Consider the following 288,358-nt stretch of genomic DNA (forward strand, 5'->3'; position numbering starts at 1 on the left):
TGAACTGCCCGAGGGGCCCTCCTGCCCTCCGGCCCAGCCCGAGGGGCCCTCCTGTCCCCCGGCCCAGCCCGAGGGGTCCGTCTGCCTGGCGCAGCTATCGGCGCCACCGAAGTGGGCGACGCCGAGGGTGGAGCAAGGTCCACGTCCTGCACCTGAGCCATCTCCAGGATAGGTGGGTTGGGGAGGGAGGGTGTAGCACAGTGCCGTCGTTGATGGCAGCCACCCTCCGTTATTGTTTAGGGGTTATTGTTTATGGGTTTTGTTGGGTTGTTTGTTGGTTTTTTTGTTGTTAGGTCTGCATTCCGGGGTCTGCACCTTGAGGGGGGGGGTACTGTCACGTCCTGACCAGCAGATGGAGCTGTTGTAGTAGTTTTGGGGTCAGGCCGTGGCAGTCTTGTGTGTTGTGATTGTTCTGTGTTGGTCTTGTGACTCCTGATCAGGAACAGCTGGGGATCGTTGTTCCTGATTGGGAGTCATATATGTAGGAGTATGTTTGTCACTTGGTTTTGTGGGTAGTTGTTTTTGCACTGCGTTGGTGAGCCTGCAAAACTGTTTAGTGTTGTGGGTATCATTTATTGTTTTGTCAAGTGGATGCTTTACTCTTTTTTTGTTAATTAAAATATGAGTATCCACAACTCCGCTGCATTTTGGTCTTCCCTGCAACACAACGAAGGATTTTGTGACAGAACTACCCACCACCAAAGGACCAAGCAGCGGAGAAGAGGACAGAGGCAAGTGAGGGAGGAATGTTGGAAGCAGCGCGCTCGGGAGGTGATGGATTCCTGGTCGCTGGAGGTGTTGACGGAGAGGATTGACTGGACATGGGAGCAGTTGCGGGTCCACTGTGACAACCTGCCTGGGAGGCAGGTAGAACCCGAGAGGCAGCCCCAATAATTTTTTAGGGGGGGCACAAGGGCTATTTGGCGGGGCGAGATTACAGCCCCAGGCCAGCTCCCCATACCCTTGTAGGGCAGACTGGACAGGTCCCGTGCTTTGGGGTTGGGGCTGTGGTGAGGCCTGGGATTTTCAGGCCGGTAGGCAAGGTACCAGCGCCCCGCATGTGCCAGGGCGAAGTAGGCATCGAGCCGGAAGGGGTGATGCCAACCCTGCGCTCAAGACCGCCAGTGCGCCCTTTCGGTCCGGTGTTTCCCGCTAGACGCACTAGCATGGAGGTGCGTGTCTCCAGGCTGGCACGTCCAGTACCAGCCCCACGCATCAGGAGTCTAGTGCGTCAGCCCAGCCTCGCCAGTCAACAGTCGCCGGAGCTGACCGCCAGTCAACAGTCGCCCGAGCTGACCGCCAGTCAACAGTCGCCGGACCTGCCCGACTGCGCTGACCTGCCGGAGCGGCCAGACTGCGCTGAACTGCCCGAGGGGCCCTCCGGCCCAGCCCGAGGGGCCCTCCTGTCCCCCGGCCCAGCCCGAGGGGCCCTCCTGTCCCCCGGCCCAGCCTAAGGGGTCCGTCTGCCTGGCGCAGCTATCGGCGCCACCGAAGTGGGCGACGCCGAGGGTGGAGCAAGGTCCACGTCCTGCACCTGAGCCACCTCCAGGATAGGTGGGTTGGGGAGGGAGGGTGTAGCACAGTGCCGTCGTTGATGGCAGCCACCCTCCCTTATTGTTTAGGGGTTATTGTTTATGGGTTTTGTTGGTGTTTTTTTTTGTTGTTAGGTCTGCACCGGGGTCTGCACCTTGAGGGGGGGGGTACTGTCACGTCCTGACCAGCAGATGGAGCTGTTGTAGTAGTTTTGGGGTCAGGCCGTGGCAGTCTTGTGTGTATGTGTGATTGTTCTGGGTTGGTCTTGTGACTCCTGATCAGGAACAGCTGGGGATCGTTGTTCCTGATTGGGAGTCATATATGTAGGAGTATGTTTGTCACTTGGTTTTGTGGGTAGTTGTTTTTGCACTGCGTTGGTGAGCCTGCAAAACTGTTTAGTGTTGTGGGTATCATTTATTGTTTTGTCAAGTGGATGCTTTACTCTTTTTTTTTTTTGTTAATTAAAATATGAGTATCCACAACTCCGCTGCATTTTGGTCTTCCCTGCAACACAACGAAGGATTTTGTGACACAATACTTGACATTATGAATTGCTGCCTAATATAAAACATATCTCAAATATAACATGCTGGAGTATATAGCCAAATCTTTAGCTCCACTGTCCAAATACATATGGAGGGGAGTGTATGGTAATTCTGCTGACATGGGATTTGAGACAGATCTCAAGTTTACCAAACAGTTGTGTGGGTGCCAGCTGCATACTGATATCACTATTGTTTACTATGGTCTCCAGATAATAAACTTTCAATCAGTGAATATCACAAGTATCAAATTCAAGAGGCAGTATTTTATCAAAGCTTAAAGGGATACTGTGAGATTCTTGCAATTAACCAGTTTTTCCCAGACTTCGAACTTCCGTCATACTGCATGCAGAGACATAAAAATTATACCCACACTTTCATCTGTCTCTGGGTAAGCAGAATCTCACAGTATCCCTTTATGAAATCAAAACAACTATCATTATATCATGGTGTTTTGTCAATAACAGTATCAGTGTTCAATGTATCCAGCCCTATTCAGTCACAATCTGATTTAGCCCACTCAGCTTTCTCAGCCAGCCTGCAGTACCTCTACAAATCAGCAGAGAGAGCACATGTCATCTGTAAGTACTGCTGCACATCTGAAAAAAACAATTAGACATGGTTACCAAAAATGGATCTGGACCCTAACATACAATGTCTCTCTCAAATCAGATCAATTCAATTGTGTCTAAAAATATGCAATCAAAAGCAAATGTTTAAAGGCTTAGAAAGAGGGATGAGAAGTTCCATATTGATAATACAAATAAGTCTCTCATAAACGCACCAGGAACATAATTCAAGGTCCAATTTCACTGTTGTCCCTCACCGTATCCCACACTGTCCAGAAGTTGAATAATTATAAATCGTCTGACTGCATGGTAATTGATTGTTGTTCTGTGGTGAGAGCAGAGTAGAAGCCAAGCTAACAACAAATGTTCCCACAACTTTAGAGAACGTTCCCTTAAGATTCATTTTCATTGGAATGTTCCCGTGATGTGCAAGGAATGTTTCCAAGATACCATCCCTTTAATGTCAAATAGAACTTACCCAGAACGTGGTTACCATGTTCTCAGAATTTCAACTGGACACATGAATGTTCTTGCAATGTTCTCATGAAATGTATCTAAAACATTAAGATCTTATGTTCTGAGTATATGGCAACCATGTTCCATGTATGTTTGATGGGACGTTGATGGCATGTTCTCCCCTATTACAGGGGCTGAGTCATTGGCTTACTGGTGCTCTTCCATGCTATCCCTAGGAGGGGTGCGTCACTTGAGTGGGTTGAGTCACTGACATGATCTTCCTGTCTGGGTTGGCGCCCCCCCTTGGGTTGTGCTGTGGCGGAGATCTTTGTGGGCTATACTCGGCCTTGTCTCAGGATGGTAAGTTGGTGGTTGAAGATATCCCTCTAGTGGTGTGGGGGCTGTGCTTTGGCAAAGTGGGTGGGATTATATCCTGCCTGTTTGGCCCTGTCCGGGGGTATCATCGGATGGGGCCACAGTGTCTCCTGACCCCTCCTGTCTCAGCCGCCAGTATTTATGCAGCAGTAGTTTATTTGTCGGGGGCCTAGGGTCAGTCTGTTAGATCTGGAGTATTTCTCCTGTCTTATCCGGTGTCCTGTGTTAATTTAAGTATGCTCTCTCTTTCTCTTTCTTTCTCTCTCTCGGAGGACCTGAGTCCTAGGACCATGCCTCAGGACTACCTGGCATGATGACTCCTTGTTGTCCCCAGTCCACCTGGCCATGCTGCTGCTCCAGTTTCAACTGTTCTATGGAACCCTGAACCCTGACCTGTTCACTGTGATTACTATTATTTGACCGTGCTGGTCATTTATGAACATTTGAACATCTTGTCCATGTTTTGTTATAATCTCCACCCGGCACAGCCAGAAGAGGACTGGCCACCCCTCATAGCCTGCTTCCTCTCTAGGTTTCTTCCTAGGTTTTGGCCTTTCTAGGGAGTTTTTCCTAGCCACCGTGCTTCTACACCTGCATTGCTTGCTGTTTGGGGTTTTAGGCTGGGTTTCTGTACAGCACTTTGATATATCAGCTGATGTAAGAAGGGCTATATAAATACATTTGATTTGATTTGATGATTCTCATAACCCTCAGAAAACTGGACATGAATGTTCTTACAACGTTCTCATGAAATGTGTCTAGAACATTAAGATCTTATGTTCTGAGTACATGGCAACCATGTTCCGTGTATGTTTGGTGGGACGTTGATGGCATGTTCTCCTAACCCTCAGATAACTGGATACATGAATGTTCTTGCAATGTCCCATGAAATCAGTGGAGGCTGCTGAGGAGAGGACAGCTTATAATAATGGCTGGAACAGAACGAATGGAATGGCATCAAACACATGGAAACCATATGTTTGATGTAGTTGATACTAATCGACTTTTACACTCCAGCTATTACCACGAGCCCTTCCTCCCCAATTTAGTTCCCACCAACCTCCTGTGCATGAAACGTGTCTAAAACATTAATATTGGATATTCTGAGAACATCGTAAACACATTTAGGATATGTTCTGTTTGACATTAAGGGAATGTTTTCCGAACTCTAACGCCAAAACATGATAAAACAAACTAACGGAAAACTGGACACTCAAACATCAGAGGAACATTACGAGTAACATTACAAAAACGTTCTACCTCCCTAGAATTGTTAGCTGGGAGAGAGGTGAGGAGGAGAAGGGAGGTGAGGTTTGTTTCTGGGGTTGGTTTCTATCTGAAGAGGGAAGCTAAAGCACTGACCCGACCACACTAAGGGGTCAGAGATAATTTGGGGGAGCAGCGAATTTACAGCCTCCTGTCAGAATCAAAGGTTAGCCCTGAGAGGGAAGAGAGAGGGAATGTCACAGCTGTGAACTGACCCGGGACAACAGCGTTTAAGGAGCATCAGGAAAGCAGCAGTGTCTCTATAGTGATGTGTTAAAAGTGACATCATACTGTAAATTGCATTCTACTCCTGAATGCTCAACTGAATGCTTAACTAATTCATTAGTCCTGCTTTTCTTATGTCATGCTTGTTAAATACACACACGAGCACATGCACGCAAGCGCGCACACACACACACACACACACACACACACACACACACAGGTGTCATAAAAGCATCTGTCATTGTATGAAACTCAATGTCGTCCAACTGTGTAGAACAACCCAATGGGCAGTGGGACAGTGGTGTGTATTCATGGATACCAAGGGAAGCCAGGCTTCCTCAAAAAATTGACCAAGAAAAAAATAAAAATTATATATGAAGTCAATTCGCAAGAGGCTGAACATATCTCTCCGGAGAAAGCATCCAAGCGAGCGGAACAGCGCCCCTCTGTCTCTGTATGTGTAGGCCATCAATCTGACGCTGTCTGGTACAAAGGAGTATGACATTGTTGACGCCCATAGCATTGAATGCAAGGGAAGCCAGCGAGCATTTGGTCTCCCTTGATAATAAAATATAAAATAATAGTCAATCAGCATTGAGCTAAACTGTGTGAGCTCAACTGTGAATGGTCCTGGCACATCAAAAAAAAGTGTCAAGGGAAGCCAGTTTGGATTTTGCATCTCTCCTAACAAATCGCAGGCTAGCGAGCAAGCATGTTAGCCAGGACAACAAAAAATATAAGCGTATATGGTATGACATAGGGATAGACCGTTTCGTCAACATGAAAAAGAGGAGGTAGGCATTGGCATTTCTCTACAAGTAGGGTGAGTCAACATGTTTCTCTACTTGCACGAGCATGCGCACACACACACACACACACACACACACACACACACAGCAATCAGAAACTTGCTTGACCATGCTGTAGGTCATATAACTGTTTGGTACATGCAATATGCTTTGTGGACTCCACCGGACAGAAGTTGCACTATGTTTTTCTGATGAAACAAGGGTGTGGTTGAATTTATTCTGCCAATGTGTCTTCTTATTGTCTCTGCCTTTAGACCTATATTTCACGGTCGCAAGGCATATGAACTAACAGGTTATAGAACAAACAACGTAATTATCACAACACATGGGTTGTAATATAGCTTTTTCTTTTCTAGTTTGGCTTCCCCAGTTATTTTAACCAAGCACCTCTACTGAAGTGTAAACACGGTATACATCCATGGATGACAATATTTCAGTTTGACCCTAATACACCCTAGTACATTACCTCATAGTGTAATATTGAGGTAATTTAATTGGTCTCCATTTCGCTCCTCACCTTCGAGAGAGAGAGAGAGCGAGAGAGAGAGAGAGAGAGAGAGAGAGAGAGAGAGCGAGAGAGAGAGAGAGAGAGAGAGAGAGAGAAAGGATTTTACTGGAATGGGCCTGGAAAAAGCTGATCCGTTTAATGTTGAGAGTGAGACATCATTGCCAGCTTGACAGTTACTAATGAACTTGTTGTGGTTTATGCATTTCAAAAACGTAATGTATAGTTATATCTGCCATCTTACATGTAAAGTTAGTAAAGTTAAGATGGCAGATGCAGGGCGGCGTCAGATTCTCCTTAAGTTCTCATGCTCAAAACATTGCTTCAAGTGATCAATTTTCAACATTTCCCAGAAAATAACATTGCCAGTGTGTGGGAGAATAATTATTACTTGCAAATGTGCAATTTTTTCCCCATCTGCAAAGCTGCATCAGCTCCTTCTCTGCTCTGGAAAATGAGTTTCTATTGATCTGAGATTAGATTGTTTACCCAGCAGCAGAGTGAAAATCTACAGTGCATTCAGAAAGTATTCAGACCCCTTGATTTTTTCAACATTTTGTTACATTGCAGCCTTATTATAAAATGTATTAAATCTTTTTTTTTACTCATCTACACACAATACCCCATAATGACAAAGCGAAAACAGTTTATTTTATGAAAAGAAAATGTAAAAAAAATACCTTATATTCAGAACCTTTGCTATTGAGCTCAGGTGCATCCTGTTTCCAGCGATCATCCTTGAGATGTTTCTACAACTTCATTGGAATACAACTGTGCTAAATTCAATTGATTGGACATGATTTGGAAAGGCACACACTTGCCTATATAAGGTCCAACAGTTGACAGTGCATGTCAGAGCAAGGTCGAAGCAATTGTCCGTAGAGCTCCGAGACAGGATTGTGTCGACGCACAGATCTGGGGAAGGGTGCCAAAAAATCTCTGCACCATTGAAGGTCCCCAAGAACACAGTGGCCCCCATCATTCTTAAATGGAAGAAGATTGGAACCTCCATGACTCTTCCTAGAGCAGGGCACCCGGACAAACTAAGCAATCGGGGGAGAAGGGCCTTGGTCAGGGAGGTGACCAAAAACCCGATGGTCACTCTGACAGAGTTCCAGAGTTCCTCTGTGGAGATGGGAGAACCTTCCAGAAGGACAACATTCTCTGCAGCACTTCACCAATCAGGTCTTTATGGTAGAGTGGCCAGACGGAAGCCACTCTAAAGTAAAAGGCACATGACAACCCTCTTGGTGTTTGCCAAAATGAACCTAAAGATTCTCAGACCATGACAAACAAGATTCTCTGGTCTGATGAAACCAAAATTGAACTCTTTGGCCTAAATGCCAAGTGTCACGTCTGGAGGAAACCTGGCATCATCCCGACGGTGAAGCATGTTGGTGAAAGCATCATGCTGTGGGGATGTTTTTCAGTTACAGGGACTGGGAAACTAGTCAGGATCAAAGGAAAGATGAACAGAGCAAAGTATAGAGAGATCCTTTATGAAAACCTGCTCCAGAGCACTCAGACCTCAGACTGGGGGCAAAGGTTCACCTTCCAGCAGGACAATGGCTCTAAACACAGAGCCAAGACAACGCAGGAGTGGCTTCGGGACAAGTCTCTGAATGTCCTTGAGTCGCCCATCAGAGCCCGGACTTGAACCCGATCGAACATCTCCGTAGAACACTGGAATAAGCTGTGCAGCAACTCTCCCCATCCAGCCTGCCAGAGCTTGAGAGGATCTGCAGTGAGGAATGGGAGAAACGCCCCAAACACAGGTGTGCCAAACTTGTAGCGTCATACCCAACAAGACTCGAGGCTGTAATCGCTGCCGAAGGTGCTTCAACAAAGTACTGAGTAAGGGTCTGAATACTTATGTAAACGTCATATTTCATTTTTTTGAAATATATATACATTTGCCAAATTTTCTAAAAACCTGTGTTTGCTTTGTCATTATGGGGTATTGTGTTTAGATTCATGAGGGGGAAAAACACAATTGAATCCACTATAGATTAATGCTCTAGCGTAACAAAATGTGGAAAAAGTCAAGGGGTCTGAATACTTTCTGAATACACTGTATATGGATGTCCCAAAGGGGATCTGTTACCCCCCGTACCCTAGTGTTCCCTCCCATTTGCATGATCCCAACTCTTCTTTGAATATTCAAAATAACGTGTTGGTGAAGACTTTATCATGCTCTGTTGGCATATGGTTCACCTCACTTCATTTTAGGCTTCAGACACACACACAGACCCAGGAGGTGGCATGTTAAGTCTGCATCACTGGGCCATCAGCCACCTTTGAGAATGGGCAGGTCCAGCTTTACATCCAATGCAGTGAGGTACATTGCAGCTCATCTTATTGAACTAGCTCCATAGTGGGGAAATACAATGGCACCATTCCATCGTCTCATGTTGGTCTCCTTCACTGTCTTATGTGTAATGTGGTCTTAAAAATGTTTTTTCAAGGCCAACGAGGGTCAAAATTATTCTATGAGTTAGTATAACAGAAATGTTTATCAGGAGCCATGTTCGACAGTTACGGAGACCCACAATATGTAGATCTGTATTATAGTCAGCAGATGGCAGCATGTTGATTGTATCGTAGCATAGCTTCTGTATATTCCCCTATGAGAAAATGAGAGCTTGCTATTCTGCAGCAAATTGTATCTCCCCCTCATGCCCACCTTAAGTGATCTGGAACGATTATGTCTATTTTTGCTGGTTGTTTGATGGACATTGTTAGATGCATCAATTGAGCATTTGTCTATACTATATTTTAAGTGACAGTTGTAATGTCCACCCGCTCCTGATCTTTGGATTGACTGGTTTCACTGGGTTTGTGTTTGTGTGTATTTGGTTCCTTGAAAGTTGTGAGAACATTATTTTTTGGTTTCACATTGGTTCTGGGAGCGAAGCGATAAGATTCCAGATTTTTTAAGAACGTGAGTGAAAATTTTGCCTGTTCTGGGAACTTACTTTTTTAGGTTGCACGGAGGTTCTGAGAACGTTTTACTATGGTTCCATGAGAGTTTTGCAGCAGATTTTAATGTTCTGATAATGGAAATCCAAAGTTATTTGAATGTAATTAAATAACATTCTGAGAACATTCTCTAAAATGTTGTAAATGTTCTGAACAAAATTAGGTTATTTGGAGGTTTTTAAATATCTTCCTTAAAACTTTCACTGAATGTTTCAATAAGACTTTTAATAACATTGCTAGCTTAGTTTGGGTTAATTGTTTTAAATTCCAAGCACAGATAGGACACAGGGAAATTCAAGCATTAAACATGCAAACACATTTATTTTTTCAAACCTATGAACTTCTGTGCTCTTTCCATGGAATTAGTCCACTGTGCCACCAGGATGGAGCTAGCATGCCATGTTTTTTTAAACTCATACAAAGCTGTCGATTCAAACAGACCGCATTTCAAAGGAAACAAGCACTCATTAAGTTTAGGTCAAGGATCCGCCCCCTTTTTTAACATTTTGCCTAAAATAACATACCCAAATCTAACTGCCTGCATGTAGCTCAGGACCTGAAGCAAGGATATGCATATTCTTGATACCATTTGAAAGGAAACACTTTGGAGATTGTGGAAATGTGAAAGGAATGTAGGAGAATATAACACATTAGATCTGGTAAAATATAATACAGAGAAAAAAACGTGTTTTTTTGTATTTTTTTTGTACCATCAAGAGAAAGGCCTTAATGTGTGATTCCAGCCCAGACGCAATTTAGATTTTGGCCACTAGATGGCAGCAGTGTATGTGCAAAGCTTTAGACTGATCCAATGAACAATTAAATTTCTGTTCAAAATGTTGTATCACGACTGCCCAAATGTGCCTAACTGGTTTATTAATAACTTTTCAAGTTAATAACTGCACTCTCCTCAAACAATAGCATGGTATTCTTTCACTGTAATAGCTACTGTAAATTAGACAGTGCAGTTAGATTAAGAAGAATTTAAGCTTTCTGCCAGTATGAGATATGTCTATGTCCTGGGAAATGTTCTTGTTACTTACAACCTCATGCTAATCGCATTAGCCTACATTAGCTCAACCGTTCCGTGGGGGACCCACCAATCCTGTAAAGGTTTTAATGGGCGATGCCAACACACCTGAACAAACTTAACAAGATATATGATAGAGAGAGTTTTGTTGACGCTGAGAAATGAATGTCTATGTTTTTAAATAACATTCTTAGAACATTCTTTTTTTTTTTGGTCAAGTTCCTTACATGTACTGAGAATATTCCAAAGCCAAACAACTATCCTGCACCATTACCAGAAAGTTGTGGGAAGGTTGTATGCAAAAGGACCATAGGACAACCAAGCTCGAAGAAACAAATGGTTCTCAGAACGTTATGTGTTAGCTGGGATGACTGTCATTTCTCTTTCCCAGCCTCCACTCTGTGTACTTACTCTGTTGTTCTTCCACTGTTAAAAGGGCATAGACAAATAATGGTGACGGAGAAAGAGCATCCATCTATCCAGGAGCCACTTTGAGTGTGATGGAGTGAGGAAGGAAGGGGCTGAGAGAGAGAGGAACGGATGGCTTAAGAAAGGAGCAGTAAAAGAGTAAAGAAGCATTGAGTGTGGCTATCGACCACTCTGCTGAGGATAGAGAGAGACGGGGGAGGGGAGGGGGAAAGAAAGAGAGAGAAATGGGAGAGAAAGAGACAGATTGCAAGGGAGGGGGAGAGAGAGCAGCTGTATAGGTTTTCAGATAAAACCTGAGATCCTCGGTCCTAGCTCCCAGGCCTTATCGAAACCTCATGCCAAACAGTGTTAAGGTCAGTTTATGAGAACACTTAAGTGGAATGGTTTTCAGCTGTGGCACTGCGCAAGACTGAGGACAAAAGCATCATGGAAATGTTCTGTTTGTTTTGTAAAATATGTTCTGTGAAAGGTTATGTATGATGTAACCCTCTACATCCATATTCTGTCAAAGCATTGAAGTCTGCACTTTAATCTCTGCCAAAGTATAATAGTCTTCCTGTATCTTTCTATGACTGTCAGACTAAATTCCTGACTAGCTGGCTTCCCAGAGAGCTCAAAAACAGTCTCAGTGAAAGTGATATTTGGGGGAGAGATTAGGAAGCTGTCGGCATAACTACATGAATTGAGTTTCCCTGCAGGATGGGGTAATACAGTCTTTCATATTGCCATGGTGATAAGCCCTGACCAAGTCAAAACTCAGACGTATCGCAGTGGGCTCAGCTTCTCAACTTTACTTTCCACTTTTCAATCTACACACACGCACATGCACACACATGCACGCACACACACATGCACGCACACACACCGCATGCACGCACACACACACACACACACACACACACACACACACACACACACACACACACACACACACACACACACACACACACACACACACACACACACACACACACACACACTCATACTTCAAGAATAAGTCTGAGTCAGGCATAGCAAGTGTGCCATTGGCAATACAGTGTGAGCCAGACAGCAGAACACGGAAGACCATAGCATGCCACATCATAGCTCAGAGTCAGCACAGCACGGTACTGCACAGTGACAGAGGACTACTAGAACAAAGTATGACACCCCAAAGAGAAACAGAGTTTCCCCAACCCACAGAGGCATAGCTCATTCGGCGTTTATGCTTTACTGACTGCTAACTGAGTTGGATCATTTTGTTTCCGGAGTTATATAAAGGTATGATGGCAGGAGTGTGTGTGTGTGTGTGTGTGTGTGTGTGTGTGTGTGTGTGTGTGTGTGTGTGTGTGTGTGTGTGTGTGTGTGTGTGTGGCCTACAATGTGTGTGTCTTCTGGTGAGGATGTCTGTTGGAGCACCATAAAGTTTAACATTTAGAAAAATACTCCAGCATTAAATATTCACCCACAGCTGCACCAGTGGGTTAACACTATTTTATAAATACATGCCTTTGTTATGCCAAAACATTACTCAAGTCATACAGTAGGCTCTCTGACCACAAATGAACTTTTACAAGTAAGGCTGATGATATACCAGGATCACTATTCAGAAATCATTCATTGGAGACTCATGTCCTATTCAAGTAGCCAACAGTGATGGCTGTTCGACAAACTGTAGAAAACAAGTCTCAAGAGCAACCAAATATTGTCCAAAGGCAGAGCCTGCAGCCTATCTATCACGGTGAAGGGAGATGGATATTGCATGCCACAGTGTTGTTGTTGCCAATTAATAAAAACTGACAACAACAAACTATTTTCACAACAGCTGACCTGTAACAAAGTCTCTCCTGTGTATATGAAAGTAATTGCTTTTGATACTGATAACCAGCTGCAACAAGGCTGGAGTGTATGGACTGTATGGACGGCCTGTATATGAATGTTGCTTCATCGAGTACAGCCTAGGGCGACAATTTTACTGAGCTAGACAAAAATGCGTGCATCGCATAGACGCACTGTTCAGTGTTCCAATCTGCATGAGTTATTGTCTCTGACTGTAGTAAGGAGAGTTCTTACATATAAATTCAACTGGCAGTACTATGAATATGTGGTAGTTTCTGCGAATGTTAGCACATTTGCTGTCAAAATGTCACCCTTACTCACTATTGTCATCAGAATACTGTACTTGAGCATCATTAAAACAGATACGCCAGAGGTCTGATACATTACCACCACCAACCATGCTTCTAATGTGTGCTGCTGCACATGTTACACTGAACCCGTGGTTGATATATGATACATTCTAAACCATTTGAAGGCCTTTTGTTGAGGGCTGTTTTGAATTATTGTTCACTTCCTGACTCACCCTCTTGTTTAAGGCCTGCGCTCACTATACAGACTCCTACGTGAAACTCTATCCAGCTCTGAGACAGGGAATTGAACCGGGGAATACTAACCGGCAGGCCCTCCCTGGGCTGTGGTCTTCACCCTGCCTGCTGAGAGACCCCTCACTCTTACTCTGACCCTCCCTGGGCTGTGGCCTTCACCCTGTCTGCTGAGAGACCCCTCATTCTTACTGCGCCCTCCTGGCGCAGAGCCAGAGGCATTATTCAACACTACTCCAGAGAAGGGACCTAAGATTCAGTGCTTTAGAGAATCTCAAGGAGCACATGAACACGAAAAAGAGAAATTAGCATACATTAAAGTGCTAGCGTGTGTCATCTTAACTGTGTGGGAGGGATGATGTAGATCTAAGACTGGCTTAAGACTGGGTTGGTGCTAGCGGAGATGATTGAAAAGGATCGGTTGCTGTATTATGAACTGAAGAATGGAAATGAAATATGCTCCATTTAGAGAAATGAAAATAAGAATAAATACAAGTAGCATCTTTAATGCTACTTGTTTGCGTTATACAACATTGTTCTTTTGGATTTGGATACACTAAGGATTAAGGAACCCCTTATACGATTACGTCTCCATGCTTTAGTGAAACTACAACAACAACAAAAAACGCCACACAACAACAACTGCCCAGACAGTGAGTGCATGACTAGCATCCCCTTGCTATGGCAACCAGAGCCTTCTCTAATCACTCCACAGTTCAGAACACAATGACATCCTCTGTGCAGCGTTGCAGTCTTTCAATTGCTGGAATACCACAGTGTTCAGTCAGATGAGTTGTTTTAGAGATGGGGTCATGCCTACCTCCCCTCCCGTCTCTTCTCCTCTCCTCCTCCCCTCTCCTCCCCTATTTTCCTCTCCTCCCTCCCCTCTCCTGCATGCTTTCACCATTACGCACATTGTATACACCAACTATGATATTGTAATTCACAGGTCATGATCAGTCTCTACCACATCAAGCCCACTATCCCCCTTGATTGCTATAAATCTAGTGAGTTTAAGAATGAAGTGCAGAGCAGATGTAACACTGTATCAGTTTCAGCAGCATTACAACAATGACCTTTGTTCTGAAGGAGTCCATTCCCCTCAGAGCAGAGTGGGCTCTGAGAAGAGAAACAGAGAGAGGAACCACCTGCACCTCGCTTAGAAAGATAAATCATATGCTGCCCGCCCTGGACTGAGTTTTATACATAGGGAAGTCTAGCATGTGTCAGGTTTCCACACGTAACAGCACAAATGTGTTCCATTAGTGTTCCCCTCCTCTTTCCTCCAAACAGCCCATTCACACTCTCTCTCTACGAGCCAAGGGTTTCCACTTCCCATGCTAGGCCCATATACTCACAGGGCTTCCCTCACTGGCTGCTTTATAGGTGGTGGATTATGAAAACAGAGTGATTTTAGTAATGTTTTATCTTTTAGATTGATCATATCAGTGGTGGGATTTAAAACAGGGATCCCTTTAAACCCCCATCCAAGGCCTCATGGTCTAACTCATAAGAAAAGGCTGTTAGTGCCACATAAATAACTATTGGGACCACTCTGTTTGGTGTGTTTTGGACAGCGTCCATACTCCGCTGGTTTCCCCATGCACTCCAGAGAGAGGTGGAGGAGCTGTGTGTGCCTTCTCTGCTTGACTAAACATGGAACAGTGGTCCACTGGACAGGAGAGAGAAAAAGCGTGAGACTTTGGAATGTTGAGAACAGGTCATTTTAGTAGAAACAGAAACATTTTAAGCGTTGTACATCAAAACAAACACCAGCAACTAACACAGAGTAAACTTACAATGAGTCGTGTACCCCAGCAATTGACAGAGTAGCCTACACCTACAATAAGCTGTGTTTCCCATTCCTCTCCAAAATCAGACGATCCAAACGAACAGTCATCAAGAAAATGCTGGCACGCTGCTGTGAAGTGTATACCAATCAGAACAGTGTTGTGGTGGGGGATGAGGTCATGCTTGGTAGGGTAAGGAATGCACCAAGGCCACTGCGTCTCCCCCCATTGTGTACTTTGGCATTTGTCATGCCACTCCAAACAGTAAGGTCAAGCAAACAAAAGAGCACCTGGACAAAGAGTCAAACAATGGTTTCCTTTTTAAATCCACTGTGAATCAGGTATTTCAAGGTTGACAGAGAGAGAAACTCAGAGAGAGAGAGAGACAGAGAGAAGAGAATAGACAAGGAGACTTATAGTAAAGTCATACCTCTCTCACAGTATGGCATCTGCCTGGGTAATCTAGCAGAGTCTGGTTTGTATGTCGTGAGGAACACAAAAGCTCCTTGTGCTAGCTACATTTAGAGTGTCTCTGACACATATTCACATACTGTAATGTTGAAAAGAACTCTGAAGTCACAGCATGTTGAATTTCATTATTCCAACTCAAAAACAGCTTCACTTTCCATAGAGTAGGCCTATACACTTCACATTCTACAGAATGAAACAATTACCATTCCACCATTATGATTTAATGGAACAAAACTCTAATCATTAAATGTGTATATGTCGCATGTCAGGCCACTCTCTACTTGGCTATTCTTCTGTGAGCAGTTTGGTGCAGCTGTCCCACTGTCAGAGTTGGAAGCTTGCCGTGGCGCACACGGAGAGCGGCCCGTCTTGCATGTGGTCAGGGAAAGCATCTTTAAGTAATCCCATCTGAAATCGGAGGGAGATCTAAAACAGTTAGCTAACTCAAGGCAACACTGAGCAGGCTGTGGCAGCGACTGGGAGGACTCATATACAGTAGCCCTGCCTCTGACACAAACAATCAGGTCAGACACAATCTGCCTCTGTCTCACTGTCTCACCTCTATCTTCGTCTTGTTTTACATTGTGTTTGTGTGGACCCAAAGTAAATGAGGATTCAAATAAACACACTGAAATAATTCCATCGACATCAGTGCATGATTTGCACAAAGGTTCGAGACAGACATACTGTATACTGTAGTATATCTCAAGTTAGGACTTCTAAAGATATGGGATGAAATAATTGAAGGGTGAAATCCTAACTTGAGATACACTACAGTATACAGTATGTCAGGTTTAGAGTTTTGGTTTACGTATTTCTTGCTTATTTTTCCCTTATTTCTGGAATTTTACAACCAGGATTTCTGTAGAAAAAAAATCAGGAATTTTGGGAAAGTTAGCAGAATTTTTCAACCTTATCTTAGACACAATTTGTTGGCAATGCATCCCCATATTTGCGGTAGTGTGCTGAGGCTGGCTGAGTGGGCGAGTTGAGCACTCAGGATCCTGAACCAGCAAGCCATCCTGTGCTCTCTTCCCTCTATCTCCTCTTTCTTTCCTCTTATTTTCTTCGCCTTCTTGTTCATCTCTCTCTCTCTCTCTCTCAATTTCCTACACACAAAAGGTTTGCATTTTAACCTCCTGGCTTTTGGCATATTTTAGAGGACAGTGTGGTGTTAATTCTCTGTAACCTAATCATCCTTTTCATATAAAATATCACTTCCAGCATTCCTAACCTACATACTGGTGACCTGCACTGAACTGCAGAATTGTATATTGGTAAAAAAAAAAAAGTATGATTGAAAGACCATCAATGACATAGCCTCTCATTGCCGATGGTATGACAGAAATCCTAAATAGTGTGAGATAATCTGATGGCCTTTTTGAGAGAGCCATTCATCTGTAATCTGGCAGGGTAACACTGGCCTTTGCAGCTCTACTTTAGTTAAAACTAAGGATGTCTCTCTCTCTCTCTCTCTCTCTCTCTCTCTCTCTCTCTCTCTCTCTCGAGTAAGTCTTTATCTGGTCATAGAGGAAAAGAAGATTAAAAAGACATGTAAGCATAAAACAGACCTCTTTTACAGAGCCCCTATAAAGTGCTTAGCACAGAAACATTATGGTTACAGTAGGTCAGTGGGAGTGTGTTACAATACAGGGTCTTAATGGTTATAGTGACACTATTCTACAGAATAACAGATAATCCAGCTACAGAAGGAAAACAGTGTAAGGTTATACAGATTGTGTTATTCATACCCATCTCTCTGCTGGAGTGACGTATCACACAGCTACAACACCGTTGGAATTAGGAGGTCATCCCTGGGCAGTGCACTATAGCCTCCATAAGATGAAAGTATTTTATGTGATTTCACTATACTACTGTCACCTTCCCCCAGTCATTCTATAAAGCACTCCAACGAAACACTTTTTTTTATTGCTACAAACTTGAAGGAAACAGCTGCTGGTGGAAGAGTATGGTCAAATGCATTAATGAAGGTTACATGTCATGATCTGAAACTATAGTGTTTTGTAGCCTACTGTGCATGATCTTAGACAGACCATTTGGTGACCAGTTTGTTTCATTAGAATACCAGTATAAGCTGAGCATGTGAGAAAGTGAAAACTTGATATTACTGTGAAGGAAATAGGTTCTCTTTAAGATGGATCCAGTGAAAGGTCAAAACACTACTTCGTTTGGCAGCAATGGGCCATTATCACACAATCTTCCTCTCTTTCTCTCTCATGCTTCACCTCTGATTCAAATAGTCGTTCTCCTACTTTCTCCCTCTCGCTCTCTTTTTCTCTCTCACTCTCTTCCCTCCTCCCAGGCCCTGCCATTCCAACTTTAACAGCACATTAAGGTATGTACAGAAGGGTGTGGACTAAGAGAGAGATGATGAGGAGGAACAATGCACCTACACTACACCCAGATAGAGCCCTACATTATGCTTTTGAAGGCTCACTAAAACACTGCCGCAATAACAGTTGTCCCCACTGGGCACTTTACAGATGAGCTGTGGTCATGATTTCCTTGACTGAGTATGATGTCTTAATGACGGATGGGTCTGTTGCTGTCTACAGTGAGTATGTAAATTGCTATTGGGTTGTTCCACGAAATGAGTGCCTTTTGCGTCCCTTTGATATTTTAAGTAGAAATTGTGTACCAATATTGCATTTTAAGTGCCCTTCAACATACACCACACGGATAATTCAATAAATACATTTTTTATATGAATAAAGGCTTGCTAAAGTGCCAAAATTCAGCATTTTGACATGAGTAGCTGTTTTTACCCTTTATGGCAATTCTCTGCTGTTTTGTGGTGGAAAACTGTGTGGGTCGAGGTGCTACTACCTTATCTATCATGTTGCATAGTCACTTTACCATGTAATCTCCATAGACAAACATTGGCAGTAGAAGGGCCTTTCTGAAGAGCTCAGTGACTTTCAACGTGGCACCGTCATAAGATGCCACCTATCCAACAAGTCAGTTCGTCAAATTTCTGCCCTGCTAGAGCTACCCCAGTCAACTGTAAGTGCTGTCAACTGTAAGTGCTGTGAAGTGGAAATGTCTAGGAGCAACAACGGCTCAGCCGTGAAGTGGTAGGCCCCACAAGCTCACAGAACGGGACCGCCGAGTGCTAAAGTGCGTAATGCTTAAAAATCATCCGTCCTCGGTTGCAACACTCACTAAATCAAATCAAATTTTATTTGTCACATACACATGGTTAGCAGATGTTAATGCGAGTGTAGCGAAATGCTTGTGCTTCTAGTTCCAACAATGCAGTAATAACCAACGAGTAATCTAACCTAACAATTTCACAACAATGACCTTATACACACAAGTGTAAAGGAATGAATAAGAATATGTACATAAAAAAAATATATGAATGAGTGATGGTATAGAACGGCATAGGCAAGATGCAGTGGGTGGTAATGAGTACAGTAAATACATATGAGATGAGTAATGTAGGATATGTAAACATATAAAAGTGGCATTGTTTAAAGTGGCTAGTGATACATTACATCAAGATGGCAAGATGCAGTGGATGGAATAGAGTACAGTATATACATATGAGATGAGTAATGTAGGGTATGTAAACATTATATTAAGTGGCATTGTTTAAAGTGGCTAGGGATACATTTATTACATCAATTTTTCCATTATTAAAGTGGCTGGAGTTGAGTCAGTATGTTGGCAGCAGCCACTCAATGTTAGTGATGGCTGTTTAACAGTCTGATGGCCTTGACATAGAAGCTGTTTTTCAGTCTGTCCGTCCCTGCTTTGATGCACCTGTACTGACCTCGGCTTCTGGATGATAGTGGAGTGAACAGGCAGTGGCTCGGGTGGTTGTTGTCCTTGATGATCTTTTTGGCCTTCCTGTGACATCGGGTGGTGTAGGCGTCCTGGAGGGCAGGTAGTTTGCCCCCGGTGATGCGTTGTGCAGACCTCACTACCCTCTGGAGAGCCTTACGGTTATGGGCGGAGTAGTTGCCGTACCAGGCGGTGATACAGCCCGACAGGATGCTCTCGATTGTGCATCTGTAAAAGTTTGTGAGTGTTTTTGGTGACAAGCCAAATTTCTTCAGCCTCCTAAGGTTGAAGAGGCGCTGCTGCTCCTTCTTCACCACGTTGTCTGTGTGGTTGGACCATTTCAGTTTGTCTGTGATGTGTACGCCGAGGAACTTAAAACGTTCTACCCCCTCCACTACTGTCCCATCGATGTGGATAGGGGGGTGCTCCCTCTGCTGTTTCCTGAAGTCCACGATCATCTCCTTTGTTTTGTTGACGTTGAGTGTGAGGTTATTTTCCTGACACCACACTCCGAGGGCCCTCACCTCCTCCCTGTAGGCGGTCTCGTCATTGTTGGTAATCAAGCCTACCACTGTAGTATCGTCTGCAAACTTGATGATTGAGTTGGAGGCATGCATGGCCACGCAGTCGTGGGTGAACAGGGAGAACAGCATTCTCACATAGGTATTCCTCTTGTCCAGATGGATTAGGGCAGTGTGCAGTGTGATTGCGATTGCGTCGTCTGTGGACCTATTGGGGCGGTAAGCAAATTGGAGTGGGTCTAGGGTGTCAGGTAGGGTGGAGGTGATATGGTCCTTGACTAGTCTCTCAAAGCACTTCATGATGACGGAAGTGAGTGCTACGGGGCGGTAGTCATTTAGCTCAGTTACCTTAGCTTTCTTGGAAACAGGAACAATGGCGGCCCTCTTGAAGCATGTGGGGACAGCAGACTTGGAAAAGGATTGATTGAATATGTCCGTAAACACACTAGCCAGCTGGTCTGCGCATGCTCTGAGGACGCGGCTGGGGATGCAGTCTGGGCCGGCAGCCTTGTGAGGGTTGACACGTTTAAACGTTTTACTCACGTTGGCTACAGTGAAGGAGAGCCTGCAGGTTTTGGTAGCGGGCTGTGTCAGTGGCACTGTATTGTCTTCAAAGCGAGCAAAGAAGTTGTTTAGTCTGTCTGGGAGCAAGACATCCTGGTCCGCGACGGGGCTGGTTTTCCTTTTATAGTCCGTGATTGACTGTAGACCCTGCCACATACCTCTCGTGTCTGAGCCGTTGAATTGCGACTCTACTTTGTCTCTATACTGACGCTTAGCTTGTTTGATTGCCTTGCAGAGGGAATAGCTACACTGTTTGTATTCGGTCATGTTTCCAGTCACCTTGCCCTGATTAAAAGCAGTGGTTCTTGCTTTCAGTTTTGCGCGAATGCTGCCATCAATCCACAGCTTCTGGTTTGGGAATGTTTTAATAGACGCTGTGGGTACGACATCGCCGATGCACTTGCTAATAAACCCGCTCACCGACTCAGCGTATTCGTCAATGTTGTTGTTCGACCGCAATGCGGAACATATCCAGTCCACGTGATCGAAGCAATCTTGAAGCGTGGAATCCGATTGGTCGGACCAGCGTTGAACAGACCTGAGCGCGGGAGCTTCCTGTTTTAGCTTCTGTCTATAGGCTGGAAGCAACAAAATGGAGTTGTGGTCAGCTTTTCCAAAAGGAGGGCGGGGAAGGGCCTTATATGCGTCGCGGAAGTTAGAATAGCAATGATCTAGGGTTTTGCCAGCCCTGGAAGCGCAATCGATATGCTGATAGAATTTAGGGAGCCTTGTTTTCAGATTAGCCTTATTAAAATCCCCAGCTACAATAAATGCAGCCTCAGGATATGTGGTTTCCAGTTTACATAGAGTCAAATGAAGTTCATTCAGTGCCATCGATGTGTCTGCTTGGGGGGGGATATATGCGGCTGTGATTATAATCGAAGAGAATTTTCTAGGTAGATAATGTGGTCGCCATTTGATTGTGAGGAATTCTAAGTCAGGTGAACAGAAGGACTTGAGTTCCTGTATGTTGTTATGATCACACCACGTCTCGTTAATCATAAGGCATACACCCCCGCCCTTCTTCTTACCAGAAAGATGCTTGTTTCTGTCGGCGCGATGCGTGAAGAAACCAGCTGGCTGTGCCGACTCCGATTGCGTGTCTCGAGTGAGCCATGTTTCCGTGAAACAAAGAATGTTACAGTCTTTGATGTCTCTCTGGAAGGCTACCCTTGCACGGATTTCGTCTACCTTGTTGTCAAGAGACTGGACATTGGAGAGTAGTATGCTCGGGAGCGGTTCGCGATGTGCCCGTCTACGGAGCCTGATCCATTGTACTGGGTGGTGGGCAAAACAGAGGATCTGCTTCGGGAAAGTCGTATTCCTGGTTGTAATGTTGGTGAGTTGACGTTGCTCTTATATCCAATAGTTCTTCACGACTGTATGTAATAAAACCTAAGATTACCTGGGGTAACAATGTAAGAAATAACACATAAAAAAAACAAAATACTGCATGGTTTCCTAGGAACGCAAAGCGAGGCGGCCATCTCTGTCGGCGCCGGTAGTATGGAACTACCGAGCTCCAAACTGCCTCTGGAAGCAATGTCAGCACAAGAAATGCTAGTCGGGAGCTTCATGAAATGGGTTTCCATGGCCGAGCAGTCGCACACCAGCCTAAGATCACTATGCGTGATGCCAAGCTTCGGCTGGAGTGGTGTAAAGCTCGCCACCATTGGACTCTGGAACAGTGGAAACGCGTTCTCTGGAGTGATGAATCACGCTTCACCATCTGGCAGTCCAATGGACGAATCTGGCTTTGGCAGATGCGAGGAGAACGCTACCTGCCCAAATGCATAGTGCCAACTGTAAAATTTGGTGGAGGAGGAATTATGGTCTGGGACTGTTTTTCATGGTTCAGGCTAGGCCCAATGAAGGGAAATCTTAATGCTATAGCTTACAATGGCATTCTATACAATTCTGTGCTTCCAACTCTGTGGCAACAGCTTGGGGAAGGCCCTTTTCTCTTTCAGCATGACAATGCCCCAGTGCAGAAAGCGACATCCATATAGAAATGGTTTGTTCGAAATCGACCTTGACTGGCTTGCATAGAGCTCTGACTTCAACCCCATCGAACACCTTTGGGATGAATTAGAACGCCGACTGCGAGCCAGGCCTAATCTCCCAAAATCAGTGTCCGACTTCACTAATGCTCTTGTGGCTGAATGGAAGCAAGTCCCAGGAGCAATGTTCCAACATCTAGTGGAAAGGTTTCCCAGAATAGTAAAGGCTGTTATAGTAGCAAAGGGGGGGGGATCAACTTCATATTAATGCACATGATTTTGGAATGAGATGTTCGACAAGCAGGTGTCCACATACTTTAGATCAGGTAGTGTATCATTTCTTATTGCAGTATATCATTAGGAGTCAAAGTATGTTACCTAAACACTATTCATAGTCAGGAAAAAACAATAATATCTTAGACAAAATGGCAGACATATTGCAGAGAGAGAGAGAGAGAGAGAGAGAGAGAGAGAGAGAGAGAGAGAGAGAGAGAGAAAGGATTTTACTGGAATGGGCCTGGAAAAAGCTGATCTGTTTAATGTTGAGAGTGAGGCATCATTGCCAGCTTGACAGTTACTAATGAACTTGTTGTGGTTTATACATTTCAAAAACGTTATGTATAGTTATATCTGCCATCTTACATGTAAAGTTAAGATGGCAGATGCAGGGCGGTGTCAGATTCTCATGAAGTTCTCATGCTCAAAACATTGCTTCAAGTGATCAATTTTCAACATCTCCCAGAAAATAAAAGTGATGGATATAGAGGAAATAAAACTTGGGGGTATGGCCCAACTGTCTGTTTGATTTGAGTGACAGTGTGACAGGAAGCAGGCACTGGCTCTGCCTGACCCCTACTGGAAGTCACAGTACATCTGACTGGCAGTGACACACTAGCTAGGCCTACAAACAGTATAGTATGTCACATCAAATCTACTCTTAAGGGACAAGCAAACTGCACCGATTGTCTGTCTGCCCTTCATCTAGCGTTTATCTTCCATTCATTCTCTGCGGTGTGCTACAGGGACCACCCACTGCTGTTGTTTGACTGGAGACTGAATTTCCACATTCTCTGATGTTTCTGCATGGTGAATCGGTATGCCATCAGTAAAGAGCGATTTCTACTCTGAACCAATCAGAGAGCATGAGTGGGGAGCCAAAAGGCAACCAACAAGTTGAAAAAAATAGATAGCTGGTGACATTATCCACCCTCAGAGCCCTGGGTTTGGACACCACCCACTGCAACTAGATCCTGGACTTCCTGACGGGCAGACCACAGGCTGTGAGGATTGGCAACAACACCTCCTCCACACTGACTGCTAACACATCGGCCCCCTGGGGTGTGTCCTCAGCCCTCTGCTCTACTCCCTCTTCACCCACAACAGTGTGGCTTTGCACGACACCAACTACATCATCAAGTTGATTACACTACAGTTGTAGGCCTGATAACCAACAATGACGAGTCAGCCTATAGGGAGGAGGTAAGTGAACTGGCATTGTGGTGCCAGGACAAAAACCTCTCCCTCAACGTCAGAAAAACAAAGGAGTTGATTGTTGACTTCAAGAAGCAGAGGAGGGAACATGACCCGATCCACATCAACAGGACTACCATGAAGAGAGTCAGCAGTTTTAAGTTCCTCGGGGCCCACATCACTGAGGACTTGACATGTACCAACAACACTAACACTCTTGTCAAGAGGGAGCAACAACATCTCTACTTCCTAAGGCAGCTGAAAAAATTCTGCATGCCACCCGGGTCATCTCCAAATACTACCACTGCACCATCGAGAGCGTCCTGACCGGTTGCATCACGGCCTGGTACGGGAATTGCTCTGTCTACAACCGCAAAGCCCTCCAGCAGGTGGTGAAGATGGCCCAGTACATCACTGGGACCGTGCTCCCACCCATCCAGGACATCTACTCGAAACGGTGCCTGAGAAAGGCCCGCAGCATCATCAAGGACTTCACACACCCCAGCACCAGCTGTTAACTCCCTTACCCCTTACCATGAGATCTGATACCAACAGGCTCAGAGACAGTTTCTATCTACAACCCATCAGACTGCGGAACACTTGAATTGGACTGAGTACCTGCTCTGATTCGCCACACCTTAGCACACATGCACTCATTCACGCACACACCCACACAGACACACACACACACACACACACACATTCATGCTACACACATCACAACTGCTGCTACCAGACTCTTATTATGTTTGCTGAACACTGCACAATTTCATTTTGTCCCACAATCCTCCTTTCCCCAAAACAAGTGTAAATATTTTACTATAAATTGTGCCTTCTTGTATTATACTTATGCTAAAATGTTTATTATATTCTACTGAGACATTTATTTAATATTCATATTATTTTATTGTATTATTTCTTATTGTTGGACTCCTCTCCTCCTGTCTTCTCCCTAATGACCATGGAACTGACTGGCGAGGTGATAACAACATCACTTACAGCATATGATGAGGACTATTATCTATCTAGATCAGGGGTCACCAAGGAGAGGCATTGAGGATGACCACATTACAGTCATGTAATGGGTCACTTATTATTGCCATCTGCTTACCTCTATATGATCATCACTCTGAAAGTAGGTATGAAAGCAATAGGGAGGGAAACATAGCTGATGTATTGGTAGGCTGTACTGTCTTACGTAAGGTGAATTAAGTAATATAGTCTGAGATTCAGTGACGCTGCATCGAACAACATCCGGCTGACGTAACCCTATTTAGATACATTTAGAGTGGGAATGTATGATTTAACTCTATGGCCCTGGGCTTAATAAACTGTTCCTGCGTCTGATTGGTTGATCTGAGAAGAAGTTACAAGGTTTCGGCTTAAAAACACTCATTCTGTTTCCCAGTCCCATCCAGGCCAATGGTTTGCCTCCTATGGGACAAAGAATACTTTGAATGCTATTTTTAGGTTTGGAAAAGCTCATCTGCTTTTCCCTAGGTGAGAGGCAGCCCATCTGATCCCATCAAACAGCATGTTCCCTTTCCCTGTGCCTCAGCCCAGCTGTCTAATGCCTTCTCTCTCTCTCTCTCTCTCTCTCTTTCTCTGCATCATTTGCCTATGATGAGAGGGGGGAAGAGGGATGTGAGTGATGATGATGATGATGGTGTGGTGGTGGTGAAAATACTGAAGACGTTGACATTATGTTAAATATAGGCTATTGTAACATATTGTTGAAGGTCCTATAATTGAGCGAGTACTATGTGTTTTAAACATCTGTGTGTATTCGACTCACATGAAGGACTACACACACCGGAGCTCCATATTAGCAGGGCACAGAGGGGAGTGCCTGCCTGTCTAGTGGTTTGAGGGGAAGTCCCTGTAGCTCAGTTGGTAGAGCATGGTGTTTGCAACGCGAAGTGTTTGCAATGCCAGGGTTGTGGGTTCAATTCCCACGGGGGGGGGCATGTATGAAATGTATGCATTCACTACTGTAAGTCGCTCTGGATAAGAGCGTCTGCTAAATGACTATAAGAGAATGAAGAATGTGCTACAGAAAGAACCTAAACTATTTGAATCCTAAGAGAATAATACATATCTTTCACCTGGCAAAGTGGCAAGGTTAATCTGATCTGCATTCCATTGAAAACCAGTAAAAGACCATTAAAAACCGGACACAGAGTGGAGGTGTAGCCTAATGATTTAAAGCTGTAGAGACTAAAGAAAGATTGACTGAATTCCCTCCTCATTGGTATCAATTTATTGAAATGCAATTAAACCTCCTAAGAATGTGGTTTTTAAACATTAGTTCTGGTCAAAGTCAATATTATCCGTGCTTTAGTTTACTGTGTTTTTAAATACCATGTCAGTAGTTGACGAACGGAGCACTAGGACCCTGTAATAGGTGTAGCAGGATATCCCTCTGGACTCCGTAGGGAAACCGGACGCATGCGCTCATTTTACTATCAGCACCTCTCGATCGCTACAGCACGCGGAGTGGGATAAAATGTAACAAAACGTTGTACCTGCTTAAAGGAGCCGTGATCTGTGTGGTACCACCAACCAACTCACCGCGTATTCAAAGAAAACCTCCATTGCTTGGACCTTGAACGGAACATATTCAAAGTGGTTTTATAAAGAAGGAACTGAGAAACGATTTTAACAAGTGGATACTGTAGGTTAGTGGTACTTTGGCAGACGCCGAAGAGATATATAAAAGAGATTACTCGGCAAGGAAGATGAGAAAAACAATACCTGCAAATTAGGACCAGCTGCCCAGGACTTCTACAGAAGTGGTCCATCGGACAAGAATGGCTTGATTTGTTTTGCGTGAATGATGGGCATATTTTGACAGCAGCACTCATGCTTCACGGAAAGAAAAAGAAAGTTTGCTGCGTCTGATTTGGATATTATATTCGGAGACACGTTGTGTTGTCTATATTTCTATAATTCTGCGAGACCACCTGTTTGGTGTCGGATATTCATCATGTCCAAAGTGATCCAAAAGAAGAATCACTGGACCACTAAAGTTAACGAGTGCGCGGTCCTCAAAGACGCTCGCGGTGACTTAAATGTGCAATTACTCGGTGGTGCGGAGAACGGAGAGTTCGCTTACATCGGACAAGTTAACGATGCCACCGTGGTTTACAAAAATGGAAAATTAACAGAAGGGGCGTTGATATTGGAAGTAGAGAACCTCTCGATCTCTGGGTTGCCTCTGTATGATGTACAGACAGTGATAAAGAATTGCAATGGTCCCATCAGATTGAAAACGGTCAGACAAGGTAAGAGATGACACGGATGCAGCAGCAGAGCGTCCCAGAGCGCCTCATTCGTCCACACTGAGTGATGTATGAAAGTGGACAAGGCACTAAAATCTTATGTAATAAATATGTACTAAATCATTTCCCACTTTTCAGAATCCCATTCAAGGTTTTAGTTCCGTCAGATATATACATACTCATACATTGTGAGTGATTTATGTATGTTGAATTGCCCTTTTCCCCTTAAAACAACACCCACATGCCTTGCATTTCAGCAGTTAAATTACTTATGATTGGAGTGTACCAAATCGACGCTGTAGGTGCTATCTTGGCTGTTGCCTACTCATTAGGCCTAAGGCACTTACTGAGAGTTGACTACATCCCAACCTCTGCTCATACCATAGCAGGAAGATGACAACATTAACAAAAGCATACAAACAGCAGCTCTGGCCAGTGTGAACTGTTCATGGTCAACTTGACTCATCCCGGCCTTGTAGTTTGACACTAAGCCAATGTGACACAAACCCAGTGTGTCTGGCAGGCTTGTATGAATACTCAGAGCTATGATTTAGTGCCTGTGCCACTCTGGGATCGGACTGATTTTAAAACGTTTCTTTGTGGTTGAAAGAGGGGGAGAAAAATCACTAAAATATCTGTTTTTCCACTTCTATTTGTTTATAAACTGAGCACATAGGCCTACTTCATTGGCCCAAATCAAGAGCCACTTGATGGGCAACCTGTGGACTACCTATTTTCTTGTCATTTTCATACAACAAATTCCCGAGTCAACACACAGGCCATGCCGCATGGTTCTAGTTTTGGTTGATGAATCCCCTCTGTCTAGGCTAATAGGAAGAATGTGGCCATCCTGCCCATGTTCATAATGACTTGAGACAATATCAGGAAGCTGGCCAATCAGCTCCCACTCCAGTCTCATTTCCAGATCCTGTTTGGAGGGATGGAGGAGGGGATGCCGTGGCGATACAGTCACATGACCATATGCCATTTCAGGTTTTAAAAATGCATGCTGTCTAGAAAATGTTCTCCCTAATCAGGCTTAATTGGGAAAATATGTTTGGCAACAACGGCCATCTGTAGCTTATGTTCAGTTTAAATTTCCTAATTTAGCTCAAATTAATGTTTATTTTACCTTTTATTTAACTAGGCAAGTCAGTGAAGAACAAATTCTTATTTACAATGACGGCCTAGGAACAGTGGGTTAACTGCCTTGTTCAGGGGCAGAACTACAGATTTTTACCTTGTCAGCTCGGGGATTCGACCTAGCAACCTTTCGGTTACTGGCCCAACCACTAGGTTACCTGCCGTGTCTGTCATTTTCACAGTTTGATGAATGCGAAGGCAAAAGGCGGTGCTGATTAGGCTATTATCCATCAGGTGTTGAACATTTCTGCATCCTCACTCAAGTTCAGGGTACAGGCCGGGCATAGCATGTTTTTGGTGCTAATTGTGGCTTTTTAACGGCCAACAGTCTATGCTTTTGTACAGGGATTGATTACAGTACACACAGTACTGAGCTGCCACCGGGTGCCACATGCCATTATGTGGCCATGCTGCTGTATTGACACAGTCGGTAGCTCTGGGAGAGTCATTCACTGGATTATGTAATATGTGCGTAGTTTCGACATGCATTCCCACACTCCCTGCTTTGTTGAAAGGACTCCTGCTGCATATCATAAAGAGAGAGACATGTCTTTGATTGACATTTCCTATTTAATACATTTTGTCTCAGTCTGTTTGGTATCTAGTCTGAACACTAAACTGTTTTTGAGGGAACTTGGTTGCAGATTATTATCATGTTCAAAATTATGATAAAAAAAAAATCTATACGGGTGGCTCTATCCTGGTCTACATTTCCTCTACCCTGCCCCACACACACACACACACACACACACACACACAGGCTTTAACATGGAAGCGGATTAGTATACCTCAAGGCTCCCATAGTTAATGGACCCATGTGTCATTTAGCAAGTCCTTGTGTGTGTTTGCTGTGGGATCAGTGTATGGCGCTCCATGGGGCTGGGCCGATCAGACCAGGCAGCATGAAACACAGCATCAAGGTCAGGGGTCAGTGAGGAGGTATTTAGTGTCTGGATCACATCAGAGCACAGCATAACTCCATGTGATGCTGTTAATCCCCTCCTAATATACTACACTGGGCTGACTGAGTCAGTTATTCAGCCAGGGATCAGTCCGAAGGAAAGGCAAAGACAAATTCAGTTAATTTACAGGGGTATTCAAGTTTAAGTTTCACCAACATGATGTGTGGCTAGCCTGATACACTTCACAAGCTCAGCAGATTTAAACTCTGTTGTAAATCCAAAAGGAAAAAGTTAAACTTTTAAAAAATTGTGGTGGGAGTATAGCTAGCTGGTCCTGTGGCTCAGATTTATGGCAGTGTGGGTGGTAGGTCGAGAATCTCTCTTTCAGTGGGTGTGTATTCATGGATGCCAAGGGAAGCCAGGCTTCCCCAAAAAAATGTACCAAGAAAAAAACGAAACTTTTTAATATCTCTGTTTCATAATTTACCTTTAATTCGCAAGAGGCTGAATAGAATATACAGTGAGGGGAAAAAAGTATTTGATCCCCTGCTGATTTTGTACGTTTGCCCACTGACAAAGAAATGATCAGTCTATAATTTTAATGGTAGGTTTATTTGAACAGTGAGAGACAGAATAACCACAAAAATCCAGAAAAACGCATGTCAAAAATGTTATAAATTGATTTGCATTTTAATGAGGGAAACAAGTATTTGACCCCTCTGCAAAACATGACTTAGTACTTAGTGGCAAAACCCTTGTTGGAAATCAGAGGTCAGACGTTTCTTGTAGTTGGCCACCAGGTTTGCACACATCTCAGGAGGGATTTTGTCCCACTCCTCTTTGCAGATCTTCTCCAAGTCATTAAGGTTTCGAGGCTGACGTTTGGCAACTCGAACCTTCAGCTCCCTCCACAGATTTCCTATGGGATTAAGGTCTGGAGACTGGCTAGGCCACTCCAGGACCTTAATGTGCTTCTTCTTGAGCCACTCCTTTGTTGCCTTGGCTGTGTGTTTTGGGTCATTGTCATGCTGGAATACCCATCCACGACCCATTTTCAATGCCCTGGCTGAGGGAAGGATGTTCTCACCCAAGATTTGACGGTACATGGGCCCCGTCCATCGTCCCTTTGATGCGGTGAAGTTGTCATGTCCGCTTAGCAGAAAAACACCCCCAAAGCATAATGTTTCCACCTCCATGTTTGACGGTGGGGGTGGTGTTCTTGGGGTCATAGGCAGCATTCCTCCTCCTCCAAACACGGCGAGTTGAGTTGATGCCAAAGAGCTCCATTTTGGTCTCATCTGACCACAGCACTTTCACCCAGTTGTTCTCTGAATCATTCAGATGTTCATTGGCAAACTTCAGACAGGCATGTATATGTATTCTTGAGCAGGGGGACCTTGCGGGCGCTGCAGGATTTCAGTCCTTCACGGCGTAGTGTGTTACCAATTGTTTTCTTGGTGACTATGGTCCCAGCTGCCTTGAGATCATTGACAAGATCCTCCCGTGTAGTTCTGGGCTGATTCCTCGCCGTTCTCATGATCATTGCAACTCCACGAGCCCCAGGCCGAGGGAGATTGACAGTTCTTTTGTGTTTCTTCCATTTGCGAATAATCGCACCAACTGTTGTCACCTTCTCACCAAGCTGCTTGCCGATGGTCTTGTAGCCCATTCCAGCCTTGTGTAGGTCTACAATGTTGTCCCTGACAACATTGGAGAGCTCTTTTGTCTTGGCCATGGTGGAGAGTTTGGAATCTGATTGATTGCTTCTGTGGACAGGTGTCTTTTATAGAGGTAACAAACTGAGATTAGGAGCACTCCCTTTAAGAGCGTGCTCCTAATCTCAGCTCGTTACCTGTATAAAAGACCCCTGGGAGCCAGAAATCTTTCTGATTGAGAGGGGGTCAAATACTTATTTCCCCCATTAAAATGCAAATCAATTTAAAACATTTGACATGCATTTTTCTGGATTTAAATAACCGTTTAAATAAACCTACCATTAAAATTATAGACTGATCATTTCTTTGTCAGTGGGCAAACGTACAAAATCAGCAGGGGATCAAATACTTTTGTATATATACAGTGAGGGGAAAAAAGTATGTGGACACCCCTTCATATTAATGGATTTAGCTATTTCTGCACACACAACCATGCAATCATTGGCAGTAGAATGGTCTTATTGAAGAGCTTAGTAGTGACTTTCAACGTGGCACCGTCATAGGATGGCACCTTTCCAACAAGTCAGTTCATCAAATGTCTGTCCTGCTAGAGCTGCCCCGGTTAACTGTAAGTGCTGTAATTGTAAAATGGAAATGTCTAGGAGCAACAGTGGCTCAGCCGTAAAGTGGTAGGCCCCACAAGCTCACAGAACGGGACCGCCGAGTGCTAATGCGTAAAAATTGTCTGTCCTCAGTTGCAACACTCACTACCGAGTTCCAAACTGCCTCTGGAAGCAATGCCAGCACAATCACTGTTCATCTGAAGCTTCATGAAATGGGTTTCCTTGGCCCAGCAGCCGCACACAAGCCTAAGATCACCATGCTCAATGTCAAGCGTCGGCTGGAGTGGTGTAAATCTCGCCGCCATTGGAAACGCGTTCTCTGGAGTGATGAATCATGCTTCACCATCTGGCAGTCTGACGGATGAATCTGAGTTTGGCGGAAGCCAGGACAAAGTTACCTGCATAGTGCCAACTGTAACGTTTGGTGAAAGAGGAATAATGGTGTGGGGCTGTTTTTCATGGTTTGGGCGAGGTCCCTTAGTTCCAGTGAAGCGAAATCTTGACGCTACAGCATACAATGACATTCTAGATGATTATGTGCTTCCAACTTTGTGGAAACAATATGGGGAAGGCCCTTTCCTCTTTCAGCATGACAATGCCCCTGTGCCTTATTTTTATTTAACTAGGCACAAAGCGAGGTCCATACAGAAATAGTTTGTCGAGATCGGTGTGGAAGAACTTGACTGACCCCGACCCCTTTGAACACCTTTGAGATTAATTGGAACGCTGACTGTGGGCCAGGCCTAATCGCCCAACATCAGTGCCCGACCTCACTAATGCTCTTGTGGCTGAATGGAAGCAAGTCCCCACAGCAATGTTCCAACATCTAGTGGAAAGCCTTCCTAGAAGAGTGGAGGCTGTTAAAGCAGCAAAGGGGGAACTTATACTAATGGCCATGATTTTGGAATGAGATGTTCGGCAAGCAGGTGACCACACTTTTGGTTATGTAGTGTATCTCGCCGGAGAAAGCATCTTAGCGAGCGAAACAGTGCCTCTGTATGTGTAGCCCATCTATCTGATGCTGTCTGGTCAAAAAGAGTATGACATTGTTGCCGCCCGTAGCATTGAATGCAAAGGAAGCCAGCAGGCATTTGGCTTCCCTTTTATAAAAAAAAAAAAATCAGCATAAGCAATGTGTTTTCCCACCAGAGATGTTTCCATCAAATTGACTTGTTGCAGATTAAAAGCTGTGCGTGATGACGTAGTGCACATAAAAACACATTCATCTTATGTAATGGATTAAAACAAATAAAAGTTGAATGGGTTTCCATCACATTTTCAACTCTACTGATGGTTTTCTAACAGAAAATGTTGAGTTTATAGTGTGCCCACTCTGGTATTGACACATGCACTCTAGCCAACCGTGCACTCTAGCCAACTCTATCTGTGCGCTGTTGGCTAGAGCACATGTACAGCCTATTGGCCCTTTCCTAAATTAGTCATGGATGGAGATGGGGATTTGGACTTGTGGTTTTACTTAATTCTCCATACTGGCCAATGATTATAACAGCGATTCTGATCCAACCAGAAATTAATTCATTGTGCCCCTGGCCTGTGAGGATGGAAGTTCAATATGTAGCTAGATGTAGAACGCTATTGTTAACTAGCTGACTCATGGTTGCCCATGAAAGGAAGTTAGCCAGGTAGCCTACGACACAGACAATCACAACCACGGACAGCCACATCATATTTAGCTTATGTTGATTGGACTATATTGTTTTTGGTATCTTTTAGTTGTCACTGTATTAAACTAAGCATAGGGGATTTGATTATGTGGAATAGTGGAGGCGGGTCCTGTTTTCTTTGCGATTTGCGGTAACTCTCCGGTGTTCTAAATCAATAGTTGTTTAGGGGTCCGAAAATGTTGGAAACATGAACTTGCTTGACCATGCTGTAGGTCATATAACTGTTTGTTACATGCAATATGCTTTGTGGTCTTCACCGGACAGAGGTTGCTCTATGTTTTTTTGATGAAACAAGGGTGTGGTTGAATTTATTCTGCTACGGTATCTTCTTATTGTCTCTGCCTTTAGGCCTATATATCACTGTGTCAAGGCATATGAACTAACAGGTTATAGAGCAAACAACGTAATTATCACAACACAGGTTGTAATATAGCTTTTTTAATTCTGGCTTGGCTTCACCAGTGATTAAAAAAACATTTTATATATATTTTTTAACCTACACGTTGCTACTGCTCTCCTTCTGTCTTTGCATGTGGAAGCATTTATTTCCTTTTCCTCTGTGTGAACCCCCACAGCCCCCCCATCTTTGTATTCACTGACACAGTCGACCAGCTCAACTTCCCCCGCACAATGTGTTCAGACACAATCTCTGGGTTTAATTTACCTATGTTAGTTACAAAGGAAGTGGGCAAACAGTGAATGGGGTCTCAGCTGTGCTTCAGGCTCTTTCTGCCTGCCTGTCTGGATGGAAGGTGTTGTATCCTTCAGATCCATTGTAATTGTGAACCCATGATGTTTAGAACTCCTGTCAACAGCCTCTTCGTCATCATGGTCATTCCTCAAGGAGGATACAGTCGGTGACATTCTTTAATTTCTCCAATTCCCCCCCCCCCCCCCCTTGATTTCCTGTCAGACGATGAAGTCACACACGTCTTGTTGAGTGGCTGAGATTTAGAGCTTCTAGATATTTCTCCCAGTTCTCAGTCTTCGCTTCCCATCTCTTTAACACATCCCAAGCAGTGGATCATTTGACAAATCTACTCATAAGGCCTCTGCTTATTCCCACATTGTCAATGTGGCTGTCATATTAGCATAATCCCATATCTGGGAGGTGTTTCTCAGGCACAGTCGTGTGCAGTATCACAGTGTGTATGGCGTCTAATGGCTGAGGGGTGTGGGTATGAGCTTACTGTGAAGCCTTTGACTGCTATGGTAAGTTTGATTTAAATCCGTCCCATTGCAGTGACATCAGAAGGGAATTGCATTCCACAGTCATTCTGCAATCCCACACAGTGTTCATTAGAAGGTTCAGTTGACCATTATACAAAGTTGTGTTCTTCACATCCAACGCTTGCAGGAATCTGATCATCATTGCATTTGATTTGATCAGCCTGGAGCTGAGCGGGGCAGAGGGTGACGCATGCTGACGTGCCAAAGCCCTGTCTCAGTTTTGCTGTTGTTTACGCAAATTAGACGCAGTATTGCTCCAACGGGCATACTGCTACCAGGAAGTCAATTTATAAGAGCAGAAGTAGATGTTAATAGTCTTGGCGGCATAGAAGTCAAGAATCTTCCATGTTCAAATGAAATACTAATAATCAGGAGGCCATACACTCACACATACCTTATCTCTGCTATTGTCCTAAAATATGAAAACATAGCTTAGGAATCAAAAATATTAATTTGCTTTGATTATTTTTAGTCAGTCTATCCTCCGTTCTCTGGAGATGCTTTTTTTCTTTACCTTTTTAATTATGCTTAGACCAGACCAGTGCCCTGGGGTCCGATTACACATCTCATTAGCTTCTGCTGGTGCCCCCCCATCTCTCTCACACACACACATTTCTTGGGGATTTGAGGACAGGCCGTCCTGATTTAAGAGGATTATATAGACATGGTTGTGTTTTCCACAATAGCCAGCAAGACTGCACACACGCACTCTCTGGGGTCGTGTGTTTCTGTTTGGTCTGGAAGCCCAAGGCATGGCATACACACCAGAGGAATCCCCAGTGTGCACTGCTCTAGCATGCTGTTCTATTCTTCTTCATCAGCCCAGTCTCCATCTTCTCTTTTGCTCCTCCGTTCTCTCTCTCAATCATTTATCTTCTCTCTCTTTGTCATCTGAGTGTGTGAATTGTGGAGCCTCTCGATGACGGGGTTGGTCTCAGATGTCTGTGAACTAACTTGGGCTGACTTGGCAGAACCCTTCTCCCCATGTTAACTCTTGACAAGAAGCTGTACTATAAGGACCTTCATGGGAGTTATGGATTAGTGTGTGTCACATGGCATTGCAGTAAGTACCATTTTCAGTAGTGACACTTGGTGGGCCGACGAAAGAAACACATTTGGATAACGAGAACCAGATTGGATGCAAATGTGTGTGTGTTTTACACCGAACTATGATTTACATCTACCATCTGTGTTTCTGGTGTCTGTTCAGGATATGTTTTGATGATTCATGTTTGTAAAAATCCTGCATTAGCATGCTCTCAGAGCACATTTGACATTTAATCACCACCCAAATGTCATTCATTAATTGTTATTCATTTAGACCCTCATTAGTCACTATGAATTACCTAGAGAAACATGAATATGTGGGGGGGGCTTCAGGAGTTTACTCCAAATCGCTCATCTGGAAATGTCAGCTGCTGTGATTGACCAGCATTTGGTTTCCTTGATGGAGAAAGCATGTGGCTGTTAGCTGGAAACTGCTATTATCTAATGCTCCAAAATGGTGGTGTTTAACAACAGGGTGTCATGTACTGCTATGTCATCATCTGTACAGGTGGGCTACATCTATTTGCTCAGCAATATGTGGTGGTAGTATAGTGCCAAATGCCATAGCCATGGTGATATACAGTGCAGGGCAGAACGTTTCTCTGTAGCAGACCTTTAAACATGTCCTGTCCTGATCCCTTCATCCACACCTAGGACTTGCTGGGCACAGAGATTACAACCAGACTCAGCATGTTATCAACACCTTCATAATGACTCCTAGTTCAGACTGCACACACTGGCGTTGCACTGGTGGACCCCTGTAGACACACGCTGGTCCGCTCTTTCACATCATCAACATCATACCTTGTAGCTCACGTGTGTGTGTGTGTGTGTGTGTGTGTGTGTGTGTATACTGTTCACGGTCCTCCCAACGGCAGCAATCTGCATAGACTTTTAGAAAGCTCTGTTCTTCTGTCCTTCCTAGCATGGCCAGATAGTTAGCAGCAGCTCTGTAGTGCTGTGATCTGATTGGCAGTGATGGTGGACGTCTGTTTCCGTGACGACTCCCAATGGAAGCGGAGCAGTGGAGGAGCGGCTCAGATGCCACGGGTCAGGGCCAGAGGCGTCCCCAATGTGACATGTGCTGTTCACTCTGTCGCCATCGATCAATCGCTCCTCTCCCTCAGCCAGGCACGCCAGGAAAATAGTCCCCCTCAACAATTTGCTCCCTGCCCTGTCATGGCGTGGGCGGGCCAGCCAGAACATGCCCCCCACACACAGGCATACACATTTCCTTTTTTAACATAGCTGTTGGTGCCATTGGCCATGACTGTTTCCACACGGTCCTTTTCCCTTTGCCTAAAAAAACATATTGAATTAGGTGAAACGTTGTCTTACTTGGAGACTCTGTTCTCCCTAATAGAACAGGGGCCTCCTCCTTCACAGTACAGTACCTCGCCCTACACACACCCCTATGGAAACAATGATGTTATGACTATGACGAGTTAATTTACATGCCTTTATTTATGCTTAGTTTCTCCCTGACTAACCAGCAGAGAGACTGACAAGCTGAATTGAACAAACTGTTTGAAGCGGATGCTTGTGGCCAGTTGCAGGCTATTCTGAACCCTTTAATGTGGAGATTTGTATTTAGCTGTGTTAGTTAAAATGTTAATGCACAAAGTGGTGATCTTTTGGCTCGCTTTGGAATTGCATCATCACTTTAAGTGCCACACAGCCAGCATCAAACTCTGAGGGTTCAGATATACGCACACACACACACACACACACACACACACACACACACACACACACACCACACACACCACTGCTCTCATTATCTCTATCACTCTGCAGTGGAATGCTTTATTTATGTATTGGAGGACGTAGGGTTGTACTACAATAGCAGATTTTCCATGGTAAAAAATAACACGAATTTGACTAAACGATATGGTCCTATTAAAAACCTACTTTATGTAAATTGTGGGGTGCTATAACTTTTCAAAATAAACACGTGACTCTAGATGACAACATAATGCTGTTTGTTTCTAACATTAGTGCTGTTTTCCTCCTTCAATCTGCTTTGTTGTTGTTTTTGTTGTTTCCTTGCAATGATACACCTACAGGTCTCTGCTCTCTGTCAGCCACAGGTTTTTACAGGGACTTGCCTATTTTTAATGTTGTCCTAAGGTTTGGTTTTGGTTCTGCTTCTCATGGTGTGGATTAGTGGTGAGACTATTGCTACACTGTGTCTGCTAGCAGTAATTGTGATGAAGGCATAGGAAAGTGATTATCCACAGCATTGACTTGTTTGTCTTAAAGGGATACTGCGAGATTCTGGCAATTAAGTTTTTCTACTTAACCAGAGTCGGATGAACTCTTGGATGCCATCTGTATGTCTCTGTGTGCAGCAATGATGAAGTCTACAGGTACGGTAGCATATGCTAACGTTAGGCTTGGGCGGTATCCAGATTGTCTTACCTTCATACCGACCTTGTGCCATTCCGGGTTGTTTGGTAATATCGGCACTGAACACAAGGGGCTATATTTTCAAACCCCACTGAGCCTTTTGTAATTCGAAGGTTGGCAATGCTAACAAGTACATGTAAAATCCCATAGACAATGCTAACTAATGCATTGCAAACATTTTTATAGTCTCTGACCTATTTTCAGGACCGACATCCCAGCTCATGAAGTTATAAGTAACAAAACAAATGCTACTCAGTTTGCTCACAGCAAGGCTCTTGCTCCAGGAGGGGATTCTCTGCTGTTACCGGCAAGTGAAGCTTGATTTTGGAAGAAGCTAAACACTTAGCTAGATAGCTTACTAGCTACTAAATTAGCAAACCAAATGAGCAACTGCAGAACATTTAGCACATTTTACACAGTTAACTTAATAGTTATAAGATCTAACTGGAAAACATTTGGTTGTGAATTCCATACTGTAAGGAAAGATGTATTCCTGGTCATACAAAAGTATGTGGACACCCCTTCAAATGGCAAGAATGGCGCCGACAGAGATGGTCGCCTTTCTTCAGGTCCTTAGAAAACTATGCAGTTATTTTTTTTTTTTATGTATTATTTCTTACATTGTTAGCCCAGAAAATCTCACATGTTATTACATACAGCCGGGAAGAACTATTGGATATAAAAGCGATGTCAACTTACCATCATTACGACCAGGAATCCGTCTTTCCTGAAGTGGATCCTTTGTTCGGACCTCCACCCTGGACATGCGATCTTGTCCCAGAGGCTGACCAAAAACAACACGGTCGCCGCAGGAGAGGCGGACAGAACGGCCTACTGGTCAGACTCAGAAGGCGAGGACATCATCCACCGCTTCCGAGCATATTACTCGCCAATATCCAATCTCTAGATAACAAGGTGGACGAAATTAGGGCACGAGTTGCCTTCGAGAGACATCAGAGATTGTAACATTCTCTGTTTCACGGAAACATGGCTCACTCGGGATATGTTATCAGAGTCGGTACAGCCACCTGGTTTCTTCACGCATCGCGCCGACAGAAACAAGCATCTTTCTGGTAAGAAGAAGGGTAGGGGTGTATGCCTTGTGATTACACCATGAATCGTTAATCATAACAACATACAGGAACTCAAGTCTTTTTGTTCACCCAACCTAGAATTCCTTACAATCAAATGCCGACCGCATTATCTTCCAAGAGAATTCTCTTCGATTATAGTCACAGCTGTGTATATCCTCCCCCTCCCCCCAAGCAGATCCCTCGTCGGCCCTGAAAGAACTTCACTGCACTCTATATGAACTGGAAACCATACATCCTTTGGCTGCATTTATTGTAGCTGGGGATTTTAACAAAGCTAACCTAAGAACCATACATAATTAATTCTATCACCATATCAAATGCGCGACAAGAGCTGGTAGCTTTCTGGATCATTGCTACTCAAACTTCCGTGATGCATTCAAAGCCCTCCCCCACCCTGCTTTCGGCTAATCTGTCCGTGACTCCATTTTGTTGCTCCCAGCCTATTGACAGAAACTAAAACGGGAAATGCCGGTGCTCAGGTCAATACAACGCTGGTCTGACCATTCGGATACCACGCTTCAAGATTGCTTCGATCTCGTGGACTGGGATATGTTCCGGATAGCCTCAGACAATAACATTGATGTATACGCTGACTTGGTGAGCGAGTTAATTAGCAAGTGCATTGGAGATGTCGTACCCTCGGTGACCATTAAAACCTTCCCTAACCAGAAACCATGGATTGATGGCAGTATTCACGTGAACCACCGCTTTTAATCATGGCAAGGCGACCAGAAACGCGACCGAATACAAACAGTGCAGCTATTCCCTTCGCAAGGCAATCAAACAAGCAAAGCGTCAGTAGAGAGACAAAGTAGAGTCGCAATTCAACGGCTCAAACACGAGACGTATATGGCAGGGTCTACAGGCAATCACCGATTACAAAAAGAAAACCAGTCCCGTTGCGGACACCAACGTCTTGCTCCCAGACAAACAAAACAACTTCTTTGCTCGCTTTGAGGACATTACAGTGCCACTAACACAGCCCACTACCAAAGCCTGTGGGCTCTCCTTCTCCATGGCCAATGTGAGTAAAACATTTAAACGTGTTAACCCTCGCAAGGCTGCCGGCCCAGACGGCATCCCTAGCTGCATCCTCAGAGCATGCGCAGACCAGCTGGCTGGTGTATTTACGGACATATTCAACCAATCCCTATCCCAGCTTCAACCAATACCGACATCCCAGCTCATGAAGTTATAAGTAACAAAAAAAATGCTACTCACAGTTTGCTCACAGCAAGGCTCTTGATCAAGGAGGGGGTGTGTCTGCAAATACTCGCAGACACACCAAGAAAGTGAGGGTAACTGAACTAAATGACTATGGTTCCATTGCACTCACTTCTGCCATCATGAAGTGCTTTGAGAGACTAGTCAAGGACCATATCACCTCCACCCTACCTGATACCCTAAACCCACTCCCACTCTTTGCTTACTGCCCCAATAGGTCCACTGACGATGCAATCGCCATCACACTGCCCTATCCCATCTGGACAAGAGAAATACCGATGTAAGAATGCTGTTCATTGACTATAGCTCAGCAGTTAACACCATACCAGTGTGCCCCCGGTGATGCGTTGGGCAGACCGCACCACCCACTGGAGTGCCCTGGGGTTGCAGACGGTGCAGTTGCCGTACCAGGCGGTGATATAGCCCAACAGATGCTCTCAATGGTGCATCTGTAACATTTTGTGAGGGTCTTATGGACCAAGCCGAATTTCTTCAGCCTCCTTTTTCACCACACGGTCTGTGTGGGTGGACCATTTCAGATTGTCAGTGATGTGTATGCCGAGGAACTTTTCCACTGCGGCCCGTCGATGTTGATGGGGGCATGCTCCTTCTGTTGTGTCTTGAATTCCACGATCAGCTCCTTTGTTTTGTTGACAGGGAGGAGGGGGCTGAGAGTGCACCCTTGTGGGGCCCCTGTGTTGAGTATTTGCATGGTGGAGGTGTTCTTGCCTATCTTCACCACCTGTGGGAGGCCTGTCTGAATGTCCAGGATGCAGTTGCACAGGGCGGGGTTCAGAACCGGGCCCCCGAGCTTAATGATGAGCTTGGAGGGTTCAATGTTGTTGAAGGCTGAGCTGTAGTCAATGAGCAGCATTATTTCATAGGTATTACTCTTGTCCAGATGGGATAGGGCAGTACGATGGCATTGCGTCTTCCTTGGATCTATTGCGGCAGTATACAAATTGCAGTGGTCTAGGGTGTCGGGTAAGGTGGTGGTGATTTGATCCTCATCTAGCCTCTCAAAGCAAAAGTGAGTGCTAAGGGGCGATTAGTCATTTAGTTCAGTTACCTTCGCTTTCTTGGTTACAGGAACAATGGTGGACATCTTGAAGCAAGTGGGGACAACAGACTGGGATAGGGAGAGATTGAATATGTTCGTTAAAATACTCCAGCCAGCTGGTCTGTGTGTGCTCTGAGGACGTGGCTAGGAAAGCCATCAAGGCCGGCGGCCTTGCGAGGGTTAACACGTCTTACATGAAATGAGACACGAGTGGTGGTGGTCAGCGGCACTGGGTTTAGCTTGTCTGGGAGCAAGATGTCTGTGTCCGCAACATGGCTGGTTTTCCCTTTATTATTCATGATTGGCTGGAGTCCCTTTCACATATGTCTTGTGTCTGAGCTGTTGAATTGCGACCCCCACTTTCTCTGTTTTGACGTTTTGCCTGTTTGATTGCTTTTCGGAAGGTATAACTGGAGTGTTTTGTACTCACCCATATTCCCAGTCAGCTTGCCATGGTTAAATGCGGTGGTTCGCGCTTTCAGGTTTGCGCGAATGCAGTTTTAATCATCACAGTGTAAACAACATCCCATATACACTTCCTGATGCACTCAGTCACCGTGTCAGTGTATACAACCCAAAATATTTCTCAGTCCGTATGGTCAAAACAATCTTGAAGCATGGATTCCGATTGTTCAGACCAGTGTTGAACAGTCCTTACCACTTCATGTTTGAGTTTCTGCCTATAGGAAGGAGCAGGATGGAGGCATGATCTAACTTGCTGAAGGGAGGGCTTGGCAGGGCCTTGTAGCCTTCCTGTAAGCAAGAGTAGCAATGGTCGAGAGTTTGAAGAGCGAGCAGCGCAGGTGATGTTGATTAAAACTTTGGTTGCGTTTTCCTATGATTTACTTTAATGAAGTCCCCAACTACAATAAATGTGACCTAAGGATATGCGGTTTCCAGTTTGCACAAAGTCCAGTGTAGTTCCTTGAGAGCCGTCGGTGTATCGGCTTGAGGGGGAATATACACGGCTGTGATGATGACCGAAGAGATTTCTCTCGGTAGGTAATGTGGTCGGTATTTGATTGTGAGGTATTCTAGGTTGGGTGAACAAAAGGACTTGAGTTCCTCTACATTACCTTAATCACTCCATGAGTAGTTAATCATGAAATATACACCTTCATCTATCTTATTCCCAGAGAGTTCTTTATCCCTGTCTGCACGGTGTACTGAGAAACCAGCTGGCTGTATGGACTGGGACAGTATATCCAGAGAGGACCATCATTCTGTGAAGAGGAGTATGTTACAGTCCCTGATGTCTCTCTGGAAGGAGGTTTTCTCCCTGAGCTCGTCTACATTATTGTCCAGGTACTGAACACTAGCGAGTAATGTACTCTGAAGCAGTGGGTGGTAAATCGGAGTCCACTCCGATTGATCTCTTCTCCAGTTTCTGGGATAAGTGGAATTGCCTTGGGGGGTACAAACAAAGGATCCCAGTCAGGAAAGTTGTATTTCTGGTCGCAATGCTGGTGAGTTCCTGCCTCTCTAATATCCAAAAGTTATTTCAGGCTGTATATAATAATGCAAAGGAGGTTCTGAGCTAATAAGGTGAGAAATAACCCCCAAAACGATAAAACTGCTAAGTTGCTTAGGAGCCATGAACAGGGTGACCATGCCTATCGGCGCCATCTTGCAAAGAGAATACATCTCGTTGTTGGAGTCTGTAATTGGATCTCTTAGCCAAGAACATCATCTAACGGTGATATGCAGCATCTGCAAGCCTTTTCATACTGTCCTCTCTCCCTGCCCAGCTCGGAAGCAAGTGATGACCCCACTCAACACACTTACACAAGAGGTGACAGCTCCTATACCTGTGATTGTATTGCCCCAATCTGTGTAATACTATATGGAGAATAGGCTCTCTGATGGTAAATAGTTATTGGTAATAAGAGGAAAGACTAAGTGAATCCAGACGGACGGTACTCTCTGTCCACAGGCTGAAACTGGGCTTCTTTAAAATCTCATCAATTAAGGAAGAAATCTAATTTCCCTCCTGGCCTCTTACAGCAGTACTGGCACTGGCAGTCTCTCTGCTTTTTTTCACAGGATTTGATTATAATTCTTTCTGATGTGAATGGTCTGATAAGGACAGATGAGTGGAGCGGGTTTGCCTCGCCTAAACCCCATTTTGCCTCTCCTACTTGTGTACTGACTCAGTGCAGTACCTGTCTACACTTTCTCTCATTGCCACACTGACTCTACAGTAATGGTGAAGGACATCATACAGTATTCTGGGCTGGTTTGATGGAGGCATGTCATGCTCAAGCTCCATTACTCACATACCATGCATAGAGTTCTCAGATCTCCCCTTGGAGTGTGTTTGAAGTTACACTGTAGTTCGGCAAGCTACGGTGAACCTGTAACCCCTCCTCTTCTTTTAAGGAAATGTGTAATCTACTAAAAACAGCTGAATAATGTAAATGAGGAAGACAAGGAAAGTCTCTCTCACTGCTCTTAACTGATCCTCACCTCACTTCCCTTCTTCTTCCCCTTCCTCTCGTTATTGTCTCCTCTCTGTCTCTCAGGCCCTTTCAGGGGTGAGCTCCATTTCCTGTGTGTCACTTCCTGAACCCTTTGTTTGGCTACCTTTTGTCCATCCTCCACTGCTCTCTCTTTTCCGTTGGTTGACATTTGAATGCTTTGACATTTCAGACGGTTATGCCTTTTTAATAGGGTGGGGGTTGGTTATGGAAAATGAGTCCCAACTCCTGTGATATTAAAGCAGCACCTTGTGGCTGTAGGCTATCGAGGGGAACAGGTCAAAGCAGTGCCTTCTCACTGAAAACAAACAGACAAATGAGAAGGCGCCAACTGATTGACTGACTGCGTAGTACATTAGTGATGGGGGGGAATCGGTAGTTACATATCGGGATATTTTATTTTTTATTATAATTTTTTTTTAACACTATTGTAATATAATTTTTGCGCTGTTCTGCAATACCTGCACCAAAACTCCAGTATTTTTCCTTCATAGCTTCGTCACCATCTTCTTTTAAAGAAAGTAAGTTAGTCACAAACGCTCTTGATAACATGTAAACAGCCTTGCTAACCAGCTCTGCTAGGGTTAGTAAAACGGGCAGAGTAGGTGTTCTCTAATTTTTGTCTGAAAGTAGCCAGCTAGCCAAATTTAGACAGTTACCTTGGGTACTTGTTTGCAGGCAAGTTGCAGAAGGACGAGAAGGCTACAGTTCCCCAACGTTTATCAGTGCAATTTCGATGCGCAACTAGCTGAAACAGTTTGAGAGGGTTTATCTAATGTTCCTTTGTTAGATTTGAGCTAATCTTACTCTGGCTCGCATTAGTTGTTGATCTTGTTGATGTGCATAATTTAGGGAGAGAGAGCCTACCTTTTCATGGTTGTTTGATCAATAGGACTGTGAAGTTCCTAAATGTAAGAGGATTCCCATGGTGTTGACATAATGGCAGAAATACATTCATGTATATTTTGTGGCTTTTGGCATTCTAATGTAGCTCAGTTGGTAGAGCATGGTGTTTGCAACGCCAGGTTTGTGGGTTCGATTCCCACGGGGGGCCAGCACAGGAAAGAAAGAAAAAAAAAATGTATGAAATGTATGCATTCACTACTGTAAGTCGCTCTGGATAAGAGCGTCTGCTAAAATGACTAAAAAAAAAAAGTCGCGCTGTTGCAATTTCCTGTAAACACACAGTCCAGTTCAAAGTGAATGATGGCAGGCCTGTGTGGCAAATAGCTCCTTTGCATAAAGGCCTACTGTAGCTCTGATTGGCTATGGCGCACCGATCTGTGTAGACTCCGGTTCTGGACAAGACAGATGTTTTATTTGCTACAGTGTCTTTAAAGTGTCATTCTTCTTGGGGGTGTATATGAACCGATTTTAATAAGATGTAATGTTGCTAAAATGCTGTCAGTTCCACTGTAATAGTATTATTAGGGGGTAGAGCCCTGCCCGTTATAGTTCAGCTGCTCTGGCGCCAGCATGTGCTGTGGGAATTCCTTGAGATAGCTACAGTGTATTCTCCAACTGTTACCTCTGTGTAGTGTGTGTGTGTTGACACTGATGCACCTGTTCCCAGGTAGAACAGAGCCAGTCCAACAGGTTATGGCAAAACTTCTGCATAACTTCCTTACACCTTTCAACAGGTGAAACGGCAGGACTCTCAGGTGGAATGCCAGCTTACAGGTGGGCGTAGCTACACTGTGAGGCCCAGTGGTTGAGGAACTGTTATGACACAGCCAATGTTTTTCTCTTCCTTTTTTTTCACCCCTCCCTCAGTTATTTATGATCCAGGATCAGCTCTCCCGGCCCCACCCCATCTATAAGCATCACAAGCTAAACAATAGCAGTCCCTAACTGTAATTAAAGGCATAAAGTATCTACTTTGCCTCAGCATGCTGTAGAGACCCTGGTTAAATACAGTACTGTGATAGTCCAAGTTGTCCCCTCTCCTTCACCTTTCTCTCCTTCCCTCATCACCCTCTCCTTGTAGTGTGTGTGTGTGTGTGTGTGTGTAATCATGATGTTTGAGGTGATTTGAAGTCAGGTGGCCCTGGTTACCACAGCAACAGGGACAAACCCTGAGTCTTGGGCATCTTTGGTTGACTGATTGATCAATTAAATCTCCTGGATGTTCCCTTATGGCCTGCTTACAGTCTGGCCAGGCAAACATATGACCTCATGGAAGGCATGGTATAAACACTCCTGCCTGCCCTTCTGACTGGATGTTAAGGAGCCTTTCCCTCATGACTCATATATCTTTTGAATAACTTTGTTTACTTTCTTTGTGGCCACATTCCTCTCATCCCTTTGTAGCAGTAGGTATTACATAATTGATCACAACCAACCTCGTCTGACTCCTTCCCTTTAAGTCTTTATTTTGAAGTTTCTGGTTTGTAGAACTGCCACAAGTACATGTAAACTTGCTTTGGCATGGATTTAGTTAAATTCCCAGGTGCATATACACACGCCTTCTACGAATTGATGCAGAATATTAGAAATCAGATAGAGAAATCTCTTTGTAAATGGAGAAATACAGTTGAAGTCGGAAGTTTACATACACTTAGATTGGAGTCATTAAAACGAATTTTTCAACCACTCCAGAAGTTTACATATACACTAAGTTGACTGTGCCTTTAAAGAGCTTGGGAAATTCCAGAAAATTATGTCATGGCTTTAGAAGCTTCTGATAGGCTAATTGACATCATTTGAGTCAATTGGAGGTGTACCTGTGGATGTATTTTCAGGCCTACCTTCAAACTTAGTGCCTCTTTGCTTGACATCATGGGAAAATCTAAAGAAATCAGCCAAGGCCTCAGAAAAAGAATTGTAGACCTCCACAAGTCTGGTTCATCCTTGGGAGCAATTTCCAAATGCCTGAAGGTACCACGTTCATCTGTACAAACAATAGTACGCAAGTATAAACACCATGGGACCACGCAGCCGTCATACCGCTCAGGAAGGAGAAGCGTTCTGTCTCCTAGAAATGAACATACTTTGGTGAGAAAAGTGCAAATCGATCCCTGAACATGTTTGGAGGAATGTTATGTTTGGAGGAAAATGGGGCTTGCAACCTGAAGAACACCATCCCAACTGTGAAGCACGGGCGTCGCAGCATCATGTTGTGGGGGTGCTTTGCTGCAGGAGGGACTGGTGCACTTCACAAAATAGATGACATCATGAAGAGGAAAATTATGTGGATATATTGAAGCAACATCTCAAGACATCAGTCAGGAAGTTAAAGCTTGGTCGCAAATGGGTCTTCCAAATGGACAATGACCCCAAGCATACTTCCAAAGTTGTGGCAAAATGACTTAAGGACAACAAAGTCAAGATATTGGAGTGGCCATCACAAAGCCCTGACCTCAATCCTATATAAAATTTGTGGGCAGAACTGAAAAAGCATGTGCGAGCAAGGAGGCCTACAAACCTGTCTCAGTTACACCAGCTCTGTCAGGAGGAATTCACCCAACTTATCCAAATACTAATTGAGTGTATGTAAACTTCTGACCCACTAGGAATGTGATGAAATAAATAAAAGCTTAAATAAATCATTATCTCTACTATTATTATGATATTTCACTTTCTTAAAATAAAGTGGTGATCCTAACTGACCTAAGACAGGAAATTTTTACTCTGATTAAATGTCAGGAATTGTGAAAAACTGAGTTTAAATGTATTTGGCTAAGGTGTATGTAAACTTCTGACTTCAACTATACAGTAGGCTTTACATTAGTCCGTGACTCTGCCTACTAAGTACCTTAGACTTGCTCTGGAAAATAAGCAGGCCATGTTCCTCTTAAACCAGAGAGATAGCAGCCCAGCTTCACTAATCTATGAACACAGCTGAGAGAGGTGCCGGAGATTTGCATGTTAACCATGGATGAAAGTCGGTGTGCATGATGGTGACTTGTAATGGTGACTGTATAGTCAGATGATATTTTATCCAGTGTAGTGCTCTGCTTTGCCTCGTTCCTTCTCTTGGTTATTACTAGGGGTTGGAACCAAAAATGATTTTCCAATCATTTAGTTTTGAACCACTTTGTTTTGGTTCTGTTCCAACCAGCAAAATAAAGTTCTGAACTGGTTCGAACCCCCAAAAAAGTAGCTGTTTATATTGTTCCTTTTTTAACCTGTGAAATCGACTGTTTTTTAAAAACATTTAGCTAAATAAATTACTTCGCCAATCAGTGCAGATAGAGCAGGCAAGCTAGTTGCTTATGTGCTTGATGGACAGACAAGTGTAGCCAATGGTGCAAGATGCGACTGAAATGTACAGGTGGGGAGAGAGCGATATACTTGAGGAGGAGGCTTGAATCGGTGGGCATCTTGTTATGACATGCATTATCTGAATTAGGACCACAGAATTACCTTTTTGTATTAATAAATAAAATGTGAAACATTGATATCTAGACCTATAGTATCCTTAACTAGTATTGTTGTTCCATTCTAATTAAAATGAATCGAAAGGACAGTATTTGTGACATTTAAGTGATAATGCATGAGAAGCCGGTGTTTGGGGGATATATTGGCACGGGTGTTGTTACTATTTGTTGTACTATTTCATCCAGCTGGTCGTTCGTTCTATCGGTTTGGTTGCCAGAGGCATGACCCAGTCGTTCAGTCTTTTTGTTCTGTATCTATGGATGCAACCCTGTCATTCATTCTAAATGCTCCATTGCCATATTGTCTGGCAATGTTCTTAGCCCTTGCTTGCTAGCTAGCCAACTACGGCTAACTTACAGTCAAGGCAAACAGTGTAGCTAGAATAACAACGAAGTAGCTGCATTTGTTTAAGCTATTTTCTAGTGAAATTTATTTGGATACAGCCATAACAATGAGCTAATGATGCGCGATTTCACCTGGCATAGTAAATGTGCTCTCTCGTCAGGATGCTTTTGTTCAGAGGAGCTAGCCAACAACACCGCTAACACAATCACTTCAAACTGAAGCTGGAAAGACTTCAAACTAGCTTTACTTCGTTTTATTTTACTTGTTTTCTATTGATAGTTCTTTGTATATATCCATAAAAATGATGCTGATTTCATGATTTTGACTGGCTGACTGTCTCCTCACTCCCGACACATTCATTACTATGGGACAGCTGGAGATCGAATTTGAATATTGAAACAATGTTGCAAATGTCAAAGACAGACATCAAGGTTTTGACAAATCTCCTCTGTTAAATGAAATAGTAGTCTAAGAGAATGTCTAGATGCTTTTTATAGTGGAGATCAAGTTTATAAATTGCCTGGCTGGGCTGATGAGACAGTGGATTGCGCAGTCAGATGGAAGAGTAGGTATTTTAATGTCATAGATTTAGCCGGTGGTCTCTTGTGACCAATCAGCATTCAGGATTAGACCCACCAAATGTATAAGAAAGTATTATCACTATTATGCCAAATCAGATTTAGTCCATTTGAGGGAGTTGAGCTCTTCGAGAGGAAGACAGAACACATCCAGCCTTATTGTTTCCATCCGTCATGGCTGTCATGCAGTTCTTTACACAGTCCTGGTGTAGGAGGATGAAGCGTGTGGACTGGCACTAGGAGCAATTATACATGGGAAGCCATTTTTTCCCCAGAGGGAAAATCATTTCAAAGAAGCCAATGGTAGACTACTGGTTTTCCAAACAAATGATGTCATGCTTTTCAAACCAAAATATTACCATCGTAAAAGGAGTGGAGGAAAATGAACTGCTTTGTTCTTCCTGTCTGATGTCCAGACTCTAGACCACAGGCTGCCCGCTGTGTGTGGCCTAACTAACTGCATGCAAATATTGTCCTGGCTTTGACCATCTGCCCAAATTATTACTGGCCAAAAGTTACAAGCAAGCTTATAAAATGGGTCTCTGCTCTGCTTTCATGTGCTTCTGTTCTACATTTATTCTGCATTCGTCTAACTTGGCTGATGGGTTTCATATTCACTGGTTTATTTCTAAGCTCTGGGTAGCAGAGCTTCCATTTACCCCACCTCTGGAATGTAGCTTCAGACCGGTCCTCCACATAGCACCTTGGATGGAGTAGTCTAAATAGAGGGGATATGAGCATCCTCCCGGTCACTGTCGTGACTTTACTTTCATTATTCTGATAACTGTTATTTATCGAATCAACTAACTATGTTTAATTGTTACCCGATTTAAATTAATCATGTAACAATTAACCTGTTGGGGATAGGGGGCAGTATTTGCACGGCCGGATAAAAAACGTACCCGATTTAATCTGGTTACTACTCCTGCCCAGTAACTAGAATATGCATATAATTGTTTGATTTGGATAGAAAACACCCTAAAGTTTCTAAAACTGTTTGAATGGTGTCTGTGAGTATAACAGAACTCATATGGCAGGCAAAAACCTGAGAAGATTCCAAACAGGAAGCGCCCTCTCTGACCATTTCTTGGCCTTCTTTGTCATCTCTATCCAAAACAAAGGATCTCTGCTGTAACGTGACATTTTCTAAGGCTCCCATAGGCTCTCAGAAGGCGCCAGAACGTTGAATGATGACTCTGCAGTTACTGGCTGAAAAACAGTAGCGCATTTGGTAAGTGGTCGATCTGAGAACAATGAGACGGGTGCGCGCGTGCAGAGTCCATTTTCTTCTTTGAGTCTTTGAACGAAAACAACTTCTCCCGGTCGGAATATTATCGCTATTTTACGAGAAAAATCGCATAAAAATTGATTTTAAACAGCGTTTGACATGGTTCGAAGTACAGTAATGGAATATTTTGAAAATACTGCCCCCAAGCCATAACAGGTTAACGAGAGTCTTGTCTTTAAAATGGTGTGAAATAGTCATATGTTTGAGAAATTGAAGTAATAGCATTTCTAAGGTATTTGAATAACGCGCCACAGGATTCCACTGGCCGTTACGTAGGTGGGACGATTTCGTCCCACTGGCCCTAGAGAAGTTAATCATGCGTAAAAAAAGGCAAACCACCAAGAAAAGGAAACGAGAAAAAAAACAGGCGATCTAACTCCAGACAACTCTCGCACATACAATTCCCAGCATGCACCAAACACTGCCAGCATGACACACACAGAGAAAGAGAGGGAGGTACGACAGAGGGAGAGATAGTAAATGTTGAGTGTAATTGAGTAAATGTCTACTCTACCCAGATGTCGTCCTGTGCCGGTAAAACTCTTCAGACAGGCCTGAGTTACCTAGGCGTTGCCCTAGCACAGCTACACTGACACCAACTGATACCAGAGCCTCACCGGACATAGAGATCATACCAGCACATTCAATACAGTAGGTCTGAAATGGACCCAACCACAAATAAATGACAGCAGCTGACTACATGCTGGAGGTTAATTAAAAGATGTCTAATGTATTAATATTTTCTACATGCCATACCAGGTAACTTGTTAGCTATTCATGCAAATAAATGTTAGGACCACAATTCTACAGAGCATCATAAAATGACCTTGATTAATATTCAACGTAGGTCTCCTAACGTTACATAGTCTGAACAAGGCGTGACCGTTGACCTCTGGCCGTTTAGCTCTCAGTCTGTTTATGCAGGTAGCCAGAAATATCCCTGGGTACAGCTGGTGTTTAGCTAGGCAGAACGAACCTGGATAAATAGACCACAACAATAGATCCTGTCTCTCTGCCCTCGCTCGTCTTCAGCCGTGTCTGTGTGTGTGTGTGTGTGTGTGTGTGTGAGTGAGTGTAACAAGCAGCCATATGTTGTCAGTCCGCTAGGCTGGGGGTTTTGCAGATCCAAGAAGGTTACGACTGTTCAGAGTGATCATATGATAAGCGATAATGATTAATAAGATGACTGTTCAGAATGATAAGAGGTTCTGATTAATACGTTGACTGTTTTATGGATGTGATAGGTAAAGACCTTTCGAGTTTAATTCGTGAGACGGGAAGGCTTTAAAACAACCGCTCTCGTGGTGCTCCAAATTCCTAATGAGTTAACCTCTCAACGTCCCACCCTAGTCAACAGCCAGTGGAATCCCGTGGCACGATATTCAAATACCTTAGAAATGCTATTACTTCAATTTCTCAAACATATGACTATTTTACACCATTTGAAAGACAAGACTCTCCTTTATCTAACCACACTGTCCGATTTCAAAAAGGCTTTACAACGAAAGCAAAACATTAGATTATGTCAGCAGAGTACCCAGCCAGAAATAATCAGACACCCATTTTTCAAGCTAGCATATAATGTCACAAAAACCAAAACCACAGCTAAATGCAGCACTAACCTTTGATGATCTTCATCAGATGACACACCTAGGATATTATGTTATACAATACATGCATGTTTTGTTCAATCAAGTTCATATTTATATCAAAAACCAGCTTTTTACATTAGCATGTGACGTTCAGAACTAGCATACCCCCCGCAAACTTCCGGGGAATTTACTAAAAATGTACTAAATTACTCACGATAAACGTTCACAAAAAGCATAACAATTATTTTAAGAATTATAGATACAGAACTCCTCTATGCACTCGATATGTCCGATTTTAAAATAGCTTTTCGGTGAAAGCACATTTTGCAATATTCTCAGTAGATAGCCCGGCATCACAGGGCTAGCTATTTAGACACCCAGCAAGTTTAGAACTCACCAAAGTCAGATTTACTATAAGAAAAATGTTATTACCTTTGCTGTTCTTCGTCAGAATGCACTCCCAGGACTTCTACTTCAATAACAAATGTTGGTTTGGTCCCAAATAATCCATTGTTATATCCAAATAGCGGCGTTTTGTTCGTGCGTTCAAGACACTATCCGAAGTGTAAAGAAGGGTGATGCGCACGACGCGTTTCGTGACAAAGAAATTCTAAATATTCCATTACCGTACTTCGAAGCATGTCAACCGCTGTTTAAAATCAATTTTTATGCCATTTTTCTCGTAAAAAAGCGATAATATTCTGACCGGGAATCTGTGTTTTAGTACAAAGAGAGAGAAAATAAAAACATGGGGTCGCCTCGTGCATGCGCCTCAGTCTCATAGTACTCTGACCGACCACTATCCAAACGCGCTAATGTTCTTCAGCCAGGGGCTGCCTCGACATCATTCAGATTTTTCCCGGGTTCTGAGAGCCTATGGGAGCCGTAAGAAGTGTCACATTACAGCAAAGATCCTAAGTTTTCAATAAAAAGAGTCAAGAAGCTCAAGGAATGGTCCGAGAGGGCACTTCCTGTACAGAATCTTCTCAGGTTTTTGCCTGCCATATGAGTTCTGTTATACTCACAGACACCATTCAAACAGTTTTAGAAACTTTAGGGTGTTTTCTATCCAAAGCCAATAATTATATGCATATTCTAGTTTCTGGGTAGTAGTAATAACCAGATTAAATCGGGTACGTTTTTTATCCGGCCGTGTAAATACTGCCCCCTAGCCCTAACAGGTTAACAGTGTCCAAAGAAGGGCCAGATATATACAGAATGGTGTCGTCTGCATAGAGGTGGATCAGGGAATCACCCGCAGCAAGAGCGACATCATTGATATACAGTTGAAGTCCGAAGTTTACATACATACACTTAGGTTGGAGTCATTAAAACTCGTTTTCAACCACCACACGTTTCTTGTTAGAAACTATAGTTTTGGCAAGTCGGTTAGGACATCTACAGTGTGCATGACACAAGTAATTTTTCCAACAATTGTTTACAGAAAGATTATTTCACTTATAATTCACTTTATCACAATTCCAGTGGGTCAGTTGACTGTGCCTTTTAAACAGCTTGGAAAATTACAGAAAATTGTCATGGCTTTAGAAGCCTCTGATAGGCTAATTGACATCATTCGAGTCAATTGGAGGTGCACCTGTGGATGTATTTCAAGGCCTACCTTCAAACTCAGTGCCTCTTTGCTTGACATCATGGGAAATTCAAAATAAATCAGCCAAGACCTCAGTAAAAAAATGGTGGACGTCCACAAGTCTGGTTCGTTCTTGGGAGCAATTTCCAAACGCCTGAAGGTACCACGTTCATCTGTACAAACAATAGTACGCAAGTATAAACACCATGGGACCACCCAGCCGTCATACCGCTCAGGAAGAAGCGTTGTGTCTCCTAGAGATGAATGTCCTTTGGTGAGAAAAGTGCAAATCGATCCCAGAACAACAGCAAGGACCTTGTGAAGATGCTGGAGGAAACAGGTACAGAAGTATCTATATCCACAGTAGAACGAGTCTTATATCGACATAATCTGAAAAGACATTCAGCAAGGAAGAAGCCACTGCTCTAAAACCGCCATAAAGAATCCAGACTATGGTTTGAAACTGCACATGGGGACAAAGATTGTACTTTTTGGAGAAATGTCCTCTGGTCTGATGAAACAAAATTAGAACTGTTTGGCCATAATGACCATTATGTTTGGAGGAAAAAGGGGGAGGCTTGCAAGCCGAAGAACACCATCCCAACCATGAAGCACGGGGGTGGCAGCATCATGTTGTGGGGGTGCTTTGCTTCAGGATGAACTGGTGCACTTCACAAAATAGATGGCATCATGAGGATGGAAAATTATGTGGATATATTGAAGCAACATCTCAAGACATCAGTCAGGAAGTTAAAGCTTGGTCGCAAAAGGGTGTTCCAAATGGACAATGACCCCAAGCATACTTCCAAAGTTGTGGCAAAATGGCTTAAGGACAACACAGTCAAGATATTGGAGTGGCCATCAAAGCCCTGACCACAATCCTATAGAAAATCTGTGGGCAGAACTGAAAAAGCGTGTGTGAGCAAGGAGGCCTACAAACCTGACTTCGTTACACCAGCTCTGTCAGGAGGAATGGGCCAAAATTCACCCAACCTATTGTGGGAAGCTTGTGGAAGGCTACCTGACACGTTTGACCGAAGTTAAAGGCAATTCTAACAAATACTAATGGACTGTATGTAAACTTCTGACCCACTGGGAATGTGATGAAAGAAATAAAAGATTAATTAAATAATTCTCTCTACTATTATTCTGACATTTCACTTTCTTAAAATAAAGTGGTGATCCTAACTGACCTAAAACATGGAATTTTTACTAGTATTAAATGTCAGGAATTGTGAAAACTGAGTTTAAATGTATTTGGCTAAGGTGAATGTAAACTTCCGACTTCAACTGTATACAGAGAAAAGAGTCGGCACGAGAATTGAAACCTGTGGCACTCCCATAGAGACTGCCAGAGGTCCAGACAACAGGCCTCTCACTCACCTCTCTCTCTCTCTCTCTCCCTCTCACTCATCTCTCTCACACACTCACCTCTCTCACTCATCCCCCTCTCTCTCTCTCACCTGTCTCTGTGTGTCAGTGGTGACACCACATCACCCTGCTCTTCTGTAGGACTGATCAGCCTCTCATTTCCTGTTTGCTGGAGAGGGGATTATTAGATTCCCCCCCCCCCCACACCACAATACGTTTCCTCATACCCACACTGCCTGGGTGTGCCCTGTTGTGATTGGTGGGTTGGTGTATTCATGCTAATGAGAGGCATCAGTGTCAGCAGAGTACAGCTACTAGGAGATTAGATTCTCTGTCACTGGGTGAGGAGTGGTGTGTGTTTTTGCGTCTGAGTGGTCGTGTATGCGGTCCTGCAGGCTTTCTGTGTGATTGATGCAGTGCATCCTCAGATGTGTCGGCTGCAGAACATCGTCTGCATAATTGTTCCCTCCCGCCGTTTGGCGAGGAGCAGAGAATCCACACTGACACTACTGACAGAAGGCTACAGTACTCCTCCTGCTCCCTCCTCTCTGCCTCCTTACTTACCTCTCCCTTGTGCTTCCTAATAACTTTCAGACTTTTTTCATTTCTGATCTGTTTTCCAGCTAGCAGTATGCTGTACATCCCTGTTTTTGGAGAGGGCAGTGGGAACTTGTTTTATTATTTAACAGCACAAGACATTTGTACATTTTAGTAATTTAGCAGACTCTCTTATCCAGAGCGACTTACAGTAGTAGTAAGTGCATCCAGTTTCATACTTTTTGGAGAAGTAGAATCAATAACTTAGCTTTCCTTCCCTTGTTTGATAAAACAATGATGTTGAAATAATACGCTTCTATCCGGAGGCCAATTCACTTCTATTTGATGTTTGGAGGTAAAAGCCGCAATATCAACAACTTGACGTTAGCAGCTCAGAAACACTCTCATCCTCAGATGTTAAGACAGTGCTGGGACTCAATGCCCAGCTCTGAGACAGTTTATTAGGCCTGCAATGCAGAGAAGCAGAGGGGAGGGAGGTTTTACAGACACTCTGGGTTTTAGTTATGTTTTCATGGACGATGCATTTTTGTTGGCAGTTCAGGTTGAGCAGAGCAGTCATAAAAAGTGAACTGAAGTCTTGGCGATGGTGTTTGTTTTGGGGCAAGGCAACAGTGTCTGTTCTTGGGCAAGGTTTTGGGCGAGTGAGTCCCATTTTGTGGTAGTGTCTGTTTTGGGTTAGTCAGTTGTATCTGTGGTAGAGTCTGTTGTTTGGGGAAGCCAGCGGTAGAGCAGTGGGTAATGGCTCATTAGTCATAGCGGGCTGGCACCCAAACACTATTGGAACAGATGGACACCCAGACCCCTGTGGAGAGAGCTGGAGCGGCCACAGTGGAATCCCACAGCCACACACACTTGGGACACTGGACACAGCTCAACTCCTCTCTCTAGGATTCACAACGTTTAGCCTAGATGTGGTTCTGCTTTCAACTGTAAACCATGGACTGCGAACTAACATGTTCAAATCTCATATTTCAAACTGCTACTGTGCGACATTGACAAGTGTGAGAGTTTAGATGTGCACTGATTTGACTGGATAAGAGAACCTGGCATATCCTCACCCAGAGAAGCCCATCCCTGTGTGTTTTAACATAGACCTGGATCATGGATTTCTTACTGTAACTGGTACCGCAGCAGCTTCCTGGATACCCTCAGCCTCACTAGCATGTTAATGTTAAGGCAGGTTCTTTGTAAAAGCTGTGCCCTCCCTGCCTTCATCACAACCAAATGCTTTACATTCCTGCCCCTGTCCCAGACCTGCTCAGGCTCTGCTGTCTATGACAGACACTCAGGGTGCTTGCCTGGCTCTCTGCCTCTGGCTCAACTGTACTTCATCTCAGGAAGAAGGCCTTCTTACACTGAACCCTCCTAATACTGATTGATCTTTGTTGACCGTAACGGAAGGGCATCTGTTTTGGCTCTTATCGGCCCATCTCCATGCTGGGGGTCGAAAGGGATCGTGTGTGATGTATCACTGCAGTAGACAGTGACTTGACAATGGGGCAGTATACAGTGTGTGTGTGAGGGAACAGGGATGTGTGCTGTGAAGTATGTAGCATAGGATCTGATTACAGTGTGTGTCTGTGGCTAGTAATGCTCTCTCCCAGGGGGGGACCAGAAATCGTCTCTGGCAGTTCTGAAACACCAGACAATTTTTCTTTTCTTGAGGGCCCCCATTTATTAGCCACATAATTATTATTTAGCACAAAAACAAATCAAGTTAGACAGGCTCACTAGGCAAAAAATGGACTAGCCCATCTCTCTCGCTCTCTCCCTTAGTCTCTCTTTCTCTCCCTTAGTCGGTCTCTCTTTCTCTCCCTTAGTCTCTCTTTCTCTCCCTTAGTCGGTCTCTCTTTCTCTCCCTTAGTCTCTCTTTCTCTCCCTTAGTCGGTCTCTCTTTCATTCCCTTAGTCTCTCTTTCTCTCCCTTAGTCGGTCTCTCTTTCTCTCCCTTAGTCTCTCTTTCTCTAACTGCTGATGATGACATTTCTCTCTTTTTGGGGAGGGGCTTTGTTTTATTTATCGAGACCGTGATAGATCACTCGGACTCGACTAAAAGCTTTGCCTTCATTACAGGTAATATATTTGAATCCCCATTCGAAGTATGTAAACTCTGTATTTAGGCTCCAAGGAGAGAACTGTACTGTCAAGTACGGTTCGTTTACGTTTTGCTGTTGCATACTCTGTCAATATTGGAGACTAGGGCCAGGAATTTCCAGGGACCTCAGCATACAATATTATCACTATACTTAGGTGCCGATACGATATGTATGGTGACTCATACATTTCTATATGTATTGCAATTCGATACCGTGATTTTATTGCAATTTTACGTTCCAAACAGATTGCTCACTATGTGTCTGCTGCAGAGAGACGAGAGAGCATGAGAAAATTAGTTTTGATTAGTCAGGGAAATAAAAGTGCTGAAAGCCATTTGTCTCACTATTTCCAAGCAAGATGGAGAACAAGCTATAGGCTGAAAAATACCTGGTGCAGGTACAGCCGACTAGCGCTAGCTAACAGCAGCAGCTGGGTTTTTACAAATCCATAGTTGGAGTCAAACTATCGATGTTATAATATTGCGATATGTAACTGTATCGATTATTTTCTCATCACTGTTGGAGACGACATCAAACAAACCATAACTGATTTTTGTTTATGTCCAAACCTAAATGAGAAGCAGACTCTGACTGTGATGCCTGAGAATGGGAGACAGGCATGACCTGTCAGCTTTGATCTAGTCAATGGGATTTGGGAATAGGAGGAGGAACTGCGAACGTGCTTTTTATTAACTTTGATGTAGCAGGAGATCCAGAGTGGAGGAGACGGAGACAAAGAGACGGATAGGTGATGAAAGGGATAGAGAGCGGAAGAGGGAGTCCGGGCTGTGCTACACATGCGGTTGAACCTACTCTGGAGGAATGTGGGTGGTCAGATGTCATCATCCACCAATGCAGACAATTTTAGCCTCTGGGTGGCCTAAGAGCTTTGGTTTCTCTCTGTGTGTGTGTGTGTGTGTGTGTGTGTGTGTGTGTGTGTGTGTGTGTGTGTGTGTGTGTGCACTTCCATAGTACTTTACAAATGTCTAGTCATACAACTCTACATGACTTTTGAAGGATGGACAGACAGGAAAGGAAGTGACCTATTTGACTGGCAATATTTATCCATTCTGCAGCAGTACATTTCAAAGAGTTATGGACACAGCTAAATCAGTGAAAATGTATAAAATATGTTTGTCAGTTTGGCGATGAACCACCATGAAGTGTCAGAAATGTGTAGAATCGGATGCAGTCCGTGGGAGCATGTTGCACTTTGTTGTGACTCTTTGAAGGAGGCGATAATACACTATATATACAACAAGAACCTCTTTCAAAGTGATGACATCTCTATTATGTCGTCTCTGATCAATAAGGCTGTCCACTTAAGAGAGTGAAAGAGTGTAAAACAATAGTTAAGCAGATTATACTGTAATCAGATTGGACAAGAATGTACCGGCCTCGGAGATTGGCAGGTCCTGAAGACTAGATTGGGTTCACAATCACATTCACAATGACTCTCAAAGTCATCAAGATATAGCCTAAAAACACTATCTAAAAAATGTAAAATAAAAAAGTATGTGGACACTCCTTCAAATGAGTAGATTTGGCTATTTCAGCCACACCTATTTTGTGGTATGTTTATGAACGGTTGTGATAACACGCAGCATTCCATCCTGCCTCCCATGCTGGAGAGAAAATGAGAGCTTAGAGTAAAATGTTTATCTTCCTCTTTTCATCCAGCGGTCCCCTTCTCTCCACCCCCCTCCCATCTTTTTCCCTCTCTTCTCACCATCTTCTGTGTTGCATGACCTATTGTGGTGGTCCTAAATGAGCTGGGGCCCATCCCCATGCAATGGCTCAGACCCCTGTACCCCCTAGTGAACACGACAGAGCAAAGAGAACCACACGCTCAGGTGGTTCCTCCCTTCTGCTCATTAGTACAGGTAGCCTGCCCTGCCCTACCACAAGCCACAGCCACACACTGCATACTGGGTTTGGCTCTGACTTGCCTGTCTGAGTCGCTGGGCAGCTGCAGTCTCTGGGAGGAAACTAGAGCAGCGTGGAGCCATATGGTGCCCCAGTGTGCTGTGCAGTCAGTGGAACAGGAGAATGTGATGTTGAGCAGGAATAACAGAGTGGACATGGAGCAGCCAGCCAGGACTGGAGAGGGAGTATTACACTGATAAATGATTATTTTTCTTTGTATTCATTCAAGCCAGGAACCTTGTGAAATGGCTGGGCTGGGGTGTGTTAGAATCCTGTCAGGATTGTGTTTATTAATGAAAGACCGGAGGGGAGTGTCCAGCTCCTCTAAAGTACAGTACATATCTTTCTGCAGGGTCTGGGCTTATGCAAGGATGAGCACCAACAACTGTCATATGCTTTGGTTTTTGCTCCATTGCGTTTGTACATTAATATCAGTGTCAGATTCCCTCAGCATGGTCAGCCCTCTAACCCCAATGAGACAACCGTGAGTGTGTACAGAGAGGGGTCAGCGGTTCAATGGTGTAGTCCTGCTACAGTAATTGCATGTGTAATTGATCCCAGTGCTCTGGCCCCTCCTGCCCCTCCTGGAGACATATCAGACAGGCAGAGGAGGGTCCGTACACACAGCAGAGGAGCCCAGCAGAGTGATGGAGTGGAAGATAGCATAGCTAAGATCATTATTTTCTTTGTGTGTCAAGATGTCTGTCCAAAACAATAAGATAAGGGCTAGAATTAGTGGTCAGTGATGGTTATATACAGCTTCATGTACACATTGTACAGCGGTGTGTGTGTGGGAGGAGAAGGGTGTTGGATGGGTCGTGTCTCTCAATACCCCAGGGTCCCTCTGGAGACCCGCCTCCCGCCACACCCCCCCCAGTGCTCTAGTTGCTATGATACTTTTAGGGGCAGGATTGATGTTAAAGATCGTAAAGTTGTCACCAGGCTTAATTGATGGCTGAGGAAAGCCGGCCCCAAGCCAGGCAGCGCATGCTATCACCAGAGTCACAGCACAAACAAACAAATCAATCAATCAATAGGCATCTCTCCAGGCTCTCCCCATCTCTTCCCCAAAGTGCACAAAGGGGTATTTCCCCTAGAACACAACCACATTGGAATGCTCCTCTATCCTGGTTGAAATGTAATTAGAAGATGGTTGAGAACGCAAATGTCATGCTTATCGATCAGAGAGTCAGCGCAAACGTTAGCCTACCGGCCAGTCCCTCAATTTAACAACTCATTAAAGAGTCTCATTAGAGGCTTGTACTGTTGTCTTCAGGGCAGAGAAAGATAGCGCTTAGTACTGTCATCTCGTCTGCCCTGGTCTGGCCTGGCCTGCATGATTTTAGTCATTTACAATGAACAGTGTGTGTTACTCTTGTTCCAGGCTGGGGTGAACAGTAGGTTGTGTTCTGGAACTCCACTCATCTAACTATTCACACCCTTTTACTTTTTCCACATTTTGTTGTGCTACAGCTAGAATTTACAGCTAGAACTGGCATACACACAATATCCCATTAATGTCCAAGTGGAATTATGTTTTTAGAAATTATTACAAATAAAAGCTGAAATGTCTTCATTAATAAGTATTCAAGACCTTTTATGGCAAGCCTAAATAAAAATGTTCTTAAGTCACAAAGTTGCATGGACTCACTGTGTGCAATAATAGGGTTTAACATAATTTTTTTAATGACCAACCCATCTCTGTACCCCTCACATACAATTATCTGTAAGGTCCCTCAACCGAGCAGTGCATTTCAAACACAGATTCAACCACAAAGACCAAGGAGGTTTTTTCAATGTCTCCAAAAAAGAGCACCTATTGGTAGATGGGTCAAAATAAAAAAAAAGCAGACATTGAATATCCCTTTGAGCATGGTGAAGTTATTAATTACACTTTGGATGGTGAGGAGAGGAAGGAAACCACTCAGAGATTTCACCATGAGGCCAATGGAGACTTTTTAGTGGCGCAGTGGTCTAAGGCACTGCATCACAGTGCTAGCTGTGCAACTTGAGATTCTGGGTTCGAGCCCAGGCTCTGTCGCAGCCGGCCGTGAGCGGGAGTCCCATGGGGCGGTACACAATTGGCCCAGCTTTGTCCGGGTTAGGGGAGAGTTTGGCCTGCAAGGATGTTCTTGTCCCATCACGCACCTGCGACTCCTGTGGCGGGCTGGGCACAGTGCGCGCTGACATGGTCACCGGGTGTATGGTGTTTCCTCCGACACAGTGGTGTGGCTGGCTTCTGGGTTAAGTGGGCATTGTGTCAAGAAGCAGTGCGGCTTGGTTGGGTTGTGTTTCGGAGGATGCTCAGCTCTCGACCTTTGCCTCTCCCGAGTCCTTACGGAGTTTCAGCAATGAGACAAGACTGTAACTACCAATTGGATATCACGAAATTTGGGAGAAAATAAATAAAAACATATATAGAGTTTAATGGCTGTGTTAGGAGAAAACTGAGGATGGATCAACAACATTGTAGTTACTCCACAATACTAATTTAATTGACAGAGTGAAAAAAAGGAAGCCTGTTCAGAATAAATATATTCCTAAACATGCATCCTGTTTGCAATAAGACACTAAAATAAAACTGCAAAGAATGAACTTTGTCCTGAATTTAAAGCATTATGTTTGGGGCAAATCCAACACAACACAGGAGTACCACTCTTCATATTTTCACGCATGGTGTTGGCTGCATTATGTTATGGGTATGCTTGTTATCGGAAAGGACTAGGGAGTTCTTTATTTATAAAAATTATGTACAGAATAGAGCTTAGCACAGGCAAAGTCCTAGAGGAAAACCTGGTTCAGTCTGTTTTCCATCAGACACTGGGAGACAAATTCACCTTTCAGCAGTACAATACCCTAAAACACAAGGCCAAATACAGTGCATTCGGAAAGTATTCAGAAACCTTGACTTCTTTCCCACGTAGGATGAGTTATTAAAGTGACTATGCATAGATGACAACAGAGAGAAGCAGTGGTGTAAAGAGGGGGATGGGGGGGGGCAATGCAAATAGTCTGGGTAGCCATTTGACTAGATGTTCAGGAGTCTTTTATGGTTTTGGGGTAGAAGCTGTTTAGAAGCCTCTTGGACTTGGCTTGCTGTGCGAAAGCAGAGAGAACAGTCTATGACTAGGGTGGCTGGAACTTTGACAATTCTTAGGGCCTTCCTCTGACTCTGCCTGGTATAGAGGTCCTGGATGGCAGGAAGCTTGGCCCCAGTGATGTACTGGGCCATTCGCACTACCTTCTGTAGTGCCTTTTGGTCGGAGGCTGAGCACTTGCCATACCAGGCAGTGATGCAACCAGTCAGGATGCTCTCGATGGTGTAGCTGTAGAACCTTTTGAGGATGCCAACCTTTTGAGGATGACCCATGCCAAATCTTTTCAGTCTCCTGAGGGGGAATAGGTTTTGTCTTGCTCTCTTCACGACTGTCTTGGTGTGCTTGGACCATGGTAGTTTGTTGGTGATGGGACACCAAGGAACTTGAAGCTCTCAACCTGCTCCACTGCAGCCCCGTCGATGAGAATGGGGGCGTGCTCGGTCCTCTTTTTCCTGTAGTCCACAATCATCTCCTTTGTCTTGATCACGTTGAGGGAGAGGTTGTTGTCCTGGCACCACACGGCCAGGTCTCTGACCTCCTCCCTATAGGTTGTCTCATCGTTGTTTGTGATCAGGCCTACCACTGTTGTGTCATCGGCAAATTTAATAATGGTATTGGAGTCGTGCCTGGCCGTGCAGTCATGAGTGATCAGGGAGTTCAGGAAGGGACTGAGCACGCACCCCTGAGGGTCCCCTGTGTTGAGGATTAGCGTGGCGGATGTGTTGTTACCTACCCTTACCACCTGGGGGCGGCCCGTCAGGAAGTCCAGGATCCAGTTGCAGAGGGAGGTGTTTAGTCCCAGGGTCCTTAGCTTATTGATGATCTTTGAGGGAACTAGTGTGTTGAATGCTGAGCTGTAGTCAATGAATAGCACTCTCACATAGGTGTTCCTTTTGTCCAGGTGGGAAAGGGCAGTGTGGAGTGCAATAGAGACTGCATCATCTGTGGCTCTATTGGGGCAGTATGCAAATTGGAGTGAGTCTAGGGTTTCTGGAATGATGGTGTTGATGTGAGCAATAACCAGCCTTTCAACTTCATGGCTACAGACGTGAGTGCTACGGGTCGGTAGTCATTTAGGCCGGTTATCTTAGTGTTCTTGGGCACAGGTACTATGGTGGTCTGCTTAAAACATGTTGGTATTAGACTGGACAGGGAGAGGTTGAAAATGTCAGTGAAGACACTTTCCAGTTGGTCAGCACATGCTCGAAGCACACTTTCTGGTAATCTGTCTGGTCCTGCGGCCTTGTGAATGTTGACCTGTTTAAAGGTCTTACTCACATCGGCTGCGGAGAGCGTGATCACAGTTTTCCAGAACAGCTGGTCCTCTCATGCATGTTTCAGTGTTATTTGCCTTGAAGCGAGCATAGAAGTAGTTTAGCTTGTCTGGTAGGCTCGTGTCACTGGGCAGCTCTCGGCTGTGCTTCCTTGTAGTCTGTAATGGTTTGCAAGCCCTGCCACATCCGACGAGCGTCAGAGTCGGTGTAGTATGATTCGATCTTAGTCCTGTATTGACACTTTGCCTGTTTGATGGTTCGTCGGGGGGCATAGCGGGATTTCTTATAAGCTTCCGGGTTAGTGTCCCGCTCCTTGAAAGCGGCAGCTCTAGCCTTTAGCTCAGTGTGGATGCTGCCTGCAATCTATGACTTCTGGTCGGGGTATGTACACACGGTCACTGTGGGGATGCCGTCATCAATGCACTTATTGATGAAACCAATGACAGATGTGGTGTACTCCTCAATGCTGTCGGAGGAATCCCGGAAAATATTCCAGTCTGTGCTAGAAAAACAGTCCTGTAGCTTAGCATCTGCTTCATCTGACCACTTTTTTATTGATCTAGTCACTGGTGCTTCCTGCTTTCATTTTTGCTTGTAAGCAGGAATCAGGAGGATAGAATTATGGTCAGATTTGCCAAATGGAGGGCGAGGGAGAGCTGTATGTGTCTCTGTGTGTGGAGTAAAGGTGGTCCAGAGATCTTTTCCCTCTGGTTGCACATTTAACATGCTGATAGAAATTTGTTAAAACAGATTTAGATTTTCCTGCATTAAAGTCCCCGGCTACTAGGAGCGCCACTTCTGCGTGAGCGTTTTCTTGTTTGCTTATGGCGGAATACAGCTCATTCAATGCTGTCTTAGTGCCAGCCTCTGACTGTGGTGGTATGTAAACAGCTACGAAGAATACAGATGAAAACTCTCTTGGTAGGTAGTGTGGTCTACAGCTTATCATGAGACACTCTACCTCAGTCGAGCAATAGCTCGAGACTTCCTTAGATATAGTGCACCAGCTGTTATTTACAAAAATACATAGTCGCCGCCCCTTGTCTTACCAGACACCGCTGTTCTATCCTGCAGGTACATCGTATAACCAGCCAGCTGTATGTTGATATTGTCATCGTTCAGCCACGACTCCGTGAAGCATAAGATGTTACATTTTTCAATTACCGTTGTTAGTTTAATCTTCCGCTTAACTCGCCGATTTTATTCTCCAAGGATTGCGCGTTTGCTAACAGAATTGAGGGAAGTGGGGGTTTATTTGATCGCCTACGAATTCTCAGAAGGCTGCCTGCTCTTCGGCCCCTCTTTCTCCATCTCCTCTTCACGCAGATTACGGCGTCAGGGCCTGTTCCCGAGGAAGCTGTGTATATATATCATGAAAGGAAAAAAAGGATTCTGCTAGTCCGTGGTGAGTAACCGCAGTCCTTTGTACATTATGTTCAAAATAAGTAAACAAGTAAGTTACAAACAACCCAATTAAACTAACAGAAAAACACAATTGGCTGGGGGCACATAAAACGTCTGCCTTTTCATCCGGCGTCATTTTACAGTCTTATTCTAAAATGAAATAAATAGTTTTTTTCCTCATCCATCTACACACAATACCCCATAATGACAAAACAAAAACCATAAAACCTGAAATGTCACATTTACATAAGTATTCAGACCCTTTACTCAGTGCTTTGTTGAAGCACCTTTGGCAGCGATTACAGCTTTGAGTCTTCTTGGGTGTGACGCTACAAGCTTGGCACACCTGTAGTTGGGGAGTTTCTCTCATTCTTCTCTGCAGATCTTCTAAAGCTCTGTCAGGTTGGATGGGGAGTGTTGCTGCATAGTACATACAAAATAATCCATAATGACAAAGTGAAAACAGGTTTTTAGAATAAAGAAATTAAAAACCTTATTTACATAAGTATTCAGACCCTTTTCTATGAGACTCAAAATTGAGCTCAGGTGCATCCTGTTTCCGTCATCTTTGTAGATGTTTCTACAATTGATTGGAGTCCACCTGATTTAAATTAAATTGATTGGTCATGATTTGGAAAGGCACACACCTGTCTATATAAGGTCCCACAGTTGACAATGCATGTCAGAGCAAAAACCAAGCCATGAGATGGGTGACTGGAGAAAGAAATTATATATATATATATATATATATAAATATATATATTTAATTAATTAATTTTGATTTCAGGCTGTAACACAACAAAATGTGGAATAAGTCAAGTGGTATGAATGCTTTCTGAAGGCACTCTGTAATTTTGAGGTAAAAAAAAAGGGGAGGTCACAATTGTTTATACGCTTGTAAACATGGATATGCTACTACATAAAAACATTTTTGAAACAAGCTATTACACTTCGTTATTATCGTGGCAATTCATTATTATTATTCAGGTTATTACTTAGAAATATGAATAAACAAATTAAGAAATACCAGGTCGGAGAGGATATGTCACGGAGTCAAAATAAAGATATGTCTACCATGTCCTTTTCTGTTGGCTTTTCTGCATATAAAAAATGTAATACGGATCCTATTTCGACGCACAGAACCATTCAAACGAAGTCAGTTGGTTTTTCTCCCACTTTTCCCGAAATATTCGGGAAACGTCACAAACCCTGCTGCTGCGATCATTCGATGGCATTGGCATAAGTTCTTCAAAGAGAGGACTCTGTAATGAGAGAAATGTTGTAGCCTAAGCTATTGACAATAGGCATTTGAGGCACTCAGTCAACATTAACAGGTCAGAGAAACCAGACACATGCTCATTGCTCACAGAGCACGTAAATGACGGTATGAACTAGAATGAGAATGGTACATTTACTGTAATTAATAATTAACATTAACAGAAATGTATGTAACCAAATGATGGGGATTAACGGTAAATTGCCTGTTTTACAAACAGTAGGTTACCACATGGGCATTCATAGAAGTGTATTGTGGGCCAACACTGTATAGCCTGGGCTACTATTCTAAAATAAAAGTTTATCTACATTTTAAAATAAAGTTAATATAAATTCAGTTAAATCGTCAAATGAATGTAGGCCTATTTAAACATGTTTTGATAGCGTGATTGCGTGCCCACTGGAGCTGCTGCTTCTTGTTTTCATCTTGTAGGTGTGGCTGCAATAGTCCATCCGTGACAAGGACCGACATAGTTGTGCGTTCCGAGATGCCGTTCTGCACACCACTCTTGTACAGCGCCATTATTTTGCTGTTTGTGGCCCGCCTGTTAGCTTGCACGATTCTTGCTATTCTTCTTCGACCTCTCATCAACGAGCTGTTTTCGCACATAGGGCTGCCGCCGACTGAATGTTTTTGGTTTGTCGCACCATTCTCGGTAAACCCTAGACACAGTTGCGTGTGAAAAGCCCAGGAGGCCGGATGTTTCTGAGATCTTGGAACCGCCGCCCTGGCACCGACTATCATACCACGCTCAGTCGCTTAGGTCACTTGTTTGCCCATTTTAACGTTCAATCGAACAGCAACTAGATGCCTGCTTTATATAGCAAGCCACAGCCACATGACTCATTGTCTGTAGGAGCGAACCCTTATCTCTTTAAGACTTGATGAATATTCCTCCCCTTATTCCCAGATCCTCCCAGTCAGTTTGGCTGTCCTGTCCTATCCTGCAGTGCCCTCACTCCTACAGTAGTATATTTAGATTTCCTTGTTTATCTCTACTATGAATTTTCAGGAAGCCACTTCCTCCATCATCATTCGGGACTGTTAGTGTAATGGCTTGTTTGTTAGGCCTTATCTACTGTTCCATTGCTGTACTATACTATATACTCCATTTAGGTATGTGGTGTGTGTTTCCTTTTTTTCTACACAATGATGTGAACTTTGATATCAAATTGTGTATTGTTTTCATGCGCTTTTATTGTGTCAGATTAAAAAACCCTCCAGTCTTCTGGGACGGGAGAAAATCCTGTTTGAGTCCAGAGTAATAATGCTGCGTAAGGCCAATGGAGAAAGTATTACCTGAGAATTCGATTTCAGGCCTCACGGAGAGCATGGTGAAATCCGTGGCCAGTCGTGTTGTTGTGAGCTTGTGCCTTGTCCTGAGATTGGCTGAAAGGCTGGCTCCCTGTCTTCATGAATATGGTGGGTGCATCAACATCATGTGATGTTCACATGGGTCACATATTTTTTGGAACCTTGTATTTCAGGAGATCCCTATATGCATACACACACAAAATGCAGATAAACAAGGCTACATTTTATGAATACATCTTGGTTGCCATTGTAAAATATATTGATCACATGACTATGTTGACCACAATTTAAACAGTAGTGCTCTCTCTAGTCAGTAGGGACATTGTGTGCTCTATAAGGGCATCTGAGGGCATGAGAGAATCACGTTGGAACAAGGTGGAATCCTATTAAACCGGTTCCGACACTCAACACGTGGCAGGGGCTGTACCTTTGTGTGTGTCTCTTCACAGTCCCCATAAGGTGTATTTGTACCTTTTTTTTACCTGACTGTACTGCTTGCATCAGTTACCTGATGTGGAATCGAGTTCAATGTAGTCATGGCTCTATGTAGTACTGTGCGCCTCCCATAGTCTGTTCTGGACGTGGGGACTGTGAAGAGACCTCTGGCATGTCTTGTGGGGTATACATTCATCTTGTCAACACCTCTTACAAAAACAAGGAGTGATGAAGTCAATCTCTCTTCCACTTTGAGCCATGAGATATTGACATGCATGTCATTAATGGTAGCTCTCCGTGTGCTGCCCTGTTCTGAGCCAACTGTAATTTTCCTATGTTCATCTTTGTGGCATCTGACCACACTACTGAACAGTAGTCTAGGTGTGACAAAACTAGGGCCTGTAGGACCTGCCTTGTTGATAGCGTTGTTAAGGCAGAGCAGCGCTTTATTATGGACAGACTTCTCCATATTTTAGCTGCTGTATCAATATGTTCTGACCATGACAGTTTACAATACAGGGTTACTCCAAGCAGTTTAGTCACCTCAACTTGCTAAATTTCCACATTATTCATTATGAGATGTAGTTGAGGTTCAGGGTTTAGTGAATGATTTGTCCCAAATACAATGCTTTTAGTTTTGGAAATATTTAGGATTAACTAATTCCTTGCTACCCATTCTGAAACTAACTACAGCTCTTTGTTAAGTGTTGCAGTCATTTCAGTTGCTGTAGTAGCTGACATGTATAGTGTTGAGGCATCCACATACATAGACACACTTTACTCAAAGCCAGTGGCATGTCATTAGTAAAGATTGAAAAAGTAAGTGGCCTAAACAGCTACCCTGGGGAATTCCTGATTCTACCTGGATTATATTTGAGAAGCTTCTGTTAGACAAGTAACTATTTATCCATATTATAGCAGCTGGTGTAAAGCCATAACACAAGTTTTTCCACCAGCAGACTATGGTCAATAATGTCAAAAGCTGCACTGAAGTCTAACAAGACAGCCCCCACAATCATTTTATTATCAATCTCTCTCAGCCAATCATCAGTGCTGTGCTTGTTGAGTGTCCTTCCTTATAAGCGTGCTGAACGTCTGTTGTCAATTTGTTTACTGTGAAATAGGATTGTATCCATTTTTTTCAGGAAGTTTACTAAGGGTTGGTAAAAGGCTGGTTGGTTGGCTATTTGAGTCAGTAAAGGGGAATGACTTTAGCTTTCCTCCAGGTCTGATGGCACACACTTTCTAAACTCAGGAAAAAAAGAAACGTCCCTTTTTCAGGAACCTGGCTTTCAAAGATAATTCGTAAAACTCCAAATAACTTTATAGATCTTCTTTGTAAAAGGTTTAAACACTGTTTAAGGTGAGGCAGATGAACCTGTAGTCATGGGACACATCATCCCAGACACCCTGGACCCACTCCAATTTGCATACCGCCCCAACAGATCCACAGAGGATGTAATCTCAATTGCACTCCACACTACCCTCTCCCACCTAGAAAAGAGGAATAGCTATGTGAGGAGGCTGTTTGGCTACAGCTCAGTGTTCAACACCAAAGTGCCCCCCATGCTCATCACCAGACTCGGGATCCTGGGACTGAACACCTCCCTCTGCTACTGGATCCTGGACTTCCCCAGGTGGTAAGAGTAGGCAATAACACGGGAGCTCCTGTACTCCCTGTTCACCCATGACTGTGTGGCCACGCATGACACCATCATCAAGATTGCTGACGACACGACGGGGGTAGGCCTGATTACCAACAGCGATGAGAAAGCCTACAGGGAGGAGGTCAGAGACCTGGCAGTGTTGTGCCAGGACGACAACTTCTCCCTCAACGTCACCAAGATCAAGGAGCTGTTTGGGTGGGTGCATACCCCTATCCACATCGACCGGGCCGCAGTGCTCTCTTAAAAAAAAAAAGGTGCTAATTAGTTTGGGTTTGTCGCCATAGGGTAACCTTTTTTGGTGCTTGGTTGAACTCTTTGCAGAGGATTCTACCTAGAACCCTCCATGAACAGTTTTACAAGTCTTATTTGCATATTTTCTTTGACAATACATGACACAGTGCCTACAGAAAGTATTCACACCCTTTCACTTTTTCCACGTTGTTATAGCCTGAATTTTAAATGGTTTCAATTTGAATGTGTCACTGGCCTACACACAATACCCCATAATGTCAGTGGAATTTTGCTTTATAAATGTTTGTAAATTAATTAAAAATGAAAAGATGAAATGCCTTGTCAGTTAGTATTCAACACCTTTGTTATGGCAAGATTGAATACATTCCGGAGTAATAATGAGCTTCACAAGTTGCATGGACTCCCTCTGTGTACAATAAGTGTTTAACATAATTTTTTTCATGACTACCTCATCTCTGTACCCCACACATGCAATTATCTGTAAGGTCCCTCAGTCGAGCAGGGAATTTCAAACACAGATTCAACCACAAAGAACAGGGTCGTTTTCCAATGCCTCGCAAAGAAGGGCACCTATTGGTAGATGGTTAAAAAAAGCAGACATTGAATATCCCTTTGAGCATGGTGAAATTATTAATTACACTTTGGATGGTCTATTTTTACAACCAGCCACTACAAAGATACAAGCGTCCTTCCTAACTCAGGTGCCGGACAGGAAGGAAACGGGACAGGAAAGATTTCACCATGAGGCCAATGGTGACTTTAAAACGGTTAGACTTTAATGGCTATGATAGGAGAAAATTGAGGATGGATCAACAACATTGTAGTTACATGACAATACTAACCTAATTGACAGAGTAAAAAGAAGGGTCCCTGTACAGAACAAAAATATTCAAAAACATGAACTGTTTGCAACAAGGCACTAAACCAAAACTGCAAAATATGTGGCAAAGCAATTAACACTTGTAAAAAATAAAAAAAAAATAGGTATGTTTGGGCGAAATCCAATACAACACATTACTGAGTACCACTCTCCATATTTTCAAGCATAGTGGTGGCTGCATCATGTTTTGGGTACTCTTGTAATCGTTAATGACTGGGGAGTTTTTCAGGATAAAAAAAAAAACAGAATGGAGCTAAGCACAGGCAAAATCCTAGAGGAAAACCTGGTTCAGTCTGCTTTCCACCAGACACTGGAAGATTAATTCACCTTCTCAGCAGGACAATAACCTAAAACACAAGGCCAAATCTACACTGGAATTGCTTATCAAGAAGACAGTGACTGTTCTGGAGTTGCAGTTTTGACTTAAATCTACTTAAATCCATGACAAGACTTGATTGACAACCAATTTGACAGAGCTTGAAGAATTGTTTTAAAGAATAATGGGAAAATATTGAACAATCCAGGTGTGGAAAGCTCTTAGACTTACCCAGAAAGACTCATTGATAACGTATTAACTCAGGGGTGTGAATACTTATGTAAATTAGCTTAATGTATTTCATTTTCAATACATTTGCAAAAATGTCTAAATACATGTTTTGAGTTTGTTAATATAGGGTATTTTGTGTTGATGGGGAGAAAAATATATTTAATCAATTTCAAATTCAGGCTGTAACACAAAATGTGGAATAAGTCAAGGGGTATGAATACTTTCTGAAGGCACTGTATATCATAAGGCCTTTATTTCAGGACCTAGTTATACCCTAATAAAGTGGTCAGAAACTCCTGGTTTACAGGCCACATCATGCCTGCAAGTCACATTATGCTGGTTTACAAAGTGATGTGTAATTCCGATTGGAATCAAGCCAGAGTGAGGATCTCCAACAATCGGAACTTTTGATCATCCGCAACTAGGATATGGCATAAAATCATATTTTTTCACCCAAACTTTCACAATATATAATCTACATTTTTATTGAACCTTTATTTAACTAGGCAAGTCGGTTAAGAACAAATTCTTATTTACAATGACAGCCTACGAACAGTGGGTTAACTGCCTTGTTCAGAATGACACATTTTTATCTTGTCAGCTCGGGGATTTGACCTAGCAACCTTTCGGTTACTGGCCCAACACTCTAACCACTAAGCTTCCCGCTATCCCTCAAATAAGCTTTCTTGTACAATGTAAAAGGTCAAATTCACAGCATTTCAAAAGTCAGCAATAATATAATCAATTCTGGTCTTGTGAATTTATACCTAGGCTAAATATAAGCCTTTCACAACCAAGAATAGATATCAAAATAGTATAACCTGCTTTTTTTTGCAGTAATCACTGATCTGGATTTCAAGTCTGTATAGGAAAACAGCCTTTTTATAAAAAAAATAAAAAACAGAACCATGCAAAATGCACATTCACTAATAATGACGAACTTCTTGTAGCAGGCATGATAGAAAATTAGCACAGGTCTCAAACAATCTCTCAAGCTCAAGCCCACGTGCTTGTATGTAGCCAGCTAATCTTTTGTTCTTTAGATTTCAAGTTTAGCCAACTTGGATCTATTTGCTATTGTTACGAATCCCTTTGGCCCAGCAGTCTACGGGGGATGGATACGAGACCCATAACATAAATCATGCAAATTATAATAGTGATAAAGAACAGTGAGAACCAAAAACCACAGACAACTTAAGTTTACCGTCAAACTCTAAAGGTTTATTGCTAAACACACGGTAATGGGGTGTGAGAAAAGGGGCTGAGCTGGACCCAAGCAAAGAAACAATAATCAAAAACGCCCCTAAGCTAGACTAGCCTATTTCCACAACAGCTAGCTAACTAACCAAAAATACAGTGGGTGGTCCGCCCAGTTCTAACTAGGGTACTTAGACAAAGTATTCCTACGGGTAATGTATGCCCATGGGCGACTTGTCTTAGTACCCCCTTTTCCCACCAAACAAACAGTCAACACTTTAACAAAATAATACTCACAGGTGGGATGGACAAAGTGACATGTTGGTGCAAAACAAAAGAGATCAATACAGAGATGTAGAGCAAGATTGGACACAGAGAGAGCATGATTGGACACAGAGAGAGCACGATTGGACACAGAGAGAGAATGAACACAAAGATCGATCGGGGGAGAAAACTGACTGTGTTTTTAAACCAAGGGAAAGGGGCTGTGATTGGTTGAGGGAAAAGGAACAGGTGTCTTCTGATTGGGGACTGATGATTGTCACCTGTGAGGGGAGAAGGAGAGAGAAACGAAACACAGGATACATACAGGAGACTTGTATCCGTAACAGCTATCTAACAAGACAGAACAGTTTGAATTGTTATGAACACACCCTTCAGTCCATCTCCAACTGTTTGAACAGCATGCTAGCCTGTCCACTTTGTTCAGATGTTGAAATCGTGGCTTACCTTATTTCTCAGAATGGGAAATCATTGCCAATTCCTTATAATTGTGTTTTATGCTTATTGAACATTTTATAAAACAGACTAGACAGCCGGGTGCCGAAGACGTGGATGTCAATTATGGCAGCCCCTTTCACCTCTCTGATTCAGAGGGGTTGGGTTAAATGTGGAAGACACATTTCAGTTTAAGGCATTCAGTTGTACAACTGACTGAGTATCTCTGTTTCTTTCTTTCTTTCTTTTTCAGTATAACAATCTTTGGTTAAATGCTGCTAGCGGTACGTAATACCGCAATGCGCGTGACAAACTGAGCAATAATTTCTCAGAATCAATGTTAATTAATACTCCCGTTTTGGTAGTGTCTGATCTGTACACAATTTGAGGAGTTGAGAAATAAAAAGGTATCAGTAGAAAGGTTAACTTGTCCTCTATTTCAGTAAAATAATGTCTCTGTGTTTAGGTGTCCATCTGACCGATTCTGTTGGACCAAAATGCAAATAACGAGTTGAAACCATTTGCCAGAGAGGAAGAAGTGTTCTCATTTTGTTGTTGTGATTGGCAGGGGCTTAGAGTGTGTGTGAACAGAGGCTCCATTTCAAACTCATAAAAGACACACCCTCATCCACTTACCTTCGCCGTATGCCCTTGCGGGAATCCCCGCAGCCATATTTGTTGTTGGTCCAAATGATTAGCCAAGCAAGGGAAGTTTGCAATGTTAGCCCCTTAGGCCTCATTTTTATTTTATTGAATTTTTTGTTACTTTTACCCTTTTTTTGTGGTATCCAATTGGTAGTCAGTCTTGTCTCATTGCTGCAACTCACGTACGGACTCAGGAGAGGCAAAGGTCGAGAGCCGTGCGTCCTCCGAAACACAACCAAGCCTCACTGCTTCTTGACACAATGCCCACTTAACCCAGAAGCCAGCCGCACCAATGTGTCGGAGGAAACACCGTACACCTGGCGACCGTGTCAGCGTGCACTGCGACCGGCCCGCCACAGGAGTCGCTAGTTCGCGATGGGACAAGGACGTCCCTGCCGGCCAAACCCTCCCCTAACCTGGATGACGCTGGGCAAATTGTGCGCCACCCCATGGGTCTCCCAGTCGCACCGGGCTGCGACTGAGCCTGGACTCTAACCCAGAATCTCTAATGGCACAGCTAGCACTGCAATGCAGTGCCTTAGACCACTGCACCACTTGGGAGGCCTAGCCCTCGTTTTTAATGGAGTTTGTGTGTGTACAATTCTGTTCACTTCGGGGCCTGAAACACCCATCATTCAATTTGTGATGATTGTACATCCGCTAAGAAAAGTCCGCCAAAACTTTAAACTCAACGTCAATATGGAGTCGACATACAAGTGTAAGTAAAAACCAATATAAATAAGTTAAATTGCGCTACTAATGCACAAACACGTCTCGTAAAAGTAATGTTTTTGTTTGGTTAGCTTTTGGAAATTGTAGAAATAAAACATTTTCCTCTTCAGAAGTTCCAGCTAGGCAGGCTAACGTTAGTTAGCTAATTCATTTGCTAGCTATCATACAGTAGGCGTATGTAAAAAATTATATTGTTAATATAAGTAGACATGCAATCATAATTGACTGTAGCGCATATAAAGCACCCACAAGCTATCGGTGGCTGGACTGGAACTACACAAAAGTACCTGCCCTATTCAGAATAGCCTAGTCTCTCCCTTTGACAGTTGGAGCTGCTATCCTTTCACCCTCTTCCATGGCTGTTAGCTAGATACAGTACCTACAAATATTACTATTTACCTGTGAATAAATTAATGAAATGGAGAATGAATGAAACTATTTACATTTAATAACCAGACCTTCATACAAACGTGCTATGCTGAATTCTTGATGCATAACTGAACTGCTGCCAGAATGCCCACAAGCGAGCCACTCTGCGTGGCCAAAGCAGTACGCAGCAATTTACCGCGTGCTGGTGGTGTACATAGGCCGTGAGGGACCTTACAGATAATTGTACCGTTAAACTTAAATTAATAGCCGGGTGTTTATTTACTTCAATCACTGAACACAACAGGTGCTTATTAGAGACAGGCTTCTATTTGAGCCACGTGTCTATTTCCTTAATGCACATACTCTCGCTTTTGCTCATTTGCATAGTTCATTGTTTAATTCCAGCATTCACTTCCAGTTTTTTTTATACATTTCTTCATTTCCTGCACTTGTAGCGTGGTTCGTTCTGCGTTGTGTACTTTTAATTAGGACACTGCCACAACTGGAGGGCTGCTGATTGAATTATTTTTATTTGCCCTGCACACGAAGAAACAACACAAAATACTTTAGCCCTTGGCGCAGTCACAGCTCTCCGGCACCTTGCTATACCGAAGGTCAGGCAAAAGAGAAAGTCAAAAGAAATAACAGGTGCTGGGTGCACACATTCAGTGCACAACAGCACACCATACAATACAAGTAAAATGATATAGGACAAAATAAAAGACATACCTGCACACGAAGAAGCAACACACAATACTTTAGCCCTTGGCGCAGCTCTCCGGCATCTGCGCAAGCACATGGACACTCACTCAAACACTGTCCCAAGTACTCACAAGTTAACATAGGTATCCTAGTTAGCGTGCTCGGTGAAACTTGTTAATATAAATCTTTATATTGTCCACATTGTAACAAACTTATTGTAGCATAACAGTACATTGTGTAACATTACCATGGTTTTATATTGAACAATAGTGGAGCCAAGGACAACATGCCTTGCTAGCTGAAGGTCAGGCAAAAGAGAACAATAAGGGGGTACGGAAATAGATAACATAACCTGCTATGGACCAAACCAAAATATACAAAACTTTTACAATATTGATATGAAAAAGTGTTTGTACACCAAAGGAAAAACATTAGCTATGCAGCTGTAATTAAATTGAAAAAATACACTGAATTATTATTATTATTATTATTATTATTATTATTATTATTATTATTAACATCCCCTCTTGACCTGGCCTATTTGAATTGGTCCTTGTGTGCAATTTGGTGCATAATCTAGGGGAACAACATCACACTGCAACACACTGTTATCATTTACACTGTGTCATGTTTATTTTGTCTGAGTATACCTCTATTTCAATAACATGTTTTTTTTCACATTCCCAGTGGGTCAGAAGTTTACATACACTCAATTAGTAATTGGTAGCATTGCCTTTAAATTGTTTAACTTCGGTCAAACGTTTTGGGTAGCCTTCCACAAGCTTCCCACAATAAGTTGGGGGAATTTTAGCCCATTCCTCCTGACAGAGTTGGTGTAACGGAGTCAGGTTTGTAGGCCTCCTTGCTCGCACATGCTTTTTCAGTTCTGCCGACTAATTTTCTATAGGATTGAGGTCAGGGCTTTGTGATGGCCACTCCAATACTTGACTTTGTTGTCCTTAAACCATTTTGCCACAACTTTGAAAGTATGCTTGGGGTCATTGTCCATTTGGGAAGACTCATTTACAACCAAGCTTTAACTTCCTGACTGATGTCTTGAGATGTCACTTCAATATATCCACATAATTTTCCTCCTCATGATGCCATCTATTTTGTGAAGTGCACCAGTCCCTCCTGCTGCAAAGCACCCCCACAACATGATGCTGCGACCCCTGTTCTTCACAGTTGGGATGGCGTTCTTTGTCTTGCAAGCATCCCCCTTTTTCCTCCAAACATAACGATGGTGATTATGGCCAAACAGTTCTATTTTTGTTTCATCAAACCAGAGGACATTTCTCCAAAAAGTACTATCTTTGTCTATCTTTTATGATGGTTTTGGAGCAATGGCTTCTTCCTTGCTGAGCGGCCTTTCAGTTTAATTCGATATAGGACTCGTTTTACTGTGGATGTAGATACTTTTGTACCTGTTTCCTCCAGCATCTTCACAAGGTCCTTTGCTGTTGTTCTGGGATTGATTTGCACTTTTCGCACCAATGTACATTCATCTCTAGGAGACAGAACGCGAGACAGTTAGCCTATCAGAAGCTTCTAAAGCCATGACATCATTTTCTGGAATTTTCCAAGCTGTTTAAAGGCACAGTCAACTTAGTGTATGTAAACTTCTGACCCACTGGAATTGTGTTTAGAGTGAGTTTTATAAGTGAAATAATCTGTCTGTAAACAATTGTTGGAAAAATTACTTGGTCATGCACAGAGTAGATGTCCTAACCGACTTGCCAAAACTACAGTTTGTTAACAAGAAATTTGTGGAGTGGTTGAAAAACACGTTTTAATGACTCCAACCTAAGTGTATGTAAACTTTCGACTTCAACTGTATCTACCTGAAATACTCCAGTAAATTATAAATGTACCCTGTTTTATAGCTTCCTTTCTTATTTCTCGTGTGTTTAGTTTTTTGTTTACATTTTTAATATTGAATACTGCACTGTGAGGTAGGCTTTGCAAGTCAAGCATTTCGGTATACTTGTGCATGTGAGAACTTGAAACTTTATCAACACAAGGCAGGTAAGGGGAAGAGGGGGGAGGGGCAGGATTAGATAGGGAAGGGCGGACACAAATGGTGAGAAATCAGTGCTCTAGAGAAACATTGCAGAAAGCTGAATCTTTTATCTCCGGTCATTCAACTTTTTAAACATTGTGCTCAGAGTTAAGAGCTCCCCCGCTATCGATTTTGCAATGTTCTTCCTCATGCCAAAATCTCTCTCTGGGGCAGTCGATGCAACTCTTGCACTACCTGTGGTGTACATATTGTTTTTGCAGATGGTTACATTATTTATTACCTTCGATAAGAACCCCAACACTTTGTTGTTGTTGTTGTCACACTGAATCTGTTTTTCTTCTAAGTGTTCCATCAGTGCTGTTTGTGTTTGGATGTATTAGAACAGTGGACAGTAGTGCCTCTGGCTGGTAGCCTGTTCAATGATGGAGTCAGTGAGGACTGCAGACGTAGCTGGGTGTTTTATAATGCCAGACAGGGACCTGATTCATCTAGCTGCAGTGGGCTATCAGATACAGGTTTAACGCTTACGTCAGTTTGCGGCTAAAGACCTCTGCTAGCAATATTCTGAGAGATCTTTTATGTTGGCCTAGCATGAATGCAACTTCAACCACTATCCCTAACTCTAGGCAGTGGGGTGTGATGAGAAAGAGAGCTCCATGTTATTGTTTACTACTGCATGTTGTTTCCCTTCTGCAGGAGACCGTATTTGCAAACAGGCTGGCTCTTAGCACACCACTGCAGACAGACAGCCGCAGACAGCCAAGCAGGCAGAGCTAATCTACACTATGCTAGCTGAGCCCCAGGCAGAGTGATACTGAAGCTAATTCAATACCGTGTTCCCCTTCAAGTTCCTGTTCATAATGAGATTGGAAAACAGACATTTGGTTCCTTGATTAAAGCGTCCAGTCACATCACAGGGAGGTTATCGTGAGATGGATTCCTATGGCCTGGCTGTAATGTAGAATGTTATCTCCAACATCGTTACTGTCACCTAAATTGCAAATGATGCCGTTGGTCACACCACCAGACACCTGGTCTACCCAGAGACACTTTATGATAATATACTATGATAGGGATGGTATTGTATTGCCAGTGAGTCAGGCATACTAATTAAAATAACCATTCTATAGTTCAAAATAGAGAACGTTAACTACATTTGCGACAGTTAAAGTGATTTTGCCCTCTTTACAGCAGGACCCATTGAGGACTTGTGGTTCCACCTGGGTAAATACATGTTATTACATAGGTATGTTATGTTATTACATGGTTAAAGGTTTGCATAGGTGTGTAAAGGTCACTCCATTTGTTATATAAAGGTTATTATATGGGGATTGGCTAAGCTGAGGGTTTAAGAGGATCCTGGGAGTGTGTTCCACAGCATGGCACCCTCAGGTCACTCCACTAATTTATGTTTTCAGATTACTTCCTTATCCCAGTGCTGCCCCCAGGCTACATTGTTAGCATAGATCGTTTTTTTTAGTATTTTTGCAAATGTTCATACTTTTTAACTCTGCATTGTTGGGAAAGGGCTCGTAAGTAGGCATTTCACGGTAAAGTCTACCGTTGTATTCGGCGCATGTGACATCAAATTGTATTTAATTTGAGTAGTGCTGATGGTCCAGTGCAGACTGCACTGACTGATTAGTGACCATTAGGACCTGCATGATATTGTTCTGCTGGCCTGGAACTCATAAATATCCCCCATAGGATTAGGGGCTTTCTTTTTATTGTTCTATATTAAGATGGGGAGGAGGGGGTAATCATTGGTCACTGTAGTTGTATTTTTGGAAAGCAGAGAACACGCCATCATTACATTGGCATGCATAGCCAAGCTTTTGAATATAGCCTGTAATGAAGGCCATATGTCTTGATGTAATGGCATATATCCCTCTGTTCTCAGTCGTTGATGAAGAAAAGTTGTACAAACATCTTAAGCTAGAATGTAATTTTTATGTGAAATATTTTCCAGACTTAGGCTATTTACATGTCAAAAGTTCTGAGGGAGCTTTTTTGAGTAGCACCAATATGAGCAAGTGCATGACTTGAGAAGGATAATGGAGGAGTAGCCTGATTGCATTGTTTATTTAACTAATGTTCTGGATGAACCGCCTTCTACAAACCTCCTCCGGAAAGTTCTAGTAAAACTGAGTTTAATTTTTAAAACCAGGATATGACCAAACCAGGATATGAAACCTTTTGTTTTTGTAATCTGGAACATTTCGAAATATCAAATTTTTTGTATTTATATTCAACCATTTACTGTGTCCATTCAGCAGTCTAAGGGACCCAAGGTGCCTGTGTCGGGGATAAGTGCACACTACATTAACAATAGCTCTTGTGCCAAAGTTTCCATGAAGTTGGAAACTTTGGCGGCCCACCCATTAGGGTGTTAGGTGCGCCCCACAGTACATTCAGAAAGTATTCAGACCTCTTGACTTTTTCCACATTTTGTTATTTTACAGCCTTATTCTGAAATGGATTTTTTTTAATCCTGAATCTACACAAAATATCCCATAATGACAAAGCAAAAACAGGTTTTCGCAAATGTATATAAAAAAATTAAAAAAACATTTACACAAGTATTCAGACCCTTTACTTAGTACTTTGATGAAGCAGCGATTACAGCCTCGATTATTCTTGGGTATGATGCTACAAGCTTGGCACACCTATATTTGGGGAGTTTCTCCCATTCTTCTCTGCAGATCCTCTCAAGCTCTGTCAGGTTGGATGGGGAGCGTCACTGCACAGCTATTTTCAGGTCTCTCCAGAGATGTTCGATTGGGTTCAAGTCCGGGCTCTGGCTGTGCAGCTCAAGGGCATTCAGAGACTTGTACTGAAGCCACTCCTACTACTTCACCGTAGGGATGGTGCCAGGTTTCCGCCAGACGTGATGCTTGGCATTCAGGCCAAAGAGTTCAGGCCAAAGAATCTTGTTTCTCATGGTCTGAAAGTCCTTTAGCTGCCTTTTGGTAAACTCCAAGCGGTCTGTCATGTTTCTTTAACTGAGGAGTGGTTTCCATCTGGCCACTCGACCATAAAGGCCTGATTGGTGGAGTGCTGCAGAGATGGTTGTCCTTCTGGAAGGTTCTCCCATCTCCACAGAGGAACTCTAGAGCTATGTCAGTGACCATCGGGTTCTTGGTCACCTCCTTGACCAAGGCCCTTCTCCCCCGATTGCTCAGTTTGGGCGGGCGGCTAGCTCTGGGAAGAGTCTTGGTGGTTCGAAACTTCTTCCATTCAAGAATCATGGGGGTCACTGTGTTCTTGGGGACATTCAATGCTGCAGAAATATGTTGGTGCCCTTCCCCAAATCTGTGCATCGACACAATCCTGTCTAGGAGCTCTCCAGACAAGTCCTTGGTTTTTGCTCTGACATGCAATGTCAACTGTTGGACCTTATATAGACAGGTGTGTGCCTTTACAAATCATGTCCAATCAATTTAATTTACCACAGGTGGACTCCAAGTTGTAGAATCATCTTAAGGATGATGAAACGAAACAGGATGCATCTGAGCTCAATGTTGAGTCTCATAGCAAAGGGTCTGAATAATTAAGTATTAATGTACAAAGATTTCTAAAAAACAGTTTTCCCTTTCATTATGGGGTATTGTTTATAGATTGAAGGAAACCATTTATTTAATCCATTTTAGAATAAGCCTGTAACTAGTGATACACCGCTATGACATTTTTGCCCGATAGATCCGATATTTTCTTTGCCAAAAATAAATGATACCGATAAACAATTTGTAACATTTTAGCGGCCTTTTAAGCCTTCTAGTACAGTTAAATAGTTAACACACACACATGGACGTAGCGGTCTAAGGCACTGCATCTCAGTGCAAGAGGCGTCACTACAGTCCCTGGTTCGAATCCAGGCTGTATCACATCCGGCCGTGATTGGGAGTCCCATAGGGCGGCGCACAATTGGCACAGCATCGTCCGGGTTTGGCTGGGGTAGGCCGTCATTGTAAATAAGAATTTGTTCTTATTAACTGACTTGCCTAGTTAAAGGTTTCACAGACACACACACCACACTGACCAAAAGGTTATTTTGTTGACATTTACTTATTCCCCATTAACAGTAAAACATCATCATAATCTATTTATTTCGCTTGCAGTGCTGTTTCGTTGTTCATTTGTTCAGACGTTTCATTCTCAACCAGGATTTGTCATACTGTGGAACGCCGTCTGTGTCTTTGCATGTCAAATAACACTATTTGACGTGTCAAATAAGCTTGTTGACCGATCAGGACCTGAGTATGACTGCACGTCATATAATAATTTAACTTGTTCATTTTTTACGTAGTTATTAAACATTGATTACACTATCACTTGTAATTCATGTCACAACTATTCATCTATGTATGCTATGATGCTGGTAAAAATTGTCTCTCGCAACCTACAGTGCTGGTCATACAATGTTTTTCCCCAAAAACATAGCAAAGCGACAATCTGTTTCAGTAGCTATAGTTTGCTAGCTTACTATATAGATAGGTGTCGTCATCTAAAATAACCCTAATTTATAAGATAGTTTTTATTTGATTAATAGTGGTCGGACCTATCTATGTGAAGCTAGCCACAATAAGGATTAGCCACAATAGTGGACATTGCAGTTAGCCTTCAAAATAAAAGTATGTCTGACAGTGATGCAAATGAATACAAATAGCAGAATTATGCCATATTTGAATAGATAATGCTAAACGAGGTTGGAATGTTATATAAATTCAACAAAATACAATCATGTGTTAATTTGACAAAAATCTGTTAATCTGTTAATCACACTGGATGTATTATACTTTAGAATTGCATTGGGGGCATACTTATTTCCCTGTACAGCCTTACCTATAGATTGTGGATCAATGACATGGGGTATCAGTCTACTCAGTGACACCCAGAGAACATTAGCATCATAGCTCTTATTGTGGGACTCTGAAACAACTGTGAATCTGAGCCACATTTATTGTCAACCTATGTGTATTGAACACTATTCCTGAGGGAAAAACAATACTGCGTGGATGTTTTGGAGTCTGAAAACTCTGAGGACGTTGGGAATAAGATAAAAGCTAGAAGGCTAATATTTGCGTAAACTCTTCACAGTTGTGTTCTGTGGGTGTCACCGAGTAGACTGATACTCCATTTCATTGCTTCACATTCCAACCTTGTTTAACATTATCTAGTCTAAATATGGCATGATTCCACCAATTGTAACCTTCTGCATCACTTACAAAGAGGTACTTTTATTTTGAAGGCAAACCATAAATTCCACTATTGTACCTAATCCTTATTGTGGCTAGCTTCACAACACAACCCAGTCCCGTCGAGCGTCACTAGCCAGATGAAGCTGGCTGGCTGCTTATAACGTTAGCTTTGGGCAACAGGGTTAAGTAGCTGGCTAGCTATCTATTTTCATGAACTGAAGTTCAACTTCAATAGGCAAACAACAAGTGGCTTCCTAGCTAATACTTACTCACAAGGACTTCTAAATCATTGCTAAGAATAATAAAATGACTGCAGTTTCTACTGGTCATTGTTTTTAGGCTGGTTGTATTGGTGCTAGCTAGGTACTAAGCTAAAGCTAGCTACCCCAGTAGTTGCGCCCGAACAAATACTGCTTTATTACCATTGTGGTATTGTAAACACATAATTCGTGGCCGGTGTTTGCTTGTTTGCAGACTTTTTTTGTACAGCTTTGACAGTGCTACTGATAGTAGTGGTGGCGCTTGGCTTGCACGTGCAAATTCAGAACACACAATATTCTATAATAGGACTGTGTTATTTGACGTGTCAAATTAAAAGCTTATTTAATGCGTGAAAGTGTTATTTGACTTGTCAAATAATCTTATTTGACGTGTATCTTTTTTGACACGCAAAAACCTAAATGGTGTTCCATAGTATGTTGTGAAGCTAATTGCTGGGACGCTATTACTGTGTAACTCTGGTAGGGCAACATGTGTACCGGTGCTCAACCAGTCGGCGAAAGCCAACATCACCCACGACAGAGAGTGGTTGATTGTCAAGGGCAATGAATCCCATTATCTTGGCGATAATGGATTTTGCCTTTTGAGTTGTCTCGCTGAAATTTTCTTACTCTTTCAAATGACTGCTCGACTTCTTGACTGATCGATCCACACAGCAGACATTGTGGGATAAGTTAGGAATGCTTTGTTGCATGTGTAACGCACCATTTTACGTGGCATCATCACGTCATGTACCTACGTTATATAGGTATGCACGTCAGCTTTCACATCGGCGTTAAACTAGACATCGAGGCCGATGTTGGCATTTTTAGCTAATATCTGCCGATTCCGATATGTTCACAGATATATTGTGCATCCCTAGCTGTAAGGTAACAAAATGTGGAAAAAGGGAAGGCGTCTGAATATTTTCCGAAGGCACTGTATACTATATATAATATAATTCATGGATAATGTTTTAAATGCTCATAAAAGTGTGATAAATGTGTAATTCTTCAAAACAGGCTCTTCAGTTTCTACTCAGCTCCACGGGCACATAGGCCATGTGAACAATGCTTGGATTGGTTTGCCAGCCATTTGCTATGAGGGGGAACTGCCACAATGAAATCGCAGGATTTCATTGCATAAATTATAACAGCACAAAGTAAATAGACTTTCTTGGGTTGTTCAAATGTACGCTCAGTCAGAACTTCTGGGTCTGCTCTAGTCTCCCTCCCAATGAGTCTCTCATGCCAGACGGCTTACTTCCGCATGTGAGACTAGATCTACTATATCAGGTACAGATTGTGCTAAAACAAAAAGCTTATTGTAATTAACTTGTAAATAAATAATCATAACTTGTAAATAAATAATCATAACAGTCACGGTAGCTTGGGACCAGACATCTACATCCAACAACAGTCGGAAGGACAAAGGGGTACACTAGAACCTTCTCATTTGGTAGGACAAAAAAGCATGATGCTGGCTGGCCAATTTTGTTTCCCCCATGGTGTTCATCAGTTTCTACTGTAGGTGACAGGGCAACATATTGTGTGGTGACATGACTATCATTAATATGATGACTGATATTTATTGAATAATTACCTACTACGTTTAATTATTACTTGATTAAATTAATCATGTAACAATTAACTCATTAGTAATTTGGGGCACCATTGGAAAATATTATTTAATGAGTTACCGCTTCCCGACTTAACTCAAGAATATATAGGTATCATACCAGTCACCATTTAATAATTTCCTCATATCAGTCTCATTCTGAACGTTGTTGACTTCATACATTTGCACAAACCAGAGTCTTACTAATCATTCTGTACCACACAGATTGATTTGATTATTTATTTACTAACAAGCTAAATGATAACATTATATATATATATATATATATATATATATATATAATAACACACACACACACACACACACACACACACACACACACACACGGTATAGGTTATTGATTAGAAACGTAATATGATGACAACAAGTCCCTAGCTGACTGTAACGGCTGTTGAATGGAGTAGACCAAGGCGCAGCGTGGTTAGTGCTCATCTTGTAATTTATTAAACAAAGAACACTATAAACAAAGAAACAAAACGACAGCCCACAGTTCTGTCAGGTTAGACAACTAAACAGAAATTAACCACCCACAAAACGCGAAGGAAAACAGGCTACCTAAGTATGGCTCCCAATCAGCGACAACGAAGTACAGCTGTCCCTGATTGAGAGCCATACCAGACCAAAACAAAGAAATACAAAAACATAGAAAAAAAGGACATAGAATGCCCACCCTAGTCACACCCTGGCCTAACCAAAATAGAGAACAAAAACCTCTCTATGGCCAGGGCGTGACACTGACGAATACAATATGACACTGGTTACACAGATGGAGATTTAAAGAGAGAGAGCGAGAGAGAAAGAGAAGCAACACTTACATTTGCTAACTATGCTTAGTTTAGCCCTAATACCTTTCCCGGAACTGCCGTTCCTTTGGGTAAGAAGTAATGTAATGATGTATTTATGCGTTGAAGGTCTTCCTCGTGTATCTCTGTCGGGCCCTCTTCGGTTGGCCTTGTCTTTCGTTCTCAAGTCTCTGATTGTCCACAATATGTCACACTGTCCTTTCTCTTAGTTGTCTGTTTACTTGTACTCGTTCTGGAAGAGGGATATTCTGAGGACGGCCAATCAGGCGTGTAGATTATCCCAGAATGGGGATGAGAGCAGTGTAGACAAACAGTGATTTGAAGAAAATAACCGGATTGTCCTAGATAAATGCATTTTTTAGATACAGTACTTAGAACAGCTACTCAACCGTAGCATTGATTGTTAAGAGGTTCCTTTGTCTTCAACCTCATGTTCTGTTTTCGGGGTTGTGACTTCGGGGTTGTGACTATCTTAGCCCACGCTTAATTCTTAACTCAAATGCTTTATACCCTTTGGTAAAAAGTGGGTGTTTACGTCTGGGTGACACTCTCTGGATTCCCTGGGGCTTGGCTAGTTATGAGGCAAGGTATCACAATTTACCCTGATCTCATTAGAGAACTCAAATTACAATCCTATCGTCACATAAACGTTCTCTTTATCCTGGATATTTTCCACACAACGTAAAGTATGTAAACATGACATACACCCTATGAAAACTCATCTTGTTACTTCATGCAACTTTTAATGACATCACAAAATAGACATTAATTTTCCATATTCCATCTCTCATCATTCCCAATATTCGGATATTGAAATATATTGTCCCTGTGTCCATGGTTTGATGTTGTAGTTTTGGGTGGAAAACTCTTCATAAGACACAAAGACATTCCGATCACCCAAACTAGGCCCCAAAAGGAATCGTCAGCTGCCTATGGTTTACATTCGACATGAGGTGTGATAAAATCCCCCACATCCATCCCTCTCCCCCTCTGCGGGAGAGAGAGACCTCTGTAGAGCTCATCCACTGTAACTTGATCTTTTGGATCCTCACAGGAGAGTCATGGCAGTGGACTAAAACAGCATGAAACCGGGTGTATTACAAAGCATGATGAAATTAATTAGCCAGCTACAGTAATTTTGAGAAACATTGAGAAATAGTTGGGATTTTCTTTGGCAAACTACCAGTTATCTACTTTTAACAAGCATTTCACTGTAAGGTCTACACCTGTTGTATTCGGCATATGTGACAAATAAAATTTGATTTTTTGATTTGAATAAGCAGCTAGCTAGCTATAGCTAGCTGGTAGCTAGCTAGCTAGTTAGCTCCCATGCCAATTTCAAGTTTTTCTAAAGTAATATCTGACTATTTTGGAAATATGAAGTTAACTGGCTGGAGCATCATGCTTTTTGACATGTTAGCTAGCTATTCCTAGTTAAATAATGTGTTTTCACTTATTGTATCTGCATGCTTGTTGCGTTCTCCTTGGTGCACTCATTCGTGAGCTGTCTGCTTGTTTTAAATAGTATAATCTAATCTGTTCAAAACATTGGCAGCAGCGGTCATTTGGTTTCTGACATGCAGTAGTGAAATAGGTGTATTTAGATCTTTTTATATATCTTCTCAAAGAAACTACCGGTAGTTCGAAAACTTGCCATCGTATTTTGTCATGCTGCTTGTTGACAACTCCATTCACCCCGCTCCCAGGTTTTCAGCCAATCCACGACTGCCACTGGTCAGTACTGTGGCAGTTGCAGAAGAGAAACCTGACTGACTTCTGTAAGTCAATAGTACTGCCAGTATTGTGCTCAGTGTTGATGTTCAAGGTGTGGCTGCAGTGATATCATCACCAGTAGCATGCGTACTATACAGATTCCTGTATGTAGGCTTATACATATGAGGTGTAGATTTGGACATGTACGGTTTGTTACTACAGTACATCTGTAACTACCTACCTCCCTACCTCCACTCTATCAGTCTCATAGGTTACTGTTATTAACCAGTCCTCTGACGCCATTACTGACGCATATTACTGCAGTGCTGTGCTACAGGATTAATGGGCTCTGTCCTCTCTAGAGAGGTCGACCGATTATGCTTTTTCAACGCCGATACCGACTATTGGAGGACCAAAAGAAGCTGATACCAATTAATTGGCCGTTTTTTTATATATATATATATTTGTAATAATGACAATTACAACAATACTGAATGAACACTTATTTTAACGTGATATAATACATCAATAAAATCTATTTAGTCTCAAATAAATAATGAAACATGTTCAATTTGGTTTAAATAATGGAAAAACAAAGTGTTGGAGAAGAAAGTAAAAGTGCAATATGTGCCATGTAAAAAAGCTAACGTTTAAGTTCCTTGCTCAGAACATATGAAAGCTGGTGGTTCCTTTTAACATGAGTCTTCAATATTCCCAGGTAAGAAGTTTCAGGTTGTAGTTATTATAGGACTATTCCTCTCTACCATTTGTATTTCATATACCTTTGACTATTGGATGTTCTAATAGGTACTTTATTATTGCCAGCCTAATCTCGGGAGTTGATAGGCTTGAAGTCATAAACAGCGCAATGCTTGAAGCACAGCGAAGAGCTGCTGGCAAATGCAGGAAAGTGCTGTTTGAGAATGAAAGCTTACGAGCCTGCTGCTGCCTACCACCGCTCAGTCAGACTGCTCTATCAAATCATGGCAAATGAATTAGTCTTTGTTTGGAAGAAATGGTCTTCACACAGTTCGCAACGAGACAAGGTTCCCAAACTGCTGCATATACCCTGACTCTGCTTGCACAGAATGCAAGAGAAGTGACACAGTTTCCCTAGTTAAAAGAAATTCATGTTAGCAGGCAATATTAACTAAATATGCTGGTTTAAAAATATATATTTGTATTGATTTTAAGAAGGGCATTTGTGTTTATGGTTAGGTACACATTGGTGCAACGACAGTGCATTTTCTGCGAATGCGCTTGTTAAATCAACCGTTTTGCGAAGTAGGCTGTGATTCAATGATAAATTAACAGGCACCGCATCGATTATATGTAAAGCAGGACAAGCTAGATAAACTAGTAATATCATCAACCATGTGTAGTTAACTAGTGATTGTTAAGATTGATTGTTTTTTATAAGATAAGTTTAATGCTAGCTAGCACCTTACCTTGGCTCCTTTCTGCACTCGCATAACAGGTAGTCAGCCTGCCACGCAGTCTCCTCGTCGAGTTCAATGTAATCGGCCATAATCAGTGTCCAAAAATGCAGATTACCATGAAATCGGCCCTAATTAATCGGTCGACCTCTACTCTCTTGGTCCTATCTCAGGCCTATGGGACAGACCTGCCTGCTCCATTTGTCACTGTGATTATGCACTCCACGGGCTGAGAGGAGTGGAGCAAGACTCTTCTTCTGGCTTGCCTAGTGCGCTGCCCTCTCTCCATCTGCCTATTTACATTTTAGTCATTTAGCAGACGCTCTTATCCAGAGCGACTTACAGTAGTGAATGCATACATTTCATACATTTTTTCTCCATATTGGTCCCCTGTGGGAATTGAACCCACAACCCTGGCGTTGCAAACACCATGCTCTACCAACTGAGCTACACGGGCCTATCTAACATACCTGTTCTCTCTCCCTCTCTTACTTCTTCACCTTTACTCACTTTACTTACTCTCTCATATTTGGACTTGGACTGGATATTCTACTATATAAAATGAAAATAAGTGAAACTGCTGTTCTGCAGAAGTCTGGTGATTCCTCCTGAGAAACAGGGGAGGCAGTATCCTGATGGTTGATTTACTCTGCACCATAAATCGGCCAAATTCACTTAGTCCCTTGTGACTTGTTGGCTCATTTATCAGCCACTGTACGTTATTTTGTTGCTATTAGGCAGTTATGCATCAGCCACCCATTGAATAACTTAGTCAGACCATTACAGTCAGTTAACAGGGTTATACCTCTGTGGCCACAACACCCTCAACACACATGCCACTACACAATGGCTTTTTAATGGCACAATTGGAATCAGACATTTTATGCAGAATGTCATAAACGCTAAATAGCATCAGTTAGCTTAGCAACTTTGTGGGTGTGAAGGGCTAACTTCATTTGTGTTGGTTATGATTTGACCCGAGTGGATTACACAATGGGATGGACTGGAGTGACATTTTTTCACAAGTGCGTGTGCACAAAGACACACACTGTTTAACAATAAACTCCCATTAAATCCGTCTGTCTGTTTTATCACACTCAAGGACTGACAGAACTACCTACTTTTGTTTTAGTTGAGACTATTCTTACATTTGCCTGAGTGAAGAAAGACACACCCTGATATTTCTTCAAAAATCTGCTTCTAGGTCCTTCAGGGAACATTTCATGGAAACTTTCCGTAAGAGCCAGTGGAAACGTTTTTTTTTATACGGTTACCTTTTTTAATTTAACCCCTTCAAGTATCCACACTTAGCATACTTCAAATGCCCAGCAATTCTGTGAATGTGCAGTAGAACACAGAGTTAATCTGAATGCCAGTGAACAGTTTGGTCTCAAGTTACAAGACATACTCTTGTATTTCTCCTGCTGTGGAGTTAGATCTACATGCCTATGGATGTGTTCTGTGTTGGCATTGTGTCGGCAGGTGAGGGGTTAAGGCCGTGGGCTTGCCAGTGGTTTGTTTGGAAAGTTGTTTCTAGTTCAGTGGCCTTGCGAACAGACTATGCCGGTGGGAGAGGGAAGGGACTATACTACATGTAGTTGTACTAATTGTTGTAATGTGTGATATAGTTCTTCAGATCTCTCACTGTCTCTGTCTGTCTCTTGGCCTCCCTATTGCTCCCTCATTCAAACACTTACAGACACACAGTACACAAACAGTAACGCACAAACTGGTCACTGCCCAGTGGGGCTCTCTAATCTCAAATGCCTACAAACTATTATGACCCCTCTATGGAAGGATGAGACTCTCATGAACACGATGGTCTTCTCTGTTTTGCTCTACAAACCTCTCAAGCGTCTTGGGACTCGTCTGAAGTACGTACAGCCAATCTGCCAACTTTTACCTGTAGCGTCCGAACAGTTTGGGCTACACACTAATATGACCCCACTGTGTAAAGGTGAGACTCTCACGAACACGTACATGTTGGTTGAAACTCTCCAGGTACCAGTTGAAAAAATGTATGGAAGTATACAGTGTACAGTATGGAGACTGTTTAGGGAAAAATAAGGGGTAAATGTATGTAAAAACAATATATAACAAATGTTTCCTGATCTTTCTTATCTCTCTCAGATATCGGCGAGACACTTCAGAACAAACTTCTTTTAGAATTGTTGTTGTTGTTGCGACTATCTGTTCCATATAGTGAATCTGTTATTCAATGTGTTTCTATGGACTAATAGCAGTAAGGCCAAATAAACATTTTCATCAAATAATTTTCATTTTTTATTTTGATACTTTTCAGGGGTCTTGAAATTCAAAATCAAATGGCAAAATGGTCCTTGGTATGACCTAATTAAAACAATTCCATATATCTTAAATCCCGGCTTAGACATGGCTTTAAGTCTTGTGGTAAAATACATTTGGTACAGAGTGATTCTGTACCAGTAATATTCAACTGAAATCATGTTCATAATTATCCTTGAGGTCTATATGATGCATCTACCAATAGGCTTTATTTGAAAAGTTTAAGTAGGACATTGCATGAAATTGCATGAGTTTTGGCCATTCTAGAGTAGGAGGCTGAGTCTCAATCATATTTCATGGGTTTTGGAAAGAGTTCACATAGCTTATTTTTTCACTCACAGCTGTCCCCCAGTGTTAGTCATGAAGATGATATGTTAATGTTGCAAAACAGACCAAATTAAAGTGTCTTGAGTTCTGTTTGCATGTTTTACAGTCTTGTACAGATAGGGGGGGCACTCAGGAACATTCACTGTCTTCTTAGTAAGCAACTCCAGTGTAGATTTGGCCTTGTGTTTTATGTTATTGTACTGCTGAAAGGTGAATTCATCTCCCAGGGTCTGGTGGAAAGCAGACTGAACCAGGTTTTCTTCTAGGATTTTGCCTGTGCTTTGCTCTATTCCGTTTCTTTTTTGTCCTGAAAGACTCCCCAGTCCGTAACGATTACAAACATACCCATAACATGATGCAGTCACCACTATGCTTGAAAATATGGAGAGTCATACTCAGTAATGTGTTGTACTGGATTTGCCCTAAGCACCACACTTTCTATTCAGGACACAAAGTGAATTGCTTTGTTGCATTTTTTGCAGTATTACTTTAGTGCCTTGTTGCAAACAGGATGCATGTTTTTGAATATTTGTATTCTGTACAGTAGAGGTGTCAAACTCATTCCACGGAGGGCTGAGTGTCTGTGGGTTTTTGCTTTTTCCTTTCAATTAAGACCTACACAACCAGGTGAGGGGGTTCCTTACTAATTAGTGACCTTAATTCATCAAGCAGCGGCAGGGTAGCCTAGTGGTTAGAGCGTTGGGCTAGTAACCGAAAGGTTGCAAGTTCAAATCCCCGAGCTGACAAGGTACAAATCTGTCGTTCTGCCCCTGAACAAGGCAGTTAACCCACTGTTCCTAGGCCGTCATTGAAAATAAGAATTTGTTCTTAACTGACTTCAGTTGGAAGTTATTGAGTTAGCTGTTCAGTTGGCTAGCTCACATTTGCTATGCCTGGCAAAATTGCACATCATTAGCTCTTTGTTATGAATGTATCCAAAACAGCTTAAACAAACGCAAATGCAGCTATTTTGCTGTTATTCTAGCTGCACTGTTTGGCCTGACTGTTTTAGCCATAGTTGGCTAGCTAGCAAGCAAGGGATAAGAGCGTTGCCGTAATTTTTAGAACGAAACCACTGGGTCGTGTCCATAGATATAGAACAAAAAGACTTCATGACTGGGTCGGGTCTGTGGCTTGGCTAGCAACCAGATGTGTCGGGACTAGGCCTATATTTTCGTTGAGGGATGAAATAGTAGCCTATGAAAAGATTTATCAAAATAACATTATTTATTTAATTGGTAACCCATTGTATAAAATCAATTGTACCCTCGAGGTTTTGCAAAACAACTTTTTTAGCAAGGCTGTGCTGATCTACTATGACCACAGCACAGAAACAAAGTTGCTTAGCACAGCCTTGTGTGTACAATTGCTTTATTGGTACATTTCATGCAGTATATGCTATTGCAAAAATAATAATTTGGTTGTGTTTATGAAGGCCTTGTGTAACAGAGTAATTTTTTTATTAGTTTGTTACTGTAGGCTATATGTAATATATATATATATATATATATATATATATATATATATATATATATATATATATATATATTTTTTTTTATAATTCAAGTGTTCAATCAATTTTATTCATGGAGTGCCTTTGTTAAAACTATGAAACAGAAACACGGCAACAGCTTATTTTATTAATTACAAAATTAAAATATATGCCCCTACCACGAAGATGTACGGTCAAGACATGCGGTCAAATGAAGAAAACATCAGTAGCCTAAACAACATTATAAGCGCTAAGCGGCCTTGATAAATTGTGAAACTCAGCACAAAAGCAATAATGGCATTATAGTGAATACAGTACAAGTGTCTATGACCGAGTCAGAAATAGTCATTTATTGTCGGGCTTACATGGTATGGGTCTTCACTCAATGGCATCAGTTGGATTTCATTTAGCTGTTATCCCAGTTGACACAATTTTCATAACTTTCATTTGCTTGACACATGTTGACATACCTTTGCTTGTTTGTAGTGTGTAAAAGTCTGTTTTTCTCTTTATTTTGTTCCTGTTGTCTTGTCATTCTTTAGCACCGTTGTGGAGTACAATGGCTTTGCAGGTGCCTTATTTTGCGCAGAGGGAGGGAGCTCCCGTCTCACTTTGTTCATGGTGCCAGCCAGACTTGCTTTCATTGCAACCTACTTGTTCGTCAATGTGAACATTTTTACTCCTGAACTTTAGGCTTGCCATAACAAAGGGGTTGCATTCTGATTGACTGAAGACATATCAGTTAATTTTTGTATTTTTTTTTTTTAAAACATAATTAAACTTTGACATATACTATTGTGTGTAGGCCAGTGACAAAAAAATCTCGATCTATTTTAAAATGATGTCTGTAACACAGCAAAATCTAGAAAAATTCCAGGGTTGTGAATACTTTCTGGAGGCACTGCTGAAATCCAGTTTCCTTTTAGATAGAAAGATGAGAAAAGTGTTTATAAACATTCTGGGGATAGTCCTTCCTCAAATGAAAGCCCCCCAAAATATACTGACTTCATCCAGTGTCCAGAAAAGCAGATTGGCAGTAGAGGCACATGGTCATATGGCATATGGTCTCATTTGCATATTTTGTTTCAATATTTCAGAAAAGTTGTAATACAAAAAAATCGAATTTGTGTCTACGTTCAACTGGTAAAGGTTCATTTTGAAAGCATTCATACCCCTTGACTTTTTCCAAATTTTGTTAAGTTAATTATTCTAAAATGGATAAACGCAAAATAGGTTTTTAGAAATGTTTGCAAATGTATTTAAAAATGAAAAACTGATATCACATTTACATAGGTATTCAGACCCTTTACTCAATACTAGGTTGAAGCACCTTTGGCAGCGATTACAGCCTAGAGTCTTCCTGGGTATGATGCTACAAGCTTGGCACACCTGTATTTGGGAAGTTTCTCCCATTCTTCTCTGCAGATCCTCTCAAGCTCTGTCAGGTTGGATGCGGAGCGTCGCTGCACAGCTATTTTCAGGTCTTTCCAGAGATGTTCGATCGGGTTCAAGTCCGGGCTCTGGGTGAGCCACTCAAGGACATTCAGAGACTTGTCCCGAAGCCACTCCTGCGTTGTCTTGGCTGTGTGCTTAGGGTTTTTGTCCAGTTGGAAGGTGAACCTTCGCTCCTGTCTGAGGTCTTGAGCGCTCTGGAGCAGATTTTCATCAAGGATCTCTGTGCTTTGCTCCGTTCATCTTTCCCTCGATCCTGACTAGTCTCCCAGTCCCTGTAGCTGAAAAACATCCCCACAGCATGATGCTACCACCACAATGCTTCACTGTAGGGCTGGTGCCAGGTTTCCTCCAAACATGACGCTTGAGATTCAGGCCAAAGAGTTCAATCTTGGTTTCATCAGACCAGAGAATCGTGTTTCTCATGGTCTGAGAGTCCTTTAGGTGCCTTTTGGCAAACTCCAAGTGGGCTATCATGCGCCTTTTACTGAGGAGTAGCGTCCGTCTGGCTACTCTACCCTAAAGGCCTGATTGGTGGAATGCTGCAGAGATGGTTGTCCACTCTGACAGAACTCTGGAGCTCTGTCAGAGTGACCATCGAGTTCTTGGTCACCTCCCTGACCAAGGCTCTTCTCCCCTGATTGCTCAGTTTGGCCGGGCGGCCAGCTCTAGGAAGAGTCTTGGTAGATCCCAACTTCTTCTATTTAAGAATGATGGAGGCCACTGTGTTCTTGGGGACCTTCAATGCTGCAGACACTTTTTGGTAGTCTTCCCCAGATCTGTGCCTTGACACAATCCTATCTCGGAGCTCTACACTCCAATATCTTGTCTTTGTTATCCTTAAGCCATTTTGCCACAACTTTGGAAGTATGCTTGGTGTCATTGTCCGTTTGGAAGACCTATTTGCAACCAAGCTTTAACTTCCTGACTGATGTCTTGAAATGTTGCTTCAATATATCCACATAATTTTCCTTTCTCATGATGCCATCTATTTTGTGAAGTGCACCAGTCCCTCCTGCAGCATGGCACCCCCACAACATGATGCTGCTACCCCTGTGCTTCACGGTTTGGATGGTGTTCTTCATCTTGCAAGCCTCCCCCTTTTTCCTCCAAACATAACGATGCTGGTTATGGCCAAACAGTTCTATTTTTGTTTCATCAGACCAGAGGACATTTCTCCAAAAAGTACGATCTTTGTCCCCATGTGCAGTTGCAAACCATAGTCTGGCATTTTTATGGCGGTTTTGGAGCAGTGGCTTCTTCCTTGCTGAGCGGTCTTACAGGTTATGTCGATATAGGACTCGTTTTACTGTGGATGTAGATACTTTTGTACCTGTTTCCTCCAGCATCTTCACAAGGTCCTTTGCTGTTGTTCTGGGATTGATTTGCACTTTTTGTACCAAAGTATGTTCATCTCTAGGAGACAGAATGCGTCTCCTTCCTGAACGGTATGATGGCTGCGTGGTCCCATGGTGTTTATACTTGCGTACTATTGTTTGTACAGATGAACGTGGTACCTTCAGGCGTTTGGAAATTGCTCCCAAGGATGAACCAGACTTGTGGAGGTCTACAATTTCTTTCTGAGGTCTTGGCTGATTATATTGATTTTCCCATAATGTCAAGCAAAGAGGCACTGAGTTTGAAGGTAGGCCTTGAAATACATCCACAGATACACCTCCAATTGACTCAAATAATGTAAATTAGCGTTACAGAAGCTTCTAAAGCCATGACATCATTTTCTGGAATTTTTCAAGCTGTTTAAAGGCACAGTCAACTTAGTGTATATGTAAACGTCTGACCCACTGGAATTGTGATACAGTGAATTATACGTGAAATAATCTGTCTGTAAACAATTGTTAAAATAATTACTTGTGTCATGCACAAAGTAGATGTCCTAACCGACTTGCCAAAACTATAGTTTGTTAACAAGAAATTTGTGGAGCGGTTGAAAAATGAATTTTAATGAATCCAACCTAAGTGTATGTTAACTTCCGACTTCAACTGTATGTATTAGGGTGGGTAGGTGGGTTAAAAAAATGGATTGTTAGGGTGGGGTGCCTGGCTTTGTATACTATTCAGGTTACCTGTAATTATACAATCCTTAAGTACTAGTGACCTTTTTTTTAAAACATTCCAAATGACAAAAATGTGTTATAGATTTTGATCACATAATCTTTAAGATTTTAATGTCTTTTTTAGACTCTGTAATGGAGGGTGTGACCACCATAACGGTCATTTTTCCTCTGAAGGAAAAATAATGGAAATTAATTTCCAAAGATATTTTCAAAATGTATAGTTTTGGTTTTTAGCCAAGCCTTTCCTTAGAAATTATGTTTTGACCTAAGACTTACAAACTCAGACTTGTTAATATGTTCAGTGTCACCAAAAAGTTTGTCCATCTCATGTTACATCCAAAAGGCTTCTTATTTGCTTTATTTCTCCCAACATGCCAGTATTTAAAAGTCGCCCCCCCAAGGGGTACTGTGGACACACACATCAAATGTTTCATTTATAGTTGGTTTGTCCATTTTGTGAGATATTAAGGTTGTGCTTTTGCATGGAAATGTAATGTCAATAACGCTGGAATCGCCCTAGTCATTTGCAAAAAATATAACAAATTCAGCCAATTTCAAACCCACAGTGCGACAAACATAATTTGACTACCGAATACATTATTGTGTAATTATGACTAATCTTTAGCGGTGTGATTGTTGATGCAGGAATGTTGAGCCAGGATGGGTTTCAATGTTGTTCATGGTGTGTAGGAGTGTTTAACAGGGTTCTTAATTGTGTTGCCCCAAGTGGCACTGTCACAGGAATAAGTGAAGCACAAATCTGTATTATGTGTTTGAATTTGGTGCAGGGTCAGGCTGAAGAAAATGTGATTACATTCCATGGCATTCTACAGGAGAACTTGGACACTGTCTCGTTGGCCTAACGTTATACCCTAATTTGACTTTGGTGCAGGTCATGTTGTTCTTCACATTACCATCTCTGGTAAACACACATTAGCTTTATCAAATAAAATCTAATTTTATTTGTCACATGCACAGGATACGGAAGGCGTAAACGGTACAGTGAAATGGTACCTTGCATAGTGGAGTCTTTTGTTTAGACATAGCTAGCTAGCTAAACAATGAAACATAATCCCAACTCATAACTATCCTGCATGAATCTACAGGTTGCTAACCAACTAGATACAATGTTAGCTAGCTAGCTAACATTATGCTATAACTAGCAATGCAAATGTCTCTGAGATACAAATAATATTACTACACAGATCATACACGTAACGTTAGCTTGCGAGCCAGCCAGCTAACGTTAGCTAGCTAGCTAGCTAACAGTACGCTTTAATTTTCAATGAAAAATACTTTCTGACAAGATGTTTAATATCTGAAAATATTGCTAGCTAGACTCTCTTATCTGTATCCATGGATGAACGTTTCTCCCTCTGTCACGGATGCCATGGTTGCCCTTAGTTTGAAGATGTAATCCGGAGACAGATGTTTTATACAACATATTTGCAATCAAACGCCATATTTGCAGTAATTTTCTCCATCTCCTTAGCTATCATAATCTGCTTCCACCTGGCATTCAACTGATTTCAAAACTCTGTCCTACAGAAAGTGGAGAGCAAGACTTTTGCAGTTATTCGTGAGATCTTTCAAAAAAGCCACATTAGAAAGGATTACCTACATATACTGAGCAGCCCTTTGATATATACAGAAACGTGCTACATGGCAGACCAATCGGAACTCGTCTCTCGGCATGTCCAGCCCATCCATTATCTCAGCCAATCATGGCTAGCGGGAAGGTTCCTGACTTTTTCCGTGGCTAAACCAACTAGGCTCATAATTTTAACAATTGTATTCGTATTTACTGATGGCATACCATTGTGTTATGTCTAGACGACACAACAGTAGTGGGCTTGATTACCAACAATGACGAGACAGCCTACAGGGAGGAGGTGAGGGCTCTGGGAGTGTGGTGCCAGGAAAATAACTTCTCACTCAACAAAACAAAGGAAATGATAGTGGACTTCAGGAAACAGCAGAGGGAAAGCTTCAAGTTCCTCGGCATACACATCACTGACAAACTGAAATGGTCCACCCACACAGACAGTGTTGAAGAAGGCGCAACAGCGCCTCTTCAACCTCAAGAGGCTGAAGAAATTTGGCTTGGCACCTAAAACCCTCACCAACTTCTACAGATGCGCAATTGAGAGCATCCTGTCAGGTTGTATCACCGTCTGGTACGGCAACTTCACCGCCCGCCACTGCAGGGCTCTCCAGAGGGTGGTGCGGTCTACCCAACGCATCACCTGGGCAAACTACCTGACCTCCAGGACACCTACAGCACCCGATGTCACAGAAAGGGCAAAAAGATAATCAAGGACAACCCGAGTCACTGCCTGTTCACTCCGTTATCATCCAGAAGGCGAGGTCAGTACAGGTGCATTAAAGCTGGGACCGAAAGACTGAAAAACAGCTTCTATCTCAAGGCCATGAGACTGTTAAATAGCCATCACTAGCACATAGAGGCTGCTGCCTATATACATAGACTTGAAATCACTGGCCACTTTAATAAATGGAACGCTAGTCACTTTAATAATGTTTATCTTGCATTACTCATCTCAAATCAAATCAAACTTTATTTGTCACATGCGGTGAATACAAGTGTAGACCTTAACGTGAAATGCTTACTTACAAGCCCTTAACCAACAGTGCAGTTCAAGAAGAGTTAAGAAAATATTTACCAAATCAAAAATTATAAAAAGAAACACAATAAGATAACAATAACAAGGCTATATACAGGGGGTACCGGTACTGAGTAAATGTGCGGGGGTACAGGTTAGTTGAGGTAATTTGTACATGTAGGTAGGGGTGAGGTGACTATGCATAGATAATAAACAGCGAGTAGCAGCAGTGTACAAAACAAATGGAGGAGGGGGGGGGGGTCGTCAATGTAAATAGTCTGGTGGCCATTTGATTAATTGTTCAGCAGTCTTATGGCTTGGGGGTAGAAGCTATTAAGGAGCCTTTTCTTAATTACATTCCTTACTTAGATAGGTGTGTATTGGGTCTATGTTGTGAAATTGTTAGATAATACTTGTTAGATATTACTGCGCTGTCGGAGCTAAAACACAAGCATTTCGCTACACACGCAATAACATCTGCTAAACACGTATGTGACCAATAAAATGTGTTTACGTTCAAATGCCTCTCCCGTGAAGTAGTGACGTGCAACATACGCCTAGTTTCCTGAAACGAGTTACATTTGCATATAAATGGCTTTGTCATTCTCTTTTCTGCTTGGTTAAACAACTTTGTTACTGAAGTTAAAAAAAGAACACCACTACGAAGCTGAAGGTACTTGATTTTCTCAACCTCAAACTTTAGTAATTGTAGAAACCAAGGACTAATGTTTATTTTCCCCCTTAAAATGGCAATCAGCAGTTCAAACAATAACAAAGCATTCTGCCAGCCCCTGTTTCGGTAAAAAGCTGATGGATGGGGGTTGAGAAATGTAACCACTCTAAAAATCCATAGACAGAGCTATGGATGCAAGGACTGACCATCCATGATGTCATATTGTTTTAACCATGTTTTGAGGCTATACAGTGTTCGTTTACATTTACTGTGTTTAGCGTAAAGCAAGCGTATATTGTGGGTTCTGATGGGGTACGACAGTTGAAATAAGCTCATGAGCCATTTATACATTATATTCTTTAAGAATCAATGGGTACTTATAATTCATTTATAAGTCCAAACATGGGTGTAGCAACTGCAGACTGCCTCTAAGGGCAAAACATATCAGATTGATTTGAATGTGTCTTCTAGTAATAGCGTCTTGTAACCATTCCAGTCTGTTGTCCTCTCGGCCCTAGAGAGCAGAGTATATCTCATCAGATCAGACAGAGATACTCTTCAGACTGGTCTCTCTCCAGTCCTCTTATCTCCTACAGCTATTAGTCAGGAGTCGAGCCAACAAGATAAACTGCCATTTCCTCCCCTCCCATTTTATCCCAACCCTTCCCTACCCACTCATCTACCATAGTCTTCTCCTCCTTGCTCCAACACATTCACCATGCGAATTGCCAAGCGTCAGCTGGAGTGGTGTAAAGCTCGGTGCCATTGGACTCTGGAGCAGTGGAAACGCGTTCTCTGGAGTGATGAATCACGCTTCACCATCTGGCAGTCCAACAGACGAATCTGGGTTAGGAGGATGCCAGGAGAACGCTACCTGCCCCAATGTGTAGTGCCAACTGTAAAGTTTGGTGGAGGATGAATAATGGTCATGGTTTCGGGCTAGGACCCTTAGTTCCAGTGAAGGGAATTCTTAACGCTACAGCATACAATGACATTCTAGATGAGTCTGTGCTTCCAAGCAACAGTTTGGGGAAGGCCCTTTCCTGTTTCAGCATGACAATGCCCCCGTGCTCAAAGTGAGGTCCATACAGAAATGGTTTGTTGATATCGATGTGGAAGAACTTGACTGGCCTGCACAGAGCTCTTGACCTCAACCCCCTCGAACACCTTTGGGATGAGCTGGAACGCTGACTGCGAGCCAGGCCTGATGCCCAACATCAGTGCTACATGACCTAGTGTATGTCCATTTCATTTATTTTCTCTAAACATGCTTTTTTGCACAATTCAATACCCTGCATTTCAAATAGTCAGGAATATTCTAATACATTTAGGGCTTGTAAAATTATTCTTAGGCTACAATTAGGCCTTCCACAACCATAAGACCCACTAATCATTACATTATTTTATCAAATAGTTTAACCTGCTTTTTTGGATTAATCACTGATCTGCCTTTTTTGTTAAAAATGTAACCAGGACAACACACATCAACTAGTAATGACCAACTTCTGTTACCAGGCATTATAGAAAATGAACAGTCACGTATTGTCTCAAGCACAAGCCCGCATGCTAGTGAGTAGCCAGATAATCTTTATATTTAAAGTCTAGCCAACTTGGATCTATTTACTTGCTTACAAGATAGAACTGTTATGAACACACCCTCCTGTTTGAACAATATATCCTGTTGAGTTTGTATGGATGTTGAAGCAAGTGGCCGACCTTTTATGATCAATGCACATTTATAAAACACAAACTAGACAGCTACCACATAACAGTATGTGGCTAAAATGCTGCTAGCAGTACATGGTACCGCAATGCCACGGGTGACACACTGAGCATATACATTTTTCACAATCATGTTCATTGATACTCTCGTTTCAGTAGGGTCTGCTCTGTTCAACAATTTGGGATTTGAGACATAAAAAGGGTATCAACCGAAGGGGAATCGACCGATTCTGTTGGCCCAAACCTCTAATCCAAATAGCGAGTTGAAACTACTTGTCAGAGAAGTTGGCCAGCAGCATACCACCCTGCATCCCACTGCTGGCTTGCTTCTGAAGCTAAGCAGGGTTGGTCCTGGTCAATCCCTAGATGGGAGATCAGATGCTGCTGGAAGTGGTGTTGGAGGGCCAGTAGTAGGCACTATTTCCTCTGGTCTAAAAAAATATCCCAATGCCCCAGGGCAGTGATGGGGGACATTGCCCTGGGTAGGGTACCGTCTTTCGGTTGGGATGTTAAACGGGTGTCCTGACTTTCTGTGGTCTCTAAAGATCCCATGGTACTTATCGTAAGAGTAGGGGTGTTTAACCCCGGTGTCCTGGCTACATTCCAAAATCTGTCCCTCATACCAACATGCTCACCTATCATCCCCAGTTTACAATTGGCTCATTCATCTCCTCTCCCCTCCCCTGTAACTATTCCCCCTGTTGTTGCTGTAAATGAGAATGTGTTCCTAGTCAACATAACAGTAAAGTAAATAAATAAAAGAGGAAGAAGTGATCTTTGTTGTTGTGAGTGGCAGACGGAGGGGCTTGATGTCTGTGTGCGAGTGGGAAGGTGCACAGTACACAAAAGGAGCAAAGGAGACGAGACCAAAAGTACAAATTCTCATCAAAACAAAAACTAGATTCTTGCAATACAGGCATTTGGAACATCGTGCTAAAACATGAAGTCTAATTAATCAAACTCATTTGATATATCATCCATCCCTATGTCAGGTCCTCTCAGCTAGCAAAGGAAACTGAGATTATTACTACAGCCCGCACACACGTACAAATACAAACAAAAAAAACAACAAAAACACACACACAGCTACATGGAGAGGCTGTGATGATGAAGGATTTTTGTGTATCGATTACTTGTCATGCACATAGCCACAGTTATTGTCATAATTTAAATTTTGGTGGAAAAAATGCTGAGCTTGTAATGCATCATAATGCATATTTGAAAATGAGCTATAACATACCAGATGAATACAACTTGGTGGCACCCCTGTCTCAAAAATGAATGGTTTTGACCGCTTGGAACTTTTGGAAATGAAGCTTCTCTAGACCGCGCCATTTTGCTCATAAAGTTATTACCATCTTTAACAGCTTAATGTAAAACTGAAATACTGCCTGTAGGTAAACTATATCTAGTTGAATATAAAGTTTAATCCCCCTTCTCCTAAAATGAATGTATTATGAAGATCGTTTTGTTCACCGTTATTGTCCATAATTGTTGCTTACACGATTAAAGAATAATTGTTCCAGCTTAGCTACATCAGCAGATGTGAAAGGGCAACGATCTACCTGACTGAGAGGGCTACACTAAACTGTTGAGTAGTGAAACTGTCGGATACTTCTGTCTAGCTCTAGCCTCTAGGCAGGTTAAAGTGAGGCCATTAACTTTCATTCACTCTGACATGACTCTAGACTCCCTGGACTGACTTGGTGGAACACTGCATCTCGTCTCAGACACCTTCAGTCTGGGGCTAGGACTGAGTCCACCTCTATCTCTCTGTCTCTCTCAATCTCACTCTCTGCCTTTCATTGGCTCCCTGTCACTCTCCTTTAGTGTTCTCTTATGGTAAACCACATACATTTTTCTTCCTTCTCTTTGCACAGGGTCCTGATATGGCCCGATATCCCACTTACTGCTCTCATCATGTCCTCTTCTCTGTGTTACGGGCTATCTCTCTGTCTTTCTCCGCCTGATTTATGTGACAGATTAATTTCCCCGTCTCTGCCGAGACACGCTGTCTCCACGGTGATCTCCACGCTCGCTCACGTCTCGATGACCCATCACCCTCTCATAGGGAAGAACACACTACACACACCCCCAATCCGCGGCACAAACACTCCACACACAATCTGCACAGCAGGGGATCGCTTAGGCAAAACTTGAAATATGAAAAAAACTTTTTTTAATGAATTTTCTGAATCAGAATTATGTGCTGTCATTGTAGGTAGTGGTAGAGTGGAAGGGGATTGAACATTTATTTTATCGGGGAGTTATACTGAGACCAAGGTCTCTTTTACAGATGAGCCCTGTGTGATAGAGAGTGCAGGCTCTATGGGCAGAGCGTAGTGCGGATGGATCTCCATCCCTAGTCATTCTCCAAGGAAAACATGTCGCTGAGCCTGAGGAGTGTGTCCTGTTAGCTTTGGGTCTTGTTCACACACATGGCCTGAGTTACCGTTAGGGCTTCTCCTGGTGCCCAGGACTTAAAAAGAGAGCTCATATAAACACCTCATAGACCTTAGAAATACTGCATATGAGTGCTATTAAAACCATTGTTTTCACAAGATCACAGATACTTTCTCTTATCAGGCACCATAAGAGCTGTGATGTTGGCATATGTAGACAGCTCTCTGGCTCTGGTATACGGCTTTAAATGTTTGTCTAGAGGTTGCTCAGATTTGAGTCATTCTTTAGTGGGGATTTGAATTGGCTTGCTGTTTTCCTCACCTACAGTGGGGGGGGAAAAGTATTTGATCCCCTGCTGATTTTGTACGTTTGCCCACTGATAAAGAAAGGATCAGTCTATAATTTTAATGGTAGGTTTATTTGAACAGTGAGAGACAGAATAACAACAAAAATATCCAGAAAAAAGCATGTCAAAAATGATATAAACTGATTTGCATTTTACTGAGGGAAATAAGTATTTGACCCCCTCTCAATCAGAAAGATTTCTGGCTCCCAGGTGTCTTTTATACAGGTAACGAGCTGAGGTTAGGAGCACACTCTTAAAGGGAGTGCTCCTAACCGCAGCTTGTTACCTGTAAAAAATACACCTGTCCACAGAAGCAATCAATCAATCAGATTCCAAACTCTTCACCATGGCCAAGACCAAAGAGCTCTCCAAGGATGTCAGGGACAAGATTTTAGACCTACACAAGGCTGGAATGGGCTACAAGACCATCGCCAAGCAGGCTGGTGAGAAGGGGACAACATTTGGCGCGATTATTCGCAAATGGAAGAAACACAAAAGAACTGTCAATCTCCCTCGGCCTGGGGCTCCATGCAAGATCTCACCTCGTGGGGTTGCAATGATCATGAGAAGGGTGAGGAATCAGCCCAGAACTACACAGGAGGATATTGTCAATGATCTCAAGGCAGCTGGGACCATAGTCACCAAGAAAACAATTGGTAACACACTACGCCGTGAAGGACTGAAATTCTGCAGCGCAGATGAGACCAAAATGGAGCTCTTTGGCATCAACTCAACTCGCCGTGTTTGGAGGAGGAGGAGGAATGCTGCCTATGACCCCAAGAACACCATCTCCACCGTCAAACATGGAGGTGGAAACATTATGCTTTGGGGGTGTTTTTCTGCTAAGGGGACAGGACAACTTCACCGCATCAAAGGGACGATGGACGGGGCCATGTACCGTCATATCTTGGGTGAGAACATCCTTCCCTCAGCCAGGGCATTGAAAATGGGTCGTGGATGGGTATTCCAGCATAACAATGACCCAAAACACACGGCCAAGGCAACAAAGGAGTGGCTCAAGAAGAAGCACATTAAGGTCCTGGAGTGGCCTAGCCAGTCTCCAGACCTTAATCCCATAGAAAATCTGTGGAGGGAGCTGAAGGTTCGACTTGCCAAACGTCAGCCACGAAACCTTAATGACATGGAGAAGATCTGCAAAGAGGAGTGGGACAAAATCCCTCCTGAGATGTGTGCAAACCTGGTGGCCAACTACAAGAAACGTCTGACCTCTGTGATTGCCAATAAGGGTTTTGCCACCAAGTACTAAGTCATGTTTTGCAGAGGGGTCAAATACTAATTTCCCTCATTAAAATGCAAATCATTTTATAACATTTTTTACATGCGTTTTTCTGGATTTTTTTGTTGTTATTCTGTCTCTTACAAATAAACCTACCATTAAAATTATAGACTGATAATTTCTTTGTAAGTGGGCAAACATAGAAAATCAGCAGGGGATAAAATACTTTTTTCCCCCACTGTATTATATCTTGAAGAAGATACTTTACTGTAACTTACAGAGAAAACGATCAGCAAGTACATTTAATGTCCATGTGTTCCATCCCAGTTTATCACTTTCCAACACTGCCTTTTCTAACATAAAAGGTAGTGCTGAAGTTGCAATTTTCATGTGCTTTCAAAGTTTAAAGACCTCAAAATGCGAGACTAACAATTGTCTTTTTTCTCTTCCTTTCATGGTCCCAATTTCCTCCCCTGATTACAATGTGACTTCTCTGCTTCTCCTCTCAGGTAAGAGACTTGTGTATACAGTAGACTTGAGTCATCTTGACTCATAAGCAGTGAGTTTGATGATTGTTCCATTAGAACACAATGTATTTTCTGCCCGCCAACTGTCATGGCACGATCATTTGACTTTTTCATCATACCTCGAGTGGAAGAGAAATGGTATGAAGTGTCATTGTAAATACTCATAAAATATTATTTTTTTACGGAGGAATAGTCTACATGCATCTGTCTGCATACCAGACCACTGACAGGGTGGGATGAGGAGAATTGAAAGATGACAGGAGGAGGAATAGGATGAACAGAGCAGGGGGGGACATTGTCAGAGAGAGAGCGGGCCAGCAGCTCCTTGAGCTGAAAGCCAGCTGTGACGATGTCGTAAAGATGACATATTTTCCACTGAAGAAGCCCTCATCTTTTTTACAGCCCAGTCCCCTAAAGCAGCGGTCCGTGTGTCACTCCTGACGTTTGTTTCTGTTCAAGATGCTTTGCCTTCCCTCACCGGGATCACAAAATCCACGGCTAGCAAAGTCACAACCACACTCACCACACACTATTAGATGAACTAACAGAACATGACAAGACGCTAAGTCATAGAGAGTGGCCTCTAAAAGCAAAGTGTTGGAGAGATGCAATTGTAATACCACTCTTCTATTCTGAACCCCTGCTTTTAGCCCTGGTTAATAAACTGGCTGTGGGATTGGGACTGGAGCAGTTGGGACGGAACTAGTGGTGTTGGCCCTATTTGCATTTATTCAAGAGATGAATTCAATTCACGTCCCATTGTTTTATGAGCAGTATTCACTTCATGTCTGTGAATGAGAGTACATCTGAACTAGTTGTCTGTCTGGCTGGTACAGTAGGCCTTGGAGGCCTCATGTTGTGATGGCTCTGGACAGCTGACTGTGGCCTTGTTCCTGAATGTGCCTGTGCACTGGTGTGGTGGTCCAGCTCTCTAAGAGGGTCATGGGACTGTGAGAGACAGACAGCCTACTGTATGATGACTGTTGTGAGCATTCCTGGCCCTTCAGCACATTCTCCAGCGGGGGCACATCTGTGGCACGGTCCCAGAGATCAGACCTGGAGCCCTGCCAGACAACTCGGCCTTCCCTCTGCTCCCTTCTCAGCCTCTCTGCTCTGCTCCTATCTCCCCTTTGCTGCCATCGCCATCGCATTCCCTCCCTTCCCCTCCCTACAACCAGCAGTAGTGAATGGCTATTGCTAGTTTACAATGCCTTCAGAAAGTATTAACAGCCCTTGACCTTTTCCGCATTTTGTTGTGTTACAGCCTGAATTAAAAATGGATTAAGTTTAGATTAGTTGTCACTGGCCTACACACAATTCTCCATAATGTCAAAGTGGAATTATGTTTTTTGAAATGTTTACAAATCAATTAAAACTGAACGGCTGGAATGTCTTAAGTCAAGTATTCAACCCATTTTGTTATAGTAAGCCTAAATACGTTTAGGAGTGAAAATGTGCTTAAGAAGTCACATAATAAGTTGCATGGACTAACTCTGAGTTTAACTTTATTTTTGAATGACTACCTTATCTCTGTACCCCACACATGCAACTATCTGTAATGTCCCTCAGTCATGCAGTAAATTTCAAACAGATTCAACCATAAAGACCAGGAAAGTTTTCCAATGCCTCTCAAAAAAGGGCACCTATTGGTTGATGGGTACAAAACAAAACAAAAAAAATCTGACATTAAATATCCATTTGAGCATGGTGAAGTTATAAATTACACTTTGGATGGTGTATCAATGCATCCAATCACTACAAAGATACAGTTGTACTTCCTAACTCAGCTGCCGGAGAGGAAGGAAACCTCTGAGGCCAATGGTGAGGCCAATGGTGAATTTAAAACAGTTAGAGTTTAATGGCTGTGATTGGAGAAAACTCAGGATGGATCAACAGCATTGTAGTTACTCCACAACACTAACCTAATTGACAGAGTGAAAAGAAGGAAGCCTGCACAGCACGAGTCAAACTCATTCTAGGAGGGCCGAGTGTCTTCGGGGTTTCGCTCTTCCCTTGTACTTGATTGATGAATTAAGTTAATTAATTACTAATTAGTAAGGAAAAATCATAATTCAAATGCAGACACTCGGCCCTCCGTGGAATGAGTTTGACACCTCTGCTGAACAGAATAGAAATATTCCAAAACATGCATCATGTTTGCAACAAGGCACTAAAGAAATACTGCAAAAATGTGACAAAGCAATTCACTTTTTGTCCTGAATACAAAGTGTTATGTGTGGGGCAAATCCAATACAACACATCACTGAGTACCACTCTCCATATTTTCAAGTATATTGGTGGCTGTATCATGTTATGGGTATGCTTGTAATCTTTAAGGACTGGAGAATTTTTCAGGTAAAAAAAAATTCAAGAATGGAGCAAAGCACAAGCAAAATCTTCCACCAGACACTGGGACATGTATTCACCTTTTAACAGAACAATAACCTTAAACACAAGGCCAAGTTTACACTGGAGTTGCTTGCCAAGAAGACAGTGAATGTTCCTAGGTGGCCCAGTTTGACTTAAATCTGCTTAAAAATCTATGGCAAGATTTGAAAATGGTTGTCTAGTAATGATCAACAACCGATTTGACATAGCTTGAAGAATTTTCTAAAGAATAATGGGCAAATGTTGCACAATCCAAATGTGGAAAGCTCTTAGAGACTTACCCAGAAAGACTCACAACTGTAATCACTACCAAAGGTGGCCAACGTGAAAAAGGTAACGGTATTCTAGTGCGCGTTCTCAGAGCATGCACGAACAGCTGGCAGACAAATAACACTTTTTTTATTACTACATAATTCCATATGTGTTATTTCATTGTTTTGATGTCTTCACTATTATTCTACAATGCATCAGTAGGTGTTTCCACACTTTTGACTGGTGTTGTGTATACAGTAGATCTATATATACACACAGTACCAGTCAAAAGTTTGGACACACGTACTCATTCAATTGTTCTTATTTATTTTTATTATTTTCTGCATTGTAGAATAATAGTGAAGACATCAAAACTATGAAATAACACATATGGAATCATGTAGTAACCAAAAAAGTCTTAAACACATTTTGATTCTTCAAAGTAGCCACCATTTACCTTGATGACACTTTTGCTCAAGCTTGACATTCTCTCAACCAGCTTCATGAGGAATGCTTTTCCATCAGTCTTGAAGGAGTTCCCACATATGCTGAGCACTTGTTGGCTGCTTTTCCTTCACTCTGCGGTCCAATTCATCCCAAACCATCTCAATTGGGTTGAGGTCAGGTGATTGTGGGGGTCAGGTGATTGTGGAGGCCAGGTCATCTAATGCAGCACTCCATCACTCTCCTTCTTTGTCAAACAGCCCTTACACAGCCTGGAGGAGTGTTTTGGGTCAATGTCTTGATGAAAAACAAATGATAGTGTAACGAGGGTCGTACAAAGGGGACCAAGGTGCGGCGTGTAAAGTGCTCATATTTTACTTTAATGAAAACACTAAATCAAAACAATAAAAATGACCGTCAACAGTTCCGTCAGGTTACAAGGAACAAAACAGAAAACAACTACCCACAAAACCACATAGACAAACCCCAACTTAAATATGATCTCCAATTAGAGACAACACGAACCAGCTGCCTCTAATTGGAGATCATCCCATAACTCAACATAGACATAGAAAAACAAGAACTAAACATAGACACAAAAAACATAGAATGCCCACCCACCTATCACACCCCGACCTAACTAAACAGAGAAAACACAGCTCTCCTAGGTCAGAGTGTGACAGATAGTCCCACTAAGCGCAAACCAGATGGGACGGCATATCGCTGCCGAATGCTGTGGTAGCCATGCTGGTTATGTGTGCCTTGAATTCTAAATAAATCAGACAGTCTCACCAGCAAAGCACCCCCACACCATCACACGTTCTCCTTCATGCTTCACGGTGGGAACCACACATGCAGAGATCATCCGTTCACTTACTTTGCGCCTCACAAAGACATAGCGGTTGGAACCAAAAATCTCCAATTTGGAAATCAGACCAAAGGACAGATTTCCACCGGTCTAATGTCCATTGCTTGTGTTTCTTGGCTCAAGTAAGCCTCTTCTTTTTAATGGTGTCCTTTAGTAGTGGTTTCTTTGCATAAATTTGACAATGAAGTCCTGAATCACGCAGTCTCCTCTGAACAGTTGATGTTGAGATGTGTCTGTTACTTGAACTCTGAAGCATTTATTTGGGCTGCAGTGAACTCTAATGAACTTATCTTCTGCAGCAGAGTAACTCTGGGTCATCCTTTCTTGTGGTGGTCCTCATGAGAGCCAGTTTCATCATAGTGCTTGATGGTTTTTGCGACTGGTTAAGAAACTTTCAAAGTTCTTGAAATGTTCCATATTGACTGTCATTCATGTCTGAAAGTAATGATGTTGTCATTTGTCTTTCCTTATTTGAGCTGTTCTTGACATAAAATCAACTTTTCTGTTTACCACCCCTTCCTAGTCACAACACAATTGACTGGCTCAAACGCATTAAGAAGGAAAGAAATTCCACAAATGAACTTTTAACAAGGCACACCTGTTAATTGAAATGCATTCCAGGTGACTACCTCATGAAGCTGGTTGAGAGAATGTCAAGAGTGTGCAAAGCTGTCAAGGAAAATGGTGGCTACTTTGAAGAATCTCAAATATATAATATATTTTGATTTGTTTAACACTTTTTTGGTTACTACATGATTCCATATGTGTTATTTCATAGTTTTGATGTCTTCACTATTATTGTACAATGTAGAAAATAGTAAAAATAAAGAAAAATGCTTGAATGAGTAGGTGTGTCCAAACCTTTGACTGGTACTACATTTACATTTTAGTCATTTAGCAGACGCTCTTATCCAGAGCGACTTACAGTAGTGAATGCATACATTTTCATATATTTCATGCATTTTTTTTTTGTACTGCCATGCGGCTACATACAATATGTATGTAGCCGCAAAATACCAGTCTCAACATCAACTGTGAAGAGGCGACTCCAGGATGCTGGCCTTCTAGGCAGAGTTGCAAAGAAAAATACATATCTCAGACTGGGCAATGAAAATAAAAGATTAAGATGGGCAAAAGAACACAGACACTCACAGAGGAACTCTGCCTAGAAGGCCAGCATCCCAGAGTCGCCTCATCACTGTTGACGTTTGAGACTGGTGTTTTGCCGGTACATTTATTGAAGCTGCCAGTTGAGGACTTGTGAGGCATCTGTTTCTCAAACTGGGCACTCTAATGTACTTGTCCTCTTGCCAGTTGTGCACCGGGGCCTCCACCCCCTTTTTCTATTCTGGTTAGAATAGACTGATGAGTTTCAGAAGAAAGGTCTTTGTTTCTGGCCATTTTGAGCCTGTAATCGAACCCAGAAATGCTAATGCTCCAGATAATCAACTAGTCTAAAGAAGTCCAGTTTTAATGCTTCTTTAATCAGAACAAGTTTTCAGCTGTGCTACCATAATTGCAAAAGGGTTTTCTAATGATCAATTAGCCTTTTAAAATGATAAACTTGGATTAGCGAACACAACGTGCCATTGGAACACAAGAGTGATGGTTGCTGATAATGGACCTTTGTACGCCTATGTAGATATTCCATAATGATTGATTATGGAATATTAATGATTTTCTTTCAAAAACAAGGACATTTCTAAGTGACCCCAAACTTTTGAACGGTAGTGAAGTAATCCATTGCGGAGTCCTAAAAGCCACTTTATGCTTGAATCCGAAAATGGATGTGGATGTTGTGACACAATTGCGGATTCTCCAGTGGCATGCAGAGGGCAAATCGAGCTCCGCATCGCTATGTGCCTCCAAAATGTTGTGACAATGCAGAGGGCTCAATGAATTTGAAAAATCTTTCCAGCTGTCTCCCTTTCGATAACCACTCAGCGTGAAAGAGAAACATGTAATGCTCTGATCCAGTGGAAACGTCATAAAAGAGGCCTACCGGATTACTTCTTATCAGTGCTTGACTTGGACTGAAATAGGTTCCGGTACTCATTTTGAGTGCTGGTACTATTTATATGTAGGTACAGGAGCTCCACAATATTTTTTAGCTAATATTGTGGAAAATATGAGGTGCTGGTACTCAGCTTCGGCGAGCTCCTGCCCAAGTCAAGCATTGCTTCTTATCCCTTGCCAAATAGCCTACAGCTGGGTCTGTCCCAAGCTCACTGGTGCAGGATACTCTAAGGGCCCTGAATATATTATACAATGTTGCAAGTTCGCTAGCTCAAGCTTCCAGCTGGACCCAAGTTTAATAGTTGATACAATGTTTCAAGTTCATTGCAGACAGGCCATGCATAGCCAATGTGATTTATAGGATATTTATATTTTCAGGATATTTTCTACCTGCAGGTTGCGTTGTTTTTATTTGTTGGCATTATGTATGCTATTTTTACATAGTTGGCATTGGCAAAAAAAAGTTTTGATTTTTTTTTTAGATTTTTATTTAGATTTGGATAGAATTTTGATTAACCACACAAATGATTTTGAGATATGAAGATGTAATTATAAATAACATTTAAACTGTTTCACGAAAACCCCCCGAAACAAACTAGATTTAACTAGGCAAGTCAGTTAAGAACATATTCTTATTTACAATGACGGCCTACTTGTGAAGCCCCCCCAGCCAAACCCTCCCCTAACCCGGTTGACGCTGGGCCAATTGTGCGCCGCCCTATGGGACTCCCAATCACGGCCGGGTGTGATACAGCCAGGGATCAAACCCGGGTCTGTAGTGATGCCTCTACCACTGAGATGCAGTGCCTTAGACCGCTGCGTCACTCGGGAGGCCAAATACGAATATGAAAACCATATTAGAAATGGTAAGAAAAAGTGGCATTCCACATGAAAGGTTGCCGACTCCTCATTGAATTTCAGGAGAGTAATGGCAAGTTTTTTTTTCTACAGTAATCAGTCAGGCTCGAAGCATATAGACGATTTTATAAAAAATGTGTCTATATATGGAAAAATACACGTTTACATATTTGGTCGAAAGAACAGGCGACTTTCGGTCAACCAATATTTTTTTTAGTTGGGCACAGCCCTAGACTCTAACCACCCAAGCCATAGACTATTCTTTCTGCTTCCGCACGGCAAGCGGTATGGTACATCAAGTCTGGCACCAACGGGCTCTTGAACAGCTTATATCCCCAAGCAATAAGACCGATAAATAGCTTAGCTACACAGACTATCTAACCTTGTATCCTCATTGACCTTTTTATTTTTGCCTCTGCACACTCACAGAGCCCTACACACTCACTCACTCACTCCATCATCTGCTCACACACACATAACATGCACATACATTTATACTGACTCTATACACACGCACATACAAGCTGCTGCTACTCTGTTTATCTTATATCCTGATGCCTAGTCACCTTATCCATATACATATCTTCCTCCATCACTCCAGTATCCCTGCACATTGTAGATATGGTATTGGAACTTACCCTGTATATAGTGTTCGTACTTACTTATTGTGTTCTTATTTCTTGTGTTTTTTTATTTTCTAGTATTACATTGTTATTGATTGTTGCATTGTTGGGTTTTGAGTTTGCAAGTAAGGCCTTTCACTGTACTGCATGTGACATTAGAACTTGAAACATTTATTGACTCGGTGGGTTGAATACCTTTCTAATCACGATATATGCTATTAGTGTTTTATTTTTCATATACAGTGCATTCGGAAAGTATTCAGACCCCTTGACTTTTTCCACATTTTGTTACGTTACAGCCTTATTCTAAAATTGATTACATTGTTTTTTCCCTCAATCTATACACAGATGGACTAATGACAAAGCAAAAAAACGTTTTTTTTTAACAAATGAATAAAAAATTAAGTCTTCAGACCCTTTACGCAGTACTTTGAATCACGTTTAGCAGTGATTACAGCCTCGAGTCATCTTGGGTATGACGCTACAAGCTTGGCACAGCTGTATTTGGGGAGTTTCTCCCATTCTTCTCTGCAGATCCTCTCAAGCTCTGTCAGGTTGGATGGGGAGCGTCACTTCACAACTATTTTCAGGTCTCTCCAGAGATGTTAGATCGGGTTTAAGTCCGGGCTCTGGCTGGGCCACTCAAGGACATTCAGAGACTTGTCCCGAAGCCAATCTTACGTTGTCTTGGCTGTTGCTTAGGGTCGTTGTCCCGTTGGAAGGTGAACCTTCGCCCCATTCTGGGGTCCTGAGCGCTCTAGAGCAGGTTTTTTTCAAGGATCTCTCTCTACTTTGCTCCGTTCATCTTTCCCTCGATCCTGACTATTAACACTGGAGGGATAAATGAGCAGATGATGATGTGCAAGTAGAGATACTGGTGTGCAAAAGAGCAGAAAAGTAAATTAAACAGTACGGGGATGAGGTAGGTAGATTGGGTGGGCTATTTACAGATGGACTATTTACAGATGGACTATGTACAGCTGCAGCGATCGGTTTGCTGCTCAGATAGCTGATGTTTAAAGTTGGTGAAGGAAATATAAGTCTTCAGCTTCAGCGATTTTTGCAATTCGTTCCAGTCACTGGCAGCAGAGAACTGGAAGGAAAGGCGTCCAAATGAGGTGTTGGCTTTGGGGATGACCAGTGAGATATACCTGCTGGAACGTGTGCTACGGGTGGGTGTTGTTATCGTGACCAGTGAGCTGAGATAAGGCGGAGGTTTGAGTAGCCAGGAGGAAGGGATGGCCTGCCATAGAGAAATGCTTATTGAAATCTTTGATTATCATGGATTTATCGGTGGTGACCGTGTTACCTAGCCTCAGTGCAGTGGGCAGCTGGGAGGAGGTGCTCTTGTTCTCCATGGACTTTATAGTGTCCCAAAACTTTTTGGAGTTAGAGCTACAGGATGCAAATTTCTGCTTGAAAAAGCTAGCCTTTGCTTTCCTGACTGACTGTGTGTATTGGTTCCGGACATTCCCTGAACAGTTGCATATCACGGGGACTATTCGATGTTGTAGAACATCTCAAGGATGATCAATGGAAACATGATGCACCTGAGATGAATTTAGAGTCTCATAGCAAAGGGTCTGAATACTTATGTAAATAAAGTATTTCTGTTTTTTATTTTTAATAAAATTGCAAAAAACCTGTTCATTAGAATAATGCTGTAACGTAACAAAATGTGGAAAAAGTCAATGGGTCTGAAAACTTTCCGAAGGCATATATATACATTATTTTTTTTTGTGTGTTACAATTCGTCCACTTTGACATTACAGACTATTTTGTGTAGTTCGCTGAACACATTTTTTAATTTAAATCCATTTTAATCCCACTTTGTAACACAACAAAATGTGGAAAAAGTCAAGAGGTACTTTCTGAAGGCACTGTGTGTGCATGTCCAGTATGTGGTTGTGTGTGTTCATGTGCCTGTGTGGCCCTGTCTTTCCACTTCTCCACCCAGGCCAGCATCATTGCTCCAGCTCTCCTCTCTTCCTCTTCCTCTCCCTCATTTCAGCAGGACCTGTCCAGATTAGTGTTTACATGGCTCTCATTTCCAGCTTGCTTATCCCTGTCTGGAATTTGCTCTGGCCCGGTTTGTGTAATGTTCACTGAGCTCAGTTGCATGCAGGAGAGCTGAACGGGGAAGCTGGTGTCTCTTTCTGGGCTCTGCAGCAGTGTGGAAAGATGTCAAGAATGTCATTATTTGCTGCGTGTGCCTTACTTCAACTGTTCTCATCAGACCATGAAAAAGCAGTTTCAAAACCATCCTGTTTTCTTCTGCAACATTTGACTAAATTCAGTTGCTCTCGGTCGGTGCGCTTTACCGCACTCATCATGCTAGCAGCTGCGTTCTCCCTACCACTGACATACGCACAAATGCGCACCCTCACAGAGAAAAAAGGACACATAGTTTAAGTTATCCCTCTTTAGTTTGTCCATATATGTATTTTCTGGTAGAGAATCATGTACTTTCTCATCACTTAATTTGTATGTCGTCTGCGTAGAGGTGGATCTGGGAATCACCCGCAGCAAGAGCGACATCATTGATATATACAGAGAAAAGAGTTGGCCCGAGAATTGAACCCTGTGGCACCTCCATAGAGACTGCCAGAGGCTCTGACAACAGGCCCTCCGATTTGACACACTGAACTCTATCGGAGAAGTAGTTGGTGATCCAGGCGAGGCAATCATTTGAGAAACCAAGGCTATTGATTCTGCCGAATGGTAACTGCCTTGGTCTCTGGTATGGATGAGTAGAGTGTGTTCTCACCATGAAAGCATTTAGTCACAGTGAGATCACATGAATGAATGATGGAGATTAGGAGAGGAGCCCTGCCATGTTACAAAGTGTCCCAGGGTTTCATTTTACCACACACACACAATTAACTCCATCGATTGCTGTGATTTGTTAGTTTTTCTCAATCGATTACAAGCAATTTTGAGATCAGTGTTGAAACGCATCTATAGCAGGACAGCAATGATCAAATGCTTAAATACATTTACAGAATATTTTTCTTGCTTTTGTACCTGACCACCTTTTGCAAAGCTTGAAATACAAATATCATCAGTGAATACAAAATTCACTTAAGTATTTTGTTCACAGAATATGAACACATTTTTCAATCAGAAGATAAATGTGTGCAATTGTGTTCACTGTTTCCGGCAATCAGTAATTAATACTGCACGAAATTCTAAATCACCCAATCAGGGTCATACCATGTACAATACGGAAAGATCTAGGCTATTGGAACTGTCAAATGTTTTATTATTTACAATATTGTGGAAACATGCAGAGAATGGAGTTGGGTTACTTCTAAGTACAGTAACTTTGGGTTACTACTAAGTAGGGACAGGACGATACCAGTATTGTGATACTCGTTAATGTCGTGGCAAGGAAACACAACACAAAGCAGACTTTACTTCTATAGGAAAGCAGCCCTAATGTTGGAAACTAACATTGTTGTCATCCAGTCACATTTTAGTTTTTTTCCCAAGCTAAAGCACACAATATTTTACATACAGCAGGTTTTTAAAGGACTGTAGAGTTTGTTCTGCTTTGTGTTTTCATTTTTGCCATGGAAAAAATATTGCAATACTGGTATCGTCCCGGCCCAACTCTTAAGTCATCATCTCCAACAGTGTGACCTTCCTCTTTAGAGCTTAGCTTTAGTGTGGATTGAGGCCTATACATTTCTATTAGTTGTGTTCCTCCATTGCATTCACATTTCTTTATTTCTATTGTGGATTGTGTTTCAGTGCGCCAATGGAAAGTCTACTCAACCAGGGCTTCCCAACCTAGGGGGTGCTCTGCCCATATGGGGCACCAACATTTCGTGGGTTGACGCTTGACCCCTTGATTTGATATATATATATAGATTTTTTTTTAAATATATATATATAGATTTTTTTACTATTCGCAATTGTTTATACCGGTATAAAACATCGCATAAATCCACAAAGCTTTTTTAGGCTAGAAACAAGTGGTAAAATGCCAGAGGAAGACGTGACTATGATGGTTTGTCTCTATGATATCCAGAAGCTGAGCTACAAGGAGTCAAAGAAATTGTACTTTGCTTAGGAAGTAATCTTATACAATGTGTGGCTCTGTCGCTATCAATTTTATTGATGGTGTCTTTTTATTTAACTAGGCAAGTCAGTTAAGAACAATTTCTTATTTACAATCACAGCCTACCCCAGCCAACCCTTAACCCAGAAGACGCTGGGCCAATTGTTCACTGCCCTATGGGACTCCCAATCACGTCCGATTGTGATACAGCCTGGAATTGAACCAGGGTCTGTAGTGACGCTTCTAGCACTGAGATACAGTGCCTTAGACCGCTGCGCCACTCGGGAGCCCAATCAAATCAATTGCTGTAAAAGAGAATATGTATAATTACATTGAGGGTTCATATAAATTATGTCAAAACATATTTGGTAGTGGAATGACATTTGGGGAAATTTTACAATTGTATGCACTGTACATATCTTATGTTAAATAAGCTTCCATTGAATAATATTATCAGTGTTCTATTGGATAAGTAACTCTCCAACCATGTGATGGCAGTTGATATAAAGCCATAACAAGTTTGTTTTTTCAATAACAAATTATGATCATTAACATCAAATGATGCACTGAAATCTAACAATACAGCTCCAACTATCATCTTATTATTTATGTATTTTAGTCAATCATCAGTCATCTGAGTCGGTGCAGTACAAGTTGAGTGCCCTTCCCGATATGCATGCTGAAGGTCCGTAGATAACTTGTTCTTTGAAAAATACCATTGTATTTTTTCAAACACAGTTTTCTCGATCTGTTTACTAAGAACAGTGACCCATTAACTTCAATGAACGAGGAAGATTAATTGGGTTTTCTGCCCTTAATATCATTTAAGGTGCTGCAATGTCTTTTTCCATCGTTTTTTATGCCATTTATCTTGTTTTGGTAATAAGTTTAGTCACAAAATGTCTCAATTGAGCAGCCTGACTTATTTTACATATTTTTTGCGTAATTTCTTTGAACCTGACAATTTTCCAATTCATTGATCCAGGGGACTCTAATGAGTCTTGTTGATCTACGTGGAATTACAGGAAATTAGCTTCAAAACAACATTTCCCTAGGTCACTCAAATTCAACAAAAATCAAGCTGGTGTTGTATTTAATATAGTCTATGTCAATAAACAAAAAATCTAATGTGAAATAGTGGGTCCTGGGATAAAATAGGTTGGGAACCCTCTGTACTAAACTATGAGCATACCAGCCTATGTATGGGTAAATCCATTTGAATTCAATCACTTTTTGACAGCACCTCTTAATTTGAACAAAACCTTCCATACACATTTTCCCATTGTAGAATTGCTTGGAAAGTAGCTTTTTGGACCTGAATGCCAAAATATTCAAGAGATAAAGGTGCTCAAAGTTGACCCATTATGCATACACCATCATACCATGAGACATTCATTTCAAGATCACTGGAAAAGATAAAAGCTTACAAAAAGGGTTGTCAAACTACACTATACAGTGGGGCAAAAAAGTATTTAGTCAGCCACCAATTGTAAAAGTTCTCCCACTTAAAAAGATGAGAGAGGCCTGTAATTTTCATCATAGGTACACTTCAACTATGACAGACAAAATGAGAAAAAAATCCAGAAAATCACATTGTAGGATTTTTTATGAATTTATTTGCAAATTATGGTGGAAAATAAGTATTTGGCCAATAACAAAAGTTTATCTCAATACTTTGTTATATACCCTTTGTTGGCAATGACACAGGTCAAACGTTTTCTGTAAGTCTTCACAAGGTTTTCACACACTGTTGCTGGTATTTTGGCCCATTCCTCCATGCAGATCTCCTCTAGAGCAGTGATGTTTTGGGGCTGTCGCTGGGCAACACGGACTTTCAACTCCCTCCAAAGATTTTCTATGGGGTTGAGATCTGGAGACTGGCTAGGCCACTCCAGGACCTTGAAATGCTTCTTACGAAGCCACTCCTTCGTTGCCCGGGCGGTGTGTTTGGGATCATTGTCATGCTGAAAGACCCAGCCACGTTTCATCTTCAATGCCCTTGCTGATGGAAGGAGGTTTTCACTCAAAATCTCACGATACATGGCCCCATTCATTCTTTCCTTTACACGGATCAGTCGTCCAGGTCCCTTTGCAGAAAAACAGCCCCAAAGCATGTTTCCACCCCCATGCTTCACATTAGGTATGGTGTTCTTTGGATGCAACTCAGCATTCTTTGTCCTCCAAACACGACGAGTTGAGTTTTTACCAAAAGTTCTATTTTGGTTTCGTCTGACCATATGATATTCTCCCAATCCTCTTCTGGATCATCCAAATGATCTAGCAAACTTCAGACGGGCCTGGACATGCACTGGCTTAAGCAGGGGGACACGTCTGGCACTGCAGGATTTTAGTCCCTGGCGGCGTAGTGTGTTACTGATGGTAGCTTTGTTACTTTGGTCCCAGCTCTCTGCAGGTCATTCACTAGGTCCCCCCGTGTGCTTCTTGGATTTTTGCTCACCGTTCTTGTGATCATTTTGACCCCACGGGGTGAGATCTTGCGTGGAGCCCCAGATCGAGGGAGATTATCAGTGGTCTTGTATGTCTTCCATTTCCTAATAATTGCTCCCACAGTTGATTTCTTCAAACCAAGCTGCTTACCTATTGCAGATTCAGTCTTCCCAGCCTGGTGCAGGTCTACAATTTTGTTTCTGGTGTCCTTTGACAGCTCTTTGGTCTTGGCCATAGTGGAGTTTGGAGTGTGACTGTTTGAGGTTGTGGACAGGTGTCTTTTATACTGATAACACTTTCAAACAGGTGCCATTAATACAGGTAACGAGTGGAGGACAGAGGAGCCTCTTAAAGAAGAAGTTACAGGTCTGTGAGAGCCAGAAATCTTGCTTGTTTGTAGGTGACCAAATACTTATTTTCCACCATAATTTGCAAATAAATTCATTATAAATCCTACAATGTGATTTTCTGGATTTGTTTTTTCTCATTTTTTCTGTCATAGTTGACGTGTACCTATGATGCAAATTACAGGCCTCTCTCATATTTTTAAGTGGGAGAACTTGCACAATTGGTGGCTGACTAAATACTTTTTTGCCCCACTGTATATACAAAAGTATGTGGACACCCCTTCAAATTAGTGGATTTGGCAATCTCCATAGACAGACATTGGCAGTAGAATGGCCTTACTGAAGAGCTCAGTTACTTTCAATGTAGCGCCGTCATAGGATGCCACTTTTCCAATGAGTCAGTTGGTCAAATTTCTGCCCTGCTAAAGCTGCCCCGGCCAACTGTAAGTGCTTTTATTGTGAAGTGGAAACATCTAGGAGCAGCAACGTGAAGTGGTAGGCCACACAAGATCACAGAACGGGACCGCCAAGCGTGAAGCATGTAAAAATCGTCTGTTCTCAGTTGCAACACTCACTACTGAGTTCCAAACTGCCTCTGGAAGCAACGTCAGCACAAGAACTGTTCATCGGGAGCTTAATGAAATGGGTTTCTTTGGCTGAGCAGCCACACACAAGCCTAAGATTACCATGCGCAATACCAAGCGTCGGCTGGAGGGGTGTGAAGCTCGCCACCATTGGACTCTGGAGCAGTGGAAACCCGTTCTCTGGAGTGATGAATCACGCTTCACCATCTGGCATTCCGACAGACAAATCTGGGTTTGGGGGATGCCAGGAGAACGCTACCTGCCCCAATGCATAGTGCCACCTGTAAAGTTTGGTCGAGGAGGAATGATGGTCTGGGGCTATTTTCTATGGTTCGGGCTAGGCCCCTCAGTTTCAGTGAAGGGAAATATTAACACTACAGCATACAATTTACATCTAGACAATTCTGTACTTCCAACTTTATGGCAGCAGTTTGGCGAAGGCCCTTTCCTGTTTCAGCATGACAATGCCACCGTGCACAAAGCGAAATCCATACATAAATGGTTTGTTGAGATCTGCGTGGAAGAACTTGACTGGCATGCACAGAGCCCTGACCTCAACCCCATCAAAAACCTTTGGGATAAATTTAAAAACAGACTGAGAGCCAGACCTAATCACCCAACATCAGTGCCAGACCTCACTAATGCTCTTATGGCTGAATGGAAGCAAGTCCCCGCAGCAATGTTCCAACATCTAGTGGAAAGCCTTCCCTGAAGAGTAGAGGCTGTTATTGTAGCAAATGGGGGACCAAATCCCTATTAACGGCCATGATTTTGGGTTGCGATGTTTGATGAGGTGTCCACATACTTTTGGATGATGTAGTTTATTTCATAATTTTAACAACAAAAAAAAGTTTATAAAACATTGCCATTTTTTTACCTTTAACATCAGTTAGCAAAAAACACAGATTCACATGCATCTTAGCTTAGACCCTAGTTGATACATGTTGGGCTCCTGAGTGACGCAGCAGTCTAAGGCACTGCATCTCAGTGCAAGAGCCATCACTACAATCCCTGGTTCAAATCCAGGCTCTATCACATCTGGCCGTGATTGGAAGTCTCATGGGGTGGCGCACAATTGGCACAGCGTCGTCCGGGGTCGGCTGTCATTGTAAATAAGAATTTGTTCTTAACTGACTTGCCTAGTTAAAAATGTATTTGTTTGGAGAAGGCAACTACATTCTGAAAATGCATTTACTGTTTTGCAATAGACCAGCAGCTCTGTCTTATTGATCCTGTTTTTAAAATCATCAACATTGTTCCAGAAAATGCTTTTACGTGATTGAGAAAAACTGTAATTAGACTCCCCCTGCTGGTCTGAGATCAGTCTTTGTTGTCTGTGAAGCTGGCCACGCCGCACGCTTGTTCTCTGGCACTGACCCAGAATCAGCCCGTAACTAACTGGCACTGACTGTTCCACAGTCAGAAGAGCACTGCTGTGGGAGAGAGAGGGTTGACTCTGCATGGTAACAGACAGGACACACACACTCCCAGTCAGTGTCAGTGTGTGTGGTGAGCCTGACGAATAGCGGAGCTGAGCGCTAATGTCGCTCTACCAGTCTGTGGAGATGGAGAAGTTTTGATGGAGCATCTGCAGGACTGTTCTGATAAGGATCATTGTTCCTGCTCCCTGGGAGATGGAGGATGTTGCTGAGCAGGCCAATGACTGCAGTAGTTTTGGGTTGATGGAGAGGATCTGTTATACAAGAAGTGTGGCATAGGATGCGCCTGCGTGTGTGTGTGTGTGTGTGTGTGTGTGTGTGTGTGTGTGTGTGTGTGTGTGTGTGTGTGTGTCTCTCTCTCTCCCCCCTCTTGTTATTTCCATGTCTCTTCTCATTATGCCACTATTCCCTTAGCCTATGCTGCTGTACAGCTTGGAAAGTGTGTGTGTGTGTGTGTGTGTAACAAACATTTGACTGTAGAGTAGATGTGAAGTGTATAAATGTGGGTTTGTGATGTGGATAATGTCTCTCCATCGACCCGGGTGTGTGTGTTGTTTAACATCCTGGCCATCTCTGACTCAGCAGCACCGTCACAGGGGCAGGAAACTGGGTCAGTTGTGCCTGCTCCAAGGGTCAGAGGAAGAGGGTGGAGGGGAGGGAATTGATAAGAGAAGTACAGTTGGAGGGACTGTTGATGTGAGAGGTGTGCTTGAGGAAAGGGAAGAAGAGAGATTTGGGATTAATAGGATACTATATAAGGAGGTATGCTCAGTGTAAAGCTTGGGCAAGGTTCAAAAGGATAGGAGGGGAAGGATGATTGTGGGTCTATTGTAGCAGGTCCTTGATATCATCAACATGAACCAATGTCCTGTTTTTCTAACCTTGTGATCAAGGCTGTAACGTGGTGGTCTCAGAAGTGGTAATTCCATCTTTGTCTTGTGCTTTAGATCATCTCAAAGCTGACCTGACTATTTGATCTGTGTGTCTGTTGTGGTGAACATAATCATTATAATCAGGGAGGTTAATTAAGGAGGCTAGAGGCCTGTGATTACCGCACTGCACTGATGTCTTAGTCAGAGTAGGTACACGTCTAGGTGATGTTGACTGACATCTGCCACCTAGTGGCAGTGCTGAAAACTGGTACTTTAGATTTGTGTGTGTTGTAAAATTGTTAGAGATTACTGTTTTATATATTACTGCACTGTTAGAGCTAGAAACACAAGCATTTCGTTACGCCCGCAATAACATCTGCTAAATATGTGTATGTGACCAATACAATGTGATTTACTAACTAAACTCCACTGACTATATACACACATGACTTGGGAGACTGTGATTTGATTAGTCAAATAAATAATCTCTCGTGGTCAATGAGAAGTGTGTATGAATCCATGATGAAGATCAGTGCAGAACAGTTGGACATCAGGAGACGGACAAAGAGGTTGAATGATGCTTCTGCAGAGTGATCACAGGATTTCTCTCGCTGTCTGTCTCTATCTCTCTCGCCCCTGTGTCTGGACCACAGAGAGCAGAGCCCAGTAGGCTCCAATATTATCACAATGTGGACTGGGGAGCTTTATCAAACAGCCTTTAATTCAACCTCAGCAGTAGCTTATTTACCCAATAGAGAGAAACAGAACAGAGAGAAGGAAGGAAGGAAGGAAGGAGGGAGGGTGGGAGTGGAACAGGTTGAGAGGGAGGGAGAGAAGTGCCAGGAGACAATAAGCCTTATGTAATTTCTTCCAAGGAGATGCTAAACAGGAAAAATCAAGGTATCACACCTGTGATCTTCACACCGTGGGTGTTTGGACCAGTCATATCAGCATACCTACCCATTGAAGAATGTGATCACTGAATATCTGCATTATTCACACACCCACAGTAACGTGTGCTTGTGTAGTCACAGTCCATGCATGTGATACAGTGTGAAAGATCTTTATCTCAGAGAATCTTCACAGTAAATTGTGTGTGTGTACCCGTGAACTGAGAGAGCCTTTCCGACCAGCTTCAGTCTTAATTTCTCCCCTCAGACAGACCAAGGCCATGGCTATACATGCTGAGCTGGCACAATGCTCTCACTAACTCTTTACTTCTCTCTAATTTTCTCAGTTTCTGTCTCTTCTACCTCTCCTTGAAGTTATGTCCTCCTCTTCTCCCTCCCCCTGTGTCCTTGCCTTTTTATTCCTCCCTCGCTCTCTTTCTTTATATATCTCTCTTGGCAGTGGCCCCTGTAGCCTGGGGACCTGGTTTAAATCTGGGAGCCAATCAGTGTTGCTGTCATAGGAGAGGAATGCCGCACTAGGTCTTAATGGGACCTCTCAGTAAGGAGGGCTGTATGATTGAGAGTTAATTACTTCCAGAATAACCCCACCCACCAATCAATCTATACTGTACTGTCAGGGATGACATAACAGGCAACAAGATACAACTGATTAGGCATAACAATATATGCTTTAAAATAGACAAAAGGGGTACGTTCCCTGGAATTTAAAAAAAACGGACTGTCCTATAAAGTCTCAACTTAAAAAATAACTAAGATCTAAAGTGCAGGAACAGAACATACATAAACCAAAAATTAACTCCAAGAAGGAACGTTACACAGAGACTAGAAGGGGTTCCATACTCTGTTCCAAGGCAAGTGTGCAAACCATCAAGTTCATGTACAGACAATAATGATATATAACATTTAGATCTACTGATCATGTTTAAGTACACGCATTATTTTAGCAATAACAGTACACAATATCAATGTGTAACTGTACTTAGCTATTTTAAACTCATCAAGGGAAAAGAGTTCCCCCGGGGTGAACAGAGGGTTGGCATTTACCAATGACCCTCCGACCCTTCCAACAACCCTCCATTCTCAACCTATAGGTGAGAATTTCACAGGAGGGGGTGGCTGCTGTTTTACGGGTTCCTGACCAATTGTGCTATTTTGTGTGTTTTCTTGCACGTAATATTTCCGCCATCGTTTCTTATGACTGAAAAGAGCTTCTGGACATCAGAACAGTGATTACTCCCCTCAAACTGGATGATGATTTTTTTTCTTTAATGAGTCTGACGCGAAGGATATACTGCTCTTTTCGGACCAGGCCCAAATCCCAGTCATCCGTATGAATAGGAGATGCCGTTACAGAGGTCGAAGAGCCGGATGCCTGGCAAGACTGCATTGGCGATGGGATAATCCGCCTTTACCCTCCATTCTACTGGCGAATGTGCAATACCTGGAGAATAAACTGGATGATCTCCGTTCAAGACCATCCTATCAACAGGACATTAAAAACTGTAATATCCTATGTTTCACCGAGTTGTGGCTGAACAAGGACATGGATAATATACAGTTAGCTGGGTTTTCCATGCATCGGCAAGATGGAAATGGCAAGATGGAAATGGTGTGCGTCTCTTTGTCAACATCATTTGGTGTGCAAAATCTAATATTAAGGAAGACTCAAGATTTGCTCGCCTGAGTTCAAGTACCTCATGATAAGCTGTAGACCACACTGTTTACATAGTTTTCATCTATATTCTTCGTAGCTGTCTATTTACCACCACAAACCGATGCTGGCACTAAGACCACACTCAACGAGCTGTATAAGGCGACAAGCAAACTAGAAAATGGACATCCAGAGTTAGCACTCCTAGTGGCCAGGGACTTTAATGCAGGAAAACTGAATTCCATTTTACCTACAGTAATTTCCACCAGCATGTCACGTGCAACTGCACGAAAAAATTAACTCTAGATTACCTTCACTCCTCACACAGAGACGTGTACAAAGCTCTCCCTCGCCCTCCATTTGGCAAATTTTACTATAACTCTATCCTCCTGGTTCCTGCATACCAACAAAAACTCAAATTAGGAAGTACAAACAGGAAGTACAAAAACTCAAACAGGAAGTACCAGTGACTCAATACGAAAGTGGTCTGATTAAGCGGATGCTAAATAACAGGACTGTTTTGCTAGCACAGACTGGAATATGTTCTGGAATTCATCTGATGGCATTGAGGAGTATACCACATCAGTCATCGGCTTCATTAAAAAGTGCATTGACAACGTCGTCCCCACAGTGACCGTACCTACATATCCCAACCAGAAGCCATGGATTACAGGCAACATCCGCACTTAGGTAAAGGCTAGAGCTGCCGCTTTCAAGGAGCGGGACACTAATCCGGACGCTTATAAGAAATCACACTACGCCTTCTGATGAACCATCAAACAGGCAAAGCGTCAATACATGACTAAGATCGAATCCTACTACACCTGCTCTGAGACTCGTCGGATGCGGCAGGGCTTGCAAACTATCACGGATTACAAAGGGAAACCCAGCAGCGAGCTGCCCAGTGACGCAAGCCTACAAGATGAGCTAAATCGTTTCTATGCTCGCTTTGAGGCAAGCAACACTGAACCATACATGAGAGCATCAGCTGTTCCTGATGACTGTGTGATCATGCTCTCCGTAGCCAATGTGAGTAAGACCTTTAAACAGGTCAACATTCAGGCACTCATAGCATGTGCTGACCAGCTGGCAAGTGTCTACACTGACATTTTCAACCTCTCACTGACCCAGTCTGTAATACCTACATGTTTCAAGCAGACCACGATAGTCCCTGTGTCTAAGAACACCAAAGTAACCTGCCTACATGACTACCGCCCCATAGCAATCACATCTGTAGCCATGAAATGCTTTAAAAGGCTGGTCATGGCTCACATCAACACCATCATCCCAGAATCCCCAGACGTACTCCAATTCGCATACACCTTAACCAAATACATTTAAACTCAGTTTTTCACAATTCCTGACATTTTAATCCTAGTAAAAATCCCCTGTCTTAGGTCAGTTAGGATCACCACTTCATTTTAAGAATGTGAAATGTCAGAATAAAAGTAAAGAGAATTATTTCTTTCAGCTTTTATTTCTTTCATCACATTCCCAGTGGGTCAAAAGTTTACATACACTCAATTAGTATTTGGTAGCATTGCCTTTAAATTGTTTAACTTGGGTCAAACGTTTCAGGTAGCCTTCCACAAGCTTCCCACAATAAGCTGGGTGAATTTTGGCCCATTCCTCCTGACAGAGCTGGTGTAACTGTAGGCCTCCTCCCTCGCACACGCATTTTCAGTCTGCCAACAAATTTTCTATAGGATTGAGGTCAGGGCTTTGTGATGGCCACTCCAATACCTTGACTTTGTTGTCCATAAGCCATAAATGTTTAATGCTTTTCGACCTGTCCCCAAATTAATGTAATTGGTTCAGAGTTTGTTTTGATATTTTAACCTGCGTGTTGTGGTCGCATTTGGTGTAGAGGGACAAATTAAATGCATACACGATGGCACACGCGCGCAGCTGGTTTGGGTTCCGTGTAAAGGCATTTCCAGCGTAATCTAATGGAAATGTTTCACAATGATGTCATTAGGCAGAGCAGGCAACAGATGGCACACAGACAGCAGAGTTGGGGACAGATATGCAGGGACAGACTGGCAGAGACGGAGTCTCAGGTAAGTTTGTTGAGTCTTTGTTTGGCAACATTATGTAAAATAGGAACATGATTGTAAAATGCCATGGATACCCCCACTCTCAACTTAAACTGGTGACTGAACTAAGATTTGTTAAAGGCAATGGTATTGCTGTTGTGAGTAGTTGTGTAGTTTTGGGGACCCGTAGTTAGGAGTACGGCAAACACCTTATTTCTTTGTTTCCTCAATATACATTTACCATATTACAATGTAGGCTATGTGTTACAGCACTACTTTTGGTGTCCCCCTCAGGAATTGCTCTTGAGAAAATTTCATGTAATTGTCCCCCCCAAAGTTGATATCAGATTTTCGCCCCTGACTATGCCTATTGGAAATTGCATTTAATAAGCAAGATTAAATTAATTATTGATAAGGCCTAAAAAGAGAACAAATAATTCTAATCAAATTCTAAACCAAATGAAACAACTTGTTTTAAATAGGCAATGTCACACTTACAGGCACCAAAATTGCTCCCCTTGGGCATTTAATATTAAAACAACGTAGACTATGGAGCATTTTATGCACATCCAAAACGAGACCTGCATGGCTAAAATAATGTGGGCTTGCATACAATGCATGGATAAACAAAGGAATGTCAGCTCACGGTTTTACTCCTCTCAAACTTGATATTTTAATAAAGCTTTGGCGATTAAGATGTATTTCCAAGTGGTCTCAGGAGCCAAACCCTTTATTGACAGTCTAGACCAGTGGTTCCCAAACTTTTTATAGTCCCGTACCCCTCCAAACATTCAACCTCCAGCTGCGTACCCCCTCTAGCACCAGGGTCAGCGCACTCTCAAATGTTGTTTTTTGCCATCATTGTAAGCCTGCCACACACACACCACACACACACTATAGGATACATTTATTAAACATAAGAATGAGTGTGAGTTGTCGTCACAACCCTGCTCGTGGGAAGTGACAAAGAGCTCTTATAGGACCAGGGCACAAATAATAATAATAAATAATGTTGCTCTTTATTTAACCATCTTACATATAAAACCTTTATTTGTCCATCGAAAATTGTGAATAACTCACTACAGGTTAATGAGAAGGGTGTGCTTGAAAGGATGCTCATAACTCTGCAATGTTGGGTTGTATTGTCTGTCTTAAATCATTTTCCACACACAGTCTGTGCCTGTATTTAGTTTTCATGCTAGTGAGGGCCGAGAATCCACTCACACAGGTACGTGGTTGCAAAGGCCATCAGTGTCTTAACAGCGTGATTTGCCAAAGCAGGATAATCCAGAAATCTGGCAGTGGCTTCTGATTAAATGCAATTTTCACAGAACCACTTTTTGCAATTTCAATGAGGCTCTCTTGTTCAGATATCAGTAAGTGGACTGCAGGCAGGGCATGAAAGGGATAACGAATCCAGTTGTTTGTCTCATCCGTTTGGGGAAAGTACCTGCGTAATTGTGCACCCAACTCATTCGGGTGCTTCACTATATCACATTTGACATTGTCCATAAGCTTAAGTTCATTTGCACACAAAAAAAATCATACAATGATGGAAAGATCTGTGCATTGTCCTTGTTAATGCAGACAGAGAAGAGCTCCAACTTCTTAATCATAGCCTCAATTTTGTCCCGCACATTGAATATAGTTGCGGAGAGTCCCTGTAATCCTAGATTCAGATCATTCAGGTTAAGATAAAACATCACCCAGATAGGCCAGTCGTGTGAGAAACTCATCATCATGCAAGAGGTCGGTGAAGTGAAAATGATGGTCAGGGTAGAAAACTTTAAGCTTGTTCCTCAATTTTTTTTAAACGTGTCAATACTTTGCCCCTTGATAACCAGCGCGCTTCTGTATGTGGTAAAAGCGTTACATGGTCGCTGCCCATAGTATTGCATAGTGCAGAAAATACACGAGAGTTAGGGGGCCTTGCTTTAACAAAGTTAACCATTTTCACAAACATCTTTCAAGCTGTCAGGCATTCCCTTGGCAGCAAGAGCCTCTCGGTGGATGCTGCAGTGTACCCAAGTGGCGTCGGGAGCAACTGCTTGCATGCGTGTTACCACTCCACTATGTCTCCCTGTCATGGCTTTTGCGCCATCAGTACAGATGCCAACACCACCAAAGTCCATTTGATATCGCAAAGCTGTCCAGTACTTTAAAAATATCCTCTCCTGTTGTCCTGGTTTCCAGTGGTTTGCAGAAGAGGATGTCTTCCTTAATTGACCCCCCATAAACGTAACAGACATATACCAGGAGTTGCGCCAGGCCCGACACGTCTGTTGACTCATCCAGTTGTAACACATAGAATTCACTGGCTTGTATGTGAAGCAGTAATTGTTTCAAAACATCTCCTGCCATATCACTGATGCATCGTGAAAGTGTTATTTGATGAAGTAATTTTTTATATATATATATATAAAACTAATGTTTTTCCGATTTGTGTGTGTGTGTGTGTGTGTGTGTGTGTGTGTGTGTGTGTGTGTGTGTGTGTGTGTGTGTGTGTGTGTGTGTGTGTGTGTGTGTGTGTGTTAAGTATACAGGCACCAAAAGCAAAAAAACAATTTAGGCTACTCTTGTTTCATGCACATAAATCCCCCAAAATATTTTGGTTGGTCTTAAATATCTCTATTAGTGCTGCATGAAATTAGCACTTTGGATCATGTTTTTAGGGACACACCTCAAATATTACCACCCCGCCCATCTGAGCACAAGCGAGCTGATATATGACAGGTGAATTGCTGAACCTGGCTTTAAGGATGGAAAATGCCAGTGCGCCAGTTTTTACATGGCGGAATTGCAAACTAACATGTGTTTGACACTAGCGCCGTCTTAACGCCAGCCGAAAATAGAACCCATTATGTGTTTAGTGCAAAGTGAGTGTTAATGTGCATAAAATGAAAAGGATATTTGTTAGGAAGTGGTTTTTACTGTTTAGCTCGCGGTGCAGCCGTCACACACCACCCCTCTAGTTTCCAGCTGGCGGGCCAGCAGGAAAGGAAGTCAGCTGTGGTATTGTCCTTTCCCGGGACATAGCTGATGGTGAACCTGTATGGCTGCATGGGAAGGTACCAGTGGGAGATGCGGGCATTGGAGTCCTGTATCCTGTCCATCCACTGCAGAGCACCGTGGTCCATCTCTAATGAAAACTTCCTGCCAAGGAAATAGTACCTGAACTAATGCAGAGACCACTTGACTGCCATGCACTCCTTCTCCACTGTCAAATACCAGCAACAGCTTCTGGCTGATGTAAGCAATTGATCATGTCATTTCAGATACGTGAAGCTAGCCTGATGCTATCTCTCAATATTTGCCACCGTTAATTGGATATTTGAGTGATATAAAAGGGAACTATTCCTGACAAGTGTAAGTGGTTTAGGTTAATTTTCCATCCTTTGTGGGCGCTCTGCCTGTCAAGCATCAAAAGGGTGCATTTGCAGATGTACTGTTAGCTGATAATGTTTTCTTTGCAAGCTACTGGTAGAAACGTTGTACAGTTGGCTAAACATAGTGGTAAGGAGACCTAATGTATTTTTCCCCCCAACCAACGTAGGCTTACCTAGCGAAGTTGGCTAACATTATCCCCTTTTTTACCATTGTTTTTGAGTGTTTAATCACAATTGCTGCTGAGTGACATGATTGCAAGGCTACATTGATTGATGAACAAATTGATTAGCTAATAACAGATCATGTCAATAAGGCTAGTTAACAAGCTAACTTTCAGGGGATAAACTAGATGGCTATATGCAAATATTGTTTGATTTTCTTGCATCTATAGTGGTGATGTCAGAACTCTGACTGACTATCTAGCTACATGCCAAATGAATAGGCAACCCTCACATATCTGAAATGATTTGATCAATAAAAAGCTGTATAACTCTGATGATAGTGATGATATTAAAACAAAGCATTTCTAACATTTATTTACCAATCCCTTGAAAACAGCATGTGCTATAGTTGTCAATGTTTTTTTGCGGAGCTGGGGGTCACCTCCCCCGAGCAGCCAAATCGAACACTCTGCAATGTATTGTGACGTTTATTGATAGCGACCTATAAATTACTCTGTCACGTTTGCCATTCCTCATCTGCTGATCCAAGGCCGGTGTTGTGTGCCCATGGCCTCAGTTAAGCAATAAGTAATTTAAACTAGAAATGATAATCCCTCTCTCTCTCCATCCCAGGTCTTGGATTTAAGGTGACATTCTATGACTACATTTTCCCCAACAGAATAAACAAATCCATCAAAAAATACAGCTGTGTATATCAGCAGCCATTTGTTGTGTGTTTCAGTGTAGACCAGGGATGGGCATCTTTGATGGGGGTGAGGGCCACAAAACATCTGAAATCACGATGGCCGCAGTGGCTTGCGGGTCTGTGCACCCACATCCCCCACCCCCCAATTCTACACATTTTGCCATTGGGTGTAGATAAAATGTGTGTGTGGGGGGGGGCAGTGTTACACTCGCTTAATCCCTTAGATCCTTATAGAATATTTGATTATAGGGCTGTGTTCCCTTTGCCTGTCTCTTGATTAATCACCCCTGGTGAAAGGTGTGTGGCTGTGAACATATGTAGTGGAATGAACAATGATATTATTATCCCTTTGTGTGTGGTTTCAGGTCAGCTATACAATGATTCATTTTCAGTGGAGTGTGCACCTGATACTTTAACAGAAATTCATTAGAGTTGTTCCAGAAACTCATTAGAAGAACTGTGTATCAGGAACACTACAGCACTCCTGATGTGGCCTGATGTGTTTGTAGTTTTCCAGTGTTCCAGCTGGGGGCAGCAGACCAGGCTCGCTATCTGTCACCACCGCAGTATGCATGCTAATTCCACTGGCGTTGCCATGGCGACGGGGCCCAGTGGTGATGCAAGAGAGGCTTAATGATGTGGAACACAGAGGGCAGTGTTGAGCCGAGAGATGTAAGTAGAGAGACAGAGACAGGCCTAGAGGAAGGGGGAGAAAGAAAGGAAGAGAGTAGTACAATTATTCACAATGTGCTTATCACTATCTCAATAATTCAATAAGTATGGTGCATGTTTTGTCATTCAGTGTTGAGACCATATACTCCATGGCCAGTTTATTAGGTACACCCATCTGGTACCAACTCGGACCCCCATCCCGCCACCCCCCGCCCCTTTGACTCCAGAACAGCCTGAACTATTCAGGGCATGGAAATGTTGCTCAATTGTTATCAAGGGACCTAACGTGTGCCAGGAATTCCCCACACCATTACACCTGTACCGTTGACACCAGGCAGGATGGGGCCATGGACTCGTGCTGCTTATGCCAAATCCTGACTCTGCCATCAGCATGACACAACAGGAACTGGGATTCGTCGGATCAGGCAATGTTTTTCCACTTCTCATTTGTCCAGTGTTGGTGATCACGTGCCTACTGGAGCCACTTCTTCTTGTTTTTAGCTAATAGGAGTGGAACCCGGTGTGGTTGTCTGCTTCAGTAGCCCATCTGTGACCAGGACTGATGATTTGTGCGTTCCCAGATGTCGTTCTGCACACCACTGTTGTACTGTGCCGTTATTTGCCTGTTTGTGGCCCGCCTGTTAGCTTGCACGATTCTTGCCATTCTCCTTCGACCTCTCATCAACAAGCTGTTTTTGCCCACTAATCTGCCGCTGACAGGATGTTTTTTTGTTTGTCGCACTATTCTATGAGGCCGGACGTTTCTGAGATATTGGAACTGGTGATCAATGTCGCATAGGTCACTATTTTGCCCATTCTAACGTTCACTCGAACAGTAACTGAATGCCTGCTTGATATAACAAGCCATGCGACTCACTGTCTATAGGAGCGAGCCATTTTCGTGAACAGGGTGCATGTTCTGTCTGTCAGAATGGTGAGTAACAGGCAGGCAGTTATGAGGTAAGTCAGTACCAGGAGAATGTTTATTGCCTGGGAGCCTTGATGACCATGCCTTTAGCGTAGTGAGAACTCTCTCTCATTAAATAACAGTATAATTTGGGGTCCCAGCGGAGACTAACGCTAAGGGAGATTTCAGCTGCTGGTAATGAAGGCCTTGATCTAGTATCAGATTATCCCTGATCCTAACCTTAGCAATCACGGGTAGTGAAATATATCTGATCTAGGACCAGTGGTTAGGGTCAAGGTATGCATCCTCCATGTAGCCTAGCTCCATCCCACTGCTGCTCCTTTAAGTGATGAATGAGCCTGTGATTAACCCTGCATCATTAGGCTATCCGGAGGACACACTTAGCAGAGCAAAGTTTGAGATGAACATGCTGAAGAGTTCATTGTATAATTAGCCATTTCTGCATTCAACACTAGTACATGGTGGCTCAGCCAGACGAGACAGAGGATACTATAGTTGTGTGTCCATACTAAAACCCTACCCACTGTTGGGGGGCTTTAAGGAAATCTCTGCGAGTAGGGCTCTGTTTGGAGGAAATATATTCACTAATTATATTTTTGAGGAGGGATTTAGGGGGACCAACTGGGTTTTGTCGTGATGAAGGTTTTGGGTTTATTGATGATATCTCAGAGATACAGCTGAATGGGCCATTATCTGGGCCAGGTTTGTTAGGGTGTGTACTATTAAGGTGTGGAACAAGGAAGCTAGTCTAGCTAGCTTATTAGCTCTACTGGCATACTGACCCTGTTGTAGGATCCTCAGTAGAGTAGCAGCTTGATGTCAGACAGAGACTAACAGTAGGTTGACCTGGTCTTACATAGCAGGCCATGTCAGCTGGCCAATCCCTTTGTTGTCATGCTACTGTACAGACTGTCCTGTCTTCCCATAATGTAGTGATGCCAATGGACTCTCCCTACCAGCTGAGATACATAATCTGAGAGATGCTGGCTGCCCTTGTCTTCTAGCAGCAGACAAATGATTTAGGCCATTAGTGATTAGCTCAAGGACGTGGTGCTACCGCTCATCTCACACTGGGCTCTCTGCGGTCAATGACTCATGAAGTCAGCTGAACAAGCACTTTCTAGAGGTGTGTGTGTGTGTGTGGCACATGTATACACACAGTATGTTGAGTATGTGAATGTACCTGTTTGTGTGTGCTCCTGTTTGCCGTTTGATATCTTCAGTAGAGCCTGACAGATAAATCGGTTGACCGATATTATCCTTTCATAGAAATATTTGTATCTGTCTTTATTCCACAGATAATGCGCCGATATTACAGTGCCATCGGAAAGTATTTAGAACCTTTGAATTTTTCCCACATTTTGTTACTTCACAGCCTTATTCTAAAATGGTTTAAATAAATAAAAATCCTCATCAATCTACACACACTACCCCATAATGACAAAGTGAAACAGGTTTTACCAAATGCACAGCAAAGTGAAAACATATTTGACCAAATGCACAGTACCAGTCAAAAGTTTGGACACACCTACTAATTCGAGGGATTTTCTTTAATTCTACTATGTTCTACATTGTAGAATAATAGTAAAAACATCACAACTATGAAATAACACATGGAATCATGTAGTAACCAAAAAAGTGTTAAACAAATCAAAATATACTTTATATTTTAGATTCTTCAAAGTAGCCACCCTGACAGCTTTGCACACTCCAAACTTTTGACTGGTACTGTATTAAAAATCTAAAACAGATACCTTATTTACATAAGTATTAGACCCTTTGCTATGAGACACAAAATTGAGCTGGGGTGCATCCTGTTTCCATTGATCATCCTTGCGCTGTTTCTACAACTTGATTGGAGTCCACCTGTGGTAAATTCAATTTTTTCAACATGATTTGGAAAGGCACACACCTGTCTATATAAGGTCCCACAGTTGACAGTGCATGTCAGAGCAAAAACCAAACCTTGAGGTTGAAGGAATTGTCCGTAGAGCTCCAAGACAGGAAAGTCTGCACCATTGAAGGTCCTCAAGAACATAGTGGCCTCCATTATTCTTAAATGGAAGAAGTTTGGAACCATCAAGACTCATCCTAGAGTTGGCTGCCCGGCCAAGCTGAGCAGTCGGGGGAGAAGGGCCTTGGTCAGGGAGGTGACCAAGAACCCGATGGTCGGGCCTCCCGAGTGGAGCAGCGGTCTAAGGCACTGTATCGTAGTGCTTGAGGCGTCACTAACAGACCCGGGTTTGATCCCAGGCTCTGTCATAACCGGCTGTGAACGGGAGGCGCACAACTGACCCAGTGTAGTCCGGGTTAGTGTCTGTTAATCCTTTGGAGCCCAATTTTTGGGGAAAAAAATTTGTTTTTCCACCTCTAAAAACAACATATCGGTAATCAGTGACTTTTACCTCCCCATATTGGTGTGGCTCTAATCTTCAGTCAGTATCGGTCAGCATTTAGTGATTGCTCACCACAGTGCAGCATAGGATGGATGACCTTTGGCATGTGTCTAAGGTATTGCATTCCCTTTTAATGTACAATAGGTATCAATTACTAAATCAAGCTTCAGTCTTAAGGCCCTGTGTCATCACAAGCATTCAGTCCTGTCTTGTTTTGAAGAATGTATTTTGTTCTTCTCTGAAGGATCTTTTCCATCAGGTTAGCCTGCGAGAGCAAGAGATTCATAACTCAATTGAGTTGTTATGTAATGCCTACTGGAGGTTACTGGAGGTTACTGGAGGTTACTGGAAGCAACGCAGAGCAGGACCGTGATTCACCAGCCAGGTCGCCACTGTTAGCCCTTTGTCTTGTCTCGCTGGATTTAGACTAGTACCCACTGGGTAACTGTCTGTATGCTAGATTAAATCTGCCCCCTGTTCCACAGTAGCTCCCGTACTGTCTTATCAATTCAACTTAATTGATTTGGATGTGAAAAATGCCATATCCCATGTCCAATACAATGCCTCTATGAAGATTCTCACTTCTCTTGTTCCCTTGGCCCTCTCCTCCCTAGCCCTCGTATGTCTTCTGTTGGTTGGATCTTGGAGTGCTGATGGTGGTGCCAGCCTCCACAGACTGGCAGGCTAGCTGCGGGTCTGTCATGGAGGTCAGACTGCTGCTGGAACTGTCCAGTTTGTTTGTGTCTAAGACTATCCATTGGCCTGAGTAAACTGTTTTAGGGGTTAAGACACAATGATATGCCTGGATGGGAGAGGGTGGGCCAAAGCCAGACTTTACTTCCAGAGATGGAGGTTTTCAACGGGGAAAAATGTTATCATTCATGCAGGGACACATCTCAGAGCATCAAAGCAATTGACACTTTCCTGTGACTGGGCCCAAAAGCCAGAGGACAGAGAAGAACAGGATGAGTTTGAGGAAAGGCCATTAACTTTAGCATAGTGGAGGCACTGATGACGGGTATCTGTCACAGCAGGAGAGGAGATGTGGTGAGGGAGGGTCTCGCGTGACTGGATGGATGAGTGCAGTAGCCTTCATTGCAGTACACTCAGAGCAGTGTGCTAGAAGTCTGTGCTAGGCTTGCTACCTTAATCATTGTATTAGAGGCCTCTAGCTTTATTTACCAGCAGAGTAGTCCTGCACAGTGATGCGCACACACTGTTTCCATGGCAACGCAATCTGGTGGTTTTAATTCACCAGCAGACTCTTTGTTGGACCGATAAGGCCAAAAAATGGCTCAGCAGCATCCAACCATTCAAAGATTGTGGTTAGAATGTACAGTGCTTTCAGAAAGTACTCACACCCCTTGACTTTTCCCCACATTTTGTTGTGTTATGGCCTGAATTTCAAACACAGATTTAACCACAAAGACCCGGGAGGTTTTCCAATGCCTCGCAAAGAAGGGCACCTATTAGTAGATGGTTAAAATTAAAATAAAAACAGTAATTGAATATCCCTTTGAGCATGTTGACTTTAAAACAGTTACAGAGGTGAATGACTGTGTTAGGAGAAAACTGAGGATGGATCAACAACATTGTAGTGACTCCACAATACTAACCTAATTGACAGAGTGAAAAGAAGAAAGCCTGTACAGAATAAAATATTCCAAAACTTGCATCCTGTTGGCAACAAGGCACTAAAGTAATACAAATGTGGCAAAGCAATTAAGTTTTTGTCCTGAATACAAAGTGTTATGTTTGGGCCAAATCCAATACAACACATTACTGAGTACAATTCTCTGTATTTTCAGGCTTAGGGGTGGCTGCATAATGTTATGGGTATGCGTGTAATCATTAAGGACTGGGAGTTTTTCAGGATAAAAAATAAATTGAATTTTGCTAAGTACAGGTAAAATCTCAAAGGAAAACCTGGTTCTGTCTGCTTTCCACCAGACACTGGGAGATTAATTCACCTTTCAGCAGGACAATAACCTATAACACAAGGCCAAATATACACTGTAGTTACTTACCAAGAAAACAGAGAATGTTCCTGAGTGCCCGAATTACAGTTTTGACTTAAATCTACTTGAAAATCTATTGCAAGACCTGAAAATGGTTGTCTAGCAATGATCAACAACCAACTTGACAGAGCTTGAAGAATTTTTTTAAAGAATAATGGGCAAATGTTGCGCAATCCAGGTGTGGAACGCTCTTAGAGACTTACCCAGAAAGACTCAAAGCTGCAATCACTGTCAAAGGTGCTTCTACAAATTTTTGACTCAGGGGTGTGAATACTTATGTAAATTAGATATATCTTTATTTAATTTTCAATAAATCTGCTAAAAAATCTAAAAACATGTTTTCACTTATGGGGTATTGTGTGAGAGAGAAAAAAATGAATGAATCCATTTTGAAATCAGGCTGTAACACAACAAAATGTGCTGTAAGTTAAGGAGTATTAATACTTCCTGAAGGCCCTGTATCTGTCAATCACACAGAGGGATTTACATCATACAGAATCTCACACATACAATGAAAACCATGGATCTTATTGGAGGTCAGTATCCCTCTGTCCTCCTGCTTGTTCTGATGGGATTTGTCATTGAGCTTACTGAATCATTATTGCACCACCCTATACAAAAATGTACTGTAAAAAACCTAAGTCCATTGCAAAAGGTGCTCATCATATCACAGCATATGTTAGTATGTTGTGTGTAAATTAACATGTGAGAACGTGCTCCCTGGGATTGATGTACATTAGGCTCTCCCAAGGACTGTGTCGCAGTGACGTGTCAAGAGGAAACCGTTTTGCTCCTCTCTCTCTGACTAGCATTGTGTTAGCGGCTAACAGTTAGCCTTTCCACTGTATGTCTGAGAGACAGATGGCCTAGCTGTGGGAGGGGTCTAAGCAACCAGGCAACACTGGGACTACAGGACTGACTGGCTACAGCCTGGGAGATAGGGAGCTAGCCAGGTACCCCTCCGAGTGACTATGGAAGGTGTGCAATGCAGTGTCAAACAGACGATACAAAGACCGAGAGAAAGAAACATGGATAGAGCGAGAGAGATCAGTCTAGTCTACTCAGTTATATCATGCTTATTCACGTCCGACTGGTTTCTATGGACGTGATGAAATGGACTGAGAGTTGTGTTCACTCGAAATACATGACAGCCGTGTTGTTTGGATTTGTTGTTGTTACATGGCATCTATGTTCCTGTGATGTGTTGTGATGTAGTTAACACACGTCTTCCTGTTTGTCTGGCTGTCTACAGGAAACAAGCTGAATAAGGACCTGAAGCACTATCTGAGCCAGCGATTCCAGAAGTCCTCTCCGGACCACGAGCTGCAGCAGACCATCCGAGACAACCTCTACCGCCACGCCGTGCCTTGTGAGTAGCACACCCTTTTATACTCCTCCTCATCGTTCTCTTCTTCCTCCTCATCTTGATGTAATTGATTGGTAGCTTTGCAAGGACTCTGTGCTGTTTGGTGAAGCTTCACACTGGACATTGGTAGTTTTGGCTAGTCATTCTCATGTTGCTGTATGTCTCTTAGTCATCTGAATGGTTGTCAGGTTTTAAGTGAGCTTCTTTCCCCTCAAAAATAAAAAATACTTAGATTACTAGGTGAGTCGTAAGCACTGGACCACACACAGACCGCAGTAGATGGTGGTCTCCTCCCACTGACGATTGGAACCAGATTAATATGGAGCTCATGCTCTCAACCCTCGTCATTCATTAAATCAGCCAGATGTTCAGTTTTCTCAATACTATGTGATTAGAGCAAGAAGCTCCAGCGCACCCCATGGTCGATAGGCCAGGAGGCTCTCCCTCCGCTCGATCAATAGGCAGAGTGATTAAACGCACTACGTCTTGATCAGAACCTCGCGCACATCTTCACTCTTGTTTTCTCTCACAATGTACAGAATGTCATGATGTCCAAGGATTCAGGCCTGTTTTCTGTGAGGCAGTTGTCCTGTATAGATCGTGTAAAGGAAATGCAGAGGTACCTTTTTAGGCTTCTAATGTATCATATTTCTCAGTGTCAATAATGTGGAGTTGTCCTAACACCACTCTGGCATGCTGGGACCTTTCACAGCGACGTGGGGGGACCAATAGTGCAACATTGCGATAGATCATATCAAATTTTATTTGTCACATGCGCCGAATACAACAGGTGTAGACCTTACCGTGAAATGCAGAATACAACAGGTGTAGACCTTACCATGAAATGCTTACTTACAAGCGCAGTTTTAAGAAAAATACCTAAATCCAGCTGTGTGGACCAATCCCTGTACAGCAGTTGGGATTATCATCTTCCACATATTGGAGATGGAATTCTCTAGTGATCATGAGCCGGCCATGACACTCAAACAGACGGAGAGAGGTAGAAGGAACTCAACTTGTAGTACATAGTGAGACTAGGAGTCCTACACAGAGCATAGGGACATATAATGTGTGATCAGGTTAAAGATGTGTAGTTAGCAACAGCCATTTTGCATCTGTCATTAATGCATGGCAGGGTACTCGTGGTTTATTTGTTATATGAAGCATAGGTTATTTGTTGGGCTAGGTTACTTTAGTCCCCTTCACCCAACCCACAATTCAATGGGTCTACTACAGTATCAGGGCCTTGAGTAGTAGGGCATGTCAACAATGTTAATTACATGCCTCTCTTTCAATGCCTTGTTATCCAAACATGTTTTCTAATGCCCCCAAATACACCATCAAAGTCTACTCCTACAGTGCCAATTTCCTCTTGGGCCGCATTGCAAAATAGGTAGAATTGCAGGAAATTAGCTTTCAAACTGCAATTATTTTTCTCAGCAAAATGTATAGAATTTCAGGAATCTAGCTTTTAAACTGTAAAAGGTTCTCTCCGCCCATGGAAAAATGTGTAGAATTGCAGGAAATGTGCTTTAAAACAGCAAAATGTCTCTGCGGCCAAGAAAAAACACCTACGCCACGCTAACTTTGCCACCGCTGCTGAAGTAAATCCTAGGGGGAACACTGTCCTAACAGGACTTTTTCTTAAGGATTCTCATCATTGGGTATTCAATTAGTTTATTCATGACCCTCTCACGCAAATTCCTATCTGTATTCCAGGGGCTTTTTCCTCAGGACTTTATTGGAATTACCCAGTGTGCCATATGTCAGCCAGACAGGCCTGGATTGTGCTAGTCTGGTCTTAATGGCCATTTTAATTACCAAAGGCCTAGCTCTTCTCTCTGACTGTGACTCTTATTGACACCCTGATAAAACGTATTATGGTTAACCAAGGAAACATACCCCCATGAAGGTGTACCATTTCTACTTTGTGATATGTCGTAATAAGAAGAATACGTAGCTAGGAACATTATTTGATTGTTTCCCACCGGCTGTTGGTGAAATTTACATTCCTGGATAATAGATTTACATTTATTAATTTGATTAGTTTATTCCAAAAAGACACATTTTAGATGCGGGAAGAGGATGTGAAAAGGGCACCAAGACTGGTTATGTTTTCAGCAGTGGTTTGGTTTCTCCACTGGTCATCTCCAGGCCTGGAGACTGGTTATGTTTTCAGCAGTGGTTTGGTTTCTCCACTGGTCATCTCCAGGCCTGGAGACTGGTTATGTTTTCAGCAGTGGTTTGGTTTCTCCACTGGTCATCTCCAGGCCCTGGAGACTGGTTATGTTTTCAGCAGTGGTTTAGTTTCTCCACTGGTCATCTCCAGGCCCTGGAGACTGGTTATGTTTTCAGCAGTGGTTTGGTTTCTCCACTGGTCATCTCCAGGCCCTGGAGACTGGTTATGTTTTCAGCAGTGGTTTGGTTTCTCCACTGGTCATCTCCAGGCCCTGGAGACTGGTTATGTTTTCAGCAGTGGTTTAGTTTCTCCACTGGTCATCTCCAGGCCCTGGAGACTGGTTATGTTTTCAGCAGTGGTTTGGTTTCTCCACTGGTCATCTCCAGGCCCTGGAGACTGGTTATGTTTTCAGCAGTGGTTTGGTTTCTCCACTGGTCATCTCCAGGCCCTGGAGACTGGTTATGTTTTCAGCAGTGGTTTGGTTTCTCCACTGGTCATCTCCAGGCCCTGGAGACTGGTTATGTTTTCAGCAGTGGTTTGGTTTCTCCACTGGTCATCTCCAGGCCCTGGAGACTGGTTATGTTTTCAGCAGTGGTTTGGTTTCTCCACTGGTCATCTCCAGGCCCTGGAGACTGGAGGTCAGTGTGTGGTGGTATAGTTGTGTCCATGGGTCAACTCGTATGTGCATGAGGAGGCTGTGATTAATGGACAGAAAGCAGCTGGAGGTGACAGATGGCCTAACCCTACTCGCTCTGCTCTACTCCTGACTGGGGACACCCTCCTCAAGCCTCTCGTCTCCTCTATGGTGCTCAAACCATGCAGCTCAAACTCTTCCCCCCCTCCCTCTCTCACACACACACCTCCAAGACAATGCTTGACTCCACTCTATCATCATTCATGTAATCAGACAGCGTCTGTGTGTGCAGCTGCTTCTTTGGTTAACATGCTGAAGCTTTGAAAGGCTGACCAGAGTGTGGCCCCACCAGGTGGCCAGTGACCAGAGCAGGTGGGTGGGGTGACTGACAGGGGACGGGTGACAATGAGGGCATGTGACCCTGACAGAGGAGAAATTTGTCTGGGGATGTCTCAAGTGTTTTGTCAATGAACCCTAGTCTGTGTAGAAGAAGTTTTCTCGGGTCCAAAAAGGCAGTGTCTAGACTTGACAGTTCATGCAGCTTTAGTGTTCTGATCATAGAGTTCTGATCATGGAATTCTGAACGAGTCAAGCATCTACACCTACATTTAAATGTGTCCACAGTGTGTCCAGATTCCAGATTTCCGCGCTATATTAAAATGCCAGTATGCATTCTACAAACGTGGAATAGGCTAAATATAATAATAATAATAATAATAGTTATCAAGCAACACTAAAGAGATTTGTGGGTTAGCATAACTCTAGCCAAACAAAAAATGTTTGTTCTAAATATTAGCTAGCTGGCTAGCAGTTATGAGGCCAGCAAACACACTCCTCACACGCTAGGAACATACTGTATTTCCCCCAATGTTATAATGAAAAGGTGCCTCAAAACACAAATTTTCTGGAGACTTGTGCGAGGAGTGCTGATGACGTTGCCCACTGTATGCGCTTTCGGCAGCCTGATTGCTTCCAGACTGAGGAGAAATCCGCACACAATGCATCCCTGACCACCTTCTGAAGTGGTCAGCCAGATCTGAACACAACCTGTCTTTTCAATGCCATCTTTGTATTCTGATAGCATAAGCCGCATGTAAGTAGCAAGTGTAGACACGACCAAAGTTTGACCCGGACCTGACTGGATCGATCCTTAAAAAAAAAAAAATGTGGACCCGAGAACAATCATACCCGAGTGACAAAAAAAATCATGTTTATCAGCCAAGTTGCTCATCTGGTTAACGAATATCTCTTTGTATGTTGGCTAAGCTTTCTACAAGTTAATAAAGGAACCTTATTAGCGTGAAATAAATATGCTCTGGATTATGCAGAGCCATGATCGCGTCCACTTGGGTCTATCAGCTGTAGTTACAAAGAATCGAGACCCTATAACAATCAAACATGAACTGACCCAAAACCTAGGGACAAGTTTGCATTTTGGACTCGGTTCGAGTTTTGGGTATTCTGGTTCGGGTGGACCCATGAAGACCTCTACTGTGTAATACTGCCACAAGCTGACATACAGTAGGATGGAAGTCTTATTGGCTTATAGGACAGTGCTATTGGTTTAGTGTATTAGTGTTGATTGACCTGATAGGATTTAGATGGGAGAAACACTTTAGTCCTGGACAACATGCCTTTAATTAAATGATGCCATGTCCTTTGTATCCCCTCTCCTTCGCTTAGCAGAGCCAGGGTTCAGTTCAGCAGGTGTCCCTGCCTGGCCTTCTACAGATCCACACACCTATTGTTGTCCTGGATGGGAAATATCAGCTGCTACAGCATAGAAGACCAGCGTGATAACTTTAGCTCCTCTTCTGTCTTTCCTCCTATCACATTGTTGACTTCTCACCTACCACACCACAGCCCGTCTCCACCTCCAACTACCACAGCCCACTATATCGCTATTTCTTTGTTTTCTGTCTCTCTCTACTTCTTTTTCCTCTCCAATCTTCTGGTGTCTGTCGGCTTCCCTGCGGTCGCCTAGATCTCATTCCCGATCCCATACCTACTCTCATTCCTGACTCCCACTGCTGTAGCTGTGGCTGCTGTTCCCTCTTCTCCCCTGTTGTTTTCCACTCGTCGCTGTGATCAGCTCAGCAGCAGCAGAGCTTTCCTCTCTGGGTTTGTGCCTCAGCCTGCCTGCGCTGCATAGAGAGATCAGCAAGATCCCTGCTACAGTCTGGTAGCTACCACTCTACTCTCTCTCACTCCCCCACGCTTTGCATCAAGGCAAGTGGGCTGTGCTTTGTCTGCTGTTATTTTTCCACTGTTTCTTTCTCCTAGATGACGGGTGGCTGGAGAGGTGCAGTGAGCAAGCGAGCGTGTGTTTGTGTGGGGAGGTGTGGGGTGTATCACCGTTCTGGACCATGGTGGATGGCTTGTATATAGGCTAAAAGGATGTGGTGGGGGTGGGGTCGAGGTTGTGTTGGGGGTGGGGTTGGAGAGGGGGATGGGCAGAAGGGAAGAGGGAGGTTGGAACTAAGCACACGCAAGCATGCTCAGCTATGTAGCTAGCACACAGGCACAGATGGGGGGCTGCTAGTAGCAAGTTTTCCCTGCCTAATTTTACCCTGCAGGGTTTGTATGTAGGACCTGCTTTTCACAGGCCTCTCTGTATAGGGCTTGACATTAATGCTAGTCCGCTTGTCTGAAACGAGTAAAAAAAAAAAATAATTGTCGGACAAGCAGAATATATATTGAAGTTGTCTGAATAGAAGTAAAAATATCACACAACAATCACATGTGTGACTAACAGATTTCAGTTCATTACTATAGCTCCCACCTTGGGCCAATCAGTGTAGTTTTGTAAATGCCAGATCTTTATGGAATGATGCATCATTCACCCAAGTTTCGTCAAAATCGGCCCCTTGCTTTGTGAAATAGCGCGTGTGACTAACGTACAAATGAACAGACGGAGACATATCCACAGTCCCCTTCCCGATTTCATCGTGGGGGACAACAATTATTCAGGTAAGAATTGGATCAAAGTGTCCTCTGGATTCGATGTGTTAAGCACTGTATCTGTTCTCCCAATCTGTGCAGAGCACATCGGAGTAAAATTATCATTGGTAATGTGTGTGTGCGGAGAATGAGAGACATTGCAGCAGCAGGTAGCCTATGTAATGATAAACAAACAGACTAGATAGCCAAATCCAAATATACATTTGGAAAGTATTTAGACCCCTTGACCTTTTCCCCAAAAAATTATTTTTCAGCCTAATTCTAAAATGTATAAAATTATTTATTTTACTCATCAATCTACACAAAATACCCCATAATGGCAAAGTGAAAACAAGTTTTTAGAAAATGTTGCAAATTCATTAAGAATTTAAAATAGGATTATTGGTCTCCTCCTTGACCAAGGCCCTTTTCCCCCGATTGCTCAGTTTGGAAGAGTCTTGGTGAGGAAGAGTCTTGGTGGTTCCAAACTTAAATGGAGGCCACTGTGTTCTTGGGGACCTTCAATGCTGCAGAATTTTTTTTTCTACCCTTCCCTAGATCTGTGCCTCGACACAATACTGTCTCTGGGTTCTACGGACAATTCCTTCCACCTCATGGCTTAGTTTTTTCTCTGACATCCACTGTCAACTGCGGGACATTATATAGACAGGTGTGTGCCTTTCCAAATCATGTCCAATCAATTGAATTTACCACAGGTGGACTTCAATCAAGTTGTAGAAACATCTCAAGGATGATCAACGGAAACAGGATGCACCTGAGCTCAATTTTGTGTATCATAGCAATGGGGCTGAATACTTATGTAAAAAATATATATATTTTTGTCTTTTTTATTTCACCTTTATTTAACCAGGTAGGCCAGTTGAGAACAAGTTCTCATTTACAACTGCTACCTGGCCAAGATAAAGCAAAGCAGTGCGACACAAACAACGGAGCTACACATGGGATAAACAAACGTACAGTCAATAACACAATAGAAAATGTATATACAGTGTGTGCAAATGTAGTAAGATTAGGGAGGTAAGGCAATAAATAGGCCATAGTGGCGAAATAATTACAATTTAGCATTAACACTGGAGTAATGGATGTGCAAAAGATGAATGTGCAAGTTGAGATACTGAGATGTAAAGGAGCAAAAAATAAATAACAATATGGGGATGAGGTAGTTGGGTGGGCTATTTACAGATGGGCTGTGTACAGGTGCAATGATCGGTAAGCTGCTCTGACAGCTGATGCCTAAAGTTAGTGAGGGAGAAATAAGACTCCAGCTTCAGTGATTTTTGTAATTCGTTCCAGTCATTGGCAGCAGAGAACTGGAAGGAAAGGCAGCCAAAGGAGGAGTTGGCTTTGGGGATGACCAGTGAGATATACCTGCTGGAGCGCGTGCTACGGGTGGGTGACCAGTGAGCTGAGATAAGGCGGGGCTTTACCTAGCAAAGACTTATAGATGACCTGGGGCCAGTGGGTTTGGCGACGAATATGAAGCGAGGGTATAAATAATGTATTTCTGTTTTTTATTTTTAATACATAAAAAAAAAATCAAAACTTGTTTTCGCTTTATCATTATGGGGTATTGTGAGGATTTTAGATTTAAGGCTGTAACATAACAAAATGTGGAAAAAGTCAAGGGGTCTGAATACATTCCAAAGGCATTGTATGTTCAACGCAGTCAATAGGCTGAATAAATGGTTGTTTGGCACAGTGCCTGTGTGGTCGCAGTTACATCCGCTGACCCTAGCACATAAAGTATATGCCAGAGTTGGCATGAATTCAAATCCAGCCAATTGCCCTTGGAATTTTTGGAGGAACTAGTACTTTTCTAGTTACTCTCTGTGGGCTGTAGTTGTACTCTTACTCAAGTATTTTCTGATGGAAGTAACTTACTTTTTACTCTGTTACATTTTACAAAATCACTTCAGTTATACTGAAGAAAAATGTAAACACAACATTTAAAGGGTTGTTCCCATGTTTCATGAGCTGAAATTTGAATATGTTTGCATCCCTGTTAGTGAACATTACTCCTTTGCCAAGATAGTCCATCCACCTGACAGGTGTGGCATATCAAGAAGTTGATTAAACAGTATGATCATTACACAGGTGCTCCTTGTGCTGGGGACAATAAAAAGCCACTTTAAAATGTGGAGTTTTATCACACAACACAATGCTACAGATGTCTCAAGTTTTGAGGGAGCGTGCAATTGGCATGCTGACTGCAGAAATGTCCACCAGAGCTGTTGCCAGATAATTTAATGTTAATTTCTCTACCAATGTCTTTTTAGACAATTTGGCAGTACATCAAACCGGCCTTACAACCGCAGACCATGTGTAACCACGCCAGCCCAGGACCTCCACATCCGGCTTTTTCACCTGTGGGATCATCTGAGACCAGCCACCCGGACAGCTGATGAAACTGTGGGTTTGCACAACCAAAGAATTTCTGCACAAACTGTCAGAAACCATCTCAGGGAAGCTCATCTGCCTGCTCGTCGTCCTCACCTGGGTCTTGCCCTGACTTCAGTTTGGCGTCATAACCGACTTCATTGGGCAAATGCTGACCTTCGATGGCCACTGGCACGCTGGAAAAGTGTGCTCTTCACGGATGAATCCGGGTAGATGGCAGACGTGGGCGAGCGGTTTGCTTATGTCAACGTTGTGAACAGAGTGCCCTATGGTGGCAGTAGGGTTATGGTATGGGCAGGCATAGGCTACGGACAACAACACCATTGCATTTTATCGATGGCAATTTGAATGTACAGAGATACCATGACGAGATCCAGAGGCCCATTGTCGTGCCATTCATCTGCCGCCATCACCTCATTTTTCGGCGTGACAATGCACGGCCCCATGTTGCAAGGATCTGTACACAAATCCTGAAAGCTGATAATGTCCCAGCTTCCATGGCCTGCATACTCACCAGACATTACATGCATTGAGAATATTTGGGATGCTCTGTATCGACGTGTACGACATCAAGTTCCAGTTTCCACCAATATCCAGCAACTTTGCACAGCCATTGAGTTGGAGTGGAACAACATTCCACAGGCCACAATCAACACCCTGATCAACTGTATGCGAAGGAGATGTCGCACTGCATGAGGCAAAAGGGGTCACACTAAATATTGTCTGGTTTTCTGACCCACGCCCCTAGCTTTTTTTAAAAGGGATCTGTGACCAACAGATGCATATCTGTATTCCCAGTCATGTGAAATCCATATATTTAGGGCCTAATGAATTTATTTCAATTGACTGATTTCCTTATATCAACTGTAACTCAGTAAAATCTTTGAAATGGTTGCATGTTGTGTTTATATTTTTATTCAGTGTACATAGATTTATATTTTTATATCGTTGTTTTTTTATGAAAACCTCGTAACTCCAAATTTGGTACCTTTTTTTTTTACAAGAATTGATGCTTTTAGGTCCCCTTTACGTCTGTCTCTATGAACGTTTCACGACCCCTTGACCAATGAAATGTATTCAAAATAGCTTTTCATCAAAACTCTTCAGTTCATTGGCTCTCAAAGTTGTCCATCAAACCCTGTATCTCCACCATGGCTCTTGAAGTGAAGCACACGGCTTCACCCTGAGGATATTTTTGCTCAGGGGTTCTTAGTGAGACGCAATCAGAGGTAAGGTGCACTTTAATTACCTTCTGTCTTTGTAATATTATATATTTATGGAGTAAGAGAAGTATTCCTCAGATATAATTATGTTGTTCAAATTGTGTTTCAAGCGCATTGTTGAAATTGTGTTTAGAGTGCAATTGAAATGGCTAGGTAGCTAACCCAGAATCTGATTAAGTTTAATCTCCTGATTTTGTCTCCCCATATGATCTCTGCTTGTTGGCTAACTAGCCACCTTGTCATTGGCATAAAGTGTTAATAGATTAATCAGATGTGTTTTGCAATGGCTAACAAGCTATCACATTAGGTTGCCACTAGATAAGCTGGCTAACCTAGCTCACTGCAGTGTCAACCATGTAGCCAGCTAACGTTAACTAGATGAACAGGTACTTCCAGCGCAGCATCCTCCCACTCCATTGCTCTCTCTCACTCTGTGTGTGTCTAAATGTCATACTTTTTTATGACCAGGCCTATAAGCGCAGTCAGTGTATCATCTCAGTAAGCTTTTTGGACCATGACTAGAAATACATTTTTGTGTGTCTTTTTATTTACAGCTTGTAGTAGCACATCTGAGGGGGAGGAGAGTGGCCAGCCAAGAAAAGAAAATACCCTTCAAAGTGGAAAGGAGAGGTTCAGAAGGAAAGGAGAATTGAGGGTAAATCCTATCTTGGCATCAAAAAGATGATTGAGTTGACTAAGGCAGTGTTTGATTTATTACTTACATGGTTCTTACCTGAATACCTACCTTGATGTTTAATTCCATGCTGAAATGTGTCTGACTTGCATACTAAGTAACATGATCGATAGTGACATTTTACATTTTGATTGTTGTTTGATCACTTACCTGATCCTCCTTGATATTTCATTCTGAGTGAAAATTAAACATCGCATTTGGTGTAAATCTTTTTAGTACGCGTTCACCATCACATGTACTTAAAATTATATTGTGAAATGCATTTTTATTAATGGTATTAAAATTGTACAATTATTAATGTCTCGAGTACCATTTACCTTTCAATGAAATTGAACACAACGATTAAGACCGTAATTGAAACTTTACAGCCTACGGACTTTGATGTCAGTCTTCAATGGAGACTACCTGTGCTGGAGGATATCTGCAAGATGGTGCTGGCATGCTTAAATAATTAATGAATGTCAAATCAATCGCACTAAATTGTTGTCCTATTTGTTTGCTGTCACAGTTTACCATAAAGCGTAAAAAATAAATAAAAATACTAAATGTGTAACTGGTTTTCTTACTGAATACTTTTTTACTCTTAAGGGTTACTTTTACTTGAGTAAATTACAATCTAAGTAATAGTACTTTTACTTAAGTACAGGTTTTCAGTACTCTAATGGATAGCGTACAGAATGTAGCCTATTGGAATATAATCAAATAATAAGGGGCCTATTGCAGCCATTGATGGCACTAGATTATCACTAGCTTATGTCTCGCTAAACCTTCAATATGCACTAAATTCACCCGCACAGCTCATCTCAATTGCAACTGTTATTGGTTACCTCATTACTGCTCCTTAAAAGATGTTGGTGTTGCCTTAGTCAGAGATCTGTGTATATAAAGGCACAATGCTCATGTCTCCGCCCTATCAATGGGAGTCATTATCCCAAAGGCAGGAAAGGAAGGTAGGCAACACGTTTAGGTCTGCATATTAAGCCCATAGAAACATATTGGGCTTATTCTGGACTGATTTTGGCGAGAGTGATCCGTCTCGCTTCGCCTCTTCCTCTCTGCCTTAGTCGTGCTTGCAACCAAAGTCTTTCAAGATATGTTCGTATTGTCATAGGAATAACTTTGTCCTTTTTTAACAGACTAAGGGAGATTTATCTATTTGACAAGCATTCCGTACAATAGAAATAAAGTATTTCCTTGTTTACCACGGCAAATCTACTGTTTAAAGGCAAGAACACTCATTGATGGCCCACAGTGGTATCACCTCCTACACTGGTTTGATTGATGGGGGCAGCACCTAGATATTGGTTGGATGGATCTTAGGGGGAGGTAAACAGGCTTTGAAAGTCTTTTGAAATGTCATTACGCTGACATCATCATTAGTTTAAGTGAAAGAAAGGCATTGTCAAGAGGGATTGAATGAAGGGATGAGTCCCAGGAAGTCATACCCACAACGCACGCACATACGTCCAGGCACGCATGCACTCACCCATTCATCCCCAACAAACACACACTCAGAGGTTGTGTGTGGGGATGTGAATTCATCCTGCTAGTGATTCATTGTTTTCCTCTCTGGCTTCTGTGTTGAGTACCTTGGAAGCATATTTTATATCATTTGGTGGTGCTTTATATTTGTCAAATTTCATGTACAAGTGTTTAATACACATTTGTTCATTTGAGGTGTGTTTTTTGCGTATTCCAACTCTCCATGAGACAACTTCGGAGAGTGCGGTCACGGCCAGGGTCTGCTGTTATCAACGGGGACCCATGGAGCAATTAAGGTTAAGTGCCTTAAAAAACAGATGGACTGCATCTCTGGGGTTAAAGCAAAACAATGGCATGAAGTATTCACAAAGTATTCTGAAAGTATTTTTTCCACAGCCTTCTTCTAAAATTGATTAAATTAACATTTTCCTTATCAATCTACACACAATACCCCAAATTGACAAAGCAAACACAGTTTTTTTGAAAAAATAAGTAATACCTAAATGTACATACGTATTCAGACCCTTTGCTATGAAAAGTGGCCTCCATCATTCTTAAATGGAAGAAGTTTGGAACCACCAAGACTCTTCCTAGAGCTGGCTGCCCGGCCAAACTGAGCAATTGGGGGAGAAGGGCCTTAGTCAGGGAGGTGACCAAGAACCTGATGGTCACTCTGACAGAGCTCCAGAGTTCCTTTGTGGAGATGAGGGAACCTTCCAGAAGGACAACAATCTCTGCAGCATTCCACCAATCAGGCCTTTATGGAAGAGTGGCCAGACGGAAGCTGCTCAGGACCTCAGACTGGGGCAAAGGTTCACCTACCAACAGGACCACGACTCTAAGCACACAGTGGCCGAGACAGAGCCCGGACTTGAACCTGGTCAAACCTCTTGCTGTAGAGACCTGAAAATAGCTGTGCAGCGACGCTCCCCATCCAACCTGACAGCGCTTGAGAGGATCTGCAGAGAAGAATGCTAGAAACTCCCCAAATACACTTCTGCCAAGCTTGTAGCGTCATACCCAAGAAGACTCTAGGATGGAATTACTGCCAAAGGTGCTTCAACAAAGTACTGAGTAAAAGGTCTGAATACTTATGTAAATGTTATATTTCAGTTTTTGTTTTTTTATACATTTGCAAAAAATTCTACAAACCTGTTTTTGCTTTGTCATTATATTGTGTGTAGATTGTGTTTAGATTGATGAGAAGAAAAAAAACATGTAATCAATTTTAGAATGTCTGTAACGTAACTAAATGTGGAAAAAGTCAAGGGGTCTGAATACTTTCCGAATGCACTGAATGCATGCACCCACACTTTATATGCCATATCTCATTCAGTCCTTAATCGAAGTCCTATTCTACCTTAGCCTTATGTCCGGACCTAATCTCATCATTCTAGCCCCAGCATCCCAGCCCTAGTAGCCCAGCTACACCCATCCCTGCCCCGTGCTTGCCCTTGGTAGTGTTGATTTCGGTGTTCACGTGATGCATGGGGATGGGCTCTCTTGCTGGGACTGCCTTGTTTGTCAGAGCAGCGAGACCATGTGTGACGATGTCTGTGTGTAAGAGAGAGATATATAGGCTACAGAGGGGAGGAGAGAGAGAAAAGTGAGGGGGGAGCGAGGGCAAGCGAGCGGCAGCTAGAGTGAGCGAGAGACTCAGTGGAGGTGGGCGGGTGCATGTGGGTAAGTGTGAGACTGGAGACGTTGGGTTCAGTCAGACAGGAGCAGAGTGGAGCACAGCATGTATGTATGCATGTGTATAGTTCCCGTTGGCTGAGCCTGGATTCTGAGCCTGGATTCTGAGCCTGGCAGGAACAGGAAGACTCATCAGACAGACAGCGGATCGCATCGGTGGCCAGTGCTGGACGGACGACACTGGACAGACAGGCAGACAGAGGGAGGCTGTAGCTCGGATGCGAGTGTCTGATGCCTTCCCCGTGGATAAACAGCGACCTGTTTTGTGTTTTCTCATCCTACCTGACTGGTTTCTCTCTGATGTGTGTTGTGTAGCCCTGGACTAGCTGAGGAAATCAGAGGTATTTGTTCTCTATTTGTCTTTAATTTGAGAATGATGCTTTGGCTTCTGGGATTTAATGGTGGGGGGGTGGGGAAGAAGGGATGGTGAGGGAGAAAGAGAGTAAAGGGGAGGGAGGGGGGGTTACTGTGCATCAGGCGGAACACATCAGTATAAGAGACAGAGGCAGGTCGCTGGCAGTAATAGCAGTGGAATGGTCAAACGGAATGCCGTGTGTCCGTCTTACTTTTGTGTGCGTGTCGCTGGTGTGTGTGTGTGTGTGTGTGTCTCTGGTGTGTGTGTCTGGCGGAGATGGCAGTGCTCTGACGGGGGTGCTGTATTATTAAGCTGTGATCTGTTGACATGCCTGCTCCTGTTGGAGGCCATTATCTTCATCAGAGCTGGCTAGCAGCAGGGTTACCAGGATACTAGCTAACCCCCTCTCCTCCTCCCCCCTCACCGTCTCCTTCTTTCTCTCTGCCTCTATCCATCTCTCAGTCTACTCTTCTCCTCCACCCCCTGGTGCTCTCTTTCCTTCCCTCTGTAAATGGATAGTTTTAAAGCCGTTCTCTCTCTTACCCTCTGCCGCCGTGCTAGCCTTCGGTGAAGAAGCTTTTACTGGCTGAAGAAAAGACCCATCGCAGGTATTTTAGGCAGGTTTCTGGGTAATTTAGCCTCAGTGGTCTTCAGGTTTTTCTTATTTTAACCCCCCCTCCCCCGATATTTCCCCCTCCGCTCAAATCATTAAGGGCTGTGAACCGAGTCTTTGCAGAGGAAAATGGAGTATGTCACAGGTTAAGAGAAAGGGCTGTTTTGATCTCATTGTGTGTGTGTGTGTGTGTGTGTGTGTGTGTGTGTGTGTGTGTGTGTGTGTGTGTGTGTGTGTGTGTGTGTGTGTGTGTGTGTGTGTCTCTATTCACCATGAGCCTTTTTCAGCCAGCGTTGTGAAAACAACAGCCCCCCCATCCTCTCCATCATAAAACCTCTCTGATGAATGTTGCCAATCAATTTTAAGCCATAACAAAGCCTCTCGACCCCTTCCTCCTAAAACGGGGGTGGGGGAGTCAACTCAGTCCAGGGGTGCTGGAGCTGGACATCCCCCCCCCCATCCCCCCCAAACCCGCAGGGCAATATGTGGAGCGGTAAATGCTGGAATGGGCAGCCTGTGTGTTGTTGATTGACCCTTTAGTGGGACCGATGGTTGAGTCCCCTGTGGAGCTAGGAGCACGGACACTGACCCCAGTCTTCACCCGTCCTGGTGCCCCCTTACCCTGCACACACACCAACACACACTGGTATCAGGCCAAGATGGAGATGTTTCTTATGCTACTGTACTGAGAATCTGCTAGCCTCTTTGTGTGCTGTCTGGAAAACCTGCATGAAAACATGCCTCAGTCAGTGATGTGAAACAACACACTGTGTGGTATCAGAAATGCTACTCGAATAGCCAAGTGTGCTATTGTCAGTGGGTGAGTTACATGACCAAATCTTTGTGTTGTGGTGCACATATTCTTTCCTGGAAGTCAACATCGACAACGCAGCTTTGTAACAAATCAAGTGGCAGGGCTGCTATTGTGGCTGAAACACAACATTTTAATTGGTGGACATAGTGCATTTTAAATTCAATTCCGAACTCCTCTCGTGTTCTTCTTGCCATGGACAGAAGCATCGCTATGCAGTTGACTAACCGGTCCGCTGTAGGGAAATACTGTCCACCGCTAAACATTTTTTCTCATTTTGGCCCATTCATCCTCGGAAGAGAGATGTTAGTGTGCACAGCACATAGACACCGTCTCTCACCGACTCACCCTCTCACGTTAGACGTGCACAGACTGAGAATAGAGACTCTAACATATTCTATTTAAGGCAGAATAACCCAACCAACATCCATACAAGTTTATTCTGTTTAGTGGATACATTGTGCTGCAGTGTAGGACTTCTTTAAATAGTACAGGATATATTGATTATAGCTATCAGGAATGTACCAGTTATACATGTACAGATATGTACAGATATGTACGCGTACACAGTCATAGTCATCTGTATGATCATTGAGAATGACCACAGAAGAAACAAACCGTCTTACAGAGTTTTTCAGTAATCAGTGGTTGAATAGAAGCAGCTGACTCATGTTCCCTGAATCCCAGCTAGAGGACACTAATTATAGGCTAGCCTTGGTTCCAAGACTATTAAGTCGTTTTAATTGTTTCACATATCAGTGATTTGCTTCATTGTTTCTACATAAGTGCTCTCTAAATGAAGGATAGAGTGTTTTAGTGTAGTCTTGGGGCTTTGACATTGTAGAGGCACATGGGTGCAGTTTGGGGTTTTGGCAGGAGAAGGATATGTGTTGACCAAAATGTAGAAACAGATAGACGCTGGCAGCCACATAGCCAGCTGGCCAATTTGAGGAGGACATTAGCACAAAGTGTGGGCAAAGAGAGTGGACTGCTGACTGCCGTCGCCTCACCGTCCTGCTTTATTATACCAATGTCCACAGAAAGAGGGAGGGGGATGAGAGGGAGAAATGGAGAGAGGGGAGCGGAGATGGAAAGAAAAACATAAAGAGGAGGAATGTCAAGATTAGAGAGAAAGAAATAGAAGATGGAGAGGGGAAGAGAAATGGATAGAGAGAGGATGAGGGAGAAATAGATGGAGAGGAGAAGAGAGGGATAGAGAGCGAGCACCACAAGCCTATCCACTGGGTGATGCTCATAGAAAATGTAATCAAGCTTTACAGATCATTTCCTTCCAATTTAGCAAAAATATATCTGTATAGCTGCACGGATGAATTTTCTCATATGCAATGATGGATCTATGGCTTTGACATTGTGGTGAACAGAATACTCCCTTTCTTTCTGTATATAATCATAAACTCCAATTCTAGCCAGTCGCCATTCGCTAGGGCTTTCTTTGTTTCCTCTTTAGCCAACAACTAGCTCAATCCGCTCTTTCTTCTGTCCTGAAAGACTGGCATGCCAGCACACCAGCAGAGTAAGAATAGAACGCTATTATTAGAACAATAATAATGAATCATTGCCAAACACATTTACAATGGCCTACTTTTCACCATGGCACATATTGGATCACTATCATGGATAGCACTTTTCTATTTTTCTCCACTGTCTGGAGCCCTATTTGTATGTTAACACTAGACTGTGTTTTCAGGCTATTTACACCTCTAACGTGGTCCTGGCTCCATGGCCTGGGCTGCATACTGACAAAACAACTGATAGATTGCCATAGCCTTGTGCGCCAATAGGAATGAATACTGGAAAGTGCCAATTAATGTCTGACTCGTTGGTGTATTTTAACCATGTCATTGAAGTACATTTGGTCCAGTTATGAGAGATTGGGAGGGAGATGAGGAGCAGGTGACGTATAACAACGTCTTCCATCAACAACTGCATTGCGGATTATCACTGGCTGCACTGTTTCTATAGGCCTTTGATCCCAATCAGCTCAGACCGAACAGGGGAACTAGTCTGGTTAAAGCTGGAATCCGCATTAGGGGAAACAGCGCCACTGGTCGCCCTAGGTTCATTTGTTTTTGTTTTGTTTATGAAAGTTGTAGATGAGCATCCAGCGTCGTGGTAAAAAATAATTGTAGCACATACATGTCCAAGGGAAAAAAAACATTTTTGTTGTTGTAATATCACAAATGAACATGGCAGTTTCACCTCTACGGATTTCAGTTTTAAATAAATACATAAGTACTGTGCTATATTTGGGGAGTAACTGGCTGTGTTTGGTTAAAGGGAGACGGCCAACCTGTCTGTTCAGGTCAGGTGTGTAATTACCAAATGCTGGCTAAACACGGGTGTTGACACAGGTAATAACGTTTGGTCTTTCTGTCTGGAGCTGTATTGATTCCTGTAGCATAGTGGCTGGGATATACATGAGGGGCCTACCTATTGTATTAAAAGCACCTCTGACGCATTATTCACACACACTCAGAATTCGCTGCTTCAAGTTCAGTAGCCTACCTCTCCTAGTTGAGCGTGCGAGGTCAAGTGGGCCTACAGTATAAGTGTGGTCTCAATGAAATGGATAGGCTGCCTATGCATGGGCAGAGAAACACGTGGAAGTTATCTTTCCAAGGAAATTAACTTAAATATAATCAGGCTGTGGTTTACTACTTAATAAATATTGAAAATGGAGAGAAGGGGAGGGCACTCAGCCAATGTGAGTCGAGGTGCAATCCAAAAATGATCATTGAAAAGGTACAACGTGCGTACCATAGTGAGGGAACTTTGAGCCTTTTCCTTTTCAATAATGATTGATTACCCATTTATTTCTCTCTGCCTGTTAATCGTCCCGCTCCTTAAAGGTAGGCTTTATCCTATATGCAAAACGTAGCTCAAGAGAAAGTGTCCACTCTCATCATTCTTGCTGCTTTAAGTTCAGTAGCCATACATCTCCTCTCCTACAGTAGTTGGGTGTGCGAGTGGTCTCTATTAAATAGGGAACGGGGATACCTAGTCAGTTGCACAACTGAATGCATTCAACTGAAATTCCGCATTTAACCCAACCCCTCTGAATCAGAGAGGTGCAGGGGGCTTCCTTAATCTACTTCCACGGCGCCCGGGTACCAGTTGTTGGGAGTTAACTGCCTTGATCAAGGGCAGAATGGTAGATTTTTTCCACCTTGCCCATTCTGGAATTTGAACCAGCGACCATTCGGTTACTGGCCCACCGCTTTTAACCCGCTAAGCTACCTGACAAATAGGCTATAGCGTATGCATTGGCGGAGAAGCACAGTGCAGTTATCTTTGCAAGGAAATGAACTTCCTAAATACAGTATGTTTTGGTTATAGTTTACTACATTGTCCAGAAATAAATATTGATCACCTATATTAGTCTCTGAAAATTGTCCCGCTCCTAAAAGGTAGGCTATATGCAGAAAATGTCCAACCCTGCTCTCTTCAAACTACATCTAGCCTATTGGCTGATATAGCCCAGTAATACCTATAGCCTGATATAATGGGCCATGTGAGAATCTCTGGTCATTTAACCTATTCATTAAGTAACTTTTGCGCATTTTGATATTGCTGGGAGCATGGCTAGCAAGCCAGCTGCATCACATATTGCCTAAAATAACATTGTGGAACTGTGGTTGGGTTCTGGCCCACTTCTTGGAGTAGCAGGTGGTAGTCGGACAGAAAGCCATCGGGAGAGTGCGGGTAAGGTATGAAAAGCTGTGGGTGCAGGCAGGAGCGGGATGAATAACTCAGTCCCGCATAGACCTCTAGCGTGCACAGACACACACACACACACACACACACACACACACACACACACACACACACACACTTCAGTGTCCTTCCCTTTGCTTCCCCACTCTAGTGATTAATTTCAACTAGCCTGGTTCCTCCAGTATACACACTGCTGCCGACCCTGCTGTAACTCTCTTCCCCTCTGGACCATGGAGGAGCTCTACCGTCAGATAGTCACGTCTGGGGGTCTGTCATTCTTGGATACATGGGGAGAGGAGCAGGGGGATCTCACAGTAATCTCTGGGGGGAGAGAGGTCGTCCTCCTAGTTTGTCCAGTAAACACTGGAAGTCAGCAAATCTGGCTGTGACCTGGCTGTTGAGAGCACAGCAAACAGAGCTGTGACATCTGAGCTCAGCTCACCAGCAGCAGGCAACAGTAGCCTCACCACGGCTGGGTCCAGATATGTAGGATTCACCCTAGACAAAACTAAAGACTGTTTGACCACTGTAATGTAGGTGACAGTATTCAGCTCATTCTGTTTTTTTTTTTACATTGAATATTTAAGGACTTGGACATTGTGCCAGTTGGTTGTTGCAATATTAAGTCATGGCTGCCTGTTTCTTTGGAAGATCTCTGGATCTCATTTAATGTTCTTTTACCTTAACTAGGCAAGCCAGTTAAGAACAAATTATTATTTACAATGACGGCCTACCCCGGACGACGCTGGGCCAATTCTGCGCCGCCCTATGGGACTCCCAATCACAGCTGGATGTGAAGCAGCCTGGATTTGAACCAGAGACTGCAGTGACACCTCTTGCACTGAGATGCAGTATCTTAGACCGCTGCGCCACTCGGGAGCCCATTCATTCTCAAGGAGGAAGACAAGCAGTCAATAATATGATGGCGGAGTGTGACTCACTGTTTCTGTCACAGTGAAGTCGGCCAAGAAGTCAAACTCTGTGTTGCCCTTGTGGGCTGAATGTAGGTTGCAGCTGAAACCCAGGTTCAATGGGGATGTGTAGGCCCGGGGTGCTTCACTGCTCTAGAGAACGGAGCTGTGGAGAGGAAATAAACCCTTTTTTCCCCCTTTTTTTTTTACACACAGCTATTTTTAGAGCCTTGGTTGTGAGCAGCAGCGTGCCTCCACAACCTCCTTTTGCCTTTCTGATGTGTTTTGAACCGTGATGATCAAAACACGGCTGATTTTAGAGCGCCATGTGTTTGCCTCAGTGGTGCTGTCTCTGTCAGTGCAGAGATGGGCTATTTTCTACCCTGGTTCTATATATAATATTATTTTTTTTAAAGCAGGTGATCTGAATGTAATCTTCTCCTCGCCAGTCCTTCATTGGCCGAGGGAATGTATAATGTTATCATTTAAATGAGTCATAGAATAATTTATTTCTTTTTGTCTTGCAATCACGTCCAAGCCTCACAAATGTCAGTGTTGAAAAGATCTGAGTCAATTGTGCCAGCTGAAGAGAGAGCAGAGGCTCTCTAAAATAGTCATCAATTACATATGCATGAGGCCCTTGGATTAGTCTGCCGGAACAGCAGTTCAGTGGCGACCAAAAGGCAGAGGTTAGTTGACTTGAATCCCCATCACTGAGGGCATTGAAGTGATCCATTTCATTGGACAAGGCACAAGATAAACTGTTTATTTTTAAGTACAGTACGGGAGGAGTTTGTTCCACTCAACACAGGACACATTCCCACCTTTGATTTATTCCCACAGCCAGAGGTGGGCTGGAAGCCTCCATTGTTTAGTGGATTAGAGGTAGAGAGGACCGTTTATAGGAGGCTGCCTGGTTGGTTCTGTGTACTCAGACTCTCACTGTTGTTTCCTGCTGGACAGACAGACAGAGGGACAAATAAATAAATGGCTTCCTGTGAACATGCTCTCAGGCCAGGGTGGATCAGTAATAAGATTGTGAGGCGTGAGGGGAGACCGGTCTGGCCTGTCTGAATTGAATCAACACCTCTGTCCCACTGTATCATACCACACCCCACCCCTGCCCAGCCCACACTTCCTACCCCACACCTGTCTACCCAATCTTATCCCACACTGTCATGCCTGGGAGGGAGACCCAGAGGATATGGGGCAGTCTGAGATTGGGAGTGGGGAGGGTGGGAGTGGAACTAAGGTCAGTGATGGTGAACTGGATAGACACAGGGTTGTGTGTGATGGTTAGCACTTCATTGGAGATGACAGGGGTAAGACTAGACTGTTGATCAGTGGTCTCCAACAGGTCGATCGCAAATGAAATCAAATATATTGGTCACCTACACATATTTAGCAGATGTTATTGCGGGTGTAGCGAAATGCTTGTGTTCCTAGCTCCAACAGTGCAGTAGTATCTAACAATTCACAATACACACAAATCTAAAAGTAAATGAATGGAATTAAGAAATGTATAAATATTAGGACAAGCAGTGTGTTGAGTAGAATACAATACACTACCGTTCAAAAGTTTGGTCACTTAGAAATGTCCTTGTTTTTGAAAGAAAAGCACTTTTTTTTTGTCCATTACAATTACATCAAATTGACTATTGTAGCTGGAAACGGAAGATTTTTCATGGAATATCTACATAGGCGTATAGAGGCCCATTATCAGCAACCATCACTCCTGTGTTCCAATGGCACGTTGTGTTAGCTAATCCAAGTTTATCATTTTAAAAGGCTAATTGATCATTAGAAAAACCTTTTGCAATTATGTTAGCACAGCTGAAAACTGATGTTCTGATTAAAGGAGCAATAAAACGGGCCTTTTTAGACTAGTTGAGTATCTGGAGCATCAGCATTTGTGGGTTTGATTACAGGCTCACAATGGCCAGAAACAAAGACCTTTCTTCTGAAACTCGTCAGTCTATTCTTGTTCTGAGAAATGAAAGCTATTCCATGTGAGAAATTACCAAGAAACTGAAGATCTCGTACAATGCTGTGTACTGTACTACTCCCTTCACAGAACAGCGCAAACTGTCTCTAACCAGAATAGAAAGAGGAGTGGGAGGCCCCGGTGCACAACTGAGCAAGAAGACAAGTACATTCGAGTGTCTAGTTTGAGAAAGACGCCTCACAAGTTCTCAACTGGCGGCTTTAATAAATAGTACCACAAAACACCAGTCTCAACGTCAACAGTGAAGAGGCGACTCCGGGATGTTGGCCTTCTAGTTTTATTACTCCTTTAATCAGCACAACAGTTTTCAGCTGTGCTAAAATAATTGCGAAAGGGTTTTCTTATGATCAATTAGCCTTTTCAAATGATAAACCTTGATTAGCTAACACAACGTGCCATTTGGAACACAGGAGTGATGGTTGCTGATAATGGGCCTCTATACGCCTATGTAGATATTCCATTAAAAATCAGCTGTTTCCAGGCCTGTAGTCTACAATAGTAATTTACAAAATTAACATTGTCTACACTGCTTTTCTTTAAAAAATAAGGACATTTCTAAGTGGCCCCAAACTTTTGAACGGTAGTGTACATATGAAATGAATAAAGCATAGTGTTCCATTATTAAAGTGGCCAGTGATTCCATGTCTATGTATATAGGGCAGCAGCCTCTAAGGTGCAGAGTTGAGTAACCGGGTGGTAGCCGGCTAGTGATGGCTATTTATCAGTCTGATGGCGTTGATATAGAAGCTGTTTTTCAGTCTCTCGGTCCCAGATAGCGGGGTGAACTGGCTGTGGCTCAGGTGGCTGATGTCCTTGATGATCTTTTTGGCCTTCTTGTGACATCGGGTGCTGTAGGTGTCCTGGAGGGCAGGCGGTGCAGTTTCCGTACCTGGTGGTGATACAGGATGCTCTCAATTGTGCATATGTAAAGGTTTGTGAGGGTCTTAGGGGCCAAGCCAAATTTCTTCAGCCTCCTGACGTTGAAGAGGCGCTGTTGCGTCGCCTTCACCACACTGTCTGTGTGAGTAGACCATTTCAGATGGTCAGTGGATGTGTACGCCGAGGAACGTGAAGCTTTCCACCTTCTCCACTGCGGTCCTGTTGATGTGGATAGAGGTATGCTCCCTCTGCTGTTTCCTGAAGTCCACGATCAGCTCCTTCATTTTGTTTGATGTTGAGGGAGAGGTTATTTTCCTCACACCACTCCACCAGGGCCCTCCCCACCTCCCTGTAGGCTATCAGGCCTACTAATCATTTTTTTTTTTTTTTTATTTGATTTACTACTGTTGTGTCGTCTGCAAACTTGATTATTGAGTTGGAGGCGTCCGTGTACACGCAGTCATTGGTGAGCAGGGAGTACAGGAGGGGGCTGAGCACGTACCCTTGTGGGGCCCCCGTGCTGAGGATCAGCAAAGTGGAGGTATTGTTTCCTACCTTCACCACCTGGGGGCGGCCCATCAGGAAGTCCAGGACCCAGTTGCACAGGGCGGGGTTCAGACCTAGGGCCCCGAGGTTTAACCTCTATGGGCTAGGTGGGACGCTTGCGTCCCACCTACTCAACAGCCAGTTGAATCCCGTGGCGCGTTATTCAAATTCCTCAAAAATGCAAAAACTTAAATTTTTCAAACATATGACTATTTTACACCATTTTAAAGACAAGACTCTCGTTAATCTAACCACACTGTCCGATTTCAAAAAGGCTTTACAACGAAAGCAAAACATTAGATTATGTCAGCAGAGTACCCAGCCAGAAATAATCAGACACCCATTTTTCTAGCTAGCATATAATGTCACATAAACCCAAACCACAGCTAAATGTAGCACTAACCTTTGATGATCTTCATCAGATGACAACCCTAGGACATTATGTTATACAATACATGCATGTTTTGTTCAATCAAGTTCATATTTATATCAAAAACCAGCTTTTTACATTAGCATGTGACTAGCATGTGACTAGCATTCCCACCGAACACTGCCGGTGAATTTACTAAATGACTCACGATAAACGTTCACAAAAAGCATAACAATTATTTTAAGAATTATAGATACAGAACTCCTCTATGCACTCGATATGTCCGATTTTAAAATAGCTTTTCGGTGAAAGCACATTTTGCAATATTCTCAGTAGATAGCCCGGCATCACAGGGCTAGCTATTTAGACACCCAGGAAGTTTAGCACTCACCAAAGTCAGATTTACTATAAGAACATTTTTATTACCTTTGCTGTCTTCGTCAGAATGCACTCCCAGGACTTCTACTTCAATAACAAATGTTGGTTTGGTCCCAAATAATCCATAGTTATATCCAAATAGCGGCATTTTGTTTGTGCGTTCAAGACACTATCCGAAAGGGTAAATAAGGGTGACGAGCATGGCGCAATTCGTGACAAACAATTTCTAAATATTCCATTACCGTACTTCGAAGCATGTCAACCGCTGTTTAAAATAAATTTTTATGCCATTTTTCTCATAAAAAAGCGATAATATTCCGACCGAGAATCTGCGTTTAGGTAAACAGACAAAAGAAAATAAAGCATGGGGTCGACTCGGGCACGCGCCTAAGCCCATAGTACTCTGATCGGCCACTTGCCAAACGCGATAAAGTGTTTCAGCCAGAGGCTGCCTCGATATCGTTCAGCTTTTTCCCGGGCTCTGAGAGCCTATGGGAGCCGTAGGAAGTGTCACATTATAGCAAAGATCCTCAGTCTTCAATAAAAAGAGCCAAGATGAAACACAACTTGTCAGACAGGCCACTTCCTGCATGGAATCTTCTCAGGTTTTGGCCTGCCATATGAGTTCTGTTATACTCACAGACACCATTCAAACAGTTTTAGAAACTTTAGGGTGTTTTCTATCCAAAGCCAATAATTATATGCATATTCTAGTTACTGGGCAGGAGTAGTAACCAGATTAAATCGGGTGCGTTTTTTATCCGGCCGTGTCAATACTGCCCCCTAGCCCTAACAGGTTAATGATGAGCTTGAAGGGTACTATGGTGTTAGAGGATGAGCTATAGTCATTGAACAGCATTCTTACAAAGGTATTCCTCTTGTCCAGATGGGATAGGGCAGTGTGCAGTGCGATGGCGATTGCATCGTCTGTGGATCTATTGGAGCGTTATGCAAATTCAAGTGGGTCTAGTGTGTCAGGTAAGGTAGCGGTGATATGATCGTTGACTAGTCTCTCAAAGCACTTCTTCAGAAGTGAGTGTACGGGGCGATAGTAATTTAGTAAAGTTACATTTGCTTTCTTGGGTACAGGAACAATGGTGGACATCTTGAAGCAAGTGGGAACAGCAGACTGGGATAGGGAGAGATTGAATGTCTGTAAAAATACTCCAGCCAGCTGGTCTGCGCATACTCTGAGGACGCGGCTAGGGATCCGGTCTGGGCCGGCAGCCCTGCGAGGGTTAACACACTTAAATGTCTAACTCATGTAGGCCAATGAGAACGAGAGCCCACAGTCCTTGGGAGCTGGCCACGTCGATGTTATCCTCAAAGCAGGCAAAGAAGGTGCCGGGAGCACGACGTTAGTGTCCACAACGTGGCTGGTTTTCCCTTTGTAATCCGGAATTGTCTGTAAACCCTGCCACATACGTCTCATGTCGATCTGTTAAATTGCGACTCCAATTTGTCTCTGTACTGACGTTTTGCCTGTTTGATTGCCTTACGGAGGGAATAACTACATTGTTTGTATTCTATCATATTCCCAGTCACCTTGCCATGGTTAAATGCGGTGGTTCGCGCTTTCAGTTTTGCCCGAATGCTGCCATCTATCCACGGTTTCTGGTTTGGAAGGGTTTTAATAGTCATAGGTGGGAATAACATCCCCTTTACACTTCCTGATGAACTCAGTCACTGTGTCCGTGTATACGTCAATGTTATTCTCACAGGCTACCCAGAACATATCCCAGTCCGGTTGATCAAAACAATCTTGAAACGTGGATTCTGATTGGTCAGACCAGCGTTAAATAGACCGTAGCACCGGTACTTCCTGTTTGAGTTTCTGCCAATAAAAAGGGAGGAGCAAAATGTAGTCGTGATCTGATTTTCCTAAGGGAGGGCGGGGGAGGGCCTTGTAGGAATCCCGAAAGGGGGAGTAGCAGTGGTCAAAATGTTTTTCCAGCGCGAGTACTACTGTCAATGTGTTGATAGAACATCATTGACTATAACCAAAGAAAATTATCTTGGGAGGCAATACGGTCTGAATTTGATTGAGGTATTCTAGGTCGGGTGAGCAAAGGACTTGAGTTTCTGTACATTATCACAGTCACACCATGAGTAGTTAGTCATAAAACATACACCACCACCACCAGAACAAAGAAACCAATTAGGGAAAGTCGTATTACCGCCACTCTGATATCCAAAAGTTATTTCCGGCTGTATGTAGTAACACAAAAAAACCTTTATGGGCTAATAATGTAATAAATATCACAAAAAATATATAATACTGCAAAGTTGCTTAGGAGCTTGAAGCAGAGCTGCCATGTCTGTGATGACAGAAATACTTTCCCCAAAACCTTCTCAATTTAACCCTTTCACACGTACCATCACACGGGTGTGATCATTCTACAGTGATCCCTGAAGCGTATGATCACACCGGTGTGATTAGAACGCTTATTTAGAACGGCCATTTTCGATTGACGCAACAATCAGCATTTGAGCTGGCCACACTGTTCTTCCAGAAACATTTTTGCACAAACACAGTCCTTACAAAGTTATGTCCAGAATGTGAGCAGTTTATTTTTGGATGCAATGTTCAGAAATTCACAGAAGCATCTACAGCAGAACTCAATCATCCAAACCGGAAAAATGTAGGCTACATTTGTCCTCGCTCTAACTGAGGAAAGATTGACATAACACAAGCAGTCATGTTTGTATAACTCTCCGCTGACATAAACTACAAAATGAATTAGCTAATAGAAATTACTATTTATAATTAATCACATCACGGGTGAGCTCACCATTGATCGAAATAATTTAGTAAAACACTCTCTAGAAATCAAAAGTAATCCGAAGATGGGTAGTTTGTGCATGCTGCCATGCTTTTTTTCTCTCACAGAAACCAAAGATAATAATGAAGACAAGATGAGTAAATATATAAATAATACAGTAAATATATAAATAATTACCACACAAAACATTTTCTGATAGTGATTTATCGATACAAGTGGCGCGTGCCGGCAATCAATCACGTAACCTCTCACTCTGACCCATTCAGTGTTGTTGTTTATGGATGTAGCTATTGAGCTAAGCTGTAGCATTAGCAATGTCTTTCAAAAGGAGACAACTCACAAATGCGGAAATTCTGGATATTCTTTTTATTCTGGCGTTCGGTCAATATATTCCTTCCAAAAGGCACAGGTTTGGGGTCAAGTTCTTTGTCATGTGTGACGTGAAGATAGGATTTGTCCAGATCATTATAGTTTACACAGGGTCCAACACTGACATCCAACATTATGAGGGGCTTGGGGTGTCTGGGTCCGGGGTGATGACCATGCTGGCTCCTCATCTCAGCAAGGGACACACTTTGTATGTGGACAATTGGTACAGCAGTCCCACACTCTTCCAGCATCTGCTCTCCAACAGCACAGGGGCCTGTGGCACAGTCAGGTCGAACAGGAAGGGGATGCCGGTATTGGATGCAGGAAGATGCAGAGAGTGGAGGCGGAGTTCAAGGAGAACGGTCAACAGCTGACAGTAAAGTGGCATGACAAACGAGACATCCATGTCCTCTCCATTGTCCATATAGCAACCATGTCGGCCACAGGGAAGGTGGAGCACCCGACGGGAGAGAGAAATATCAAACCAGACTGTGTGCTTGACTATAACCTCAGTTGAAAAGGCGGATATTTTTCCATCTGCTCGCCGCCGCCCTCAATGGCCACATAGTTCACCGCCAACTAACAGGTGAGGTGATTACTGAACAAGGGATTTTTTGTAATTGGATGTACAGTTCACATACAGAAACTATTAACTTAATAAGGCACTTACTTTGATAGAAACACAGCCTGGATTTGAACCAGGGTGTCTGTAGTGACGCCTCTAGCACTAATATGCTGTGCCATAGACCGCTGCTCCACTTGGGAGTCATAAGGCCAGGGTAGCTTCAAAATACAACACAAGCTAATACTTCTCTGACGCAATTAGCATTGTTTTAGAGAGCTAATAGAAGAATGTAGCTAGCTACATAAGCAGGATTGAATATAACACCATAAAGGTTATGAAATGAGTAACGTTATCTCGCTTGTCCGCGTTTATAAGGAATATACACAAATACATTACGCTCCATACACACAGTGAGCGACAGTAGACACGACCTACAGAAACTATTAGAATGTAATAAGGCACTTACTTTGATAGAAACGCACACATTTCCGAAGTTATTATTGGTAACAAAGACAATGACTGCGATGCGGGCAACAGACGGAAAATGTGAACAGGTGTGTGCAGATCCTGTTCTGAAGGGACATGCGCAAATGTCGGCAGACTTCAACTGCACAAACAATTGCGAAGTGCTTGGGGGATTTTGTCCGGGTCAGAAATGTCTTTAAAAATACATTTTCCACAAAAGTAAAAATGACTACTTTTATGTGAATAAATGAGGCGGAACACACCTCAATGCAAAATGTTCTTAAAAAATAAAAACTTGTTAGAAAATAATTTTAAATTGACAAGTTGAAAACAGCCTATAAACAAAAACAGGCTGCGTGCCTTGGTTTGATGGCAGCGCGGATTAAATGTGCTGTTGCGTAACAATCACATTCTGGAATGGAGAGAACGTTCTAACATCACGTGCATAAAAACACTCACGCTGGGGCGACCGTTAGAGATATTTGGAACTCACACATGAAAGGGTTAAATGTTAACTGCTTACCTGATTTGTTTAACACTTTTTTTTGGTTACTACATGATTCCATACAGTATGTGTTATTTCATAGTTTTGATGTCTACACAATTATTCTACAATGTACAAAATAATAAAAAGAAAGAAAAACCCTTCAACTAGCTTCACCTGGAATGCTTTTCCAACAGTTTTGAAGGAGTTCCCACATATGCTGAGCACTTGTTAGTTTTCCTTCACTCTGCGGTCCTACTCATCCCAATCCATCTCAGTTGGGTAGAGGTTGTGTGATTGTGGAGGCCAGGCCATCTGATGCAGCATTCTATCACTCTCATTCTTGATCAAATAGCCCTTACATAGCCTGGAGGTGTGTTTGAATTCAGATTTGATTTAAGCATTGACATGGACTCAGAACATCTAATTATGTTGTTTCTCTATGAACAATTGTAATTTCGAGAGTGAAAAACTAAACAAATATCTAAAACCAGGATAAAACTATTTGGGAAAATGTAAAACATTATTTAGTATTAAAAAAATCATGGATTTTATAGAGTTGTTTATTAACCATTGTTTTACCAGATATATTGACAGAAAATATAGTGCTCGCAACATGTTGAATTTTTTTTTATTTGGCTCTCATGCTAGAAAAGGTTAGAGACCCGTGCTGTAGCTAATTGATTGTCTGTGAGGTAGCTAGCTGAGGTTACAGTGATGGCCATGTATCGATTGTGGTTAAGGTGTCATGGTGATGTCACCTTCATAGCACCCAGCTCATGACAAGTGGAGTGATGCATGCAGTCCAAGGGATGACATATTGATTTTTAAACTTTACCCCTATTTTGGGGGTGATAATAGGTTAATGAGGCTAGCTGTTCAGGGATGATTGTGGACTAGATGTAAGGGTGCTGACTGAAATGATCAATATGTTGGGAGCAGTGACATGGGGTTGTGGTCAGGTCACTGGCTATGGGGAGGATTAGGCCAGGCCAGGATACTGACGCTGAACAGCAGAGGGATCCAGCCTTTCACAGTGACAAATCAAATTATATTTGGTCACATACACATATCTAACAATACACAACAATACACACACATCTAAAGTAAAATAATGCAGTTAAGAAGGACACGTGTGTGTGTGTGTGTGTGTGTGTGTGTGTGTGTGTGTGTGTGTGTGTGTGTGTGTGTGTGTGTGTGTGTGTGTGTGAGTTTCTGAGGGGATGTTGCTTTTTAAAGCCCATTAGGTGATTGTTTTTCCTTGTTTAGCCCTGGACCATGCCATTTGGTGGCCACACCCCTCCCCTCAGCAATGGGTGTATGTGTGTGAACAGCTGCTGATTGTGATAAGTGTTTCCTCTGTTAACCTTTGGAGCGTTACAGGCCTGTGTGCGCCCCATGCTGTGCTCCTGTTTCCACCGGTGGCACAGTCTGGGGGTGGGCTAGGGGTCCATGTATGGGTGACTGGGCCACCGGTGGAAACAGGAGCACCGCATGGTGCGCACACATACAGTCACATATTAGGGTATTATTTTAGACAATATTGCAGTATTACTTTTGCCCTAGTCGGCCAGTCTTGCACCAAAATTTCACATTGTCCCTTTTCTGCCGTCCAGAGCAATCAGAATCATACGGAAAATGGTATCAACTGCAGTATGAGTAAATTAAGCTCTCAGTGTCAGAGGAGACTGAGGCTAGCTTATGAGTGATTGTCATTCCAGGGTTGTCCTTACCAACATAAAATGTCTCACTGCATGCAATGTAAGCCTAGGCCTGCAACATTCACTGCCCTACTCCATACACACAATGTTAATCAGTGTGCATTGTTTGTGTGGAAATGCATGTCAGCATTATGATTAATAAAATATGCTAATACTGTAGTATATAAATAACTGCTACCATGGTAAATAGTGCATTAGAGTGGAAAGCTTCTCAGTATTTAAAGCCTTATCATCAATCAAGCATTTGCTGTATTACTAATGATATTACCGCACTGACGATTCTCAACAATCCCTCTAGCCATGCGTTAACGTTAGGCAATTGCTTGCATCAAATCTCAAAGGCCATATTGTGTGTTGATTGGTGGTTTATGCTAACTGTGTAAAGGTTGGTTTGGGGCTCTCTCTAGTGTTCCTCCGGGTTTGTGAGGTCAGGCTGGAACAGAAGAGGTCTGTGCTGTCATTTTACTCGTTAAAGCGATTCTATGAGGAGCTTTGAAGGACTTTCTCTTCCACAGCAGACATCAATGGAGCTTTTGTGTGGGACAGGGAATTAATTAACTCAATAGGAATGACAGTGTTCTAATCATCTGGCTGAGAGGCTGGCTATTCTGGCCTGGAAATACGGGTCACAACTCACACTTCCTGTTTGTCTGAGTGGAGCTGTGTGATTGGCGGGGATGAGTCAACAGCACTACTGAGTCTGCTTTGGTAGTAGAACAGTCATCCTGGGTGAAGCCTCCACCAAGGTCAACACTACAGATGTACTGTCTCCATGGGGTTCCTCTGATAGAGTTCAGCCTTTGTTTGAGGGTTTGTCTTACGCATCGATTTTCCCTCACTAGAAGAAAGATGAGTTAGTTTGCACTGAGGGTGGAGGAGATGTGAATCACCGACCACAGTGATGTCGTACACAAGCTACATTGTACACAGAACACAATTTACAGAGGAGCAATCCCATTAAGTCACATCTCCTGTAAGTCACAGCTGTGGCTAAAGGGGAGAGGATATTGAAGAAGTGATTGAGAATATGACAGTGGTGTGATGGAGACTATGGAACTGGTGTGTGTGTGAGTTATCGTCACATCTCTGATTTATCTTAGCTGTCATTGAAATGGCCGCTGTGGCAAGAGAATCTCCCAGCTTCGCCTCCCTGGGCTATTTTTACCAGCAGCCATATTCTCATCACCTCACTGGAGTGAGGAGGCTGTTGTTCCCATATTGAAGAGAAGGAACAAGCAGGAGAGATTGGTGATTGGTTCTCCCTCCACTGTTTAGGTAGAAGGAGCTGCTGCCTCGTGGGCGGCCGTCTTTGTTCAGACATCACAGTGCTTGTAGTAAAGCAACATTGTAGATAGATGGTATTGTTTTTCTGTTGATGAGATTTCTTGAAAATGTAATACGTGTTTTCTAATTCATCCACCATGACAAAGCGTTACCTCAATACTTATTGGGTCAAGCAGAATATCTTTGGAGTAGTAGTAGGTAAACAACATCTCTTTAGTAATGGAGAGGGAAAGATAGAACGAGAGAGGGAGCAAAAAGATAGAGATGGTGGACAGGAAATGAGTTTGACTGGCTCTGTCATCATTTATCATGGCGGGGTTCCATAATCTCGTCACCAATGTATCATAGAGCCATTTAGCACTGACTTTCCACCAGGTATTCCCATACGGGGGTACGCCAAATATAAATGTGATTAACATTTAATATATATATATATATATATATTAAATTATGTATATATATTATATATATATTAAATTATATATATTAAATTATATAATGTGTGTGTTATGTATGTATGTGTGTGTATATATATATATATATATATATATATGTATATATATATATATATCCTCCTATATATATATATATATATATATATATATATATATATATACACACACACACACACATTATATAATTTAATATATATACTGCTCAACAAAAATAAAGGGAACACTTAAACAACACAATGTAACTCCAAGTCAATCACACTTCTGTGAAATCAAACTGTCCACTTAGGAAGCAACATTGATTGACAATACATTTCACATGCTGTTGTGCAAATGGAATAGACAACAGGTGGAAATTATAGGCAATTAGCAAGACACCCCCAATAAAGGAGTGGTTCTGCAGGTGGGGACCACAGACCATTTCTCAGTTCCTATGCTTCCTGGCTGATGTTTTGGTCACTTTTGAATGCTGGCGGTGCTTTCACTCTAGTGGTAGCATGAGACGGAGTCTACAACCCACACAAGTGGCTCAGGTAGTGCAGCTCATCCAGAATGGCACATCAATGCGAGCTGTGGCAAGAAGGTTTGCTGTGTCTGTCAGCGTAGTGTCCAAAGCATGGAGGCGCTACCAGGAGACAGGCCAGTACATCAGGAGACGTGGAGGAGGCCGTAGGAGGGCAGCAACCCAGCAGCAGGACCGCTACCTCCGCCTTTGTGCAAGGAGGAGCAGGAGAAGCACTGCCAGAGCCCTGCAAAATGACCTCCAGCAGGCCACAAATGTGCATGTGTCTGCTCAAACTGTCAGAAACAGACTCCATGAGGGTGGTATGAGGGCCCGACGTCCACAGGTGGGGGTTGTGCTTACAGCCCAACACCGTGCAGGGTGTTTGGCATTTGCCAGAGAACACCAAGATTGGCAAATTCGCCACTGGCGCCCTGTGCTCTTCACAGATGAAAGCAGGTTCACACTGAGCACATGTGACAGACGTGACAGTCTGGAGACGCCGTGGAGAACGTTCTGCTGCCTGCAACATCCTCCAGCATGACCGGTTTGGCGGTGGGTCAGTCATGGTGTGGGGTGGCATTTCTTTGGGGGGCCGCACAGCCCTCCATGTGCTCGCCAGAGGTAGCCTGACTGCCATTAGGTACCGAGATGAGATCCTCAGACCCCTTGTGAGACCATATGCTGGTGCGGTTGGCCCTGGGTTCCTCCTAATGCAAGACAATGCTAGACCTCATGTGGCTGGAGTGTGTCAGCAGTTCCTGCAAGAGGAAGGCATTGATGCTATGGACTGGCCCGCCCGTTCCCCAGACCTGAATCCAATTGAGCACATCTGGGACATCATGTCTCGCACCATCCACCAACGCCACGTTGCACCACAGACTGTCCAGGAGTTGGCGGATGCTTTAGTCCAGGTCTGGAGGAGATCCCTCAGGAGACCATCCGCCACCTCATCAGGAGCATGCCCAGGCATTGTAGGGAGGTCATACAGGCACGTGGAGGCCACACACACTACTGAGCCTCATTTTGACTTGTTTTAAGGACATTACATCAAAGTTGGATCAGCCTGAGTGTGGTTTTCCACTTTAATTTTGAGTGTGACTCCAAATCCAGACCTCCATGGGTTGATAAATTGGATTTCCATTGATTATTTTTGTGTGATTTTGTTGTCAACTATGTAAAGAAAAAAGTATTTAATAAGATTATTTATTTCATTCAGATCTAGGATGTGTTGTTTAAGTGTTCCCTTTATTTTTTTGAGCAGTATATATACTTATATTTATTATTATTATTATTAAAAATAATAATCTTCACATTTTCAAACAGTTCATTTATATTTTCCAAAGGGGCTATACATTTGGGCGAGTTTTTTTTCTTCGCCTGAGTAGCCACTGTCAAAAATGTATTCAACCATCTAGTGTTCAACGAAATAACAACACAATGTCAAATACAGGTAGCCTAGTCAAATAATGAACATCCAATCACATTAACCTTTACTCTCTCGCGGGAATTCTACTAACGGTCCATATGTAGCCAAACGTAGCTGCTGCTCATGTTGGTATCTGTACTGATGGAGCAAAATAAATGACAGGGAGACATAGTGGAGTGGTAACGCACTTGCAAGCAGTTTCTCCCGACGTCACTTGGGTACACTGCAAATCGTGCTGTTAAGACACTGATGCCCTTTGGAACCACATACCTATGTGAGAGTGGATTCTCGGCCCACACTAACATGAAAACTAAATACAGGCACAGACTGTGTGCAGAAAATGATTTAAGACTGAGACTCTCTCCAATACAATCCAACATTGCAGAGTTATGAGCATCCTTTCAAGCACACCCTTCTCATTTTCCTGTGGTGAGTTATTCACCTTTTTTGATGAACAAATAAGGTTTTATAAGATATTAAACAAAGAGCAAAATGATTGATTCTTATTATTTGTGCCCTGGTCCGATAAGAGCTCTTTGTCACTTCCCACGAGCCGGGTTGTGACGACAACTCACACTCATTCTTATGTTTAATAAATGTATCCTATAGTGTGTGTGTGTGTGTGTGTGTGTGTGTGTGTGTGTGTGTGTGTGTGTGTGGCAGGCTTACAATGATGGCAAAAACCAACATTTGAGAGTGCGCTGACCCTGGTGCTAGAGGGGGTACGCAGCTGGAGGTTGAATGTTTGAAGGGGTACGGGACTATACAAAGTTTGGGAACCACTGCTTTACACCACCTGTCCCACTGTCAGGAGACATTAACATGAGAGCTGTCCACATCTATGATTACCAAACGCTCCCCCTAACACAGACCTCTATACACACACACACACACCTCTATACACACACACACACACCTCTATACACACACACACACCTCTATATACACACACACACACACACACACACACACACACACACACACACACACACACACACACACACACACCCTCTATACACACACACACACACCTCTATACACACACACACACACCACTATACACACACACACACCTCTATACACACACCTCTATACACACACACACACACCTCTATACACACACACACACACCACTATACACACACACACACCTCTATACACACACCTCTATACACACACACACACCTCTATACACACATACACACACACATACACACACACACACCTCTATACACACACACACCTCTATACACACACACACCTCTATACACACACACACACCGCTATACACACACACACACACACACACACACACACACACACACACACACACACACACACACCCTCTATACACACACACACACCTCTATACACACACACACACACACACACACACACACACACACACACACACACACACACACACACACACACACACACACACTATACACACACACACACACACCTCTATACACACACCTCTATACACACACACACACCTCTATACACACTCACACACACACACACACACACACACACACACACACACACACACACACACACACACACACACACACACACACAACTCTATACACACACACACACCTCTATACACACACACTTCTATATACACACACACACACCTCTATATATACACACACACACCACACCTCTATATACACACACACACCTCTATACACACACACACACCTCTATATACACACACACACACCTCTATACATACACACACACCTCTATACACACACACCTCTATACACACACACACACAACCTCACACACACACACCTCTCTATACACACACACACACCTCTATACACACACACACACACCTCTATACACACACACACACACACACACACACACACACACACACACACACACACACCTCTATACACACACACACACCTCTATACACACACACACACACACACACACACACACACACACACACACACACACACCACTATACACACACACACACACACCTCTATACACACACCTCTATACACACACACACACCTCTATACACACTCACACACACACACACACACACACACACACACACACACAACTCTATACACACACACACACCTCTATACACACACACTTCTATATACACACACACACACCTCTATATATACACACACACACCTCTATACACACACACCTCTATATACACACACACACCTCTATACACACACACACACCTCTATATACACACACACACACCTCTATACATACACACACACCTCTATACACACACACCTCTATACACACACACACACAACCTCACACACACACACCTCTCTATACACACACACACACCTCTATACACACACACACACACACACACACACACACACACACACACACACACCTCTATACACACACACACACACACACACACACACACACACACACACACACACACACACACACACACACACACTCTATACACACACACACACACACACACACACACACAGACACACACCTCTATACACACACACACACACACACAGCTCTATATACACACACACACCTCTATATACACACACACACACCTCTATATATACACACACACACACACCTCTATACACACACACCTCTATATATACACACACGCCTCTATACACAAACACACACCTCTATACATACACACACACCTCTATACACACACACAAAAACCTCTACACACACACACCTCTATACACACACACACAACCTCACACACACAGTAGTGTTACTTAGACACGGGGTTCCCACAGCACATCCTGAATGCATAAATAAACAAGACTCATCTTTAAGTTGTTGTCATCCAATTATGCGGTCATTGTCACTGTTAAATTCATTATTTTGTCACCATGTGTGAATCATGAAACTGACTATGTTTAAAATGCTTTATCTTTGGGTTAATCTCACTCCAACTTTAGACACATTTTCTGTGTGGAGGCTAAATCATCAACGTTGTGTTATCTTCCTGGTTGATGACCCGTCCCTCTCTCTGATTGGCTCCTCAGGTACAACCCGTCCCCCGCGTCACGGAGAGGTCCCTGGGGTAGATTACAACTTCCTGCCGGTGGAGGACTTCCTGGCGCTGGAGCAGAGGGGAACCCTTCTGGAAATAGGAACATATGAAGGTAACACCTGCAGCAATGCTTACTCACTCAGTGTATCCATAGTCTGAGTGTGGAGACTAACTAGGGCCCCTCAGAAGTGAACACCACGTGGAGGTAAACCATCCATGTCATCAGTTGAATCCTGGACAAGTTATTTACTTAGGTATCTACTGTCTACTGTATGTGGGTGGTATATCTCTGGAGGTGAGAGCGTACTAGGTGTATTATTTACTTAGGTATCTACTGTCTACTGTATGTGGGTGGTATATCTCTGGAGGTAAGAGCGTACTAGGTGTATTATTTACTTAGGTATCTACTGTCTACTGTATGTGGGTGGTATATCTCTGGAGGTGAGAGCGTACTAGGTGTATTATTTACTTAGGTATCTACTGTCTACTGTATGTGGGTGGTATATCTCTGGAAGTGAGAGCGTACTAGGTGTATTATTTACTTAGTTATCTACTGTCTACTGTATGTGGGTGGTATATCTCTGGAAGTGAGAGCGTACTAGGTGTATTATTTACTTAGATATCTACTGTCTACTGTATGTGGGTAGTATATCTCTGGAAGTGAGAGTGTACTAGGTGCGTTTTAAACAGGCTTCTGCAATAAGTTGAGTAGTGATGACAGGAGACATTTTTACAGCCCTGTGTGAATAAACCCATTCCCACAAGATAGTCATCATTACCCTGGCATCATGTTCTGTGTGAGAGGGGACGTGAGAGGGGAAGAGTTCTGGCTTTGTTCGCACGCAACTTCCAGTGTTGTGTATATTTGAACAGCAAAGAATGGCAATCAACAACAGTGGAGCATTAAACATGTCATGCATAAATATCATTCATTCACATGCACGTTTAATGAAGTGGCTGTTCCGTCTGTGTAGTTTGGTCAGTGGGCCTAGACAATGGGCCTGCTCCACTTTCCCAGAGAAAACACACAGCCAGAGGGGATAAACAGCCTCCTCACTTCCACCAATAGAATGCACTAGACTAGAAAGTCCCAAAGGAACTCTGTGGTCATGCCTTCTTAGCCCCCTCATCTGCATACAAAGACTTTGTGATTATACCCCCTCCTCTCCCTCCCTATCTCCCTCCCTTTTGTTTTTTTTAAACATGCTAATATCCTCCTGTTGCCTAGGTAACTATTATGGAACACCCAAGCCACCGAGCCAGCCCCCTAGTGGGAAAGTGATTACTAGTGATGCTTTGCAAGACAGCCTCCCGGGCTCCCAGCACTCCACTCCCCGACGCACCAAGTCCTACAATGAGATGCAAAATGCTGGAATAGTGCCTGTAGACCTGGAGGAGGACGAGGAACTCCCGGAGATGAACAGTAGCTTAACAGGTAAGAGAGGGAAGGAGAGAGCAAGACAGAGCAAGACATACAGAGAGAGAAACAGAGAGAGAAAGAGACAGAGAGACACACACAGAGAGAGCGAGACCAGGAGAGCGAGACACAGAGAGAGAGCGAGACACAGAGAGAGAGCGAGACACAGAGAGAGAGCGAGACACAGAGAGAGAGCGAGACACAGAGAGAGAGAGAGACACAGAGAGAGAGAGAGACACAGAGAGAGAGAGAGACACAGAGAGAGAGAGACACAGAGAGAGAGACACAGAGAGAGAGAGAGACACAGAGAGAGAGAGAGACACAGAGAGAGAGAGAGACACAGAGCGAGAGAGAGCGACACAGAGTGAGCGAGAGAGAGCGACACAGAGTGAGCGAGAGAGAGCGACACAGAGGGAGCGAGAGAGAGCGACACAGAGGGAGCGAGAGAGAGCGACACAGAGGGAGCGAGAGAGAGCGACACAGAGGGAGCGAGAGAGAGCGACACAGAGGGAGCGAGAGAGAGCGACACAGAGCGAGCGAGAGAGAGCGAGACAGAGAGAGCGACACAGAGCGAGCGAGAGAGTGAGACACAGAGCGAGCGAGAGAGTGAGACACAGAGCGAGCGAGAGAGTGAGACACAGAGCGAGCGAGAGAGTGAGACACAAAGCGAGCGAGAGAGTCAGAGCGAGTTAGAGAGATAGATAGAGAGAGAGAGACACACACGGCGAGAGACACAGAGAGACAGATTTAAACTGCTGGGCTATGGGAAAGGGATACAGGATACAAGTGGTCCTTTTGTGTGGAGAGTGGTTGGTTGGTTGTTTAGTCTACATCCGCCACTGTCTATCTGAAGATAGATAAAATAGTGCCATCTGGCTGCAATAGGAGGCAGAATGTGCAGCGCCCAGGTCTGAAACCAGCTGGTTTCTCTCGGTTTCTGTCTGAAAACGGTTGTTAATGGTGAGTAATAGAACATGATTTGACATGTGCTGTTTGCGAGAACTTGTGAACAGCGGCATGAGGTGTGCTCTTTTTTGGTTATGTGTGTGTTCTTGAGATTTAGTTTTCATCTAACATCTCTGTTTCCTCTTGTTTTTGTATTTGCAATAGATAATAGATATTGTTACAGAAATACTAGGCTTGTGAACACAGGTTAGTCTACATGTATGGGCTACGTGTTGCTGGTTTCCGTGTTGTGATTGCTGTTTGGTGATTGTGTTGTACCTGGTAATGTTCCTTATTCTTCATATAAGAGTGTTGTAAAAGAACTTCATGACACTGTTTGTGTTGAAATGTCAGAAAGCTGTTTTGAAATATCAGCACTCTTAAACAAAGGTACTTTCTTTCCATTCTCCTGCTGTAACCTACTTACATTTGTGATTGGGTCAAATGAACTGACCCTTAAGTCTTCAGCCATGGAGCATGATTCTGTAAATAGTTGTAATGATGTGGGTTTGATTTCAGATGGGACCAAGAGTAGTTGATTTGTTCCCAATGTGTTAGTGTTTGTCTGGGAGGAGAGGAGACGAGAGGCAGTCTGGCCTGGTGTCGGGGGGGGGGTGAGTGACTGAACAGCATCTGCTGACCTCAGAGAGAGGGGGAGGGGCACTCATCTAATCATCACTCTCCTCCAAGAGGTCAGAGGTCAGATCAAGGTCCTCGCTCAGTCAGCCACAACAGTTGGCCAAGTGTGTACATGTTATGAAGGGAAGAGAGGTTCCTTCAGGTCTAAAACTACTAGGCTACATATCAAGGCCGGGTTTGAACAGATATGAGGCCACCAAACTCTAGTGGCATTGCCTCAGAATGTGTGTGTGTGTATTTTGTTTGCACACATGTATTTGTTCTGTGCAAATGACTACGCTTCCCTTTCCTCCTCTCCTCACCACCATCCCCCCCATAGGAGACTCAAGTGAACCCGACGAGCACCCCTCCGTGCGCCCCTACGCCCTACGTGAGAACGCCCCGTCCTACGGTGTGACCAACACGTTGTCATCCACCACGGACGGCTCTCAGCAGACACACACACACCTCAGCCGTCCTCCCACAGAGGAGGATCCCCTGGGACCTCTAGCTGACAACTGGGAGATGGCCTACACCGAGAACGGAGAGGTCTACTTTATAGAGTACGTACCCTACCGGATGTACACCCTATACCCTGCCCTATGTACCCTTACCATACACCGAGAATGGAGAGGTCTACTTAATAGAGTATGTACCCAATAACATAACCTACACCCCGTAACACACCATACAGTGGGGCAAAAAAGTATTTAGTCAGCCACCAATTGTGCAAGTTCTCCCACTTAAAAAGATGAGAGAGGCCTGTAATTTTCATCATAGGTACACTTCAACTATGACAGACAAAATGAGAAGAAAAAAAATCCAGAAAATCACATTGTAGGATTTTTTATGAATTTATTTGCAAATTATGGTGAAAAATAATAAGTATTTGGTCAATAACAAAAGTTTATCTCAATACTTTGTTATATACCCTTTGTTGGCAATGACACAGGTCAAACGTTTTCTGTAAGTCGTCACAAGGTTTTCACACACTGTTGCTGGTATTTTGGCCCATTCCTCCATGCAGATCTCCTCTAGAGCAGTGATGTTTTAGGGCTGTCGCTGGGCAACACGGACTTTCAACTCCCTCCAAAGATTTTCTATGGGGTTGAGATCTGGAGCCTGGCTAGGCCACTCCAGGACCTTGAAATGCTTCTTATGAAGCCACTCCTTCGTTGCCCGGGCGGTGTGTTTGGGACCATTGTCATGCTGAAAGACCCAGCCACGTTTCGTCTTCAATGCCCTTGCTGATGGAAGGAAGTTTTCACTCAAAATCTCACGATACATGGCCCCATTCATTCTTTCCTTTACACGGATCAGTCGTCCTGGTCCCTTTGCAGAAAAACAGCCCCAAAGCATGATGTTTCCACCCCCATGCTTCACAGTAGGTATGGTGTTCTTTGGATGCAACTCAGCATTCTTTGTCCTCCAAACACGACAAGTTCAGTTTTTACCAAAAAGTTATATTTTGGTTTCATCTGACCATATGACATTCTCCCAATCCTCTTCTGGATCATCCAAATGCTCTCTAGCAAACTTCAGACGGCCTGGACATGTACTGGCTTAAGCAGGGGGACACGTCTGGCACTGCAGGATTTGAGTCCCTGGCGGCGTAGTGTGTTACTGATGGTAGGCTTTGTTACTTTGGTCCCAGCTCTCTGCAGGTCATTCACTAGGTCCCCCCGTGTGGTTCTGGGATTTTTGCTCACCGTTCTTGTGATCATTTTGACCCCACGGGGTGAGATCTTGCGTGGAGCCCCAGATCGAGGGAGATTATCAGTGGTCTTGTATGTATTCCATTTCCTAATAATTGCTCCCACAGTTGATTTCTTCAAACCAAGCTGCTTACCTATTGCAGATTCAGTCTTCCCAGCCTGATGCAGGTCTACAATTTTGTTTCTGGTGTCCTTTGACAGCTCTTTGGTCTTGGCCATAGTGGAGTTTGGAGTGTGACTGTTTGCCGTTGTGGACAGGTGTCTTTTATACTGATAACAAGTTCAAACAGGTGCCATTAATACAGGTAACGAGTGGAGGACAGAGGAGCCTCTTAAAGAAGAAGTTACAGGTCTGTGAGAGCCAGAAATCTTGCTTGTTTGTAGGTGACCAAATACTTATTTTCCACCATAATTTGCAAATAAATTCATTAAAAATCCTACAATGTGATTTTCTGGATTAGTTTTTTTCTCATTTTTTCTGTCATAGTTGAAGTGTACCTATGATGCAAATTACAGGCCTCTCTCATCTTTTTAAGTGGGAGAACTTGCACAATTGGTGGCTGACTAAATACTTTTTTGCCCCACTGTATAACATATCCTACACCCCGTAACACACCATCTAACATATCTTATACCCCGTAACACACCATCTAACATATCCTACACCCCGTAACACACCATCTAACATAGCCTACACCCCGTAACACACCATCTAACATATCTTATACCCCGTAACACACCATCTAACATATCCTACACCCCGTAACACACCATCTAACATAGCCTACACCCCGTAACACACCATCTAACATAGCCTACACCCCGTAACACACCATCTAACATAGCCTACACCCCGTAACACACCATCTAACATAGCCTACACCCCGTAACACACCATCTAACATATCTTACACCCCGTAACACACCATCTAACATAGCCTACACCCCGTAACACACCAGCTAACATAGCCTACACCCCGTAACACACCAGCTAACATAGCCTACACCCCGTAACACACCATCTAACATAGCCTACACCCCGTAACACACCATAATAGTATTTCAGTTAGTATCTTCTCAAGAAAATATTGTGCTTCCACTTTCCATCTTTTTTTGAGTAAAGACTATTCCTTTTTATCCCTCTCATTGTTTCATGTTATGTGTATATTGGTTGTATGGTTGTTACGATTTTTAATGTTGTTTTTTATTGTAGAACCCTGACTGACTGATTGTAGAACCCTGACTGACTGATTGTAGAACCCTAACTGACTGATTGTAGAACCCTAACGTGAACCTTTAATACATTGGAAGTTGTGATACTTGCCTTTAGCATTGAGTCTGATTTACTTCACAGTGTGTATCATATTTAGCCGTGGAAGTGAGGATGTTTTTCAGACAGTGAGTGTGTGATGACTTCCCAGTCAGAACAATGTGGCTGTCTGGCTGTCTGACACTGTCTTGTGTGTCTATCTATAGCCACAACACAAAGACCACATCCTGGATCGACCCCCGGTGCCTGAACAAACCTCCCAAACCCCTGGAAGAATGTGAAGACGACGGTATGTCCACCACAGACTGTGTGTGTGTGTGTTTGTGCATGCATGTGTGTGTGTCGGGGAAATTGTGTATTCACTGTCTTGTTTGTTTGTCTGTTGTTGACTCATTTGTTTGTGTGGAGAGGGAACCGTGCAGAATCAGATGCATGTCTGTCAGATCAATTGTTCAACGAGTGGCCTGCAGATGGCACACTTGAGCCACCGTAATGTAACTTGAGATGAGATGAGACACGTTAATATTCTGATCTCGTGTGCTGCCTGACTGCCAGCCTGCGCTCACGTCTGAGCAAGACGCCCCCCGGCAGCCTGAAGGACTGACTGGATCATTCGCATCATCTATCATAAATAAATAATGTACCTTGTCCAACAGAGGAGTGTCCGCCCACCCACCCACACAAAACACTAGCGTTTCAAATGCCTCTCCCCTCCCCTCCTCTCACCCGCTGCCATGTGTCCTCTCAATGTGTTCTGTGGTCCTTGTATTGAGATATCTCTATAAGTTCTATCCTCTCAAGTTGCTGCTAGAGGACACATAGGATAGAGATATATGATTCATATTGTCAAGCATATGGTGCATGAACTAGAATTCCTATTTAGTGGCAGCTGTTTTCACCCACCCCAATCTCAGATGGTCCATATTAAAATGTACAGGTAACTGCCAAAATACAGGAAACACCAACATAATGTTTCTTAATAGGGCGTTGGGCCACCATGAGCCAGAACATTTTCAATGCACCTTGGCATAGATTCTACAAGTGTCTGGAACTCGATTGAAAGAATGTGACACCATTCTTCCATGAGAAATTCCATCATTTAGTGTTTTGTTGATGGTGGTGGAAAACGCTGTCTCAGGCACCGCTCCAGAATCTCCCGGAAGTGTTCAATTAGGTTGATATCTGGTGACTGAGACACACGCACACACACACACACACACACACACACACACACACACACACACACACACACACACACACACACACACACACACACACACACACACACACACACACAAACCTTTAAACCCCCTATGTCCCTTTGAGACCCCTCTTTCAAAGTCATTGAGATCTCTTCTAGCCATGGTAGCCAAAATAATGGGAAACTGGGTATTTTTATACATGACCCAAAGCATAATGGGATGCTTACTTAACTTAGGAACCACACCTGTGTGGAAGCAGCTGTTTTCAATATACTTTGTATCCTTGATTTACTCAAGTGTTTATTTCACTTTGGCAGTTACCTGTATGTCTGTGTGTAGGGTATGACTCATTTATTTCACATAAATGCACCTACAGTACAGTATGATACAGTGCCACCCAATGGTGAAGTAGAAAGCTCTTCAGAGCTATGTTCTTTGTGCTTAACGTTATTGTACAGACTGTGGCTAATATAGAGCGATGAGCTATTGTCATGGTGCATGTAGGGATTTAGTATAGATTTACACCTTACAAACCATTTGAGCTAATTAGTCACGGTTAGCAGTCATGATTCCGGACACATTATGTTTTTTTACAGTGTATGGAGCCAAATGTTGCTGCTCCCTCGGCTTGCTTGAGGCTTAAATAAAAAAATCAATCGCTAACCCTCTGCCGCTCTCACTCTCTTTCTCTCCCCCCTCTCACTCTCCTCTCCTCCCTCGGTTCCTCCACCCATGGTCTGCTGGTGTTCTCCTGGAGAAGAAGGGGTACACACAGAAGAGATGGACAGTGAGCTAGGTAGGCCTGTCTCTCCTTCCCCCTCTCCCCTGCTGTGTCTTATGGGAAACCTGTCTAGTGTATTTGACAACGTCACCCTGGCTTATTACAGCGTAATCAAACGCTTTATAACACCTGGGCTGTAACACCTGTACATGTAATCAAACGCTTTATAACACCTGGGCTGTGAAAGACTGAAAGACGTGTGTGCGTTCACCTACATTCCCGTGTGTCTGCTGATCAGGCAGTTCTTACCGTGTTAATGCACTCGCCCGGCCAGCCAGCATGCAGTAATACAGAGAGAACCATTCACGAGGGGCACATTGTCATGATGATCATTTCCTAATGGGCCTCTCATTCAAATGGACCTCTCACTCTCAAGCCGCATCATTCCATCCACTGTTGCTCATATTATAACAGAGAGCACTTTACCCACCACTGTCTGCCGGTGCATCAGTCTCTGGAGCCAGAGGGAGGCTAACAGCCATGGCTCTGAGATGGGCTCTGATAACTGCTGCCTACTATTTTATTTCAATGGTGAATGCATCGGTGAATAGTCCCAGTTCTCGAGAGTCATCAGTGTCTGAAGATTTTTGTTCTAGGCTGTTGATCAGATGGCTCTTTTTGAACAAATCTAACGCAATGGTAAGTCTTAGGACTGGTGCTGGTGCTATAGGTTGGTGGGGGTGTCAGAAATATTTTTGCTATTTTCACAACCAGAATTATAGCCGCAGGAGCTGGCGGTGGCTTGAAAGGGCTGAGTTCTGATGAATAAACAAGATGGTGTGTCGAGGCTTGACCACCTCACTGGCCGTTCAGAACGTGCTCCATGGTAAATATATGGTTGCTTCAAGTTGTGTATTTACAGTATTTTATTTATTGTATTGTCATCAACTCCAATTCCAATGTTAGTCCGTTCTTGCCTACTTTGTTATAAAGCCGACAGAAACAAAATAAAGAAATGTCAGCCTATCCCATATTTGCTCAATATGTTGAACATGTTTGCACTCCACATTGTTCTAAGTGATTGCATGTCTTCAATGTGGAAATATATTGTTAACATAGCATTCACACTGATAGAGGACTACTGTAAAATGCATTATCTGAGCCATGGACATACAAAACGTCGTCAATAAGCAATATTACATTTACTATTGATAAGACCTAAAAAGTCTGTCTAAATACAGTTACAGGCACCATAATTGCTCCCCGTGCTCATATAATATTATGCCTAAGACAGCGTAGACTATGGAGGGTTTTACGCACATCCAAACTTTTCTCAAAAGCTGGAAAAAGATCCAAAATAAAGAAAAAGCGGGAATGTCCGCTCATCATTATACTCCTCCAAAATATAGATAGATCGATCCTACCATCACTGTTGATATGGCCGGTAGTGACTTTGCCACGTGAAAGGTAAACAAACAAACAGGCAAGTATAGCCTACAAGCAGATTCAGCGCCACAGACAACGATCAGAATTCACACAATTTGACTGAACAAACGAAAGTAGAAAATGCGTTTTTTGACAAAATGATCAACTAAAAACAATAAGCAGTCTTTTTAAATAACTTGATATTCCCAAAAAGGTTGAGTTCAAACTTCTCACAGAAGCTGGACAAACATAATGTTTAAAGGCCCAATGCAGCTGTTTTCATATCAATATCAAATAATTTCTGGGTAACAATAAGTACATTACTGTAACATATTTCCATTAAAATGGGCAAAAGTAGCTTTTTAGTAAACTATTTCTCAAACAACAATTTTGCTAGGATTGCCCGGGAGTGGTCTAGCTGTTGTTGGCAGGGAGGTTTGGAACTCTCTTTGTTATTGGTCTATTAACCAATCAACTTACCACATGGTGATGTCACCATGGAAAGCCGAAACTCCCGCCCATGCAAACCTACTGATTGGAAGGTCTGGTATAGATTATGTTCTCAACCAGCAACTATCAGGAAATAACAGTGATCACATTTTTTCACACATTTGCAGTGTTCGTTCCATCAGATTTTGTACAATATGATATATACTGCTCAAAAAAATAAAGGGAACACTTAAACAACACATCGTAGATCTGAATGAAAGAAATAATCTTATTAAATACTTTTTTCTTTACATAGTTGAATGTGCTGACAACAAAATCACACAAAAATAATCAATGGAAATCCAATTTATCAACCCATGGAGGTCTGGATTTGGAGTCACACTCAAAATTAAAGTGGAAAACCACACTACAGGCTGATCCAACTTTGATGTAATGTCCTTAAAACAAGTCAAAATGAGACTCAGTAGCGTGTGTGGCCTCCACGTGCCTGTATGACCTCCCTACAACGCCTGGGCATGCTCCTGATGAGGTGGCGGATGGTCTCTTGAGGGATCTCCTTCCAGACCTGGACTAAAGCATCCGCCAACTCCTGGACAGTCTGTGGTGCAACGTGGCGTTGGTGGATGGAGCGAGACATGATGTCCCAGATGTGCTCAATTGGATTCAGGTCTGGGGAACGGGCGGGCCAGTCCATGGCATCAATGCCTTCGTCTTGCAGGAACTGCTGACACACTCCAGCCACATGAAGTCTAGCATTGTCTTGCATTAGGAGGAACCCAGGGCCAACCGCACCAGCATATGGTCTCACAAGGTGTCTGAGGATCTCATCTCAGTACCTAATGGCAGTCAGGCTACCTCTGGCGAGCACATGGAGGGCTGTGCGGCCCCCCAAAGAAATGCCACCCCACACCATGACTGACCCACCGCCAAACCGGTCATGCTGGAGGATGTTGCGGGCAGAAGAACGTTCTCCACAGCGTCTCCAGACTCTGTCACGTCTGTCACATGTGCTCAGTGTGAACCTGCTTTCATCTGTGAAGAGCACAGGGCGCCAGTGGCGAATTTGCCAATCTTGGTGTTCTCTGGCAAATGCCAAACGTCCTGCACGGTGTTGGGCTGTAAGCACAACCCCCACCTGTGGACGTCGGGCCCTCATACCACCCTCATGGAGTCTGTTTCTGACCGTTTGAGCAGACACATGCACATTTGTGGCCTGCTGGAGGTCATTTTGCAGGGCTCTGGCAGTGCTTCTCCTGCTCCTCCTTGCACAAAGGCGGAGGTAGCGGTCCTGCTGCTGGGTTGTTGCCCTCCTACGGCCTCCTCCACGTCTCCTGATGTACTGGCCTGTCTTCTGGTAGCGCTTCCATGCTCTGGACACTACGCTGACAGACACAGCAAACCTTCTTGCCACAGCTCGCATTGATGTGCCATCCTGGAAGAGCTGCACTACCTGAGCCACTTGTGTGGGTTGTAGACTCCGTCTCATGCTACCACTAGAGTGAAAGCACCGCCAGCATTCAAAAGTGACCAAAACATCAGCCAGGAAGCATAGGAACTGAGAAGTGGTCTGTGGTCCCCACCTGCTGAACCACTCCTTTATTGGGGGTGTCTTGCTAATTGCCTATAATTTCCACCTGTTGTCTATTCCATTTGCACAACAGCATGTGAAATGTATTGTCAATCAGTGTTGCTTCCTAAGTGGACAGTTTGATTTCACAGAAGTGTGATTGACTTGGAGTTACATTGTGTTGTTTAAGTGTTCCCTTTATTTTTTTGAGCAGTGTATAAAACAATTTTGACTGCACTGGGCCTTTAATAAAACATTAGTGACGTACATAAGACTAGTGTGTGCACCTCCGCTGGAAAAAATCTATTCTACAACCAAATCCATTACGCTAAGACCAGCTTTTGGTCGGTCTTAAGTATCCCACACCTCAGTGCCAGCAAGCTGATGTTAGACAGGTAAATTGCCGAACCTGGTGGAAAATGCCAGTGCACCAATTTTTACATGACGAAATTGCAAACTAAGGTGTGTTTGACATTTGTGCCTCAGCAGCAGCCGAAAATAGAGCCCAGAGACTGATTTAGACTGGGGAACCAGGTGTGTGCAATACCAGGTCAATCCGTGATATCAGTTGATCAATGAATTGCCAAGGAGTAGTGCACCCCTGGGTTAAGGTTAGGTCTGAGCTAAGTGAGGGTAAGCTGATCCTAGACCAGTGTTTTGCCTCTGATATGGTCTCCTCCATGTTGTGAACAGCAGCCAGCCCAGGAGAGGAGCATCCCTTCTTCATACCACTGCTCAGATTGGATGAACACAGTCAATATGTATCGATTGTGAAATCCGATACATGGAGAAAAAGGCAATTACTCCAGTTGTGTATAGGACAGCAGATGTATGGCCTCGATTGTGCAACCCCTCGCTCAGGAGAAATCAAATAGTCAGGAAGACCGAATGAGATGCAAACAGTTTAATAGGCAATTTGTCACCCGAGTCCCCCTTGAACTGGAGTGTGCATGGGCGTCGACCGGGGAACGTGGAGCAGGGAGCTCTTTTGGATAGGTGTTAGATTGGTCCCACTGCAGCCACTCAGTATCAGCAAGGCCAGTTGTGACATGAGGGCTTTGGCATCTAGCGATAATATCACACAGATCTCCTTTAGGAATACAGCCACTCTGGTGTGAAATAAGGTGAGTGATTAGAATTTACAGGCAGGTGCTACTGGCTCAAGGTTGACTGTTTCCCTTCAGAACATCTGAGAAAAATAAACCCTAGTCTGTGTATTGTGAATGATCCGAACACAACACCCCTTTAATTCCTTGCCTTCACTCTCCCGGCTTAACACCTTGCCTCCACATCCTCTAAAGCTGGTTGAGGGGTAGTTAGTGTACACCACTCGTCAGAATATAGACTGAGATATAATAAACTGGGGCTAATGACATGCAGCGCTGACAATGCACAGCAGACAGTCACAGACATCTGTATGTAACCAATTACAGCCCTCTGACATGTCTCTATACATTTAGCATTTTAGTCATTTAGCAGACACTTGCCTTACAGGAGCAATTAGGGTTAAGTGCCTTGCTCAAGGGAACATCAGCAGATTTTTCACCTAGTCGTCCCGGGGATTCAAACCAGTGACCTTTCGGTTACTGGCCCAATGCTCTAACCGTTAGGCTACCTGCTGCCTTCATAGCCATTAGTACAGTAGCTAGCTAACTAGCTCTGTCTCAGCTGTTTTAATCACACTGCTCCGTATACTGAGAATGTATCAATGTAGCAGCCTTTACGGCTGAGTAGTCCATGTCTAGATCCAATCAGTCCTGATTTATGGCTGTGTTGTCAGGCCATTCATGGCAGTCTTGTCAGGCCACGCTGAGCATTGATGTCAGGGCAAATAAACGTGTCTGAAAGAAAGGCTTCTTGAGGAGAATGCATCCTTAATGAATTAGACCACAGTGAGTAATACAGGATCAAGGACATCCAGTTCGTGACGGTCTCCAATGCCATGGTGACATAGACAGTGGTAAACCAATCAAGGACAACACTGAATACCATTCTACACATGCCTACATCAAGGATGTCAGTCGCATTATACGTCAGATTCCCTTACTGCCATGAACATATAGAAAACATTTCTTCACCGTGACATTTTTAAACTGCAACCCACAATAGAAACCCTGTCCACATTTAGACCACCAGATCCTCTTCTCCATCTGGGCGCGGGGTTGATCGTGATTGGTCAAAGCCCCCCTGTAGTTCTTTATCTGATGTGTTAAATGTCAGCCGTGTCCTGCCAGGAGCCAAGAGCCAGGTCCACACAGCTTCTCTAGTGTTGTTCACTCCCAGGTGACTGACAGGCTGTGTGTGGTAGGAAAAGGTCTTTATGACACCATCTCTAACATCCTGCCTTTTCCACCTCTCTCTATGTCCCATCCAGAGCTGCCAACAGGCTGGGAGAAAATAGAGGACCCAGTCTATGGGCTTTACTATGTGGAGTAAGTAGTGACACACACCTTCGGATGTCTCTGTTGCCTGTCTCACTACCTCACTGTACTGTACATTCAGAATGCATTTGACACTGTGCAGTGGCCCAGAATATGCAAAACACCATCAAATGCAGTATACCAGACGGCTGTTATTTTGGTCTAGTCTGTTATGGTAAAAATAGGCCATTTGTTGCTGTCATGATCATTTAGAAACATGTAATTTCTCATCTAGTGGGAGACCCTTGGGCCTGTGCATTAATATGAATGCATTCATATGTTTTGATGTTGTTCAAAGCAATACCTTAGAGGCAGAGGCACAGTTTTTTTTTTGTCTGAGATTTTTCAATATATATTATTCCTATTTTTTTCCTGTTTACTGCATAATTTCCCAGCATGTTTCTGTACTGTTTGAAGTGTAATTTCCTTACGGTGCGGTGTACTGCTCTCCTAATTCCCTGCTGGGTTTGTGGTATGACGTGTTTTGGTGGTGTTGTTAACCTCCTGAAGCAGTGTACTTTAGTGATTGTGTGATGCTGTTGATATTCAGGCCTCATCGTCTCTGTCTCGTCGGCTCCAACAGAGCACTGTCTGTACCAGACTTGACTTCCCTGACTTAAGCCCTGGCTCCTGGAGCATTGGCCACCAGAGACTTTTTTTCTAATTGTGTGTTGTGTTAACTCCCTCACCACTGCCTCTCTGTATCTCTTTCTTTCTCCCTCTCCATCCTTTGCCTCACCTTTTTGGCTTACTTCTGTTCTTCTTTCTCTCATACACATTTATTTCCTGTCATCATCCCCCTTGTTCTCTTTTTTTCTTTTGCTGACTCCAATGAATTATCTTTCTACTTTCCTGTTTCGTTGTCCTAATTTGTCCTCCATCCCTCCCTCTCTTCCTCCCTCTCTCAGTCACATCAACAGAAAGACCCAGTATGAGAACCCTATACTGGAAGCTAAGCGGCGGAAGCAGCTCGAGCAACAGCAGCCACCAGAAGGTGAGCGCTACATCCGAGGTTCGTTTCCAGCCCCGCCGGGCGTCATTTCTTTCTTTCTCCATGTCTGTGGTCGTGTCTGTCTGTCCTTCTGCCCTGCTTTCTTCTCTTTATGATTTGCTATCGAGAGACCATAAAGGCATACCTATGATTTATTTTAATGACCTTGAAAATAGTTTTTTTATTTTTTATTGATTTGGCAATGTTTTAAGTGTCACTGATACCCTCTAAAGTATTTGTGCTAATATGAATGATTTTATACATCTACAGGTCTAGGTAAGTTTTTTTTGGTTTGACAATAATATATTAAAAGTCTGTTACAGCAATGAAAATGTATCACCATATGATAGTTATAATATTTCTGGGTCTTGTTCTCCTAGTGAAAAGCATTTCAGGACATATGCTTTAGGTCTCTTTAGTCTACACAGTACGCTATGTATGTATTTGAACAGTGATGCAAAAATGTTACATTTGGCTCTGTCCTCCAGCATTTTGCTGAAATATAGAGACAAATTAAAAAGTTTAGCATCACTGTCCAAATACATACTGGACGTAAGGAAGTGTATGTAGAATGTCCTCCACATTTCCTCTCTTCATGCAGGTCACACCACTAGGAACCTGCCTATTGGTCCACGCTCTGCCCACTCAGCTAAATGTGCTTCTGACTTGATTACCTACCTGCTGACCTTTTCTCCTTTAAGCTTAATATCTCTTTACGCTCAATATCTATGACTTTTACGCTTTCATTGATTGAATCTTGATGCTGAGAATATTAATGAAGACTTAATCCTCCAATACACTACACAGTGAGGCTGCCGTTTTGATCGATCAGAGATTGTATTACATGGTATTACTTTAATCGGCAGCCATTGTGGCTCAATGCAGTACAGTAGTTTTCAAGCCACCCATTGTGGTGAACCATAAGGATCACTGTAACTGTACAGACACCAGAGACAGGAGTGTGCCCTTTGCTGTTCCAGAATGGATAGAGGATGCCACCCTGGCTGGTGCCCCGCTGGCCAGCTATACCGCCAACCACCAGGAGACCTACAGGGACACCCAAGCCAGACCCCCACTGCCGCCCCTCATCGGGCCAAAACGTGAGTCCTGGTCTGGTCAATATCCTAGTTTTGTGAGGTTATTGGTCCATTTTTGTTTGCGACATTGTGGATGTGTACCCTCATCACGTGCCTCTCTCTATCTTGCTCTCCTCTCTCACTCCTCTCACTCGCCTCTCTCACTCTCACTCACTCACGCTCTGTCTTTCTCCATCTCTGTAAGCTCAGGCCCCTGACCGGCGCTGCCCAAAGCAACTCAAGGCCTTGAGATTCCACCACACAAATCTCTCTTTTTACCCAGCTCTTTTAAGTCACCCTGCTTTCAAGTTCCTACACCCACTTCTCTTTTGTAAAAAATAAATAAATACAAAAAAAAAAAAAATCCTCCTCAATATTACTGCATTGGTCTGCCTCTTGTGTCTTGAATTATTTGAAGGCAAACACAAGGACACTGGCTGACTCCAAGGGTAATACATTTTTCATTGTATGCATAAGCTGTACTCCTCCCCCATGTAAGTGTAGCATCTGCGGTTTGTTAGTCACTCTCCAATCCCTCGCGGCCATCTTCCCTGCTTTAATGTCTCCCTTTTCATTCCACCCGCTTCCTTCCACAGTCAATATATCACTTCAATAAACTCTGAATATCCCACTCCATCTCTCATATAAACTCTGTGAACATTTGTCCAACTGACAGCATGACTGGAGCCAGTCATAGTAGAAGAGACCGAGGGCTTGGATCTAGATTACAGACCCCAGACTCTAGCAGTTCTTATTTCATAAGACCGACTCGGGTGTCCATTTGCCTAAGCTATATGAGTCTGCCAACTCCATGTCTAGACTCCAGAGTGTACCAGAGTAGAGAGAGTTCAGTGCTGTCTTGGTCTCTATACACTGTCTTGGTCTCTATACAGTGTCTTGGTCTCTATACAGTGTCTTGGTCTCTATACAGTGTCTTGGTCTACATACAGTGTCTTGGTCTACATACACTGGCAGTCTTGGTGGCACGCTCGGCTATTACGCATAAGCTTAGAAACATCTGTTTCTAAATCACTGGGAATTAGTCTGACAATAACCCCGCACACACACTCACAAACACACACTTCCTTCCCATCCTAGTGTCAAGCCTTGAAAAGCTGTTTTAAACTGATGGCTGCCGTGTATATAGAACTGTACCACAGTGTCATCATACACTTTCAGAATTGACAGTGAATATTATTTTACTACTTATCTAACCATGCTGCCAGACCCAGATAAAATCCTGGGTTTTACCCAATAGTGTAGCACTCTATAGGGCATAGCAGCCCCCACAGACTGGGGCCAGGTCATGGGATTTACCCATAGGATTACCCCTATTCTCAGGCACAACCAGGCTGCTGCCCCCTAGCTCTTGGAATCCCTCTTAGCCTAATTAATCTATCGATCTTAATCAGTCCCTTTATGATTAATGGAGCTCATCAAACCAACACATCTCTTATCGAGCACTCACTGATCCGGAGCCAAGACTGTTTAGGGTAACCCCTCCTCCTTTGGCTAGCACAGCACATGAGATCAACGGGTCCTTATGAAAGGTGTGTAAGGCTTATGTGTGTGTGTTCCCCAGGAGGGAAGCCCTTCTTCACGAGGAACCCGGCGGAGCTGAAGGGAACCTTTATCAACACCAAACTAAGGAAGAGCCACCGAGGGTTCGGCTTCACCGTAGTCGGGGGCGACGAGCCTGATGAGTTCCTTCAGATCAAGAGTCTGGTTCTGGACGGGCCTGCTGCCGTCGACGGCAAAATGGAGACAGGTGGGCCTCCGCTCTGTCGTTCCGTGTCATTATTAAGAGGTGGTCACCAACTCTTTGAGAGCTACAGAGGCTTCTGTTCCAACCCTGCACTAAAACAGTTGACTTATCAAGGTTGGTTGATTAACTGAAGCTGGTGCTCTCCTGGTAGGTGACCACTGAATGGTGTAGGTGTTATAGTGTAGTGTAGGTGTTCTAATTGAGCAATAGACAGTTCAAGTGTTACTTCCATGATTTCAGTTTGTGACATGGAGCTAATTATCCAACATTAATTTCACCTTCTCTTCCCCTAGGTGACGTGATCGTGAGTGTCAATGACACGTGCGTGCTGGGCTACACCCACGCTCAGGTGGTGAAGGTCTTCCAGTCCATCCAGATTGGCTCCATAGTCAACCTGGAGCTGTGCCGCGGCTACCCCCTGCCCTTTGACCCAGACGACCCCAACACTAGCCTGGTGACCTCCGTGGCCATCGTGGACAAGGAGCCTATCATCATCAACGGCCAGGAGAGCTACGACTCTCCGTCCAGCCACGGCAGCCAGACCGGAGGCCCCATTAATGGGATGAGAGAGTCAGGACCCCACAGCCCCTCCTCTGCCGAGGTGGCGTCCAACGGCTCGCACAGTTACCCCAGCGACTCGGTGACGCTGGCGTCGTCCATAGCGACGCAGCCGGAGCTGATCACAGTGCACATGGAGAAGGGAGACAAAGGCTTTGGGTTCACCATCGCAGACAGCCCTGCAGGGGGAGGACAGAGGGTCAAACAGATCGTAGACTACCCCCGCTGCAGGGGCCTGAAGGAGGGGGACATTATTGTGGAGGTGAACAAGAGGAACGTCCAGAGCATGAGCCACAACCAGGTGGTGGACCTGCTCAGCAAGTGCCCCAAAGGAAGTGAGGTCACCATGCTGGTGCAGAGAGGTGGAGGTAAGACATAGACACAGTAAACCGGCCACAACATGCAAAGTTTTGAGTTCAGGTTGGCAAGCTTTCCTCTTACTCCCGCCTCTTCTCTCCGTCTCCATTTTCAGGAATCTGGAAGATGATAAAACATATTTTGGTTGGATAAGGTTTAATGACACGCTCCGGAACTTTGGGTTGAATGTGTAGTTCATACATGCATAATCTATTAGCCACGACAAATAAGGTTTTGAAGTCTAGGAGATCAGGAAATATGTTTTTTTGGACACATATTTAACCCCTTATTTTTGTTGGCACAAAACTACCTCTATACTTCCATTCGTTTGTATGGGTTAACTTCAGACGAGTCCTGTATTAGTTTGTAGCTCAAACGCTTTGGACGCTACAGACAGAAGGTGGCACATCAGTCCCTTGACATGTGGGGGTGGTAGAGCAAAACGGAAAACACCACTGTGAGAGTCTCTACATTCCATAGAGTAGTTTATAGGCCAAACCGTTCGGACGCTACGGACGTTTTTTTGAGAAGACCGATTTTCGGGATGTCTCATGGTCTGATAAACACCGCTGTAGCTCGGCCACCTTCCACCGCAGATGCGGAAGGGCGACATAGCTTATACTGACATATTTTGATGGGGATTTTTTTATCATGTCACTTAGATTGATGCACCGGTGCGTCAATAGACTCTTAAGGATAGGTTATCCCTAAAACAACACAAAAGAGAAAGTTACGTTATTGAGATATAATTGTGGTGTCTCATTTTTTTTCCATCCTAGCTTTGTGTGTATGTGTGTGTGTCCATGAGCGTTTGTGTTTGTGCTTGCGAGCGTGCAGATTCGACTGTGTCTGTGTTGTATGAGAACTCGGGACAGGATTTTGACTAGGTGTATGATTGGAAAAACGGTCTCATAAAAGAGCTGAAGAGAAGACTCAGTGTATGAGGGGGATGATTGAATTTTGGTCTCACTCCAATCCCCAGACAGACAGTACCCACTACCCAGAACACACCTCCACAAAGAGCCCTGACTCACACTGAGAGAGACATGTAATTGGAAAGTTTTCACTGAGACAGAGCGGTCTGAACTGGCATTGGAAGTTCTCGGAATTATTCATTTGTGGAATTGAAGGACCTGAACATCCGTCCTGTAATGCTGAGTGTTGAGGAACGGACCAGGACATTGACTGGGTGCTCTGCTTTCACAAATGGCTCCGTTCCTCTCCCTGTCTTGCTTTATTAATGGCCACCATTAGTCTGAGGGGGTTGTGTACAAGCCCATAAAACGCTACAGCCATAATGTTCCGCTTTTTATGGATTGTCAATAAAACAAAATGTTTGTGCGTTTAACAGAGACTCCCTGGACCAGAGAGTGGAGAGATGGGTGGGCGGGACAGTTAGAGAGGATCATTCCTCAATGTGTCATGGATGGAAGACAGAGCTGATATGAAAGCTCTTTTTACTGCTGCTGTCTATTTCTTTAGAGCAAAGCAGAGACATACTGTTGCTCTATACAGAGTGTACCACTACTCTCTGGAAAGCAGAGGACTACTCAGCAGAGGATTGCTTCGGCAAGTTACCATGAAAACGTGGTGAACCTATTGACTCATGAGTGTCATGTATGCGTAGTACAAATATTAACAATTCTCTTTCTCTATGGTTCATTCACATACTTCATTCGTCTCATATTGAGCACTCTTCTCTCAGTGGGTGCTACACGTCATAAAGCGCTGTTCTCTCAGTGGGTGCTACATGTCATAAAGCGCTGTTCTCTCAGTGGGGGCTACATGGCATAAAGCGCTGTTCTCTCAGTGGGTGCTACATGTCATAAAGCGCTGTTCTCTCAGTGGGTGCTACATGGCATAAAGCGCCGTTCTCTCAGTGGGTGCTACATGGCATAAAGCGCCGTTCTCTCAGTGGGTGCTACATGGCATAAAGCGCCGTTCTCTCAGTGGGTGCTACATGGCATAAAGCGCAGTTCTCTCAGTGGGTGCTACATGTCATAAAGCGCTGTTCTCTCGGTGATCATTGCTCAGTCTGAGCTCTGCTCTGGGGTTGTGTGTGTGTGGATCAGACAGCTAAGATATTGCCTGCCCCACGCAGACAGCAGGATTAATTACTCTCTGCTCTGCGCTCCTCAGGCCTGGCCGCTAATTGGGGGGTCTGATATCAGCATCCCTCCTCTCCCTCTTTTGCCTTTTCGCTTGCTCTATTTCTCTCTCTCTCTCTCTCTCTGGGCATGAGAGTGTCACCAGTCAGTCCAAACAGCCAATTACAAGCCTTTGACAGGGAGCCAGAGGAAAACTCTAATTGGCAGAGATCTGCCCCCTCACTCTCCTCCTCCTCCTCCTTTCCCATCCCCCCTTCCAGTGTGTACAGATTCCCACCCGAGCGTCCGGTCCAATCCCGGGGGTTCTCAGTGCATACAGTGTACTGAGCTCATTAAGGCCTGTGTATGCAACAGTGCTCGTCTCCCCTCTCTGGGAGTAAGCTGACTGGCTCCCCAGCACAACACTAGATTCTCGCTGGATTCTTCTCATCCTCCTCTTTCTCACTGGTGATGGTGGTCACTGCATAAGTCTCCATACTGAACCATGTCTATATGATACAGCAAAGGTCCTGTGTGGGTGTGTCTCCCGTCTTTTGTTGTTCTGCATCCTGTTCTCTTCTTGAGCCAGGAGGTGTGATTAATAGCTTCCATCAAAGAATCCATTATGATGCCCATCCCTCCATTTGTCTAATTACGCTGCCTAATGTGCTCCTTTTCTCTGCCTTCCTGCTGAAACGTTCTGATTATGACACTGACATGATTCATTCTAGCCCCTAAAGACACGCACTTCCCATGAATTTCCTTGAAGTGCGCCTATGAATGGGTGTAAATGTCAGTGGTCTACGGGGATGGGAGAGGTGGTGCAGCCAGCATCGGTTGTATTCCATGCAGAGCCATTGTGAGGAGAATACCTGAGCGCTAGGCTAGCTCTCTGTAGCCCCACAGCCTCCCTCATTATCCACCCAGATAAGTCCAAGTCAGTCCCATTCCTGTGCTTTAAAGGTATCCATTCACTTGTTTGTCAGGCTGGGCATGGTGGACAATACAGTAGATGCATACACCACAGGCTTAGCATCTCAACCACCTCAGAGGAGGCGAGGAAGGAGAGAGGATGTCAGAGGCGGGAGGATGATGAAAGAGTGGCACAGCGACACCCCTGTCGATCTGTTCATCTTCTGAGACATCCATCAGAGGTGACAGGGTTGTTCCCGGCGGGGCTGGGCCCTTGCACTCCTCATTCCCCCAGAGCGGAGTGAGGGATGGAGGGAGGATGAACCGGGATAGAGACTGACATGGCGAGTGAGGATGTATGCCAGTCTGATAATAACCTATCCATCCATTACACTGTTGCTTTCTGCCAGTGGGCTGAAGCGAAATGACCAATCTACACCTGCAGAGGGTTCGAAGGTCTCTAAGCCAATGTCCAACAAGTGTAATATTCTAGCTAATATTTCTCTTTCCTCTGTGTCTTCACGGGGAGCTTTAAGTGCTGTGGAGCGTGATAGACTGTCCCTCTCAGACAGAGCACAGTGTAAGATGGTTGTTTCTGCTCAGTGTTGGGTTGTTGTAGAAGTGAAGCCAGAGTGCTGCTAGGAAGGAGACGTCGCTTATCTCCACCCTGCTCTAGACGTTCTGCTGCTAACAGAGACACGAACACACCCACCCAGAGACCAAAGGAATTGATTTCATGTAGATAGATACAGAACCAGAAGTATGTGGACACCTGCTTGTCGAATATCTCATTCCAAAATCATAGGCGGTAATATGGAGTTGGTCCCCTCTTTGCTGCTATAACAGCAACCACTCTTCTGGGAAGGCTTTCCACTAGATGTTGGAATATTGCTGTGCGGACTTATTGAGCATTATTGAGGTCGGGCACTGATGCTGATGTTGAATTGGTATTCCAATTCATCCCAAAGGTGTTTGATGGGGTTGAGGTCAGGGTTTTGTGCAGGCCAGTCAAGTTCTTCCACACCGATCTCGACAAACCATTTCTGTATGGACCTCGCTTCATGCATGGGGGCATTGTCATGCTGAAACAGGAAAGAGCCTTCCCCAAGCTGTTGCCACAAAGTTGGAAGCACAGAATGTCTAGAATGTCATTGTATGATGTAGCATTAAGATTTCCCTTCACTGGACCTAAGGGGCCTAGCCCAAACCACGAAAAACAGCCCCCGACCATTGTTCTTCCTCCACCAAACTTTACAGTTGGCACTATGCATTCGGTCAGGTAGTGTTCTCCTGGCATCTGCCAAACCCAGATTCGTCTATTGGACTGCCAGATGGTGAAACGTGATTCGGAGCACGTTTCCACTGCTCCAGAGTCCAATGGCGGCCAGCTTTACACCACTCCAGCTGATGCTTGGCATTGCACATGGTGATCTTAGGCTTGTGTGCGGCTGCTCGGCCATGTAAACCAATTTCATGAAGCTCCCGACAAACAGTTATTGTGTTGATGTTGCTTCCAGAGACAGTTTGGAACTCAATAGTGAGTGTTGCAACCGAGGAAGGATGATTTGTATGCGCTTCAGCACTCGCCGGTCCCATTCTGTGAGCTTGTGTGGCCTACCACTTTGTGGCTAAGCCGTTGTTGCTCCTAGACGTTTCCACTTCACAATAACAGCACTTACAGTTGACCGGGGCAGCTCTAGCAGGGCAGACATACTGATTTTTTGGAAAGGTTCTATGACGGTGCCACGTTGAAAGTGTCTGAGCTCTTCAGTAAGGCCATTCTACTGCCGATGTTTGTCTATGGAGATTGCATGGCTGTCTGCTCAATTTGATACACCTGTCAGCAACGGGTGTGGCTGAAATAGCCGAATCAATTAATTTGAAGGGGTGTCCACATACATTTTTATATACTGTATAGTGTAGCTTTATTTGACCACTTAAAACGCAATACAATCACATGTGGATAATGCATATAAAATCATAGAGGATAACAAGAATTTCCATTGTGGTCCTGTTGAATAAATGGTTTAAAAAATGTATAAACATAAAATAGTAGGCCTAGCCTACTGGGCTTGCGTAGGTAACACATAACAAAACAAAGGACAGAATGACATTGTTATAGACATTGAGCAGGACTCCCTCAGTAGACCAGCCATTTCAGACTCCTAAACTGAGTTAGATGATGGTTTGATGATGGTGATTGATGCCAAACACCTACAAAGATCTATCTTAGGCTGCCTTACGGTGCCATGTAAGGGCTGAAAGCATGCTTTGCATAACATTTTGCTGACTTCACGTTCAACGCTGATAACGAATGGCATTGCAGAGAAATTGTACAGAAATCCAATGATCGAGGAATAGAGTACCAGCAGCTTGGCCTCCAGATTCTGCCCGTGCACTTTTGGGCGACGGGCTTTGTTTGTGTAGGAGCCAGAGTCACTGGCGTAACAAGGACAAGGTGAGTCCACCTCCCCTCCTACCTCCTCCCCCTTCTCTTCACACCTCCATGCCTGGGGGGGTGGTCGTACATCTCAGCCATCTCGGCCTTCCTTTGTTTCCATGACAATACTCTGCAGCACTCTGCAGTGGGGCTTTCCTCTATCAAATTGTATTGGTCACATACACATATTTAGCAGATGATATTGCGGGTGTAGCAAAATTCTTGTGTTCCTAGCTCCAACAGTGCAGTAATATCTAACAATTCACAACAATAAACACACATCTAAAAGTAAAATAAATCTATTTATATTAGATCGATCAATGTCGGAGTGGCATTGACTAAAATACAGTAGAATAGAATACAGTATATACATCTGAGATTAGTGTGAGGGAGTGGGTCACCCCTCATCCTGTTCTCTATGCCCGGAGAGACGGGACAGACAAAAGGAACTGCTCCCAATTGTCATTTCTGCTCGGCATCGTAATCTACTGCATAAGCTTCTCACAAACAATACATGGACAACTTGTATTAATCCAGGCCTGGATGCTTTTTCTCTTTACTGTGGGTGAACGATTCAATTGTGAGGTTGCTAACGCCTGCACCTTTTCCATGTCACCTTTTCCTGGTCACAGGACTGGGATGCACATATGTCACTTTCAATCCCATCTTCTATATATTCGCTACCCTGGGTAAATAAACATCTGCATCTGTCATCACAGTCACGTCCGTGACAGCCTATTTGTACATTGATGACATGTGGCTCAGTCTGTACTGTGAAATAGCCTGGACCGGCCTGCCGAGGCAACCGTTGCCAAGAGACCATCTGTCAGTCCCCTGTGCGCCTGTTGCTGGCGCCGTTGTGACAGATGGGCCGGGCTGTCGGAAGCCATCCATCTAAGGCCAGATGGAGGAGGGGGGCCGAGACGTGGGGCCAGTGTACCCCCTCCCACCCCGCTGGACATCATAATCGCCTCAGTAATAGCCTCCGTTTAGCAGCCGCTGTGGCCAGCGCCCTTTCAGACTGACCTGCGGCCTCTCTCTGTAGACTGAGCAACCTAGTGACCACGACAACCTACGTGAGGGCAGTGGCGGAGGATTTCAACTGAAGTGGCATGATGGCATCACCAAAAAATGTCAAATGAATAAATCACATATTGCGGTAGTGTATAAATAGAAGGTATGCTGTTTTCAGATGAAAACAACCATTGCTGATCAGTCACCTAAATCCATGTGACAGGCATGTTCAGTAGTGTGTTTTGAGTTTGGAAAGAAGGCTGGCTCAAGCCTGTGTTTTCTCTCTCCTGCTCAGTCCATCAGTGTGAGAACCAGCCATGCTAGTCCCCCTGTGTGTAATTAAAAGATGGGGGGTGGATGATGCTGTAAGCTGCATCGATAAGAGCACCGGCGGATCCAGGGCTCCACACATGCCCAGTAGCACCACCCTAGCCCTGAAACAGAGTGAGAAGGGAAGTAGCTACTAGCTAGCACGTTTAGGACACCCCTAACCCGTCTCTGGCACTGTCACTTTGTTTGACTCCTGGGAGGGGCAGATGGCTCTACAGTTGATAATTATTTTAAAGGTCTGTTAAAACTCAGTGCTGCTCTCTTAGGAACTGTACACTTCCCCTTCTCCCAATCCTCTGGTGTTTTTAGAGAGATGGGTGGTACCATAAATGGTAGTGTGACTCGTTTGAGGAGAAGAGAGAGGAGGGCTGTGGAGGGAAGGTTAGTACAGGAGAGGAGTGAAGAGAAGGGGCTGAGAGAGGATGAGAAGGAAAGTTTGGGGAGGTGATGAGAGCATAGCGTGGGTAGAGTGGGGGAAGGTTGAGGGGAGGTGAGATGGAGAGGCTGCTCTGCTGCAGAGTATATGAAGGTTTAATGGCCACCCAGAGTAGCCAGTGTGGAGTCGTGCAACATACTGCAGAGGCAGATTAGACACGTAGTACACAGGATCATCAAGAAGAGACTGACACAAACACACAGAGGCTGGGCTGGTCAAATGGTGTTCAGGGTGAGTGGAGTAGGGCGTGGCTGTGCTATGCCGAGAGAATAACAATTGCTGAAAGAAGAGGAGAGCGCTATAGTGGAAGGGAGCAGGTAGGGGAGAAGAGGAGAGAGGGATTAGGGGAGTGAAGAGATTTGTTGAGATGAGCAGTGATGGAGAGGGGAACATTCTCTAAGGTAGCTGGACTGTGGACCACATTACAGTGGCTGTTGAATACAGATGTTGAGGGGATAAGAGCCATAAAGAACTGCCTAATCCACCTCAATCCCCCAGATCTCCCTAAAGGATTTACACACAAACTGACCCTGTTTTGTCAGGATCAGAGATAGACACTTCATCCAATCCTGTCTGTATGTACACCTGCTCTTACACACTGAATACAATACATGTATGTTTTACTCGTTCTCTTCTTTATGCTGCTGAATACCATTATACACACACACACACACACACACACACACACACACACACACACACACACACACACACACACACACACACACACACACACACACACACACACAGATCTAGGCTATGTTTTCATTTTAGTCTCCCATTACTCTCTGTTTGTGTTCATGTTGGAGGCTCTAATGATATTCCTGCCAGTGTGGGACTCTATTAATGTATAAACATATTATTTATGCTAATGCAGGCCCTGCCTGTCAGAGCCTGCCTCCGATTGATGAGAGCGGAGTGAGCGCGCGCGCGCATGTCTGTGTGCACGTATGTTTACTAGCGTGTGGGTGGAGGGATGGTGAAGGGGAAAAGCGAGATGGAGAGATGAGGGGGAGGGTGAAAAAGAGGAGAGGGAGAAAAAAGCAAGCGCTAGAGATCGAGACGGGAGAAGAGCGGTGTGACTGCCTCTAGATGCCGGAGCCTTCCACAGCCGAGCGGCGTGCTGAACGGACGCAGGAAGATGGTCTCAGTAAGAGGGGAACTGACTGCCTATCATTTAATGTTCAGTATCTTGGAATCCTTCTCCATGGGAACGATAGCGGAGTTAGCTCAGAGTTGCCCCTCTCTCGCTCTTTCTACCCCTCTGTCTCTCTCTCCCTCTCCCTCTCTCTCTCACACACATATACACACACACTCTTTCTCTCTGACAGTGGGTTAGGCAGGGTCTAGCGAGCGGAGCGCTTGGTTAGCCCTTGGGGCTGGCCCCTCTTCCGCTGCAGCAGTCAGCCGCCGTGCTAATGCAGATAGATCGCGCTGCCCCCTTTAACGCGGTGCGCGGGAGGGTGGATGTGAGGGAGCGAGGGAACGAGCCAGAGAAAGAGGGGGAGAAGATAACTCAAGCAGGCTAGCGCTGCTCCACCGCTGGAGTGCCTGTTTGGAGTCCCCCATCTGCTCCACGCTGGGGTTTTGTTCTTCGTCTTTTACCTGTGAGGAAGGTGAAATATTATTGTGTGTCGTTAACACGTTTTTTTTCTTTCTCTTTCTTTCTTTTTTCTCTCTCCATCGTGATCTGGATATTGCTTCCCAGGGGTGGCTCCTGCAAAGAAGAGCCCAAAGCTGGTGAGTACCAAATATATCTATACCTCCCCCATCCACATATCCCTTCCATTCTCCTCCATCCATCCCTCTCTCCACTCTCCTAATATTGGTTGGTGTGTAGAGCATCCCAGAGCAGTGAGGGATTTTCTCTATCAGGACCCCCGCTGTGTTTTGGTCCTGATGAGAGCTTTAAAGACCTGTGCGCTGGGTCGCTGGGTCGGAATAATGTTGTGTTGGGTGAAACTGTTTTGTTGCTGGATGATAATGCTGCGCTGGTTGATAATGTTGACCCATTGGTAGGCAGAGCAGGCCTGCTCATGGATATTTTTTTCATTATCTATGCCATGTTCTCATGTTCACCTGGCTTTAATGAATTCTAGGTAAATAGATCAGTAAATTAGGCCAGCCTTGGAAAAAGCATTCCAAGCTTGTGGTCCAAGTGTAGGGTTGATTTCTGAGAATGGTCCAGCTCTTCTTAGCTTCTATTTCTGGCCCCAATGTAGACGGTATGGAGAAGTCATGTGATTGCTAGAGACTGGACCACTGTCAGTGTGTGTTACCCTCTCCCTGTAGCCTATCTCTTGGGGGAGATGCTGCCTGTGTGCTCTCTCTGTGTTGTATGAGGGAAGAATGGGGGTGGATTTGTGCTTCTGTGTTTTCCCCTCCTAGATGTATTCTCCCTTCCGGGTCGTTCCACCTCAAAAAGCACAAGAAAAGGATTTCCACACCCACCAGCTCAGATTGTTCTGAAATCTGTTTTGTAGTTATTAACAGATACTATTAGCATTCCTGAATTATTTTTGCTGAAATATAATTAGATCTTGGAGAAATTAGGTTAATTGATTGCACTCAAATTGGCATTATTAATTTATAGGATTTAGTTAATATTCAATAAATATCGTACCCAACATCTGATGTTGACCAAACTTCTTCCTACCAATGAGAAAGACATGACATTTAAAAAAAAAAAATCTAAAGCCACGTACAGACCCCCCACACCAATCCCACCCCGACAATCAGAATACAGTATCAGTTCTCAATGTTTGGATTATTGCTTCTTCATACTATGTAACATATTCCGTGTGAATCTTTATGGGTTTTTTGCCCTGTACAGAAAAATGTGTAATTGACGTCGCTTGCATTGTTAACCATAAAGTAGTGTGAAAGTAGCATGTTTTGACCACTAGATGCCCCTGTTCCTACTTTACCGCCTCACTATTTTCTCAGTTTTGCTCATCTCTTGTGTTTATTAAATAGATCCTCCATAAAAGCAATTCAGTCTGCATAAGAACAAATTCAGTTTGTTCTTACGCTTAATCTCTGTCCAAGAAACAACCCCTTTGTGTATGGTTACAACATTTTAGCCACTAGCCCATTTCTGCATCGACGTTTTGGGCTTGTAGGAAAAGTCTTCATATGAGAATTGCACCATATGGTTAGCCCGCTCAGAGAGCTGCCACTTATTGGACTATTCAAGGAGAGTTGGGTTGAAGCATTGGGTTGCTAAGAGAAGGACAAACTGAATTGGCTTTTTTATTGACCTTTATTTCAACAGGGAAGTCATATTGAGACTGAAGACTCTTTTACAAATGAGCCCTGCACAATTTAAAACAAGGGCATCAATAGGCAAACACAGACATGGAGGACTGGCTTGAATTTTTCTACCCAATGTTGCACAGGAAATGATCTATTTAGTAAACATTTAAGAGCCCAGCAAAATGGATAAAAGAGTGTTGCGGTATAGCAAGAACAGTGGCATCTAGTGCTCAAATATGTTACTTCCACACTTATTTATGGTAAATAATGCAAGCAACTTCAATGACGAATTCTCAGAACAGAGGGGAAAAAACATCACCAGATTCACATAGTATGAAGAAGCAGTGATCCAAACCACACCTTTATACTACCTGTCAAACATGGAGAACTGATACTTTATACTGGTGTTGTGGTGGGATTGGCGTGGGGTGTCCGTGGCTTTCAACCATTTCATTTATTCTTCATGTCTTATTGGTAGGAAGTTTGGTCCAAATCGGTTGTTGGGTACTTTATTTATTGAATATTATCTGAATCCTATCAATTTTAAAAGCCAATTTGGGTGCAATCAATTAGCTTAATTCTCCAAAATCAAATTACATTTCAACAAAATAATGTTTCAGGAATGCTAATCTTATCTGATTCTAACTACAGGAACAAATTCAGAACAATATGACATGGTGGTTGTCATGGCTTGTTGAAATGATATTAAATGACTCTTCAGTTTAACCCCCTTCTCACTGTATGTCTCTGAATGTCTCCTCATGCATTGGGGGATAGGGTCTGCCATTAATGTATTCAGCTCTGTGTTGAACAAAAGGAATAGACTATATACTCTAGTCAGCCGAGCTCTGTTTTTCTTCTGTTAGGATTTTTGACTGAGTTCTTCACTTTCCCCAAAATAAATCTCATGAACAAATCTGCTTGATTATGCCGTGGGTATTGTTAGAGAATGTGTTTCTGGGTGACATCACTGGCCTTGATTAAAACGGATGTATTTTGACTGACTTCTGTGTTTATGTATTTATGTATCATTACCACTCTCTCCTACTCCTTCTATCTTCTCCCCCTCCACCTTTCTCTCCCTGTCTTACTCCTTCTATTCTCGCTCTCTCTCTCTCTCCCTCAAACAGCAGTTAGCCAGGAAGGACAGTCAGAACAGTTCTGTGCACAGTGTGTCCAGCCACCGGAGTACCCACACTGACTCCCCTGTGCACCCATCACTGGCCACCCCATTCAGCGAGAGCGCCACCCCCCCACCCCCCTCCCAGCCCCTGCCCGGCCTGCCTCCCCAGGACCCTCAGGCAGACGGGACCATCCAGAGGAAACCGGACCCCTTCAAGATCTGGGCCCAGTCCAGGAGCATGTATGAAAGTAGGCGTAAGTATTTACTTTTGGTGTTGGCTCGGGTGCTTCCTCTGTCCTATCGGGTTGGTATTGCAGTCCGGGGCTGGTGACCCAAGACATATTGTCTAATAGTATCCTGTCGTCTTTTGTATATTGACCTAGAGTGGGTGTTAACTTGGTGGGTTAGGGGTGTGGGCTGTTTGAAGAGCATTGTGGCAGTAAGAGTGATAACAACAGCCTCTAAGGAGAGTTGGTGATGCTAACCACACTCCTGATCTATTGAACCTTGACCATGTGTGTTATTATCAGTCAGTAGTGTGCTCTCTGGAACGAACCGTGCCATGTTCACCTCTACGCTACTCTTTAGAACAAAGCTCCAGACAAATGTGGATATAATTTGCGGTGGTGGTGGCTCCAATATTTCTCTGGTAGTCTGGTGAGGCTAACGGGTGCTAGCCTCCCCAATTAACAGGAATATCTCTCAACCGCTGTCAGTCGCCCTTTGAGTATTGGAGGGTCCAGAGGGTTCAGCGTCTAATAATTTCTCTGGTGCTTTTGCTTTCATCAAGGTTTCATTATTTAGAGGCCCTAAAGGGAGAGGAACTGGGTACGGTCCTCAGGTGAGAGAGGAATTCTAGAATTCAAAAGAAACAAGGAAGAAGAATAGGGGATTGTTTAGTCAACTCAGCCTTATTCAACACTTGTACATCCCTGTCCTGAGGAAATAGGACTTCATTACCGTTGTGATGACACGTTTACCTGATAGATTCTGAAATCAAAGCCTGGGAGAGCTGAGGCTGTAAACGCACCATTTGATGTCCACCCTTTTCCAAACCTGAGCAATGCAGGTTGGATGAGCTTTGAAGTCTGCCCATGCTTGATGTTTGCTCAGATGCCATTTTGGTGGTGCTAGCTGGATAGTGGATACTAGCCAATCTTTCTTCCCATCTCCTCTTCCTGATCTGAAGTTAATCTGCTTGTTCTCCAGAGTCAGTCTGAGCTGGGCAGATTGAATAATCTTTGTTTAGTATGGATCTGTTCCTAGCCAGTGGTTTAGAAGTTGAGCTGCTGTATTGATCTGATAAGCTGCCAGGTGCCTAGCTGGGGCCCTTGTGAACGAGAAGATTGAGATGGTTAGCCTGTGACATGCCCATCTCGGCCATACCCTGAGTCCCAGTGTGGTAGAAAGAGGGCTAGCTCAACACTGTGAGCTCTTCTGTTGACTCTGGAACAGATTGCAGCCAAGCTGGCCTCTTGCCCTTCTCCCTCCCTCCTGCTGGCTCTTAGTGGCTTTAGCTGTGGAGGTCTGTATAGTTACATGGTGTATCCCATGGGGGGGCTGAACGCATGGACACACACACAGACACAGACAGCTTCAGGCTGTTGCTTGGACCCCTGTTTCTCGGTGGTCTGCCCACCTCCAGTGCTACGTGAACCATGAGCTGTCAGTCGCTGCAGTGCACCGCTTTGTAGCAACTTAGTGCCTCTCTGACAGCAAAGCTCCAGTACTGCCACCCTCTTCCTCTTCCCTCCTGCTCAGATCTCCTCGGCTAGGGGCTTCCTGGCTGAGCCTGAGGAGCAGCACTGCTGAGGTTCTTGTCAATAATACAGCACCATGCTGGCATACTGGTGACCTGGCTGAGTGCTAGGAAGAGACTCCCTGTCACCTACCTACCCAGGTTGATGGGACAAAGTGAAGAAGGATTTTGTCTTGAAAGACATCCGAAAGGATAGTATTCAAAGAGATCCTAAATATGGAAGTTTGATGAAAGTAGGTACTAAGGGAATTTCACAGCCCTCTCCTCTCTTGCTTTGAATGGTGATTTGAAGGTATTTTGGGAATAGATCATTTTCTTTTGATGCGAAGTTATTAGATATTTACACAATCCTCAGGGTAAGCTATAGAGGAAAAGGCAGAAGGAGGCAGTGGTAGGGTGTAGAGGCTACCGTAACAGTGCAGTAGAGTAGAGAGGCTGAGTGAGGCATGGACCACTGGCCTGATTCAGAAGGAACTGCAGGTGTGCTATGTGCTCATTAAAGCCACGAATGACATCATCAGATCCCTCCCTCCATCTCCACCAGTCCTCTGGCTCTGTTCTCCTCCGAAAGGAACAGGGGGGAGGAGGGGTTTACACAGTGCGGGTTCTGATGTAATGATCCAGGATGTAGTTATCAATTCTGATGATTCGTTTTCTGGTTGCAGTGCCTGATTTCCAGGAGCAGGACATCTTCCTGTGGAGAAAGGACACGGGCTACGGGTTCCGGATCCTGGGAGGGAACGAGCCAGGAGAGCCAGTGAGTTAGAGGATTCAACCACACACTAACATCACTGCTCTGCATACAGCGCATTCTGAAAGTATTCAGACTCCTTGACTTTTTTCACATTTTGTTACATTACAGCCTTATTCTAAAATTGATTAAATAGTTTTTTCCCCCTCAACAGTCTACATAAAATACCCCATAATGACAAAGCAAAAACAGGTTTTCATGAATTTTTGCTAATTTATATATATATATATAAAAAAATGGAAATATCACATTTACATGAGTATTCAGACGTTTTACTCAGTTAAGTATGACACTACAAGTTTGGCACATCTATATTTGGGGAGCTTCTCCCATTCTTCTCTGCAGATCCTCTCAAGCTCTGTCAGGTTGGATGGGGAGCGATGCTGCACAGGTCTCTCCAGAGATGTTCGATCGGGTTCAAGTCCGGGGTCTGGCTGGGCCACTCAAGGACATTCAGAGACTTGTACCGAAGCCACTCCTACATTGTCTTGGCTGTGTGCTTAGGGTCATTGTCCTGTTGGAAGGTGAACCTTCGCCCCAGTCTGAGGTCCTGAGCGCTCTGGAGCAGGTTTTCATCGAGGATCGCTCTGTACTTTGCTCTGTTCATCTTTCCCTTGATCCTGACTAGACTCCCAGTCCATGACGCTGAAAAACATAATGCTGCCACCACCATGCTTCACCATAGGGATGGTGCCAGGTTTCCTCCAGAAGTGATGATTGGCATTCAGGCCAAAGAGTTCAACCATTGGTATCATCAGAACAGAGAATCTTGTTTCTCATGGTCTGAGAGTCTTTAAGTGCCTTTTGGAAATTCCAAGCTGGCTGTCATGTGCCTTTTACTGAGGAGGGGCTTCCGTCTTGCCACTCTACCATAAAGGCCTGATTGGTGGAGTACTGTAGAGATGGTTGTCCTTCTGGAAGGTTCTACTATCTCCACAGAGGAACTCTAGAGCTATGTCAGAGTGACCATCGGGTTCTTTGTCAACTCCCTGACCAAGGCCCTTCTCCCCTGATTGCTCAGTTTGGCCGGGCGGACAGCTCTAGGAAGAGTCTTGGTGGTTCCAATCTTCTTCCATTTAAGAAGGATGGAGGCCATTGTGTTCTTGGGGACCTTCAATGCTGTATAACATTTTTAGTACCCTTCCCCAGATCTGTGCCTCGGAGCTCTACAGACAATTCCTTCGACCTCATGGCTTGGTTTTTGCTCTGACACCTACTGTCGACTGTGGGACCTTATATAGACAGGTGTGTGCTTTTCCAAATCATGTCCAATCAATTGAATTTAGCACAGGTGGACTCCAATCAAGTTGTAGAAACATCAAAAGGATGATCAATGGAAACAGGATGCACCTGAGCTCAATTTCGAGTCTCATAGCAAAGGGTCTGAATACTTATGTAAAGTGTATTTTCTTTATAACGTATAATTTTGCAAACATTTCTAAAAACCTGTTTTCGCTTTGTCATCATGGAGTATTGTGAGTAGATTGATGAGGGGGGAAAATAATTGAATCCATTTCAGAATAAGGCTATAACGTAACAAAATGTGGAACAAGGGAAGTGCTCTGAATACTTTCTGAATGCCCTGTATATCTATACTCTCTCAATAGGTATTTTAAATTCAGTTGAAAAATAATACACCTTTCAACAGATTCTAAGTATGTAGTTATTAGTCTTGGCTTGGACATTTATTAGGAGACTTCTCAGTTTATTATTACAAATATTTAGTATAGATTTTATATATTTTTAGCATCTTTGTGTGCCATATTTGACTGTTTAATTGATGGTTGTAAACTCCTCTGTTGGAGCCAGATGAGTCAACTAAAGCAGCAGTGTTGGTCTGCGTGTGGTGGTGGTTGAGGTCTCAGCTCTGTTCTGTTTCTCCACTTGCTCTTTCATCTCCTTGCTGCAGCTTCAATCAGAGAGAAGAATATCTATCCCGCCACTTCTTTTCCCTTTTAAAGAGGCCAAGTTGTTTGTTCTTGTGAGCTGGTCTATACAGCTTTTGAAGAAGGAAAATAATGACACACAAGAGATTTAGACCAGGCTGTGTAGCCAAGCGGAGAAAGAGGAGAGGAGACGTACTAGCCAGCTTTCTAGCTGGACCCGGGGCGTTAGTGCTGCTGGAAAGTGTTGTACTAAAATGATCTTACCTAAGAGGTAGAACATTCTTCAACAAACTTTAATATCTCATGTTGATGTTCTGTCACGGCGTGCTGTTGATTGATCAACAACCTCTTCTGTCCTCTCCTTTTCTTTAATTTTCTCCCCTCCTCCCACCGCCTCTTCTCCTCCCCTCTCCCCTCCTCTCCTCTCCCCAGATCTACATAGGGCACATAGTGAAGTACGGGGCGGCGGATGAGGACGGGCGCCTGCGTTCGGGGGATGAGCTCATCTGTGTGGACGGCACGGCGGTGGTGGGGAAGTCTCACCAGCTGGTGGTACAGCTGATGCAGCAGGCCGCCAAGCAGGGCCACGTCAACCTCACCGTGCGACGGAAGACCGGCTACGGCGGTAAGGGAACACAGCAGCTAGTTAAACACGGACACTAAGTTTTACTTACACTCTTATCCAGAGTGAACGCATTCAAACAACAGCTACGTGATATGAGCATCAGAAGTTATTTGTGTGACCTTGTCTTTCAACAGCAAGAGATGGAGAGCAATCCGTGGTAGCAGTGTTGGCTTTAATCAGACAATGTAATTTGATAGGTTGCCTGTCAGTAATTTTACCAGTAATTCTGTCTTCTCTGCACAATGCTTAATGATCATGGTAAAATCTTATGTAGAACAGAATTCGATAATCTGTTGCAGAATGTTCCTATTTAAAGTATAGCACAAACAGCAGATGAGCAGCAATCTGTGCAGTAGAACAATGAACAGCAGTCTGTGCAGTAGTACAATCAACAGCAGTCTGTGCGGTAGTACAATCAACAGCAGTCTATGCAGTAGTACAATCAACAGCAGTCTGTGCAGTAGTACAATCAACAGCAGTCTATGCAGTAGTACAATCAACAGCAGTCTATGCAGTAGTACAATCAACAGCAGTCTATGCAGTAGTACAATCAACAGCAGTCTATGCAGAAACGTCAGAGCAATCCACTGCTCCAGGATCCATTTTTTTCTTCATCAGAGCAGCGAAGGGCCCGAGGACAGGGCTGCTATTTGAAGGGTCGCCCCACTGCTCTTCAAAAGTCCATGGGTGTGTGGGGAAACATTTATCAGAGGCCCTCAACGCACCCAGCCTGGCTCTGCCCTTCAGCAGGATAAATAAAGTTCCTTAAACGTGATGAAGAGGGTCCCAACCTTCCCCCGCTCCCGTCACGCGCCTGCCTGCCAGCCACTGATGAGTGCCCAGACCGAGGGCATGATGGTTGTCAGAGGGATGATGCCCAGTATGAAGCACTGCCTCAATGCCAGGAAATGAGATGGGAAACCTCCGTTGTGATGCAATCAGGAAACCATATCTTTAGATGTTTTTGGGAGGAATAGATGAAAGTGTGGCTGTTAGAGCAGCGTGCTCCCTGTAGACCTGCTTCCTGCTACCAGTGTGATCATTACGTCAGGCTGAGTGGGTAGAGAGGAGCACCGGTGTCAATGTTGATTAGCAAAATATTTTATTTTAGTGTTATGAGCTGTGTGCTATCGCTGTAAAGTAGCTGTGTCAATTCCTCCTCAGGGTCTAAAGGGGAGGGCGAGGTGCCCCCGTCCCCAGCCTCGTCACACCACAGCAGCACACAGGCCCCCTCCCTGACCGAGGAGAAACGGACCCCCCAGGGCAGCCAGAACTCTCTCAACACTGTCAGCTCCGGCAGTGGCTCCACCAGCGGCATCGGCAGCGGGGGCGGTGGGGGCTCGGGTAGCACCGTGGTCAACACCGCCCTGCAGCCCTATGATGTGGAGATCCACCGCGGGGAGAACGAGGGCTTCGGATTTGTGATTGTCTCCTCTGTGTCCCGACCCGAGTCTGGCACCACCTTTGGTAACACCAGTCTTCTCTAACTTTCTGTACTTAAAAATAGGTACAGTAGCACATATGCATGTACTGTACACACACACACACACACACACACACACACACACACACACACACACACACACACACACACACACACACACACAAGGTTCCTCTCAATATACAGTAGAACATATCTTTTTTGTAACTAATCACTGTTTGACTACTGGGTACTGTCCCTCTACTTCTATGCAAATGAGTTTCTTAATAGGCCATATTTCTGGTGAATAGCTTTCATCCTCATTCTTCTAGCGAGTGGTGTTCCTCTTCTATTTTCTTTCATTTTGTCAAGCAGAGACACTGAAACCCAAAGAACTGTAATATTTATACTATCTTTCATAATTGATCACAAGTAAGAGCATGTTGCATAATAGCCTGTATAATTCAGATGCTCTTATTTAAATGGCTCCGATGAGCTGATTGCAGCAGTTATAATAATTAGTTAATAAGGGGAAGAGTGTTGTGATATTGGAAGTGGGATCATTTGTAGATGGATAGACCCTCTCCCACTGTCCTCCCGCTCTGCTTGTCCCTCAGCATGCCCCGTTGTCTGCTCTGGTGTCTTTCGCTGTGCGGGGGTATCCTGCCTATAACTGCTACAGAGAGATCTCGCTGCCACACTCTTTACCTACCTGACCTACCTGTCTCTCTGGGTTGGGTGTGCTGAAACACTGCTTAACTTAACTCTCGCTGGGCGTCAAACGATCAGGCAAAGCACATCTTCATGTACTGAAGTGGAAGGCGTTGGCAAGTTTGTACCATTTTGTTTATCTTCCAGGCTTCATATCAAAGAGGAGCACATTGGTTATTGATCAATAGTGTAGAGATATTACATTTGATCTGTATGGATCCCAATTACTCTGACACAGATATATCTATCCATCCTCTCTTAGCTCGTTAAACAAACACATCCTTCTGCTGTGAACCCAAGAAAACTTCTAGTTGGTACAGAACTCAATGAGTTGAGCTCCACAGATTTGTTCTTGACTGGAGTTACTGACAGCAGAGGGAGGAAACAGACTGATTAGTCTTTGTAGTTCCATGAATGAAGAAGAGGAATAGAGATGGAGAGGGAATGATATGTGCTATATTTCTCTGTAATGATCGAGAGGCATTCTCTAGCAGGGTAGAAGCCTTTGTGCCGCTGAGGATTATGGGTAGGAGAGGACCTGAGGGTACTAGCGAAGAAGTTGTCTGTGTTGTCTGTACGTTTGTAATCTAGGCTGCAGCTGCAGGTGTCTGTCTTATCAGAGCTGAAGGTTGACATATTTTCCTGATTATTAGGTTTCAGCTGTACAAGGGATGTCAGGAGAGATTCACTAATGCAAATAGAAGAACGTGTCCTTTGGAGCAGCGCTAGTACATTCTGTTGACAGAGCGAGATGGTCAGTGACACCTTGAGTATTTAGTACGTGGTCCTAATTAATTTGAATGCAGTACATATAGAGTATGTAAAGGCATTCCCTCTCACTTGGCCAATGCTTTCCATTTCTCACGGGCAGATTTCCAGGCACAGTCTGTTGGCACTTGGCTTGGTGGCTTTGGTTAATTAACACTTAACCTTCTGTCTTCCTTTCTCTCTCTTCTCCTCTTCCTCCTCTGTCCCTTTTTCTTCTTCTTCTTCTTCTTCTTCTTCTTCTCTCTCTCTCTTTCTCTCTCTTTTCAAACAATACCCCCACCACCAACAATGTCACATCACAAACACTATGAATCACACAAACGCAAAAAGCTGGAAATGCATGTGTGGCCATGCCCCACAAAATAGGTCGTATTATTGAGGGGAGCCCTGCGGACCGCTGTGGGAAGCTGAAGGTGGGAGACCGTATCCTGGCCGTCAACGGCTGCTCCATCACCAACAAGTCCCACTCGGACATCGTCAACCTGATCAAGGAGGCTGGGAACACAGTCACGCTAAGAATCATTCCCGGAGACGGTAAGACAGAACCCTGTTCCTGGAGAGCCTGTATGTTTTCTTTTCAACCCTAATCTAGAACAACTAGTTGTACTAATTAGCTGGTTGGTTCTAAGTGGGGTTGGGGCGACAACCTACAGGAGGGTTACGGTAGCTCTCCAGGAACAGGGTTGGGCAGATCTAGACCTAAGACTGTAGATCTCAGCAGCTGGGATCAACCTGCGTCATAGGAATATTTGGCATTACATCAGTTATGTAAAACGTATTGCATTGGAATGTACAGTATACACCTTTTGCTAAAACAAAGCCTATCTCAGTACATCACCGTCACAGCGTTTTTACATTTCGAGTGCTCTAGTTAGTGTGATCACCCCCGCAATGTTGACAGAGCTGGATGGGAGGGAACTTTCTAGTGCAGTCGTGCATTTCACATTCTCCTGAAACATTCAAGAGTAATTCAGCTGTCAGAGGCTGTAACGGTGTGTGCGTTTGTGTGTGTGTCTTTCTTGGGGCTAAGAGCTCTTGTTACACTGCACTGACAGATCACCCTGGCATGCTGTTTGATTAAGTGAGAGAGATGCAGGGAGAACGCCAGTGTAAACACTAGTCTTTGTCAACCTGCATGTTGGAGAAATTGTCCATGTTGCTGCTGTTTGGTCTGTTTTTACGGATGAAAGCCTTTTTCTGAAGAGACAGATGATTATACTGAGCCACAATTGTTTTGAGAGAAAGGCTGGGAAGGGGGTGGGGGGGGAGGGAGGAAGGGAGGGAAAGCGCAATGGAAAGAGGAAAGTGGGAGAGAAGGAGTACGGGATGAGAGATGCAGAGATTGAGGGAGGAAAAGAGAGGGAGGGAGTGTGTGAGGAGGGAACCTCGTCTGCAGGCAGTTGACACCAAGGGTTGGAACCGAAATTATTTACCAATCGTTTCATTCTGAACCGAACCACAAATGTTGTTGTTCTGTTCTACCCACCAAAATAAAGTTCTGAACCAGTTCGACCCCAAAAAAGTACTGGTTTACATCGTTCCTTTTTTAACCCGTGAAATCAAGTTTTTTTTACACTGAGCTCATTAAATTACTTCACCAATCAGTGAATATAGAGCAGGCAAGCTAGTTGTTTACATGAGTAATGGACAGACAAGTGTAGCCTATGGCACAAGATGCGACTGCAATTTTACTGGTGGGGAGAGAGCGAGAGAGAGTTGAGGAGCAGGCTTGAATCGCTGGGCATCTTGTTATGACATCCATTATCTGTATTAGGCCCACAGAATTATACCTAGTAGGAGCAGCTTTTATGAAGGAACTTCGAATGTCCTTTGAGCTAGCTAACTAACAAGCTTGAGCTAGTAAGTGAACAGGATTGTGTGTGCAGAGCAGCATCAGAATTTAAAACACGTCTTACCTTTTTTGTAGTTAATAAATCCAATGTTAAACTTGATAACTAGGCGTATAGTATCCTAAACGAGCATTGAAAAAGTAATTCCATTCTTCTGTAGCTAATAAAAAAATATTTCCCTATCCTTTAACACTTCTTACATCAGAACAGTAGCTTCAGAGAGGGGAAGGGCAGGTAGCCTACACATGTGCATACACACTGGCAAAGATTTTCAGCTTGCAGGTTCTCTAATATGTTTCTGGGTGGCAGAGTGAAGGCGTTGTATAGGTGCATTGTTGTCTTTTTTTGTGGGACTAGAAAAAATGACAGGAACGTAAAATAACATTACTAACCGGTTTCAATGCTTTTAAAATAACGGTTCTGTTCCGGAACAGTGTTGATCACTTTCATTCTCGGTTCCGTTTCTGTTCCGTAATTCTTTTACAGTTTTTAGTTCTGTTCCTTGAAACGGTTCCAACCCCTGGTTGACACCGGCGTAGAGTGGAGGAGGGAGAAGGTCTATTTTAAGACATTGGGATTCATGGACAGAGACAGCACTCATCAAACACCGGGTCTCCCCAGCAATGTGACTACCCAGCTGGCTGGAATTAAACCCACTTGGCCCGACCTCAGCTCGGCCTCCACCTTGATTGGCTGGCCGGCACAATGTCTCCTGGGTCGTGGGCGGAATGGAGAGTTAGGCCAATGGGATCCAAGAGGACTAGTGTGGGAGTGATGGATATATGAAACTGGAGTTGAGCACAGCCGGTGGGGCTGGGATTAGTCAGTGCAGTGTAACAACTAGTTATTAGAAACAAATGAGGGGGTGTTTGGAGTAAGGAGAAGGTTGTACGGTTATTATGTGTTTATTTAAGGGTTACGGTCAAGCATAGGTCATTGATTACACAAATGATGCCATATGATGTGATTAGATGAAAGCCAGGAGTAAAGCACTTCCTCCGGTCCAGGCTTCCATATATCCCTGTTTGAATAAATTCTATGTAAAAAATGTAATGGCCCTGCTACTCTATAGCTATCGGGCGTCCGGCATTGCCATCAGCCAACCATCAGCCGTTGAGGAAATGCTTCCTTTGAAATCAATGAAAGCTGCTTCACTGCTCGGGTTGCGTCACTTCCAATGGCAGCGTCCATGCTCAAGAATCGGCGAGATTCAATTCTTGATGGCTGTCGCGCTCGTTCGTTCTATCTTGTGAATTGAAATAATGAGAAATAAAGTTAATTTTGGTTGCATATGGCCTCGACTATACACCACTGGTTATTTCACTAAGATTTATGAAGTCAAGAAGCTACTGCTCCTAGCAAGCTAGCTACATTAAATAGCTAGGTTCACAATGTAAACAAAAGCAACTTGTGTAATTAGAGGATCATTATGTACAACGACTAGCAGCAATTTAATGTGTACTTGTGAAAAACTGGACCAAAGCTATTGGACTTACGCATCATGAATGAATATGGTACTGTACAGTAGGGGAAAATAGAATGAAGATGCTCTCAAAACTACACGCTCTGTGTAGCAGGTAGAACGGCACATTTACACGACGCTGATGGCAAAGCAACGCAATGCTTATAGTGGAGCTGAAGTGTTAGAATGGCTTACGAAGGGTAGTGCAGCTGCTCTTGGTTCATTTTTCTCCCTTTCTATTTTGCATGGTTCAGTCTTCAGGCCCCTGACTCCCCTGCCCTCGTTCTCTCTCCTTCTCGCTCCCTCTCTCTCTCATCAGAGTCCTCCAATGCATCACTGCTGACCAACGCTGAGAAGATCGCCACTATAACAACTACTCACACAGCCCAACAACAGGCTACACCTGAGCCCAGGTGAGAGGGATTCTGGGATACATGTATGTAGGACCTAATTGCTTAACATGTATGCCTATTAGCAAAGATTTGTAACCAATATTTTGTCATCTTTCTCATTCCAGAAACAACACCAAACCAAAACAGGAGTCCTCTTTTGAGTTCAAATCTCCCCAGGCCCCTCCTCCCCCTGCCCCAACAACACAACCTCCAGCCCAGGTATGGATCTGTCCAGCTTTGCCAAGGCCCGCCTGTCCCCAACTCGCAGCCTGCTGGCCGACTGTATTTTAAAACACCAGGAAATCATGATTTTACCTTTCTTGCGGTCAATTTGCAGTCTACAAATGATTCGTAATTATGTTCCAGCCCCCCGACCATCCTCTCAAGTACAAAATCGTCCCATGGCTGAATCTAGTGGACGATCCCTGCCCTACAGCAATGTGTTCCCTCTAAGTGTTTGTCACACTAGGGAGATGCTTAATTCTGATATCATATTGATTAGTTCCTGAACAGAGCAGGGAGGGAGGGTGTTGAGTCTGTGTCCTTGGCAGTGCCCTTGTAGTGTCTGTGGCTCTGTGTGCCCTCTCTGCCTGCCTCAAACCGCCCCATAGTCCAATCCATCTATTATTCATTTCACCCACCACCACTCTCGAACTCCGATCAAATAGGTGTGACTTTCCTTAAGGTGGCATTCGTCCCCACACTGAAATATGAGCCATCCACAGACAGCCGCACAAGTCTAGCCACCGCTGAATGTTTTTTCCTCAGGATGCTGGCTTCTACTCGGTGGACCTGGAGAGGGAGAACAAAGGTTTTGGGTTCAGCCTGAGAGGAGGTCATGAGTACAACATGGACCTGTATGTGCTGAGACTAGCCGAGGACGGCGCAGCTGTACGCAATGGCAAGATGAAGGTATGTATGACCCCCATAGAAATCTAAGGTTGATCATATTAATTCCACTCATGTAATGCTGAACACCTAATACAAAATGAAAACACAAGTTTACCATTCCCCTGAGTCCTACAGAGTCAATGAATGGGTTAATTGATTTTCCTTTATTATTTGTGAGTATGTGATATATGTAAATAACATTGAATGTTAGCGAGGGCATCTGTGTGTCACTGTTCTGAGCAGGGCTTGTTAGATGAGGTATTAATAGGCCCAGGTTCTGTGAGGCGGAGAGAGGTGTCAGTAGGAGACCCATTTCTGTACAAGTGGAATTCCCCCGACGGAGAGAACACTGACAGAAAACTTGAGGCACAGAGGGAAGGAAAGAGAATTAGAACAGCATTCTCCCTCTTTCTGTCTCTGCCTGCAGGAGGCAAACCTACAGTTCTTTGACACAATTTATTTTCCTTTTGTACCATTGTGGATTTATAGAAAGTATGCCTTCACAGCAGTCAGAGTAGTTGTTCTTTACGTTTTAACTATAATCTAACCTTTCTCCCTCTGGCACTTCTTATGTTCCCCACTGTTGCCTTTTTCATCCTTTTTGTTCCCTCCTGCCTTTTTCCTCCCCTGTTCACCCCCTCTGCCCTTCTCTCCTCCTCCTCTTGTCCCTTTCCTCCCTGTCCTTAACACTCTGTCCCCATCTTTGTCTCACCCCACTACCTTCCACTCTTCTCCTCTCCCTCCTCCAATGTCTCCCTCTCTCCTTTCTCTTTCAGGTGGGAGATGAGATCCTGGAGATAAACGGTGAGAGTACCAAGGGCATGAAGCACGCCCGTGCCATCGAACTGATTAAAAACGGCGGCCGCCACGCCCGCCTAGTCCTCAAGCGGGGCGACGGCTCGGTGCCTGAATATGGTGGGTCAATCTACGAAAACATTCCCTTTTCCCCCGTCTTCACCCCCTGAGCGCACACACACACTCCCCGTGGGGGAGGGGCGGGTTGGGTATACGAGAGGACGCCTGTCTCCTCTCCTGTCCTGCTATGTCCTGTGCTGTGCTTTGGGCCTTCCACTGACATCCACTGTCCACTGGGTGTGTCTGGTTTTGCTCCCTTCGGGTCTGGGTCAACTGCTGTCACCTTTTAACCTTTTGCTGTGTGTCACTGAGCGGGGCGCGGCTTGTGGAGCAGGGCTTTCTGGGACGCCCCAAGGATGATAGTGGTCTATGTAACCCCTTGGAAAAAGAGGGTCACATGGAAAGAAAGAAAAACAATGAAAGAACTGTGAGGAGAGAAAAGAAATCTAAAAAGATGAGTGTTTCTACATGTGGATATATACAGTATGTTTATTGAGTCCTTGCTGAATTATATTTTTAGTGTAAAAAAATAACTTGATCTATTGTATCCCGTGTTAAACTGGGAAATGCTCTCTGGTTGGATTCCATCTCCAACCTTTAATATGACGTAATGAACATATTTCTGGTATTTATTGAAGGTGAATGTAAGCTACTGAGTTTAGCACTTCAGTCGAGACTGTCTTGAAATGAGAGCATTCTAATACTTTCTACCATTTCAATGGGAAATTCACAATACTTTGACATATTCACAAATCCATGGATTTATTCTCACCTACTGTGTAACTGTCATTGGAAAACTGTGATTCTGGAGACTCCGCTCATTCCTAACAATTCAACTCAATTCAGCTCCACTACAGACATTTTTGTAACTAAAAAAAGAAACATTTTTACAAGTATTTTTGTTCATGTACAGAGCCATGAATCAACCCACATATTCATCTCGAAAGTATATTGCTGCATGAAGTTGTCGAAGTTGAAATCCAAATGTTTATTTAATTTTTTGTCAATTTTCCATAATATTTATGGTATATTTCATTTTAATTGTATTGATCTGTTAATTGATAGTCACAATTCATCTTATTGCATTTTTGATTTTCGAAAATATTGTCCTTTTATTCATATATTTTGTTGCGCCGAGAATATGCTATGTCTTTCCTGCACCAATAAGACATCTCTGTGAGGTTGTATATTATAAACATTTTTTTGTACTTTTAGTTTCCACTCTTTGACATTTATTTTCTGTTGGCAATGTAAACGGCTTCATACTGTGTTGTGTGTGCATCTCGCTGTCACTATGGGGTTGGTGTCACTTCTGTGTGTGTGTGTGTGTGTGTGTGTGTGTGGTGTGTGTGGTGTGCTCGGTTCCAGGACTTTTCACTCAAGGATGGGGTTATTTCCTGGACTGTCTCTTTCTCTGAATGATTAAATGTTCAAATAAACACCTTTTCCATTGAAAAATAAACACAGACAATAATTCTTATTTCTTCTGCCTATTGTTTTAGTAATCTAAACCCTTTGCCTCTTTCTCTTTTTCTCTTTTTTATCTACCTTTCCTTTTGTTTCGCTGGGCTCTTCCTTCCTTCAGAGATGGTTGCTCCCCATCTCACCGCATGTATGAGATCCTCTAATGACAAGCTGGGAGATCCTAGTTCCTACCAAAATCAGACCATGGTTTGTAGCTGTCCTCTCCATCTCTCTCCTCCGATCTCTCTCTCTCCGGTCTCTCTCTTTCTCTCTCTCTCTCGCTGTGTGCTGTGGCCTCAACTCACCCGTACTGTGCCTCTGCTCTCCATGCATAAGAATCCATTCACCCAGAATGCATTGCCAATACCGCCGCCGCTGTTGTCATGCTGACCAGTAGGAATGGATTCATACATCCCACCTTTCGCATTCAACCTCTGGGCATGGCGTGTTCACTGCTGACATGGCGTCCCCAACGCATCCGTTTGATTCATGTCACGTTGGTTTGGTGGTTGTGGGATATTGGTAAAGTTTTTGTCTTTCCTAGACATTTTCTCAACCAATCAGTCAATCAATCCATCCTCTATCGCTGTTCCTCTCTTCTCTTCAAGCTATTTACTATTTAGCTGTCTAGTTAGTATCTGTGGTTAGTCCGTTAACGAACATAGCATTGGAGATAAAACTAGATCCAAGTAGAGTTACTAAGACTTTTAGAAGCTGTCTTGTGACACATTGATTACCATCCATGTGGTTTATTCAAAGATCGGGTGAGGTGGTTAGAGTCCGCTAAGAACCAATAGCACTGCAGTCATGTAATGACGATCAATAGTCTCTTATCTCCTTGATTAGTCCCTAAAACCATTCCGTACACCACCTTTATCCATGGTGCTGAGCCAACTACCTGCATTCTTTATGGAGTACAATCTGTGAAACTAATTTACAACCACAATGTTGTTCCGAAACCAATCACGCTCATACATTATTTACATCATTACTCAATTCAAAAACTCATCTTGGTTTTGTTAGTTGCATTAAATATTGATCTCACATCGAAGGCATTGCCTGAGCATGAACGAGTGATGTCAAGCTATCTCAATCAGCATCAACACCATGCAGCACGCAGCATTTTAACCAACCGTTGGTCCCCTTCAGCTCCTTTAAGCCGAACTGTTCCACCAGTCCTCGTACAGTACGTTGCTGCTTTTGGCTCATACATAGTAATACTAATAACTCACCATCAGTTGTGGCTGTGCATCCAAATGGAGAATTGATATAGCCGTGTTTGTTTGCTGACATTAACATTAGAATTGGCAGTATTACAAATAATGTCTGCAGCCTGGTTATTGGTCACAATAGCTGATCTAGTCTAGTCAGGGAGTCTGTGAGAGCAATGTGTTTCATCCAGCAACCTGTGTTGTATGTCATGTTCTATTCCAGACCCCAGCATCGACGGTGCCGGCCCAGCCGCAGGGGTACAAAACGCTTCGGAAGTGAGCACCCTGCCCTACAACAATGCACCATCGGACACTAACGCACGAGTCCCTCACAAACCATCACAGAGCAAGGACAAGAAGGGCCACCACCATTCCAAACACCGATCCCCGGAAAAGAAGAGCAAGAGCCAGGGAGGGGCGTCTGGGGAGACAAGGGCATCCAAGCAGTCCAAGAAAAAAGTTGACAAGACCCAGAGGTCTGGCGGGGATAGCCACGGCACTCGTCACCGAGGACACCGCTCCCCGGATAAGGGCCGTAGCCGGGCCCGCAGCGCAGAGAACACCCTAGACAGTAGACACAGCCAAGGGCACCACAACACCAACCGCTCTCCCTACAGGTCCACTCACCGCAATCGGTCCCCCTATGGCCACCGGTCCCCCTACCGCTCCCCCCACCGCTCACACCACCACTCCCCCACCCGCTACCGCCATACCCAATCCTCAGACCCCTACCGGCAGCCCTCCCTAGACAGGCAAAGACGCAGAGAGCCAGAGAGGCCCAACGGGGAGATGGCACCAGTGCTGAGGAAGCCTCCTGGCCCTGTGCCCAGCCCCTTCCTGGATGAGAGCCTCCTACAGCAGCCCCCAGCCCTGGACCGGCTCAACAGGGAGGCCACGCTACTGAGGGAGTCCAGTGAGGAGCACCTGTTTGGGGAGGACAGCCTTCTGCTGAGGGCCTCCAACCTGGAGCGTGACTACAGAGGAGACAGCCTGTTATCTGCTGCTGCCCGTGGCCAGAGAGGGGAGATCCTTCCCAGGGTCCAGACCCCTGAGTCAGACAGCGCCTACAAGAGGTACAGCTCACTGCTGAGGGGCCGCTCACCTGAGAGGGTGGAGAGAGAGCCGCGCTACGCCCCCAGGGATGAGTCCCCAGACCCCCACCATAGAGCCCGTAGCCTGGGCCGAGACATTTCACCTGTCAGAAGCTTCAGAGAACCAGAGGAGGAGGAAGCGGCAGCACCCAGACTGAAGGAGTACTACAGCACACTTAAGTCTAATGCCAGCCGTGCTTCCAAAGCTCTCCCGGAGCCCAAGCGGAAGGCCCATAAAGATGGCACCAAAGACCTGAACATCTGATGGGTCATCTGCTGTAACACAACCAGCCTCCCCTCCAACCTCCCCACAGCAACAAAGTTCCCCCTCACCACTCAGCTCTACTCTTCACACAGCAGAACACACCTGGACCTTGGATGAACCAAATGTATTGATTATATGACATTCCTGCTTTCCTACTAGACAGTGATTCCAAAACCTATCAACCTTTTCTGTTTGTTGGATTTTTTGGGGGGTCGTTAGTTGGTTAAGCATTGTATATTTATCAGAATTTTGCAGAAAATGTAAAACCGAAAAAAACAATGATGTGCCTAACAGTTATGTTAATGAGTGTATTTTTCTTTTGTTTTTGTTTGATATGAGACGAGTGTTTTCTCAGCCAAAAGTGGTATGTACTTTTCCACTGAGCCCAAGGAGGCAGGCATTACACAGCCCCAGTGACTAGTGCCACTGACACAGATGCTGTGCATGTCTTTACGGTTTCAATGTCTTCTCTTTTCTTTCTCTCCCCCAGTGCCACTGTTTTTAGACATTTGACCAGACTATAGCACAAGCCTGCATTTGTTTGTATATTTTTGGACAGTGTGCAGTATGTGTACATTCAGAGGTGATCATTTTAAACAAATGAAGGGGAGAATAAAGTTAAACTATGATGTTAACATTAAAATAATATATCAAACATATCATCTTCTGTTTTGGTATAATTGTATTACAATGAATCAGTGGAAATGTGGAACATTTTAGATGTGAGTCTTGCATCTTATTACTACTTCATGACATTACCAGTATGTAATGTTGCCAATATCCCAAGAGATAACAAAATGGTAGATTAATAATATAATACTTCAAAACAAAGTAAAGTGTTAATTTGGATCTGTCTGTTTTATAAACCAATGTGGTTCTTTGCTGTCTGTTCTTAAAATGAGAGAGGAAGAAAGCTGTGTCCTCAGATGTCGAGACGATGACAGGAGCCAGTGGATGGGGACACCAAGGTCATGTTCTCTTACTCCCAGACCACAGACAGAAAGTGATGCAGACAGAGGCCACTCAGAGGTTTTCCTTTAATGAACCTATCAGCTGTCAGCTTCTGGCCGGGCAGGTTGACGATGGAATTATGTTAGATATAACTTATTGAAAACTTGTTCATGGCCTGGTGCATAAAGTTGTCTCATAATGAAAATGTCTATTTTGAAGATGTGCTTAGATAAGCCTTAGAATATTGTCTGAATTGCAAATCATTTCAGTCAATTATCCTTTTACTTTTTAATAACTAGGCTTAATCTGGGTCTGTTTAACTACATGGCAAGATACATTTTAGGAACATGCCAGTTTCTTATAAGATTTCTTTCAACTTTATTTTTAATCACCTGTAAAAAAAATATTGTCACTTTGATGCTTAAAAAGCATATCTACGTACCATGACAGTATTCAATCAGATAATTGCACCCACACAGCCTCTGTCATTAATCACTATTAATACAATATTTTTTGCCAATTTATGTGCATATTTGGATATTTAGAGTTCATATAATATTCACAACATTGTTTAAATTTAAGGACATTCAATTGCCTGCTTAGCCTGAAGGCATTTAGAGATTTGGTTACGGAAATATTATGATAATGAGTGTGTAATGAATTTGTGATGAAACAATCACATTTTCCAGAGGCCTCCAGCTAGTCCTGTAAACTTGTTTAATGAGGGACACATTCCCACAGGTGGGCTCCATATAGAATGTCCAACTGTTGAAGTTGAGTTGTGGAATGTCTCTGTGCGGACAACAGTATTCTCTAATATTAATGATGTCATCAGTGTGTGAAGTTCCTGGGGCTTCTGAAGGTCTCCTCTCATTAGTAAATAACGCAGGGCTTTACTGCATGTGAACACCACGGATCAATGTTTAAAGATTCAATTCATGTTTTTGTCAAGCCAAATATTTCTCCCAGCTATATATTAAAATGATTTGTAATGTCAGGTAGCACATTGAGGTCAATGTGAGTTTTTTTTTGCTGAAATGAATAGAGACACAAGGATGCCTACAGCACATGAGCAATTCTTCCAATAAACAGTCAAGGAGCAATTCGTCCCATAGCAGAAAGGAAGAGGCAAAGCTAGAGGGTTTACTTTGCCATAAATCTGTACAAAAATTGAGATAAAAATGGAAATAAAATCTTGATAAATAAGGCCTGTCAAATCAAACTGTATTTGTCACATGCGCCGAATACAAGTGTAGACCTTACCGTGAAATGCGTACTTATAAGCCCTAAGCCAACCGTGCAGTTGGAGAAGAGTTAAGAAAATATTTAGCAAATAAACTAAGGTAAAAAAAAAAAAGTAACACAATAAAATAACAAGAACGAGGCTACAGTTGAAGTTGGAAGTTTACTTACACGTAGGTTGGAGTCGTTAAAACTCGTTTTTCAGCCACTCCACCAATTTCTTGATAACAAACTATAGTTTTGGCAAGTCGGTTAGGAAATCTACTTTGTGCATGACGCAAGTAATTTTTCCAACAATTGTTTACAGACAGATTATTTAACTTATAATTCACTTCATCACAATTCCAGTGGGTCAGAAGTTTACATACACCAAGTTGACTGTGCCTTTAAACAACTTGGAAAATTCCAGAAAAGGATGTCATGGTTTTAGAAGCTTCTGATAGGCTAACTGACATCATTTGAGTCAATTGGAGGTGTACCTGTGGATGTATTTCAAGGCCTACCTTCAAACACAGTACCTCTTTGCTTGACATCATGGGAAAAGCAAAAGAAATCAGTCAAGTCCTCAGAAAAAAAATTGTAGACCTCCACAAGTCTGGTTCATTCATGGAAGCAATTTCCAAACGCCTGAAGGTACCACATTCATCTGTACAAACAATAGTACGCAAGTATAAACACCATGGCACCACACAGCCGTCATACTGCTCAGGAAGGATACGCGTTCTATCTCCTAGAGATGAACGCACTTTGGTACGAAAAGTGCAAATCAATCCCAGAATAAAGGCTAAGGACCTTGTGAAGATGCTGGAGGAAACAGGTACAAAAGTATCTATAGCCACAGTAAAATGAGTCCTATATCGTCATAACCTGAAAGACTGCTCAACAAGGAAGAAGCTACTGCTCCAAAACCGGCATAAAAAAAGCCAGACTACGGTTTGCAACTGCACATGGGGACAAAGATCGTACTTTTTGGAGAAATGTCCTCTGGTCTGATGAAACAAAAATAGAACTGTTTGGCCATAATGACCATTGTTATGTTTGGAGGTAAAAGGGGAGGCTTGCAAGCCGAAGAACACCATCCCAACCGTGAAGCACGGGGGTGGCAGCATCATGTTGTGGGGGTGCTGTGCTGCAGGAGGGACTGGTGCACAAAACAAAATAGATGGCATCATGAGGCAGGAAAATTACGTGGATATATGGAAGTAACATTTCAAGACATCAGCCAGAATCTTGGTCGCAAATGGGTCTTCCAAATGGACAATGACCCCAAGCATGCTTCCAAAGTTGTGGCAAAATGGCTTAAGGACAACAAAGTCAAGGTATTGGAGTGGCCATCACAAAGCCCTGACCTTAATCCTATAGAAAATTGGTGGGCAGAACTGAAAAAGTGTGTGCGAGCAAGGAGGCCTACAAACCTAACTCAGTTAGACCAGCTCTGTCAGGAGGAATGGGCCAAAATTCACCCAACTTATAGTGGGAAGCTTGTGGAAGGCTACCCAAAAAGTTAAACAATTTAAAGACAATGCTCCCAAATACTAATTGGGTGTATGTAAACTTATGACCCACTGGGAATGTGATGAAAGAAATAAAAGCTGAAATAAATAATTCTCTCTACTATTATTCTGACATTTCACATTCTCAAAATAAAGTTGTGATCCTAACTGACCTAAGACAGGGAATTTTTACTAGGATTAAATGTCAGGAATTGTGAAAAACTGAGTTTAAATGTATTTGGCTAAGGTGTATGTAAACTTCCGACTTCAACTGTGTATACAGGGGGTACCGGTATCGAGTCAATGTGCGGGGGTACAGGATAGTCACTATGCATGAATGAATATGGAAATAAAATCTAAATCGATTTCATTCTACATACAGGTTTTAATGCAGTTCTGTTTCCGAATTTATCATTTTCTGTGTTAGTGTAATTTTCTTGCAATTAACAGAATGTCTAATATTTCTCCCAGCTATATATTACAATGATTCGTAATGTCAGGTAGCACATTGAGGTCAATGTGAGTTTTTTAGCCAGCTGAAATGAATAGAGACACAAGGATGCCTACAGCACATGAGCAATTCTTCCAATAAACAGTGAAGGAGCAATTCTTCCCATAGCAGAAAGGAAGAGGCAAAGCTAGAGGGTTTACTTTGCCATAAATCTGTCCACTTAAAGCATGTGATGAGTTTTTGTATGGGGGGCAATGAGAGAGTTGAATTTAGTCGAGATAAAAATGAATTGCTATTTTGATACGTGACGCTTTGATATAAAATAACTTTTGTAATGCTTAGGATGTTGCTAGTGTACTGATATAAATGTGATGCACATGACATCACAGCAACTTTGAGAAAAGAGTTGTCCCTGTTGAGATTTGAGAGTCTATGCATAGCTTCTCACTCTTTCGGTTGACATTAACATCCCTCATCGAATATTCAAAATAGTGTTCAAATAACGGGATGTATCCACCAATCCAAAGAAGGGAATAGGTGGGAGCTTGCAAGCCCGCCATTCTGCTCTGTGGACAACGAATCCCATTGTTAGTGTGGACACACAAGCATCTTGTCATTGTATCCAGTATCTATGTTCATATGGTGAAGGAGCATTTCTTCCCATAGCCAGTGAAGGGGAATCAGGACCTAAATAATGGATCCAATCCAGTCTCCAGCGCCAAAACACTCTTCCCTCTCTCTCTCTCCCTGAGCCTACATCAAATATAGAATCAGAGCAATGAATGGTGACAATTCATCATGGATGAGGAAGAGGAGGTAATGAAATCTGTAATAACGACACCGCAGCAGCAGCAGCCCAGAATCAGATTCAGGGCTCCAGTTCAGGGGCTCGGTGACCTTACCGCCTCTCTCTCTATCCTGTCGCCATGGAAACACGGATGGTTCCGTCCTGTCAACCTGACTGGAGCAAAGATGACAGCCATGTTCTGTTTGAGGCAGACATGCAGGCATTTTTTGGACAAAATAATTCAGTAGATTTTTGGCCAAACGTAGGCCTGTGGGTGTGTGGGTTTATATTTAGTTTTGTTTTGATTTGATTTGACTGTGTGTGTGTGTGTGTGTGTGTGTGTGTGTGTGTGTGTGTGTGTGTGTGTGTGTGTGTGTGTGTGTGTGTGTGTGTGTGTGTGTGTGTTTATTTTCATGCCAATTGTCGTTTGTAACATGTTACACCGGTAAGTCTGCAGGCAAGAGGAAATGTAAAAGGGATAGACAAATTGTTGCCTTGTCAGGTTAATGCCTTGAATACCTGTACATTACTGTCCTGTCATCGTCTAAATTCTTCTTCAGATCTGATACCTTTGCACTTGACCCCAAAAAAACGATCTGGGTCAGATGGTTTAGACCCTTTCTTCAAGGTTGCTACCCCTACCATTGCCAAGCCTATGTCCAACCTTTTTAACCTGTCTCTCCTTTCTGGGGAGGTTCCCATTGCTTGGAAGGCAGCCACGGTTGGTCCTCTATTTAAAGGGGGAGATCAAGCTGATCCTAGCTGTTATAGGCCTATTTCTATTTTGTCCTGTTTATCAAAAGTGTTGGAAAAAAAGGGGAAATAATCAACTGACTATGTTTCTTGATGTCTATAGTATTCTCTTGGGTATGCAATCGGGTTTCCGCTCAGGTTATGGATGTGTAACTGCAACGTTAACGGTCCTCAATGATGTCACCATTGCTCTTGATTCTAAGCAATTTTGTGCTGTTATTTTTATTGACTTGGCCAAAGCTTTTGATACAGTAGACCATTCCATTCTTGTGGGCCGGCTAAGGAGTATTGGTGTCTCTGAGGGGTCTTTGGGCTGGTTTGCTAACTACCTCTCTCAAAGAGTGCAGTGTATAATGTCAGAAAATCTGCTGTCTCAGCCACTGCCTGTCACCAAGGGAGTACCACAAGGTTCAATCCTAGGCCCCACGCTCTTCTCAGTTTACATCAACAACATAGCTCATGCAGTAGGAAACTCTCTCATCCATTTATATGCAGATGATACAGTCTTATACTCAGCTGGCACCACCCCGGATTTTGTGTTAAATGCTCTACAACAAAACTTTCTTAGTGTCCAACAAGCTTTCTCTACCCTTACCTTTGTTTTGAAGGTGTTCAGAACAAGGTTCATGTGGTTTGGTAAGAAGAATGCCCCTCCTCCCACAGGTGTTTTTACTACCTCTGAGGGTTTAGAGCTTGAGGTAGTCACCTCATACAAGTACTTGGGAGTATGGCTAGACGGTGCACTGTCCTTCTCTCAGCACATATCAAAGCTGCAGGCTAAAGTTAAATCTAGACTTTGTTTCCTCTATTGTAATCGCTCATCTTTCACCTCAGCTGCCAAACTAACCCTGATTCAGATGACCATCCTACCCATGCTAGAATACAGAGATTAAAACCTGTTGGGGCTAGGGGGCAGTATTTTCACGGCCGGATGAAAAACGTACCCAATTTGAACAGGTTACTACTCTGGCCCAGAAACTAGAATATGCATATTATTAGTAGATTTGGATAGAAAACAAAATGAAGTTTCTAAAATTGTTTGAATGATGTCTGTAAGTATAACAGAACTCATATGACAGGCAAAAACCTATGAAAAATTCAAGCAGGAAATGAAAATCTTGTGGCTGTACTATTTTCAAGTCATTGCCAATGGAACACACAGTGACAAAGGATTCATTGTGCACTTCCTGAGGCTTCCACTAGATGTCAACAGTCTTTAGAAAGTTGTTTGAGGCGTCTATGATGAACAGAGACCGAATGAGAAGGTGGGGAATTTGGTCACCCAGGGAATGACATCACTTCATTGGCGCGCGTTCATGCGAGATGGGACCTTGTGTTCCAAAATGTTTTTCAAGACACAGGAAAGGTCCGGTTGAAATATTACTGAAGTTTCACGTTAAAATGGCCTTAAAGATTGATGCTGTACAACGTTTGACATGTTTGAACGAACGTAAATAGATTTTTTTTTTTTTACTTTTCGTCGTGACATTTTCCTTGCGCGTCCTACATTTTGAGTAGCCTACTGAACGCGCTAACAACATGGAGTTATTTGGACATAAATTATGAACTTTATCGAACAAAACAACATTTGTTGTCGACCTGGGATTCCTGGAAGTGCCTTCCGATGAAGATTATTAAAGGTAAGTGAATATTTCTAATGTTATTTATGCATTTAGATGAATCCAAAATGGTGGCTATCTGTATTGCCTAGTGTATTTTTCTGAGCGCAGTACTCAGATTATTGCAAAGTGTGCTTTCCCAGTAAAGTTATTTTGAAATCTGTCAATGCGGTTGCATTCAGGAGATGTTAATCTATAATTCTTTGAATAACAGTTTAATATTTTATCAACGTTTATAATGAGTATTTTTGTAAATTCACCGGCAGTTTGGGGGAGATACATTTTCTGAACGTCACGCGCTGATGTAAAATGCTGTTTTTGGATATAAATATGAACTCGATAGAACAAAAAATGCATGTATTGTCTAACATAATGTCCTAGGAGTGTCATCTGATGAAGATTGTCAAAGGTTAGTGCATAATATTAGCTGGTTTTCTGCTTTTGGTGACACCTGTCCTTGCATTGAAAATGTCTGTGTGTAATTTTTTGTCTATGTACTCTCCTAACATAATCTAAATTTATGCTTTCGCCGTAAAGCCTCTTTGAAATCGGACAATGTGGTTGGATTAAGGAGATGTTTATCTTTCAAATGGTGTAAAATAGTTGATTGTTTGAGAAATTGAAATTATTAGATTTTTGCTGTTTTGAATTTCGCGCCATGCTAGCTTGTCAAGCAAGCCCGTCAGTGGGATTCTATCCCCAAGAGGGTTTTTTTCACATCCATTAAGTAGAGACTAAAATAACCTTAAACTTTTTTTAGCTTTCAAGATGTTTTTTTATTAATTTCATTTTTAAATAATTTCATGTCTGGATTTCAATGCTTTGCGCTGCTTTTGCCCTGTCTCACACCGACTTTTGACATTCTGCTATGTATTACACTTAAAGTGAAATCGGGTGCATATTTAATGCACCATTTAAAAAAAAGAGTAAAATAAATGGAAACTATATACATATTAGATGTGAGTAAGCCATTGGTTACTTTTTTTACACAAACTACAGTACAAACTATATGAAACCTACAAAATAATAGCAAGAACTCCCTCTGCAGTTTAGAAAATGCTGTCATAATGCTGTGCTGATAAACATTTACAATACATGTTTAACTTTTGCTAAGTATCGTGTCAATACCCCCACGACAAGCAAATTTCATGATAATAACGTTTTTCAAAACGTTGTGTACTTGGTTACCATGGATATGAATAGTGACAGTGGAGCACATTGATGTCATGGAGGGACATTCAAATTTTTATGCCGGGAAATTATATCAAAATAAAGGTAAATATGACTTGAGTAGTACGTCATTACCAAATAGGCTATAATTTCATCAAATTATGTTAGATTTGTGAAATTATGTTTTAATTGTGTGTATTTAGGAAACATTGTAAGCTCAACTGGAGTTAGCATGCTAGAATCCCTGCTATTTATGACCAAATACTGTAAAAATGTAATTCACACCACACGTCATTACCACCACAGGACAGAATGGGGTGGAATGACAAAATGTATTAGTTGATCAATTTTTACTTACCTTAAGACCTGAAAAGACACAAATGACATATATGATCATAGTTAAGTTGAAACTGAACACTTATTTGCTAAGTAAGACCATTACGTTTTGAATTATGTTAGGATGATTGAGTGATTTTGATGTCCATTTATGTGACTTACTATGATTATTAATGACTTCAATTATTATTTATTTATTCTATAAGATGTAAGTATTCAGACCCCTTGGTTTTTTCCAAATTTTGTTAAGTTATAGCATTATTCTTTAACGGATTGAATGTTTTTTTCCCCCTCATCAATCTACACACAATACCCCATAATGACAAAGCAAAAACAGGTTTATAGAACATTTTGCAAATGTATTACAAATAAAAAATGGAAATATCCCATTTCCATAAGTATTCAGACGCTTTACTCAGTATTTTGTTGAAGGACCTTTGGCAGTGACTACATCCTCGAGTCTTCTTGGGTATGACGTTACAAGCTTGGCACACCTGTATTGGGGGAGTTTCTCCCATTCTTCTCTGCAAATCCTCTCAAGCTCTGTCAGGTTGAATGGGAACCATCGCTGCACAGCTATCTTCAGGTGTTCGATCAGGTTCAAGTCAAGGCTCTGGCTGGGCCACTCAAGGACCTTCAGAGACTTGTCCCGAAGCCACACGTGCGTTGTCTTGGCTGTGTGCTTAGGGTTGTTGTCCTTTTGGAAGGTGAACCTTTGCCCAAGTCTGAGGATCTGAGTGTTCTGGAGCGGGTTTTCATCAAGGATCTCTCTGTACTTTGCTCCGTTCATCTTTCCCTCGATCCTGACTAGTCTCCCAGTCCCTGCCTCTGAAAAATATCCCCAGAGCATGACGCTGCCACCACCATGCTTCACTGTAGGGATGGTGCCAGGTTTCACTTGGCATTCAGGTCAGAGAATCTTGTTTCTCATGGTCTGAGAGTCCTTTATGTGCCTTTCGGCAAACTACAAGTGGGCTGTAATGTGCCTTTTACTGAGGAGTGGCTTCCGTCTGGCCACTCTACCTTAAAAATTATGCAGGCCTGTCACGTCCTGACCATAGTAAGTTATTTTCTATGGTAGAGTAGGTCAGGGCGTGACAGGGGGTGTTTGTCTATGTTTTGTATTTCTATGTTGGTTTTGTTTGGTATGATCTCCAATTAGAGGCAGCCGGTTGTCGTTGTCTCTAATTGGAGGTCAAATTTAAGTTGATGTTTGACCGAGAGGCAAGGCTGAGCAGCAGCCCCCCCAAAAAATTAGGGGGGGGCATACGGGGAGTTTGGCGATATCAGGGGGGAGACCGTTCAGAGCTTCCGGCGACAGTTCCCCGTCCAGAGCTTCCTGCGACAGTTCCCTGTCCAGAGCTTCCGGCGACAGTTCCCCGTCCAGAGCTTCCGACGACAGTTCCCCGTCCAGAGCTTCCGGCGACAGTTCCCCGTCCAGAGCTTCCTGCGACAGTTCCCAGTCCAGAGCTTCCGGCGACGTTTTTCAGTCCGGAACCTACTGAGACGGCCTACAGTCCGGAACCTACTGAGACGGCCTACAGTCCGGAACCTACTGAGACGGCCTACAGTCCGGAACCTACTGAGACGGCCTACAGTCCGGAACCTACTGAGACGGCCTACAGTCCGGAACCTACTGAGACGGTCTACAGTCCGGAACCTACTGAGACGGTCTACAGTCCGGAACCTACTGAGACGGCCTACAGTCCGGAACCTATTGAGACGGCCCGCAGTCCGAGCCTTCGGCGGCGGCCCGCAGCCCGGAGCTTTCGGCGGCGGCCCGCAGCCCGGAGCCTTCGGCGGCGGCCCGCAGCCCGGAGCCTACGGCGGCGGCCCGCAGCCCGGAGCCTACGGCGGCGGCCCGCAGCCCGGAGCCTTCGGCGGCGGCCCGCAGCCCGAGCCTTCGGCGGCGGCCCGCAGCCCGGAACCTCCGGCGGCGGTCTGCAGCACGGAGCTTCCGGTAATGATTTACAGTCCGATTCCTCTGATAATGATCCACAGGCCGGTGTTACAGAAGCGGAGGGATCTGCGGGCGGAACGGGGTTATGCCCTGAGCCGGAGCCACCTCCGTTGCTGGAGGATCGGAGGGAGAGGAAGGTTCTGGGTGTAACATTAGAGCCGCCATAGACTTTTGTCACCCACCCTACCCTCCCTTTGGTTTTTGTTGTTGGGGGGGTTGTTGTTTGGGGGGGTTTGTTGTTGTTTTATGTAGGTGCGGTCAGAGACCGCACCTTTGGGGGGGTACTGTCATGTCCTGACCATAGTAAGTTGTTATTTTCTATGGTAGAGTAGGTCAGGGCGTGACGGGGTGTTTGTCTATGTTTTGTATTTCTATGTTCAGTTTCTAGTTTTGTATTTCTATGTTGGTTTTGTTTTTTATGATCTCCAATTAGAGGCAGCCGGTTGTCGTTGTCTCTAATTGGAGGTCATATTTAAGTTGATGTTTGTCCCACCTGTTTTTGTGGGTGATTAATTTTTGAGTAGTGTGTTTTCTCTCTGCATCACGGTTTGTTGTTTTTGTGTATTCAAGTATTTAGTGTATAGCATTTAGTTTCACGGTAAATAAAATATGTGGAACTACGAACACGCTGCATTTTGGTCCGATCCTTTGAACAACCGTGACAAGGCCACTGTGTTCTTGAGGACCTTCAAAGCTGCAGACATTTCTTGGTGCCCTTCAATGGATTTGTGCCTCAACCCAATCCTGTCTTGGAGCTCTACGGACAATTCCTTAGACCTCATGGCTTGGTTTTTGTACTAGTTTTGTCGCACCTTGATTACTGTTCAGTCGTGTGGTCAGGTGCCACAAAAAAAGCCTTAGGAAAATTCCAATTGGCTCAGAACAGGGCAACACGGCTGGCCCTTGAATGTACACAGAGATCTAATATTAATAATATGCATGTCAATCTTTCCTGGCTGAAAGTGGAGGAGAGATTGACTTCATCACTACATTTATTTATGAGCGGTATTGACATGTTGAATGCTCCGAGCTGTCTGTCAAAACTACTGGCACACAGCTTGGACACCCATGCATACCCCACAAGACATGCCACGAGGTCTCTTCACAGTCCCCAAGTCCAGAACAGACTATGGGAGGCACACAGTACTACATACAGCCATGACTACATGGAACTCTATTCCACATCAAGTAACTGATGCAAGCAGTAAAATTAGATAAAAAAACAGATAAAAAACACCTTATGGAACAGCTGGGACTGTGAAGCAAGACAAACATTGGCACAGACACACGCATACACACACACACACACACGATAACATACACACTATACATACACATGGATTTAGTACTGTAGATATGTGGTAGAGGTGTAGTAGGGCCTGAGAGCACACAGTGTGTTGTGAAATCTGTGAAGGTATTGTAATGTTTTTAAAATTGTATAAACTGCCTTACTTTTGCTGGACCCCAGGAAGAGTAGCTGCTGCTTTGGCAGCAGCTAATGGGGATCCATAATAAATACAAATACTGAAGAGCTCAGTGACTTTCGCGGAGCACTGTCATAGGATGCCACCTTTCCAACAAGTTAGTTCATCAAATTTCTGACCTCCTAGAGCTGCCACGGTCAACTGTAACTGCTGTTGTTGTGAAGTGGAAATGTTTAAGAGCAATAACGGCTCTGCCGTGAAGTGGTAGGTCACACAAGCTCACAGAACGGAACTGAAGCATATAGCGCGTAGCAATTGTCTGTCCTCGGTTGCAACACTCACTAACCAGTTCCAAACTGTCTCTGGAAGCAACGTCAGCACAAGAACTGTTCGTCGGGAGCTTCATGAAATAGGTTCCATGGCCGAGCAACTGCACACAAGCATAAGATCACCATGTGCAATGCCAAGCGTCGGCTGGAGTGGTGTAAAGCTCGGTGCCATTCGACTCTGTAGCAGTGGAAATGCGTTCTCTGGAGTGATGAATCACGCTTCACCATCTGGTAGTCCAATGGACGAATCTGGGTTAGGAGGATGCCAGGAGAACGCAAACTGCCCCAATGCATAGTACCAACTTTAATGTTTGGTGGAGGATGAATAATGGTCTGGGGCTTTTTTCATGGTTCGGGCTAGGCCCCTTAGTTCCATTGAAGGGAAATCTTAACGCTACAGCATACAATAACATTCTAGACAATTCTGTGCTTCAAACTTTGTGGCAACAGTTTTTGGAAAGCCCTTTCCTACGTTTTTTAAAATGTATTTGATTCTACCTTTATTTAACCAGGTAGGCCAGTTGAGAACAAGTTCTCATTTACAACTGCGACCTGGCCAAGATAGAGCAAAGCAGTGCGACACAAACAACACAGAGTTACACATGGGGTAAACAAATGTACAGTCAATAACACAATTGAAAACACTATATACAGTGTGTGAAAATGTAGTAAGATTAGGGAGGTAAGGCAATAAATAGTCCATAGTGCCGAAATAATTACAATTTAGCAATTAAACACTGGAGTGATAGATGTGCAGAAGATGAATGTGCAAGAAGAGATACTGGGGTGCAAGGGGGGCAAAAAATAAATAATATGGGGATGAGGGTAGTTGGGTGGGCTATTTACAGATACAATGATCGGTAAGCTGCTCTGACAGCTGATGCTTAAAGTTAGTGAGGGAGATATAAGTCTCCAGCTTCAGCATAACAATGCCCTCGTGCACAATGTGAGATGCATACAGAAATGGTTTGTTGAGATTGGTGTGGAAGATCTTGACTGGACTGCACACAGCCCTGACCTCAACCCCATCGAACACCTTTGGGATGAATTGAAACAATGACTGCGAGCCAGGCCTATTTGTCAACATCAGTGCCCGAGCTCACTAATGCTCTTGTGGCTGAATGGAAGCAAGTCCCCACAGCAATGTTCCAACATCTAGTGGAAAGCCTTCCCAGAAAAGTGGAGGCTGTTATAGCAGCAAAAGGGGGACCAACTTCATATTAACGGCCATGATTTTGGAATGAGATGTTTGACGAGCAGGTATCCACATACTTTTGGTCATGTCGTATATATAAACTAAATCAAAACAAGATCCTATAAGATACCAGGAGTATCTTAAGAAACAAAAAGAAAGATGCCTCAAGAGAAAAGAAAGTGCTGAACTGAAACCCATCTCACAACTTTCCCAGCGAGAAAAAAAGGAGGCAATGGAAAATAAACCAAAGATACAGAAGACCAACTATCCAGAAAGGAGTGGTTATGGAGTTATACCTGACAAGGAACACACCACCACACTCACCTGAAGTCTTACAGCTACAGAATGATGACCTACCTGAGTGAGCACACACCTGTCTGTCACGCCCTGACCATAGAGAGCCCTTGTTTCTCTATGGTGTAGTAGGTCAGGGCATGACTGGGGAGTATTCTAGTTTATTATTTCTATGTGGGGTTCTAGTTTATTATTTCTATGTTGGTGATTTGTATGATTCCCAATTAGAGGCAGCTGGAAATTGTTGTCTCTAATTGGGGATCATATTTAGGTAGCATTTTTCCCACCTGTGTTTGTGGGATATTATTTTGTGTTTTGTGCACCACTTAGTCACGTTTCGTTTGATCATTTATTGTTTTGTGCGGTTCACTTAAATAAAATATGTGGAACCCAGAGCACGCTGCACGTTGGTCCGAGTATGCTTCCAGTTCGTACGACGAGCGTGACACTGTCTCATGAGTCGGAATCAATATACTGCAGCCAGTGTACAATAATTTGTTTCATTTCAACCAGTGTTTCCAACCTTGTACATGTATTTCTGTCTAATGCAATGAATCCCAAAATGTTTCTAAAATATGCTGTGTAACCTTTTTTTTAGGTTTTGAATGGTGTGTTCTGTATCTTCCAAAAAATTCAACATGTGCAATTGTGTCATTAAAATGTTTTTCAGTTCTATATGCAATGTCATTTCCACCACACTCTGTCATTACCACAACACCAAGTCTTTACCACCACTGTACATATTTTTGAGGAAAAGGGGTATTAAATCACAATTGATATTGATGATGTGATCTTAAAATAATAAGAAAAATAAGATTTGATGTGTCAAATACATGTTTCTGAGTATCATCAAGGCATACATGGACATTTAGACATGAGAATGATGAGTACATATAATTAAGAAAACATGATTTAAAACAAATTCATGTGAAATGTTATTTAAAATACCTTAGGCATAAGTTCTGTAATTTCCTTTTCAACTAAAATAGCACAGTAGAGTATATGATGTGGTGGAAATGACATTTCCCCTCGGGTATTTGGGGAAACAGATACTATTTACTCTTTAAGAATATAAAATATTTCTATGGTCTCAGCCACTATTGGATCTTGTTTCCAGACAGAGTGAAGAAAATATTCAGATAGATAAAAAGCACTTTCAAGAGGTTTCATTTTCAAAAATATTTAACATCCAAAAGTGCCCGTAGTTGCAAAATCAACCTGATACTGTGCCTTCAGAATTGTACATTAGCGTAGACCTTTTCCATAATCTGAGACAGAGGTGCTGCAGCAGCCATCTTATGCAGAGGCCACAGAGCGGGAAGACACAGAGGAGGCAGTGGTGGATGCTCCCTCCTCCTCGAAGGGGTTATTTGGCGGAACTGCTTGTTCATCAAAATGTAAATGAGGGGGTTGTACAGGGCTGAGCTCTTGGCAAAGAAGGCCGGAACTGTCATGCACAAGGGTCCGAAGGTAAGTCCCTAGTGGGTGAAGACGTACACAAAAATGCTAGCACCCAGCACACCATGAAGGAGCTAACCATCATGATGTCCATACAGGTGACCTCCCTTCCAGCCTCCTGGGGTGTTTCAGACTCCTGCTGGGCAGAAGTAGCCTCCTTGACGATACAGAGCAGGTTGCCGAAGGAGATGATGACCAGGGGAATGGTGAAGTGGCAGATAAACATGTAGATGACAAAATAATCGTTTTTGACCTCTGGTGTAATAGTCAATACCGCGTGAGTACTGCATGCTCTCTGGGATGTAAACGTGATCAGCCGAACAGAGGGGGCACGGAAGCAGCAGCAGTCTTCACCCAGGTGAATGCCACACCTGTGATGGCATGGCTCTCCCCGAAGCAGAAATTGGTAAAAGCCCTCAATGGTGCAGCCGAAGGCGAAGTAGCCGTTCATGGAGGTGTTGAGCGTGGTGGTGAAACCGCTAAACACTGTGAAGAGATCGGCCACAGCCAGGTTGACCAGGATGGAGTTGAGGGCCGTCCGCAGCTTCTTGTGTTTCATGATGACGTAGAGTGTGAGGAAGTTGATGGGAAAGCAGGTGATGATGAGGAAGAACATGTATGCGGACAGACATGCGTAGGCCCAGGGCTCAGCCAGGTAGTACATTTCCATTTTTTCCATTTTAGTCATTTAGCAGACGCTCTTATCCAGAGCGACTTACAGCAGTGAATGCATACATTTCATTTCATGCATTTTTTTGTTTTGTTTTTGTACTGGGGGAACTCACACCACTCCTGTAGCGTTGGACATAGGCATATAGAATTTGGGTCCATCTGTGCCTTCCATGGTTCCTGTGTCTGTGTAGAGTCTGTGGGTGTATGTGGGTAACCCTTGAGGGGTCCTGGGAAGGTGGTACTGGGATACTCTGAGATACCCACTGAGCACTGACCCCCAATGGTCAGCCTTATAAAGGGGTTCACCTGATTACCAGGACTGATGTGGCGGCATGAATTGATGAATTGATCAATAATCAGTGCTGCTTTGAGTTGACAAGCAACTGATCAGGATATTAGGGTTAATATGTCCATCATCATTAATCCGACTGTGCTCTGAACTAGCTACTCATCAAGTTATTCACGTGATTAGGGCCATTAGGGATATTATTAGAGTTATTATGGCTAATAGGAGGATACCTGTCAATCATCATTAGAATAATTGGTCTAAATTGACACAACACTGTGTGTGTTGGAATCTTCACTGAGAGTCAATTATTCAGATATACATTAAAGGCCTGCATGGTGCTTTGTCCTACTCTCTTTCCCCCCAACAATGGCATATTTTCAGAATTTAAAATAGCGGCTGTTTTCCACACATTTTGGATAATCAATTAAGAATCACCATAGGGAGTTTGAATTGTGTTTAATTACAATGCAGTGTACCTCATTGCTCCTGGCAGGGAATTAAGCTCAGACAGTTTTTGTAGCATGATAATAAAAATGAAATCAATGTACCTTTTTGTGACAATTAAAAAATACCATTCCTATATATTCAAGATCAGTTAACATAATACTGGCATACTTGGAAATATTGCATTGGTCGCTTTTAGTTTAAATCTTCAGAATAAACATCCTTAATAACAATGATATGTTGAAGTGTTTCAATGGTAAGACAGGGCCCGGTTTCCCAAAAGCATCTTAAGGTTAATCCTAGAACCATAGGATCCTACTCTAACGATGAACTTAACCTTAAGATACTTTTGGGAAACTGGGCCCAGGAATGTTTAGGTTGCATTGGTATCCCAAATGAACCGTGTATTTCTTTGTTTGTATTCAAGTAGGTATCAGAGTGCCATCCTATGGTCAACATGTGAAATCACATCCACCCTGTATGTGATGTGACCTATCCCAGTGTTTTGCCTGGACATGCCAGAATTGTACTGTGCTGGTGGCAGAAATATGGCTCTCCACAGAACAATATGTCACACAGGCAGACATTAAGGGATTGAATGATGTGCTAAGGCAGGGTACCTCAACCGAATTTGGCCCGCTGGTGGTTTTATTTAGCCCCCCAAGTTTCCTGAGCAAAACAATATATATATATTTAATTTGCATGTTTTATTGTTGGACATAAAAGGGATGAATGAGAACACTAGAGGCTTTCCCTGTAGCTAGTTTATTAGAATGGGATGTTGAATGTTGCCCATTCTCGTTCAAGGCCATTGGTTGGGAATGACCTATCGTTCTCTGTCACTAGGAGTGGTGTCTGTAGATTCACAGATCAATATCATCTGTGGTAGCTATTTTACTGCATGGTAGGAGCCAAGGCTGAGTGTTCTTCTCTGCAGCGCTTCACAAGCCTTATTTATACATCATGATTTCACAGCCCTGGGACACATCTCAGAGATGGAGATGATGCGCCTTCTGCTGTTGATCAAAATAATGGACAGCTCTTTCGGTGAGATATGGTGCAACAGGGTTTCAGTCTTTAACATAAAATGTCAAAAATGTACAATGTTAAAAAATATTACTTTACACCACAGATGTTTCTGCTTTGGCTCGCCATTTGGTCCTTCCACTCCATGCTGAGGGCTTTCAAAGGACATGAGAGTCGCGGCTCAGCATGACTTCACTTGACACCTGTCTACACTCTACACTCTTTCTGACCATTAGAGAGCGGCCCCTGTCTAGATACAATTTTGGAAAACAACAGAAAAGCAAAGGAATATTGTTGGTGTTTGGGAGGCTTGGTTGACTGATAAATTATTTGGTGAATTATATAAAAGGGTTTCTCTCTATATATGTGAGGAGGGAGTTGGTGTGGGGAGATATGGTGATTTCAGTAAAAACACTGATTCACCTCTTTTCCCTCTGTCTGAATGAACAAAGAAAGTCTCTCTCACTCTAGTACCATCTCCTGTGTCAGGGAGTTACAGCCCCAGAACTGCACTTAACGCTTCTCACATAGTCCACATAAATCAATAGATGAAAGGCCTTATTTATCATGTAGTGTGTTAGAGATAAAGATTAACTGTGCAGGAGGTGTCTAATAAATCTTGGGCTACCGGTTGCAGAGATTTTCAGAGAAAACGCATGCAAATGGAAATAGTTCCGGCATTTTCTAACAGCAGTTTGTCTTTGCTCAGTTGGGGAGAATGTTGAGCCAAAGGGTTAGTTGAGCCACCCGTTGTTTCTAGGAAACCATACACAAAATTAATCATGTGACCAAATCTTTAGGAAGAGGTCATAATTTAATGGAGTCTGTGAAGGAAGAAATGACAAGGAAAAAGTGGTATGCAATCTTAGGTGTAAAAAAACATTTTCACAAAGTGAAATCAATTTGTACTATACTGTAGGTTTCATGATGCTTGTATCTAAACCAAAGTAAATTGTTTTAAGATTGTTTTGCACATCAGGTAGGGTCTCTAAGCTTCAATATGAGGTCCTAAACCTAGCATGAAAGTGCATCCTTGTAGCTGTGTGGGCTAATATAGTCCAAATGTTTTCCCTGGGGTAAGTTGAGCCAATGGTCACCATACCCCATACAAATTATTACATTTAGTCATTTTTCTGCATAATATTTTTGCAATGTGTCATGCATGTAAACTCATTTTTGTTGGTACAGAGCAGACATTATCATACCATGTGTATACAAACATAAAACAAGCAGGGGTCTAGCCCCCCCTTGAGGTTCTTGAGAGATCAACCAAGGAAGTCAGAAGGGAAGAAATCCATTTGAGCAGCAGCAAGGGATGAAAAAAATAGACCTTATGACACTGAAGAGGAACATTGAACATAAAATAAACCAACATGTACCTGTGTGAAAGAGAGGCTGTGGTAGACTAGCAGAAAAACACAAGGTCTTATCTGATGACATGGAGTCTGAGCTTGCTAAACATATCAAGAATCTCACGGACCAATTTCATGGGCTTAGTAGCCTCAAACGCAAAGAACTTGCCCACGAACTGGCCCAGACAACTGCTCAAGAAATGGAAGGGTAAGTTACATTGAACAGAGAGATCTATATCTCAGTGTAGGCACACATTTAAGATATACAATATACCACACCCCCATTCCACTAAACATTTATCTACCAGCATCCACTGTCACAGGAAACCCCTACCCACTTACCCCAAGGCGGCTCAACTTACCCTGTCCCTATTGTCAACTTAACCCATACCCGGGGTAAGTTGTGCCAAGAGACCACTTTATTTTGGACAAGCTATGTTTTTGAAAACGTATGTTTACATGAATTCTGATTATTTCCAGGGATACACAACATCCTGAAATACACTGTGTACAAAACATTAGGAAGACCTTCCTAACATTGAGTTGCAACCCCTTTTGCCCTCAAGCGGTCAAAAGCATTCCACAGGGATGCTGGCCCACGCTGACTCCAATGCTTCCCACAGTTGTGTCAAGTTGGCTGGATGTCCTTTGGGTGGTGGACCGTTCTTTACACACACACGGGAAACTATTGAGTTTGAAAATTCCAGCAGCGTTGCAGTTCTTGACACACTCAAACCGGTGTGCCTGGCACATACTACCATACCCCATTCAAAGGCACTTATATCTTTTGTCTTGCCCATTCACCCTCTGAATGGACCACATAGACAATCTCAATTGTCTCAAGGCTTAAAAATCCTTCTTTAACCTGTCTCCTCCTCTTTATCTACACTGATTGAAGTGGATTTAACAGGTGACATCAGTAAGGGATCATAGCTTTCACCTCGTGAGTCTATGTCAGGTCTTCCCAACCCTCTTCCTGGAGATCTACAGTCCTGTAGGTTTTCGGTCCAACCCTAATTTAGCGTATCTGATTCAGCTAGTTAAGGTCTTGTTGATCAGCTAATTAGTACAATCAGGTGTGTTAAATTAGGGTTGGAGTGAAAACCCACAGACCTCCAGGAAGAGGGTTGGGCAGCCCTGGTCTATGTCATTAAAGATCAGGTATTCCTAATGTTGGTACACTCAGTGTCTGTGTAGATATCTTGTTAGAAAGAATACTATATTTCCCATTTTGTTCAGTTAGCCACATAGAAATATGTGTAGGGCTGATGATGACCTGTAGCCTCTTCCAATGAGAAGGTAGTTTCATTGCCTCTGGACACTGCACTGCACATTGTGTATGTACCTTTTCATATCGTCGCAATTCAGTTGAACTGAGGTCTTATCCAGGGAACACAAACGGCAGTGTTTTGCAGTGGGCTTTCAACACACACAGTGCCCTTCCACAGAGGGACTTACACAGGAGATACAATGCATGCAAATCAGCCTGCGGTTTGCAAAGAACAACACACACGAGCACATGAGATATCCATCTGCTGGTTGACCTGACTGAGTAGAAACATTTAAATGCTAAAAGATTTATTTGTAATAAACATTCCGACACAATGGCTTTTTGTGCGACCTGGTATTGTAAGCATACTGACTGTGCTGTAATGGACTCCAGAGCTTTGTTTTCTCCAGGGTCTTCAACCATCACTAACTATCAAACAATCCTGAGACTTTCTTCCTCACTCCTGTTTTAGGGATTCTTTTTGTTATTGCAGAACAAAGCCCCTTTGCTTTATGGAACAAAGACACTCTTTAGGCTTCAGGCTGACCATGGCTAGCCGTAAACTTCCTGCTCTCTGGGGCCCGGAGCCTGCAGGGGACCCTTCACTGTGGAGCGGGCTTTGGGAATGGTCAATAACAGTCTAGACTCCATGTTGACCAGTGGCCTCTCTGTTAAGAAAAAGGGGATTCCCTGGACATTCATGTTCTCTGGTTGCATGTGTGTGCATACAGACAATAACATTTGTCCCAATCCATCTGGATAGGTGAAAGCTAAAAAGTGAACGGTATCTGCAATATTGTTTTCACCTATCCTACACCTATCCCATTCTTTATGACCTCAGCTCAGTCAAAGATTATATCACTGACATTTGAAAAATTGCTGATTGCTGAATGTTTTTAAGTAACTCTACCATTGTCACACCCTGATCTGTTTCACCTGTCTTTGTGATTGTCTCCACCACCCCTCCAGGTGTTGCCCATCTTCCCCATTATCCCCTGTGTATTTATACCTGTGTTCTCTGTTTGTCTGTTGCCAGTTCGTTTTGTTTGTCAAACCTTCCAGCGTTTGTTTTCCTGCCCCTGTTTTCTAGTTCTTCCCGGTTTTGACTGTTCTGCCTGCCCTGACCCTGAGATTGTCTGCCGTTTTATACCTTACCCCACTGTTCTGGATTATTGACCCCTGCCTGTCCTGACCTGTCGTTTGCCTGCCCCTGTTGTTAGGAAAAACCTTTATTTCTTCAACTCTGTCTGCATCTGGGTCATACCTCAAACATGATAACCATGAAGTCTTGTGATAATGAAAAATAACAAATGAACATTATCTATAGTCATCTAAATAAAACTGTCATATTTTCCACCATAATTTGCAAATAAATTCATTAAAAATCCTACAATGTGATTTTCTGGATTTTTTTTCTCATTTTGTCTGTCATAGTTGAAGTGTACCTATGATGAAAATTACAGGCCTCTCTCATCTTTTTAAGTGGGAGAACTTTCACAATTGGTGGCTGACTAAATACTTTTTTGCCCCACTGTATTTTGCAATAGTTATCTTTTGTTTTTAGTCCCATCCTTCAGCTACCCTCAAACCCCTCACATCTATCTCTGAAGACCATCCATTTTTTTATTTCTATCCATATATATTTCAATTGTGCTGTTTCATAAAAGTTCTGAACCTATATACATTTTACAGACACAGTAAATTTTACATTAGTTATCTTGTTATTTTTAGTCCCACCCTTTAGCTCCACTCAACCCCTTCCATCTATCTCTGAACACCATCCAGTTTTGATTTCTCTTTGCCATATATTATGATGTTTCATAAAAGTTCTGAACCTTTCTATTCTCATAGTTTCTACAGATTGTAAATGCAAGATAGTTTTTGCTAAGGGTATTATTATATTATTGGTCGATTGACTATGACTTTTTAAATCACCCAGCAGTGCTATTTGCAGAGTTAGCTCCAGGTAAATGTTGCAATTATTCAGCCATTCCTGAATGTGCGACCAAAAACAAGCTACATATGGAGAGCACCAAAACAAATGATCTAATGAGTCTGTCTCTTGACATGCAAAATCTGCAGAGCTGGGATGTTTGTATCCCCCATATATTTAACATTCTATTGGTTGCAAGAATTTGTATAATAATTTAATTAGAAAAATACTCTGTTTTGAATCCAGCGTCATTTTGTGTATCAGTTTATAAACCATGTACCTGTCACGACTTCCGCCGAAGTCGGTTCCTCTCCTTGTTCGGGCGGCGTTTGGCGGTCGACGTCACCAGTCTTCTAGCCATCGCCAATCCACCTTTCATTTTCCATTTGTTTTGTCTTGTTTTCCCACACACCTGGTTTACATTTCCCTCATTACTTGTTGTGTATTTATCCCTCTGTTCCCCCAATGTCTGTGTGTGAAATTGTTTATTGTTTCGTGTACACGCACGTTAGACTGGTTGTGCTGGGTTATGTCAACCCATATTGTGTTTAGTGTTCTTTGTGCCGTGTGTTTTGTTCGCCTAAATAAAAGGCTCTGTTTGCTACCCAAATTCTGCTCGCCTGCGCCTGACTCCCTTACAACCAATTACGCATACCTAACAGTGCCATGGAATCGGTACATCGAAAATCTCTTCCCAACTATTTTACAATCTGCAGTATACGGCACAGCTGTCAATTTTTTTGTCCTTAAATGAAACTGGTATACTTTTTTATTCATCACAATTTTCTTTAACCAATTTTGGTCTTTAATGCAGGGCAGACATGTTCCTTACTTTCTCCCCCTTCCACTTACCACTTCCATTTTTGCGGTAATGGTTGTACTTTTGAGTAGAGCACACATTTCCATATATTTTTGTTAGCTGCATGTATTACATAACTCCACCAGTCCTATTTATGGTATCATTTACAAAGATTATACCATTTTACTTTTTATTTTTCAAAAAAATATCTAATTTTTTAATCAATTAGTATATTTGAGTTTAACCATAATATTTTTGTCGTAATATTTGTTCTGTCTTTTCAGGTGGATTAAACTGAAATTGCAACCAAATTTCTATGGCTTGTTTTAAAAATAGCAATATTTTGGAGATTATTTAATTTTCAAGTAACCGAAAGTGAGAGGTTGCAATCTGATTAAAGGGAAAAGGGCCATTCTTGAACATGGGGTGATCTGCTAGAGAACCAGTTCGGATTTAAGTATAACTTTTGTATGACTGAAGCCTTTAGTGTGAGGTCTAATGCTTTAAAAACTTCTTAGGGCTAGGCATCCTGCTTGCGGGACAACTTCCGGTGAAACTGGAGGGTGTGCAATTCAAAGAAATAATCATACAAATTATGGATATTAAACATGTAGGTACATACAAGTGTCTTATACTGGTTGAAAGCTTAAATTCTTGTTAATCTAACTGCACTGTCCTATTTACAGTAGCCATTATAGCGAAAGCATGCCATGCAATTGTTTGAGGACAGCGCCCCACATCAAAATATTTTTCCAACGGCACAGGTTTCATAAATTCACAAATAGCGATTAAATATTGACTTACTTTTTGAAAATCTTCCTCTTATTTGTCATCTAAAGGGTCCAAGCTATAACATGTAGTGTCGTTTTGTTAGATAAAATCCTTCTATATATCCCAAAAAGTCAGTTTAGTTGGCGCCATCAATTTGAGTAATCGACTCATTCAACATGCAGAGAAAGGAATCCAAAAATCTAACGCTAAACTTTGGTTAAACAAGTCAAAATACATTTCTATTGACTCCTCAGACACCCTAAAATGTAATAAAACTATAATATTTCATACAGAAAGAAGTATGTTCAATAGGAAACCGATATTAGCAGGTGCGTCTTGTCTTCTTGGCGCGCCCAATCACACATTTCCAATAGTGTGTCCCAGTACTAAAACTCATATTTCTTACTCGTTTTGGAAGAAACAAGCCTGGTGCCTTGAACACAGAGTGCTGACACCCTGTGGAAGCCATAGAAATTGCATACTGGGAGCTAGATTTAATTATTTTCCTATACTGTCCATTGTAAGAGCATTGGCTCTCAAAAAAAAAGAAATCTGGTTGGTTTTTCTTTGGATTTTCTCCTACCATATCTATTGTGTTATACACATTCTACATTCTATTGTGTCTCCTACATTATTTTAACATTTCTACAAACTTCAAAGTGTTTTCTTTCCAATGGTATCAATTATATGCATATCCTGGCTTCAGGGCCTGAGCAACAGGCAGTTTACTTTGGGCACGTCAGTCAGGCAGAAATTAAGAAAAAAGGACCCTAGCCTGATGAAGTTGTTAATATGTAATCATTAATGCCCTCCAAATTCCTATTCATTATATAAATAGGCCCATTTAAGTTTGCCATTCCAAATAGAATTGAATGTTTTCTGCTCATATCATTTAAAAAAATGAGTTGCTTCAGTAGGTGTATGCATGGCCATAAGCAAATGGGTAAACTGGGATGTGACTAAAGAGTTAATCCTGGTGATTTTTCCACAACTATTTTCCTTTCCAAGGTAGCAAGATCTTATCTATTTTTGCAAATTTTCTATTAAAATCTATTGTAGTGAGATCATTTCTTTCTTTTCGGGATATGAATACCGAGTATGTCCACTTCATTGTCCAACCATTTTATTGGTAAACCACACAGTAATTTTTTTTCACACTTTTATTTAACCAGGTAGGCCAGTTGAGAACAAGTTCTCATTTACAACTGTGACCTGGCCAAGATAAAGCAAAGCAATTTGACACAAACAACAACACAGAGTTACACATAGAATAAACAAACGTATAGTCAATAACACAATAGAAAAAATCGAGTGATCCAATATGTAATATAGTACACTTATCATAATTTGTTTGTAATCCAGAGAGGTTAGAAAAAGTATCTAGGATCCAAATTGTGGATTTAAAAGAAAACATGAATCATCAGCGTACAATGACACCTTTGTTTTTAAGCCCTGAATTTCTTGGCCCTTGATATTATTGTTGGATCTGATTTTAATAGCTGACATTGCGATGTCCATATTAAATAGATATTCCGATAATGGACAACCTTGTTTAACTCCTCTTGACAGTTAAATACTTTTGGAGAAGTAGCCATTATTTACTATTTTACACCTAGGGTTACTATACATAACTTTTACCCATTGTATTCTACAAAATGTAAATGTATATATAAATCCCAGTCGTGCTGTATCAAAAGCCTTTTAAAATGTCAACTATGAATACCAGGCCTGGTTTCATAGATTTTTCATGGTGTTCTATTGTTTCCTGTACTTGTCTTATATTATCTCCAATGTATCATCCATGTAAAAATGAATAATATCCAACAATACCTTTTAAATTCTATGCGCTATGCATTTTGCTAGAATTTTTACATGACAACACTGAAGTGTAAGGGGCCTCGAATTTTTTAAATGGACTGGATCTTTATATTTACAACTTGGGTCCTGTTTTAGTAATAATGAAATTAGACCTTCTTTTTGAGTATCTGATAATTTACATTTGTATAGGAATGGTTAAAACATGCTAATAAAGGTATTCTGAGTACATCAAAAAGGTGTGATATACCTACATTGGTATGCCATCCAGGCATGGAGTTTTCTCGGACTAAAATGCTTTAAATGCTTTCAAGAAATTCCTCCTCTGTAATTTGGCCTTCACATGAGTCTTTCTGTACAGCTGTTAATTTGACATTGTTCATAGAATAAAATACTTACAATTAGCTTCCGTTAGTGGAAATGGAAGAGACTGAAACAAAAACATATGCTTAAAGCACTTTGCTTCCTATGAAAATATTGTTAGGTGAATCATGGGTGACTCTGTCATTTGTAACAAGTTTCAGTAAATTATTTTTGGTAGCATTTCTGTGTTGAAGATTGAAAAAGACTTTGGTGCATTTTTCCCCATATTCCATCCAGTTTGCTTTATTTTTATAATATATTACACTTGTTTTACTTCTTCTATCTCAAGGCTTCTATCTCAAGGCCATCAGACTGCCACGCCCTGACCATAGAGAGCCCTTGGTTCTCTATGGTGTTTAGGTCAGAGCGTGACTAGGGGGGTGTTCTAGTCATTATTTTTCTATGTTGGTGGTTTGTATGGTTCCCAATTAGAGGCAGCTGGTAATCGTTGCCTCTAATTGGGGATCATATTTAGGAAGCCCTTTCTCCCACCTGCATTTGTGGTATATTGATTTGGTTAGTGCTTTGTGCGCTCCGTGACTGCACGTTTGTTATATTCTTTGTTGTTTTGTTGTAAGTTTCACTATTAAATATAATGTGGAACTCTACGCACGCTGCGCCTTGGTCCACTCATTTCAACAAGCGTGACAGAATATCCCACCAACGCATGACCAAGCGGCGTGTTATGGAGGTTAAGGAGTTTTGGACATGGGATGTCCATTATGTCCGGATGTGAGACCCTTCCTTGGAAGGAGACACCAAGGAAGGTGGAAGGACAGCGACGACGCCAGGGACCGTGGCCCAAGAAACCCCAAGATTTTTTGGGGGAGGGGTGGTCGGCGGAGCAGTGGAGTGTGGAAGAGCGGGTCATCAGTCCGGTGCCATCTGTGCCAGCTCCCCGTACTCACCCTGAAGAGCCAGAGACCGTCAGGGAGGCAGTGCGCCTTCCCAGTCCGGTAAGTCCTGTGCCAGCTCCCCGCACTCGCCCTGAAGTGTGTGTCATCAGTTCGGTGAAACCTATACCGGCTCCAAGCACCAGGCCTCCAGTGCGCCTCCCCAGCCCGGTACGTCCTGTGCCTGCTCCCCGCACTCGCCCTGAAGTGCGTGTCACCAGTCCGGTGCCACCTGTGCCGGTTCCACGCACCAGGCCTCCAGTGCGCCTCCCCAGCCCGGGAGGTCCTGTGCCGGCTCCACGCACTAGGCCTCCAGTGCGCCTCTACAGCCCAGAACCTCCAGCGACGGTTGGAGGTTGAAAACAGGATGCACCTGAGCTCATTTTCGAGTCTCATAGCAAAGGGTCTGAATACTTATGTAAGTAAGGTATTTCTGTTTTATTTCTAATAAATGTGCAATCATTCTAAAAACCTATTTTTGCTCACAAGGGTGATAGTTTGTAGTGTAATTTCCTTTATGGCCCATTCAGGTATTTAAAACCGTATTATAATCTCCCACTATAATAATAGAGTCTTGTATTGCTTGTAGACTTGATAAAATACAGAAGGGAAAAAAGTATTTGATCCCCTGCTGATATTGTACGTTTTCCCACTGACAAATAAATGATCAGTCTATAATTTTAATGGTAGGTTTATTTGAACAGTGAGAGACAGAATAACAACAAAAAAATCCAGAAAAACGCATGTCGAAAATATTGTAAATTGATTTGCATTTTAATGAGGGAAATTAGTATTTGACCCTCTCTCAATCAGAAAGATTTCTGGCTCCCAGGTGTCTTTTATACAGATAACGAGCTGAGATTAGGAGCACACTCTTAAAGGGAGTGCTCCTAATCTCAGCTTGTTACCTGTATAAAAGACACCTGTCCACAGAAGCAATAAATCAATCAGATTCCAAACTCTTCACCATGGCCAAGACCAAAGAGCTCTCCAAGGATGTCAGAGACAAGATTGTAGACCTACACAAGGCTGGAATGGGCTACAAGACCATCGCCAAGCAGCTTGGTAAGAAGGTGACAACAGTTGCTGCGATTATTCGCAAATGGAAGAAACACAAAAGAACTGTCAATCTTCCTCGGCCTGGGGCTCCATGCAAGATCTCACCTCGTGGAGTTGCAATGATCATGAGAACAGTGAGGAATCAGCCCAGAACTACACGGGAGGATCTTGTCAATGATCTCAAGGCAGCTGGGACCATAGTCACCAAGAAAACAATTGGTCACACACTACGCAGTGAAGGACTGAAATCCTGCAGCACCCGCAAGGTCCCCCTGCTCAAGAAAGCTCATATACATGCCCGTCTGAAGTTTGCCAATGAACATCTGAATTATTCAGAGGACAACTGGGTGAAAGTGTTGTGGTCAGATGAGACCAAAATGGAGCTCTTTGGCATCAACTCAACTCGACGTGTTTGGAGGAGGAGGAATGCTGCCTATGACCCCAGAACACCATCTCCACCATCAAACATGGAGGTGGAAACATTATGCTTTGGGGGTGTTCTTCTGCTAAGGGGACAGGACAACTTCACCGCATCAAAGGGACGATGGACGGGGCCATGTACCGTCAAATCTTGGGAGAGAACCTCCTTCCCTCAGCCAGGGCATTGAAAATGGGTCGTGGACGGGTATTCCAGCATGACAATGACCCAAAACACACGGCCAATGCAACAAAGGAGTGGCTCAAGAAGAAGCACATTAAGGTCCTGGAGGGGCCAAGCCAGTCTCCAGACCTTAATCCCATAGAAAATCTGTAGAGGGAGCTGAAGGTTCGAGTTGCCAAACGTCAGCCTCAACCTTAATGACTTGGAGAAGATCTGCAAAGAGGAGTGGGACAAAATCCCTCCTGAGATGTGTGCAAACCTGGTGGCCAACTACAAGAAAAGTCTGACCTCTGTGATTGCCAACAAGGGTTTTGCCACCAAGTACTAAGTCATGTTTTGCAGAGGGGTCAAATACTTATTTCCCTCATTAAAATGCAAATCATTTTATAACATGCGTTTTTCTTGATTTTTTTTGTTGTTATTCTGTCTCTCACTGTTCAAATAAATCTACCATTAAAATTATAGACTGATCATTTCTTTGTCAGTGGGCAAATGTACAAAATCAGCAGGGGATCAAATACTTTTTCCCCTCACTGTATTACATTGTAACGCCCTGGCCATAGAGAGGTTTTTTTTTGTTCTTTATTTTGGTTAGGCCAGGGTGTTACATTGGGTGGGCGTTCTATGTTCCTTTTTCTATGTTTTGGTATTTCTTTGTTTTGGGCCATGTGTGTGGCTCCCAATCAGGCACAGCTGAAGCTCGTTGCTGCTGATTGGGAGTCACACATAAGGAGCATGTTTTTCCTTTGGGTTTTGTGGGTAATTGTTTCTGTTTTGAGTATTTTCCTAACAGGACTGTTTGCTGTCGTTTTTGTTCATTTTGTAGTGTTCTCTTGTTTATTTGAATTAATATTCTAATGATGAACACATCCTCTGCTGCACCTTGGTTCCCTCTTCCAGACAGCCGTTACAGAATTACCCACCAACAACGGACCAAGCAGCAGAGGAAGGAGCAGCACAAGGAGAGGCACCAGGAGAAAAGCTATCTGCAGTCATGGACTTGGGAGGAAATCCTGGACGGGAAAGGACCATGGGCTCAAGCTGGGGATTATCGCCGCCCACAGTGGGAGATCGAGGCGGCGAGAGCTGAGAGGCGCTGGTATGAGGAGAGGGAGCGCAACGGACACAGGAGGCAGCCCCACAATTTTTTTGGGGGGGGGCACACGGGGAGATTGGCGGAGTCAGGTGGTAGACCTAAGCCAACTCCCCGTGCTTACCGGAAGCAGCGTGGTACTGGTAAGACACCGTGTTATGCTGTGGAGCGCACGGTGTCCCCAGTGCGCGTTCAAAGCCCGGTGCGCTACATACCAGCCCCCCGCAAGTGCCATGCGAGTGCAGGCATCGAGCCAGGGCGGATGGTGCCAGCTCAGCGCGTCTGGTCTCCGGTGCGCTTCCTCGGTCCAGGTTATCCTGCGCCGGCGTTGCGCACTGTGTCTCCAGAGCGCTGGGAGGGTCCAGTTCGCCCAATGCCTGCTCTCCGCCCGTGCCGGGCCAAAGTGGGCATTCAGCCTGGAGTGTGGGTAAAGAGTGTCCGTACCAGAACTCCAGTGCTCCCCCACAGCCCGGTTTATCCTGTGCCTCCTCCTCGGACCAGGCCTCCAGTGGGTCTCCCCATCCTGGTCCATCCTGTGCCACCTCCCAGGACCAGGCCTCCAGTGGGTCTCCCCATCCTGGTCCATCCTGTGCCACCTCCCAGGACTAGGCCTCCAGTGGGTCTCCCCATCCTGGTCCGTCCTGTGCCACCTCCCAGGACTAGGCCTCCAGTGGGTCTCACCTGTCCAGAGCAGTCAGAGCTGCCCGCCAGTCAACAGTCGCCAGAGCTGCCCGCCAGTCAACAGTCGTCAGAGCTGCCCGCCAGTCAACAGTCGTCAGAGCTGCCCGCCAGTCAACAGTCGTCAGAGCTGCCCGCCAGTCAACAGTCGTCAGAGCTGCCCGCCAGTCAACAGTCGCCAGAGAGGTCAGACTGCGCTGAACTGCCGGAGTGGCCAGACTGCGCTGAACTGCCGGAGTGGCCAGACTGCGCTGAACTGCCGGAGTGGCCAGACTGCCCTGAACTGCCGGAGTGGCCAGACTGCCCTGAACTGCCGGAGTGGCCAGACTGCCCTGAACTGCCGGAGTGGCCAGACTGCCCTGAACTGCCGGAGTGGCCAGACTGCCCTGAACTGCCAGAGTGGCCAGGGACGCCCGCCAGCCGGGCGCAGCCAGGGACGCCCGCCAGCCGGGCGCAACCTTCGCCGGGCGCAACCTTCGCCGCCCGCCAGCCGGGCGCAACCTTCGCCGCCCGCCAGCCGGGCGCAACCAGGGTCGCCCTCCAGCCGGGCGCAGTCAGCGTCGCCCACCAGACCTTCGGCGCGGCCAGGTGCGCCACCTAAGAGGGCGACGCCAAGGGTGGAGCAGAGGCCACGTCCCGCACCTGAGCCGCCGCCGTAAGAAGGCCCACCCGGACCCTCCCCTTCAGAGTCAGGTTTTGCGGCCAGAGTCCGCACCTTTGGGGGGGGGGGTACTGTAACGCCCTGGCCATAGAGAGGGTTTTTTTTGTTCTTTATTTTGGTTAGGCCAGGGTGTTACATTGGGTGGGCGTTCTATGTTCCTTTTTCTATGTTTTGGTATTTCTTTGTTTTGGGCCATGTGTGTGGCTCCCAATCAGGCACAGCTGAAGCTCGTTGCTGCTGATTGGGAGTCACACATAAGGAGCATGTTTTTCCTTTGGGTTTTGTGGGTAATTGTTTCTGTTTTGAGTATTTTCCTAACAGGACTGTTTGCTGTCGTTTTTGTTCATTTTGTAGTGTTCTCTTGTTTATTTGAATTAAAATTCTAATGATGAACACATCCTCTGCTGCACCTTGGTTCCCTCTTCCAGACAGCCGTTACATACATATATTTTCAAAGAAGCGTGGATCATCATTATTTGGACTGCATAGATTAATGAGACAAATCTGTTTATGGTCCAATAACATTTAAAAGAATCATTCTACCTTCCGGATCTGTTTGAACAATTTGCACGTTAGTATCAAAATTGATAATTATTTTCATCAACCCTTTTGAGTTTCTTTGCCCATGGGAGAAGTATATTTCAACACACTCACCTCAATTTGTTTTTTATACAGTTATTAAAAAATGTACAGTTCCAGTCAAAAGTTTGGACACACCTACTCATTCAAGGGTTTTTCTTTATTTTTTACTGTTGTCTACATTGTAGAATAATAGCAAAGACATCAAAACTATGAAATAAAAAATATGAAATCATGTAATAACCAAATAAGTGTTCATCAAATCAAAATATATTTTATATTTGAGATTCTCTCAAAGTAGCCACCCTCTGCTTTGATGACAGCTCTGAACAATCTTTGCATTATCTCAACCAGCTTCATGAGGTATTCACCTGGAATGCATTTCAATTAACAGGTGTGCCTTGTTAAAAGTAAATTTGTGGAATTTCTTTCCTTCTTAATGCGTTTGAGCCAATCAGTTGTGTTGTGACAAGGTAGTGGTGATATACAGAAGATAGCCCCATTTGGTAAAAGACCAAGTTCATATTATGGCAAAAACTGCTGAAATAAGCAATGAGAAAAGACTGTCCATCATTACTTTAAGACATGAAGGTCAGTCAATCCAGAACATTTCAAGAACTTTGAAAGTTTCTTCAAGTGCAGTCTCAAAAACCGTCAAGCGCTATGATGAAACTGGCTCTCATGAGGATCGCCACAGGAAAGGAAGACCCAGAATTCAAGTAACAGACACATCTCAACATCCACTGTAAAGAGGAGACTGCGTGAATCAGGCCTTCGTTGTCGAATTGCTGCAAAGAAACCACTACTAAAGGACGCCAATAAGATGAAGAGATGAAGAGATTTTCTTCGGCCAAGAAACCTGAGCAATGAACATTAGACCGGTGGAAATCTGTCCTTGGTCTGATGAGTCTAAATTTGCGATTTTTAGTTCCAACCGCAGTGTCTTTATGAGACGCAGTGTAGGTGAACGGATGATCTCTGCATGTGTGGTTCACACCATGAAGCATGGAGGAGGTGTGATGGTGTGGGGGTGCTTTGCTGGTGACACTGTCTGTCGGCCTCTAGGATCCGGAACCATCACACACATCACCAAACCACTCACCCTCACTGTGGAGCCCAGGAAAACATCCCCTGCTTCATCACCAGTTCACAAGATCATCCTAGGCCTACCTTGGCTTCAGCGCCATGACCCTACCATCTCATGGTCGAGGATGAGAATCACCGACTGGTCACTTGAATACCTGCTTTCCTGTCCCCTGTGGTTCCACGTCGGTTGAGAGTCCTGTGGTTGCACTCCAGCCCAACATCCCAGAGGAATATCAGGATCTAAGGGAGGTATTCTCCAAGACCCTCGCTACCTTTCTCCCTGGAGCTGCAGAATTCCTACAATCTCATTCGCATCCGGGAGGGGGATGAGTGGAACTCAGCGTTCAGCACAATGTCTGGTCACCGTGAGTACTTGGTTATGCCCTTTGGCTTAGCCAATGTTCTGTCAGTGTTCCAGGCATTCATCAACGAGGTGTTCAGGGACACACTCGGATGTCAGGTGATTGTGTACATCGATGACATCCTGATCTTCTCAACCAACCTGGAAGATCACATCACTCTCGTTCGAGCAGTCCTGGAACGCCTGTTAGCTAACCACCTGTTCGTCATGTCAGAGAAGTGCCAATTCCACCAGAGGGCTGTCTCCTTCTTTGGCTACCAAATCAGCCCGCAAGGAGTGAGGACAAGAAGGTAGATGCGGTAAGATCATGGCCAGTCCCAACCACCATCAAGGGGTTACAACGGTTTTTGAGGTTTGCTTACTTTTACTGCCGCTTCATGAGGAACTTCGTTTCCGCCACTCTCACCTCCCTCCTCAAGGGTGGGCCTCGTAAATTGGTTTGGTTTCCAGCAGCCGATGAGGCCTTTCGTCTCCTCAAGGGGCATTTCACCTCCGCTCCCTTGCCAAAACACCCATATCCCACACTACCTTTTGAGGTTGAGGTAGACGCATCGGAGGTGGGTGTGGGGGCTGTTTTGTCACAAAGACAGGGGGACCCACTAAAATTCTATCCTTGTGCATACATTATCCTTTCTTCTCTTGTGTAACGGCGTACTGTCTTATGTTAGTGTTATGTTCTTGGTTTTGTGGTTTTATTAAAACGTTTCATCTGCACCTTCTTCCGACTCACCGCCCCATCATTACAAAGGCAAAGGATGGCTACTTTGAAGAATATAAAATATATTTTTATTTGTTTAACCCTTTTTTGTTTACCACATGATTCCATATGTGTCATTTTCATAGTTTTGATGTCTTCACTATTATTCTACAATTGTCACGCCCTGGCCAGGGTGGGCATTCTATGTCCTTTTTTCTATGCTTTTGTATTTCTTTGTTTTGGCCTGGTATGGCTCTCAATCAGGGAAAACTGTACATCGTTGTTGCTGATTGGAAGCCATACTTAGGCAGCCTGTTTTCCTTTGGGGTTTTGTGGGTAGTTGTTTTCTGTCTTGTGTTTTTCACATGACAGAACTGTTGGCTTTCGTTTTTGTTTCTTTGTTTAAGTGTTTCGTCATTTATAATAAATTATGACCACTTACCATGCTGCATCTTGGTCCCCTCTGTCAGACGATCGTTACAACAATGTAGAAAATAGTACAAATAAAGAGAAACCCTTGAATGAGTAGGTGTGTCCAAACTTTTGACTAGTACTGTGTATATATAAAAAAAATCTTGCGTCTCTTAATTTATTTCCACAATAACAAATAACAATAACCAGGAAGAGAGGTTACTGGAAATGGGGTATTAAGGGTGCCTGGCCAAGTGGAGTTACGGTAAATCATGTGTACTCTGGGCAAAGAGTATGTGAGAAATAATGATGACAGAAGGGGCAGGGATGGGTACTGTGGAATCAAGATTACTGTATGACCATTGATATGATCATGCGATGTGATCATGAGATTAAAATCTGTCTGCAGTATAATGATGGGAGGGGTTGATTGATGGATGCAGGGAGGGGATATAACTGGAAACTACTGCAGAAAGGTGACAGGAAAGAGTATGTCTAAGGAAAGGTTTTATTATAGATAGGGAATTGTGGAAGATTGGATTTTGAAAGATAGGGAAGAACAAGTGAGTAACTGAGCAAGCTTCCTCCTTCCTTCCACTCTGTAGTGCCGTGAGCTGGAATGGCTAAGATGTTACCATACGCTAGAACTCACTGTTTGGCACCCTGTGTAGTGTATATTTCCCCTTTGAGACAGGAGTTTTGCTGGTAAGGTGTTAGAACCTGCAAGTATTGGAGCCTACCTCAGGTCCGCTTGGCTGGGGGGAAGGAGTGGTCACTTCCTTGAATTCTTTGCGGCACCCCCCCTTCTCAACCAGTGAGGAAGCACATGTTCACAGCCCATGGCCAGATCTCAGGTCTTACAGTAAGTAGGTGAATGAGAGGTGTGTATCACCACTGCTTTGGGAGGGGTTACATCCTCTGAGAATGCAGGGCTGTGCCACTGAGGGGGAATTCACAATAGGGCTGGGGCTGGTGTCGAGATCGGACCTCAGAGACATACGACATACCACACACAGATGAGTTGAGCAACCCCTGGACGTGACCTTCCTCATGGAGGGACAGGACAGACTTCCTGGGTGGAACCAAGACCCTTCTTGACCTGGTGTTCTGATTGGGCTGTGTTTGAGGGAGGAGTGGTAGACGGGGAAGTGACAGGGAAGTGACTGTTCTCTGTCTGGTCTGACGCAGCAACCGGTAGCAAGAGTGGGTCACAGTCACACAGAATTTCAGATGAGACTCCAGTTCTGTGGGAAAACAGCATTGAGCATGCTCCATGACTCCACTGGGCAGACCGAGCAGGCCAGTGGCATCCTCTAGGGAATGACCTCAGAGGACATCCAAGTTGCCTGCTGGGGAGAGAAAATAGAATCTCTCTCACAAACAGACAGATCTCTCTCTCTTTCTACCACCCACCCTCTCTCTATCTCTCTCTCTCTCGTTCTCTCTCTCTCTCTCCTTTCTCTGTCTGTCTCTGAGATTTGCTCACACAGTAATTTCATGCCATTGACTTTACCCGTTATCACAGCTCAGAAATAATATAGTTTAGTTTACAGGAAGGTTTAAGCTGACCTTTCGGGTATACACACACACGTACACGCACACACACACGGCCATGGATAAACAAGGTGGTAAAGCTGTAGTGACACTATACAGACTCAGGGGGCTTTGCTCAGTGAACCCTCTAGTTTTACGGCAGCATGTGCATGCCTGTTTCTGGCATGGTTTTCCCGCTTGTCTGAGACTAGACTGATGTAGCAGGGCAGTGAGTGCTATGCGTACATACTGTAAGTACCGTGACGTCTGCATACCCTGGGAGATTTCAAGGCTGTTCAAGTGGGCTACAGAGAGCTGTCTGTGTCACCCCATTCAGAGAGGACAGACGCACAGCACAATAACAGCATCACCGTGATGTCACTATCCTTGTTATTGCCTGTGCTAATATTGTCATTAGTCAATGTTCCACTGTTTAGATACTTTGTTCAGCTGTCTCAATGTTCAGTTATAGACTCTGTTACTCAAGTGTTTCACAAAACATTATTATCTGCTGAACATAACAAAATATCAGATCAGTAGAGGACATCACAAACAGATACACGCACACATATACGCACACACACAATTATCTGTAATTAGGTGGCTGATAGGACATTGATACTGTGATGTCCTCATGGTGATCCTTGACCCCCTCGCTAACATCTCTCTCTTAACCACAGATCAGTGCTCCACACGGGTAGCCCTGCTGTTAGCCCTGTTGTCCTGCATGCTGTAAGTTACTGTCTGGGTATGTAGACCCCCCTCCCCTGACCTTTTCTTTGACCCTTTCTACCAGAGGCTGTCTGAAGGTCAACTGGGGTTATCATGTCCTGCTATCAGTTTATATGGGTCTGACTGATTTTCCTGGCTGCAACTCAGCTCTCCCATCAGGATAGCAGTTTAAACTACCAGGCTACCATCCCAAACCCCACCACTGATATCACTTTGACCTCTGACCTCTGTGCCACGCTCTGTGGACCTCTGGAGAGGGTCTTCTTGACATGATTAATGATGTGTGCAAAGAGCCCACAGATGTGGAGGAATTTAGCATCTCCCCTGGTAAACCCACATTGGCTATGAAGATGAGGTAACTTAACCCAACCAGAGTCGTGTACTACGAATCTAGATAGAGGAGTTAGCGAGCTAACTTTGGTTCAACTTGGGATAACCGGTGACACGAATGTGGCTCACCTTTTAGCCAGGTACATTTTTATGGCGAAGGTTCCTTCAGAACTGGCCTGCTCCGGTGCAGGCTAACTCAGTGATAACTCCACTTATCCTGAATGTGTTTGAGGCATGAGTTGAGTACCAATCAAATTACATTCCCTCTATCTCGCAAAGATTGCATCAGCATCCCTTCATTCTCTGACAATATCTGAAGAATATTTTATTAATCAAATGTTCTTGTGTGTTAAAAGAGGGATTGGAATTGGTTCAGGGAACAGAACCGAAAACTGGAAAATAACCTCATTTTTTGAGGAACAAAAACAGAACCGCGAGCAAAAGTGATCTATGCTGTTCCGAAACATAACTGTTATTTTAACAGCATGAGAACCGATTAATAACTTTCTTTTACGTTCTGGGCATTTTTTCCAGCCTCGCAAAAAAATGTAGCAAAAGCAACTATGCAAAGCCTTCACTCTGTCACTCAGTAACTTCTTCCATTGTCTGCCTGCCAGCTGAACATCTTTGCCAGTGTGTGTGCCTGTCTAGGCTACCTGAACCTCCCCCTCCGAAGCATAGGCTACTATAATGACATTGCAAGTGTGATTCAGAAGATAGGGAGAGGTGTTTAATGTTTAATAATCTTACCTTTTTGTAGTTAATAAATAAATAATAAATAAATCCAATGTGAAACGTGATAACTATAGTATCCTTAACTAGCATTGAAAAGTGAATCCATTCTCTAAATATTATAGAAGAATGGATTCACTTTTTCAATGTTAGTTAAAGACACTATAGTTATCACGTTTCACATTGGATTTATTAACTACAAAAACGTAAGAGGTGTATTTAATTCTGCTGGCGCTCTGCACACATAAGCTTGTTAACTCTATCTGGTCCAGCACTAAGCCAACCCTCGGAAGTTCAAAGGACGTTCAAAGTTGGTCCATAGAAGCCGCTCCTCCGTATCTAGGTATATTTCTGTGGGCCGATTTCAGATAATGAATGTCATAACAAGATGCCCAGTGCTTCAAGCCAAGCCTCCTCCTTCACCCTCTCTAGCTCTCCCCCCACACACAAAATGTCATTCTTATCTCGTGCCTTACGCTTGTCCGTCCATCACGCATTTAAACAACTAGCTTGCCGGCTCCATAGAAAGCTGTTCTATTCACATTGACTGGTGAAGTAATATAATGAGCTAAATGTAAAAAGCGGTTGATTTCACAAGTTAAAAAAGGAGCAATATAAACTGTATATTTCTTTTGTTTCGAATCGGTTCAGAATTGTATTTTGCTGGTCAGAACAAAAATGTTATTGTGGCACTGACTAGCCCATGGATTGATCATGTTTCAGCATTGTCTCAAAGCAAACTTTGGTGATTGACTAGCCATGTGCGATGTGGACTCGCAGTTACAAGCCTGACTCGAGTAAGTGGCGGATGCACAATCAATATCTACCTCCGTAATATGGATGAAGCTTGAGCTGAAATGTGAAAAATCCTAATGTCAGAAAAGTCTGAGTGCATCTAGCTTCATTCGTAGTATACACCTCAGGGCCTGTGGTGGCCCGGGGATCTCCAGTGCTCTATGCTGTAGTAACACTTTAATGCAGAGAGTTGTGGAACTTTGAAGTGTGACAGCCTGTCATCACCTGAAGAAACCAGGGCCAAATGGGTAGGTTTCTCAGTGGAGTGGTTAGGGAGAACAGAGCTTATTTGCCTGTAGGATGTGGAGAGTATGTTATGTTGAAGTTGTGATGAAAGGTCTACTGTGTATAAACCCACGCTCTCTGGTCGCTTCATCTCTCTCTCTCTACCCCTCCATTTCTCCCTCTTTTATCACTTCCTGCATGGCTCCATCCAACCTTAGAACCCTTCAACCCCCTCTCTATCCCTCTGCTTCGCTCTGTCCCTCCCTCTACCCCTGTAACCCTCTTTGTCTCCCCACTGCCTCTCCCCTACAACCCTGCAGATAGACGCCCACCCGTCCTGCTCTCTGTTTTGGCCCATTAAGATGGCTGAAAACATGATGTTATTCGCCCTAGAACAGGGAGGAGGCGACAGGGGGAGAGGAAGAAAGAAAGGAGAGGAAGGTTGTATATCCTATCCCTTCCTTAATCTGGTTGCCATTAATTAGAAGGGAGAGTGTTTTGAATAAGGCACATTCCCAGGATTGTCCAGCTATCAGCTCTGTACAATGGAGCGGAGAGCACAAACCACGGGTGGTGTGTGTGTGTGTATGTGTGTATGTGTGTGTGTGTGTGTGTGTGTGTGTGTGTGTGTGTGTGTGTGTGTGTGTGTGTGTGTGTGTGTGTGTGTGTGTGTGTGTGTGTGTGTGTGTGTGTGTGTGTGTGTGTGTGTGTGTGTGTGTGTGTGTGCAGTGGGGTGGGGTGGGGTTGGGGGTGACTGAGGTGATTTAAGACAGAAGAGATTTGGGTGTATCAGCAACAATGATGAAAATGATGTTCTCTGTGTCTTTGTTTCTCCTTCTGTCTCGGACTCTCTGTGTCTAACTTTCGAAACACACATGCCTACTTTATATCAGGCAGTGTGTCTGTCACTGCTCCGAGAGTGAACAAGGTAGTTTACAGATGCAATGAGCTCCGCTTAGTCTTGTCCCAGTCTGTCAATAAAGCTTTGTACTTGCAGTACGTGTGTATGTTTTCCACTCCGTAATCATATGACGTTCTATCAGTCGTTCATTCATCTCAGGTATTCCTTTCCGCTGATCCAAGAAGTAGATGTTTAACTATTCTCTCTCTCTCTCTTTCGGTGGCCTGTATCCCCAGTCACGTCAAGCAGAGGCCTGGCTGTGGACCGTGGCATGTGGTGTATAGCTATAAAACAGTGATCCTGTGTTAAAGACTGGCTTTGGCTCTGGGTTATCACCTTCAGGCCTGCACGTCACGGCGTCTGGAGGCCTTATCAGCCACATACTGTAGCTCTGTCCATTAGCAGCTCTTTCATCTGCCCTCTGTTCCTCAGCCACACCACCAGGTTCTCCTTTTCTTCCCCCCTCTAATGAAGCCGTTTGGGGGATTATCTTTCAGCGGGGCTCCGGGGGCTGGAGGCTGGGGACCTGAGAACCACAGGCCCCAGCGTCTAGGAGTCTGACTCGGGTCCATCAGGAATAGTGCTACTGAGACTCTATGAACAGGTCCTCCCGTGTTCCCAGTTGGAAGCAGTGTGTTTTTAACAGCAGCAGCAGCCTTGGGAACTGGTGTTAGAATGGTTTAGCATTGCTCTGCTACCACTACAGCCTGTGGGGAAGCCTGGCCGGGGACCCCAGTATACATACTGTATCACCTGAAGGGCTACGGCCTGGACTACGGCCTGGACTACGTCCTGAGCTACGGCCTGGACTACGACCTGGACTACAACCTGGACTATGACCTGGACTATGACCTGGACTACGACCTGGGCTACGACCTGGACTATGACCTAGACTACTACCTGGACTACGACCTGGGCTACGGCCTGAGCTACGGCCTGGACTACGACCTGGACTACGACCTGACCTACAGCCTGGACTACAGCCTGGACTACGACCTGGACTACGACCTAGACTACAGCCTGGACTACGACCTGGACTACAGCCTGGACTACGACCTGGACTACGACCTGGACTACAGCCTGGACTACGACCTGGACTACGACCTGAACTACGACCTGGACTACAGCCTGGACTACAGCCTGGACTACGACCTGGACTACAGCCTGGACTACGACCTGGACTACAGTCTGGACTACGACCTGGACTACGACCTGGACTACAGCCTGGACTACGACCTGGACTACGACCTGGACTACGACCTGGACTACAGCCTGGACTACAGCCTGGACTACGACCTGGACTACGGCCTGGACTACGGCCTGGACTACGGCCTGGACTACGGCCTGGACTACGACCTGGACTACGGCCTGGACCACGGCCTGGCCAGCTCTGTCCGCCCCAGCTCATTTCACCACTCCCAGGAATACCCCCCATACACACATACCTCAGCAGTACAGAATGTGAAATCATAACAATCCACAAGGGGAACATGAGAAGAATGTTCATTAGAAATGAATGCTTTTCTATATGTTTCATGTTGAAAGTGAGTGGTGATTAATCTTCAGGTTTTTATGAAAATACGGTCCTGTTAAGGGAGGACTTGGATTTAATAGCTAAACCCGTAGGTATTCTATTGCGTTTTTCTCTGTGAGTGTGTGTGCGTGTGTGCGGGTGCGTGTGCGTGTGTTTTGAAGTTCTTGAGTGCTTTCTAATGCTGTTGATAAGATATCCTGTTCACACCTCAGTCTGGGGAAAAGGTTGGAGAGATGTAACTAATGGGACAAGGCCAGCACTGAGTCCAACCGCTAACTGCAGATGTAAGATCTTAATTTGAGCCAGTCTGCTACAGCAGGAAAATGATTCTGCCGCAACAGACCAATTGAATTATTATGTGGATTATAGTTCATCAACATTTTTGTAGGGGTTAATACATTTTTCGTAAGGTAAAATCAAGTCTTACATTTCAAAGTGGAAATTACAAACTTCAGAATCCTTTTTAAACCTCAAATACACTACAAGTTTTAAATGTCCTGCTTTGCAGGAAAGTTCTCCTGCAACAGGGTGATCAAATTCAGATCCTACATCTGTAGCACTACTCCAAGATGTCCCTGTCAACACTCTCCCTGACACCATAATCACTACCGTCAACTGTTACCTTAACCTCCTCTACACATGGCTACTGGAAACACAAACTCTGTGTTATTACCTGAGTATTACTTTACATGCCAGCCCCTGTCATCACTACTCACTCACAGCTTTATAAAAGCCGGAAAATGACTGTTTACTTGGATGTGTACCACTTTCTTACACTAACAATCTCACGCTGAGGGATTTTGTCGTCCCCCCCCCCTTTCACCTCTTAACCTAGACTGCTCTTTTCACAGACTCAGCAGAATCTTGCTGTTTGTTTGTGTATTTGTCCCTTGGCTATAGTTTCTGTGTGTGTGTGTGTGTGTGTGTGTGTGTGTGTGTGTGTGTGTGTGTGTGTGTGTGTGTGTGTGTGTGTGTGTGTGTGTGTGTGTGTGTGTGTGTGTGTGTGTGTGTGTGTGTGTGTGTGTGTGTGTGTGTGTGTCTGTCTGTCTCAGGGTCTTTAGCCATGTTTGTGGTTTACCTCCCTGCTGAGTTTACAGGACTTTGATGCTGAGTCTGGAGAACAGGGATGATCTCTGGTTTGACTCTTGTCTTTTCTTCTCCCTCTAATCCTTGCCACGAGATGCAGCTGTGCTCTAAGCTCATCCCTCGGTGACGGTTGTAAGTAAAGGTATACCGCTTTATCCTCTTGCTCTCTTTTTCTCTCTGACCCTCCCACTCTCTCACACTCTGTTTCTCTTTCTCCGTATCCCCTCTCTCTTATCAATCCAGCACTTCCTATAGGAACACGTCCTTCTCAGAGACAACTTGTAAACAACAGGATTGCGGTATCACTTTATACACTCTCTAAGTTTCTTCTTTTCAGATGCAGTACGTGCTTGTGTTTGTGTCATGCCTTGGAGAGATTGAGGATATTGACAGGATTTTCCCTCCATGGTTGCAGTATGCTGTAGAGTATGTGTAGAGTTCCAGTGTAACTGTCCCACTGTCGCTCAGTGTTGAGTTGAGCCGAAGGGCTGCAGGGCTGAAGGGAGAGGTTGCAGGGAGCATGTAGTGCGATACTGCTTCATAAGCTAGGGTCACCACAATCACACTCCTTACGTAAGGTGCCCAACAACAGCGCTCTTTGATTAACACGCACCTTCCAAACAACCGCAGGGTTGATGATGGAGGTAGTGAAATGTTGGCTGCTGAGGAGGCCTGGAAGCCTGCAGTTAATCTGATTTAGGAGGCTTTACTCCTATTTACGTAGGCTCTGGGTGCATGGTAAAAGTGAATGTGAGAGAGGGGGGGACGATAGGGAGAGAGGGATGGACAGAGAGAGAGAAGGAGGGGTAAATAAGTGGTGAGAGCGTGATCGTTTACAGTGAGAATAAGGAGTCATCTGAGGTGAATCAACTGTCTTTAGAGCGTCAGCTCTCAATGACCATGACTAAAAACAATGTACAACGGCTTTAAGAAAAAGGAGAGACATTAAATCAAACCCCAAACCCTGTCAACAGAAAAAAAGTTATCTAACATTACACTTCCTGGGTTGGTCTTCGATGCCAACAATGGTCGTCATGGGATCCGTTATAATTGCAAAGAAGCCTGCCATGTTTCACCGCTTTGTGTCAATTGCATCTTGTTTTGTAATTAAGATTTTTATTATGCTGATCCTTTTTTGAACACACAGGACTAGAAGAATCCCAAGACAGACCCAGCATGCCAACCACAGACCATTATCCATATTTGTATCTGTCTGAACACTCAACAAGAACATCCTCAATGGCCATGGCAGAACACATCCAAACCAGACCGTTTGTCTGTGACTTTTCAGAGACATCTTGCACGAATATCGTTGGATTTCCAAATGTTTCAGAAATCAGGCCTGCCACTCCCATTAGTGTGTTGGTGGGCCATGTGAATAAACATTCCTCACTCTGGAGGAGGGAGGGGAGAAAAGCACAGGCATTCTGACACAGGCAATGATGAATTAACAAGATTTAATTGAATAAACGGATGTGTATACGCGCTGGTGTTTGCTGCGGCGGATGCATTACACTCCTTCCTTCCTGGCTCTGCTCCAGACTGGCCATAGCTCGTGTTCATTGTGTTCAAGGATCTCTGATGTCTTCACAGGGCTAGGGTGGAGGTGCGTACCACAAGTAAGAAAACAGGTTCAAGGACTTTCCAACAAATCCACTTATACTGTCTTAGGCCTGCAGACAGTATATGATTTTTATTAGGATCCCCATTAGCCGACGCCAATGGCGACAGCTAGTCTTCTTGGGGTCCGACACATGATGAAAAAGACATTAAAGACAAAAAATATATAATTTACATTTAAAACATGAACATAGACATTGTGGCGGGCCAGGTACCTGTACTGTCACGCCCTGATCTGTTTCACCTGTCCTTGTGCTTGTCTCCACCCACCTCCAGTTGTCGCCCATTTCCACACTTATCCCCTGGGTATTTATACCTGTGTTTTCTGTCTGTCTGGGCCATTTTGTCTTGTTTGTTCAAGTCAACCAGCATTTTGTCTCAGCTCCTGCTTTTCCTCAGTCTCTCTTTTTCTCATCCTCCTGGTTTTGCCCCTTGCCTGTCCTGACTCTGAGCCTGCCTGCCGTCTTGTGCCTTTGACCCTACTCTGGATTACTGACCTCTGCCTGACCTGCCCCTGGGCCTGCCTGCCATCCTGTACCTTGGCCCCACTACTCTGGATTATCGACTGCTGCCTGCCTTGACCTGTCGTTTGCCTGCCCCTGTTGTTGCAATATACATTTTTACTTCAACACAGTCTGCACTTGGGTCTTACCTGAAACCTGATAGAACAAACTGGCCATGACTGACCCAGCAGACTTGGACCAGCTCCGCAATGCCATCTCCTCCCAAGGAGTCCTCATTGGTAGACACGAGGAGTTGCATCTTGGTCTGATGGAAGGGTTCCAGGATGTGGCCGACCGTCACGACCTAGCATTGGATGCTTTGCAGGAGCAATTCCGTGGGTTGCCTACTAGACAGCCTACAACGACAGTAACCTCCCAGCCCCTCAGTAAACCGGTTGGTAGCAGCGCAGTCACCCCGGTTTCCCGCTCCCCTAGAGCGCTACGATGGAGATTCCAGAACCTGTCGGGCCTTTCTCTCCCAGTGCTCCCTCGTTTTCAAGCTGCAGCCTTCTTCGTTCCCCTCGGACCTCTCGAAGATAGAGTACATTATTACGCTGATGTCCGGGAGGGTACTCGCCTGGGCCATGGCGGTGTGGGAGCAACAATCCACCATCTGCCTCAGTCTGGAGGTATTCGTGGTGGAGGTGAAAAAAGTTTTAGAGGCTCCTGTGTCTGGGAGAGACGCTGCCCGGAAGTTACTCCAGTGTGGCAGACTATGTGGTGGATTTCCGCACTCTATCAGCGGAGAGTGCCTGGAACCCAGAAGCACTGTTCGACATGTGCCTGCATGGATTATCGGAGGAAGTAAAGGACGAGCTTGCTGCCCGGGAACTACCGACGGATCTTGAATCACTCATTGCTTTAATCATTCGGATCGATGGTCGGTTACAGGAACATAGGAGGGAGAAGAGGTCTAATTACGGTCCCAATCGCTCACTCAAGTATCCCACCTTGTATCTGATGAACTCCGTAAGTCCCCGGCGTCTTCGTCCACGAAAGGATCCGAGCTGACCCGAGTTCCTCTAAGAGCCTCCGAAGACTGCCGATTTCCCCTTCCCAAGCCGATGCAGATCGGCAGGGCTAGGCTGTCTCCAGCCGAACACGTACGCAGACTTAACACCCAGAGTTGTCTGTATTGCAGTACTACAGGTCATTATGTGTCTACCTGTCCCTTCAAGAGTCCTAGCTCATTGGTAGGAATGAGTACTCTGGTGGGTCTTATTAAGGATAATGTTGCTTCTTCCCCTACTCGCCCCCTCTAAATGCCACCCTGCTGTGGGGCGACCAGTCCAAGTCTCTCCAAATACTCATCGACTCGGAGGCCAATGCGAGTCTTACGGACGTCACCCTGGCGTCCGAGCTGGGCATCCCCACTCAACCCCTCTCCATTCCCATGGATGTTAGAGCGCTGGACTGGCGCTCTATAGGCTGGGTCACCCACCATACCACCCCCATCAACCTATGAGTGTCGGGGAACCACAGCGAGATGATCCAATTCCAGCTAATTGAGTCTCGCAGCTTCCTGTGGTATTGGGATTCTCTTGGCACTAGCAACACAATCCCTCGATTGACTGGTCTACTGGTGCCATCGTGGGCTGGAGCCCGTTCTGCCACGCCCATTGCCTGAAATCAGCTCTGCCTGCCCCGGGACGTCTTTCTGGGGGCTTGAAAATTGCCCTGAACATCTCCGCCATTCCCGCAGAGTACCAGGACCTCCGGGAGGGGTTCAGTAAGGCCCGGGCCACTCCGCTTCCACAACACCGACCGGTACCCAAGGAGGTTAAGCCGGATGCGCTGGCACGCCACTATAGCCCCGCGGCTACACCCCCAGAAGCCGAGACCTTTCCCCCCTGCTCCAAAATCAATAGCCCCTCTACTGTTGGTCCTCAGTTGCCCCGTACCCTCTGTATACTTCCTACTTTTCATGTTTCTAGATCTAAACCTATGTCTCACAGCCCTTTGTCTCCTGTTTCCTTTGTCTTACCTGAAACCTGATATGTACACTGACTTCGGTCGCCAGTTGCACAGTGTTTCCTCATTGGTGCAGCTGGCTTCCGGGTTAAGAAAGTAGATTTAATTAACATCTGAGAGTTGGCATGTAGAGAAGGCCTTGATGGCAGTGGAATGGATCCATACAGTAATTGTGGCTCCTAAACACATGAAACCCTGAGGAATTTCATGGTTATCAGATAAACAATAACATCTTCGGCTCGCTGTTAGACAAGAAAGATCCTCAAGTCACCCAAAGGGGTACAGAGGTTTCAGTCAAGTCATTCAGCGTCTCATGATTTGTTTGTTCATTCTCAAATACACAGTTATGTGCACCATCCCAAATAGCTACAGTTTTCTACAACATATGTAACAGAATCCACCATTTCTCTAAGGTCCTGTTTTGCATTCTACTAACACTGTGTTTTAGTCCAGTTATTTCTGTCCTCCTCCTCTCAGAGTAAGTAATGACAGTGACAAAGATGTTTTTATAGGAACTGTTAGTGTTAGGATAAGCCCTGCTGTGTCTCTGTAGCTTGTCCTCACACCCCAACCCATTACTCACAGGAATCTTGGCCTCTTTTCACTGAGGTCTGCTCTGCCCTCTCTCATTCCTCCACTACCCGCTTCTCTCTCACTCCCCTATCTCTCTCTTGCTCTCTCTATCCCTGTCTCATCCCTTCATTGCATTACTATTCTTCCCTCTTTCTTGAAATCTCTAAGGATCATAAAGAGATGGGGATACATAGAGGTAGGGACCTATGATAAACTGAGAGAGAGATGGAGAGAAGCACCTGGGCAGAAGAGGCCATTGACCTTATGGGATACAGACATCACAGACAGGGGAAAGAGGAGAGAGAGAGAGGTACTGTATATACAGCACAATTAGTCTATTTAGTCTATTCAATAACCTCCCAAGGACATATCAGCCACCACAAGAAGAAGCAATACAGGAAGACAAATGAGACTCATACGGAGGAGACTGGGTTAGAATGTTTGCTGCAGTCATCCTCACTTGGACATGAGCCACAGAAATGCACACACATCTTTGTTTATGTCACTGTGAATGATCATTATCCCTCTATAAACCACCACTCCAGTCTAGACCTCCCCAGCTGTGGTGTGTGTATTGTAGACTAAGTAAACCATGCCTGCAGTGCACTGTCAATATTGTACATACACCTTCATTCATCTTGTTCTGTCTGTCCATCCGTCCTGCATAACTGTGATCACTTCTGTTAGGTGGGAACTGTAAAAATATGCCCCAAACCGAGTAAGATGGAGCACATGTCAATGGCATATTCTCTATACAGGAGCCTCAAGCTTGGTCAAATCTCAATGGTGGTGGGTTCTTTTTCAGAAATTAGTGAAGTTAGTCCCAGGTCATTCTCCCTCCTCCCAAAATATGTTAATACAGCGATTCCTGTGTACTCTCCTACTTTGATTTGTCTCACTGTGTAAACACCAAATGATGATCCCTCTCCCTACCCAGCCACCCATTTCCTGTGAGGAATAGCAGAATGAGGGTGCCCGTGGCCGAGGGAGGTAAGGAAGTCACACAGTGCCCTGGGAACTACAATTTAGATTGGGGTCATCTCTGGTCTGTTGTCCTGGGGCTAAGCCTTGTTATCTGTGCCCTCCTCACAGAGACCCTGGACAACCCACTGGCCAATCACCACACAGCAGGTGTGCGTGTGCGTGCGCGTGTGTGCGTGTGTGCGTGTGTGCGTGTGTGTGTGTGTGTGTGTGTGTGTGTGTGTGTGTGTGTGTGTGTGTGTGTGTGTGTGTGTGTGTGTAAGCAAGAAGTGAAACTTAAATTAAACATTGCCCTTAAACAAAATGAAATCATGAATTATGAAAATAATCTCTTATTCCTAGGCAAATTCTATGCAAGTTTGTTACAGCATGTGCATGTGTGTGCTCGTTAGCTCACGTCATCATTGTATATATTAGCCTCTCTATTAAGATAAATGAAAGACAGAAGTGTGGATTTGATCTGGTGACATGGTCAAGTGATTCCATGTAAGAGTGGTTGAGTCCATTTCCAAGAAGCACATAGATTTGACTGTAGTCAGGTATCTCTTGACATGTTTAAATAGGACCTGGTGTTTGGTGTTTGTTGATGCTTGAGCAGCTGGTCTGAATAAGGCCTAATAGCTTGTTAAACCTGCTGTAACCTTGGTGTAAAGGGCTTTGTATTCATTGGGTAAAGGTAGGATTTCCAACGAATAAGAGCAGTGTTATCGTAAAAGGACACTTGCCACTTGTGATAAACCTGCCAAAAGGTTTGTCTGGAGTCTCATTTTAGGGTTTGCCTGTTCTCAGAATCAAATGAAAACCTGTTGTCTTTATGCACTCCCTGCAACAATGTTGTATTTTGTTAAATGAGTGAGCAGTGTGAGTGGAGTGGAGTGGAGAAAGACCTATACTCTGGGGTCTCGTGAATGCTGCAGGGCTCCGTTGTCATAACGGGACACCATGTGACTTGGCTCCTCTCAGCAGTGACTTCATCTCAGTCCATTCACACACACAGCTCTGCTCTGAGAAACATCAGCCAGGCCAGGACATGAACTCTACTCAGCATGTTCTGACACTCCCTCTATCTCTGCTGAACTGATAACAGAGAAACATTTGAAATACAGAGATGACTAAAACAGCGAGTGAAGACATTCAAGACAAACTGCTCCTTTTCTGTCTCGTGGTGCTCTCTCTCTCTCCCCCCCCTCTCTCTCTCTCTCTCTCTCTCAATTCAAGAGGCTTTATTGGCATGGGAAACATATGTTAACATTGCCAAAGCAAGTTAAGTAGATAATATACAGAAGGGAAATAAACAAATATTAACAGTAAACATTACACTCATAGAAGTTCTAAAAGAAAGAATACATTACAAATGTCATATTATGTATATATACAGTGTTGTAACGATGTCCAAATGGTACAAAAGGGAAAATAAATAAACATAAATATGGGTTGTATTTACAATGGTGTTTGTTGGGAGTTTATCAAAATCTGCTTTGTTTTCGAATTCTTTGTGGATCTGTGTAATGTGAGTGAAATATGTGAAATATGTGTCTCTAATATGGTCATACATTGGGCAGGAGGTTAGGAAGTGCAGCTCAGTTTCCACCTCATTTTGTGGGCAGTGTTCACATAGCCTGTCTTCTCTTGAGAGCCAGGTCTGCCTACGGCGGCCTTTCTCAATAGCAAGGCTATGCTCACTGAGTCTGTACATAGACAAAGCTTTCCTTAACTTTGGGTCAGTCACATTGGTCAGGTGTTCTGCCACTGTGTACTCTCTGTTTAGGGCCAAATAGCATTCTAGTTTGCTCTGTTTTTTTGTTAATTCTTTCCCAGTGTGTCAAGTAAGTATCTTTTTGTTTTCTCATGATATGGTTGGGTCTATTGTGTTGCTGTCCTGGGGCTCTGTGGGGTGTGTTTGTGTTTGTGAACAGAGCCCCAGGACCAGCTTGCTTAGGGGACTCTTCTCCAGGTTCATCTCTCTGTAGGTGATGGCTTTGTTATGGAAGGTTAGGGAATCGCTTCCTTTTCGGTGGTTGTAGAATTTAACGGCTCTTTTCTGGATTTTGATAATTAGCGGGTATCGGCCGAATTCTGCTCTGCATGCATTATTTGGTGTTTTACGTTGTACACAGAGGATATTTTTGAAGAATTCGTAATGAAGAGTCTCAATTTGGTGTTTGTCCCATTTTGTGAATTTTTGGTTGGTGAAAGGACCCCAGACCTCACAACCATAAAGGGTAATGGGTTCTATAACTGATTAAAGTATTTTTAGCCAGATCCTAATTGGTATGTTGAATTTTTTGTTCCTTTTGATGGCATAGAATGCCCTTCTTGCCTTGTCTCTCAGATCATTCACAGCTTTGTGGAAGTTACCAGTGGCGCTGATGTTTAGGCCAAGGTATGTATTGTTTTTTTGTGTGTTCCAGAGCAACGGTGTCAAGATGGAATTTGTATTTGTGGTCCTGGCGACTGGACCTTTTTTGTAACACCATTATTTTGGTCTTACTGAGATTTACTGTCAGGGCCCAGGTCTGGAAGAATCTGTGCAGAAGATCTAGGTGCTGCTGTAGGCCCTCCTTGTTGGTGACAGACGCACCAGATCATCAGCAAGCAGTAGACATTTGACTTCAGATTCTAATAGGGTGAGGCCGGGTGCTGCAGGCGGTTCTAGTGCCCTCGCCAGTTCGTTGATATATATGTTGAAGAGGGTGAGGCTTAAGCTGCATCCCTGTCTCACCCCACGACCCTGTGGGAAGAAATGTGTGTGTTTTTTGCCTATTTTAACCACACACTTGTTGTTTGTTGTACATAGATTTTATAATGTTGTATGTTTTTCCACTTTCCATCAATTTGTATAGCAGACCCTCATGCCAAATTGAGTTGAAGTTTTTTTTTTAAATCAACAAAGCATGAGAAGACTTTGCCTTTGTTTTGGTTTGTTTGTTTGTCAATTAGGGTGTGCAGGGTGAATACGTGGTCTGTCATATGATAATTTGGTAAAAAGCCAATTTGATATTTGCTCAATACATTGTTTTCACTGAGGAAATGTACGAGTCTGCTGTTAATGATAATGCAGAGGATTTTCCCAAGGTTTCTGTTGACACATATCCCACGGTAGTTATTGGGGTCAAATTTGTCTCCACTTTTGTGGATTGGGGTGATCAGTCCTTGGTTCCAAATATTGGGGAAGGTGCCAGAGCTAAGATGATGTTAAAGAATTTTAGTATAGCCAATTGGAATGTGTGGTCTGTATATTTTATCATTTCATTGAGAATGCCATCAACACCACAGGCCTTTTTGGGTTGGAGGGTTTTTATTTTGTCCTGTAGTTCATTCAAGGTAATTGGAGAATACAGTGGGTTCTGGTAGTCTTTAATAGTTGATTCTAAGATTTGTATTTGATCATGTATGTGTTTTTGCTTTTTGTTCTTTGTTCTTTGTTATAGAGCCCAAAAGATTGGAGAAGTGGTTTACCCATACATCTCCATTTTGGATAGATAATTCTCTGTGTTGTTTGTTTAGTGTTTTCCAATTTTCCCAGAAGTGGTTAGAGTCTATGGATTCTTCGATTACATTGAGCTGGTTTCTGACGTGCTGTTCCTAATTTTCCATAGACTCAGGTTTTCTGGGTTTCTATGATTTTGGTTGGACAGGTTTATCAATTTCTTTCTTAGGTTTTTGCATTCTTCATCAAACCATTTGTCATTGTTGTTCATTTTCTTCGGTTTTCTGTTTGATATTTTTAGATTTGATAGGGAAGCTGAGTGTCACGAGTATTCCCCGTAATAAATTAGCCAAGGCGCAGCGTGCCGGTAGTTCCACATATTTTATTGTGAACTTCAACAAAACAATAAACAGGTGAAACTGAAACAAACATGACGTTCTGGGGCTGCTCACACACAGCTGCTCAAAAACAAGATCCCACAAAAACACAGGGAAAAACAGGCTGCCTAAGTATGGCTTCCAATCAGAGACAACGATAGACAGCTGCCTCTGACTGGAAACCATACCCGGCCAAAACATAGAAAACAAAACATAGAATGCCCACCCACCTATCACACCCTGACCTAACTAAACATTGGAAACACAGCTCTCCTAGGTCAGAGCGTGACACTGAGCGGTCAAATATACTGTTTAGGTATTCTACTGCCAGGTTTACAGCGTCACTATTACAGTGAAACATTTTGTCCAGGAACTTGTCTAGAAGGGATAAAATTTCTTGCTGCCCAATAGTTTTTTGGTAGATTTCCACACTACTCTCCTTGTATCTATAGCATTTCTTAATATTATACAGCTCCTTTGGCTTTGATGACTCATGATTGAGCAAAGCTCTGTTCAAGTAGAGTGCGATTTTGCTGTGATTTGATAGGGGTGTCAGTGGACTGACTGTGAACGCTCTGAGAGACTCTGGGTTGAGGTCAGTGATAAAGTAGTCTACAGTACTACTGCCAAGAGATTAGCTATATGTGTACCTACTATAGGAGTCCCCTCGAAGCCTACCATTGACTATGTATATACCCAGCGTGCGACAGAGCTTCAGGAGTTGTGACCCGTTTTTGTTGGTTAAGTTGTCATAGTTGTGCCAAGGGGGGCATATGGGGGAGAGAATGCTGTCCCCTCCAGGTAAGTGTTTGTCCCCCTGTGTGCTGAGGGTGTCAGGTTCTTGTCCAGTTCTGGCATTTAGGTCGCCACAGACTAGTACATGTCACTGGGCCTGGAAATGGTTGATCTCCCCCTCTAAGATGGAGAAGCTGTCATCGTTAAAGTATGGGGATTCTATTGGGGGTATATAGGTAGCACACATGAGGAAATCTTTCTCTGTTGAGATAATTTCCTTAATAATTTCTAGCCAGATATAAAATGTTCCTGTTTTAACTAATTTAATAGTGTGGGTTAGGTCTGCTCTATACCAAATTAGCATACCCCCTGAGTCTCTTCCCTGTTTCACAGCTGGTAGTTTGGTGAATGGGACTACCAGCTCTCTGTAGCCTAGAGGGCAACCAGTGGGTCCGTCTCTTTTATACCATGTTTCTTGTAGGATGACAATGTCTGTATTTCCAATTTCTTTGATGAAGTCTGGGTTCCTGCTCTTTTGGCCAAAGGCAGATGACCTCAGACCTTGTATATTCCAGGATGAGATAGTAAAAACGTTGTGTTCCATATTGTCTAGTGTTGTTTTAGTATGGTTTAGGTCTGGACCATCACAGTAGGTAAGAGCAGAGCATGTTGAGCATCTGATACATACTGTACCTCTTAGGTCGTATGATGGGGCTTGGGCGGGTGTAATAGTGGGGGTTGGGCCTGTTGCTCTACTCACGGCCTGGGCATATGTCCTGCTATCATGTTGAGGTCCTTGCCGCAGAAGGGGCATAGGTCTGATATGGGGGGGGGGCTATATAGAGTGTGGCCAGGGTTTGCTTGGGGTGGTTTTAGCTGGATGGGGTGTGGCTGGTGCTGCTGTGGTCTGGGTGTAGGTCCTCTTGGCGTGGGATCTCTCGGTGCAGGTCCTTCAGGAGGGGTTCTTGCAAGTCTGAGAAGGTGTCTCACTGGTATCGGCGGGGTGTCCGTTGCTCTGTTGCTCCTGTGTGAGGTGCTGGGGCTACGGTTGAGGGTGACGTCCTTCAGCGTCCTGGCAAATGTTGGGATGGCTGCCTTGTGGAGGTGGACCTGGTCGTAAAGTCTGTTCAAGTCCAGGGTGGCCTGGTAGACATTAGGTCACTCAGCAAGGAAGAAGCCACTGCTCCAAAACTGCCATAAAAAAGCCAGACTACGGTTTGCAACTGCACATTGGGACAAAGATCGTACTTTTTGGAGAAATATCCGTCATACCGCTCAGGAAGGAGACACGTTCTGTCTCCTAGAGATGAACGTACTTTGGTGCGAGAAGTGCAAATTAATCCCAGAACAACAGCAAAGGACCGTGTGAAGATGCTGGAGGAAACAGGTACAAAAGTATCTATATCCACAGTAAAACGAGTCCTATATTGACATAAACTGAAAGGCCTCTCAGCAAGGAAGAAGCTACTGCTCCAAAACTGCCATAAAAAAGCCAGACTACGGTTTGCAACTGCACATGGGGACAAAGATCGTACTATTTGGAGAAATGTCCTCTGGACTGATGATACAAAAATAGAACTGTTTGGCCATAATGACCATCGTTATGTTTGGAGGAAAAAGGGGGAGGCTTGCAAGCCGAAGAACACCATCCCAACCGTGAAGCACGGGGGTGGCAGCATCATGTTGTGGGGGTGCTTTGCTGCAGGAGGGATTGGTGCACTTCACAAAATAGATGGCATCATGAGGAGGAAAATTAGGTGGATATATTGAAGCAACATCTCAAGACATCAGTCAGGAAGTTAAAGCTTGGTCACAAATGGGTCTTCCAAATGGACAATGACAACAAGCATACTTCCAAAGTTGTGGCAAAATGGCTTAAGGACAACAAAGTCAAGGTATTGGAGTGGCCATCACAAAGCCCTGACCTCAATCCTATAGAAAATTTGTGGGCAGAACTGAAAAAGCTTGTGCGAGCAAGGCCTACAAACTTGACTCAGTTAGACCAGCTCTGTCAGGAGGAATGGGCCAAAATTCACCCAACTTATTGTGGGAAGCTTGTGGAAGGCTACCCAAAATGTTTGACCGAAGTTAAACAATTTATATATATATATATTAGTGTGCATTCGGAAAGTATTCAGACCCCTTGAATTTTTCCACATTTTGTTACTGTACGTTACAGCCTTATTCTAAAATGGATTAAATCTTTTTTTTCCTTCATCAATCTACACATAATACCCTATAATGACAAAGCAAAATAAGGTTTTTAGAAATGTTTGCAAATGTATTAAAAATAAAAAAACTGAAATATCACATTTACATGTACTCAGACCCTTTACTCAGTACTTTGTTGAAGGACCTTGGGTAGCGACTACAGCATTGAGTCTTCTTGGGAATGACGCTACAAGCTTAGCACACCTGTATTTGGGGAGTTTCTCCCATTCTTCTCTGCCGATCCTCTCAAACTCTGTCAGGTTGGATGGGGAGCATTGCTGCACAGCTATTTTCAGGTTTCTCCAGAGATGTTCGATCGGGTTCAAGTCCGGGCTCTGGCTGGGCCACTCAAGGACATTCAGAGACTTGCCCGAAGCCACTCCTGCATCGTCTTGGCTGTGTGCTTAGGGTCGTTGACCTATTGGAAGGTGAACCTCCGACGCAGTCTGAGGTCCTGAGCGCTCTGGAGCAGGTTTTCATCAATACTTTCGTCTGGCCACTCTACCATAAAGACCTGATTGGTGGAGTGCTGCAGAGGTGGTTGTCCTTCTGGAAGGTTCTCCCATCTCCACAGAGGAACTCTGTCAGAGTGATCATCAGGTTCTTGGTCACCGCCCTGACCAAGGCCCTTCTCCCCCGATTGCTCAGTTTGGCTGGGTGGAGATCTCTAGGAAGAGTCTTGGTGGTTCCAAACTTCTTCCATTTAAGAATGATGGAGGTCACTGTTCTTGGGGACCTTCAATGCTGCAGACATTTTTTGGAATCCTTCCCTAGCGCCGTGCCTCGACACAATTCTGTCTCGGACAATTCCTCCTACCTCATGGCTTGGTTTTTGCTCTGACATGCACTGTAAACTGGGGAACCTTATATAGACAGGTATGTGCCTTTCCAAATCATGTCCAGTCAATTGAATATACCACAGGTGGACTCCAATCAAGTTGTAGAAACATCTCAAGGTTGGTTAATTGAGACAATTTTTTGTCTCATAGCAAAGGGTCTGAATACCTATATAAATTAGGTATTTCTCTTTTTTATTTTTAATACATTTTCTAAAACCTTTTTTTGCTTTGTCTTTATGGGGTATTGTGTGTAGATTGCTGAGGATTTTTTTAAATTCCTTTTTAAACAGGGAAGGCTGTAACGTAAAAAAACATGATCTGCCAAACCACGCTTCTTAACACCCGCCTGCTTAACCCGGAAGACAGCCGCACCAATGTGTCGGAGGAAACACCGTTCAACTGACGACGGGGTCAGCCTGCAGGCGCCAGGCCCACCACAAGGAGTCGCTGGAGTGTGATGAGCCAATTAAAGCCCCCCCTGGCCAAACCCTCCCCCAACCCGGATGACGCTGGGCTAATTTTGCGCCGTTTTATGGGACTCCCGATCACGGCTACTACAAACCCGGGTCTGTAGTGACGCCTCTAGCACTACGATGCAGTGCCTTAGACCGCTGCGCCACTCGGGAGGCCCTAGGAAGGGTTTTTTAATGTTTTGTACACTCAGTGTATATAGATATCTTTGTTAGAAAGAATATTATATTTCCTTTGACGGAGTGATGCTGAATATAAAAAACTTCTCAACTTACCCGACTCTCCCCTACCTGACCACACTGGTGAAATTAATGCTGTTTGTGTTTTATCACTTGGAGGTCTTTGTTTTTGATCTGAAGTCTGTGCAGCACATTTGTTGTCCTCAGAGAAAAACAGTATCTGAGGCTCCCTAGAAAATCATAATAATCATAAACAAAAGAGGCACTGCTTCCTTGTGGTTGTGTGGCACACATCTGGACTTCTCTCAGATTAAACATTCCATATGTGACCTGAGCTGGAAACGATTTGTTCACCGGCAGTGCCGTCACTCCTGCCAAAAGGAAGAGGGGGTTGAGAACGGACCACTCCAGTGAAAGGATTCTAGGTATGGAGTTAATTTGGCCAAAGGTCTTGGTTGAAGTAGGATGATATTTGGCAGAGTTTAAACATGTAATCTCCCATTTGATTTTCATTCACTGGGCAGGATGGGAGGGTGCCAGACCCCTTCTCCCGGGAGTAAGACATCCCACCCATATCAAGGTCAAGCTGGCTCTTTATAAACATTGATTAAATGCCCTGGAAATTGCCCTCTGGCTTAGTTTTACACATGAAAAACAAGAGTACCGTGTTGTGATAGAAAGAAATAAAAAAGAAAGCACAAAACATTAGTTTACAGTGCCTTCAGAAAGTACTCACACCCCTTTGACTTTGTCCACGTTTTGTTGTGTTACAGCAGGAATTTAAAATAGATTCAATTGCGATTTTTTTATCACCCATCTACACACAATACCCCATAATGTGAAAGTGGAATTATGTTTTTCAATTTTTTTAAACAAATTAATACAAAAGGAAAAGCTGTAAAGTCTTGAGTTAATAAGTATTCAACCCCTTCGTTATGGCAAGCCTAAAGAAATTCAGGAGTAAAAATGTGCTTAGGTAATAAGTTGCATGGACTCAATAATAGTGTTTAACATGATTTTTGAATGACTACCTCATCTCTGTACCCCCACACATAACATTTTCTGTAAGTTTCCTCAGTCAAGCAGTGAATTTGTCAGAGGAAGGCCCTAAAAATTGTCAAAGACTCCAGCCACTCTAGTCATAGACTGTTCTCTCTGCTACCGCACGGCAAGCGGTACCGGAGCGCCAAGTCTAGGTCCAAGAGGCTTCTAAACAGCTTCTACCACCAAGCCATAAGACTCCTGAACATCTAATCAAATGGCTACCCAGACTATTTGCATTGCCCCCCTACCCCCTTTACACCATTTCTACTCTGTTATTATCTATGCATAGTCACTTTAATAACTCTACCTTCATGTACATATTACCTCAAATACCTCGACTAACCGGTGCCCCCGCACATTGACTCAGTACCGGTACCCCCTGTATATAGTCTCGCTATTGTTATTTTTCTGCTGCTCTTGAACTACTTGTTACTTTTATTTCTTATTCGTATTTTTAAAACTGCATTTTTGGTTAGGGCTTGTAAGTAAGCATTTCCCTGCAAGGTCTACACCTGTTGTATTTGGCTCATGTGACTAATAAAATTTGATTTGATTTGAATTGAATTTCAAACACAGATTCAACCATAAAGACCAGGGAGGTTTTCCAATGACTCGCGAAAGAAAGGCACATATTGGTGGATGGGTAAACATTTAAAAAGCAGACATTGAATATCCCTTTGAGCATGGTGAATTTATTAATTACACTTTGGATGGTGTATCAATAGACCCAATCACTGCAAAGATACAGGCGACCTTCCTAACTCAGTTGCCGAGGAAGAAGGAAACTGCTCAGTGATTTCACCATGAGGCCAATGGTGACTTTAAAACAGTTAAGAGTTTAATGGCTGTGATAGGAGAAAACTGAGGATGGATCAACATCACTAAAATTACTCCACAATACTAACCTAACTGACATGGTGAAAAGAACGAAGCCTGTACAGAATGAAAATATTCCATAACATGCATCCTGTTTGCAACAAGGCACTAAAGTAATACTGCAAAAAGTGTGGCAAAGCAATTCACTTTTTGCCCTGAATACAAAGTATTATGTTTGGAGTAAATCCTACACAACACATTATTGAGTACCACTCTCCATATTTTAAAGCATAGTTGTGTTTGCATCATGTTATGGGTATGCTTGTAATAGTTAAGGACTGGGGAGTTTTTCAGGATCAAAATTCAATGGAATGGAGCTAAGCACAGGCAAAATCCTAGAGGAAAACCTGGTTCAGTCTGCTTTCCACCAGACACTGGGAGTTAAACTCACCTTTCAGCAGGACAATAACTTAAAACACATGGCCAAATCTACACTGAAGTTGCTTACCAAGAAGAAAGTGAATTTTCCGGAGTAGTCAAGTTACAGTTTTGACTTAAATCTACTTGATAATCTATGGCAAGATCTGAAAATAGTTGTTGAGCAATGATCAACAACCAATTTGACAGAGCTTGAAGAATTTTGAAAATAGTAATGGGCAAATGTTGCACAATCCTGGTATGGAAAGCTCTTAGACTTACCCATGAAAGACTTATAGATGTAATTGCAGCCAAAGGTTATTCTAACATGTATTGACTCAGGGATGTGAATACAAATGTTTCTGTATTTCATTTTCAATAAATGTGCAAAGATTTCTAAAAACATGTTTTCACTTTGTCGTTATGGGTTATTGTGTGTAGATGGGGGAGAAAAAATATATACTTAATCCATTTTGAATTCAGGCTGTGACAACAAAATGTGAAATAAGTCAAGGGGCATGAATACTTTGACAACACTGTAACAGCTGAATAATTGCTTTTCAGGATTTTCTCTTGATTCATATTTGTTTTATCATCAGACTGCATCCCAATTAAAGCAAATCGATTAAGAGATATCATTGTGCAACTGTGTCTGGCCTTGCCACTCAAAGAGCAGTCCTGTTTTACAACTGTTAGCAGCAGTCTATAACAAACTGCTCACATGGACTTGGCACCAGTTTATTCAACACAATGTTGACCAAACCAATCTACAAAAAGCTTGAATGGATTTACTCTCTAGGAGTTCTGGTGGGCCTTCACGCTTCAGCAAACAAAGTAAAGGAGGGGTGCTCAACAACAATGACAAAAATCATGAGAATGACTTCCAAAACTTCCAAAAGGACTAATTCAAGGTAAAAAGGAGATGGAGCACTCAACAAAAAAATAGTATTAATAATAATAATAGGGGAGGGGGTGTAGTTCAAAATTAACCCCAAAAGCTTATTGAAAAGGTTATTTGAGGATCATTTAAAAGAGGTTCTTTGAAGAACCATTTTAAAGGGTTCTTCGAATAACTTATAGGCGTTCCCCCAAAGTTTCAATTTGAAAAACCCCTAAAGGATACCCCAGGAACCTTTTACATTTACATTTACATTTTAGTCATTTAGCAGACGCTCTTATCCAGAGCGACTTACAGTAGTGAATGCATACATTTCATACAATTTCATACATTTCATACATTTTTTTTTTTTGTGCTTTTCTTTTTAGAATGTAGTTAGCATAAGTTGCTTGTTACCCGGTACTTAAAAAAAAACACCCCATTTACAAAACATTTCATGAAATAACAAAAAAAGTGTAAACTGTAGCCATTTATTTCCCTTTATAGTTTATTGGCCTAAGCATGACCTTCATCCACAATGTTTGTGTCAGCAATTAGACATTGTTCTTAGGGGGGGCTAGTTACTCCCTAGTACCCTACAGGATGCGGACCGGTGACTGACTTTTCAGCGTCAGTCTTCCTCAGAGTGACCTGACCATTGTACTTAGCTCCTATTTATAGCCTAGTGGCTCATTGAGACACAACAATATAAACAAATTATAATGATAATATGGAATTGGCATATTATAGCACAACATTTTTATATAAATATTGTGTCTTGTTAATCAATAGGCCATGTCAAAATATACATAGGTGATAAAGTATTTGGGTTTTTGTGAATCCTGAGACACTGAGACCGAAAAATCATGGCAACAACAGTATAGAAACGAGGACAGTGAAAAATCATCGTTTAGTCCCTTTGGATCCACAGTGTCTGAGAAGTACTGCCAGGATCCCTCTCTTTGTTTTAGTTTACATAAGATATCACCTCTTGGTGAAATGTGGACAGTGTTCTATGGCTACAAAGTGCAGGGAGGGAGGTGAGCCATGGTTGGCTTGGATGCAGTGGAGCAATAAATAACATAGTCCATGTTTTATTTCGAATAGCAGCCTTATATTCTGCAATGCAAAGTTTCAATGCGAAGTTTAGTTTGACCAATATAAGCAGCCCCGCAAATACATTTGAGCATGGATATGACAATTATGACATAATTAACCTTCGGTTTTTGTATTCTTTACCTGTTACAGGGTGGTAAAACACTTTAGTATTTGTCGTACTTTCACAATGTACACAGTGTCCACACTTGTAATTGCCATTGGGCGGGCCTGGGAGCCAAGTGTCACCCTTCTTGGGTAGCTGTGTGCTGTGCGTAACGGAATCGGCTACAGTATATTACGCGCACGAAGAAAAATGCGAAGGGGCAATGTTGTGAACTCTCATATATTTGGATCACTTTTGAGAATCTTCTAGTGTTTCAATACAATGGATTTGAAGCGACCGGCACATGGGCTGTACTCTGTGGAAAAACACAAACGTGGGGGCGTTTTGTCCTGGTTTGACGTGCATTCTCTGTAGCACGGGTATAGATAGGTCGGTTCAACGACACCCTTCATTAGCTTTGCACTCTAAATCTATGTCCTACAGTTACGTCGGAGTCTTAGGAATTGACCCATCGGTATGTTCCGTTTAAGGTGTAGGGGGTAACTATCCTCCTCTAAACAATGTTTAATGGATGACACAAAAAATCAATGTTTGGAAAACAATTGGTATGTGGATGAAGGTCATGCTTAGGCCAATAAACTATAAAAGGAAATAAATGGCTACAGTTACGACTTTGTTTTAGATATTTCATGAAATGTTGTTTTCAGAAAAGTATACTAAAGTACCGGGGTAACTGCCCCGCCAAACACCCCCCCAATGATGGGAAATGGAATTGCACATTTTTGTTGTTTCTTTATTGTTCCTTTTCAATACATTCTACTATACACAATTGCACTAAATAATATTGGAATAACGCAAGATTTTAAATACCAGCAGTCTTTAAAATGACATTCATAGAAGCAAAAGGTTTTCAACAGTTGTTTTTAATTAATTAAAAACATATTCATTGGAATATATTAATTGGGATGAAATATAACATTAGAATATAACATTTAATAACAATAAATAATAACTTAACTAATTCAGTGTAACATTGATGTTGCATCTCTTATACTCTGCTATTGCACAATTCCAATAGGTCACAAATGAAGCTATCCCCAGGAAAATTACGAGCCCACCTCCTGCACTGCTCACACTTAATCCAGTCCCCACCTGTGACTGAAAACAGCTCCTCACAGAAAATACACTCCGAATCCCCTTCATTGGTGGCTGATGTGGCTTGTGTTGCAACAACCTTCTTTGAGACAACCTTTTTTTGAAGAACCTGCTTCTTTTTCTTACTCTCTCTCTCTCTTTTCTTCTTGTTGATGTTTCTGTCGAGCCTTTTCCTCCAGCAACCTTTTGTAAGGTGAGGCTGTCAGTACTGCCGCAGACTCTGTCGTCCTCTTCGTCGGCCTCGCCTCCTGGATCCTCGGTCTCGGGGACAAACCCAATAGAACTGCTGCAGCTGTTGGTTGTTGTTTAAGCAAAAACAAACAAACAAGAACACATGAGTATTGGTACAATAAACACTTCTAAACATTATATGCAAATATATATTCCCTTTTTTTTCTTACCAACATTTGGAGCAAGGGTAGGCTGCAGAGTGGAGGTTGTGGCGGAGGTAGATGTGGTGGAGGTAGATGTTTTGGCGTTAGAGCTGTTGGCGGTGGAGGTAGAGCTAGTGATGTGGTGGTAGAGGTGGCGACGGTAGAGCTGGTGGCCGTATTGGTAGAGGTGGAAGCGGTAGAGCTGGTGGCAGTATTGGTAGAGGTGGCGGCAGTAGAGCTGGTGGCCGTATCGGTGGAGGTGGCAGCGGCAGCGGCGGTGGTAGAGCACTGTGGATTTAGATTACTTTTTCTTACCGGCAATGGGCTCAGGCCCCTCTATGACCTCAGTGGCCACGAAGTCCACCTCTGTGAAGATATCCTTCTCCAAAGGCCACAGCCCACTGGCCAGGAAGCCCTCCACCCCTCTCTCCAAACTGGTCACCTTGTTATAGGCCTTTGCGAAGAGGCCAGCCACTTGGTATATACCTATCCTTTTCCAAGGATGCGTCATCGTCCACTGATCTGCTGCCCTGATGTAAAAGGCATTCAGACCCTTGAAGACGGTACGGTCTAATGGCTGCATCTTGTAGATGCACCGGCGTGACATAGTGATGAGAATCACTCCCTGGCCTCTTGCTGTCCGAACAGCCTCCAGGGTCTTATGGGAGTGGTGCCCATCGAGGATGAGGATATGGGGTTCCTCAGGGGTGCAACCAACGCTGTGGGCCAAGTGGTGGTGCCAGTCAACAAACATGGTACTGTCGACCCAGCCTGAGTCACTCACCCTTCCAACGGACCCTGGAGGTGCTTCAACCAGCAGCTGTTCGTTCATCCTCTTCCGGGGGAAGATGAAGAAAGGCAGTACATACTGTCCCGCTGCACTGATAGCACAAATTACTGTGACTGTGAAGCCCCTCTCAGGGCTGGTCATCAGTGCAAACTGTTTTGCTCCCTTGGTGGCCACCACAGGCAACAGTTTCTGGACATATTATATTCCCGTCTCATCCATGTTCCAACTCTTTGTTGGCCCGACGTCCCTGACGCTGTTTAAAATGTCCTTGTAGGCCATAAAAAACTGGTCAACCTTAAGCTTATTAAAGCCCACCTCGCAAGACTGGTTGCTTGCAGTACGCAAACTGACAGTTGAGGGTTGCACTTCATTAAGCCACTGAACCAATCCACCCCTGCATACCACTTTCCTTTGTTGAACCTGTGCTTTATTCCCATCCTCTCTGCCAGATCGAAGGCGAGTCTTCTCACATCCCATGATGTTAGGCCAAACAGGGCTCTGTCCATTTGTTGAATGTGGTTGACAAGGTCACTTTCATACATTTAAGAGAAGACTGGCATCCCACCCATTTGTCTGAAGCCTGGGTTTTTCACCTCCTTTCCTCGGTGGTGCTGTAGGGTTCTTGGTGGAATCTTGAACACCCTGGCAGCCCCCTTTAAGGTCCGCCCATTTTCTATTGCCTTCAGGTCATGCTGTATCACCTCAGAGCCATAGCTTCCACGGTTTGTTTTCTTCTTGTATGTTCTCATCTGAAAATAGGTTAAGGAACTGACCCTAAACCTAAGCCCTGACCACTAATCTAACATATGGCCCCTAACCCTTACCCAAAACCCTCCCTAACCCTAACCCCTAATCTAACAGATGGCCCCTTACCCTAACTACCCCACACAGGACTGTGTAACTTAAGACGAGCCAGTTTCTTTCAAAGCACCTGACTCAAATATTATTATTAACTTGCAGGGGGGAGAGGTGCCAATTTAAAAGTGCTCTCTTAAAAATGTAGCTAGCTAGCTAGCTAGCTATATGACATAAAATGCTGTGTAAAATAGCTAAAAGGCTATAAGTAAGATTAACTGTAAAGCTGTCAGTCACTAGTGGAAACATTTACAACTGCAACTAAGTTATGTTATCTTTTTTTTATGTATTTTACCTCAGATCTTGTAGTAAGGTTGCTAGATAGCACTGTCATGCCCTGTTCTGTTTCACCTGTCCTTGTGATTGTCTCCAACCCCTCCAGGTGTCGCTGATTTTCCCCAGTGTATTTATCCCTGTGTTTCCTGTCTCTCTGTGCCAGTTCGTCTTGTATGTTTTTCAAGTCAACCAGCGTTTTTCCCGTTCTCCTGCTTTTTGCTATTCTCCTTTTTCTAGTCCTTCCGGTTTTGACCCTTGCCTGTTTCTGGACTCTGTACCCGCCTGCCTGACCATTCTGCCCGCCTTGACCACGAGCCTGTCTGCCACTCTGTACCTCCTGGACTCTGATCTGGTTTTGACCTTTTGCCTGTCCACGACCATTCTCTTGCCTACTCCTTTTGGATTAATAAACATTGTAAGACTCCAACCATCTGCCTCCTGTGTCTGCATCTGGGTCTTGCCTTGTGTCCTGATAAGCATGGCTAGCAACTTATGCTAACTAGCATTTACTGCTAGTGAGGTTGCTAGCTAGCAGGTTAGCATAAACTAGCACTAACTAAATGTCTAAATGACAGGTAGAAACACATTCATAACCATAAATGGGTAACTA

At 43.5% G+C, this 288,358-nt stretch overlaps 1 protein-coding gene, 1 long non-coding RNA gene and 1 pseudogene across 12 annotated transcripts; 2 read left to right on the forward strand and 1 right to left on the reverse strand.

Moving 5' to 3' along the window:
• Positions 1-26,156: 26,156 nt before the first annotated feature.
• LOC106583030 (membrane-associated guanylate kinase, WW and PDZ domain-containing protein 1) lies at positions 26,157-224,568 on the forward strand. 11 transcript variants are annotated; one of them, XM_014166779.2, is made up of 25 exons: positions 26,157-26,985; positions 139,330-139,446; positions 176,407-176,526; positions 177,643-177,849; positions 178,942-178,983; positions 179,735-179,957; positions 182,586-182,668; positions 184,342-184,377; positions 190,119-190,176; positions 191,073-191,176; positions 192,136-192,255; positions 193,814-193,999; positions 194,290-194,922; positions 203,839-203,870; positions 206,516-206,762; positions 208,933-209,024; positions 211,337-211,529; positions 212,694-212,996; positions 214,759-214,962; positions 218,060-218,153; positions 218,258-218,351; positions 218,901-219,044; positions 219,800-219,938; positions 221,464-221,549; positions 222,777-222,996. In XM_014166779.2, the coding sequence occupies exons 1-25, from the start codon at positions 26,688-26,690 to the stop codon at positions 222,831-222,833; spliced, it is 3,912 nt and encodes a 1,303-aa protein (XP_014022254.1). In that variant the 5' UTR covers positions 26,157-26,687; the 3' UTR covers positions 222,834-222,996. The 11 variants fall into 11 exon arrangements, with proteins under 11 accessions (XP_014022254.1, XP_014022246.1, XP_014022249.1 ...); XM_014166771.2 differs by lacking the exon at positions 221,464-221,549 and having other exon boundaries at positions 222,777-224,568; XM_014166774.2 differs by lacking the exon at positions 221,464-221,549 and having other exon boundaries at positions 214,795-214,962; positions 222,777-224,568.
• LOC123729689 (uncharacterized) lies at positions 148,551-150,084 on the forward strand. Its single transcript, XR_006761372.1, has 2 exons — positions 148,551-148,843; positions 149,392-150,084. It is a non-coding gene; the product is annotated as an uncharacterized lncRNA (long non-coding RNA).
• Positions 224,569-239,209: 14,641 nt separating the features above from the next.
• Positions 239,210-240,215, reverse strand: LOC106582943 (rhodopsin, freshwater form-like; annotated as a pseudogene).
• Positions 240,216-288,358: the final 48,143 nt, after the last annotated feature.

Source organism: Salmo salar, chromosome ssa22, assembly GCF_905237065.1.
Source record: "Salmo salar chromosome ssa22, Ssal_v3.1, whole genome shotgun sequence".
Taxonomy (NCBI): domain Eukaryota; kingdom Metazoa; phylum Chordata; class Actinopteri; order Salmoniformes; family Salmonidae; genus Salmo; species Salmo salar.

Coding starts and splice junctions, on each gene's coding strand:
- LOC106583030 (XM_014166771.2), top strand. CDS start 26,688: ATGTCCAAAGTGATCCAAAAGAAGAATCACTGGACCACTAAAGTTAAC. Junction 177,850..178,941: donor GATGAACAGTAGCTTAACAG/GTAAGAGAGGGA, acceptor TATTTGCAATAG/ATAATAGATATTGTTACAGA. Junction 219,939..222,776: donor CGGCTCGGTGCCTGAATATG/GTGGGTCAATCT, acceptor GTTCTATTCCAG/ACCCCAGCATCGACGGTGCC.